The 250,000-nt window shown below is 47.0% G+C and overlaps 2 protein-coding genes across 5 annotated transcripts in view; both read right to left on the bottom strand.

Moving 5' to 3' along the window:
* Positions 1 to 18,603: 18,603 nt before the first annotated feature.
* Ziz (dedicator of cytokinesis protein Ziz) lies at positions 18,604 to 189,638 on the bottom strand. 4 transcript variants are annotated; one of them, XM_084595167.1, is made up of 48 exons: positions 189,441 to 189,638; positions 127,645 to 127,761; positions 102,772 to 102,944; positions 101,378 to 101,450; positions 100,793 to 100,891; positions 100,359 to 100,490; positions 99,409 to 99,598; positions 98,563 to 98,651; positions 98,262 to 98,345; positions 97,027 to 97,176; positions 95,544 to 95,780; positions 94,466 to 94,671; positions 91,030 to 91,152; positions 90,832 to 90,917; positions 90,278 to 90,471; positions 89,964 to 90,029; positions 89,116 to 89,208; positions 88,103 to 88,260; positions 83,387 to 83,474; positions 83,121 to 83,207; positions 82,484 to 82,576; positions 74,517 to 74,576; positions 72,034 to 72,219; positions 71,414 to 71,614; positions 70,413 to 70,559; positions 69,157 to 69,240; positions 67,939 to 68,059; positions 65,295 to 65,321; positions 61,052 to 61,230; positions 60,221 to 60,557; positions 51,661 to 51,847; positions 50,518 to 50,636; positions 48,450 to 48,516; positions 48,263 to 48,316; positions 47,166 to 47,278; positions 46,318 to 46,574; positions 45,844 to 45,900; positions 42,644 to 42,769; positions 38,981 to 39,101; positions 38,012 to 38,220; positions 37,256 to 37,313; positions 35,359 to 35,723; positions 32,137 to 32,283; positions 26,638 to 26,851; positions 25,864 to 26,054; positions 24,967 to 25,067; positions 22,412 to 22,550; positions 18,604 to 21,697 (listed from the first exon to the last, which is right to left on the bottom strand). In XM_084595167.1, the coding sequence occupies exons 1-48, from the start codon at positions 189,537 to 189,539 to the stop codon at positions 21,602 to 21,604; spliced, it is 6,600 nt and encodes a 2,199-aa protein (XP_084451293.1). In that variant the 5' UTR covers positions 189,540 to 189,638; the 3' UTR covers positions 18,604 to 21,601. The 4 variants fall into 4 exon arrangements, with proteins under 4 accessions (XP_084451293.1, XP_084451295.1, XP_084451296.1 ...); XM_084595169.1 differs by lacking the exon at positions 189,441 to 189,638 and adding an exon at positions 152,039 to 152,191; XM_084595170.1 differs by lacking the exon at positions 65,295 to 65,321.
* Positions 189,639 to 231,952: 42,314 nt separating this feature from the next.
* The window catches only part of LOC146199657 (phospholipid-transporting ATPase ABCA3-like), a 73,328-nt gene continuing 55,280 nt past the window's right edge, over positions 231,953 to 250,000 (bottom strand). The window contains exons 19-23 of the mRNA XM_084592798.1: positions 241,757 to 241,915; positions 239,751 to 239,932; positions 238,216 to 238,389; positions 234,717 to 234,939; positions 231,953 to 233,025 (exon numbers count right to left, since the gene is read on the bottom strand). Coding sequence (XP_084448924.1) covers positions 232,795 to 233,025; positions 234,717 to 234,939; positions 238,216 to 238,389; positions 239,751 to 239,932; positions 241,757 to 241,915 — 969 coding nt within the window. The 3' untranslated portion in view covers positions 231,953 to 232,794. The remainder of the gene's footprint in view (positions 233,026 to 234,716; positions 234,940 to 238,215; positions 238,390 to 239,750; positions 239,933 to 241,756; positions 241,916 to 250,000) is intronic.

The following is a 250,000-nucleotide window of genomic DNA, read 5'->3' as shown; positions in this document are numbered from 1 at the left end:
ATAATAATAATAATAATAATAATTTCAGATCCCCTGCCCCCTCTGGTAAATCGAATCGCGGTCCTGAAGTTTTGTCTTCAGTGTTAGACGCAACTCGGCGATCAGAGTTTATTGTTCAGTCTGCCATTAAAAACAAGACTCCTTTGAGCTACTGGAATGGAGAACGCGAAAAAATCTATTGTTAGATGAAAGCCGCTTGGAAGCGCCTAGCCCATAACCAATGCCGAAACAACTGGATTATTTACAAATTATTTGCAGCTTCGTTTAAAAGAAAAATGGCTAAGGGTAAGGGTGAGTATAATGCGAATCTGAACACCTATTTGTCTAACCCAGTCAACCGCAAATTTCTCTAGAGATACATGGAACGTACAAAAGTGCTGCCCTCCTTTCATACCACCCAGTCCATGGTTTTGTCCACACAAGTAGAATTATAGAAATTGGAATCCATTACCCAAGACCTTGCGGCGCGCTTTCAAGCTCGCACTACCTTTTCTTCAACCCGATTTCAGTTTGGTGCCAACTTCACTAAGGTATCTATATCTGAATTAATGTCTGTAGTTAATTGCCTTCCGTCGGCTGCCCCTGATGTTGACAGAGCTTCAGTTTCTATGCCGAAAATACTATTTAAAGACTTTTCCTCGGTGCTATTGCAGATTGTGGATTGGTCTTTGGAAAAAGCCTGGATCCCAGAAGCTTAGAAAACAGCGAAAATAATTTTACTACTGAATGACCAGAGGAAGCGTTTTGATCTCAACAATATTCGGCCGATTGCTATCACTTCAAATTTATTTAAGCTAATAGAACGGTTAGTCTACTGTGGTCTCATGGATCACGTTCTATCCTTTCGTAGCTTTGCTAGGCTCAGATTGGATTCCGTCGGGGATGCTCGATTTGGAGCGCACGCGTAGAGTTGGAGAGGAGTATTAGGGTTGCCATGAGGCAAAAAGAGGTTTCAGCTCTTGTTACTCTGGATATTACCAAGGCGTACAACAGCGTAGGATACAGCATTTTGCTTTATAAACTAGCTGGTCTACATCCTCCGTTGTACGTATCTGTGTGGATAAGATAATTTTTAAAGGATAGATCATTTTTTTGCACAAAGGGTGCGTTAAATTTCAAAACTTACCCCCAGTCAAGATGTGTACCACAAGGCTCAGTCCTCTCGCCGTTATTTCTTAATACGTGACATTCTTATTCACCCGGCCGTCAACGTTTATGTGTATACAGACGATATTGCTTTTTTCTTTTGCTTCTACCGCAAATGTTCACAACCTATATTGTTTGTTGCAAAATTATCTAAATGCTCTGGATGTGTGGCTGGACAGCCTAAGGTTAGCTTTAAATGTCAACAAATGTGCCGTTCTCGTATTTCCACAGACAACCCCTGCTAAAATTTCTTTCTCATATCATTCTGTCCTAATCCCGCAGGTCGGTTCTATTAAATATTTGGGTATAATATACGACCCAACGTTAGACCGTAGGCCCCAAATTAGAAGTCTTGTGCATAAAGGCAAACGTGCCTTTGGCCAGTTGATGAGAATCAGCAGCAAAAAATATGGTTTGCGTCGGGACACTCTGCTTTTGCTTTACAAGACCTTATATACGTATGGCCAATGCTTGAAATGGGCTCCATTCGTTTTTCTGGGCGCCCAAGGTACAAGCTTGAACACCTGTTTGCTTTAGCCCGACGAGCTCTGCGCCTTTGCTTAAGTCTGCCCAAATCAGTGGCAAATGCTGTGCTGTACTTGGAAGCTCGGATACCTAATCTGAATTCACGCTTTCAGCTTCTCACTGTGCGAATATGTTTAAGGTCTTTGGAGCATGTCCCTTTATTGGCTAACCCCATATTTATTTCGATACCATTATACTTCTTTGATAATATTTGGCCTATAGGTATAAGCTCCCTCAGGTTGTGTTTACTAATTCCCTGCTGTCTAAACTTTCTGTATCAATACATTCTTTAGCACAAGTTAACCACCGGCGTCCTGATACTATAATCTCATTTGATTTCACCCTCCCAGGGAATGCTCAGAATTTGTCTGCCAGTGTATTAAATGGCCTTATAGAGGAGTACCTAGATTATTTTCCGAGCCATGTTGTCATAATTACAGATTGCCCCCAGCAGAATGAAAAAGCCGCTATTGGCATACACTCCCGGATTCTTGACTGAAGTTTCGGGTCCCTGACTATACGCCTATTTTCGCTGCTGAGTTTCTGGCCATTTAGTTGGCCTTGACAAAGATTTCTAGTAATATCTGTAAGGATATATTTTTCTTTCAGACAGCCTATCCGTGTTGACAGCGCTCGAAAATTCGAGATACTCTGCCTTGTCGTTCCCTTTACTTTTTATTGCTCCACACATTAGAGAAGTGTGTTTTCACTGGGTTCCTGGCCCCTGTGGCATTACATCTAATGAAAGGGCAGTTTTAGCCAAATCCTCCCTTGGTGGACGTCTTGTTCCCTATATACAATACCATTTACTTAACTTTACTTAACTTTAGCGCGATTTCAAAATTTCTAACGTCTCTATTACCGGAATCACGAGCCTGTCGTTTCTGCAGCGGATTACCAACACCTGAAATGTCCTTCGTGGACGAATGTGTAGTTCAAGGCAGTGTGAGGTGTCTATAACTTTATTACGCTGAAGATTACTGAAACTAAATCTGTATTTATGTAGTTTGGTTATATCCGCTGCTAACCTCTGTGAATCTTATAGGGAAATTGAATCATAGGAAATTTAAAATTGATCATTTTTTCCTCTCCTGCCGATGGTTAGCATCTCTCCGTAAAATTTACTTAGCGACTCCCCTTTTTAGATTAGGCCTTCCTCTAATCATTCCAGCTCTCCTCGCAATCGGGGCAAGCGTCACGGCATATGTCTTGAAACCAGTGTGCGATTCTATTCATGATTACATAATTTCAACAGGCAGATGTCTGTGCTAGGTGAGACTTCATTGATTTTTCTATTCCTTTTTATTTTTTCCAAACTCTAGTTGAACACCCATATTTACCTAGATACACCAATCCTTGACCATATACATTTAGTATCTACAATGTACCTTGGCCAATCGCACGCCGTGGGTATGGGTCATTTTGTCTGAGGTCATCATAATCATCATTAACGGCTTAAAGAAATATCCCAGATCACTCCGGTATTATCCAGAATGAAGCGGCAGTCCTCTTTGCTAAACCAGCTCTTGATGCACCTGTTCTGTGCACCATGCCTAATATCATTTTTGGAATGTTTTGTTTATTTAATGATGCCTTGTTATCTACAGCAGAATATCAACATATCATGTACTCATGGAAAGTTCGTTCGTGTAAATCACAGCGAGGTAACGCTGACTCTTATGCGATGCAGGATCCCCCGCCTAAGTCTTTACTTATGTAGATGCTGGTTCAGTCCCACAAACCTTTGTGAGGCTTGCGGTGAGATTGAAACGATATTAGGCATTTTCTTCTCGCTTGCCGAAGGTTTTTACATCAGAGAAAGGTACATTTAGAAATTTCTATAGCACAATTGGGATTTACTTTGTCGGTCCCACTTCTTCTTTCCTTCGGTGCCAGTGCAAGAGGATTTTCGTTGCCTCAAACTTGTAATTATATACGTAACTATATTACAGCAACAGACAAATTCCCTTCCTAATTGTATTCCAAGCTTATGAACTTCCAAAACAGAATTTTATTTTTACTTTCATTGAATTCTATTTCAAATTCTAGGTTTCTTTAGTAAATAATTGGTTTGTTACACTAATTCGCTATCTGCAGTACATTTCGTAGTCCACACTGAACTGTGGCCAATCCCTCTTCATGGGTGCACCATTTATTAAGGTAGAAGAAGAAGAAAGCAGTTGCAGCATGGCGGAAGGCAAGAACGCGGCCGTGAAGGCGGCTTACGGTATAATGCAGCAGGACCACACCAGCACGCTCGTCGCAGCTTCAGGGCAGCGTAAGTTCGCCGTAAATAAAGAACCACCCGCTTCTGTCGTACCCGTACCAGCTGCGGCAACAGTAACCACCACGCCTGCCACAAACCTCAACCGGGGGCCCAGCAAACCACAGAGTCCGGTCATCCTGTCACCAAGGGTCGTCCAGGGTCAGCACCCACCGACGAGATCCACTCGAGCTACTGGAGTGCAGGTCAACCCACTTTCTCCTGATCTTTACCAATCAGGTGAGCCATAATTGCATTCGTCCATCTGTAGACCATCTCTGCACGTCTTATCGTAGACCTCCTCTACCCTACTGCAAGAATATGGCGGAGCTGAACTCAATAGCAGGGCCTAATGTCATACACGGTGTCCTTCGGGTAACCCTTTGATTTCTAGCAAACGTAACATGCGCTCCGCTGAGACCATGCATACTCTCATAAAACCCCGCCGGGGCGGCGCAGTGGTTACGGCGCTCGACTACTGTTCCCAAGGACGCGGGATCGAATCCCGGCCTCGGCGGCCGTTTTTCGATGGAGGCGAAAAGCAAGGCCCCTGTGGGCTGTGCGATGTTAGTGCACGTTAAAGAACCCCAGGTGGTCGTAATTTTCGGAGTCCTCCACTACGGCGTCACACATAGCCTGAGTTGCTTTGGGACATTAAACCACACAAACAAACAAACAAACGATACTCTTATAAACACAAAGCTTCTCAGTTTGATCATGCCCTTCAGGTGGTAATGAATGGGGTGCCTTTATTGGTTAGAGATATTAAAAAATGCTCCGCCGCGGGGTTGCAGTGGTTAGGGCGCTCGACTACTGTGCCCAAGAATACGGGATCGAATCCCGGCCGCGGCGGCTGCTTTTCATTGGAGGCGAAAAGCTAGGCAATCGTGACGTTTTTTTGTACCGGCGCGCCTCCTCTCCAATGCGCTGAGACATGACGCGCCGCCGGCGCGCCTCCTCCATGAGGTCATCGCTGCTAGGGGTGCGCCATGGCTGCGCGCGGTTGATATGGACGCCATGGCGGCGTCGGCGGCGGTCACCGTGGCAACATCGACGAGGTGACGTCACCACATACTAGTCTCCATGTCACAGTGCTCCGTGTTTTGCTTGCTCCTCCTCGGCCCTTTTTGTCCTAACTATATTTTCTTGACTACACATTATTAACATTGACACATTATTAACTTTTTTATCAATATTGACCATGTTTTTACTCTGACATCAAAACACACGTCTAGTGGCGTCCGTGTGCTGTGCGATGTCAGCGCACGTTAACGATCCCCAGGTGGTCGGAATTACTCCGTAGCCCTCCACTACGGCTCCCCTTTCTTTATTTCCACTTTCACTCCCACCTTTCTCCCTTCCCTTACGGCGCGGTTCAGGTGTCCACAGAGCAAGTGTGACCGATACTGCGCCTTTCCCTTCCTGTGAACCAACCAACCAATCTTTCGGTTGTGTGACGTCGCGTCCGTTTGGACGTCGACATTAGTTCGCAAGCTATTTCGACATCTGATTGCCTTTTCGGCTATAATTAATGATTCGGAATATCCTTAAAAGGTACCGTCCAGTTCCTGGTAGGACGTTAGAACTGGTATGGGTTCTGGCTCACTCGGGCAATCCCGGGAACTAGAAGGCCCACGAATATGCCCGAGGTTTTGTCGGCCGGGTGGTGAGTACCTCGTTTCCCGCAGGCGCGAGGGAGGGCTTGCTCTCGTTCCTTGATATAACTCGCCACTTATCCTGCGAAGGCACATCTTTCCTCTCTCTCATAATTCATTAAGAAAAGCCAAGGAGATACTCTGGCGCCAGCTACAAACCCGCTCCTTCCCCTGCCTCAAGTATATTCGTATATATTCAGAGCAGGTTGACGCTAAATGCAAATAGTGTGGCGTCGACGCCACTTTAGACCTCCTTACATGGGGGTGCGCGGCCTATCCGCCACTCGCCGATTTGCTGCCAGCTCCATCTCTGGAGGAGTGGGAGACCGTGCTGCGCTGCTCGGACCCAGCCATCCAGGCTCGGGTCACTAAATGGGCCGAAGAGATCGCTGCCAGGACGCAATTGGCGGCCATCTGGCGCGGCCAACAATCAAACTGAACCCTCACCTCTTAAAGCCGATGAAAGGTTTTCCCATTCATCTATCCCACGGAGGTGTGACAGATACTGCGCCTTTTCCTATAAACCAATTAAGTTTTTTTTTTTTAATGTAAAGAAATTGCGTAACGAAAAGGCGCTCCTAAAGGGGGTGTTTTAAAATATTTCAAAAATCGTGGCAAGTTTCGTTCAGCGTATCTCTCACTTTGCAACCTTGTCTGTCGTGTAAGTGGAAGATGTAACCTGTTCACATTTTGCAGTTTTCCAAGCTCCGAATGCTGTCAGGCCACTACAGGTACTACACCCAGTGGAACCAGTCTTGTCTCATGGCGCGGGCACGTTCTCGCCGCCTTTCGAGATTGTGACCGGAGGCATGCGCGCCGTAGGCGGCAGCCAGCCGGATGAGAGCGACGAGGAAGCCATGGCATGCGTGCTCATCTACATGTGCATCGTCGTCGTCACCATCGCTGCGCTGCTCATCTACATCTTCCGCAGCATCCTGTCCGAGCCGCCGGAGGTGACGCCCCCCTTCCCGGGATTCGAAGAGGAGGAGACAACAACGAGGCTGTTGTACCATGAGAGCACAACGCACAAAGACGAGCTTGCCCGCGTCGAAGCCCTGCCGCTGTCCAGAAGGAAGAGCGAAGCGACGCGTCCTGACGCTTACGAGCTAGAGAAACCGGGCACCGGCGATGGCATTCATGCGACCACGGAAGAAGGCCGCGAAAGCGTCGACGCCAGAACAGCAGTGAAGTCGGGAACTGCTGCGATGCCTGACGAAGAGCAACGCATCGTCGAGTTTGGCTTGTTTGGTCCTGCGCACGAAAAGCGCGTTTCGAGCTCAAAGTGACAAATTTTGTTTTAGACGCGGCCGATAGCGAACTTATGAGAGGGTACCCGGACGTGCGATAACATATAGACAACATACATAGCTATACAATGTTAGTGCATGGAGTCCTTGTTAAAAGTTTCTTCTTCCTCGCCTCTTATGAAATATTTTCGGCCCTAAAAACCATGAATAGATGAAAATGAAACGAAATAAATGTTTCTCCTAGGATGCATGGTTTTACAGCATAGACAAGTATGCGCTATGACGTAGGACATTTGATTGTCTTCCTCGTAACAGCCGACAAAATTTCGAATACTTTCAATGAGTGGGAGCCGCAGGTTTGAAATGCGCAAATTATTGCGGTCTAACTACGATTTCAATGCCGCGACGATTTTGGTACGGTTATGTACGACGATGCGTTCCTCGTGTTCACATACCGTCACCCAGCGAAGCGCTGAGCACTTTACTGATTTTATTGGTTTATGAACTTCACAGGGAAAAATTGGGGGTTAGGGATAGTAGGTTAGAAAAGATCAGTGGTCGGCAGTCCTTTGACCAGGAGTCCGTTGGCCTCAGCAGCGGCTCTAGCCCGCTGCACCAGCATGAGCTGATGCTGCGCGTCCGAGTTGGCTAGAAGGTTCTCCGACTGCTAGGGACTATAGAGCTGTCTATTTTAGTCATTATGGGGCTAGCCCTACATCCCAATGTTGTGTGGTATAGTGTAACAGTGTCTCCGCACCAGAATCATTCGCTTTTGTATTGTGTTGGCCCTATCTTGTAGTACAGGGCTCTGTTTGGATATGTGTGTCTGGAGGCTCCTAATTGTAGTGGCTTGCTCCCAGCTTTGTGTATATATAAATGAACACCTCAGCCCTCTGGTCAAGAAACTATTAGGGCTGGCTATCGCTCGAAAGCGCCAACACAACTGGAAGTTTGTGTGGACGAAAAACGGCACAGTTCTTGCGCGCCGCACTGAAACGTCGACTGTGTTACAGATATGTGATCTGTAACACAGATCCTGATCTTCTATGCATGCCTAGGCACTGGCCACCGCATTTGGTGATAAAGGCTACCGACCTTGTCCTTCCAGGAAATTTAGCTGAAATAGTGGCAGCGAACAACGCGAACAAATCGATTAAGCTTTTTCATCTTAACGCTAGATTTATGACCTCAAAACGCGATGACATACTTTTTCTGCTTGAATCATGCAGTGTCAAAGATATAATGTTTACGGAAACCTGGTACACCAGTTACTCAAGTGACCTAAGACATTTGCGGGTGGGCCTCAAGCAAACTACTGTATACTGTACCATAGTGCATATATTTCTTTTATTTTTACCTACCCTTTTCTTTCTCCCTATCACTCACCTCTTTGATTTCCTCTACCTTCTTCTCGCTATCCTTTTATTTCCGCCGCCCCAGTTCAGGTGCTTCAGATATCAGATAGCAGATACCGGGGCTGACAAACATCTTTTCTTTCCTTTTGTACATACAATAAATAACCACTACAACAACCAGTGACACAGAATGCTTAGTACTACAAGATTACAATCATTTCTGCATCAACCGTGAAGATAGCAAAGGAAGGGCGTATCCATCCCGATTTCTTTGCCAGGTTATGAGATCGTAAATGAGTACGCTCCCACCTTCCTCCCTTCAACCACCTGGGGATCAGCGCACGTTAAGCCCCGTCGGAGTGGTGTGGTATGACGCCCGACTACTGTGCCGGAGTACCCGGGTTCGAACCCGACCTCGCCGGCTGCGTTTCGATGGAGGCGAAACGAAGAGGCGTCCGTGTGCTGTGCGATGTCAGCGCACATTAAAGATCCCCAGGTGGTCGAAATTATACTTCTGTCACACGGGCAAGTCCCAACTCCCTCGAACTTCTTTTCCATAAAGGACCATGGAGGAAGTTCAGCCCTAAAGGAGTTGTCGTCGTGTCACACGGCTACTTCTAGTTCACTGTACACACGGCTAAGAACCAGCTTCTCCGAGACGCCGTCGGGGTCGCATTATAGGCGCTGTTCGTTTTGTGTATGCATATAAAAAATCAAGTTAAAAACATGTAAAATAATTTTTAGCTGCTTTCTTTTCAACAGTTTGAATTGACTTTAAAATATAAATGTATCTTCATTCATGTGAAAGGAATGCGCTGTTACTTTTACTAGCATATCGGGTTTGTCGGTTCTACTGGCCATGTGCTTGCGAAATTCTTGCGTGAATGCTCGCATATACATTTACCTTTTTCCATGCTTTGCGTTGTGCTACAGTATTAAAATTAGTTATAAACTCAAAATTAATGCATATGCGTTTTTTTAACACCTGCAGTGAAGCTCACAGGGAACCAGAGTACTCCCTTTACCTGCTCGAGGGAGATGATCAGAACTCCTTACGCTAGGAACTTCCTTAAACTTCCTTTCCTAAAGGACTGCCGTGTGACACGGCGCGTATCTCCATTGAGATAAAGACTACCTTGGTTGAAGGGAGTTCAAAGGAGTTCAGCTGTGCCCGTGTGACAGCAGTATTACTCCGTAGCCCTCCACTACGGCTCCTCTTTCTCTATTTCCACTTTCACTCCCACCTTCCTCCCTTACCTTACGGCGCGGTTAAGGTGTCCACATAAAACAAGCGAGATAGTTACCGCGCCTTTCCCTTCCTATAAATCAATCAGATTTTTTTTTTGCGTGCTGATTGATTGATTTATAGGAATGAAAGAGGGAAAGGCGACCACAGAAAAAAAGGCCGTTGCGCATAAAAAGAACACGGTGGAAACCCAGTGTTGTGTTGTGTCAGAGAGTTGATGCCAAGGCTGTGCGTTTCCCAGGTAGCATCGAACATTAGAATAATGTTATAAAATTGTTATCCAAGTTGACTGAATGCTGGCCAACATTTTGGGACATAAAGATGTAACATTAGTAGAACATCTAAATGAAACATTTTACTAATGTTGACTTGAATATTACGATGTTATACAATGTTGCATATTATAAACGTTATTTTAATGTTACAAACAAATGTTTCAATATTGCTTACTAAATGTTAAAGTAATATTTCAATCATAACTATAAACAACATGGCCTATATATTTCAAACACTGAGCCCCGTGCACTTTTGCCTTTTTTCTTCCAGTAACCATGTTTTTTCAATAATACTTCTCTGCAACTAGAGCTTTGAGATGATGCTCACCGTAGTATGCAAGCACAGCCACAATATTTTATTAGAAAATTTTGCTTATTCTCCATTCGCCACTATCACTCATGGAACATCCGTCGGCGATGGATATAAAAGGTTGTCGCTATGCTATTTGGTTAGATGAGTGTAGAAATGGTGCTGTATTATGGTTGTGCTGTATAACGGTCTTCGCAAAGTAGGCAAGCTGTGTACCATCACAAGCGGTGGGCCTACATGCTCGTGCAAGGTTACATTTTCACGAATTTTATATTTATGTTGCATACATATTAGATTTATGTTGTTTAAATGTTTATGGGAACATTACGCCAATGTTTATATGTAACATTGCCAGAACATCAGAAAAAAGAGGACATATAACATCAAAATAACGTTCGATTGAAACAAAAATGTAACATTGCTCTAATGTTTCGGTGCTACCTGGGTTAGTACTTCCAGAAGCAGCTATGGACTTCCAGCACTGAGGTGAAGTGGGACGAAGACTGTGGGATTCGGACTTTTCGCAGCTGTCCTTTGCGCAGCCGCCGCCCGTTCCTCGGTTATTTGCCTCTTTCCCTTTCTCCCGTATCAAGAGGTGGAGGGGTGTTCTGACGACTTGTCGCTGTCGCTCGGCCACATCTCCGCCCTTGTGTCCCGATGCTTATCTCATTGGCGCCTTTTAGCAGGAACACGGAACCGCTTCGACGACCGCACTCGCGCGACCGTCCGAGCGGGGCCCTGAGGAAGACCCCCTCCGAGACATCACACGGTGGGTACGCTACTGTTCTTGTCTGCCGGCCTATTTGTCTGCGCAGACCAGTGTCGAGTTCGCCCGCTCCGAGTCGTACCTGAGAGCGCAGCTCGAGCCTGTTGATCGTGGTCCAACGATCCGCGACAGGCGTACCTTGCGGTGGTTGCCCACTCTCTCTCAAAGGAACCCTCTGGTCACCGCGAGAGAATCACAGCACGCCCTTGCGCGCTTGCGGCGCGCAGGGGAGCCTTGCTCCTCGCGCGCTCCCCCGGGACACGGTGACAGTGTGTGTGTGTGTGTGTGTGTGTGTGTGTGTGTGTGTGTGTGTGTGTGTGTGTGTGTGTGTGTGTGTGTGTGTGTGTGTGTGTGTGTGTGTGTGTGTGTGTGTGTGTGTGTGTGTGTGTGTGTGTGTGTGTGTGTGTGTGTGTGTGTGTGTGTGTGTGTGTGTGTGTGTGTGTGTGTGTGTGTGTGTGTGTGTGTGTGTGTGTGTGTGTGTGTGTGTGTGTGTGTGTGTGTGTGTGTGTGTGTGTGTGTGTGCGTGTGTGTGTGTTTACCGCTGGAGGATGGCGTTTCAATAAACTTCTCTGTGAACTTGGAGGCTGGTGTCTGCAGCGAATTAAGCGCTCTCCTCCCTGCGGAGGTTGAGTGCGCGCTGCGGTGTTTCAGTGTGCGCGTGGTGACGGCTGATCGGGGCTGCGGCTCGCGCGACGATCGAACCCGCGGTGGTTGGTGGCCTATGCCCACGTAGAAACCACAAGACACAAAAGACCTTCATGACAGAGAACAGGGCTCCAATAAGCAGATGACACCCAATTCCTGTGCCCTTCCCATGGTGAGCCAGCCGTTTCACCTCGGATAATCGAGCTCTACTCGGCGGTCACCAAGAAGACAGAGCGAGCAGGAGCCTCACGAAGTGAGTCTCAAGCCAGAGGTCTAGCAGGAACTGCATGAAACCATCAATGCTCTGGACATCGAGACTGTCACTCTTCCAGAAAACGCGAAGCAGCTGAGTGAATCTTTTCTCTTAATGTAGCATATGCCACCTGGAAGCAGAGCAAGTAGTGCCACAGCTGATACCAACTGGAGGTGTGGTGCTCGTCCAACAAAACTGGAACGCCTGGACAGCGTGCAACATTGACGAGGGCGCCAAGGCTACGGCGCCCAAGCATATCAGCGATGATTCTGGAGCAGTTATAACCATCAGGTGGACCACGACGTGAAACTGAAGCAGATGTTGGACGAGGGCTATCAACTTCCGAACAGCATCTTAGACGTCATTCATATCAGTCGCAAGGTGTCATCATAAGGGGTGCCACAGGCTGCAGGAAAACTACCCAAGTGTCACCTTAGTCATATTATCATTATTCATTAACTATATCGTTATCTATTGTGTAACTTTCATTCATTACCGATCACCATGAATCGTTTTCATTCCTAATTTCCCTCCCCATGCATCCGTTATTAGCAAGTGACATATCAGCACACAGATCCTGCGCACAACTCTCGCGCACGGGATTTTGTGCCATGAGCCTAGAAAGACTCTCGTCTTAAAATGTGATACTGTGTCTTTCCTTTCCTATAAACACAGAATGTCAGCGTGGGCTAGTCATTGACCTGCAAGGAGCCAGCCTTCTTTTCCCCCAAACAACCGACTGCTTGAAGTGTAAGTCCCACCGCGGTGGTGCTGTGGTTAAGATGCCCGACTACATTGTGCCGGAGTACCCGGGTTCAATACCGACCGCCAGCGGCTACGTTTCGATGGAGGCGAAACGAACAGTCGTCCTTGTACATGCTATGCGATGTCAATGCACGTTAAAGATCCCTAGGTGGTCGAAATTACTCCGGAGCCCTCCACTACGATACTCGATCCCTTCTCTTTTCGTTTTCACATCCCGCCTTCCATTATCCGTGCACAGAGCAAGTGTGACAGATACTGCATCTTTCCCTTCCTGTGAACCAATTATCTTGAAGTGCACCTAGTGGACCACTTGGTGCGGCACCATAATGTCATGGCCTTGAAGTGTCATCTTGTGGACTACCTCGGTGCAGCACCACAAGATCATGACCTTGACCATTAGACTTTTGGGTGACATTTGACATTTCAAATCAGCTAACCATGGGCGCCAGTGGCGATGATGCTGGGCTTAGCGCGTTGTACAGGTGCCAGTTAAATCGTGCTACGAAAGAGATCTGCCAAGACTAACCATGCGGTGAAGGTTTTCGCTGAAGACCATGTTTAACTATTCTAACCTTCTGCTAACTTTTTGAGCCGAAAACTTGTAACAAAACCCCAGATTGGTCGAGCAGGATTTTCGCATGATTTCCTCGGAGACCAGTCAGCAACTGGCGCCAAATTCAAAAGAACCTCTTGGCCAACATGACGTCACGCATCAGCGAAAGCATTCGGATTGACGCCAAATTTCACAGGAAGCTTTCTGTAGACGAAGGAAAGTAATGAAGCTGATAAAAAGGGATTATTTGGATAGAAAGTTTGGAATAGAGCCCAGGACCTTCGGATTGCGAGATGGACACGCAATCCGCCCAGTGCATGTAGAAGTCCAGTATACATACTGGACTTCTACATGAACAAAAGGATTGACGCCGAGTGATGTATTATGGTCATCCAGCCCTGAAAAATCAGCGCAGTGTGTTGCGCGGGTGTATAATAAGCAGCAGAATGCTCTAAAAACTGGGTAAAGTGTAGGGACAGTATGCGATTAGAATATGTGCTCACGCCCTTAAAATTCAGTTTGTCTGTTCTGTTGGTGTCCTGTTACGGAAGTTGGAAGCCGGTCTTCGGGGAGTATCTCATGACATCATTGATGAGATTCACGAGCGAGCTGTGATCAGTACCGATTTCGTCACGCTGGCCATTAGCGCGACATTGATGTAACACTATTCCAGCTTCGAGTTACGCCTCACCTCAGGGCCCGGAACTTGTGCAGATTCGTGCAGGCATCTGCAAGCGGAACGAGGAGGAAGACGAGGCTTAGCACTGGGCGGGGCGCGCGGGAGGGCCTGAGCGCCATGTTGCCGTAAACCGGGGGCGGCTATGGATCAAACGCAGCCAGGGGCAGCCTGATGTCTGCCCTCCTTCTTCTACAGCACCGTATACCTTGCCGTATATCTTTGGGGGTCCAAAATAGTCAGCATTCACGTTTGCAGGTATGTGTATCTGGCGAACCACTGATCCTAGACACGCGCGTGTGGTACGATTCGTCTCGGCGAGATCTATGTGAAGTGATATTGAAATCGATAACAGCTTACGCTGTTGCATTTCAACGCGCATGCGTGCATTAAAAAAAAGTCTGCTTTTTCATTTTTCTTTTGGTTCCCTCGTTTTTCTTATTTCCTACTTTTTGTCCACTGCCATCATAATTACTGACTGCACCATGAATTTAGCTTATAGGCCCGCCTCTATTCAGCTCGGACCAACGACCTTTCGTGGCCTGTGGGTTGCGTGTCCATCTCGCAATCCGAAGGTCCTGGGCTCTATTCCACAATATCTACCCAAATAATCCCTTTTCATCAGCTCCATTACTTTCCTTTGTTTACAGAAAGCTTCCGGTGAAATTTGGCGTCAATCCGAATGCTTTCGCTGATGGGTGATGTCAAATTGGCCAAGAGATTCTTTTGAATTTGGCGCCAGATGCTGACTGGTCTCCGAGGTAATCACGCGAAAATCCTGCTCGACCAATGTGGGGTTTTATTACAAGCTTTCGCCTTTAAAGGTTAGCATAGTTAAACATGGTATTCAGTGAAAGCTTCACAGCATGGTTACTCTTGGCAGAACTCTTTCGTAGCCCGATTTAACTGGCACCTGTACAGCGCGCTAATCCCGGCATCATCGCCACTGGCGTCCATGGCTAGCAGAGTCGAGGCGCGGTCGCCCCATCGATTGACGTCATGGCAGTTGCCATCGCGCGATGTGACGTCACCTACCTGATTGATTACATGCCCCAGCTCCTTTTACTCTGTCCTCAGCTCCAAGTTTGAAAGGTCAAATGTCACCCAAGTCTAATGGTCAAGGCCATGATCTTATGGTGCCGCACCGTGGTAGTCCACAAGATGACACCTAAGGCCATGACCTGTGGTGCCGCACCAATGTGGTCCACAAGACACTTCAATAATTAGTTCACAGGAAGGGGAAGATGCAGTATCTGTCACACTTGCTCTGTGGATCCCTGAACCGCGCCGTAAGGGAAGGCGGGATGTGAAAGCGGAAAGACAAAGGATCGAGTACCGTGGTGGAGGGCTCCGGAGTAATTTCGACCACCTGGGGATCCCTGAACCGCGCCGTAAGGGAAGGTGGGATGTGAAAGCGGAAAGACAAAGGATCGAGTACCGTGGTGGAGGGCTCCGGAGTAATTTCGACCACCTGGGGGATCTTTAACGTGCATTCACATCGAATAGCACGTACACGGACGCCTGTTCGTTTCGCCTCCATCGAAACGCAGCCGCTGGCGGTCAGTATTGAACCCGGGTACCGGCACAACGTAGTCGGGCATCTTAACTGCAGCACCAACGCGGTGGGGCTTACACTTCAAGCAGTCGGCTGTTTTGAGGAAAGGAAGGCTGGCTCTTTGCAGATCAATGACTAGCCCACGCTGACACTGTGTGTTTATAGGAAAGACACAGTATAACATTTTAAGAAGAGTCTTTCTAGGCTCATGGCACAAAATCCCGTGCACGAGAGTTGTGCGCAGGATCTGTGCGCTGATGTGTCAATTTATAATAATGGATGCATGAGGAGGGAAATAAGGAATGAAAACGATTCATAGTAAAGGTAATGAATGAAAGTTATACGATAGATACTGATAGAGTGAATGAATATTGATAATATGACTAAGAAAATGATCATAAAATGACTAAATATTACTACAGAACGGCCAATATTTCCGAAAACAACTTGTAATGACCGCAACTGGAAATGAGTAAACATGCTTAGCTATGAGTGGTAATGACTACAATGAGTACGGAACGACCAATATTAGCTACTGTACCAATATTTCAAACGACTTGTAATGGCTACAACTGACTGCATATGAGCTAACAGGCTTAGCTATGAGTAATGACTACAACGACTATGCATAACTCAAAATGGCTATGGAACGACCAGTATCCCAGGCAACACCAAACATTAGAGTAATATGAAATTTGTTATCTATGTCGCCTGAATGTTACCTAATGTCCCGTCACGTAAAAACAACATTAGTAGAACATTCAAAATAAGCATTACACTAATGTTGATCTTCGAATGTTTATTAATGAACGCCTTATGTTGCATCAAAAATATTATTTTAATGTTCCAAACAAATGTTTAAATATTGTCTTCTAAATGTTAAGGAATATTTGAATAATAACTATAAAGCAACATAGGATATGTATTTAAAACAGCAAGTCCCGGTCTTCTGCCTTTTTTCTACCAGTAACCATGTTTTCTTTTTCAATAATACGTGTTTGCAACTATATTTGGGATGATGCCTGCCGTAGAATGCAAGCACGACCCTAATATTTTGTTAAAAACGTTTACTTATTATCCATTCACCACTATCACTCATGAATCAGCAGTGGATATAAAAGCTTGACTGTATGTTATTTGTCCAGAGCTGATTGCAGTTGTGCTGTATTATATGGAGATGCACTGGTCTTTGCAAAGTGTGCATGCATGTGTGCCATCATGAGCGGTGGGCCTACATGCTCGTGCAAGGAATTGCTCAATATTTTCACGAATGTTATGTTTATGTTGCATACATGCTAGATTAACATGGTTTAAATACTTATTGAAACATTATATGAACGTTTATATGTTAACATTGCTAAAACAGAGAGAAAGGACATTAACAACATCAAAATAATGTTCGACTGAAACCAAAATATAACATTGCTCTAATATTTCGGTGCTACCTAAATAATAATTTGTATGTCCGCAGCTGACTGGAAATGAGTAAATAGCTTAGCTATGAGTGGAAATGACAAATATGCATGACTACGGAACAACCAATATGACAAACGACTAATTGTAATGACGGCAACTGACTGAGCGAGTGGAATTCATAGCTAGGAGTGATTGAGGAGAAGGACAGGTTTTCCCCATTCTCTTAAGAGATATCTGAGAAACCCTCTTATCTTTTCTGTCGACACCTGAATCATATAGCAACAGTCCCACACTGACATTGTGTGTTGGTTTACAGGAAATTTGGAAAGGCACGTGTGTCATATTTTTCTGTGGACACTTAAACCACATAGCAAAGTTTGTCCTGCTCCTTGAAAGTTAAATTGAAGCCCACGCGAAGACCGCGCTTTACCAAGCGTAGTGAAGCCTTCGCTCCAAAAGCATTACAGACATTTAGTATGCCGTGATCCACCACCCTTACCCTCTAACACGTGCTGGCAGCGCGCACACGCTGTTTGGTCTCGATGCGGTTAGGTCTATGTGCCAACTTCTAAAGCCCCTGAACAAACAGGGCTTTACCGACTTCCAGCATGAGGCGCCATCTATTGGCGTCAAGGGCCGGGATCTGGGCAAGCGATTAAGGGGCTGTAGTCATCCGCAGTGGAACACGCGGTGGCGGATCACGGTAGAGTACTGAAGGACGAGGGGGGGAGTGGGGCTGTTATGGGGCTTAGTAAAGCGGGAGCTGTGATGACGCTAGTTAGAGATGAAAGAGAAAGGCGCCAAGGTTGGCACTCAACTTCCAGAATCGACGCAGAGGGGCACCATTAACCGAGTTTATACATGGCAGTAACCGAGTGGCGGAATGAGCGGCCACTGTGATTAGTTTACATGAGGGCGTGCATATCGAAGCGTCGAAGCTTTTGCGATGGGTAGTGCCACCTTATGTCACGGCTGGAAGTTGGGGTGCTGCGCCTAGTCCCCTTCCACTTCTGGCGTCTGCGTTTTCCGGTTTCTCGCCGGCGTTTAGAGTTTGGCTAGTTCAGCATAGTTTGGCGGCCTCGCGAAGACACGCCCTTAATCATGGCTTAGGTCCGATATGTTCAGAAACGCCACTACGCACTCCCAAGCACTGCTATTTATGTCCGCTCGTATGAACTCGCATTCTTTTTTTCATCTCTTGGTTTGTAAAGCCCTGTGCACTTGGGTCAGAACAATGAACTGCACTGAATCTGGCACAGAAGGGTAAGAAGAGTATCAAACAGTGAGCACCTTCCTGATGGGCTCAGAGTGCCCTCACCTTTTGTAGTGCTACAAACAGCTAGTGAAACGAAATGTACAAGCCTTGCTACTCTTCCAATCAGTTTCTCGCCCGGTGGCGGGTGCAACCTGGTCTTGTACATCCACGCAGAGGTCAAGCTTCGTGAGCGCAAGCATCACCGCCATCCCCCATAGCACTTTGGCAAGGCAGAGCTACTGCTTTTTTTGATGTGTTGCTTCCAACAGCGAGAATCTTGGTTGAGCTCCCTCTCTCTCATCGAGCACTTTTGCTTCAGAGCTGCAGCTGCTCGCCTAGGCAATGGAGTGACACGAGGCTAGGAGCAAGATAGCGAGGACGATAAACGTCTGGTGGCAATCATCTCAGTGACATCATCACCCGAGAGTCAACGCAGTGCCAACAGCTCAGGACAAGAAAGATGGAGGGAAAAGTCACCGCACTCGCTTTTTTCTTTCCATCTCTTTATCCATCACAGCGACTGTTGTCAATTTTATATCCCCACTTCTTACCTTCACTCTTTCATCGCCGCCAATTCTGACTTTATCTTTATTTCCTAGATACTTCCATCGATGGCACTGAAAGAATTTTATGCTACAGCCCAACGTGGGCTCTGTATAAAGGCTCAAACCATAAAAACATAAAAGCAGGCACTGGATTCAAACTTCAATTTGTTTTAATGCACTGTACAATGACTCGGCTAAAAGAAATGAAAGCGAGGCGGCATACAAGAACACATACCATTAAGTTACCACGCAAGCGAAGCACTTTGTGTGGCATATCAACAGTCAGCATCACAATTTGCTCTTTTCCACTACTTCTCATTTATGGCAGGCATTGCGTAGTAATGAAGGCCGCACATTATCTTCATGAGCATTTTAAAGCAAGGTAGACAAAAAACAAAAAAGCACTACCTATACAGAAATGTACACATAATTACATTTATGTCAGACCTGGTAAGCACCACTTCGACTAAAGCAAAAGTCTATTTTTTACACCATGAGAATATAGCATATCAAGGGTAGCGCTCATTATGACACATAATTGAAATTCTTAAAAAAAATAAAAACAAAATGATTCACCATCTCTTCTGCACATATGTCCACAAACGCTACCCTTCCTTAAAAAAAGGGCACAGCAAGGCGCCGGATGAGTTGGCTCGTTATTACCAGAGAGAGGCAATACAACGCTACAGCTGATTCTGCATTTCTTTTTTTTTCTTTTTACATACTCTTGTGGCCATAAAGAAGAGGAAAGTTGAAAAGAAGACACCAGTGAAAACTACAATTTCGCAGAAGGCTTAAGCTCTGGCGCTTGCAAGGCTACAAAGGCAAGAGCTCACAAATTTAATTCTCTGTGCATTTTGTTTTGTCATTTTGCATTGCAACATCAAGCGCAGGCACACGAAATCAACTCTAAGATGTGCAATTAGCTATGCGTGTACACCAACTGATCACTGGCTGTATAAACTACGAGACATGTCCTGAAAACATATAACAAAAGCTAGTGCGACAGGCACTAAACAAGATCTCTGAATAAATAATGCAGGGTTAAAAGCAGTAAAAACCAGCGTATACATTGAGCACTGTGTGAAGCTGCAAGCCAGACAACTCAGCTTTCTCCTGTCTGCTCATTCACAACATTATACGTGAACATCTGTCCTTAGAGAAACATACACGCATTAGAAAAAAAGCTATACACATATATACTAATCTTCACACATATATATTTTTCTTGCTATTAACTGACTAGCGAAAAAAAATGAAGTGAATGTTGATACTGAAGCTGCAGTTCAAGAAAGTTAAAACCTTAAATTTATGTCCTTATTCGTATGTTTGACTCGCTAAGCGACACCTTTTATCGTCTCACCCACCAAACGACATTTGTAGCAAAATGCAGCATGCATGCATGCAAACAATGCATCACAATGACAAGTACTGGCATTATGACTTGTGATGCATACTCGAAAACCATGTGGCTAAAGTGCTCGATAAAATCTGTGTTGAATACTAGTGTCAAGTGAGATTAGATATGTTCAAGAAGGGTTTTCAATCCAAGATAACAACAATTTTAGGTTTCGAGCGGTGCAATTGCCAGTGAATGTTTAAACTAAATGCGCACAGCAAGACAAGAGCTAGCAATATTATTTTCCATGGTACATCATAGTACCAAGTCTGTTAAAATTCACCACTCACATAAACGTGCCAACCATGGTAATATTTGGCACATATCTCTACACTTCCCTCTCCACGCTCAGGTTGGCAAACTGGGCACTGTCAAAATAATCTCCTGGCCTTTCAATGTAAAATCTCGTTACAAGAGACATGGCTACAAGAGACACTTGGTTATAAAAGAGGCCTGAAAATGGTTTGCTTGGTTTTCCACATTAACAACATTGCATACAAGAGACACTCTGTTACTAAGGGCAACTTTTGCAGGTCCCTAAAGCAAATTCTTCACTATGTATAAGAGACAAAATTAACCCAGGTACACTTGTGCAACGCAGCTGATTCGTACCAAATCGTATGTGCGTCAGCTTAGATTCCCTTAAATAAATTCTCTATCAGTGTTCTGTTTTGTTGCAATATGTTAAGAACTGAGAAGGAGTGACTCTTCTTGACAGGGAAGTCAAAATGTCCTTGTTGTTTCAGTCACACAAGAATGTGACGGGAGTGGCTGAAACAATAAGGACGTTTTGACTTCCCAGTCAAGAGGAGGCACTCCTTCTTGGTTCCTGACATAAGTGCAACAAAACAGGACACTGATATGGAACCGAATTTAGTTAAGGGAATCTAAACTGCCGCACATACGAGTTGTTAAGAACTTCTGGTTACAAAGGACCTTGGTTACAAGAGATGTCTTTTTGGGATCCCTTGAGCGTCTCTTGTAACGAAGCTTTACTGTATTCTATATTTCTCCCTGTCTCTAGACTTGTCCTGAATGGTCAACCTCTATGATACAAATATTTTTTCTACACACTATAATGATTGATTATAACAGGTACACACATCACCAAGAATGCAGTCCCTTTTCGCAAGTCTTTGTGCACAAGTGACAAAAAAAAAAAAGGAAAGAATTTCAATGCTGCCTAGATGTATGCCACTATTTACAAATTGTTAGTGTTTTCATTTCTGTACAAGTGATGAGAATGGACATCTTAGTGAACAACTTTCATTCCTTGCAAAGAAAACAGAAAATCGCACCTTAATAAGGCAGCCAGCTCTGTTGTCCTCCCACCGCAATCTCTAAAAAAGGCACTTGTGGAACTATTCAACGAAAAAAAAATCCGGTCTCACAGCAACATGCGGCTGCACATCATCACAACGTCGACTAAATTTGCACAGGCGCAAAGTCTAAATGTACAAAATAAAACTCTGCCTTCTATATTTACAGTTTCTACAACTTAAGATGAAATAAAAAACATTACAGTTTCTACAACTTGAGATGAAATAAAAAACAGCAACAGTAGCAGCACTGAGTCTGCACTTTCATGCTGCCAGGCCGGAATCCTTGAGTGATGAAGGAAGAATGCGGTGAACTTGTTTGAGGTGAACAGAAATGGGCTGTTAAAATACTCTGGCAGGTTTTCCTTAAACTGTGGGGTTTTGGAAAAAAAAAAAAAAGAAAGGAAGGAAGGAGATAAACCCTCGCACTGTCTACACATTACTGGAGCCCGGTGATCCACTGATGAAGTTGAACACTTCAAGGGACATTCTCTTCATTGCGAGTGATGACCGGTGATCCGAGACGAGCTGCCGAGAGAGTCAGAAAAGAAGTGGTGCACGTTATTGGCCAAGACTCCTGAACACTGGGGAGGCAATGTGAATGCTACGAAGATTTTTGTAACTGTAATGTGCAGACAGAGAAAGACATTTCCGAGCAACAAGGACACCATAAGGCTGCCACAATGAACACAGCAAGGAGGATAGGGTGAATCAAGTTCCATCACGGCACCACGAAAACGCACTTCAGCAGCAAAGCATGAGCGCAGAACACTTTTACATGAGAAACGCCAAGAATATAATGCTGTTAAGAAGCCACTGACACATTATGTGTTTGTATGCATTGCACACAAGATGTGCTTCCTGGCCTACATGATAATCAAACGCTTGCCTTCAGCACACATACTAAAAGGAAATGAATAAGCGCTATGTAGATGAAACCTACAGCATGAGCTAAAACAAAGTAAACTGCCTGGTTATGGCTCACACACCTATTTTTTAAGAGACACTGCAGTTAAGTGCAGTTCATCAGAAGCAGTGATCAAAAATTTCTCCGCTTAGCCAAAGAGTTAAAAAGAAACAGAATATCAAAAGACATATCAAAGGTATTCAAGGAAAAGCCAAAAGCATTAGAAAGGTGTACAACAAGCCATGAAGGAGGCACTCAGTGAGACAAAGAGAAAGCAAGGCTACATTCATAGCCCTTGTATGCAGCTGGCCTGAGGCATTGGTGCACTCACTCACCTTCTCCTTCATGATTTCCGACAGCTGACTGGCCATGTCGATGAGGTTCTTCTTGAGAGCATTGTGGTATTCACACTGCTCGGGTGGGATCAATTTGCCATTCAGATCCAACGCCTGCTGGCAAATATTCAGGAATTGCCTGGGGAAGAGGTAAAACAGCACCATTCAGTGAGAGACATAAGATGTGTAAACTTTTACGCAATCAGCAAAGAAAAAAAAGAAGAAAAAAGGAAAATGGAGACCAAATTTTTTGACCACTCCTTATGAGAGAAACTTTCAATTCTATAATCACTTTTAGTGCACCTTATTACAAAAGGAAATGAAGACATGCAATTACTCTTTCTTGCTCTCGATGGAGGTGCAGCCAACACTGGTTCAACATAATGAGATGAAACCGGCCAAGCATGAACTTTTGCGGCGCTGGTTGTGCGACCGTTGTTATATATTTTTTGTAAACTCTTGTTCGATTCATTAAAGTATGTCAACATGGGTTCAGCATCTCCGCTGCTGTCTTCGCCTCCCTACTCTCATTCTCGCTTCGCTGCTGCTACGCGCCGCTTTTTACGTTCTGCCGGCAGATGCGTTTGATGGAGGTGAAAGGTAGACGTCCGTGTGCTGTGCGATGGCAGTGCAGGTTAAAGATCCCCAGGTGGTCAAAATTACTCCGTGCTCCCTAGGCGGTCAAAATTATTCTATAGCCCTCCCCTACGGCCCCTCTTCCTCTCTTTCCCCGGGTCAAGTGTCCATAGAACAAGTGTGACAATACTGCGCCTTTCCTTTCCTGTGAACCAATTATTATTATTAATGGGCTACATTTTTTGGCACATATAGAAGGGGCGAAAAGCCACAGACACAAATGCAACCCCCGTACTCTACAATTCAAGTGTAGCTACTTCTCCCCTTTCAGAAAAATATTCAGGAGAATAGGCTTAGTTTTAAATGCCCACTAGAGAAATGTTTCGCTGGGTGAAAGGACTGCTAGCTAGGAAAACAACTGATTTGGTTAGGTTTGTGGGGTTTAACCAGGCCGCGGAAAGTCAGGGGCACTTCCGTCCCGTCTAATTCTCCCAAGCGGGGGCGAAAGGAGGAAAGAAAAAGCTGGGAGGAGGACTTCTCCCTCGCGCCTAAATTTTCCCCTCGCACTGACGGCGCCACCGACTGCGCTGCGTGGCTTGCTTCGTCCTCGCGTGAACCGCTGCAACCGTTACGACTCCGCTTGTTTTGAATTAGAACAGTCTTCTGCGTCGGTCGTCTGCGTAGCCTAGCGCTGTGAATTCTCTGCGTGTTGGCTTATCGGCCAAAGTCGCGATTTTTTGTCGCGGTTCTTTTACTCTGTGCATCTCATTCCTGCTGGCTCTTCGCCCCTTCGTGAGACGAGAAACTTGTCTGCGTGCACCTCCAGTTCCGTGGACCCATCTCGTCTGCTGATTGTGCTGGCCATTACAGTCGGCGATATCCGCTGTGTTTCGTGTTGTTGAACTTGTTACCTTCATGTACTGTGGAGAGATGTGCGTTTCGAAGAAGACGGTTCTTCCAGGAAGGGTAGTGTAAATTTTTAATCATGCATTTTGGTTATGTATAGCACAGTGACATGTGATTACTTGCATCAAATACCAACCACTAGGTAACTAGAACGCAGGTATTTGCTCATGTATGGAATGCGTAGAATGAATATGTGCATCATTTATTTAATTTCATATCAACTGTACACATGCTGACAGAAGCAGTGCCGGCAAACTGGGTTCTTTTGTAGTGATAAAGCAAGCATGCAAGATTACAATGTTAGCGCAGAACACATAACACTACTGTAAACTGTTAGCTATGTAAAGTGCGTGTGTGTGAGGGATACCTTGTCGCAACTTTTCATTTTCTGTTTCACGTGCAGTTAATAAAAAAGAGAAACAATATCTGCTGTTCTATGTGCTATTTCTTGCTGCGGTCGGGTACGCTTGCTCGCGAGCGCCTGCGCCCTCGAGAGCGCTATGCTTGTGGTTTTTCTTTCCATCACACTGTTCCTGCCGCGAGCCGGTCGCGCCGCGGCAGAATGATGATGCGGTAGAAAATCCACGGGCACAGCGTTTTCCCGGGCGCGAGCGCACGGGAGCGCGCGACCCGCGCTGCTTGAAACAACCTACCGACACCCCCTTCAGCGCACCGTTTTTTGGGCCAGTCCGCTATACGGCCTCCCCCGTCAAGTCCATTTTTTACGCGCCCCCTCCCGCTATATTCCTATAATGGGGAGTTTGGCGCTAGCGTCCGTAATTCGTGGCCGCTGGGAGGTATAGGGAGTTTCACACCCCTGGTTTAACGTCCCAAAGCGACTTCAGCTATGAGAGACACCGTAGTGGAGGACTCCGGAAATTTAGACCACTTGGAGTTCTTTAACGTGCACTGACATCGCGCAGCACATGGGTGCCTTGCTTTTAGCCTCCATTGAAAAGTGGCGGCCGGTATTTGATCCTGCATCCTTGGGAACAGTAGTACAGTGCTATAACCACTGCGCCACCCCGGCAGAGGGAAAAACAATTGAAACACATCCCCTTCGTGGTGCTTACCTAAAGGTCTCCCTCAGTTCATTGACTTCTTCCTCTGGGTATGAGTGTGACTTGCTCTCATCCAGGAAGGCGTTGGCATAAGCAAGGGGGCCAGCATTCACCTATGAAATACAGACAGGTAAAAAATAGCACAAAGAAGAACTTCTGATCAGAACTCTGCACAAGGCTGAGACGACAAGCTCAGGATCTCTTTAAAGGCAAGTAAAGGAAAAAAAAAGAAAAATACAGTACCTCTGTGACACCAAGAAATAAGCGTAGCTAAACTAGGCAAACAACAGCTAGTAAACCGGTGTTCTCAGACTGGGTTCTGCAAAGAGTTCATGCACTCAGCCTCTTCATGCACAATCAATGAAGGCGAAGCTATGGTGCACATTAATGTTTGACAGGCATTTCCTTGGCTAATGGCATGATGAAATGCGAATGAATACTAGGTGCAGTGCCAGCACAATCTATGCGTAAGCAGGTGCACATACAGTTACCATAGCATTGACCTAATGTATGAAAGGAACACTGTGTGATCTGCGAGCTTTCTTGCACCAGGTAGTATTAAGCGGATTTGTGTTACTCTGACAATCCATTTCCCCAAAGCAAACCCACAAGCAGTGGAAAAAACTTCTATTTATTAAAAATATTTTCTAACACCTAAGAATTGCCCGTGCTTTCAGTGGTCCCAAAAAGGCTAAAGTCGCACTTCGGCTTGCATGCTATCACTGTTCTGCATGTGCTAAACATAGCCTGTAAAAATGCCAGCCCAAAGTAAAGCACTATCGTGAAGCGCAGCATGCAGGGTTACAATGTAACAGCGGAGTTTGTTTTGGTTTCCATGGTCCTCTTGAACACTCCTTAACAAAATGAACTGAATGACATCACTTTGGCAATGCACAGTTACTGACTCACCTGAACCCCTATGCTACCCTGGAGCTTCAGCTGAAGCTTCTTGAGGTCCGGGGGCTTGCGGTGGACCACTTCATCCAGCTCTGCAACACGCGTCTGCATCTCGTCGATGGCCACCTCAATGGGATTGAGGTCCTTAGTTCGGCGGCTAGCCACAGGAATGCGCTTCTTCACATACGGGAAGCAGTACGTGGCTGCAATGAAAACATTAAAGACCGTCACGCCAGCACAAGTGCCGCATGCCACTAAGAGGCAGAAATGCCGATCACAGTGTCCCAGATTGGTGTCAGATATGCATTTGATGGTTATACACACAGCCAACAAGACACAGAAGATTTTCTTTTTTTTTCCCATGCCAAATGGCTTACCTAAATTGTCGCCTACAACAGCCTCCAACATTAGTAACAGAACATCGAGGACAGCCTTCCTTTCGGGCTCTCTAAATCACCAATAAGAAACAGCTCTCAGCAGAAGTTTCTTACTCAGGACAGTTTTACGCATGACAATTAATGTAGGTGCAGGAGAAGAGATTGATTCATCGTAATTGCAATTAGTGCAAATGTAGCAAACACTGCTGCAGCCTGTCCTACGTGACGTGTCCAGTGCGTCACCGTCCAATGTTTCTGCAATGGCTCATATGCATTAACTGAACTGCGAAGTAACAGGAACACAAGCATAAGGTACAGCATATAAGGGGATTTACGAAACTCAGCTATTCCTGCACGCTGCAGCAGGGCAGCTTCTGGAAGAGCGCAAGAAGGTAGGGCCACTACTCACTGGTGAGGATGGTGCGTCGCTTGCACTGCTCATCGGGGGCGCCCCGTGCTTTGGTACCGTCCAGGGTGAAGGGTGTCTCGTACATGAACTCTGAGATGTTGTTATGCCGCTCGAATTCTGTCTGACGCTGCAAGAGCTCCATTTCGCTGAAGTAGGGCACCACGTGTGTCACTTGGATGTAGGCGTACTTGGGGTCCAGGTCGCTCGGGTTCACCTGCGTTTGTCATAGGCAGACTGATTGTGACACTGAGCACTGCGTGCATTGCATCAGGAGCACACGGACAGACAGCCTAAATGCAACATCCTTTCACGGACTCCAGTTTCCACCAAGTATTTATAGAGGCACGCCCAAAGGATTTAAGGGGGAAGCAGACTTCTTATGGCTGAAAAACTAAAAATAAACAAACAACAACAAAAAACCCGGCTTTTTGAAAATGTGATATTGGAAATGTGCAAATATTTTTCTATTATTTTATGAATTTTCTTGCTCAAGAAGCCAGTATTTAATTTAAAAACCGACTGCGCGAATCGGATTCATGCAGAATTTGACGCCAAAACAGTACTTTTCCAGCTATGCGCAGCGATTGTTTCGTGGCTCCGATAGGACCCATCGCAATCTTGTTCGAAACAGCAATCTTTGGTCTTGAATTTCCCAGTGCCTCTAACCATGTTTGGCGATTGGTCGCAGAAAGAAAAAAGACGCAAAATAAAAAAACAAACAAAATTAACAATTCATTGGTTGTTGCGCACACGTGACCTCAGGGAGTCAGCCAATTTGCACACCTGGACGGAGTCGTCTGCGACGCACACAGGACGTCATTTTGGAGAGTTATCGCCGATGGCGAAGGAGTACATTGCAATGTCTGGATCTGTCGGAAAGTTCCATAAGCGGCACATATACGGTACAAAGAGGAAGAAGTCACTAGCGGATAACTTCAAACGCATCTGTGTTGGAATGCACCGATGACAACGGAAATGGCACTTCGAATGACCAAGCCAGCGACGCCAAAGGCCCAGCGGTTCCGCCAGCTTTTGAAGATCGCACCGACAGCAGTGGCGTTCGACACGTCACTGTGATGCTGCAGCCATCTAATATTCAGCAAAACTAGGCCAGAGCTGAAAAGAGGCTTCAGGAGCTCGCGACGGACTGTGCATTTGACGAGACATGCTTCGCTATCATCATCTTGAATTTGGTAAAAGATCTGCTGAAGCTTGCAAAATGCAAAACCTGCGGCGGTGACATTAGTTTGACTAAGGGTGAGTGAGAATTTGGCCTTGCCTTGAAGCTTGTTTTAACATGTGCTGTTTGCAGTGAAATATCAGCAGGGTAGAGCTCGCGCATCAGCAGCAGTGAAAAAAAAAGGAAACCTCTTTATCGTAAATGTTCTGGCTGTGTGTGCTATGTTTACGGTTAACCGGCAGGCTGCACTCAATGCCATTTTTGCGGCAATCAACGAAGATGAAATATCGCATTGTGGGCTGCACAAAAGCACGTGGCATGGCTATGTAAAAAAAAAAGCCTGCGGTGACCCGTGCCACCGAGGAACTAACAGCGGAATGCGTACAGTCTGTCAAGCACCTGTACAATAAATTGCACCTTGGCAATGTCGGAAACATAGCAGTATCCTTTGACGGGTCGTGGATGATGCACGGGCATACTTCTCATATTGACGCAGGCACGATGATCAAACTTTTTTCTGGGCTCATGCTCGATTTTCTGCGCTGGGTGTGCGATCAAGGGCCGAAGGAAAGTGACCCCACCTACAAAGTACGCTTGGAGGCCCAACATTTATACTAGAATAATACTGAGAAAAAGGCAGGAGAGATGGATGTGTAGGCAGGGCTCATACTACAGTCGAACGCGGTTATATCGAGCCCGGATATATCGAATATTGGTTATATCGAACTCGCGGAATATCCCCTTGAAAATTCTATGTAAAAGTATAGGAAAGCCGCGTCATATATCGAACTCAATTTCGCCGGTTGTTCGATATATCGAACTCCGCACCACGCACTGGAAAGTGAGCCTTCCCCAAAGACGATCGCTTCACCCTTGGCCGTTTGCCGCGTGACGTTTTCAAGCTACGCGCGTAAGGAATGAGAGGGGACAGTTCAGTAACGGCCGGTCTGGGCAGCGCCGCGCCCATTCCGCAAAGGTGCCCGCATCTGCAGTTATCAATTCCCATGCACCAGCACATGATGTTTGAAAGCCATGTGCATGGGTGTGCCCATTCTTTTGCTGAGCTATCTCTCTCCTTCAGTACGCTACGCATGTGCCAAGACAGTTCAGCCCGTTTTAAGACAGACGTGGGACGCTTTCTCCAGCGTGTGTTGCGAACCCTCTGCACGCGGTGGCTGACGTGGCTAAGGCGCCTGCGGACGTTAAGAAGCGGCAGATCTCTCTCTCTCTCTTTCTTTTTTTGCAAGAGTCAATTATTCTTATCGTTTTGCTGTACGCGCGGCGTAGCGTAAGATATGGCGGCTGCGGATCTTAAGCGGCGGCAGGCTGTGCAGGCTGTTTCTTCTTTTTTTCTTTTTGGCGGAAGTCGTTTATCCTTGCATGTATGGATCAACGAAACCAGGCGTCCCCAAGCGCGGCGGCGTGATAAATCGAACCAGACTTGTGCAATCAAGCCATCATGGACACGCTGCCAAGAAATGAGCTGCAAGTGAGACAACTGAAACGGAGTGACGCGCGCCATCGATATGCAAAGCGAAAACGCTCGCGATTTCTGCTGCGGCGACACAAACCTTGTTTTCAGCTGCCCAGGTGGCTCGAGCGGCGAGAGGTACGCAGTTCCAACAAGTTTGAAATTTTTCGCTCTGTCGCTGCCGCTCGTCGCTGAGATCGCTCAGTCGCTTGCACGTGAGCGAGCTGGCCTTAATGCTTTTTTTTTTTTTTTAATTCTCGGGTGCAAAAGTGGAGGGTGGATTCATTATGCGAGTGTGTTGATTACACGACAAATACGGTATCGTTTTTTCACATCGTAAGTGCCGTCACAAGCCGATTTCTGTATATCGAATTATCGATATATCGAACTATTGCCTGATCCCCTTCGAGTTCGATATATCCGGGTTCGACTGTATTTGAAAGGTCGCTGAAGAAATATGGCCTGCGCTACAATGCAGTTCTCTGTGACGGTGACAGCTGTACCTTTCTCGCCCTGCAGGCTATATAAAAATTGAGGAGGATTGTGTTCATCACATCTAAAAGCGAATGGGATCAGCTTTTCCGCACCTTGCTTTCCAAATGCCAAAGAACTGGCAAAGAAAGTCTTGGTGGCAAGGGGAAGTTGACTCCGGGCCTTGTCTCCAAACCGACATCGTACTATGGCTGGGCACTAAAATCCCATAAAGGAAGTGTGGAGACAACTCAGAAGGCAGTAATGGCCATTCACCACCATATCACCTCTAGGCCTCGAATCAGCTTCTGTCCAACAGGGGCAGATTCGTGGTGCCACCAGAATGCAGCCACAGCTAGAAGTGACCCTGTGCCACAGCATCACTACAACCTGCTTCCTCTTTAAAGGGCTCTCAGGCAGGAAGCTTATCGAGCGTTGCCAAAGGGGCAAAACACGGAACACTAATGAGAGTTTGCATGCTCTTGTATGGTTCCTGGCTCCAAAACATCACCATGCTTCACTTTTCACAGTTAGACTGCTGTGGCTGAGGCAGTGATACGTTTTAATGCAGGCAATTTGAGGACATCTGGAAATATTTTGAAGCAACTCTCCTTGAATCCTGGCTCAAAGAGTGCCAAACGATTAGCAGGAAAGGACAAGCTGCGGGAGACTCAGTCTGCTTGCAAGCACTCAGCAGCCGAATATGTGCAAAGAGCACTGAAGAAGCGCCGCTGCGGTGCTCAACAACAACATTATTACATTCCTGGTGCTTTTCAATCATGTCTTAATTTGAATATGTACAGAGCACTTCATTTTTCTTTTCAATAAAGTGTGTGTGGTGCGTTTTTTGCTATTTTCTCAAAATGCAATTTTCTTGTGTCAGCTGACCTTGCAATTGCAATGTCTCAGCACCTAGAGCAGATACATCAAACATTTTTTTTGCATAGAAAGCTGCATGAGTGTTTTATGAAATGTTGGAAGCAGATTTTTAAATTTTCACCCTGAAATTTAATTATGTCAAACCGTTTTTGCATAAATAAAATAATCTGTCAAATAAAAAACTTATTCGAACAATGCATTCATCATCTTTTGGGCTATCTAACCATGTGCTAAAATTAAATTTCTATTCATCCAATTTCTCACAAGGCTGAATACAATGGTAATTAATACTTATCTCAGAAACTAATTGATCTATGCAAAAACTGGATGCATATAAGAAACCAGTGCAAAAAGCTGCATAAGTATGTTTAATTTTGTAAAAATATGTAAAACAAATTTTAAAAAAGTCGACCTCAGAACCAGACTCCCACCCCTTACATATTTTTCTGCAGTAGAATGGGTGCTTTTTCTTGGACTTAAATCAGACGTAGATATGGTTTAGAAATAATGATTTTCTTCACGAGGCTGCCTTCACGAGGTAACGCAAAGGCATCCCTTGAGTTGTGCAATGCCAGCACATGCTAAAGATCCCTAGGTGGTCCCAAACATTTCTTAGCTTTCCACCTTTTGTTCTTTTACAACCACTTCCTTCCTTCCCTTACGTTCAGGTGCCCCACAGCAGTGGCACAGTAGTTAAGATGCTCAACAACTGTGCGGGAGTACCAGGGTTCCAGCCCTATCGAAAGGAAGAGTGTTGTTGTGGCTGTAGGAAGAAGGAAAAGAAAATACACGGGGCTGCTACTGGCTCTGTAGCTGAGCCACCTCCGCTGCCTCCTGTGGACAGAAGAGAGAAAGTAGAGAAGAAAGAAAAAGAAGAGGAAGAGAAAGACAGGCACAATACACCTAAGTGGTGGTGGGTGGCCTACAACAGGTAAAAGCTTCGGTGGCAGGCTAGCCCCCCCAAGAGGCATTGAGTTCCAGCCCCACAGGGCCAGAAACAGCCCCCCTTCACCTCCTCCCCAGTGTCAGTACACATTACTGACACTACAGGTGGTCAAAATTACTCTGTAGCCTTCCCCTACGTCTCCTATTTCTCTCCTTCCACATTCACTCCCACCTTCTTCACTTCCCTTACGGCGCAGTTGAGGTGTCTGCAGACAAAGTGTGACAGATACTGTGCCTTTTCTTTCCTGTAAATCAATTTACCAATTTTTTATTAGTTTCCACCAAGGCATTCAGTTAGAGCAGCAGGTAGGGAGGGAAGGTGGTGTCACAATGGCTGCGAAATATTCCTTGCTTTTCACCTCCATTGAAAAGCAGCCACTGCGGCCAGGATTTTGATTCAGCATCCTTGCACACTCTAGTTGAACGCTCTAACTGGTGCACCACTGCAGTGGGGCAATATATAATGTATTTTCCAAGCAATACAACTGCTCCCTCTTAACTAAGCAACTTTCAGAATATGTGAGAGGGTAATTAATAATGAGCACTGCCAAACCTGATTGGAGTCCATGATCATCCTCACTGATTCCTTGCCAAACTTCTCACAAAACATGCGGTGCAGACGTTCAGAAATTTCAGGGAGTGATGTGACTTTGGGCTCCTTGTATATGTACTCTTTTTCAGAGTCATCCCCAAAGTAGGCCTGTACAAAGCAAAGAGAATATCAGGTTATAAGCATGCCTTAATATTAGGTCAAAAATATTCAAGGCACTTCAAGGTCAAAAATGAAAACATCCTTCTTTCAGTCCATTTTACACTCCTACATGTACTACACTCCATCTGACAGCAGTGACGCAAATAGAAAAGGCTGTGGACTATTTACCCACTGAAGGACATTTTCTCTCATGAAATTCAAGCTAAAACAGTCTTTTAGTACCCATATCCCCATTTGCTGGCAGAACAGAAATGTGTGTTGGGTGGGTTGTTCTTCATGGAAACCGGACATCGAGAGTGCCACGAAACAAAAGACGAGCTGGACTTTACAGGATCCACAAACGACAGCCAGCTTGTGATGAGCATTATTCAAGTCCACTTGGGGGAAGCTATCCATATGAAAAAATATTCACATATTATTAGCACAGCTGACAACCAGACACAGACCACAAAAGTATTACAAATATTCATTACTTATGATGAAAGGTATATGCTTGGACTGTTTTGCATATGGTAAAGGCCAACTGCACTGACACCTGTTGCCACTTGTTTTGTGAATTAGAGCCCTGTTAAAACCCGCACATGATACGAGGTTTATTTTTTCCCAACTTCTACATGTGAGATTTCCGCCTCATATTATTTAAAGATCTGAACTACCGTAAAAACCGGAATATAGGTCGAATTTTTTTTTCAAAACATTGTGGCGAAAAGTCAACCCTAGTCTTATATACCGGTCATTGGTGGAAAAACTATGGAGGTCTTGCAACAATGGGCGGCTGAAGTCAACAGCCTCCATGACATCTCCATCACCATCGCCATCAGCAGCAGCGCGGCGTGGCATCGCCATTTTGCGTTTCCGTTGTCTGGAGCTAGCCACCATAGTCTAGAGTTATTCTGCTAAAAGCCAGCTTTTGACTTTTTTGCTTCAAAATGAGCGGAAGCCGACGACAATTCACCGTCACCTTCAAGAAGAAGGCGATCAAGTACGCGGAGCTTCACGGTAACCTGGTGGCACACCGTGAATTTGGAGTATCCGAAAAGAGCGTTCAGTACTGGCGGAGTCAGAAGCTGTGTATTGCTACTTGCAGCAACCAGAAGAAAACATCATTTCGTGGGCGGACTGCACCATATCCAGAACTAGAAGCCAAGGTTGTGGATTTCGTCCCGGAGCTGCGTGCAAGGTTGCTGCCTGTGACTGCCGAATGCATTCGTGTGAAAGCGGTAGAGATTGCGCGTGCCTCGAGACTCACAAGGACGCAGTTCAAGGGCTCGCCATCCTGGGTGCGGCGCTTCATGAAGAGGAAGGGCTTTGCACTACGGTGCCGTACTCCTGTGTGCCAGAAACTGCCCGAAGAGTTTGATCACAAACTCATCGAGTTTCAGTGCTATGTGATTGCGCTCCGGCACCAAGGCGAGTACATGATGGAGCAGATCGGAAACGCCGACGAAACACCCGTGTGGTTCGATATGCCCTCAAGCCGAACTGTTTCCAAGAAAGGGGCGAAGCAGATCAAGCTTCTAACTGCGGAAAACGAGCAATCGCAATTCACTGTGATGCTCGCGTGCACAGCCGGTGGGAAGAAGCTGCCCCCTTTCATCATTTTTAAGAGAAAAAATTGCCAAAAAAGGAATTTCCACGCAATGTCATCGTCTGGACCAATGAAAAGGGCTTTATGAACGAAGCGTTAATGCTGGAGTGGATCCGGCTCGTCTGGAAGCGGCGACCTGGTGCTCTCTTTGAGCGAGCGAACATGCTCGTTCTCGACTCGTTTCGAGGCCACCTCACAGCCGACGTAAAACGGGCCCTGTGCGATAGCAAGACTGATCTCGTGGTCATACCTGGTGGGCTGACGTTTGTGCTGCAGCCACTAGATGTTGTGCTAAACAAGCCTTTTAAAGGTAGAGTGCGTGAGCTCTATATGAATGGATGGTGGGCGACAACCCGACCACCCCCACCGGCTGCCTGCGACGTCCACCACTTGCGACTGTCTGTGGTTGGGTGTTGTCGGCATGAAAATCTCTGCCCGAAGAGATGGTGCTAAGGGCAGTTAGAAAATGCAGCATCAGCAACGCGCTGAACGGCACAGAGGATGATGCTCTGTGGGATGTGGGCAGTGACAAGCACTCGTCATCCGACTTGAGTTTAGACGACTCTGATGACTCTGAGTAGACCAATGCTTGCGCACTTCGTGTCTTTTCTGTGTACCGTACACCTGACCAATTTTTCAACAGTATCGCACGACCATCGACCCGCGTGCTTGTCAGTGCCTTATTAACGGTGCTGAGTGGTGAAACAAATGAGGTACGCACATGTGTACACTTGCGCTTACTCTCGCTTCTTTCGCTAAGGTGCTGACAAACGCGCGGGTCAATGTTCACGTGATAATGTTGAAAAATTGGCCGGGTGTACATACGAGCAGCATTTAAGTGAAAATAAATACTGTCACTACTGTGCAACCGGTTGAGTCGCATTTGTTTCAAGGTAAGGGTGTCTTTCGGTACTTTTGCCATCGAAAAAGATTTTTTTCATTTTTAGAATTGGTCAGTTAGGGGGTCAACCTATATTCCGGTCCGACCTATAGTCAGGTCTTTACGGTATGTTCAGCTTAAATTCGCAGTTCTGGTCTCATCATTATTACATGCTGTCGGCATCAGGCTGCCAGCAAGAAAAGGCGCCGCCTAGCAGTGACGGTGTTTGACAGTCTTGATGGTATAGGTTTCGACATATTTCAGCATGCTAACTTCGTGACCCTGGTGCTCGTGACACACACACGACTGAAAGCAGGATGTGCACGCCTCACACTATGTCGGGACTGCAAATGCAGAATTCCACATTTTGCACGGGTCTCTCGCAGGCCTCTCCAGCCATGCTGGCCATCCCCTACAGTCGGATTGCGGATGCTAGACCAGCATTTCGAAGAAGATCATTGGTCGCGCTTTAAATGAATGCTGCATATCAAACACATTTAGAGGTGTTGAAAATTTCCTGTAGTTTCTTAAACTTGGTCCCTAGCAGGCACAATATGCTCTGCCTCACTGTTTCACAGGGCTAGCCGATACACACCTGTCCAAAGACGACGACCCGGTAGTAGGTGCCCAGCAGACGCTTGCCCGTGCAGTTGACCTCGAGGATCTTGTTGTAGCCCTGGTGCAGTGTCTTGTAGCAACGCGACAGGGCGGCGTAGTTGCGCCGTCGCTCGTAGATGGGCACCAGCAACCGGTACAGATCAGCCATGGCCTCGTAGCGCTCGGCCAGCTGCAGTGTCTCCACGCACTGCTCCAGACGCTCAACCAGAGACTCTTCCGTCTGCTGGAAGTCCTGCTGTTGCTGCCCAGCCGTGGCGGCGGCGTCTTCCCGGATGTGCGACTCGTCACGCACCACGTTTGGAGACGTGTTCTTGAATGCCAGGCAGCCCTCGGGGAACACCTCTGCATCCAAAAAAAGAAAAAAGTTTACGTTCAGCACTGCCAACACGAGCTGTCTGTTCGTCGCACGAGAGCGAAAGCAGACACAAGAAAAAAGGACTGCATTCTATCCAGATTCCTTACACTCAGAGGTATTCTGCTCTCTGGCAAGAGTGTTCTCTTTCCATTATAACAACTAACTATGCAGCTGCCAACAGCAATTGTAAGCAGCAGCAGCATAAGAAATGAGCTCTGAAGTTTTTATATTTAACGACAAACAGAAAACACAATGTGGAGTTTAAGCCGAAGAACCACTTCAGAAAATAAATGAAAAGAACCATTGTTAACAAATTAAATATATTATTCACTAGAAGACTAAGTATACAGTGGGAAGAGTGGGATTTTTAGTCTACTGCGCTAATTAATCATAAGAAAGCCCTACATGCGGCTACGACTAAAAAAAAGCCACGTCTCTTGTCCCCGAAAAGTATCGTATTTACTCGCACAATGCCTGCATTCATGCAATGCTCGCATCCCCCAAACGAGGCGTCAAAAATTGGATTTTCTTTTCCTCGCATAATCATCACACCCCCAATATTACCACTACGAGAGTCGTCTACTAGTAGTAGCAAGTACCATATTTGTAGCGCTACTGAACCTAGCTGGCCTCGTGTGCGCGCGCTACAAAGCGGCGATAGAGTGCTCGGGTAGATCATCATGATCATCATCATAGGCTCTTCCTTTCTTTATCTTTAAACCTCCTTGATGCTCGTAGTAGTCACCATTTTGAGAGGTGTCTCCGCGTCTCGTTATCATTGTACCTTTGTTCCGTCCGTGTTACTTGCTTTATTCCACCATCTACCGTGTTTTTGGTGCCGCATCGCGATGGGTAGTACATTGTTGGAGACAGCGACTGCAGTGTCGACATGGACTCTGATCAAGTCTCTGATTAAGAGTAGAACTGCGTGGTCTGCTGTGAGCATTATACCACGAAACGCGGGGAGTGATAATGAGGCTGCGTGCGGCAAATAAAGTCCTTAAGCAATTCGTGCTTTTGCCGACCCTGTACTTTTATAACAAAGGTAAGTTCTGCTTGAAAGTAATGTTTTGGTTGTATTTACAATAGCTGACCTAAGAATCCCAATTCGCACCTATTTAAATTTGCTTTTAGCGCTCCAAAACATCTGCCAGAAAATTTTCCCCGCATAATTGTCGCACCCCCTAACTTCGCATCAATTGTCCGCGAAAAAAAGTGCGAGCATTATGAGAGTAAATATGATAAGCGCCTCAAGCACGAATGGTTCAGGATCACATTGCAGCAATATTTTGGCAACGTCTGACTGAAGCTGTGACCTGTTGCCAACACTGCCTGCCTGAGCTTAGGCCTCTGCCTATCCGTATTCCTGGATTTCTATGAGCAAGCTATATAAAAGCGCACTCCATTGCAATTCCTACGCTTAACTTGGAAACAAAATTCGTCACAAAGTGAAAGACTAGGGAACAAAACGTCCTCCACGACAACAGCAGTGATCCCGTGAAAGAGAGGCAAAGCTCACCTTTGTGTCTTAGGTACTCCGCTTCCAATGCAGCGACATGAATGTAGCACTGTGCTGCCTGCGAGTAAAAGAAAAAGGTGAGTGAATCAATGAAAGGTGGTTTGTAGGGTTGACGTCCCATCTCTTATTATTGGAGCTTTCAGAGGTGGCTGCTAGGTGCGGCAGTTTGAGAAATATTAAGACCGTTACTTTCTCCTCATTTCTGTTTAAAAAGTGTTGCTTTGGTCTCACCCAGTGTCACAGCCATCATTTGGGCAAGAAATCCCGGCAACAAAATTTTCTGTTCATCATGCCTTCAAACGCATTAATGATCAGTTGTTAAAAAGCATTGAAACATGCGATCTACTCCCATAGCGGAAAATTTCCTACACCTGTTTAAATTCGTTAATTGTTTTGTAGTTCACACAAACTTTATTTTTGTCTAGGGTTCATTCCCTGAAGCGTTGTGCGTTACCCTTAGCGGCTTTTTGAAGCATCAGGAAGGCTTCCACTTCCAGAAGTGTGGCCATGGTCCTTTTTCTTTAAAAAAAAAAGAAAAAGCAGAGACAAAGCATTTGTACATAAATCATCTAATATCATGGTCCACGATGATGTATGATTAAAATATTCAAATCGGAATTAGAATGCCCCTTTGTCGAAGCAGATTCAGTGAGAGAGAGAGGAAGAGGAAAGGCAGAGAGGTCAATGAAGACCGTTTCGGCTTTGAGAGGTGTCAAAATGGCCTTTCAAGCCAGGTGCCACATGTATCTCACTAACCTCAGTGTAGTTGCCGTTCTTGAGGTGGTAGGCGGCCATGCTTTCCAGCCATGTCTTGCGGAGGGCTGGCGTGGCTGAGTAACTGTTGGCCAGACTGTGCTGCAGGTCCACGAGCATCTCAGGGTCGTTCTCGTGCTCCCGCATCTGCGTTGTCGCCATCAGCACTGTTCGGATCTTCTTGGTCAGCTCCTTCACCTCGTCAGGAAACACTACCAAGGAAGGTTAACAAGAGAGAGCGCATGTTTCAATTTGCCTTTCGATGCAGCAATAATAACACTGAATGCAGTGAAAGACCGTTACCCATCAGGTAACAGATCCTGCATTGATGAGATTTAATGCAGTAAACTTACTCTGCTTACTTATTTTTTATTCAGTCAGACTTCTGATATGAACTGAGCCTTATAGTAAACTGTTTGTTTTTTTTTTTTGGTGAAATAACTACCAGCTACCATGCAAGCTGCTAAAACAACTTAGCAGTTTTCTCAATTTGAGCAGCTAAAAACCTCATGTTTTCTGCACTAATTATGAAAAATACTAGCTGTAATACATATCTAGCAACCTGCTTCATTTCAAATTACTAGTTTCCTCGTTATCAGAGTTGGCAGTGGCAGGCTGACAAGTAGAAGCCAGCATTTTCCTAGTGCGTGATTCTTTTGCTTAATTAGTTTGTGGCACTACTGAGCAATGAAGAAAAGGCTGTGCAAGCATGTGACCACAAAAGGACATTAGGTGTCTCACTGGAATCTACAGCAGTCTCTCCAACTTATTAGCTTGCCTCGTAGTTCATTTCATTGCATAAGAAGTTGGTAGCTGTTCCTCTTGCACTGTCCCCACATGTTTAATTGCGAGAGTTTCCACAGATGCATATAAAAAACAAAAATATTTGGTTGCGTGGATGAACAAGATAACGGTGCATGAAATGGAGCTTGGGCCAGCCTGAATTCATACCAAGAAATTAATATTGGGTACCTGTTCTCTGCATGGCTTTGTCCCCTGAGGCATAATTGTTGATGATTGACAAGCTCTCTTGAAACCTTGCTGTGTTGAGCCCAATCACTTCACCAAGCAACCTTGAAACCGAAACTATCAACTGAAAAAAAAAAAAAAAAATGCAAATAATGGAGGAAGAGTCAGTTATGAACACAGCTGACACATATCTACATTCATCACATCTTTTTAATATCAAGGTGCTAATGCATACATATGCTATGTATTGCTATATACCGTATATTGCCGATTATAAGTCAACTCCGATTATAAGTCGACCCCCCAACTAGCGACCCCCTTTGGGCAAAAAAAGTTATACTCCGAATTTAGGTCGACGCTGCCGCACCTAGCAGTCCTAGCTAGCCCAAAAAGTATTTCAAAAGGCCGAGTCATAAAGAAACATTTATTCGTTCACGAGACATCTGTCGTCGCTTGTGAGGACACAGTAGCGATCATCATCTTAAGAGCCACTGCTGCCGCTGGTCGTCGGAAGCGGTACCGAGATGCCGCACATGGAGAACGCCGCGGAAACAATGTCTGTTGGTAGTCCATACCAGGCATCGTTGACCCATTGAGCCACTTCGCCCAAAGAAGCTTGCTTCAGCCGCCCTGTTGGTGTCTTTGGGTTTTCTTGCTCGAGCCACTCGTTGTAGAACGCACCGATGCGGTCTTTGAATGGCTTGTTCAGCGCCACACCCAGTGGCTGAAGAATAGGTGTCAATCCGCCCAGAATGATGACCAGGTCACATACCGCGTCAGCTACCGCTTTTTTCACACGGTCGGTTATGTGGCTGCGGAAAGAGTCCAGGATGAGCATGCTGCGGGGCTTCGGCAGTGCCCCAGGACGCCTGCACCACACGAGAGGAAACCATTCGAGGAACATTTCATCATTAAAAATCCCTTCTCAGTCACCCGCACGATGACTTTTGGCGGGAACTTTTCCTTCGTCGGGATCGTTTTCCTCTTGAACAGAAGGAATGGTGGTAAGTTGTGCCCATCTGCCATACAGCATAACATGACCGTGAAACAGTTGCGTGTGTTGGCCATTGTCAGCAGGCGGACCTGGCGCTCCCCTTCTGCGGACACGGTCCTATTGCTAGGCATATCAAACCAGACTGGAGTCTGGTCCCTGTTGCCTATTTGACCAAGCAGGAATGACTGTGTTGCCCGCAGGTCACTCACGTAGCGCAGAAAGGCGCTTCGTTTTTCTTCGTAGGCTTCGGACAACCGTTGGCATACGATCGCTCGTCGCCTTAGGCTTAGGCCGTTCCTCTTCATGAAATTCGTCACCCATTTCTTAGACACTTTAAACTCTGTACGCAAGATGCACATCTCCTCCACGACAGCACGTGCCTTTGTTTCAATGTCATTGTAGCAAACACTCAGGCTCTTGCCTCTCTGGTCGTGAACCCAATCTCGAACCGCCTCCTCAACGGCAGGGTATTGTCTGGACTTCGGCAGCATATGCAAAAAGCTTACTTCTTTGTTTTCTCCAGCTTCTCAAGCACTGTTCTGAGACGTCGAACTTCCGCCCTGCTTCGATGTTGTTTTCCGACCCAGAGTAGAGGATGACTTGCCGCTTCAAAGCAGCGCTGCACTGTTGCCGAGAATGTGGCGGCATCTTGCAAGGAGTCTGTCGAGTGACATAAACCACATACACCGCTGTTAGCTGCCATGTCAGCTAGAGTCCAGGCGGTGCGACGAGAAGAAATGGCGAAATGCACACAACGTTGCACAACATGTGAAAATGCTCCTCGGCTCATGTGACTGGTCGCATGTGGTCGTTTTGGATTGGATTGGATTTGTAGCTGTCCCATTTGTATCAAACAATGCCAGCCCGCCCGGCTTAAGCCGTTTTTTCGTGGAACGCCCACGGTTTGTCGATAACAAGTTGTTATTGCATTAGAACAAACTTTTGGTGAAAATCTCGATAAAAATTAGTTCCTTTTTTTTTTTAAAGCAGATCCACTTTCGCAATGTGTCAGACATCTTCTATGAAATTACGAGCACACGGGGCGTGATATTATCCGCGACTCGGTCGACATTACTTTTGACCCCGATTATAACTCGGCCCCCCAACTTTTGGAAGGACATTTAAAAAAAAGAAAGGTCGACTTAAACGCAACAATATACGATATATAGCATACATTGCTATATATATATCCGGTGATATAAAAGCAAATAAGTCATGGAAAAACTAAAGGCAGAGCTATGAAAATGGAATTTGTGTAACAGCAATGAAATAAATAAGAAGACAGCTTCCAAAATCTTTTGTTGAAACTAAACTACAGTAAAATCTCTGCGATATGAATCCAGTTGATACGAATTAGTGAATCGCCCAACCAGAGTGCACTGTGTAAGATGTGAAAAATTTCGGATGTCCCCCCCCCTCCCCCCCAACACTCTCCTGCACTACTAAGGACAATACGCACGCGCGGACTGCGACCGTAACCTTGAGCGCTACGCAACACCCGCACATCGTCGACTCTGCGATCGCCAGCCGCGCAGTATGTACGCATCCCGTGCAGTTTGCGGTGACGGGTAGCCCACACATCGCCGACGTCACAAATGTCTGTTGGGCTCACGCCGCAAAAAGTTTTCATAGATGTTGCAACCGCAGCAGTTGATGGCGACGTACGCGGCGGGCATGCATGAACCACACTTTGCTGGTCCTGTGATCACGATCCGCAAGCAGTTTGTGGTGCCGCGTTGCCCGCATGTGCGCATTTCCTCTTGTGCTGTACGCACCACGAGAAGTACACCCCGCACATCACTTGCATCACAATCATTTTCCACGCACAAAAAGTTTGCAGCGGCACGCAGTCGTGAGTGGCAGTCGGTGACGCGTGCACACAGGCTGCGCATCCGAACTTTGCAACCGCTAGTCATGCTGTACGCATTGCGAGCAGAGCAGATCGCCACCTTTTGTCAAGCTGTATGCGCCGCGAGGAATCGCAAGAGGCCCGCGGCCCGCATGCTGCCACCGTAGCCTGTAGCGCTGTGTGCGCCGCGAGTGAAGAGCTGTGACCGCGCGACCATAGTAAACAACCTTCCAAGATGTAAACAGGTCTGCGCAACTGTCCTTCCCATGCTTCTGCATACTTATTTTCTTCCGTTTTCATGATACAAATGTTTGGATGATACAAATTTTTTCGTGACCCTGTGAGATTCGTATCACCGAGGTTGTTCACAGAGGAGATTAAATACAGCGTGTATGCCAAAATATTAGGTTATGATACACTACACGCACACATTTTATCCTGACCTGCTGTTGCAACTCAGAGGCTTTGGCATTTGGCTGCTGATCTGAATGTCGTGGCTTCAACCTAAGCTGCTGCAGCCGTATTTCGAAGGAGGTAGATACAAAACCACCTGTGTGCGCATACATTAATAAACCCAATGTGGCCTATTTTTATCCACAGCCCTGACACGACACTTTTGTGACAGAGCTATTTTTATTCGGGAAGTGTTTTTCACCAAAAAGACTACCCGGCTCAATCCAGAAACAACTGAACGAACACAAAAGGCCCGCTGAGCAACAGTTGGCCTATCCCTTATTAGGTCCGTCTCGTCAAGCTGAAAGGCAATGCCATGCAAACTGTAAAACTCCAGAGATGCAGTCATGACCAGACTGTGGAGACATACCTGTAGGTGGACCCTGGTAAGAGCCTGCCTCCGGGTGAACTCAAAGTTGCTCCGCATCAGCAGGTAAAGCAGGGCACAGGCCTCATTGCGAACAGTTGATAACTTCGAATTGCAGCAGCGAAGAAGCTGTACATCAATAAAACACGTGTGTCATGCCCTGTACCAAAGGCTCGAAGAACAGACATTGATGGCATGCACAAAAGGCACGAAAGCACAAAGGCTGTCAATGCCACACCGATGCATCTTCCACAGTTCACAAGCTTTGGTACCACAACTCAGTTCAATACAAGCGGATTGGAAGGTAAGTGCAGACCACTCCAACGTTAGCGGTTCACTAAGATGCCGGTAATATCAACACTGACCTCAGTTACGCACAAAAAAAAACAAAACAAATGTGACCCTCAACTACTGCATTCAGTAAAACCCCATTACAAGAGACAATCGAGGGACCCGGAAAAGATGTCTCTTGTAACCAAGGTCTCTTGTAACCAAAAGTTCTTACTAACTCATATGTGTGGCAGTTTAGATTCCCTTGGTTAAATTCTGTTCCATATCAGTGTCCCGTTTTGTTGCAATATGTCAGGAACCAAGAAGGAGTGCCTCCTCCTGACTGAGAATGATGTTTATGGACTGATTTTTTTTATGGTGCAAGGGCATCTTGGGCCAAAGAGCGCCAAACAAAATGTCCCCGCTGTTTCAGCTGCACAAAAATGCGATGCCAGTGGCTGAATTAACAGGGAAATTTTAACTTCCCAGTCAGGAGAAGGCCCTCCTCAGTCCCTTACATAATGCAACAGAAAAGGACACTGATATGAAACAGAATTTAAATAATAAAATCTAAACTGATACAAGTTAGTATGAGTCAGCTGCGTTGCATGGGCGTACCTGGGTTAATTGTGTCTCTTCTAAATAGTGAAGAAGTTACTTTAGGGATCTGCAAAAGGTGTCCTTAGTAAAAGAGTGTCTCTTGTAACCATGTCTCTTGTATGCAATGTTGTTAACAGGCAAACATAGGAAAACCAACCAAACCATTTTCAAGTGTCTCTTATAACAGAGTGTCTCTTGTAACCACGTCTCTTGTAACGAGATTTAACCTATTCCCGTGGTAAAACCTGCATCCCTAATTTTGAACTCTATAATAAAAAAAATAAAATATAAGCATATGCTTGCATAAGCTGAGCACTTATCTGAAGGAAACAAGACTGGGCACTTCTGAAAGTGTTTTTGACAGTGATCATTTTGTTCCTGCAAATGGTTTATCTTATCTTGAGAAGCCCGCCACGAAACTGGAGTACCTATGTCCAATAACTGCTATCACTGCAGCCTTTCGAGACTTAGTCCTGGCTGTCGAAGATATCGTCTTCCTGTCCAAGCAAACTGCGCACTTCTTGAAGCTTTCGTAGATTGTATCGACTGGGGTAGCCTTCCACACATATATGATCCATGAACAAAATATTGAAATGTCGATCTATGGACACAAATTGTCGGCGTAAGGACATTTATCAGCCATCTATCCTCCATCAACATACAGTGATAGAAATAAAATTATTATTATTATTATTATTACTATTATTATTATTATTATTATTATTATTATTATTATTATTATTATTATTATTATTATTATCATTATTATTATTATTATTATTATTATTATAAGCGTGTAGCCCTGCTTACCAGCTTGACACGCACCAATGATGCAGCCATTGTGTGACACATCGCTCATCGCTGTTAAGCCAAGCCCCCAACCTACTGAAATTCAGCTAAAACCTGCACCTCACTTTCTGATTGCGTTCTCTCAATAGTTTTTGCAGGCAACACACCTAAAAAAATATGAAAATTTTGCAATAAAATGAACCACGCCAGTCTGAAAATAGCATAACGATAGTGATTTCATTGCAGAGAAGCCCATTATTGTAAATTTTAACAGTGTCCTGGCTGTCGCTCCATCAAATCTGCTGCTTTGCATAACATGAGAAATGCTTGAAACGAGAATTGCTCCTGAAATGCTGAAAGTCCTCAAAATGTTCCTAGAGGACAAAACAGCAATGAGTGAATTGCTATACACAAAAATAACACTGAAAAAACAAAACTTGTGTTCATTAATGGCAGAATGTTTGTAGCTTCTTACACGGGCACATTTCAAAACTATCACATGGTGCATCACGTGCCAAGAATGCCTTCTACATGGCTAGCTGCCAACACCTACTTTCACGGAACAGTCCTAAATGTTCTGTGAGTCTCCACTCACAGGTAGCTACTTCAACATCAATCAGCCATACAAACAAAAATACTGATGGTTTTCTGATGTTGCAAAGTACAATCTTGGACAGGGTGCTTCCCTGTGAAACAATGGAGATGGATTGAACACAGCTTTCAAAGGAATTTCATTGCAGGACAGATGCAGGCAATATGGGTATCCAGCATGAAAATCGTGTAAATTTATACAAATTTATATGTAAATGATGCCTTTGAATGAAGTAGACTTTCCTCTCACAACTTCTTCATTCATATCCCCCTCAGCACAAAGGTTGACAACTAGGCATTATGCATTATTTGTTCACTTACCCATAAGCTGAGAGCGTTAATGAAATTACAACAAGGGGGAAGTATGAGAAGGAACACCTTTGAGTAAAAAGTATACAACATGACAAACAAACAAAACATTATTTAGACATGAGGTCTCCTAACACTGTAAGGAAAGCACCATTTGATACAACTCAATTATGCGCAGTCCCACCCCATTACAGCGAACAGGCATAAAATTTTAAAAAATTTATGCATGATTAAACCACACAGCCGAGCGAAAGTTTCAGTTATTCCCGTTGCTTGGCCACATTCTCAGGATTCACAGAGTGCACTTGATGGTGATACCTATTATGTGCAGTTTCAGGGCAAGTGCCAGTTAAAGTGGCTTGCCCACATCACAGGCATGTCACGTGAAAAACAGGTACGCCAGAGCAAAAGCTGCCTTGACATTTTCCCCATCTATGACGGCTTGCGTAAATGTGGGATGTATGAACTGCAAGCCTACGCCTGCCTGTGCTACTGCTTCCGGGGCACTGTCTATGGGTGTGAGATTAGAGAGCCTAGTGCAAGACAAAAGTTAAATGTAAAAAATTACACGTGCTTGTTAAAATAATTGAGCACATCATCGTGCAGAAGCCAAAATGGAACCAAACGAAATGTCAGCAACGTACCTCAAAGCACAGCTTTCCGCACAGAAAGGCATCCCCTTGGAAGAGGGCTATTGGGAACTGGGAAGAGAATTAACACAAATTGTAACTTCACATGCATATATGCTACACAGGGTAGCAACACTGGCTGGGAAAAGTTTCAAAGGATGTAAAGCTCAATAACAAGTCAGTCAAGTGAAACTGACGTGGCACATACAATTGTGTGACTAGTTTTTATTTTATTTTACTAATTCATGCACGGTATGTATAAATTTGGAATTTAATGTTCAATTTCAAATTTTCTACCTCGAAAAGTGTTACAGGCCCAAGATGGGGTCTGAAATGAAGGTGGAAAACGATAAGAACATTGCTTTTGTGCAATAAAGACCATTTCATGCTTGCAAAAGCTGCTAAGTATATGAAACACATTGCCAATTTTTTTAATGCGCTGTAGGACAGCATTAAAAAGGAAGTTACAGAAGAAAAAAGAATACAAACTTTGTTGATGAAGGCCCGCAGGGCAGCAAACAAATGTCGCAACAGGTTCTCGGACTGGCCCACTTCGAGGAACGAGAGGTAGATGTCAAAGAGGCGGCGCATGGTGGGGTTGTCGCCATCGTTGAAGAGCAGCACATCCTTGAAGCGGCTGCAGTACAAGCCCAAAACGTCCAAGGTGATGAGGCCCACCTCGGTGGCCATGTTGGCCTCCAGCAGGGCCCGGTAGAAGCTGTCTCCGTCCACCTCGCTGCCATTCTCTGCACAGGTTGGGAACGGGATGCGCAATGAGTAACACAAGAAAAACAGAAGCACTGTTGTACGTCAAAGGTTGAGAAACTTTGCTGTGCCCATCACATTCGTATAAGCCAAATTTCTACCATGACAATGTCCAAGTTGTACAATTCCTGCTATGCAAAAAATGTGCTGCACAAAGGCTATGAAGAGACAGAACTCGCACTGATGCCACTAGGAGGTTAGGCCAACATGCATAACTATCTAATATTATAAAGGAACTTTCATCAGCAACATTGGACCACTTCGAAGCACAGGAATAGAGAGCCACATACCGAGCAAAGAAATAAAGAAAGAAAAAGGAGGAAAGAGAGAAAGAAAGTAAGGAAGAAAGAGAGAGACTGAGAGAAAGAAAGAAAGTACCCTGGAGAAGGTAAGCAATATTGTTACGATGTTACGAACTAACGAAGCGATCAAATGGGTGTGCACGCTTCATGCCTAGCTTTGCTAGAAACCTGTCAAACATGGCAACTTTTACCACTGCTAGCAGAGAAAAACCTTCAGCACAGAAACTGTTAAAACCAACAAAACAAAGTGAGGCAGTCTGTTCTTCTCACCCATGGCTGCATTTTCACTGTAGGTGCTGTTGCACCTCTGGGTAAAGCTGGGTGGAGCTGTCCTGGCAGGAAGGGTCATAGCCTTGGCCTGGGAGCTCGAGGCCTGCTGATTGCTTTTATGGCAAAAACAAATAATGGTACACTTAATGCACTGTTCTGAAATGGTCAGGCTTGTAGAGCATTGAAGGAATCGCCAGCTGTATATATACAGATACAAATCTAGTCTAGTGGAGAAGGACAAAATAAAGTCATAACTCAAAAAAATGGCATTTCACATTTTTTTTTTTTTTTTTTTTTGCAGCCGCTGTTAGATGTATCAATTCACTTTTTGGGCCCGTTATTAACTCTTATTCACATTCATGCCAGCAACTCTAAAGTGGCACTGGCTGGCCCCTTATGTTGTGCCACAAACCTTGCTATAGACACGGGGTAGATATTGTAGAACAGACACAGCACTTTATATAGTGCCTATGTAATTAAATTAAAATTAATTAAAAAAAAAGAATTAAAAAACTGCTGTAAAATTTTAAGAGAACACCGACCCAAACTTTGGAGATATTAAGAAAAAATATGCAATGGGCGAACTTTAGGGTCAGGTGCCAAAAGCTGAAGAAAAAGAAATGGCTGGACTGACACATTAGCGATATGTCTGCGTTTATTTTCACACTCATCACCTCTGGAACCATTGAAATATCAGCTGCACTTCATTCACCATGCCTTTCAGAGCTGCCAGTCTCACTGCCGGCTGGCGGCTTACATACGTCAGGCAGTGGTTGATTTCACCATCTTTAGACCCGTTGAAACATGAAAACGCTGCACCGCTTAAAAGACACCAAGACGGTATCCTCTGAAAGAGATGCACAAGCCTTTCCCAGGCTGCGGGACGTGCTATGAAATCTAGCTGTGCCTTTGAAGGTACTGAAGCGATTGCAATTTTTAGACGGAGGGCAATGTTTGGTGTCTTTTAGTTTCACTCAAAGAGGTGAATGGATGGGCAAAATTTCGAGTGAGGGTGTTCTCTTAGAACTTAATGATACGTGCCTTTTCTAGGCCGAACTTAACATTACAGTGAAGGTTTTAAGGTTTGAAATACTCACCGCCCTTTGAGGATGTGCTTCTTTCCCATGTACCTGAACTGATGCAAACAAAGCCTGCAAGGTAAGCGAAAGAGCAAATATAAATGTCCATGCACTTATTGCAGGAAAGAGAGCTCCCAGTAACAAAGGAGGGCAATATGAACTTCCATGTAAAGAAAATTCGAGCAAGCAAAAAATGCGTGCTTACTCCAAGAGGTGAAAGAAGTCGAGTAAGTCACAGTCTCTGCACTGCTGCCACCATCCAATCAGTAGGTCTGAAACAAAGTAAAATACAGTTAAACCTGGTTGTAACCAAATTGTAAAATGTCAATTTTTTGTTACATCTAGGGTTTCGTTATATGCAGTTTTCATACGAAGACTCAAAAGGACAATGCAGAACGAAAACCAGATTAAGATTTGACTTTAAAGGAAGCCACCTTAAAATTGTTTACAGTAAATAAGAATTATTCAAGGTTACAGAAGCAGTGGAACGTTTTGCGATCGTGCTGAAGGAGTGGTGTGACGCGACTGTGGTAGCAGCCTCCGCTGTAGCTCGCGTGACGTCTACGAGGGAGGGAGAAAGGGCTATGGAGGAGGAATCAGCCTGAGGGAGATAGCGTACATTCGCACCGCCGCCGAGCAAGGAGGCGCCTACGTCTTCAAGTGCATTCCCGCTTGCCCACCATCACTGCTCCAGGAAACTGACTCGGACTCCCTTCACCAGTGTGCTCCGCTGCTCCCATTTCCGATGCGTGGAACCACGTGGCAGGACACATATGTACTCTCTTCCCTTCTCTTTTTTTCTATTCTGCTATTTTTGCTGCTTTTAAGCATTAACAGTTGTTGTACCACATTCCAGCAGCGAAAGCAATGGAGACTGCTGCATTTGTCACATAGATGCATCGTTGGCACTGAAACGCGCCATGTTGCATCAACTCCTGCAGTTGCTCGTCGCTACCATAGATGTTCCTCTAACGTCAGTTCATGTTTTATCGTCCTGAAACTTGCAACATTTTGCCAAAATTCTCGTAATTCAGCACTACAGCCAAGAGACAGTTGGCGCCACGAGTTCGCTATATCAAGGTCGACCGCCGTTACAGGTTTACTACATGAAGTTTTCAAATACATTCAGTTCAATAGGGGTGAATAGAATTAAAAAACTTCACAATGTTGGGAAATTCGCTTCATCGAGGTTCGTTACACGGAGGTTCAACTGTACACAACTAACATTCTTGGATATGTGTCCTTACATAACCTGAACATGACCTAAAAAAAACAACGACATGCAATGCACAGAGCTCTCATGCAGTGGCCAGTGAAGTTGATCAGTCCGCGCAACCACGAGATCGAGACTCAGTCACGGCGCAGCTGTGACCATATTCATTTCATTTCTTTCAGGGTTAGAGGGACAGGGACTGTCACAGACACTGGCTTTATGGCTTCGTGGAAGCCCTAGCGGCAGCGCTCTAAAAATGCAGAATTTATTAACACATAGATAGGCAAGCGGGATGTTCTACTTTGCTCGGTGTAGTGCCTGCATCTAAGTGTGCTAGAAAAGATGACGAAAAACAATGCTATCTGCTTGTGTTCCAATAAACCAACAAAACTAACCTGCACAGGACGGACTGAAGTACTATGCCAAAATCAGGAATAAAAATGAAGACAGCAGCAAATTTTTAAATTGGAAATGTGCTGACATATTTATTCTGAGCTGCATGCGTTACCTAGATACAACAACCCAAAACAAATATTGCATTAGCAGTGAGTAAACTTTCAAAATAAATATAGCATGTGGGCTATGAAGGATGCCAGAACGGAGAGCTCCATGTCATTTTAGACCACCTGTGCAGCAAAAGGCATCTTTGGATCTCGACTCCACTGAAACAGAGCTCCTGTGGTCGTCATTCGATACTGTGAACTTAGGATTTAATAACTAAGTGCCAAAGGCACTGAGCCACCATAGCAGGCAACAATTACATCCAACTAGTGATACAAAGGGTTCAATAGTCGGTTATATTCTTTGCAACTTACGTAACTCGTTATTTTAGCTTTTGCTGGAGTAGAGAATCTTTACAGTAGTAAACGTTTTGGTTTCTGTTCTATTTTAATTTTTTTTGCAGCTAGAGTGACTGCTGTCGAATGGTAAGTCATAAAACAAATTCAGTGACTTATATTTCTCACACGTTCATTTCTATAAAGACTTGCAATTACACGTTTGCTAGGCCCATCCTGCCCAAAAAGGGAGAGAAAGTATGCTCCAAAATATTTCCACCCACCTTCGTTGAGCTGCTTGATGAGGTAGAGGAAACAGACCAGGAGGTCCTTGATCTCAGAAGGCTCAAACTTGTCGTACCTAACAATGCCTGTGGGGCTCGCAAATGGCAAGGACTGCGACCTGCCAACACAGGAAGCCAGGGAGGCATTATAATATAATTATGGTGCACTACAAACACAGCACAATGCGCGAAGAGAAAGAGCCTACTGTTGGTTTTTTTCTGCTAGAAAGGTAGCAACAGTGGCTTGAGAGCAATCTTTTCGTGCAAGGTAATTTTTTTTTTTTCGAGCTCTGCTCACAGCATACGTCCCATTCCTACCTTGGAGTCTGTTTTCTGGTTGTCGATTTCACAACTGTTCATTTCGTAGACATCTCCATCCTGCCTACTTACAAACTATGCGTTTCATTACTGTCTATTGCTAAAAATATTCAAATTCACGACATCTAACTGCTATTTTTTGTTCCTTTGTGATTGATTTAAAGTTGAGTACCAAATCCCCAAAGAACTGCATTCAACGCAGAGCAATTGAACACTAACTGACAAAAAAAAAAAAAAAAAAAAAAGCAGACATAAAATATTGCACGGAAGCTCAAAAGAAGTCATATGAAATTGGTTCCAAATGTTCAGCCTGGCAGTACTACTGTTATATTTTTGCACAGAAAAAAAAAGTATACCAAACAGCCAATGAGAGCATTTTGTATTGGAGGAATAAAAATAATTAAAGGGTTGCACTTAGTTTCACTTAAGAGCTTAATGGTGAAAGCCTTTCTTCCTCCTTTTTTTCTACTTCTACCTCAATCTTGTGTGTTTGTGCATTTGTTGTAATTTTATTTCTTTCTTTCATTTTTTTTTCTACTTACTTCTTGTCTGTTGCGACATCTTGGGAACATATCTCGTGAAATCTCACAGAACCTCACGAACACATTTCTCAAAACATATCGCGGACGCGAGATTTTCACCGTGAGCCTAGAAAGGATATGGTAATAAACAAGGCCATGGCAAACGGTGCTGCCAATTTCAAAGCAGTACAAAAAAATAATAACAATGAAGAGCATCATTTTAGGATTCCCTCTGTTGAGGCCTTTTGTTCGTAAGATGCTCGACCAGGGTACCTAGTACGACTGCAGTCAGCAGCGTGCTTACCTAGCATGACCTTTGCTCACAAGACTCCCATCTCGTGTAAAACACAGCTGTGCAGCGCCAACATCCCCATTTCGCACTGGGGCCTCAAGCTCCTTGGCAGATGAGCTGGATGGCGTGGATGATTCGCTCTCCAATGAGGTGCAAGAGCCGTTGGCGGCAAATGTCACTCCCATGTGTGGAAGCGGAGCTGCAGAAGGAAAAAAAAAAAAAAAAAGAAAGTCCGATTAACAGAAAAGAAAAACAAAAAGGCAGCAGGATTCGAAACCTAAAAGCGTTTTGTATAATGTCAAACCCGGCTATAATATCGAATTCAAAGGGGATCGCGAAATATGTGTCTCGCCACTTCAATATATAAAAAGTGACAACAGATAAGCTTATCTACAACCTGGAAACAACAATACAAGGGACGTGCTTCTTCTAACACCTTGTTGCTAGTTGGCGTGCTGGAAGCACACTGATCGCTAGTGTCAGTAGGTCTCATGTGATGCCTACATATGGTATTCAACTAGGGAATGTAAAGGTTATAGGATCCTTTAGGAAAAGAAACAGGATATTTAGGTAACAGGTAGACTACCAGAGTATTCGGCTTTCCCTGCCACCATGTGTCATTAAGTGCCAGAACACAGCTACACATGAAGCTGCATGCAACGCCGCAGACGCGCCACACCGGGACTCCGACGACCGGTTTGACAATAGAATGAGCAAGCACACTTGGTGGCCTTGGATACGTACTCCTCCTTGCAAAAAAGGGTACACTTACATACGCATGCAAACTATCTTTTTTTTTATTCTTTTGCCGAAGCAGGGGGGTGCTTAGAATCAGGGGCTGCTCAGATTTGCGAAAATATGATAGTTTCCTTAGGGTTACTCCTGGATACCACATTGTGTGCAATGTTACTTCGCACTTTAGAACCTCTTGCCCTGTGCTTTTCCTGCTGTTTGCTTTTTGATTTTCTTCTTGATAAATCGTTTTACAAGATAGGTTTACATATTTAATCCTTTTTCCAATAATCAGTTAGTTGCGAAACAGTGCTCGTGTTGTGTCTTCCTTTTTCCTATCACCTTCGTCTTTCATGCTGCTTTAAAGAAGCATTAATAGCCCAGAGACATGAACCTGACGTCTCAAAGCCAGCAGACTACTTCAAATTTTTTTCATATGCCTTCTTTGTTCTGCAGTTATTTTCTCAAATGAAACAAGATTGGTGTGCTTAACATAAAAATATTAAGAGCAGGTTAATCTTTCTTTTAAACCTTCTACACTTACCATCAAATATCCTTCCTTCTCAGTGTAAACACAAACACGCCCAGCTAAATGTCTGTGCAGATCTTTCTCAACGAACAACATACAATGTATTTCAAGCTTCACTTCATACTCATCAAATTAAAGTGAAACAAAAAAAAAACATCACACAACACACACATGCGATAGGTACAAACATGTGTACAGTAAAAAAAACAGTGAATCCACAGGTTGCAGGGTTGAACCTGAGTGTGGCCCTCCACCTTTACACATATACTTTAACCACGCAATGCTATCACTGTTTCCCCTTTAAGATGCAAGCCAATTCGGCCTTATGTAGTGGACCTAGCCGTCTAGTTAACTAAATTGGTAAAGTGATTGTCTGGTTGGTTTGATCTGTAGGTTTTAACGTTCCAAGTGACTCAGGCTATGAGAGGCAGCGTAGTGGAGGACTCTGGAAATTTCGACCACCTGGGGTTCTTTTACGCGCACTGACACCGCACAGCACACGGACGCCTCATCGTTTTGCTTTGATCGAAACACAGTCACCGGCGGTCAGGATCGAACCCGGGTACTCCAGCACAGTAGTCGGGCAACTTAACACTACCGGGGCGGGGAGGTAAAGCGATTGTGAAATTGGGTGCAAACCAGAGAAAACGTGATTTTGACAACAAAGTTCTGGGTTAGCTGCACGTCTTCCGAGCCTGATATAAATGTTAATTATCTGCCTGTTTGCATACTGCACCACCGTAATTTCCCTACAATACATTGAACTATTTTGTCCATATCAATGAGCTCGCTTTTGTTTTTTTTCTGAACGTTAACAAGTGCAGCACTTACCGGGTCCCGTAATGAGGTTTTGAATGCACATCTACGGTTATAACACTCTGTTAAGTCATACAGACACACTGCATGGCATGCTTTCAGAAAAACAATTGCAGTGCATGGTGCCTTAAGGGGGGACGCGACCTTTGAAAACCGAAAAATCGCGAAAAAGTCGATTTTTGGAAGATTATATATTCCGGTAGTATGTCTTATAAACTACCATTTCTGTAATTATCAATGCCCAACTCGCCGTAGAAATACTCGAAATTAATTATTTAACAAGCGGCGGCAGCTGCGGAGCAGCGAGCAAGCGCCGAAAATTCCCTAACTTCGCGCGCGCACCATTCCTCTCCCGCCAAACTGAGCGCCGCCATCTTGGTCTTGTTTTGTTTGTGAATTCTTGCACTTTCTTCTGCCACCCTCGGCGGCGGCGACGGCGGCGCGGTCGAGGCGTGGCTTGCTACCGATTGAGAGCCTCGTGGCGGCTTTCAAGTTTCCCGCGCTCGAATTCAAGGCTGCGATTGGGCAAAGCGCGCGCTCTGCGAGAACGCGGGGGATCGGGCGACTACTATTGGCTGCTGCGGCCGCTGACGCGTCGGTCTCCGCCTTCCCGCGTCGTCTGCTACGGCTCTTTGTTTGCTGTCGTTGGCTGCCTCGAGGTGCGACACGCATTCAGTGCAGACTTGGCTAGCTTTTTTTTTTTCTTTTTCGTTTCGGCGCTTATGCCGCGGAAGATAACCCGGGAAGTCGCTTCTCGCGTTTGGGCCGTTCCTCCGGCGAGATGCCGCGATAGATAAACCGGGAAACCGCTTGCTGCGTCTGCGCCGCCTACCATGCTAGGGCGAAATGCCGCGGGGGAATCGGGAATGCCGATTGTCGTGGCTTGCGGAGCTCAGGATCGACGGATCTCAGTATGTGGAAAGTGGTCCGCGGCACCAAGGCGTTCGCTGTAGCTGATCGGCTAGTCGCACAGATGTTCGCTGCAGCCGAGATCGACGGAGCGCCATAGCCCTAATGTATATTTTGACGGCCGCACCGGACTTGTTCGTGATAATTGCGAGCGTTCGTGGGCTCGACTGTACCTGAATAAATTTTTGAGGGCAAGGCAAGCCCATGTATTCAAAATATTATGTCTGGAATTTGTCATAATTAATTTGGTTAATCAACATAGGTCTAATTGATAACAAAGAAATCCAATTCTATGCTATTTTTCAGCAAGAAAATTTTGAAAAAGGGCTTTGTCTTGCCCTGAGGAACCTATCTAGGAATCAGAATGACAAATTGCACAATGCCAGTGCCTTTCACAATTTCTCCAGGCTTGATATAAAGGACCTATTCGAACCAGTTTGATATGCTTCTGTAACTTGAGAATCAGCATGCACAAGTCTATGAAACTTGGTGGTTTTTCATTTGTTAATGTCATGAGCCTGTCTTGAAAATTTCATCATGATAACTTGAGAAACAAAAAAGTTATTGTTCTCTCAACCTTTGAGAGCCGTTTTCTCAATCAATTTTTTGCATGGTGTGGCTGCTAGGGAAAGTCATAGCTCAAGAACCGCTTATTGGATTTTCATGAGGTTTTTTTTGTTATATACCTAAGCAAAATTCTGAGGGCAAGACAATTCGTTTTTTTCAAAATATTTCATGTGTAATTAGGGGCAGTCAATTAAAATATCGTTAAGTCAGGTGTAAATTTGAACACTAAATTTGGGGCTGTACTAAAATTTTTCAGAGAGGAAATTTGGAAAAAGGGAATTGTCTTGCCCTGGGGAAACTATCCAGCAATGACCATAACAAATTTCACACTGCTAGCACATTTTGCAAATTCTCCAGGCCCGCCCCTAGGGACCTATGTAAACTATCTTGATATACTCCTCTAACTTGAGAATCGATGAGCCCAGCTCCATGAAACTTGGTAGTTCTTCAAATGTGTGTACTATGAGCATACCCTGAAAATTTCATTCAAATACCTCAAGAAATAAAAAAGTTGGTGTTCAAGGGTAGCCTCCCCCCTTAAACAGCTATGATACCTCTACTACTAATAACACTACTTCAGAGACATAGCTGGCAAAAAATACTAATCATAAGACTGGGCACTTTTTAGCAGTGCACCACATTGCAATGACCTCAAGAATGAACAAAATGAGCACAGCCCTTATATATGACTATAGGAGAGCTCTTAAAGGTAGCATTTAAAAACTTTTTGCATAAGAAATAGCACTGACTTTCATAGGACCGTACACTCTTGCAAACTCTAGACAGTTTGCAACGACTAGATTGAAAGTTGGCTCAAGAGAAAAAAAAAAGAAGAGTCAAATTCATGACTCAGCAGGCGTTCATCAACTACAAGCTAAGCTGCAAGCCGTGGCAGCCTAGCTGCACAGTTATACAGGTATCTAGCAGCAAGGTGCGAAAATTCGTGCAAAATGAGTGCCCATAAATAAATCCAGATTTCCAAGCTGTTAGCATCTTCGGCAATGAGAAATCAAACCATCATATGACTGTCCTGCTTGTTCTCACACTATGGAGGAATGTTCTCATAAACCGAGTTGATGATTACCACGTATTGTAATGTCAAGTTCCAGACTTATTACCAATCGTGCAGTGAAACACATAAAAATCATATCAACTCACAACTCGCCATCCTGCTAAAGAAGAAAAAGCTATTCATAGCAACTCGAAAATTTCATCTCTCATAGCAGATGCAACTCTATCGAACAAGTGATTGGAAATCTGGAATTCTGCAACAAGCATGCAACCTAAACAATGACATGCACTATTTAGTTTACAATTACCAATATCAATGACAAAAATGAATACACATAGAGAAGCAGATTGCTTCAAGGTCTGATTAAAGCTCAAATCGCTTTAATATATGGTCCCTTGATCCAAGGTTCCTTTTGGCAAGCTTTGAGAACTATATTTGCTCAGATTCATAACTTGTGCAGTTGTAGAGGCCTCTCACAGCTTTCCCATAACTTCTCTACTTCCCCATAACAAATAAAAAAGAAATTGGCCATAACACGAATGAAACATTCTAGGCTTAGCACAGTACTACAGTACTACGTAGTTTTCAGTCCATTTTTTCTCGCCTCCACAGTAATTGCAGTGAAGCAGTGACAGATATACTGCTACACCCTGTTAATACGTAATCTCTGTAGCTGTAGTTTGATATGACAAATTATAAGTAAAGAGGTGAAGCAGTATATCTGCTTTATTTAGTCTTATTTAACTATATACGATAAGCAAACATACAAAAGCCAAGCCATCAGACAGCAAGGCTGGCAACAAAATGCGCCAACTACATAAAGCACTTAAAGATTAAACAGAACAAAAGAAGCTGTGCTGCTAGTAGAACAAGCCCAAAAAAAATGCACTCTACAGACGAAGTGGGGGAAAAAAAAAAGAGAGAGAAAGGTCTATGCTGCACGCCTTGGCGACGACACTAAGACTTCGCTACTTACTACTTGAGGAATGTGACAGGCGCCATTTTAGCCAAGCTGTCCTCTTCATTAGAGGAAGCGGTGGAGAGGCTAAAAAGTGTGGCGCACAAGTCAGAGAGAAAGAGAGAAGGAAGAGGAGAAAAAAAATATGGAAGACTTTGCGCACGTCACTTACGAAATTATGACATGTATGAATATGGAGCTATTCACGTATAACATGACACACGAACGTATGAAACACACATACATACAAATACGCAAGTGCACATACGTGCATATACACATAAAAGATGCACACAACACATGATGAAAGCACGAACAGGTGTTCTACTTAAGTAGGACCACACACCACAAACACATACAAAAAAAAAAAAACCATACCCTGTGCCTATCACAGAGCAACACAAGAATGTGGCCTCAAGAAATCAATCTTTTAACATATAAAGCCCTCAATCCCATAATCTTCAAGCAAAGTTGTATTGTTTGGATCCCATATACCGTATTTACTCACGTATAACCCACCCCTGCTTATAACCCGCACCCCTAACTTTGAACTCCGCCAAAATAATAAAAAAATAAATAAAAGAAGTCCTGGAATGTAAGCTGTGCGTTTATCTGAAAAGAAAAAAAAATGTGCACTAGAAAGATACAATTGCACATTCGGTGATCATTTCATTTTTGGAACATTTATTCAAACGACTGCGTCACTGGTTATCCGATTCTCAATCGTCACCACTCTCACTGCTACAATTCGAGGCTTAACCGCCACTCTCAAAGACGTAGTCGTCCTCAGAAACATCCAAGCTGCTACTGATGGCACAATTTTTGAAGCTCTTACATACCAAGTCAGCCGATATCGCTGTCCACCTGAGACAGCAAATAGCTGTGCTCCTTCCGAAGTCCGATGACATATCGTTGAAAGTTCAATAATTTTTTTTTCGTAAGCATCACAAAGACGCTAACACATTGTTATTCACCGTCGCATTGAAAATCCATGTCGTGTCATAAAACGCTGATGCCATCCATGGCTTGCATGAAACTCACGTGGAATTTTGATTTCCCGGCCCAGCTTCAGGGCTTCCATTTGAGCCATCTCTGTTGAAACAGTGTGGCCATCCTCTGCTGCTCAATGAGCTTGGCAAGCTGCCAAGTCTCAAGGAAGGGGTACAAACCAGTCTTCAGACCACGAAATGCTCGCCTGTCCCAGTTTGTTGTTTCAAGACTTTTTTTTTTTTTTCTTCCTCCAGTCGTGAATGCACGACTCGTCGACATCATGTTGTTTTGCTGCAGCTCTGTTGCCAGTTCCTTCAGCGGTGGCTATAAATCTTTAGCTTCTCTTTCGCTGTCAAAGACTGCCACCGAGTTGCACCTCATGATGCCAAAACAAAGCAGTGCAAACTCGGTTGACTGGATGTTGAAACAGCACCTGACAAAAGGCCTAACAACTGCTGGTTCCACAAAAGCGTGACCAATGGCATGGAGAATAAACAGGCTATGCTATGAATGTGGATTTGGCCATGCTTTTTGTTGGCTCCTTATCGGCTTGACAAGCATCATTGACGGTGGGGATGGCGGGACTACACGGGGGGGGGTCGGCTACCCTGCAGAAAAAATTCGCACATAACCCGCACCTCCACTTTTTTAACACATTTTTTTTTCAAATTTTGGTGCTGGTTATCCGCGAGTAAGTACGGTAAGTAGTGTGGTATAAACAAACTGGAACACGTGCAGAAGGAAGCAGTGCGTTTTGTTTGTAGGAGATTCAACATGGATTTTTGTTATCCACTTTTCTTTCCCTACTAGGCCATGCAACTTTTGTCAGATGTCGTCTTGAATGTCTCAAATTCATGAACAATTTAGTCAATTCACCTTCTTTTTCTTTACCACGTCAGATCTTTTCCAAGTCTTCATGAGCAAGGTGCTACTACATCGCAAGCATTTGACTATTTTAAGTGCACACTGGGATTTTTTTAACTAGAGTAAAATCTGGTTAATTTGACCCCTCTTAATTTAAAAATTTGAGGTTACAGCAAGGTATATACCGTGAAGAAAGTGAGCGCCCAAATACACCTCCTCAAACCTGAACAGCACAGAAGAGAGATGCCCGCATATCTCAGGCATGTGTGCATTGGCAGGTTCAACGACAATCCTAAGTCCCTTGAAAATTCTTCAAACATTCCCAAGTTCCTAAAAATGCTTGGCGCCTCAAATTTTGACCCATAAAGTCTATGGCTCTGCTATGTCTTGGCATCCAGTCGAGAAAAGTGTTTTTGCAAGAAACGCTACAGAAACCCCGACTTCCCAGACCCTAACTTGAGAAACACTCATATTACTGACCATCATTACTGCCCCAACTCTTATGCTCCCATTATTTAATTTAATTAACTATTTAATTAGGGCTCTGCAAACATTCAATTTCATTAAGTGTTTGGCACTCAAAATCGATAAGCCATCACCTTGCGCCAATACCATTTCTGCAACGCTTGCTTTGTGTGGTTCCCCACACGTCTACTCTCCAGTGGTTTCTGATGAATCTTATACAGAAAGCCAATACGACAGCTTCAATGACTGAGACAGTGCTTCTAGTCACTACCTCATTTCTTTGACGCCATGGTCTAGTACGCTGAAAAAATACGATTTTGACCATGCTTAATTTTTCGCGCAAGCTTTCATTTTTTGTCCGCCAAAGGTTTTCATAATTTTTGCTTCAAAATTGTCCTCAGAAAATTACTGTACGTTCAAACTAGCTTCGAATAAAAGAGATAATAGTGTTTGCACAAGCCTACATTTAACGCTTTACTTTCGTACTTCCCAATAAGAAGTAGTTAAGAGAGAGAGACATCAAACGCTCTCTGCTAGCTTTGCAAGGTCCAAAACGTGGGCGGATTTTACAACCTCACTGCAATGCTCAAAGAGGCTTAATTGAATTCACTTCTCAAAACCTGCAGGTTCCCTTTACACTAGGTCAAGAAGTTCAGTTCAGTTCAGGCGTTCAGTCGTGTCCGACTCTCAAGGTCAAGAAGATATGCAACCAAAACTTATCTCTACCTACCTTGTCCAGCAATAATGGAGAGGTAGTTGGAGTCCCGGTTGTGACGTCCGGAACCCGGCAGGGAAGCCGGCCCGTCGATGGTGACGCTATTGCGGTAAGACACCATGCTCTGCGGTGTACCCGGCTCATCGGCAACGCTGGCTGCATGGTTCAAACTGTCTGCCTTGCTCATCTTGCGCAACGGCGAGGTGCTGGAAGAGGCCGTTGCACTGGAAGCAGCCGAAGCAGCGGCGGCAGGCTGTTGCTGTTGCTCCGTACTGCTGCTGAAGCGGTTGATGTTGGCCAAAAGCACAGAGATGAGGGGTAAGTAGAGAGAGGCGATTCGGGCTTGCTGGGCCTGAAGGGAGAAAATGTAACAAGATGAAAACAAGTGATCTTCTGCCTCAGAACTAAGAGTGCATGCTGCCAGGCCTCGGAATTCACATTGATTCTCCGACCTCCAAGGCAAAACAGTTTTGCCTCATATAACTTGCAAAGTTACAATGGCATGCAGGAGCATATCGACAGCAGTGACACTGTGGGGCAAGCCAGTATAGCCAGGTAACTATAAAAGAAACATGACAGTACTGCTTCACTTTTACAGGCATGTCCGTGGGACATGGGGGACGCAGCAAGTCTAGTGTTGCTAGTTTTAGGAGAATCTAAGTGGTCTTTGATACGAATCTTTGCTTAAGGAGCCCACAAAGCTTCGCAGTGGCACATAAAACCATACGTCGCTGTCATCGTCGAAAGAATGCGAGCGTGGTGTATGAGGCACTAAAATTTCTTCGGGAATGCTCAAGACACAATGCACTGACATGAAGACTAAATGGTAAAACCATCTGTACACACTTTTCCCTGGTAGCGGTCATCGAAGGCGTGCTTGGCGAGAAGGTTGCAGACAACGCTGATGGCCCGCTGCCGCACCTTCTGCACTTCACTGAGTGCCGCTCGCAGTTCCAGCAGGAGGGCGCCGACAAGGAAGTGGCTGCGGCAGAACTCTTCCGACAGCCGGTACTCCATTTCATAGTCTGGCAACGTTGTGGAGCGAAGGCACAGGGTGCACAGGAAACACAATGAGAACACGTCGCAAAACTGCGACTCATAAAATGCTCATAAAATTTCCGCAAAATGTCGAACTCTGCATGGAAGCAGTTAATTTCTTTTTTGAGCCAACATCAAATATACTTTAACGCGTCATTCTCAAAACTGGCCGCTGTCTTACCGGGGTACCAGGATACTAGCATGTTTCTTTAATGAAATGCACTACCTATATGCTATAACTTGTCTACTGTATTGAGATATGCTGCAAGGTTTGTTTTCTGTTTGCCTCATAATAAGACAATGCCCATTTGATCGAAATCTACAGACTATCATGTAATTTTGTTCTGAATGCATCTGAGGAAACATGCAAAAATCTCTTACCATACCAGAGTGCACTGAAATGAAGTGGCCTTATTTAATGTTATGCTGTCGTAAAACCAATGACCTAGCAGTGAAATACTAAGACAAATGTCTTTCGCACTATGTTTTCAGTTGAAGAGACGATTGTACAATGTGTACTTTTTCTCTCTTAAGACAACAAAAGCTCTTTACATTTTATTCTTTGCACAAAAAAACTAAGCACTTGTCAAGACAATGTCTAGCAGCGATTTTAACATAAAGCGATTAACAAGAATGCATCGAACAGGATGACAATGGGTCATAATGGCCAGTCCAGGATAGTAATTGCTGTAGTAGTTAAGAAGCTGCAAATTAACCCCAGCACAAAAACACAAGACACAAGAAGCCAGTACCCTGTGAAGTCAGTTAAAACCAAGAAGCTCCGTCACCAGAAAGAGCATCTTCCTAAGCATAAACCAACACCAAGCAAAGAAATCAATGGTTAAAAGCCTTTGAAGCTGTGCGCAAAAAGACAAAACAAAAATAAGAGTTTAAAAATTCTCAACTTCCACAAATAGACCTCTTACATATAAATATATATTTTGAGCAACCATAACTTTCATCAGGTAGCCCACACAAAATTATTGTGGCCAAATATATCGCATACACAAGAGCTTTAAGATAATATATTCTAATCAAGGTTTGTCATAAAAGTCATGCCTTCAGCACTAACATACCCGCACTAATATAACAAAAAAGCCAAGTGTTTACGATTTTGTAAATATCATGATGCAAAAAAAAAAAAAGAAGCCAGGCAGTCAAATGTAAAAGGTAATTGAAATATAGGATGAAAGAAAATATATTTATAAATACTACAGTAAAATCTCGGTGATATTAATCCGGTTGATACGAATTCGCGAAATTCCCCGGCCGGAGTGCACCATGTACAATGGGAAAAATTTCGGATGTTGCGAACTCTCTCCCGCGCCACTACGGATGATACGAACGCGCAAACTGCGACCGCAACCTTGAGCACTATGCACTGCCCGCACATAGCTGGCTCCGCAATTGCCAGCCACGCTGTATGTATGCATCAAGAGCAGTTTACGGTGACCACACTTTGCCGACGTCGCGATTGTCTGTTGGGCTCACAGTGCAAAAATGTTTCAGTGGCGCGCGGCCCACAAACCGCAGATATCGCAACCACAGCAGCTGGCGACAGCGTAAGCTGCAGGCGCACACGAACCGCACATTGCTGACTCCGCGATCACGATCCGCAATTTGTGGCGCCGCGTGGTCCGCATGTCGCCATCTCTTGTGCTGTACGTGCCATGAGAGTATGTGAAAGCCGAGCGGACCGCACATCGCCGACAACGCGATTGTTTTCCACGCCGTGAAAAGTCTGCAGCCGCGTACGGCCGTGAGTAGTAGTTGGTGGCACACGTGGCGGGCGCGCATGGGCCGCACACCAGAAATTTCGTGACCGCTAGTCACACTGTACGCATCATGAGCAGTCTGTTGTCCTGCTTTACACGCCGTGGGGCCGCACGTCGCTGCCGTCGCGATCGCCTGTCACTCTGCGTGCGCCGTGAGTGCCCAGCTGTGACCGTGCAACCATAATAAACCCTCTCAGACGTAAACAGACCTGCGTGACTGCTTTTCCATGCTTCTAGATACTCATTTTCTTTTGTTTCGATAATACAAATGTTCGAATGACACGAATTTTTTCGCAACCCCGTGAGATTGGTATCACCGAGGTTCTACTGTGCTAGGCACAGAAGCTGCTGGCCTCAATTTCTACGCAAGCATTTGCAAGCTCCAAAAACTGCTAAAAAGCCAGAATGACAAAAACAAATGCAGCAACTCTTACTGCTAAAATCCCAATGCAAAAACTCCGAGATTCCTTCCCTTGCTTACACCGGAGGAAAGCAAAAGCGCTAGCATCTAATACTTGCACAATCTTAACCAGCAAGAAAGCTCCAACGATAGAAACTATGAAAGCATGCTGCCATAGCAGACCTTGGCTTCACCAGCAGTGCGTTTAGAAAGGAGTTTTACTGATCACATAAGCCACTAACATGCTACCTTCCTGCCTTAATGACAACTCTCTCCATTCAATCAAGTTCCTGCTTCAACCTAACGCGCATCCCACTTTCGAAAAGTGCCTGCTCTTAAACAAGGCTCAGCCATATCTTCAGCCCTATTTTGATGAAATAGGCTGCAACACTAATAACCTTTCGATAGCAACAAAACAATGCCAGTGGTATAATGGCCAAGCAACTGCAAAACCTCATAACGGCAACCAAGTGTTGAAAACTTTGTCAAGGAACACTACGTTGTTTTTATCTGTGTCAAAAAAAAAGCAAAAATGGCCATAACAACAGTGCGTCAATGTTAGTGATGCAAAACACTTGTCAAATCGCCTGGTAACAAATTCAATTTTTCTTCAAAACCAAAGTTGAACCGCTGAGAAAAATTCTGGCATTAGCCTGTGGTGATAGCAATAAACCAACGCTGCACACTTGACAAGCAATGGTAAAACATGACACCGCAAACTTAACGAGTCAAGTCACAGCTAGGACAGCTACACACACACACGTCTGGAACCAGGCATCAGCAGCAGCAGAAGCAGCAGCCACCTCTCACCACAGCAGCCAGCAGACATCACGGCTAATACTACACACTACAGCAGAAGTGGGCACATTTAAAGTTCACTGCAGTTGCCCGGAGGGAATGGCAACAGCTAATCTGGTAATGAAAACTATTTCAGAATACTACTAGTTTGCAATTCACACCCAAATCACATACTTCTCCAGGCAGTACCTTCATTTTCTCATCAATGCTTCTGTTCCAAACAACTTTTAAACCCATCATCAGACCTGTGTCTGTGTGTGCGGTGTATTGAGCATAGTCGGTCATAGGTGGTCATTGATTGAGAGAGAAAGACCCTTTAACGAAAAACAGAGAATTTAGCCGGCGTTTAGATTTCGCTGACATGCTACTCTGTGTAGGAAGGGGAATTGGGGAGGGAAAGATTGAAAAAGAATGGTGAGGAGATTAAAAGAAATGAAGGGGGAGATAAAATGCGGCCAATAAATGTGTTGTAAGGTGGATCGTGCAGTAATGGTATAAAATGAAATGATGAAATGCATAAAGGTATGTCTTCACAGCGTGCGAACTACAGCACATGGAGAACACTAATGTGGTGAGGTGTGCATGTGACAGTGCGACCTCTGGCAATGAAATAAAAAGCTTCTGTGACACACTTCTGCCTTGCCACGTTTCTGCCGCGCAACTCTTATTCCTCCCTCTGAAAGAGGAACCCTCAAATAAGTTACGCCATCACAGATGTTGCTGGATCGCAATCCCCTCCGAGCAATCAGTCAGTGATTCCCCGGCAGCAACTGCCGCAGGTTCCAGGACAAACACACACCACACACAGTGCACCGCAGGTCTTGTAGATGCAAAAAATAAAAAAATAAAACACGACCGCCAGCACCAGGAGAATATTGCTGCACGCTACACACAAGCGCAGCAGCAGGCTCAAGCAGGGACAAACACACCAAAGAAAGAGAGAGACAGAGGTGTGGCAAGGGGGTGATCGAGGGATAATGATGTGCAGGACTGTTCAGGAATTAAAAAAAAAGAAACGATGCCTTTCCCTTATGCAATGAACGCGCTTTGTTCACCAAGCCAAGAGTGGGCAACTTACCGCCCGACGCAACTTCCTCGCTTTCGTCTGCTCCGCAACAGCAGATGCAACATAGTACAGAATGAGACAACAGGGTGTATGCGTTACTCTCTACAATCAGCAAGCACCGACCAACTACAGGGCGACAACAGTGCGTGCCCTACTGCACAAAATAATAATAATACTAATAATAAAGCAATGACCTCACAATCTGTGCCCAAGAGTGACGCATGGAGGATGCTGTACAAAATGACTTCCCCTAGGCTCCTCCCATCTGACCTGATGCACCCATCAGCAATGCCAAGCAATGTGTAAAGGCCGGAATACATGCGGCGCTTTTTTCCACGATTTTTGCGCGTCGAAAACTACCGCAACGATGCGACGCCCAGCTCGAGATACATGGAACAACGAAGCGGCATGAGCGCCGCCACGGTTGACTCGATGCGAAAGCATCGAAAGCATTAGCGAGCGGAAATAACCGCAGAGTGAGGTACGTGAGAGAAGCGACGCTGTCCCTTGTGTTAAAATTGGAAAGGGCACATTTCAACGCTACTATGCTAAATGTAGAAAGCGTACACAGGTCGCACAATGATTTGGCTCGCTCGAATGAATGAAAATACCACAGAATGCCCGCTCGGATACCAGCGGCACATTTCTTTCTCTTTTTTTTTTTTTACGAATTTCGCTTCAGGGAGAAAACAAATACATTACGATCCGAGAGTAGGCCACATACTCACAAAAATGCGATATTCTGTGCTTGATTAAGCGTTTATTTTTACGATAATCACGTTTCTGCGGCCAAACTGCCGCACATCTCGTCAGCCATGGCTGCCATGCTGGCAGCGGCCACTCAAACCGGAAATGCCAGCTTTCCGCGCTCTTATTGGCTCGCGTCGGCTGTAGCTTCCAGTTCGAGGGGACGCCGCGCCGCCCGCGCGTCAAATATCTGGCAGGGCCAGATCGGCGGCTGCATGCGTTTATTCTGCCGCCGCGCGCCGCCGGGCGTAAACCGCTGGCTTGACGCAGCAAAAACGCTCCATGTATTCCGGCCTTAAGTGTCACCTAAACAATGTGCGCAATAAGATTTCATCATCTGTCACATACTGAATGTCAATCATATTCCAACCTCATTGATATGTCTGAAGCTCGTGTGCTTTTCTAGCCATTACATTAGAAGCGTCCAGTTCCTGGAGATGAGGTTTCATAGAAAAAGTGTCTCCAAAACAATAGCTACACTCATCCTTCATCCGGTTAAATAATTAATGTCTCTGCAATTTTTCTCTCTGGCCTTAAACAATTTCACAACAGCCAGTGCACCTTCTCTTGGTCCTTCACAGTTCTCCTAGCCATGTTACTGGCCTGAGGATCTGATATATACGCCGAAGAAAGAGGTCAACGCAGCGATATCTAGCTTCTGACTTTTAAGAACATAAATCTGACTAGGTAAAAAATGAAAAACTTAATTTTGCTTTTCGAACTCTCATCACAAGCATTCATTTCTGCCTGATAAATTCTACAAAGGCTTCAAAGTTTCTGCTGTAATATTGCCCAGTAAACTGCTTCCTTTCGAGCTACAGAAGCCTACAGAAACAAGTCATTATGCCGACGGCAAGCTGCATGTCTACTGGTCATTCGTTGTTAGCCTTAAGTCAGCAATAAAAACTGCTCAATGCACCACTAGAATGCCTTTATGGCATTCAAATGTGAAAATACTGATCTATTACAAATCGTGCTGGTGCACTCGGGGTATAAAAAAGGGGGGGTCAGAAGAAGTGCAAATATGATGCAGAGTCCAACTGCTATCTAGGCACACATGAATGTGCGAGCAATGTGCAGACGATTGCAGTGAACGAATAAAATAGAAAATGAAAGAAAGGTTCCAAAGCACCTTTGTGTGACAAAAAGCGTAAAACGAATGGTGTGGAAAGGATTTCCATCTTGCTCTCATATCAAGCAGTGTGCATTTTGCCGAACGCTTACAGCCCTTTTGAAATATTTCATGTGCCTGCATCCCACATGTGAGTTTATCGTGGAAATCGAGACAGCCCTGTGTCACTTTCAGCTTCAAAATACCCTTCACTAATTGATGTCAAATGACCAAAAATCATATAACTTCAGTAGGGTTACACTACATTGTGATATACACTGACTTCTGAAAACATTGCACGTTAAATAAGCAACTGTGGTCTCTTTTATTTATTTTTTTCTTTTCAGAAACCATTTTCTCGAAACAAAATAATATTCATATTGCTTCTGACATTCTTGCTTTAACTCATGTCAGCATGCAATATGGTAAACTGTCATAAATTTTCTGCCATGTACGAGTGTTCTTTCTGAATTCTCCTGCCTATTACATGTGTTATAGATACATTTAGTGTTGTTTAAGCATTAAATTAAATTTAAAGTTCAATGCTAAGTTCAAGTGCTAATCCCCCTTTAGGTTTTTGCTTCTGACTTTCAAAGTGGACAATGCAGTGCCAAGAAGTAAAAAAAAAATGCTAGCAGCAAAGGACAAAGAAAACACGCAACATTTTCTCAGTGGTTAACACATAAAGAAGTTAACACTGCTAAGCAACAATAGCAAAAACGCATACAGTGCCAATGGACACTTTTACAACAAAACACACAAAAAGACAAACACCAATGAAGTGAAATGTATCAATACCTTTGGCGTTCTTTGAGTGTCCTCGGCTGTAAGCACCTTTCAAAGAGGGTAAGTTGAGAGCAATGAAGTGTTCATGTGAGCAGATAATCTCCAGAAAATCAAACTTGTAGCAATGCAGATCCTGGAAAGATGAAGGTACTAAACTGTTGGCAAGGTGCAATAAAACTTTGAGCAAACAAAGTCAATTAAAGGAAAGCATCTTACATTTTGTTTATGCACATGTACCGTCTGTTGCAGAAGTTTGCGGCCCAACGCGCCGGGCAGAGGAGCAGTATCGCTCCCGAGAGGCGGTGCTGCGCCCGCCGGCGCTGCCTGGTGACGCAGCTATAAAGAGTGAGGAGACTTGTTCTCTTCCCCTCATCCCGCGGCTGAGAGCAAAGATGTGCGATATCAACCGCGGGATGAGGAGAAGAGAACAAGCCTCCTCATGAGGGGAAGAGAACAAGTCTCCTCACTCTTTATAGCTGCGTCACCAGGCAGCGCCGGCGGGCGCAGCGCCGCCTCTCGGGAGCAATACTGCTCCTCTGCCCGGCGCGTTAGGCCGCAAACTTCTGCAACAGACGGTACCATTAACAGCAAAAGTTTACGGAATGTGTATCCTCAGAGAAAACACCTGAAGTGCTTCTTCATGACCCTGTACAGTATCCAAAAATATTTGAATATTTGAATTTATTCTATTTGGCTCATAACCAAAATTTGACATTCCCTCATCTCTAATTTTCTTGCCTTACGTGTGGTTACTGAGAAGAAAAAGCAAATAAAATGAGGTATAGTCCTATAACAGAGTATAGAGCAGAATGCAAAAAGTAAATTCAACACCAGCATTGGATGGATGCATGGAATATAGTAGCGTTCGAAATGGGGTAGTAGCAGTTGCTATGATGCTCGTTTTTTTTTTTTGCCCTATATTTTGACAGCACTGTAGCGCCATCTGTAGGCTCTGCAGCAAAACGACAGCACCGGACTGCCAAGCGAGGTGGTCATGATCAATGTAGCGCATGCACTTTTATATTTGTTTGAAGTTTTCGCGAGTGGCTACCCACACAATCGTCGGATGTGAATTTTAGCCTCACGGCAAGACTGTTCCACACACATTGCGATGGCAGGGACAAGAAGAGCGACCATAAATGGAGCTCGGGTAAGTGGATGGTAACTTTGTATGCAATGCAGCAAAGCATGTTGCTGCAATGCACTAGCATAAAACTTTTCAGCACATACCATTTCATCGCCGGTCTTGAATTTCTCCAAGTAGGAATTGATGAGCTTGAACACAAAGCCACGGTCCATTAGAGAAAAGCATTTCTGTGGAAATGAGAAAATCACAAGCCCAGTCAAGAACACTTGTCCCAACAGATAAGTCTGCTCTTTGCAAAAACTGAAGCTCACTCACACTACAGGAAGCAAAGAGTGGGAATTTCTGATGCCCCGATATGTAAACAAAACAAGAAACCAGCTAATCCATATTTATCTACTTGCAACCACAGTAAGGCAGTACAAACGCATACACGCACAACAAAACACATTTTTCTATGAAACTGAATCTTTAATATTGCATCAAGATGGCTGTCAACAGAAGGTATAAGTTAACTAGCCTAAATGTCAAGCCTGAATAACTCAACAAAACTTACTGGGATGCCAAAAGTGTTCCTCCTTATTTAGAAACCTCGCCACTTGAAAGGTGATGCTACTTGTACTTCAGCTAGCACATGAGAGCACGCCCGCACATAAATATTTGTGAAATACATAGAAGTGTGGACGGTGCACCCCAGCAAGTCGAAACAGTCCTGTCACGCCAAAGGTCATTTAAAATGCCTTCGCTACATTGCAGTTATGTACAGGATATTCTGCAAAACCTGCACTGCTGCTTCACATATTGGCAAGCGAAAAAATTTTAAAGAGGAAAAAAAATTGCATCAACCAAAGCCACACGTCCTTCAACAACCTTGCAGACCACGCGGAAGTTATGGAGTACACCAGTGATTGGCATAATGCCACCATCTTCGACACGGAAAAGTCTCTATTTGCCTTTTTATATCAAGAAGGCGAGAATGTTACTTACAGAAAGAAGGGCAATGTCTTGAATATGACATAAGAAGCTGCCCATTCCATTCACCATCAATGTGAACAGGAGAACCATAGAGGTCACGAAGCAATAAGTTTTTTTTTTTAAACCTTTCATGTGTTTTTTGTGCGGATAGTCAACTTTTTAGCTGTGCCCCAGAACACATCCCAAAATCCAACAGAGGACTCGAGACAACAAAGTTATCAATGTCTATAGAAATTCATTATAATTAGTGCTATCACAATTAAAAAAAAAAAGAATAACAAGAGCAAAGGCTTTTGCTACTTGGCGATGCATGCTTAGTGAAAACAAAGCAAGCGAAGAGAGAAAGACAAGAGAAGAAAGCACAAACAATTCCCTGCTCAGTGGAACAAGGAATCACTCAAGTATTCAATGGCCGAGCAGGATGCACCTTAAGGAAGTGTGCCAAGCCCTGGTTGGCCTGCCTGGTCTCATTGCGCTGGTCTCTGTGTTTCTGCATGATGTGCGGGATGAGACACTGCACCAGCGTCCGCACCCGGTTATGGTACTCTTTGGAGAACCGCTCATGCCTCTGCATCTGCAGAAAAAAAGAGAAAAAAATAAAAAGGCCCCCAGTGGTCAGAACTGCAAGGAAAGGCTTTCACTGCTGCATTAAGTGCACCACTTGGCAAAAGACCCACCTCTGCACATGCTTACAAAGAGACCTGTGCATGCGAAATTATAAATTTTGTCCTTCTGTAGCTCAGGCCTGCTCACATGTAAGTGGCCCATAAGGATTTCATTTTCTGTTCAACACTATGCAGCACGTATGCTCGCTAGGTCAGTAATGAGTCACTGAAATTACATTATGGAAAGATGCCGGGCCAGTTGGTACATGGCTTAATGAAAACAGCGCACCACTAACGGGACAATGAACGAAAGATATGTACGCTGCAGTGTTTGCGTATATGTGTCTTCTGTTCTTTGCCCTGCTTTTGGTGTGCTGTTCCAATTCATTCACTAAAAAACTGCTAACTAGTTAACCAAAACATAAAAAATAACCCTGCAGCCTCCACCATCTGAGAAAGCAATTTGTGAAATTAAGGCATAATTTTCTTACAATAAGGCCGCTGCTCACACGTGGCTATACAGGAACGAATAATTTTGCTCATATTAGAGCACATGTATGCAAAGGTGTGCATTCTGAGCCAGGATAAACGTAGTAAACAAGCTTAACGAAGTAAACCCTACTGGCTAAGGCCCTCCCTAGGCTAAATAAACAAGAAAGAGCGTCCATATGCGCCACAGAATGCCATCAAGGTAAAAGAAACTACCGATCAAAAACAATGAGGCTAGCAAAACAAGCAAAAAAAAAAAAAAACACCTGGGTGTCTTCCTGGACAGATCACAATGGTACAACACCCATGCACACCAGACACTCTCTCTACCTACCTTGATCCTGTCGGTGTTCATCAGGTGCTGAGCCATGGACTTTGCAAGGATCTGGAAGAAGAACCACGACTGGTGCAGGAACTTGTGCACCACCAAAAAATCGGCATTGTCCGGACCCAACAGTGACGACAGCGCTTTGGTCAACTCTTCGTGTACCGTTGTCTGCTGAGAGCCTTGTGGTGGTTCAGTCACAAACATGTACTGGAAACAGAAAGCGAAAAAAGCACGTGAAGAACACACATAAAGAAAGCGCATAAGCCTTATCAGGATCTTGCAATAAACAATGCGCCAATAAGATTGGCGTCAGTTTATCACGAGTACTGCTGAGATCATCAGCTATTCCTTCAAGTAAAGTCAGATGAGCTCACTCGCTGCTATAACCACTGCTGAGCTGCTTTTGATTCGCAAACATAAATTTGCCCACAAACCGATTTTGAGTTCTACGCCAGCTTTCGATGACCCAGTCTTTCGTCATTCCCATTTCACATTTGCAAGGTCTCGTACTGAACTGTCTAACACTTTGCAAGGACCTCCAGCAGCATGCCACGAGAATAAAATTTGTGGGCTCTCTCTCCTGGTCTGCCTCTTCCCACATGCATGGACTAAGAAAACACACGCACCTGGACATAGCTATGCAAGATGTCCTCACGGCCGGCCTCATGCACGCAGGTCACCAGGTGGATGAGAACGCGCACCGTATTTAATGCCACTTCCTCGCTTCCCGTGCTGACGAGGAGCCGCAAAAGCTGATTCAGCGTTGTTGGCAGGAAGTGGATCATGGCACTGCCTTCCACCGCGTGCAGCGCCTTTGTTGATGCCGATGTAGTGCACAACGGCAACGTAAACAAAAGTTACCATATATCCCTCAAAGTATGTCCTTAGCTTTACGCAACACACCAATTGTTCACAGAGGCTGTCATTGGTTTGCAAAATATGCCGCAGGAAAAGTGCGGAGAGGGCACGAGTAGAGAGACCATTCTTTGACTATTACACCCTCCTGGCATCTGTTATCACCTGAGCCCAACATAGAATGTACGGCTTGTCTACCTCTAGTACACAGCCAAGTTTAGGCTAACATGTTAATTCTGAACCATACGCAGCAACAAAATTTACTGGTTTTCTGTGTTTTTACAGAAGACACAATCAGTCAGTTGGGTGCCATAGACTACTTGGCAATGTCCTAATCTTTTTTGTATTTAAAAAAGCAACATTAGACCCTGCCGTGATGACAAAAAAGAAGAAAGAAAGAACAGGGATAATTTAGGGCAGTCATGGTGCAGCTACTCATGCCTTATTTGAAAACAGCACTCCTGTTTGCTAAACCATTCGTTTTAAACGCGCAATAGGTTTGCAGTAGCCAAATTGTTTATCACTACATTACAAAAAGTATTACAAGACCTCGAACCCACAGTGTAATTCTGAAACGATGTTTGAATGCTTTATTTTTAAAGAGCCAGCCTGCTTCAAGCCTGAAGTATATTATTGAAGAATATATTATTGCACTTCCCAAATAAATGTCTGTTGGATCCCAATAAATAGTCTTGTTGCCATAGTGCACAATAAACGGGACATACAACATGGACGCTAAATTATCACTGTGCTATACTGATTTCTGCTCTAAGCCGAAGCCATAACAACATCACAAAGTAGTTTCACAGCAGCGAAAATTCAGCAAAACAGAAACTGTGGTAAAATAAACCACTCACACAGCTAAAATGCAATTCACTTAAAAAATTTTCTGAAAGTTTACTCTAGTTTGAATACTTCGATAGCAAAGGACCAACACACTCAGGGTCTTTATGCATTCATGCTTCACTATGTATAAAACAGCTATGGACCTTTTGCAATATAAGAAGCAAGAACAAAACTTTGAAGAACTATAAAAACATTTAGCAATTACTAGATAAGCAGCAAGTAAAACCAGCCAGTCAGGAGAGGCAAACTCAGAGACTGAGCATATACCATTTAGAGAGGAAGTATAATTATTTCACAATTACAAGAAGACAAACATTAAAGGTCTGATATGCTCAATATGATGCCATATATCTACAACAACCTTAGCACAGAAATTTTATTTTTCCAGACAACATGACATGCAAGACCACGACTTCATACCCCCAAAAACGCGTTCAGTTCCACTAAGCAGAGAATATTCGCTGGAAGTGCCAAATTTCATCATGTATTAGTTAGAAAGGAAGCCTTTAAGCAGCTGTGGTGCGTGGTCAAAAGTAAAGAACAAAGAGCGAGCTTTCATATAAAACCTATAAAGAAGGCAGCAGGGGCTGAAAATGCAAGCATCCAATCGAATAGTTTGCATAAAAAACTTGGCTGAAAAAATACGGTCAAATATACTATTTTATTTCAGCCCCATGCTTAATATCGTTAAGCTGGAATGAGATGAAGTTTTAATGCAGCCTATCTTGCGATAGTAACCTACACATTACACATCCAGGCACCTGCAAGCTGCATTTGGTAGTGACAACAGGTTACGGGTAAGGAATGCCAGAATCAATATGTACAGACAAAGTGCAAGTCATCTGTAAATGCCGGAGTTCTCTTCCCTGTCCTATTTCAGTTAATACTGGCGCATGTTGTAGAACTGCCAAAGCGCAGTATCAGAATTGCCCGCCAACTAAATTGACGTTAAAAAATGGTTTAGCGCTGCCAATCGGTAAGTACAAAATGAAAAGTCTGCAGATAAAAACATAACCTTAAAAGCCCAAAATGAAAACCATACCCAAACCCTTACTATGTATCTGGTGCAAGTGATGCATGATACTACGGCAAGAAGCAAAATTAGGCTGGCGGTAACTGCATTTCTACTTGCATGGCTTTCCTTACAGCCACCTTTTCTTCAAAAGCTGGTGAGATCCGAACATGCAAACGAAGGGACTACAAAGGTGTAGAATAGAACGAGATGAAATCAACAGCCTGCCCCTACTGGTTCGGTTCTCCAGAATTGACAATGCACTAACCAGAGCTGTAATGTGATTTACAACTTTTGTAAATCAATTTGGCAGCATAGCTTTTCGAGGCACGCTTCTCATAGAGGAACTGCAAGCATGCAAAAGTTCACGCACGGTGTAACCGCAGGCATACCAACCTTGACCACCTTTGAGATTTCCCGTTCTGCCTCAGTGCCCATTGAGGGGAGTGCCTGTTCCTGCAATGGCCACGCACACACACACAACCTGCCGTCTTTTCTTTCACCACCGGAAAAGCAGTGACATGCACCACACGCCTCTGACAGCTTTTGCACGCTGTGACAAGTTGCGCGATAATGTCCTGAATAAATGTACGCATTGACAAACAGCTACGCTCAGTACAACCTGTAATGTATTGCTAGAGAGTGAGAGCAGGATATTGAGCCACCTCTCTTGCAAATACGCTATGCTGTACTGCCTCAGCAGTTATTGGCCATATCTCGCAGCTTCCCATGCAATACAGGCAAGGTTCATGCGATGCAGGTTGCTTTGAGCGAAACTACACATGACTGTAGCCTGTGAATTTGAAAAGCTGCCAATTTAGTTCTTTAAATGACAGTTAATGATAATAATAATAAAAGAAGCAATCACTACAAACACATCTGGACAGAGAACCCAATTAAATGATGTTTAAATGCTAGAGCACAGAACTAAGATGAACTTAGAGGTTTCATAGTAGCATGTTAATATATACATATATAAAGTACATTAATTTGCTTCTTCTTTTTTTTTTCTTCTACAGTGGCACTAAGTGTTGATGTACTTATGAGGTTTGTTGCTTTTACAGCGAATGCTACTTTTATTCAGGACATTACGCATAACTTAAGAAGAAAAATCCCAACAACACAGCTAGTGGGTTCCCTCGCTAGCACTTAGTGCAGACCAGATTGTATAAGACCTAATTGTGCACAAGATCTACCATGCCACTTTGGAAAAAGAGCCCAGTTTTGAAAAATTCCTGAAATTTCCTCCATAGGCCTAGCTTAAAAGAGATGCTAAAAGAAGTCTATTCATTAAAAAATATGCGCCAAATATTGCTTCCCCTATTAATTGCATAGTAAGCAAACAGAAAGACCTTTCAGTGTGTTAAAACTTTACGCACACCAAAACCATTGCAAAATATGAGATAGTTTTAGATATTATTTGCATGTTAATAGTGTTAAGATTGAATCATTTGCAACAATGTTAGCAATACTGAATAAAGAAGATCTATGAACTGGTAGGTTCAAAAAACTGTTCGTGTTCAGTGTCAAAATAAAAGCTCATTAATTCGAACCTCGATAAGGAAGTTCGAATTTTCGGATAATTTGAACTACACTACTTGGTCTGGCCAAGCTCCATAGAGATATGTGTATAAAAAGCCCCTTAATTCGAACGCGAGTCGGTTCCGCTACGAATAATTCGAACTATGCACCGCTGCCTATGGGCGGCTTGGCGCACCATCACGCGGTAAAAAAAAAAAAAAACCTGCACACGTCCAAAACGTGGACAGAAGATGGAACCAGATAAAACCATGGAAGAGCGGGTAGAACTTAAATGGCGCCATGATTGGCGCGGCGGCATTGGAGGGAGGGGACGGCGGCCTCTCTCTTCTGCGCAACCTCCGTAGCTCGCAACTAAATACTCATTAATTCCAGCCCTGTTAATTTGGAAATATGAATAAGTACTATCCGTGCAGTCCCAGACAACTCCCATGAAAGGCTATGATCTGGGAAGGGCACTCAGCGCGCATGGTTGGCTTCAAAAGCTGCTGTTCCAATGGTTGGAGTGGCAGTAGAGGGCGGCATAGCATGATAAAGGGAACATTGTGAAAAGGAGACTTGCACAACCAGACAAGGGCTGGCACATTGCCAAGTTCGCTTCCCTGCCCCTTCCTCCCTGCTGGAGTTAAGTCAAAAGGTAAACAAGCCATTATAGTTGCGCACTTGGCACACTGCCAAGAAATGTGCTGTGGACCCTGATGGCACCAAATGGAGGGACACGACTGACGCCCTTTTTTTTTTTTTCTTTTTTTTTTTTTTCCAGATTGGTAGGCACAGATCGGGGCTTGACGGGTTCATTATGCGAGTAATAGAGTAATATGGTACATTTACAGTAATACAAATGGTTCTTGTCAGTTTTTTTGAGGCCATTCGAACATCGGATAATTCAAACTTTTCCCCGGTCCCGTGAAGTTCGAATTAATGAGCTTTTAATGTTTGAATGAATGTATAAAGCACGTACTCGGCTCCCTCGAGGTAGGCAGCTCCTTGGGCATGTCACCATTACTTGTGCCAGATAAAAATTTCTGCTCTTGAGAGTAGTAGAGTTTTACCTGATAAATGCAAAGATAGCTCGTTCTATATGGAACAGTGCAAACACAATGTATATTCCATTAATGTATAGTTTAAAATAAAAATTCTATATATTCAACCTTAACTTGTCTTCAATGGGCACTTGTATAATTGTGCAATTTATAGGATGGTGACAAATTACGGCATTTAATTTGCATATACACCTTATTTGTAAACTTGGTGTTTTTATGTCCAACTACATTAAAATTACTCCGCCATCTATGGTATACCAAATGTCTGTCGAAGTGATGAATAGTTGTTGGTCTTCTGTGCCCATTCAACTAAAAAGGAAGTTATCATAATGCCTTGTATAGTAGAACCTCACCGATGTGTTCCCAGTTCATCAAACTCATGAGTAGTAAAGCTCTCCCACACAGTTACACTATTCTTCTATTGGTTAATATCTGCCTGGATAACAAAGTTTCCAAGATGCTATGTTCAAGTTCAGCAAACAGTGGTTGTATAATATGTTTATTGATCCCCTACACATGTGATAACCAGGGGTGTGTGGATATTCAAAATTTGGAATACGATTCAAATATATGTGTTCTTTGATAAACTGATATTCGGAATTTTTTATTCGTAAATTACCGAATATACTAAACGTGTTTGAATTCACCGCAGTTTCACAGCACTACGCACTTCACTACAATGCCTGACCACATGAAACGTGCAGTGAAGCATCCCCAAAACACGATGGGCCCGTTTTGTGAAGTTTTCTTTGTGAAGAAGGCCTTCCCGACAGTGCATTAAGAAAGAAAAAAATAACAAAAGAAAACAACAACAACAAATAGAACATGACGAAAGACTCCGCAGTATGTGGGAAAAGGAATAGTAGTTTACGAATAGAAGTACCTGAAAAAATGGCTTTCAGGCACCCCTTCTCTTTCAAGAAAGCCGCACCAAGAGTGCCTTTTGTGCACAACAGAAATGTCTGGCTTTCTGTGCATCCAAAAAAGACTACTAACATTAGTGAGCAATGTCAGCGGTGCTGTAGACACCAAGCTTTTCTGCCAAATTTCCGCAGAATGAAACAAAAGCCTTCATGACGTGCATAGCCCATTTTGTTTTGCGAGAACAATGCATCTATTCATGTTCGGAGTACAATGTGTGTCATATGCTGGTGGTTCATTTCGGGCTTTTCTGTCGTTCTTCTGATGTGTGATGCACTGTGGCCACCTCCAGTTGACAACTATGGCTCGGCACTTCTGTTTTTTTCACCAATGCAGCATTCAAACTACTTCCTTTTTTTTAATTTCTGAAGTTAGAGGATGACCAGCATAACGCATCAACCAATGTGGCAGAGTATCTCTCCATTATTGATATTCGATTATATTATTCATGAAGCATGTTCCCTTAGCTTCAAGTGCTTATAAACGAGGCAGTATCTGACATCTATGGTATCTAATACCATTGATATTTGATCTTTCCTCCAATGAGCTCTAAATAAAGTCCGTATCTCAATAATACTGACAGTGTTCAACGGGTACAAGGCAACACGCATTGTACTGGAAATAATATACAGTTGCGTGAACATGTTTCTATCTCAATCTCACGGAAACAATTCAAAAACTTTTATAAAGTCCTTGATTGGGCATAAAGTGAAACCAACAAAGTGATTAACCACCCGTAAATGTAAGGAGACATTATTTATTAAGACGAAATTACTTTCTTCCTGCACAATTAGAGCAATGTCAAGAGACACATCTCTGCATCACAAGATGTGTGTTGGTCTGCACTAAATGCACCCCGGCTCAAAAATATTGAAGACAAAGGAATGTTTGTACCACAATATAAATTCAGAGCAAATTTCTAGCCATTTACACAGCTCTCAGGGTGCAAAAGTGAAAACAGTTTAGTCGGTCACAAAACAAGAGCTCGTGAAAACTGTGCGATGTGCAAGACGCACACTTAGCACCACAGATCATGCTGCCCCATGACATCATGCTGCATGCCAAGCTGCCAATCAAGAGGTTAATCGAAAACACCACTCCATCCAAGAGAGGGCAGGTTGCAGAGATTAGTAGCCCATGCAGGAACAGAAAACACATCCACCCCGAAAGCTTGTTAAACAACTCGCTGTTAAACGGTGTACTGTTGCATTTTCGAGTCAAGGTTGCCTCTACGTAGCAGTGCACCTCTGTTCCCCTTTTACCATTAAGTGAAAAATCTAGGCCAATCATTTCTGATTGAACTGCCTAGACCATGTGGCTTATGACAGCATGAAAAGGAATACACTCAAACATCTAGCGATTCCCAAGCAATCTGAAAAAGGCAGGAATACTGCTGAGACCTCCAAGGAACTAACAACATACAAGCTTTTTATAAATCTGGGTCACTAAAAACGAAAACAAAAGACTTTTCTAACACACACACAAAAAAAGTCATAACATTACATTATCAAAGTTAGACCGAGACAACTAAATAGAAGACACACTATCACATTCAGCAGTCGAGTTCCTTGATTTATACTAGTCATTATCTGTCAAACATTAAAAACCACAAATCTCTGTTCAGGAATGGAAACGTACGTTAGGAGACTGCGTGCATTCTTAGCAAAATTCTCCTTACGGACAATCTTGTCTACATAGTATCACCAACTGCCTGCGCAAACTGCAAATGGTGCTCGTAAAGCATGCGTTACATGCTTGCTCGAGAACAGTAGTAAAGAAGCTATAAGGTTGCTTAAAGCATTTCAACAAAACTATTGCGAACCTAATTTCAGCTGTCCACAGGAAAAGTTTTCAACAATAATTCTTCCTAAAATGCAGTAAACAAAATTTTACACCTCAGACACAAGCAAACGGACAATGCCATCAACATGCGACAACTTGCGAAGATACGAGAGCAAACTAACATGCTGCAAACTATGCAAAGCATCCTAAAAGTAAACAGCTCGTGCCGTAGCCACTCAGATAATAATGCTCACAGCTGGCCAGGTTGAAAATCTTAACCAAAAATGCAGCAACCAAAAGATGGAGAAAAAAAAATTGACGCAATAACCCTCTCAAGTACACTATAATACTTGGAAACATAATATACAAGCTGAAACAAGGTAAGCCACTTAATTGTCAGGAAGCTAAAATGCTACACATAAGTACAGCGAAAAGAATGCAAGGTCAATAAGGCAGGAATCAGGATTTTCAAAACAAATGCTCATTCAATGGCACAACTTTGGCATGAATTCCTTTTTTGCAAAAAAATAACAGCAAATGCCAATAGGCATAACACAATGCACATCTTTTGCATAATGCAATGCCGACAAGAACTAGTGGCGAATTTAAAGCAGCTAAGTCATATTATATACAGTTGAATCTAATTAATTCAACCTCTGAAAATTGGGATAATTCGAACTAGGTGCGCAATCCCAATAAATGTCAATGTACTCGAATGGTGTCGGATGCTCGTTAATTCAGACATGGGACAGGCTTGCTCCGGTTTATTTGCAATAGAGATCGCGTCGAAGTATCATCAACCAGGCCAGCGATCTTCGAAATAGACCTCACCGAACCTGAATGGCATGGAACGGTGACACATGCGCACTTAATTCGCATTATGGCAGGCTCGGTGATGAACGTAAGTTCCCAATTTATGAAATAAAACTTTGCCGTATAGTTTCAGCTTCGCCTTCTTTAACTTTTGATCCACCCACAGGTGTGACCAGGCACGAGCCAGTCACGCTGTTTCGTATGCTGCTTGGCACGTCACTTGTTATTTTTTTATGGCGTCACACTGTTCTAATGCATATACAGTCGAACCCGGTTATATCGAACCCGGATATATCGAATTTTGGTTATATCGAACTCACGAAATATCCCCTTGAAAATCCCATGTAAAAGTATAGGAAAGCCGCGTCATATATCAAACTCTAATTCACCGGTCGTTCGATATATCGAACTCCGCACCACGCACTGGAAGTGTGCCTTCCCCAAAGACGATCGCATTACCCTTGGTCGTTTGCCGCTTGACGTGAGGAATGAGGAATGAGAGGCGACAGTTCGGCGATGGCTGGTCTGGGCAGCGCCGCGCCCATTCGCCAAAGGCGCGCGCATCTGCAGTTGTCGTTTCCCGCGCGCCAACACATGACGTTTGCAAGCCATGTGCGTGCCCATTCTTTTGCTGAGCTTTCTCTCTCCTTCAGCACCCGCAACGCATGCGCCAAGCCAGTTCAGCCCGTTTTCAGACAGACGTCGGACGCTTACTCCAGCATGTGTTGTGAACCCTCTGCGTGCGGCGCGGCGGCGAACCTATCTATGGCGCCTGCAGATTTTAAGAAGCGGCAGCTTTTTCTTTTTTTCTTTTTTTTTTTTTGGCGAGAGATCCTTTCTTATCGTTGTGCTGTACGCGCGGCGTAGCGTAAGATATGGCGGCTGCGGACGTTAAGAAGCGGCAGGGTTTCTTTTTTTTTTTCTTTCTTTTTGCGGGGATGTTTATTTTATTTTATTTTTTTGTCGTTTATCCTTGCATGTATGAATCAGCGAAAGCCCGCGGTCAGCTGCTGCGATCATGACGCCCGCCCCAAGCGCGGCCTGATAAATCTAACCAAGCTTGCGCAATCAAGCCATCATGGGCACTCTGCCAAGTTCGCTCCCCGCCATCGCAGGAGCTATAAAAAGATAACCCGCCCTGACTATCCCTGCGCAGCATCTTGGCACGCTGCCAATGAGCTGTGGATGAGACCACCGAAACAAACTGATGCGCGCCATCGACATGCAAGCGAAAATGCTCGCGATTTCTGCCGCCGCGGCGACACAGAAACCTTGTTTTGAGCTGCCGCGGTGGCTCGAGCGGCGAGAGGGACGCAGTTCCAACAAGTTGGAAAATTTTCGCTCTGTCGCTGCCACTCGTCGCTGAGATCGCTCAGTCGCTAGCATGTGAGCAAGCTGGCCTTAACGCTTTTTTTTTTTTTTTTTCAAATTCTCGGGTGCAAAAGTGGAGGGTGGGTTCATTATGCGAGTGGGTTGATTACGCGATAAATACGGTATCGTTTTTTCGCATCGTAAGTACCGTCACAGCCGATTTCTGTATATCGAATTATCGATATATCGAACTATTTCGCGATCCCCTTCGAGTTCGATATATCCGGGTTCGACTGTACATATATATCTCTTGCGCATCCACATGCTGTCTCTAGTAGGCTGAAGCTGCACATTGGCCATGCGCAGTTTCACCGTTTCGCATGCATTACCGCAATGCATCATCGCGTGGACAGTGCAGCGAAGCATCCTCCGAACGAGACGAAACCGTTTTGTGCTACTGCATCGCACTCCAAAAATGGTAGCGGAGGACTGTATGATGTAGCTTCCACTTTTAAAACCCTGCTTTCCGTATTGTTGAAATTGACTGGATGTAAGCCATGGAGCCCAGCTGCTCTGAGTTCGAGGCACACGAAAACAGTAGTGCATGTTTCTCCAGTGAATATTGAGTTTCTTTCTATGCAACATAGTAACTGCCGCTGATCTGTTTCTCTCTCAAATTTCAATGCTGAGCGCTGCTAGTTGTTAAAGATATGCTTTAAAGAATAAGTACTATGTTACATTAGGAGAAAAATAATGCAAGACTATACTCTGCAGTATCGGAAGAGAGGGCGCGCTTCAGTGCCATACCTACAACTCCATTACTACGGCTAAAGAAAGAAAGTGGCTGTGCCTAATTGCTCCTTATCAGCTCATTCAAATTCATGCGTAAAGAGACCACAGTACAAGTATACACTTCAGGCCCAGCCAAATCCGAAAAGTCATGCAGGGGCATACCTTGAGCAGAGTGCTTGTCTCTGTGTCAGGACCTAGAACTTTTGTTTCCAGAAGCTTCTGACAGTGCACAAAAAAATTGTGAAGGTGTTGGTCCTGGAGATAAGATGCATACAGAAAAGCAGGTTGTCTTGGAGAAGAGGCAAACAGCACCAACACACAACACCTCTCAAAAGATGAAAAGAAATTTTGTTTAATGTCTGGCTTGAGCTTTTACATTTCAAGCTGTCCTTCTCATGCAGTAATTTAAACACTATCTAGGTAAACACAAAGCCTCAACCTTTACAAAGTTGCAAAGCGAAATAGCATAGCTATTAAATATTATGCAAGTTACTGCTGACAGCCTATGTTGAGGGGAGTGCATGATGTCACACATAAGCTTAAACATTAATTAAAACCAAACTTCGTGTCTAGAGAGCTTTAGAATAAATTTCAATGTTACGTACTACAGCACAACAGTGTCTGTGCTTTACAACTGTAAAACACGAAAGCTGTTTCACCTCTGTTGTACGTAAATGTGAATCAACATACCGACATTAAAAGCAGCACAAGGAAATTTCACTCCTGCAAAAACTGCTTTCCTGAAAGGAGGTCTCACCATCACTACACAATCACGATTAAAAGACCGCTTGAACTATACCTTAGTGTGGACGGTGGAGACAAGCCTGAACCCGACCTTGAACAGCTCACGTCCGCCTTCAACAAGACGCACATCTGGACCACAGAACTGGAAGGCAGGAAGCCAAAGACAAGTTACACAAGATGAAAACTCTTGTAAGCTGTTGGTGCATGGACAATGATGAAAACACTCTCCAAACTAGCAAAGTCAAACGCCCAATCTTGGCAAATAAAGCGAACAGCTACGTGCAGAAGTGCACAGATGTGGCATGGAACCAAAACACTCACTCCTTTGCCAAGGCCAAGAGGTTTGTAGGAGAGGTATCCAGGGGGCAAATTGGCAGCGACCGGCAACATGTCTTCTTCGATATTGAGCCTGGACAGAGCAAGAATACATTTCCAGGCTGTTTCCATACAGCGAAAGTGCAACAAGGTGGGGTGCTTAAATAGTAAGCCAATTTTTTGGAACTGGCCCTAGTAATCGTAGGTTACTTGAAGCCAGCTGCAGCCTCTTAAAAATTATGAGCTGACATTACTTATCAGCTTTATTGATAAAGTGCCCAACTCTGCAGACCAATGAAGCTTTTATGTTGAGACCAACAGCTACCTAACACAAAAATTAGATTCACTGAATAAGGGCTGCAAAGTAGGCAAGCCAAGAAGGTCTTTATGCACGCTGTTCTTGCTCATTCAGGCTGAATATGATGTCCCCACTAGGTCGACGAGTTATGACCCAAAATTCAATTTACAAACCATTTAATATGCACTACAGAAAAGACAAAGATCATGGCGTCTTGCCCTATCAAGTCCTGGAGCATCAACGCCCCAACTAACTGTGAAGTGCTTGATGCAATTGATGTGCTGCGGCGCTATGCGAGTTTAACAGGACAGAAAGAAGCGATGCAATCCCTGTGGGCCTATGAATGCAGTGTGAGGCTATCTCTCATAGCTAAGCAGACGCAAAAGAAGTTCACGGGCCACTTTCAGAGGAAATAAAAACTAAGTCCTTAACTGGCAAGTGCTTTGGTAATGTTTCCGCATGCTAGCACAAAATTTCGATACAATGAAATAAACTGCTAATTTTTACAACTTCGTTATATCAAGGTTTAACTACTACAACACCACAATAACGAATTTTTCAAATTAACAAATTTTTTGATGATCACCGACAGATTTCCTATGTTTTCAATGTAAAAATATTTCAGAATAACGTATATACTTTATTTTTTCTTCTATAATCTAGGAACATCAGTATTATGAATACGACTAAAATTAACAGCGCCGCAGCTCGCAACTCTCGCATGAAGCAGAAACCACTGTTTCTATGTGCATGATCCATGGGCCGTAGCTATCATCATCAACATATCTAGTGCCACCTCCCAGCGCCACCACGAAGCTGTGGTTTAACATGCAGTAGCCAGCAGGCCTAACTGCCTAGCCGCCTGCCTTTTCTTTTTGTGTTGTGTGTCATTCACCGGTCGGTCATTAGCGCGTATACAGTCAAACCCGAATATAACGAACTCGGATAGAGCGAATTATGTTTTATATTGAACACTCGAATTTCCACTAGCATTATGCATATAAAATGTATTTTTTATAACAAACTACACATCGGATATAGCAAACTCAGCGCGCGCGATCGGTCGCCAAACGTCCGCCAACGGGCGGGCCTTTGTGCCGGCTCCGAGTTCTCTCCAGGCAGCCCACGCTGCCGGGCCGCAATACTTCTAGCGCATGCCGTTGTCAGATGGGAGGGGGATTGGCGACGGCTCCGTTTCCCAAGGTCTCACACAGCGCATACGTCATCACGCGCCCGCTAGGGTGCTTCTGCTGCTTCTGCGCCGATGCCACGCTTCCGTAAAACGCAGGAGAGGCTCTCTACAGCAGCTTCCACGAGGGACCCTCCTGTACGCATGCGCGGCCGTCGCCCGGAGTAGCGTGAGTAGCCTTTAAAATCCGCGCCATCGGCCAGCTTCTCTTTTCAGCGCTCCTATTCGGCAGCTGCCTACCATGTGATCAAAGACGTTCGAGCAGCTCCGGACCTATTGCGCTTCGAGAAAGAAGCAACACCGGCCAGAACTGGTTTCAAGTTTGGGCGAAGGGAAGGCAGCCTCCGAACAACGAACGCGTCAGTGGCGAACTTTCCCGCATCCTCGGAGCTTTCTTTGTTCGCATTTGCAAGCCGTGCTGCTGCTATCCTCACGATTCCGGACGTGCCTACGTTGCTGCTGGCTTGCATTCCGGCGCTACATCCTGCAAGATGACGACGAAGCAGCGGCGTGCCCTACCGCTTTCCGACAAGCTGGAGATAATTCGCCGCGTTGGCTGCGGCGAAAAGAAGTCTGACGTTGCCGCGCATTTCAAGTTTCCATGGAGCACGTTAAGCACCATTTTGAAAAACCAGTCGGCCATCAGAGGCAATGCACAGGAACGACCAAATGGTGACGGCTTTCGCCACCGCAAGCCGGCTTACGACCAAGTAGAGACAGCGCTGTACCAATGGTTCTTGGACGTTCGCGCGCGAAATCTGCCGGTCTCTGGCCCCATGCTACAACAGAAGGCAAAAGATTTTGCCTTCGTCCTGGACGTCGAGGGGTTTACAGCGGGCAGTGGTTGGCTCCAACGATTTAAAGACCGCTACTCCATCACCGGGAAGGTGGTTGCAGGTGAAAGCCAAGCAGTGGACGCTGAGAGTGCTGAAAAGTGGGTGCAAGACGTGTGGCGTGCTGTCACGGAGAGACACGAACCGTGCAATATTTTTAACACCGACGAGACTGCCTTGTTTTGGCAACTGCTGCCGAGCAGAACCTTGGCGCTAAAGAATGAGAAGTGCCATGGCGGCAAATTGAATAAGGCCCGAGTCACCGTTCTTCTCACGACAAACATGGACGGTTCATCAAAGCTGCGGCCGCTTGTCATAGGCAAGTTCAAGTCTCCTATGTGCCTGTGAGGATGCACTTCACTCCCAGTCACATACAACTCAAATTCTAAGGCCTGGATGACCAGAACGTTGTTCGAAGCGTGGCTGCGTGGCTGGGACGAGGAACTTGCAACGAGCGGGCGAAAGATTTGCCTCCTCCTCGATAACTGTTCTGCGCACCACTGCGGCGTCACGCTCAAGAACATAGCTTTGTTTCCTGCCACCGAACGCAACAGCGGTTTTGCAGCCCCTCGATCAGGGGATCATCCGCGCTTTCAAGCTGGGCTACAGGAAACGCGTCGTTGAGCAGCTGTTGGTGAAATTGCGGGTTAACGACGAGCTCAAGGTTAATTTGCTGGCCGCAATAGAAATGATTAACCGTGCCTGGCAAGACGTGACGCAATCCACAATCCGCAACTGCTTTCACCATGCTGGACTATGTCGAGAGGATGCAGAAGCTGCTAGTGAAGCGATGTTGCCACGCTGTAGGAAGAACTCGCTGATGTTCCGGACGCTGTGCCCGAAGAAGTTGCCCTGGAGGATTTTCTCACTGTTGACGACAACGTAGCCGTGACAGCGAGCCCGTTGGACTCGGAAATTGTTGCCGACATGCTGGCATCTGGTGCGAACGAGGAGACCGAGGAGCCGCCACCGGAGGACGATCGCCCTCGCCCGACGTTGCACGAAGCCCTCGCTGCTACCGATCTGCTGCGCCGATACTGCTCCGGAATACAGGGAAGCGGACTGGAGTTTGTGGAAATGATGTCACGTGTGGAAAGTGCGATTCTCGCTGATGGAGTTAAATGCAGTGTTCAGGCGAAGATCACTGCCTACTGCAAATAAGTGAGCATTTATCTGCAATAAATTTCTTTTGTAGATTCATGGTGAGCGGCACGGTTTTTCTTTAGTTAGTGCGTTTTCGCTGCGCTGTCTGGACATCGTGTATAACGAATTTGGTACTGAAGTTCGTTATAAACGGGTTTGGTTATAGCGAAATACTTTATATAGCGAACAAATTGCGTTGAATTACGCAGTTCGTTATAACCGGGTTTGACTGTAGGAAGGTGTTTTTTTGTCGTGGATTATTTCATTGCGAAGTTTGTGTGAGATCCGACGATGATTGCAGCCAGTGAAGATGCCAAGATAAGCAAGCAGCTTTCGCTGCAAGAAATCGATGCAGGAAAAAAGCGAATTGGCCTCTGCAGATCGACCACGGCGATCATTCTGAAAGACCGAGACCAGATTTTAAAACTTCAGGGAACACTGAAAATGAGGTCATGTTGAACTCTGATGTTTCTTTGTCCATGGACAGAGTCCGTACTTTCATCGCTCGGTGCAATCATGTACCCTATGAGCTGTTGCGCAAAGTGGAAGCCGTATGTGCTGTAGTGGTGTAATGTGTGGTCACGTGCGCTGCATGTGGCAGAAGAAAATAACTGATTTCTTCAAATTAATCAGCTTTGAAGTTAAGGCAGCATTTTTATTTGAGATTTTGCTTATCTACATGCATGCCTACTGCCAAGGTACGACATTTTCATACCTAGGTTTGACCACCGTGGCTTATAACGGCGAAATTTTCATTACAACAATATTTAAAAAAAACAAACGATTTCTTGCGGTCCTGCGTGATTCGCTATAATGAGATTTGGCTGTAAAAGAAAATAGCGGAATGTGAGAGAAAACTGCATGAATGCTTTGGTCAATGAAGTAAGAGAAAAACGAAGGGGAAGATTGCAGGAAGAAGGCGTGCTGGCCAGATCTCTGCACGGCAGCAGCCCAAAGTATGCATCTTCGTCGCATTATATAATGAAGAGACCTTCCAAGCATTTTTAGTACCTACCAAATGAACAAGTGCATGTTAATGCTCTCATGACTTATGTGCGAATTTTTTAGAAACTGTTGTTTGAAAGGCAGCGCCCCTCATGGACTGAAGAATATGGTCTTTTCTCACAGCGGCACGCACATCACTCGCCACTTGCATCTGCAGTTAAATAGGCCTGCCAACCCGAGCAGAAAGACAGTATACTGCTAAGCAACTAAGCAGATTCAATCCATCTGGCAGATAGAGCACAGGCCAGACTGACCTGCCCTTGTTCAGCAGGGGTAGCCAGGAGTAGCCAACAATGCTCTCGACAGGGCCCTCCTTGCGCTTGGACGCCTTGGTGATGTCACAGCTCACATGGTAAAACGTGAAGAGCAGGTGATGTTGTTCATGCAGCTCCAACGGAAGCACCACTTTCACCTGGAAAGGAAGCAAAGACAATTGCTCGGCACTGATTCTCATCATGGAATGAGCGCTTCTTCGAACTGCACCATGACACATCTGCATAAAACACACACGATGATGATATACTGAGTGCACGCAATAAAGCATTGAATGCAATACGAAAGCCAGTAATTGGCGAGCCGTGATCATGACGGCAGTTTTCAGCATCGTTCGCTCCAAAAGGCGTTTGCTACTATCATGCGTTCAGATGGTTTTGTGGCAGTGGACGGTGCCCGCCCAATCGTGGCGTGATAAAGCGAACATAATGAACACCAGGCTTGTGTAACCGGACAAGCCAAATGAGTCACTGTGGGCAGACTGCCAGCGGCAAAAGTTGGGGGTGTGTTCATTATGCAAGTGGCTCAATACGCAAGTAAATACGGAAAATTACTGTGATGCAAATTGTTCTTGTCAGTGTCTTTGAGGCCATCAGATAATCTGAACATAGGATAATTCGAACATTTTTCCCAGTCCTGTGAAGTTCTAATTAACAAGCTTTTAAAGTATCAGATAGCTAACACACACTTTCCCTACACCTTCACACATGTGCTGTCACACCTTGTCTACGGTACTTCGCACTGAGAGCCCAAAGTCCAACAAGTGAAATTAATACTACTAGCCAGAGGAAAGTATCTGCTGAAATTCTGGTGCCCTATTCCGAAATTTTACATTGTGCTTCGTAAAAACTTGGGTGGAATTTTTGTTAGTTTGAAGAACAGACAAAGAAGGCTGAATGCTGCCAGACTGGTGCCCCTGACTTCTTTAGACAATATGCTGACAACATGGCTGGCATGCAACTCTGATATTTTATCTAAAAAAAAAATTCCTCACCTCCTCATAGAAATCAGGTGTGACACAGTGGTGTGTCACAGCCGTGTACGACTGTGAGACAAAGAGGGGTTCCCCTGGTCGGCCATAGATGAACTGCAAGTGACAATGTCAGTGCACAGTTAGTAAAATGAGAAAGATCACATAAAAACAAGGTAAAATGCCAAACTGGTTATAAAAGAAAGACAAAGCAAAGCTACGGTGAGCAAAGGGAGTGAACTCTAATATTTAGTTTGGATTTGCTCAACTTAACTGAATGCATTATAAGGGTTCCAAAGCAGCCTAAATGTTTCCTACAACTAAGTAAAACAGTAGAATCTCAATAATCATAACCTCGTGAGATTGCAGAAACTATCCAAGTCATCCAAGAAATGAACCAATCTGCATGCATACTGAAGCACAAGAAATCCTTCATACGGTTCTAGTTACAGCCAACGCAATTCATTTACTCAGCAAGCACGTCACCATTCCCTGCTTGCAGAGTGTACTGTGCATCTGGCGATCGTGCCACTTGTGATGTGAAGGCAACGCTTGGCGCTTGTGGGTGTGTCATCACTGCCGCATTTGTACCAACCGTTCACAGTGGCACAACAGCACAACAGGGCATGCAAAAAATTTTAAATTCTGCCAACTGTATGCAATCTGCTTTAGGCCAAGAATTGTACAAATATGCATCGTGGCAAAATTTAAAATTCGTATCAGCTGCAATCGTAACACCGCTAAACTATTGCATTATGTGTGCATATTTTGAGGCTGCATAACTAGAAAGCGGAAATAGTAGCATTATAATAAATAATAAAAGAAATTATTCCTATTTCCTTTCCCAGGCCCAAACATTCTCTGACACTCACCTTCAGAGGTTTCGTCCCTTCGTCGTCCCTGTCCCTCAGTTCTACGCAGCATGATATGTTTCTCGCCTGAAAAGGAAGTGCCACATAGCATGAGAAAGAACAAGTCGCAAAGCATGACAGCTGGGAACGCTGAATTTGGCCCTTTTTCAAGGGCTGGCAGATTTACAAGCTCATTTTGGAATATATCCTTCAGTTAGGCAAACAGGAGGGAACCTATGGCATGCATGGTTTCTGAGCACCATTTTAAAGCCCTTGGGATTCAATGAAAAAAAAATGGTTAGAACACTTAAAGTAGAAAAAAATAGTGCAGGCACCTTGGCAAACGCCTTCTGGCTGTCATACTTTAGACTCTTCGGGTAAACGTACAGGTGGTTGAGGTACGCAAAGAATGGGTGACTGTCGGACGCCACATCTGTGGGAAACTGCTGCACCTCAAGGGTGGGGCCTTCTCGGGGTTTAGGGGGCATTGGAAAAGGCACCACAGGGACCAGAGATGTCGTCAGGGAGTCTGCAGCAAGCACAAAGGATCGCATAAATATTCCTCGAAAAATACTCGTGTGATAAGGGTATTATGACAGCGAAGACAGCTGAAAACAGTTTATTTCGGCATGCACCGCTCGGCAGCATTTCTTGGCAATGAAGGGCAGGCTACCAGGGTGAAGTATGTGGCATTCTTCCAAACAGTTTGTTTCACTGGTGTGCGTAGTGTACTGCTCTTTCACAACTGTTTACTTTGTGAAACTTTAACAACACTTTAAGACGCACAGAAAGGGCGGCGTAGGTCTGCAGCCTCTGCTTCATTGCCAGCAAACGTTGTTGTGCAGTATAGAAACCACTATGTGGAGGTAAAGGTAAGCAGAATACTCACTGTCAACTGTCTCATCTGGTCTCAGTAACCTGAGCGCAACTTTTATGTGCCCTGGAATCACTGTGAAGTGCTTCACTTTTTCTGGTCTAAATGGGAAAAGAAAAAACACAAAAGTGAGGATGGCACACGCAAAATGCAAACAACTCTCTGAAGACTAACATTCAAATTTACAATGAAAGGCCGCAACAAAAAGCAAACCTCTTGAGATCACAAAGAAACTTGAGTGTATCCTCTTCAGAGAGTTTGGCACAGTCTTGCCGGTAGATCTGTCCAAACTCTAGGGCCTTGTCCAGGTCATTGGAGTGGCGGTTGAACAGAGGTCTAGAAGTGAAAAACAACAAAGGAAATAAGGCACACTTAATGAGGCACGCCTCAAGAGCAAAGAAACAGTAAACAGAAAGGCTGTACAGTTATAAAGAACAATTTTCTGAGCCCCAGTAATTCGAACTTGTACAATACTTCCAGTTTAGATGAGGAAGTGTCATGCCCCTCACAGGTATTAAATGAGCATGACTTAAACTTGACCAAGACAGAGACGTTGACTGAACTGGTTTAAGGTTGAATACACAATTTAGACTCCCATGGAATTCTCAATGGCTGCTCCAGTTGGAATAATGCAACATACAGATAGTGACTCCCATTTCACCACCAATATGCCAAAGCAGGCACCAGGCAATTGAGCTCAACACAAACACAACAATAAAAAAAATGATACAATTCACGTTAACATTCTAAATGTGGCTCTGAAAGCATTCACAAACAAGGTTGGAAAAGAATAGATTTTTGGGTTTTGCACTCTGGTCAATCATGTGAAAGCCTGTATTCCTAACATTTTAACCCTCTTTTTCTTAATTCTGTAGAGCTCCACTACAGTACATATGAATACAGTAAAGAGAAACTGCAATCACACTTCACCTTTAATGGATGACTGTGCTTTCTTTTTTTGTTTATAGTAAGACATATTTTACAAAGAAATTGTTATACAAGAGTACCGTATAAACCGGAATATAAGTCGAGATTTTTTCTTAAAAAAAGCAAGCTAAGGTCGCCCCTCGTTTTGTATAGCGGTCTTTAGCAGAATGTGCGTCACAGTCTGGCAACGTCTAGCGTGCCTGCACGCGAACGGACAGCCAAAGCCGTATCGACATCCAAACGTGGTTGTATCAGTTGCATTTTTGTTAGTCACTGGCGTGTTAGTCTTCGCGTGTGCAGTTTCGTTCGACCACGTGCGTTAGCAATGAATAGCGGCACGCGGAGGCAGTTTACTGCGGCTTTCAAGAAGAAAGTTATAGAGTTCGCCGAAGCGAACGGCAACATGGCCGCTCAGCGCCAGTTTGGCGTCTCAGAAAAGAGCGTGCGGTATTGGCGCGGACAAAAAGGTGAGCTGTTCACGTGCAAACCGAGCAAAATGTCCTTTCGTGGACGTCGTGCAGTGCACCCACAACTTGAGGACGCACTTGCGGACTTTGTGCGGCAACTTCGTGCGCGCTCACTACCCGTGACTGTGGATTCAATTCGCTGCAAAGCTCTGGAGCTCGCGCGTGAAGCCGGACTACATCGAGAAGAGTTCAGCGCACCGAAGTCATGGGTGCGCCGTTTCATGAGGCGCAAGGGATTTTCCGTCCGCCGGCGCACATCAATATGCCAGAAGCTGCCGGAGGAGTTCGCTGATAAGCTCGTCAGCTTCCAGCGATTTGTAATTCGGCTTCGAGAAGAGCACGGCTACATGCTGGGACAAATTGCAAACGCCGACGAGACCCCAGTGTGGTTCAACATGCCTTCGTCTACAACGGTCAACGAACGCGACGCCAAAGAGGTGAAACTTCTGTTGACAGGAAGTGAGCACTCGCGCTTCACTGTCATGCTTGCATGCACAGCTGATGGCAGAAAGCTGCCGCCTCTTGCGATTTTCAACAGGAAGACCATGCCAAAGGAAGCTTTCCCGCCAGGTGTTGTGGTGCGCGTCAATGAAAAAGGCTACATGGACGAGGCCATGATGGTTGATTGGATCCGTGTGGTGTGGAATCGCCAGCCCGTGCACTGCTGAGTCGTCGAAGCATGCTGGTTCTGGACGCATTTCGCGGTCACCTGACCGAATCAGTAAAGCGTGCGCTCAGCGAAGCTAGGACGGACCTTGTTGTCATTCCTGGTGGAATGATGTCCACCCTTCAGCCACTCGACGTTGTACTCGACAAGCCATTTAAGGACAGAGTGCGGTGGAAATACAATGCGTGGATGTCCGGCGTCAATCCGAAAACGCCGACAGGTCGCCTGCGAAGGCCTCCGCTTGCGACCGTCTGCAGCTGGGTGTTGTCGGCCTGGTCTTCTTTGCCAGATGCTATGGTCCAGAAAGCATTTAAGAAGTGCTGCTTAAGCAACAAGCTTGACGGAACTGAGGACGACGCACTTTGGGAGACAGCGAGCGACAAAAAGTCATCTTCCGACAACGCTGCTGAAATTTCGGAGAGACCGTAGCTCCGCTAATGCAGGGACGCAGCCGATGTTTTAAATAAATGAGTTTCGGCAATTTTTGATTGTTTTTTTGTTTTTTTTTTCACTTCAAAGTAAGGGGGTCGACCTATATCCCCACTCGACCTATACACGGTTTATACGGTATATCTGACCCCAGCAATGTACTTCCTGCAGAATGACATCACGGCACATGCGCAAGCTAGGATCGGAGGACAAATTCTTTTTCCAAGGCAAATGAGTAATGATGAAACAGTTCTTTGAAATGGCTTAACTGCCAGACTTACGAGCTTTTGGGAGAAGAAACCTTTGCGAATGCCTTGGTGCCGTGAGGCAAAACGTGCGGCACACAGGAAAAAAAAATAAGCTGGCTACACACATGGAGGGAAGGTGACATGGCCCACTAAGAAAGTAGAAGTCAGTAAAAGTGCATCGAGAAGTAAGGAGGGAAAGAAGAAGGCAAGCATTTGCAGCACTGCAAAGCATAAGGCAGAAGTGAAAAGTGGAGGCATAGGTGGCATAAGGTGTGCCACCTTCTCCATGCCACGCCATGCTTAACTGTGTCAGACACGTTACCGAACTACTGCGTCTTAAATGACACTGAGGTTGTGGAAGATGATGCCGTGTTCACGTAAAGCTTTGGTTTTCGCATGGAATCAATTTCTTGGATTTGTAGCTGCGCAGTGTTTATGCAAAAATGAATGTTCCACAAGATATAAGTGAAATCGAAAATGTGATAACAAAATATGATCAAGTAGAAAAAAAATCCATAGAGAGAAGAATGGCAGGTATTTTTCTTTTACAAACCAACAAGACATGTTTAGTAAGTAGCCAATTAGTCAATAGAAAAGAATTGTAGGGACCATGCCTACCCAACAACTGATACAGTAAAGACCTTGATAAGTATAATAAACATTTCTCCCAGTCCTAAGCGACTTTACTAGAGAGGGGCTCTACTATTTTTTTACATATGGTCAATAGCAGTTTAGGCACTACAATTAACAATATGATTTTTATTTTCTGTGCTGCTCAAGTGCCACAGGTGCTAAAGGTGTTTAAGCTCCGAGTTATTGCTTAATGTTCTGGGCATGGCTGCAACAATGGCTTTACGCAACTTCACTCAGAAATGAGGCTCTTCCAGTGATCTAGCAGCAGAGGAACTCACTTGGCGGCCCAAGCGAAGGGCATGCGGAAGTGGTCCAGCCGCTGGCAGCACAAGCGAAACATCTTCTGGGCCTTGGTCCCCTGGCGGCCATCACTGCCATGCCGCAAGTAGGGCTCCGACGCCTGCGCTATGCCACCCTGCAGCACTTTCTCGACCCGCACCACCAGGAACAGCTCCGGGTCTGGGCGCTGAACCATGAACACAGCCTGCCGTGGTGGAGGAGGAGAGGCAGAGACATAAAGAGAGCATGTATCACGAACACATGTCATGTGTAAAGCCCCCTAATTTTCTGCGAATCTGCGATTCCATCAAAAATCCCCCATCTAGCATTTTTTTTCCCTTGGAAACATGAGCTAGGAGCCACATTCTATTTTGTGATAACCACATCGTTATGAACATCCGTATTATTAATAGTATAACGGAGAAATAACTATTTCTGGTTATTAGCATGAATTAAAAAAAAGAAAAGAGTTTGACAACAAAGTAGGATTTTAAGAGAAATATTACTATCATTATAATGATTTCAGGCTGTTAGGTGAATGGCCGCCTGGTACGTTCCTCACTACTCTGTTGCTTTGCGCCATGGCTAATGTAGCTGGCACACCACCCACAGTTACACCTCGTAACCGAACGTGTCGCAAACAATTTGTTAAAATCAATTAAGCTGTTTTGTTGCAACTCTCTAAGGCTAAAACCATGCAGTTATGTTACAGATGTGCCTTAAATGACGGAGATCACCAATAAAATACATCTTAACCACAATGAAAGGGCAGGTGTGTTCCATCTTTGTACCTTGGCTGCATCGCGAAAAAGAGCTGTGACAGACTATGAAAACAAGCTTTAAAGCAAACATTCCCAAGCAATTGTTAGCAATCACACCTAAAAGTGCATGACCACTGCCGTAAACAATGACGATGTCCCAAAGAAAGCAGTAATGTGTAGCACAGGTGCACACTGAACAAGACAATAACATGCGCCTTGTAATGTGAAGCATATTGGTGCCAGGTCGACCATACTCAGAACTAGCGTGAGCCACACTTTGACAATAAAAACATGGTAAGAGCAAGTATAAGCGCACCTGCTGTGGGAAAGCCAGCCACTCTTCTCCAAGTTCGCTCATGCCAGGTAAAAGCGCATCGTTCATCTGTGTTCCTGCAGTGCCATTGGGTGCCGAGCCGCTGGCACTTTTTCTTCGTGTTGTCTTGGGCAGCATATTGCGCATGTAGGAGTTGTTGACGTCAAAGCGGAAGTCCTCGGTCACCTTGCGCATGTGGCGCACATCGTACACGGCCATTGTGGTGAAGTAGGGCTCGACCTGTGTGAGCAACGATAGTGCCAGACTTTAGGACACGACGTGCCAAAGAACGAACCTTGGGCAAGAATCGCTTTGCTCTCAGTAAAAAGTAGACTGAGCGAAACTACGCGAATAGGGTTCTTGATGGTTTTCTTTTCACCTTATCAAACTTTTGTTCCCCCTTTTTGTTGACAACGGTACAAAAATGTTTTTTTAGACACTCGTTTTGATACGCTTGCCTCCCAACAGCTGAGGAAGGTGCATGAGCAACTCTTTGTCCCTCTACACGATTTAAAAGCAGATTCCAACTATTTGCACTTTCTACAAGGTCACTTTCACTCCTACGTATCATTCATTTTAAGAAGCTTCATTAAAAGACTTCAAGATTACAAAAGTTTAGAGTAATGTGAAGAATGAACTGCTTCTATATTAAGAGTTATCAATCTTTTGCCTTTCAAGAGAGTTTGGCACAGTCTTGCCGGTAGATCTGTCCAAACTCTAGGGGCTTGTCCAGGTCATTGGAGTGAAGGCTGAACAGAGGTCTACAAGTTTTCCCGTGCTTTCACGCTCAGCGTGGATACACAGTTGCAGAGCAAAATGACAATCGCAAATTATTGGTTTGATCTACATGAACAAATTAATACAGAATGTAAGATGCATACTTGCCTTGTCAAGCCAAAAGCTATATGCAAGATGCAGTTGGCACTCTTAGTCCCTTAATGTACTCTTTTCTCCATTGCTGCTATTCTAACTTCCTTAAACTTTACATGAGTCACGGTGGCAAGATGCAACATTGTTCTTTTGAGGCGGAAGGGAAAGAAAAAAATATGAAGCTTCATATTTCACATAAGTGTTATATGCACTTTCAGTAGTCACTGCTTTACAAACACAATTACATATGACCCATATGATAATGAATTGTACCATGTAGTTCTCGACATCTTCAGAGCCACTTTGTAATGCTATAAGATGGGGAACTAAACTATATGCTGGTGTGCAGTGCAATTCCTTTTTGGTGCATACCAGATATATATTCTGTTAAAAACTAAGAAGACTTAATCAAAATCAGGTTTTCCGCACCTAATGGCCTGGAGTGGAATGCAGACCAGAACACACAGTATATCTCTGCACGTAATGTCAGCCTAAATCCAACCTAGGTTTAAAGGTGGAGATCCGGACACACCGCACTTCAGCATGACAGCTGTATCTATTACGGAACACCTGCAAAAGTACTAGGGTTTTAAATTAAAGCAGATGTAATGACTACCTGGCAGAGGGATCCATTCTGGCAGTCCAGAGGTGCCTGAAGGTTGAACTTCACCTCTTCACACTTGACGAAGATGCGAGTGTTGAATTCCTCCTTGAAGGGCTCGACACGCCGCTCATAGCTGGAGACATGAACGCAGCTGCTAGATTTCTGTGGGGAAAAGAAAAATTATATGGAGATATTGGCTTCAATGGCAGTCAGTCACAAAAGCACAGCTCATTTTTGCTGCAGGCATATGCACAAGTCAAACAAGCAACTTGGCACTCCATATTCTCGAGCAATAATAATACACCATGGGTATGAGAGTGCATGGCGGTCATGCTGAAGCCTAATTACTAAAAAGAAGAAAACATGCGAATATGGTCTAACATTACAGTACTGGAAGGAACTGTAAAGTATTGTGAATCCACATGACAAGATGCAAATTATTTTGAGCCAATTTGTAGAACTCTGGCATGGTGCTGCTGCATTTGCACACGGAATTAGCAGAGAAGATGTAACATAGCATATGAAATTATAATATGTATACAAGTGAAAGAATAGATTGCAAGGTAAATATCATGCATGTAGTATTAGGATGTGTCCTGCACACAGGTCTTAAAGGTGAATTAAAGAGAATTCTTAAGGAATCGTTTAATTGCAGGAATTTGATCTACACTCACCCAGCATTCTTATAAACTTCAAATTATCGCCTCATGTAGCAGGCCTTGCTATTGAAACCATATTGAACGTCCCGGCTGCTGCCTTATTTTTTTTTAACATATCGCAGAGTAGGAGGAGTCCTCCAATGCGTGCAGTTAGATTCATCTAATTTACCTAATTTACAACTATGTCGTCTGCGAATAAAACTATTTATTCGTGGAAGCCCCCAAAAATAACAAACGAAACCAAAATTTTGCAGAATACTCTTTAGTGTTCCTTTAAAGAGGAAATTACGGCAAAATCTCATTATTAGTTGGCACTTGCGTAATTCTATCAATTGCCACTTCAGGCTGACACTTCAATCCCAGCAAAATCAAGTGTGTTTCGAAATGAGAAAAACTGTCATTCCAACGTTAGAGCACATGCGATGGCCAACTAGAACAGGTGTTGTCTTGGAACCTTAGAGAATGACAGGACAGAAACGTAATGCAATCCCATCCAAACTGAAATTCATGTTAAGAAAACCCTCCAAGAAATAGCAGCTGGTTTTTTACTGCACAATGGAAGCTCAAAAAATCTAAAATGCTGCTCACCTGTAGGTCTGGGTAAATGGAGAACAAGTTCTGTCGATTCTGTTTACGTGCCTGAGCTATGGAGTAGTCCGTTTCCTTGGCGTACTGCAAAAGTAAAGTTGTCAGAAGGAAGACTAAGCACCACGTGAATAGCAGGCGAAGTCTGTGTACATGGGCAAACTTCTCTTAGGTAAGCCAAACAGCTAACACAGTGAGCGGGCTGCATCCAACAACTGGTTTATACTTTGAACAGACGCAATATGAGAAAGACGTGACAAATATTAGCACCTTAACAAAATAAGTATTCTGAAATACTTCCTACCTTTACCAAATCCGGGTTCTTGCTGTGCTCCAAGCTTTTTAATGTTCCATATCCATAAGGTGCAGAAGGTGAGGTTACCATATTACTTTCTGCAAAAGTTTGAAACACAGAAATATGTATGAGGCGACACAGTATATGTAAACTTTCTAAAGTAAAAGCGTCCTACTAGACACGTTCTTTTTGATAGTGACAATGGTTCCCTGAAAGCTGATTTATCCTGCGACGACCTGTTCGCTCATGACACAATCGCTACATATTTCAGCTATTTTAAGCGTCTTTTTCCAGCCCCTTGTCTTTGCCCATGTCTTTGCCCATAACTCCATATCATGTTCAAAGTAGTATGAAAGCTGTGCTCTAACACTGACTAAAATTTCTGCATTTTAATGAAAGAGCTTTCTCTTTCCTGTGTCTTGACACGTTTTGCATGCACCAATTTCAAATGACTGTTATTCATTGAGAGTATATATACCACCTGTACAAAACCAATGAGGAAGACCAACTATATCGCTCAGTGCATACTACAACAGTAGGCCTAAAAGAAACTATGCAAAACAGGTCTTGCAAACAATGTTCACTAAGAATCCTTTATGTACAGACACAGTCACAAACAGCACAAAAACAGTGACTTCAACACCTTTGCTCTCAAGCAGGCTTGAAGAAGACGATCAAGCTAAAACAAAAATAACCTCAACAGTAGGGAGACTTTCATAAAGACAACTGGTCTGCAGGAAGGCACTTTTTCCTCATTAGAGATCAGTGTTCCAGCACTTCCAAATTGATCTTCCTGGACATGGTGACTGCAAGAACTCGAAAATCTGCACTAGAAGACAGAGGGGGAAGACAAACCTTCGGGTGAGGAGACGACAGCAGCTGCGGCTTTCTTGTTGGACTCCTGGGCATTGCGGTAGTTGGTGGTGATGGCCACCAACATGGCCATCCAGCCGTCCATCTCCACCTCACTCTCTGCAGCTAGCACGCACGACTTGTGGCCATCTTGCATGCGCAGCTCAAAACTCAGCTTGCTTCGTTTGGAATTCTGCATAAAGCCAGTGTTTGGGTCAGCCTCCTCCCAGATACCCAAGCATATCTAATTATACTACGTAGGCATTCCCAACCTTCTTTGTGCGATAGGAAATAAACTAGACTGAAAAAATGGGCACCTGCCATCAAAGCTTTATGGAAGGCAACAGTAATAAATTTATTTGTATTAATTCCTAATTATTAAATTATTTTTCTCTGTGCCCAAGGCATTGCTCAACATTTAATAACACACTCACAAATCAGATAACCATGATTAGGTCGCACATATCTTCTCAAGAATGAACAGAAACACGGCAACAATTTTTTTTTCTGCACAGCACTGCCCCTTGAAAGGATTGCTCTCGATGCTTCCTCAACTTTTGCCCAACATCCTTGCAGAGTGCTTTACATTATACATTGGGACCATTCATGAAGCTGGCAATACTACAGACGAAGGTGGCAGTTGAGACTACTTGAGCATGTGTGAGGTTCTTTTCTTTAAATCTTCTGGCCACCTTATTCTGTGGCTTATTCAGAAACAGCAATGGTATAAGTAGAACTCAGTACTGTATTATAATCGAGCCTGGTATAAGTGGAACTCAATACTGTATTATAATCACGAATCTTTAACACTTCACAAAATCCTTCAGTGTACCTAGCCTTACACGACTTGCAGCAACTGCAGGGAAGATGCACATTGGTGTATTACGTACTGAAATACTACTACAAAATAGGAAAATGCAAGGAAGTGTCTTTCGCAGTGCAAGGCAGCTTACCCTGACAACTTTGCTGCAAAAGTCCATGCAAATAGTGCCTTTTGATTCTGTCTTCTTGTCATCCTTGTAGAACTCGAGCGAATGGCTGCCGTCCACTCCCCGTGTTAATGTCATGTATCTTCTTTTGAATGACTGCGATAAAAAATTACAAAAACGCATACTCTGGCATCACAAAAGAAGAAACTAGGCAAAACAAGTGTCAATGACAGCTTCAGTACAAGATGTCAAAAGGTACAACTTTGACCTGCAAATGCGGGCTTCACAATCTCCTGTGCTGAAGTGTTCTAAAAGATCTGTGCAGTGCGGGAGTGTATATACCATTACATTACGCATTGTCGATTCCTAAGAGAACCCAATCACAAGATGGCACCATCATATCCTAATCCATTAAAAAATGTACCATTGTGATTCCTGCCACTTGCAAGCAGACTCACCTTTGTAGCCAAGCTGATAAAGCTGTCAGTGCCAGATTCCGGCCCCTTGAGTATATAGCCTTCCTTAATGACCTCAGAGTCTCCCTTGAGGTTGCTCTCCTGCGTCAAGTAACAAAATATGAAGCATCAAGAAACACCATGCATAGCGTTAAAAGTGAAAGGCATCTTTACTTTTCCAATTCTGCAGAACGGTTTTGCTATAATTAATGAAGAGTGAATGAAACAAAGGTTTCAACATAAGCACAGAATGTTGCAGCTGCTTCAAAATAGAAATGTGTAAGGCCCAGCTGCTGCTACAGTATACTGAAGATGCACAAGAAACTGTGTCAACACTTCACCTTGTTTGCATAACGCATGTGAAGAAGGTGATGAAGTGAATAAATCACATCTAAGGCTCTTCTAAGGTCATTTGCTAAGTTCAGCAAAGTCACCTCAAAGCCTCCAAGAGATTTTTGACGCACTGATTTTGGAACTGCATTCTAGATCAGACAGAATTTATTTCGAAAAGTAAAATACACACTCTCCATAATTTCCATCGGCAAAAGAAAATTATGAAAAGCAATTGGTCTAGCAAAGCTGACTTACCGAGTCTTTGACTTCAGTCTCTGTGTCCACTTCGTACACTTGATCCTGCAAGTCTGTTGGCCGCTGTATCCGACTAAAACAAACAGGACCAAGACAAATGATATTAATATAATTGGGTCACAGGAAAGGAAAGGTGCAGTATCTGTCATATTAGTTCTGCGGACACCTGAACCACTCCATAAGGGATGGGAGAAAGGTGGGAGTGAAAGTGAATAGAGAGAAAGAGGAGCCGCAGTGTAGGGCTACGGAGTATTTTCGACCACCTGAGGATCTTTAACATGTACTAACATTGCACAGCACACAGATGGCTCTCCATTTCGCCTCCATCGAAAAGCATCCGTTGGCAGTTGGGATCGAACCGAAACACAAAATGCTAGAGCAATGAAGTGTAGTCTACAGCCAGTTATGCCACTTTTCAGTGGAACATGCCCAATTAAGCAAGCTGCCATTTCATAAGGTAGAACATGATTCAGTACTGAATAGTGCGCATTTCCTTCGAAACCTCAGACAGCAACAAGCCTTTATCAACTCCACCTTTCTGTGAAACATAACAGAAAAAATTTAGCAACCTTCCTAAAAAACAAACAAATAAAAAATAGCAACAAGTAAGCTGTCTTACATTCTCTACACACAGTGCTATCATCACTCATATTATCAGTGAAGAGGGAAATGCTCTGAAGAATTTGCCTTACAACCAATTTAAAAATGCAAGGTTTTAAACTGTAAACTGTCATGCCTGATAGGCAGATATGACTGATATGACTTGGAAGTCTGATAGCTTCCAAGTTGGCTCAAAATATTATTTTACTCAACACAGCATTTACAACAATAATACTGATCTAAAATGAAATGTAACCTTCATAAAACACACAAGATATAGTCCTGTCTAATAACTGTGATAGAATTTTGATGTATATAAAGGAGTGATGCTAGTTAAAAAAAAAATGAGACAGTCTAGCTCTGCTAATCACAGATATACATGCAGAAGCATTATTTAGCAATTCGTTGAGCAGTCTTGTTTCACATCGGTCTTTCTTGGAATTAAAGGTGTCATTAAGCAAAGCCAAGGTGCAGTTATGCTGCTCTTTATTTCTAATTTGTTGGCATATCATATCATCAGTCACAACAAAACAACTGCACAATCAGGCAAAATAACTTCTAATAAACCTTAACTAGACCCTACCCACAACCACTCTTAACGAACCTTATCGACTACAAATTAGGTACGAGCAACCATGGGAAGTCATAAGTAAGTATCGTGGGACCAAGTCCCACACTGGATCTCTGATCACTCTTAATGCCTGCAGCCCAAGTTCCAATTACACACCCCATTAATCCTGAATAATGCAGAACTGGGCCTGACAGCATAAAATGGGAATCAGGAAGAAGTCTACCTGAGCAGCTCCTTGTACGTTCCCGAGTAGACACTCGATTTGTAGACGACTGTATGCCAGTCAGCTGTGTAGCTTTTGAGGCACTGGCGTACAAACAGGGGCAGGCAGTTGAAGCGCACATTGGCAGGTATCGTTGGCACTGTGGTGCGGATGGCACGAGGAATGACGGCTTGCTGCAAGCAAAGGACAGCGACACATTAGTGATCGATGACAGTGATAACAGCTGGCATTCACCTTACATGACATGTGCCATAAATTCAGACACAGGAGGAGTGAGGGAGTTAAGCATTAACATGAAAATGTTGCCCTCTTTATTTGCCATGAATTAAAAAAATTGAGATATTCAAAGAGTGAAGGGAAGGCTAGAAGTACAGCAAGACTACAAAATGCAGGATGAGCCCCTCAGTCATTAATTCCTTCATAACAATAGGAAATTATACTGGAAATAAGTAAAGCAAAGAAAAGTGGTGCCATCTGTCTAGCAAGACATGTTGGGAAGTCAGAGAGGCACAGCGAGTAAAACCAAAAACAATTCAATGCATTATTTTTAGGGGTGTGCGAATACTTTAAATTTCTAATACAAATAGAATGTGTTTGCTATCAAATCGTATTTGAAAAACTGATATTCAAAATTTTCGAATATTCGAAAATTATCGAGCAAGCCAAAAATGTTCGAACTCACCGCAGTTTCATAGCACTGTACCCAGTCGAATTTTGGAGATGCTTCACTGCAATGCTTGACGCCGTGGACTGTGCAGTGAAGCATCCTCAAAACGCGGCGCCGTATTGTAAAAATGGCCTTCCCGACAGTGTGCGCAAGCGAAGCACTTCACGAGAAAAAAAAAAAAAAAAAAAGACGTATCTCAAATGCAGACAATCATAATGCAGGTGTTCATCAGATGAAATGACTGTGATGCAAACGTTTTTCGGAATTTTTTGCGGGCCCATTCGATGGACATTTTTTCTCGTTCCTTGAAGGCTTAATTGGCCAGTTTACTGTATTCAGCAGTGATATGACAGATCCACCCGGTTTCCATGCCGGTCATACCTGTACAAAAACTCCGTTTAGAAAATTCTGCACAAAATTTATGCGAGATTTTCCAATTTTATTTGAGAATACATATGTGAATTCTCAAATAAACAAGATGAACAATGCTCATTTTCTTAATTTTCCAGTTTATTTCACTGGTCAGATATCCGATATTTGAAGGCATTATTCTCCCCCTCCCCCCCCCCCCCCCCCCCTATTCGTATTCGAAAATTTCAATATTGGCACACCCTATATTTGTTTTGTTTTCACAAGCTTATTGCAAAAGTTACTACATATGCAAAACAATCGCACTCACAGCTAATGAAGAAAACAACAAATACTTAGCAAAGACCGCACGCAAAGCTGTGTTGGAAACATCTGAATGAAACCACGAAAATCACAATCATCGCCTTACAGTTGATGATGAAAGTGATAAGAGTGCAATACACTTACCCTGCAATGGGACATCTATCACTGTGCACTGAGCGCACTCATACAAAAATTGATGCACAGAAACAATAACTGAGCCCTAACATCTTCAACGAATGCTTACCAAAGTTCCTAATTATATGGAGTTCGAAATAGGAAAAAAAAAAAATATTAGCAGGAACAAACATCAGTCTAGGCCGACAATTTTCTACAAAGTTCTTCTAAGTCTACATCTAATTAATTAGAACTACAACTCTACAATTAACGCAGCTCTGCAGTTAGTACCACTAGGTGAACAACACGGTGCCGTATCGATTTTTGAAACAAAGAAAAACTCATTTTTTGAAGCCAAGGAAAATCCAACGCTTCTTTCGACTCAAACAGAAACTGCGTGCACTAGACGCGCAGGAAACTACGTGTATGACATCTGCCGGGGGCTGACGTATCGCGCTGAATACAGCACCAAATTCAAACTGCCTGCTCTATTTCATGTGCTATGTCATGCACTTTATTCTTTCCGTCGCTCTAAAAAATAAAGACCGTGTGGTTGGCAATGGCTGTGCTTTTCCTTGCAGCAAGCTGGGAAGTGAATCGCAGTACACGATGTCGCACAATACCGTTTGGCAGAAACCGTTCCAAGTTTTCACCAGTTTCAATATATTAAGCAAATCAGTACACGCAAGAGGCTACACGACCGAAAAGCTTTCATTGGCTGTAATAGAAAAGCGATGAAAACGCCTTTTGCGATAGGTACCAGACTAAAGTAATAACATGGAGCGGTATATGCTGTATGTGGTACGCAGGGCTTAATGTCCCGAAGGAAAAATGGTGTTCCCATTGTGAAGAGGAAGAAGTGCACAAGGAACATGCCAGTCAGTGGCATCGTGATCGCTGCGCGTGCTGGATCTGCCTGTGTTCGCTGCCGCTGTGTTCGAAGCTGATCTGCTCAGTCCTGCTGATCAAGTCCTGTTGATCCGCTGAATAAACCCCCCATTCTTACATTTGGTGGAGCTGCCGGTCAAGATCTATCCTCTCGCCCTGGAACTCCGCAGCCGTACATTACCACCTCCTGCGATGCCTGAGGACGTCAACCACCAAGCCGTACAAGTTGGCTCTGCCATCATCTGCCCCGGCTCCCTCCGCCAGCGTGACCCCGCCATCTTCAGCGGCACTGACGACCACGATGTCGAGGACTGGCTCACATCCTATGAACGAGTGAGCGTTTACAACAAATGGGACGCGGAAACAAAGTTAAGCAACGTCATTTTCTATCTCACCGGCGTAGCAAACCTATGGTTTCGAAACCATGAAGCGGACATTCCATCATGGTCCGCGTTTAAAGCCAGCTTCTCTGAAGTCTTCGGCCGACCAGCTGTGAGGAAACTCCGCGCTGAACAGCGCTTGCGTACGCGGTCTCAGCAAGCTGGCGAAAATTTCACGAGCTATATCGAGGACGTCGTCGACCTGTGCAAGCGCATTAACCCACACATGTCAGAGGCCGAGAAGATCAAGCACATTCTGCAAGGCATCGATGACGATGCCTTTCAGATGCTGTCGGCTCGAGATATCCGCACCGTCGCACAAGTGGTCACACTGTGTCAAAGTTATGATGAACTGCGAAAACAAAGGGCCATAACTCGCGCGAACACCATGCACTCCGAGTCCCTTGCTGGCCTGACAGATGCATGTGAACATTCTGCGCTCCTACCACAAATTAAGAGCTTCATTCGGGAAGAAGTTGCTCGACAGCTCTCCCTTATATCCTGCCATCAAGAACCTTCCTCAAACCTAGCTCCTAGTTTGCGCCACATTATTCAAGAACAGGTAGCTGAATCTCTTCCTCCAGCCCCTCAACCCATGCCTGTTACAGCGCCGTTAACTTATGCGGCTGTTGCGGCCCGACAGCCACCTACATATGCTCCACCGCCACCAGCCTACGTCCAGCCGCCTCCTGCGCCTGCGCGAGAACCTGCGCAGTTTATGCGACCGGCTCCAAGACCACGTAATCCCTGGCGCACGACGGATAACCGGCCAATCTGTTACACTTGCGGGCTTGCTGGACACATTTCTCGTTACTGCCGCAACCGTCTCCCGGTGTCGGCACCACCTACTCATGGTTCTGCATACTGGTCTCCGACGCCTCAGTATTCCGCGCCTACTGAGCCTCCAGCTGGCCCTCAGTTCTCCCCAGACCGCTCAGCCATGTCCGACCGCCGTTCACCGTCGCCGCGACGCCGCTCTATCTCTCCGATGCGACGTCGACAGAACGCTTCACATGAGGAAAACTAGAGGCCGCAGTTCCTGAGGCGAGAACTGCGACCCAGTCGAACTTCCCAAGTCCTCATCTGTCGCCGACAAACCTAATTGAAGTTTTCGTCGAGGGTGTTGCTGTCATGGCTCTAATTGACACTGGTGCTGCGATTTCGGTAATGGACGCAAAACTATGTCGCACTTTAAAGAAAGTGAAGACGCCAATTGCGGGACTTTCGTTGCGAACGGCCAGCGCTCAGCATATCAAGCCTTTAGCAGCGTGCACCGCTCGAGTAGTTATTCAAAATTCCCTTTATACGATTGAGTTCGTCGTGCTGCCAAGTTGCTCGCACGCTGTAATTTTAGGCTGGGATTTCCTGTCGCGTCATGCTGCTATTATCGATTGTGCTCGAGCTGAAGTGGGGTTCTCGACTATGCCCGATGCCTTACCAGACGCTGATCAGTCAAATTCCGGTGCTAAAGCCCTCGTCGCCGAAGATATCGACCTTCCTCCCTGCTCTTCAGTGCTTGTTCGTGTCGCTTGTGCATCTCTTAGCGATGACACCGTTCTCTTCACACCAGCCCATACTTTCCTGCGCCGCAAGTGCCTTCCATTGCCCTACGCAGTGCTCGCTATTTCCGCTGGCTTTTCCATGTTATGGGTCTCTAACCCATTTAACTCCCCTACTGCTTTGCGCCATGGCGAATGTCTCGGAAGTATCCAGCCAATCGCATCTCTTCTGATCTCTGAGGAACCTGACGACGCGCCGCACTGTGCCGTGACTGCGCTCAGCCCCCCTTCAATTGCGCCCGCTCCCCCCTCTACAGACTTGTTTCTCCGTTCCATCGATGCCGATCTTCCTCCAGAGCAGCGCACTCAGCTTTTGAACCTACTACATCACTTTCGCTCCTCCTTCGACTCTCATCAAAGTTCTTTGGGTCAAACTTCTACAGTCACTCATCGCATCGACACCGGCACCCACGCACCACTACGACAGCGTCCCTATCGTGTGTCTGCAACCGAACGCCAGGCTATAGAAGAGCAAGTCGACCTAATGATCCAGAATGGCGTGATTCAGCCCTCAAGCAGCCCTTGGGCCTCACCTGTTGTCCTTGTAAAAAAGAAAGATGGTTCTATCCGCTTCTGTGTCGATTATCGCCGCCTTAATAAGATAACGCGAAAGGACGTCTATCCTCTCCCGCGCATCGACGACGCTCTCGATTGTTTGCAAGGCGCCGAACTCTTTTCTTCCCTAGATTTACGTTCCGGGTACTGGCAAGTCCCCTTGGAAGCGGCTGATCGCCCCAAAACTGCCTTTGTAACTCCCGACGGCTTGTACGAATTCACAGTTATGCCGTTTGGCCTTTGTAATGCTCCGGCAACATTTGAGCGGATGATGGACACCATTTTGCGTGGCCTAAAGTGGAAGACATGCCTCTGCTACCTCGATGACATTGTCGTCTTTTCTCGTGACTTTGACACACACCTCTACCGTCTGAAGCACGTTTTGACCTGCCTATCTGATGCCGGACTGCAGCTGAATTTGAAAAAATGTCGTTTTGCCGCCCGCCAGCTCAACATTCTCGGCCACGCTGTTTCCAAAGAAGGTGTATCTCCAGACCCTGCCAAACTTCGTGCCGTAACAGCCTTTCCCAAACCGACTTCCATCAAAGATCTACGTAGCTTCCTCGGGCTGTGCTCTTACTTTCGCCGCTTTATTAAGAATTTTGCTTCCATTGCTGCTCCCTTGACAGAACTTCTGTCCGGCAGTTCCGACCTTTCGTCGTGGTCACCAGCGTGCGACGATGCCTTCAATGCTTTACGACATATCCTCACGGCACCGCCTGTCCTACGTCATTTCGACCCCACAGCGCCTACTGAAGTCCACACAGACGCCAGTGGTATTGGTCTCGGCGCTGTGCTCGCTCAGCGCAAAGCAGGTTATGCTGAATACGTGGTCGCCTATGCTAGCCGTACACTCACGAAGGCTGAATCCAATTACTCTGTCACTGAAAAAGAATGCTTAGCGATTATTTGGGCTCTTACTAAATTCCGCCCTTACCTCTATGGTCGCCCTTTTGACGTAGTGACGGACCACCATGCGCTTTGCTGGCTTTCCTCACTGAAAGACCCGTCCGGCAGACTGGCAAGATGGGCTCTTCGCCTTCAGGAATATGATGTCCGCGTTGTTTACCGCTCTGGCCGCAAACATCACGATGCCGATGCACTTTCCCGCTGCCCCCTTACAGCTGAGGTCGCGAGCCTTTCCCCTTCCGACGACTCCCCGCCATCGCTTCACATCAATGACATGCCGTCAGCGCAGCGGCAAGATCCTTGGATAAACTCTATCCTCGATTTTATCTCCAATCCTACAGCTGCTTCTCCATCGCGTGCTCTCCGCCGCCATGCTTCCCACTTCGCCATTCGTGATAACCTCCTCTACCGCCGCAACTACTGTGCAGATGGCCGCAAGTGGTTGCTAGTTATTCCCCGGCAGCTACGTTCGCAAATTTGTGACTATTTCCACGCTGACCCACAATCCGGTCACGCGGGCGTCTTCAAGACATACACTCGTCTACGGCTGCGTTACTACTGGCGGGGTATGTACACCTTTGTACTCAAGTACGTTCGCTCATGCCTCACCTGTCAACGTCGCAAGCCATCTCCTCAACGTTCTGCTGGAGAGTTGCTGCCGTTACCCAGCCCACCACGTCCTTTCGACCGCGTCGGCATTGATTTGTACGGGCCGCTTCCCTACACTGCGGCCGGCAACCGCTGGGCTATCGTAGCCGTTGATCATCTGACGAGGTATGCAGAAACCGCCGCACTTCCATCTGCCACAGCGTCAGAAGTAGCTTCCTTCATTTTGCAGCGATTTGTTCTTCGCCATGGCGCACCTCGAGAGCTGCTCAGCGACAGAGGACGCGTTTTCTTGAGTGATGTTGTAAAAGCCTTGCTCACCAAGTGCAACATAATTCATAGAACCACCTCCGCCTATCATCCCCAGACTAATGGCCTCACTGAGCGTTTTAATCGTACCCTTGGCGACATGCTCTCTATGTACATCTCCTCCAACCACTCAAACTGGGACCTCGTCCTTCCGTATGTCACGTACGCATACAATACCGCAACGCAGTCTACTACTGGCTTCTCTCCTTTTTTTCTCCTCTACGGCCGTCACCCCTCTGCAACAATCGACACCATACTTCCGTATCAGCCAGACATATCAGAGTATACACCTGCGTCTCAAGCAGCCCAGCATGCGGAAGACTGTCGACAAATCGCCCGCGCATTCACGGCCAACACCCAGTACCGCCATAAATCCAACCATGACAGCCAACACTCGACACCGCACTTCTCGTCTGGCGCTCTTGTGTGGCTATGGATACCTTCCAATGCCCCTGGACTGTCTTCAAAATTTCTTGCTAAATATCATGGCCCATACCGTGTTCTGGAGCGCACCTCTCCGGTTAATTATGTGGTGGAACCTGTTACGCCGTCCCATGATCTACGCCGGCGCGGACGCGAGATTGTTCACGTCCAGCGCCTCAAACCCTATTACGACCCTGCCGTCTTGCTCACACCGTAAGTCGCCAGGATGTCTCCTCTTCGTCCCGCGGGTAATTGTGAAGAGGAAGAAGTGCACAAGGAACATGCCAGTCAGTGGCATCGTGATCGCTGCGCGTGCTGGATCTGCCTGTGTTCGCTGCCGCTGTGTTCGAAGCTGATCTGCTCAGTCCTGCTGATCAAGTCCTGTTGATCCGCTGAATAAACCCCCCATTCTTACACCATTTTGCTTTCGTCGAAATGCATCCACCGCGGCTGAGATTCAATTCCGCGACCCACTGAAAGCCACGCCGCACTGAGCCACCGCGGCAGGCAATGCAGTGGTGCATATGAATAAAACCGACCGATCCTGCTTCCAAAAAAAAACTTTCTTTAGAAATTCCACAACGTTCCTCCCTTGAGTGTAATGAAACATATGACAAGGCAAGGGTCGTGAAACAGAGCCAGAAAATGCACGCACCTAGAGTTCTACCTCGTCTATTATTTGGCCAGTGAAATACCATATAGGCAAATGGCGGTATCTTGTACCAGTTGTACCGCAGAGCAGCCTCCTACAACTGGTTGTATGCCTACATCATCTAAGGAAGAGAAATCAGAAGGGGGGTTGTGGGGTTTAACGTTCCAAAGCAACTCAGGCTATGCGAGACGCCGTAGTGGAGGACTCCGGAAATTTCGACCACTTGGGATTCTTTAACGTGCACCGACATCGCACAGTACACGGGCGCCTTGCTTTTCGCCTCCATCAAAGAAAAATCAGTAGTGGTTCGATGGTGCCGAACCTGGACATCGAGCATCAGCTCAGATTTGCAGAGCAATGCGAGAAGACGCGTGGGTCGCATGGTTGCGTAAATTGTTTATTGATGATGATTTTTACACACGACGTGCTACGGTTTTAATCCAAATCCGCCGAGATAAAATTTTGGGGTCACCTGGCACAAATTTGGACGTTCACCACACCGATTTTGGTCCAAATCGGTCGAGGTAAAATTTTGGGGTGTGGCCCGGGCCATGGCCCAGGTCGAATTTGGAGGTCACCATATCGAATTAGGCTAGACATCGGTTTTGCTACAAATCGACTCCGGTCAAATTTTGGGCCGGCCCGGGCCAAAATTGGAGGTCGTAATCGTGTTCAACATAGTCGAGTTAGGCTGGACCTCGATTTAGGAGCAAATCAACCAAGGTCAAAGCTTGGGGGTGACCTAGGTCAAATATTGTATTCACCATAGTCGACTTAGACGACATCAATTTTAGTCTGAATCACCCGAGATCGAATTTTGGGGGTGGCGCAGGCCGACTTTGAAGGTCGTGATGATGATGATGATGATGAATTTTAATGGCGCAAGGGCGACTCAGGCCAAAGAGCGCCAGACTCAAGGTTACCGGTGTACTCAAGTTTATATAATGGAATAGTTGTGATTTTTCATGAAGGAATAAAAAACAGTGGTGTATAGGGCCTAAAAATGTATTCGCTCTGTAAAATTGCTAAAAACAATGGTGTATAGGGCCTAAAATTCATTTGCGATATATAATGGATGTGCAATATATAAGTAGATGTTTTAAAGGATCTCATCCGTCCTCTCAAGGAGGAGCGGGCTGAGACCCACGTCGATAAGAAATTTCATGTAAAAAGCCTACTTGTGATAAAAATTTAAGCACCTGTTTTAAAGGAAACATTGGGTTGGCCGACTTTGGAGGTCACCATCGTGTTCGCATACCCCAGTTAGACTACACATCGGCATTTTGTGCACACGGTGACACGCCCTGGAAGGCACTCCTATCATGTCGATGGCTTACGTGCCTAGCGACTGCCTTTCTTCGTTACAGGTCAAATCCCGGCGCCATTGGGCCTTCAGGAATGGTGGCAGTACAGCTAACGTAAAGCCCCTAGCTAACGGTCTAAAAACATTTCTAGGGTGCCTATATGGTGGACTCCTGCGGTAGTTAGGCTTAAGGCACAGACCCTTAATTAAGGAAGACATCCCTACCGAGAAAAGTTGATGTAATAAACTCGAAGATTTATCCTACAATGTAAAAAAAGTTATAGCATACCGCGATCCGTGACCGTGTTCCGCCACCATGAGTTCCACAGCGCATGCTCAGATCGCCTTGACAGCGCCAGATGGCACCACATACCGAACGGAGGGGCTTTAAACGGCGGTAAAGTGCCTCGATGCGCACGCCCCCCTCCGCCGAGCACATCGCGGCGCGCATCGAGTCATGGGGCTTCATATGGCGGCGCTTACGCCTTCCGCGTCGGGACTAACCGCGTGAGCACCGACGGCGCGCGGTAAGGGGTCCCGTCACGCTGGCGAATCGCGCTGTGACATCCATAAACTCCGTAAAATTACATGCGGTCATAAAATACCTTACATATTCTGTGAGAATATGTGAATATGCATGGATGACACTGTCGACGACACGTGTGATACTTGCATGACAATATACGATAAATCCTAAACCTTCATCAGATATCGATAAGCATATATCCCATACGAAGGATCTAAATCCAGAGAGTGCGCGGCCTTTGTAACTTGATGCGCGAAGACAATGGCTGCGTTAAGAAACGACGCTCACAAGAGCAACCTCATCGACGTGAAAGTAAATGGTCTGTCGATCGCCTGCATTTGGACATATCACTACCTCGTGCACAGCAGCGAGAAAACTGGAGGTCGGCATAGCGCCAAAGAGCAATTACGCCAGACAGTGCTTAACGCCTGCACGGTTCGCAGTTAGGCATACTATAAAGCGCACATCTCGCAGCACTTAGCTGCGTGCCCATGCCATGCCGCGGTGTTCAGAACCGGTATATTATGCGATTATCGTGATCCCGATTTTACTTGACATAACTTGTTAGTCACCACACGCTGACCAGACGATGCAGGAGAGGGCGCATAGTCGGGGGGTATGGCGGAAAAGGCACAATACAACAACAATATTGTCTCAGGCAAGATTATGATATATATATATATATATATATATATATATATATATATATATATATATATATATATATATATATATATATATATACAGATCAATTAAGGGGAAATGAGGGTGCTCGTTATAATACATGAAGGAAAGAAGCCAACAGTCGGCAGGCCAAAGAAAGCGTTGAGGATGGTACTTTTATGTCTTTTTTTAATGTTTACTTAGATAATCACAGAAATTAGTAATGTAATCTGTTTAGGGGAAAGATAATTAAACACAAAGTAGAAGAAAAAACAACGTGCCGATGGTGGGAACCGAACCCACGACCTCCGAATATCGCGTCCGGTGCTCTTCCAACTGAGCTACATCGGCCGCTGTCCCCCCTGCTACTTGCTTGGGTATTTATGTTGTCTGTATACGAACCTTGAGAGTGTTCACCAGCTCCTGAGGGTGGCGCTGGTGAACACTCTCAAGGTTCGTATACAGACAACATAAATACCCAAGCAAGTAGCAGGGGGGACAGCGGCCGATGTAGCTCAGTTGGAAGAGCACCGGACGCGATATTCGGAGGTCGTGGGTTCGGTTCCCACCATCGGCACGTTGTTTTTTCTTCTACTTTGTGTTTAATTATCTTTCCCCTAAACAGATTACATTACTAATTTCTGTGATTATCTAAGTAAACATTAAAAAAAGACATAAAAGTACCATCCTCAACGCTTTCTTTGGCCTGCCGACTGTTGGCTTCTTTCCTTCATATATATATATATATATATATATATATATATATATACACGCAACAATCAAAAATAGAAACCATAAAAAAAAAAATGAATAGAGTTGCACACGCAACCGCTTCTCCCGAGCTATACCGATTACGCATTAACTCTTTGCTCTTTCGTAGTCCAAGCCTCAGTGCTTTCGAGGGAACCACCTCGCTTTGTTAACTGACGCAGACGGGCACCGAGATCATCCAGTGCCTCCTGTAGTACAGTGCCTGCAGCGTCGCGCCCGTTCCCAAAGTATTGTCTGTCTCGCTGAGGGACTCAAACGCCCACCCTCGTATGTTTTCTTTTTTTTTTAGCATTCCTATTTATAAGCACATTAAGGCAGACAATATTTAATGAGTGTTGAAAACAGTGCCGTTTTTTTGCGAAGTGCGCAAATGTCTACAAATGTGTCTGAGTAATTTGGCTTCGTGGACACAAGGGACGCCATTTTAACGCCCTATTCTTTAGCCATATTGGGAAAGGGCAACACAAGAGGGTTAGGAGGCCACGCAGACCCCCCACGCTGCAGGCAATGTCTAAAGGAGGCACTGGATCATCCCAACCGAGCACGCATGCAAACGCCGTGTCGCGCATGCCCACGAGAGCGCGAAGCTAATCGCGCTGCGAGGAGCGCGGCATCCACCATTCGAAGCATTCTTCTGGTTGGATCCTGGTAGGACCCCTTCATCCACGATTGCACACACTAACACGGGTAGTTGTAGACGTTGTTAAACAGAAGAAAACCAGCGAATTTTCGAATTTTCCCGACAATTACACGCCCGAGCTGAACAGCAATCGCGATGCGGCACCCCTTCGACCGCGGGCTTTTTCCCGCACCGCTGCGCGACCTCCGCGGCCATGTGGAATGCGTCCCAGTACATTCCACAATCCGAGGGACGCAAAACAAATTGAAAAAAAAAAAAAAAAAAAACTAAATAAATAAATAAATAAAAATAATAATAATAATAATAATAATAATAATAATATTATTATTATTAATAATAATATTAATAATAATAATAATAATAATAATAATAATAATAATAATAATAATAATAATAATAATAATAATAATAATAATAATAATAATAATAATAATAATAACAAAGTGAAAAACGCGCTAGCATGGAAAAGGACTAGAATAAGGGCTGGCGGTTCCGCTGATTGCGTTAGCAATAAGCAGTGAAACACAATATTGATTTTAAAAAAGGGGGATGGCCATGCCTCGTCATCGTGCCTTTCGATCAACGTGACGGCCAATTATTTACAGTTTTATCCAATCGCAGTATCCTAGCACCTTTAGAGTTCCAGCTGGCTGCAAGACGACCGCAGCCGTCTTCGCTTTCTGCTAAAACCCTTCCGCAGCACCTACTCTAACCGATGACTTTTCCTTCTCAGCTCATTTTCTGTTTGGACATTTCTGAACGTGTCGTGGCAAGTTCGGCGAACGTCACGCCCCCCTCCCGAAGCGTTCAAATGTCGGCCACGAGCGGGACCCTAAAGGCATCGGCTGACCCATTCCAGGATCGGTGACCCGCTAGACTTTGACGACGACGGCGACACTTCGGGTGTGTGCACGTGTGTACGTATGTATATACAGGCGCACCCCGCGGCCTATACTCGGATCGGCACAGTTCTGGCTCACTGCGTCGGGCGCGAGAGCGATGTTGCCGACAGCAACGCTTATTCTCCACAGCGAGAAACAAACTTGTCTTTCCCCGAAGCGGTTATAGCAGGCGGGAACCGCCGAAACGGTGGCACGAAAATCGGCGTGCGCTCTTCTAGCACGCAGACCCCAAGGGGGGAAAACTCCAGCGCCTTCAGAGTGCGCGGTACACGAAGCGAAGGCAGCATGCCACCTTTCCCGATATGACATTAGATGCGAGCTGATCGGCAGCACACGCGCGCATACGTGGACTAGCTTTGCTAGCCTCGCTCAGGGCAAGTGTAAAAAAGGAGGCGCAAACGTATGCGCAAATTTTGGTTCGTTAGTTAGTTAGTTAGTTAGTTAGTTTGTTTGTTTGTTTGTTTGTTTGTTTGGTTGGTTGGTTGGTTGCGTGCGCGCGTGCGTGTGCATGCGTGTGTGTTAACAAAGTGGGCAACCCGCCATCGAACGAGTCCGAACCCACCCCTTCGGAGCCGAGGCCGGTGCACTGCCAAAAGTATAATGTAATGCGCCCGCGGGCAGCGTCGGTTTTCGTTTTGTGAACGACAACTGTCCACCAGCGTTAATCCATCAAATAGCCACTAAATTACGTGGCCCCCTCAGCGAAAGCCTTAATCTTCCACTCCACTCCAGATAGGAAACAATAATTATTTTCCTGATTAATTCAAGCCGGTGTGGGATGACAGTTTCATAAGCAGAGCTGCCGCCATATGCTATCGGAAGCTGTGTCTGGGGCGTGGTGCGGCTGATAAGCTACACATTATCGAACGCCAAGCACGCGCTACGGTTGCGACAGCGCTCGAAGCTCCGCTCCTGTTAAATGCAACACACACACACACACACACACACACACACACACACACACACACACACACACACACACACACACACACACACACACACACACACACACACACACACACACACACACACACACACACACACACACACACACACACACACACACACACACACACTGCCAGCGGACCGAGCATGAAGGCGACGTTTTCCGGTGATTCAAACGGTTACTGTAACCACCGGATCCCCCTAGGCACTGTGTCCCGCTGTTAGTCGTATCTATAGAAGCACTCGGATGCGACGCATATCCGCACCAAAAGCCTGTTCTTCTTACGCCAGGACATATGGTGCTATAGTGGTTAACGTATCCTTGTAGAAAGAAGCTTTCTTTTTTTTTTTTTCTGGGGATGAGGGGTGCGGACGGGGGTGACCGTACAGCAGGTGGGCGTCTTTTGTATTTCGCCTCGTCGTAAAGTCCCCGCCACAGTCAGGGTTTAAACCCACGTCCTCGATTCTAGTAGCCAGACACAAATACAAACGCAACGCTTCAGAAGACAAACGAACGCGGTGCCCCCAGAAGACCGAACTCCGTCAAAAATGTCCGTTCACCACGCCACTCTTCTCTTTTATTCCCGCTCGCTGCTGTTTTCTTTACGCCGCCACAACTAAGTGCCTCCCTGCTCGATCGCAGATGCCGCGGCTGCCAAAAATCGTCTAGATCGAGCTATAGCTCTGCTCCTCAAAGTACAAACCCGGGGACTACTTGGTTCCGTTCGAGTGACCTTGAAACTGTGCCAAGGTCAACTGGGGACTTGCCTTCTAGCGACAAGTCTCGCCGAGCCTGTTACGCTATGGTAAGGCGGTGCACTAGCATATGACCAACTACTTGACCAAACTAATGACATTTGACCTTGAAAAGTGACCGATTCTCAATAACGTAACGTATAACGTGATAGGCGCGCTACGACGTCAGCTGAACATGTATTAAGAAAAAGCAAGCAACACACAGCTATCGCTCATGAAATTTGGTTTAACGGTGCTAAGCCACTGCTCATTTTTCCTTCCTTTTGTGTTTTTAATAAATAACCACTTACTACTACTATGCTTAAAAATGGCCAATGGCTGAAAACGAACGGCGATATAATACCGTCGCCACTCTAAATCCACACAGATGCTTGACTAGACAAAGCAATCAAATTATCCCTCTAAATCGCGCAGTCCTGATATTGTCTTATATGAGCGTGAAAAATGGAGAACATGGCAAATAGCTTGGAATCATGTGCACTTATAACAATACGCGACGGCTGCTTTTCGCAACGTGGTGGAAGAGCTCTGTTGCCGTGCGTGCGTCCAGCAAACGGAGGAACGCGCGCCTCCCTTTCCATTTTGTTTTGAAAGCTGACGCCGCGTATCGCAACAAGTAGGGCTCGAAGTTATCTGCTACGACGCGCTCTCGTGTTTACGCTCATAAATCACGCGGCTGCACACTGGCATTTAGGAAATAAGCGTAGCGATCGACCACTGCAACGACGACACTGCCCGCTTCAAAATGGCATTTGAGTCTGTCTTGACAAGAGGAAGACGAGCGAAGGCCTTACCGAGCCCCACTTTGCTGTAAGACGGCGTACAGAAAGTGCGAGCACAATTCTCGATTTATTTGCAACGACAGGTTGCACACAATTGCTTTTTGATTCAACATAAGGGCGGAAATGAATATGCCACTTTAAACAAGGCTGCCATCTGAATACCCTCCACAGAGGGTTACTCCAAACGAACATACTTTTTTTTTTTTTTTTTTTTTCCCGCGGATGAATACACGTTTTTCGGCACTGAACACTTGCTGTCTCATCAAAAAGGTAACTACATAGGTTCCCTCTACGCCTAGATGGACAGCTCGGAGTCCCGCAATAAAATACTTTTTTTCAAGTCGCTACCTATAACAAAGTGGTGGTAAGCATGGGTAGCACTCTAAAAGACATTCCCTGAAAAAACTTCCAATGTTCTACAAAAAGTCTAGTGTACTGACTCCGTATATTTACCATGAAAAGTTCTTTTCCTTTTAACTGGTTCCACGCCATCCGATTCAGGTCAACAGCAGGCTGCTTATCCATCGCAATATTCTTTCTGTCACTTGTCTGAGCACTTCCAACTCGGCGTTACAGTCTTCAGCCCCTTAATACTTAATTGTGTATCGTATGCGTGTTCTTCGGCGGTCTATAGCCAACTTTCTAAACAGTGAACTGACCCTTTCTTTAGGAATGGTTCAAAGGTTCCCCTACCCGTCTAGTCTGTTCATATTCTGCAAGCTGAGTTCGCTTTGTGCTTAATTTCTTCTCTTTAAAATAAAGTCTCAGTTCACTACTTCGGGAGCAATCCACTAATGGGGCCGGTAGTAATTACTCACCGGCATCCGTCCCCTCAAGCACAGCCATGCAGCTACTAAAGGAAAGCTTCACAGAAACTTCGCATTTTAGAGAAAAATTCGGCCCCTACGAAGTTCAAACCCGGAACCACAACCACCGCCTTTCCGAAGAAGGCGAAAATGATAAGGCGAAAATGAACCGATGCGGGAACCCGGAAACATGGCCAATTCTTCAACTACGAACAACTACAAAGTTTCTGTAACAATTGAAAAATTTCGTATGACTGCGTTTGGGTGGCATAAATTAGTAGTTATTACCTTAGTGCGAATCTACTCCATTCTGAGAGATTCCTTTAAAAACATTAGACCCAAACCATTTCCAATTCGAATTGTTGACCAATTATTTCTCGCCTTTCCATGTCCTAGCCGTCCCGCTTAGCTCAAATAGTATAGTGCACCACGAACAGCAGCAGAGGCAGAACATACCCTCGTCGCTGACCTTTCTGGATCTCTCCTGGCACCTCACTGGTTACTCCTTGTCCCTCTAATTGAAATGAATATTTGTGGCTTATATATCTCCCCTCTGAACTGCATATATACTCTCATCACCTAAGCTCCCATCTCTCAGGATATGCCACAGCACCTCCTCGTTCCTATTAGCGCGTGCACAGTGTTGCAACCTTTGCAACGAGGGCCTCCTGGGCGCCACCATATTGCTCGCTGGGCTGTTGTGTGCGTCTGACGTCAACAGGGTGGAGGCGGCAGTGGAACCGGTTTGCAACAGTCCAGAGAGGAGGCGTTTGACAACCTCCTCGCCCAGCAAGAACAAGAGTCCAAATATGCGTGTACATGCCCTGAAACCACCCAGTATTCTCCGAACCATTTCGCTACAGCCCAAAGCCTGTACCTTCAATCATATCATTTTAATTGCTCATCTATGCATGCCAAAAATGTGGTCCGTGCATTTTATTATCGAACAACAATAAAGAGACACCATTCCCAAAATGTCTAAATAAATTCGGACTCTTCCGCTTACGCAACGTCGCAGAAAAGACTGCGCTGTAGTACACCCCGGCAACGCTAGATGACTACCGTGCTAGCCGATTCTCGTCTTGGCAAAGCAGAAGGAAAAAAAAAATAAAGATATCGGGAAATTGTTTAATTCACGAGCAAAGGCAATCATACAACTTGGTGTCTGTCATTTCTTTTTTTCCTTTTTTGTTCCTCACCGCCCCTGCAACCCCATACAATTTGAATCGAGGACTACTATCTTGATCGCCGTTGCCAAGCAGCGCATTACACAGCAGGAGCTGGCACATTTAATGGCTTCCGCTTTGTGTACATAGGCGACGATGTACAGGAGCGCTCGTTGTGAGCACGCACTCAGATTGGGACGCACAGTAAACCTAAACCTACTTTTCGGCGCACACGTACGGACGCCCCCTCGATGGACAGAGTAAAATCAATTTGAGCGAAGACAATAAGCTTTCGACGCTGAGCCCTATATTCCGCGACGCCTGAGTGAGGTCCAAGCACGTGACGTGAATAAGGCATGGAGGGCAGTAAAAACAACGTAAGCCGCGCATGCAACCGCGGGAGAAGCATTGCAACATACAAACCAGGCATATATAGCGGTCCCAAACTCTGTTCCAAGCTATAAAATGAACCGAACCCTTTGGCAGACAGACATTTAAGTGTGTATTGGTGTGTGCGGAAGGGTAAGTAAAAAACACGGAGGACAGACCGGGCAAGTCCGCACCGGCCTACGTTGCGTACAGGCATTTGTCGTATCGCGCCTGCGAACTCCCACGAAACTGGTTCCACCACAGTCTGCTCTTAGCAGGAATATATGGGTGGGCTATTTATCTTTCCTTAGCCTCCGTTCGTTCCCTGTGCGCTACTGGATATGTTTAAATACGGCCAATGCACCCCCCCCCCCCCTTTTTTTTTTTCGCGTTTCTCCATACGCACCCAGTCATTCTATGCACCCCAAAGGGGATATACGGCTCTGCCTCAATCGTCTCGGCAGCACAACAGCGCGCTGCGGCCGCGGCGACGCTTCGAAAGAGAAATAAAAACCTAAGCCGCGTTTTCGCGAGCCCGCACACGTACAGCTGTCCTGTAGCAGCACCACAACACGTGGACTCGGGTGTAATACGCCGAAACGACGGCAGTCTGCAGCGGAGGGCGTTGACCTTGGCAGCGCACGTGGAGACGCCATTTATTCCTCACTCGATACAAAGCAAGTTGCGAACATATAAAAAAAAAATGCTCGCAATGTCGCTGAAGGCGAGGAGATCCCTAAACAATGCTATCGGTTTTCCGCGCCAAGGTTCGTCAGAATCTTGCCGACGTCGTGTCGACGCGGCGCGGACAAGAGCCGACTACGCGGAACAGATGCAGTGCATCGAGCCGGCGTCTATCCGTGCATTGGTTATCTAAACGCACGACGAGCGGCGCATCTTAAGAACGGCGGCGGGGCTGCGCTGCTACACTGCTCACGATGAGACGAGAGAAGAAGCGTTCACTGGCCTCGCACGAGAATGTGATAGAGCTGAAGCCAAGAACAACGGTGAAGAGAGGCGTGTGCTCGATATACACGCTGCAACGCCTCGACGATGTAGGTCGATCACGCAGGATCGACCGGTGCACCGTGCATGTGCCACAATGGCTAAGACGACGACACAATGGATATTTTTCTACTTACGGTCAATAAACTTCCACAGACGCGAAGCCACCCCAAACATTTACCAGCACATCTAACTTACCCCGACAAAACACATGCGGCAATTTTCCTTCTTCCGTGATTCATAGACTCAGTGTTCCGTGATTTCAAATTCATAGACTCAGATTCGAGACACGACAAGGCCACGGCCGGTCTCGAGGGGGAGAGCGCTTCTCTTTTCTTACGGCCTCACCAATGGGGGTCTGTTTCCATCTCCCGCCGCGCCTCGGTGGAGTCGCCACTGCTGCGGGGCGGTGGCGACTTCAGGGTGCCTTAGAACAGGCAGCTACAAAAAGAAATTTAACAATGAAGATGACGCATGTGCTGTATGTGGTAACTCCAGTGAAACAATTGACCATATTATACTCGAATGTAATGGTATCCATCTGGAAGTTGATGCAGGCGCAGTCACTGTTCCTGAAGCTCTGGGGTTTAGGTACACCAGTGGCCGGGTGAATAAACCGGCGGTGGAAACTAGCAAAAAACGACTGGAAGATTGGTGGCTTAAAAGCAGAGAAGTGACATAATGTTAGTAATGCAGAAATAAACATTCAATAAATAGAATGATGGTTTAGTTAACCAATCTAAATCAATAATTAAGATATATGGAGAAAAATGAGCATGATAGCTACTGCTACCACCCCGTTTCAAAGGGGACGCTCCTATATTCCATCCATCCATTCATGCGCCTCTGCTACCACCGTTCACGCTCAAAGGAAAGGCGCGCTCACTCTTCGCTCCGCCCACATTAGCTGCAACCGGCCGGTCCTGACATTTCGCCCCTTATGGTTTATACAAAGACATCGTAATCAGCTAAGATTTATCGTGTACGAGGAATAAAATAGAGTCAACAATCCGCTCACGCTCGCGCGCACGCCTTTGTCACTGCGACCGAGCACGGTCGAATATGTAAAGCTTCGGATACACTTCAACAGATTTTTCCCCTAAATTTTGTACAAAAAAATTTACCAGGCTATGCAAGTGGCCTCTGAAAGTTGTAGGCAGATGTAACGCGACCTGACGCGAGTGCATGGCAAACTGTTGGGTGGAGATTCTGTCAACCGCTGCCATCTTCGTTAAGAGCAAAAGAGGCACCGCCGAAAATTCATGGCGCGTCTCAGATTCAGAGTAAGGAGCAACAATTTACGCGTATAGTTAAAATTTAAGTTTTCTAGTGGAGTGGGCTGTTCTAGCTTCGTTCAAAACAAATCAGTCGGTTGAAGGACAGAAGATGTATATGTAATCTCGCGACGCTCATCTATGAGAGACTTAGTCGGTTTAATACATAGATAAACAACTATACTTGTAATCAAGGAAATGGGCATCAACTGTTATGTATAATTTAAAAGAGCGACAAACAATAAAAAAAAAATGCCCTTCAAAGTTACACATTGTATACACATTCATCAATTCATCAAAATGTGACGTGCGGCTAGAAAGTTCAGTCTCTATATCTTCCTGGGCGGTTTGTGCTTATAGGAGGTATTCACTGAGGTCGTACTACCAGATGGCGCGAGCATCGTCCCGCCTCTTCCGCCATGTCGGAGGTCGCCGGTGGCATCGGCGCGCGTCGGCTCGCGCAGTTTCAGGTTCGCTGTCAAGTGACCGCCGTATATTGGAAGGGATCCGTAAAGTTTTATCAAGCTGGTATATACGCCCACATCCACTTTTCTTTGTTGAACTCTTTATGCGCATGGAGTCTGCAGCGATATTTTGACGCTCCGGGACATACCACTAGCTGTTCAGTGTTGCAACTAGGCATTACCCGTGCAACAGCTCGACAGCAGAAGTGGCCGGTTACCCATTTCGCGAAAAACGACTTGCAGCTCGTTAACACCGTTGTTAGCTGCCACTGAGGCAGAACATTTTTTGAAAAGACAGCGAGCGCATTAAATTCCCCAATTCCAAAGTTCGCATGGCCGCGAAACGTACACTTCTAGTGGCCGTAGTCGGCAAACTGCCGAAGCTTTTACAGGCGCTATTCCAGCAGTAAAGCGAATCTATGCAGTTACTTAATTTGGGAGATAGAAGATCGAGAAAAAGAGTACTGTCACGCACTCGCAGGATAAACGGCACGCCCAGAGAGCATGTTTTACAAATTTAGTATCGCCTGCGTAGCTCTGCTTGAAATGCACATAACCCATGGAACCTAAGTTCGCAACAACGCGATGTGTAGCGATAACGCTTGATACAATTGCAACATGTCACTTGCAAGTCGGAGGAGGTGACAGCGTTAGCTAAGCGAACAGACACGTCGCAATGTGCTCACCTCTAAAAACGGCACGCCGGTCATCGACACCCTCACGCACGTGTGGCTCTTGGCCTCGCTTTCTTGCCAAAAATTAAAACACATTCATGGCTTAGTACGTTTTAATTTCTTCACCTGTCGCAAAACTTAAGACCGCACTTCACATGGCAGGCCCCGATGTCAGGGAATTCAACGCGAAGCAGTGGTCTTGTAGTACACGGCACACCTTGACGAAGTTACCGCCGTCGTACGAGCCGGTGTTTTCACAAAGTCAAACATTTTGTCGAGACAGTCGTTTTTCTTGTTCCACGAAGTCCACGGGTGTATGCACTCGCTCGCATGGTTTTTGGCTGGCTCACGCAGAAATTCTGTAAAGACGCGAAAAGCGTACCCCACGGATCACAACGAGTTGAATACTGCGGCTCGGTGCGGTGCCCACACACACGACCACGCGTATGGCGAATTCTGCGCTGGCCGCTAGCGCCCCTAGCGGATGACGTCACGTGCATACCTCCTATAGGGAGCTGGCCTGTAGTTTCTGTCAGTCACTTTCCTGGCATAATTAACAAGAATTTTATGAGAATTTTTTCACATATCAAAGAAGCGGACCTTATAGCACGGCTGTTATCAATTCCTTCCGGGCATCTCAGCAGTGGCGAATTCTCAATTGTGCTGGTTGGACAAGGATTTGAAGTAATGCTATAAGATATTTGTGTGGTAGGTGCTACGAGAGCTCTTTAAAAAATAAATAAAAAACAAAGCACCTTGCTCAATAGGAAACAAACTCTGGTTTCGGATAATGCAGTCCACTAGAATTCTTGTCCTTCGGGTGATGTGACGCTTGCGTCACATCACCCGAAGTCACTGATTAACTTACCAATGTATCCAGCGACGTAAGCTAAACCGGAATATGTGACAGTGGGTAATGGGACGATAGGAGATGCCACCACAATGCTTCATTTCCTCGGTTACTGACTGAGGCGGAGCAGAAATGTTTCTTCGGCATCGACGCAAACTACCTTGAGTTTGCTCCGAGATGAAACGTCCGTCTTGAAAACGTGATCAAGTGCCAATTTTTGCGGCCCTCTCAACTAGCATGTCGTTCTCTCCGCACATTAGCCTTACTTTCTCGACCAGAGCCTCAATGGGGTCGCTATTGAGTTTGCTGGTGAGGACGGAGCCGACACGTACCTTTCAGCAGGAGGCATTCTATACCTCTCGAGGGAGAGCGCGCGCTCTCCCTCGAGACCAGCCGTGACAAGGCACGCCCTCACCGGTATGATCGATAAATTATACAACCGCAATCTATATTTCTCGAGGTCGGTTTCTCAGTCAGGGGGCTAAACACACTGGCAGAGTGTGTTTGCCGGCAATCGCCAGGCTGCCAAACGCTGCCTATAGTAGTCGTGGCTACGCTCTTGAGGCTATACTCTTGTTGCTTCGTGTGAAATGTACGAGACAGAGTAGGCCCTATTCCTCCTATACATTTTAGCCTATGTTTGTGACCCTTTTTCTCATGATCTGGTGGGGTTAAAACATTAATCTTGGTATCATTGTAATCGGCAATCTGAGGTAGTAATACTGAACTAGGATTATTGTTTTCCGAACATTTGATTTTGTGTTAGCTTTTTTTTTTTTACTAGGCCTACCATATTTTAGACCCAAAATCTGCAGTAAATATCCTTTAAATTAAGTTTCTCTGCACTAACTTTCATGATTCTAGTTCAGTAGACTCTCTGTAGTCTTTACTCATTACTCCCAAAATTTTATCTCCCTACCACCTGTAGTTCCTGAAAAATAAAAAAAAAAGGGGGGGGGGGGGGGTCAAATGCGGCTAAATTTGACGTTTTGAGATAATTGCCTTTGAAGTGGAAGGAAAAGCATTATTGCAATACTAAAGCTAGAAATACATACTGACGCAATTTTTTCAATAGCAACTGGCATGTTAGTCACCACCATAATCAATATTTATTTTCTTTACCAGTTGCCTTGCTTTCCCGACCCCCTTAGTGACCTGTCGTGTAGCCCTCAGTACGAAGTACAGTCGCCGTCATTCAGCTTCACATGACCAGTGGACTGTTAATCGCCCTGCAGAAGTTTCGAATAACCTTAAATGCCAACTCGAACCATGTTGCTCGATGTTTTCCGTCTGGATGTGTCTCGACCCGGGGCACTGAGAGCCACTTTACAGATTGCTGGGAGAATGTGCCAGCAACTCCTCCTTGTCGTGCAGCATCATCAACCAGCTGCAAATCCTCACCGCATGCTTTACACTAACAGTTTTCGGCGCTTGCAAACGAGAGAAGGTTAATTTTAATCGGGCCATAGCTACGGTCACAAGTTTTTGCCATTATGGTCTCCATACGTCTCACCGAGCGGGAAAGCTTCGATGCAGACGCGCGTGGTGACCGCGGCGTCCGCCACTCGATTGTGTTGCGGAGATTTGGTGCCATTGCTGATCGATTCATGCCTCTTCCTGTGGAAGCGCAGTCTCCTAAACCACTTATTTGTCTTCGTCATTGAATAAGCGCTAAATATCCAGCTTCCAAATAAAGAAAAAGTCAGTTGCCCACAAAAAAAGCCAAAGCGCGATGAAGATGATAAAAACATTTACTGACATTGGCTTAGATCTAGGGAAGGCTGGTCGGGTCCCTAGTCCGGAACACCGTTGGTAAAGCCGAAGCGCGAACAAAATGTCGTGAGTCGCGAGTAATCCGGTCTGCGTCAGATTATTTGCTTGGCTAAACAAATTGTGCTAGCTAGCTTTTCACTGTTGTCAAATCAGTGAAAACCATCCCGCTAAATGTGACAAAAAAATACGCTGAATGTTTTTTTTTTCTTTCTTCTTCTTCTTTTCTTTTTTTTTTTTTTTTTTTTAGATTAGGAGAGGCAAAGGTCTCAAGCAGGTGTGAAAAGGGGACGTTGCTGGCCGCCGCCTATGGTTTCGAAAAATGTCGATTTCGGAGCAAATATTTCGCGTGCTGGTAAATGAAGGACTGGACTCTGTAAAGGAAAGAATAGGGGTTTTGATTTGCAGAAAAATAATTTTTTTTTTTATTTTGCCTGCCCTTTTCCCTTCAATGTCGCGGCAAGCACCGAAGTGCGTCTCGAGTGGCGCAAATACACCTGAAACACGGAGTTCCAGCAACGTGCGCTTCGTAAAGGAGCCCCTAGAGACAATGCATCGCAACTTAATTTATGTCCCTCAGCATAGATTGCAGAGCCAACGCAATTTCGCTTCTGTGGCGATTCAAGCAACCCTCGTTACACCCACCACAAGCGCTTGAAATCCAAAGCTGAGGTGGGGTAGCTAGCTGTCATTCCGAAACCTCCGAAAGTTACTTCTACTGACGTCATAACAGTCATAACATAACATAACGGACGTCATAACTACACAATGCCCAAAATGAGATCCCTTCGCATCTTCTTTGACAATGAGTGCACAGAACAGTACGAAGCCACGCTTCGGCGATCAAGCACCTCCCGTGCGTTAGTTCTATAGGGAACGCAATAAGAGCATTTGCGCGTCCGCTATAAAGCAGCAAACATCCATATCTATACTTTATGTAACGCGAGGAAACAGCTACAAAGCCAAGGCTTGCTGGTCATTACTTTGTATGCAAATGTACAGGTCCCTCCAATATGAAAGCGAACAAATGAATGTGTAGCTGATCGGAAAGGTTTCCGGAAGACGAAAGCCAACACAGTTGAAGAGCCGCATCCATATGCCACACGGCAAGTCTTCGAATAAAAGAAACAATAAAGCGAACATATATAGCGTAAGCACTCAGTTAATGATCACTACTGCACACCGATACTTTTTTTTTAATGTTTAATAACTATAGCTGCTCTCTTGGCGCACAATATCACTAAGTTGTTTCAAACTTTAGAAGAGAAGGTTAATAAGTAAAACTAGTCTTCCTGCACAGAATCTGCATCCCCTTTCATGCTGAAGGGACCTGTACGTACATTTTTTTTTTCTTTACAGGCTGTTCGTCTCCAGACAGGAGCCATTTGAGAAACAGCTTCCAAGACACCCGCAATCAAACAATACACACAACTCGAATGATTACGGTCAGCGAGTGGCAAGAGTATAACTCACCGAGATGTCGTCGGGGGGAAAGAAGAGCATCTCCCGCTGGGGGTCATTGTGCAGGATGGTCTTGTTCTTGGACACGAACTGCTCGTAGTCCAGGGGCTCCACCAGCTGGTGCCGCACCTGAGCAAAGGAGGAAAAAGCGTGAGCGCTGCACGAAGGCATCGTGCACGCGACTAAACCGAACATCCGCACACCGGAACAGCGCGGTCAAACGAGACGGATCGAAAGAACAAGTGGCGAAAAGAGAAAAATATCCCTTGGTTAGGGCAGATATAACAGGACCTTACGGATCCGCCTTATCCTTCATCATCATCCCAAATGGGTAGACCACAAAATGTTACTTTGCTCTTTGACTGCAGCTGCTGCCGCGGTTACAGATGCGACATATATATGCAGAAGCACCGGGCTATACGATACAACTCAAACCTAATACCCTTGAGGATCAACCTCAATCGCGTCTTCTAACGCGAAGCCTATAAGTTCCCACATTCCGCAAAAGACCAATATGGACAAGATGGCGGCACGTATAGTTGTCATCCCGATGCACGGTTATATACTGGCACTCTGAAACGACAACCCTGACTCGCAGAGCTCCAATACAAGGTCTTTGCTGCCCGACAGAAAGTTACAAGCAATGGATCATGTCGGCAGCGACGCTAAGAATCGACAGAGGCGATCTTAGCCTGCTGTCTTCCCTTCCCCTTTCACCCTTCAGTTACAGAGTAAGCGCTTCTCCGCCAAATTCGAGATTACTGATTTCATCCATAAAAGCGAAGCCATATTGCTACAAGAAAAAAAAAAAAAAAAAGGCTACAAAGCTTTCTCGGAAACTTCGTAGTTAAAAGCTATTGCAAAATAACGCGTCAGAAGAGGAATAGCAGCGGCCGCACCGTGGCGCCGTCCGAGCTTTCGCAACAACGACGGTTGCAACGAAATTTTTTCTGATCATTCATTTCGCACGACGACATGCCCAGTCCATTCTAACCGAACAGAGGTGTGATAAGCGTGACGCAAAGTTACGATTTCGAGTAAGATAAAAAAAAAAGGGGGGGGGGGAAGGGAAGAGACAGAGAAAATTTCAGAGCGCGAAGTGAAAACGCACGCGTACTTTGTCCGGCTTAACGTCGCGAGAGCGAAGGCGCTCGGACTCGCCTATCCTCATTCGAGTCACGGAGCTAACACCAGCACCGACAAAGCTGGGCGCAGGCGACGGGACGATAGAGGAAACCAGGAAGCTTTCTCAATCCGCGGCCGCCTCGCCACACCCTGTCCAGCGACAGATCGAGTGCAGACAGTCGTCGGCTCGCTAACTGCGGAAATGAAATCGGCAGCCTGCAGTCGGCAGGCGAAATGAACAAAAAATAAACTAAAAAATCTCGCCCAGCTCCAAGCAAACTAAAGCGGCAGCCAACGCTCCCTTTTGCAAGCTGCGTACCACCGGCAAGAAAGTGCAGCTTCCTCGATCGTGGGAAAACGTACGCGACCGTTCATGCGTCTAAAGGCTTATATGTATACGAGGAAAAGGAAAAAAAAAAAAAAAAAAGAATGACGGCCTTTCTGGTTCGCGCCTGGACTACCGCGCTTTACTGTTCCAACCCAGTGCACACACTCAGTGGACGTGACCGTATACCGATACAAAACCCCATATCGGTAGCAAGTCGGCGGGCTCGGTTGTTCATGAACATACCCTTAAACAGCGGCCGAGCTCCATGCTACCACTACAACGTACACCGCGAATTCATTTTTTTTTTCTGTAGTTTCTCGCTGCTTATGCAGAAGCACGAGTCCGCGGAGTCATTTGGCATGAAATGCGAAAGCGATAAAAGAGATTCCGGACGCTCGCGGCCGCTTAACGTGCCGACTTCAAGCATGTCGTGCCATCTATCGGCGTCACGGGGATCTGAGCATGCGCAGTGGAACGCCCAGTGGTGGATCAAGGTAATGGATCGCGGATCGGCCTGCATTAAAACTCTCTAAAGATAAGCAAGTTCGGCCATGTGCTTATAGCCTTCCCTGATACACGCATTATTAAAGGCAGAACCGCGAAATAATAAAATGGCCTAATAAAACGACCGTGAGGAGGTTCGTGCGGCATACCAAATGTATACTATATATATATACATATATATATAAAGTTGAGTAGTGTTCCACAGTGAAAAAAAAAAAAAAGGCGCGCACGCACGCAGGCACGCACACGCATTTTTGCAGCTGTCAAAACATTCCAGTTCAGAACGCGAAGCGGTGCTGTACCGCGGGCTGCACAGAAGGAATGCTCCCTGCCGCGGACGCGCAAACATATTCGTGTTTCAAGGCCGAAAGCAGCAGCCACGTCGAGGAAACGGAATCCCGTGCCTCACAAGAATGAAGACATGAAGACGAGAGAGAGGAAAAAAAAACCACGACAACAGAAAACACGAAGAAATCCGATATATCATTAAGAGCATGGGCAACCAATCTGAGGGAAGAATCATTAGACGGTATTTTAATATCGGAATGACAAAGAGAGCAAAAATGCAAGCTGCTCCACTTTTGTGACACTGAAGCCAATTTCGAAAACGAATTTTCGATTTTCATTTTGTTTTATATTATCCTTACTTTCCGCCAAGTTCAATGCAACATACGTTTCTTCACTTCGGGATGCGGCGACCGCCGCGAAATGAGATTCGAAGGGCAGAATGGAGATAACGCGTCGAGACAAGTGTGTGAAGTCCCACCGCCAAGCTATAATTAACCTGCATACAGCCCTCGGGAACATCCAAGCTCCGCGCGCTAAATAAGAAAAAAAAAAAAAAAGTTTTGCGCCATGCGCTCGTTCTTTGCAGGAGTTGAAAACAAGAGCACAACGAAGCGACCGGTGCACAAAGCACCTAGCAAGTCCTGTGCAGCTGCCTCTGACGATGATGCGAATAACCAACTTAGCATTTAAAGGTCTAAACAGAGAGCGGGGCTGTTCGCTTCTTTCGCCCGAATGTCCCGGCGCTGCTTCGCGAATGGCCGCGATTCACGGACCCGACTTCCGCTTTAATTCCCCCTCTCGAGAAGAGACGCGATAAGCGCCACAGCAGACATACATAGCTCGGGGGCGGATATCGTTCAAGGTCTGGGGTCTCTTCGCTTGGCGCCGACGGAAGCTGCTGCCTACATACGAATCATGTTATGCTCCTCCGGGAGCAACTTTTTTTCTTGCAATAAGGCCACCGCGCATGAGACTCGGATGAATAGTAATGCTTCTCTGCCCCATTAGGTGGCGGGGATCGAATGCCGTCGAGGACGCTCAAGCGATACACAGAGGATAGCGGGAAAAGTCAAAATGCTGCTTGGCTAGCTTTAACTACTACTTTTTAACGCGATATCCTTAAAAGCCCCGTTCACCGAAAATCACGGCGTCGGCGGACGTCCGCTGGCTTTGCGTTGTGATCGAAAAATCACGAATATGGCCGGGCGGTCGCTGGCAGCTGACATGGCCGAGCACTAATTGGATGTAGGGTTTCCTGACATTACGTTTGGCAGTAGTTGCCAACTCGCGCCTCTCCTTTCACGTGGGAGGATGATATCAGAATCAGTCTGCCAAGACACTCGCATTCACGTTTCCCACACGTCACGCAGGCATGTTCATACGGCATCGTTAAAACGAGGCTTTATATGCGAGTCGGTTCGCGTTATGCCCTTAAATACGGAGCTGAAATTACTGGCACGTACACCGTGTGTCACAGCTAACTTGGACCAATGTTTTAAAAAAATGCGGTAGGCCTTAGTCCGGTGAAACCAATTCAGAGCTGTTCAGAGTCCCCTATATTAATGTCCAGTAATTGTTTCGTTCACCAAAGTTACATTAGTTAGGAATAATAAGCTATTTCTTAATTACTGCTATAGAGAGATAAAGTGCCAATACAAAAGTTGAGGTCCTCGAAAAACAGCAAGCTGATTCCATCACGCTACGACTTACGCCGCCCAATTCAGAGGCCTTCAAAAATGCTGTCAAGTGACCAGCTGTTATTAAGGCGATAGCGCTCATGCTTTCGGATTGTGTCAGTCCGTCCGTGGGAGGCGGTACCTGGCAGCTGACATGGCCGAACACTAACTGGACATAGAGCTTCCTGGCAGAAGCTGCCGACTCGGGCCTTTCCTTTCATATGGGAGGGTGATATCAGAATCAGCCTGCCAAAGCTATTGCATTCACTTTATCCCTAGGCACACGCAAGCACGTTCATTCATACGGCTCGGTTAAAGCGGGGCTTTATATGTTGTCTGGTAGACCACGCTATCGCGTCATCGCAAAGGTGGGAGTGAAAACAGAGGGAAAGAGATGCCGTAGTGGAGGGCTTCGGACAACCGCGCGAAGAGGCTTTCGCCTCATCGTAGTATAGTGGCCCAAAGTGCCTCCTAGATATTTTAAATCATTCGCCAAGTGCGTACAATTAGCTTCATCTATAGACAGCACGGCCCAGAAAAGCGAACTTTGTTATCTCGGACGCGTCTCGACGCAGCAGTCGGAAGTTCTTTTATTGCGCCAGGCGTCGTTTTCGGCTGGCAAAAATATCACTTTACATAAATGCTAATTTGATGTGAACAACGTAACTAGACGTTTTTCTAGAACACCTACAACTTTTGCATGGACAATGTTTTTCTCAAGACAATAATTAAAATACCTAATTAGTCTCTACTAATTAATTAACTTTGGTGAGCAAAAAATTGCTGAAACGCGCAATTCGGAACATCTCTGAATTTGTTTCACTGTGCTAGGACCAACCGTATTTTTTTTAAACCTTGGTCCAAGTTAGCTGGGACACCTGATATACACGCAGAAAGGGGACAGGACTTTTTTTTTATTTTTTTTTTCCTGCGACTCGAGTAGTTCGAAAGTGCAGTCGGCAACCTCAAGTCGAAATGACAAGAACGTACTTAATCACACTTAGACTAAGCTTAGACTAAGCTAAATCAGCCCCTCCGGGATGGCGCAGTGGTTACGGCGCTCGACTACTGTTCCCAAGGACGCGGGATCGAATCCCGGCCTCGACGGTCGCTTTTCGATGGAGGCGAAAAGCAAGGCGCCCGTGTGCTGTGCGATGTCAGTGCACGTTAAAGAACCCCAGGTGGTCGAAATTTCCCGAGTCCTCCACTACGGCGTCTCTCATAGCCTGAGTCGCTTTGGAACGTCGAACCCCGCAAACCAAACTAAACTAAATCACAGTAACAAATACTAATAAATGCGTCATGTTTTGAACGAACGCAAACTAAAGTAAAACGAAACAGCACTTTTAGGACAGCCAACAGCCGTGGTCGGGTTCGAACCCGAGAACTCCGGTTTCGATGGGGTCGAAACGAAGCGGCGTCCGTGTGCTGTGCGATGTCAGCGCACGTTAAAGATGCCCAGGTGGTCGAAATTACTCCGTAGCCCTCCACTACGGCTACTCTTTCTCTCATTCCACTTTCACTCCCACCTTTCTCCCTTCCCTTACGGCGTGGTTAAGGTGTCCACAGAAACAAGTGAGGCAGTTACCGCGCCTCAAAAACCTAGTCTAGTAACATTGACCGCGCCTTTCCCTTCCTGTGAACCAATTATTATTATTATTATTATTATTATTATTATTAGGACAGCCAACAGTACCCCGATGACTTTGCAACATTTACAAATGGTGACACCGCACCACGTTTAGAGACCCGTCACCGAGCCCAATGCGCATATCTCCCACCAGCCCTTCCTAACAATCGTCGACGACTGAGGGCCTATAGTATAACATCCTGGGGACAAGCCTTCTAAGAATGTTCACTCAACCCCCGCAGCCATTGCCAGAATGAACAGTTCCCACCAACAGGGTTGCACGCATCGTTCGTATTCTTTTCCTCCCTTTACCATTTTTTTTTTCTTCTTTTTACCACTGCGTTCTGCATGCGTGCCTGCTGTCACAACCGGCAGAAAGCTGTCGCGTGCGAGCATCTCTCGCGCACCCAGCGCTCAAGCGTCGACGAAAGGATTGCGGTGACAGGGAGGTGATAGGTTCGCAAAGCGGCGACAAGGTAAAAAAGAACAGGAAATACGTACGCAGAACCGCCCCGTTACGCGTTCCTCGCGTGCATCCCCTCCAGTTCCACCCTGACCCCAAAAGAGCAGCCGTGCACATGCAACAGGCGGGCATGCAGGAGGTATACAGGCTCAGGGGGGGAAATAACGCTGTCGGCCCGCATGCCTGCCGCAAAAGAGCGATCGAATAGGCAAGAGGAGGAAAAAACGAAGGTCAGCGACGGGTTTCCTGCCCAGATCGCGGGCTTTCCTGCTCTACGCGAAGCGTGAACGGGAACGCCCAACAAGCGACGCGTGAGCCGGACGAGGAAGGAGCTCCGATCGGCCGCGCTGACGCCGCGGAATTCGGAGAGCTCACGAGTCGCCCGACGAAGTCGCGGAAATCACGGACGAAGCTCAGGTTTCACGCCTATCATCATCGCGATCTCCATCTTCATCAGGCTTCCTCATAACTTCCCCAGCCGGACGAAGGACTGCAATGGCCCTCAAGGGCCTGCAGTATTCTGTAAATAAATAAATAATAAATAAAAAAATCATCGCTTATTGACCTCCATTTAATCTTGCCTTCGGCGAAATCCGTCAAAAATGAGAACAAGAAAAAACAAAGATATACAGGCTCGAGCGTGTGACGGCGAACTCCTGCAATGTGGACGCTCGACTCTAAAAATTCCTAAGCTCTAGTTGAGGGCGACAGTTTACCTCACCCCCTAGAGATTCTGAACATTGGCGGCGCAAAACGAGGATCCTCAAGCAGGCGCTATTAGATTTAGCTTGCCGGAGACGTACCCGCACCCCTATGTATACGTACGTCTACGTCAGTACGTCTCCGGCAAGCTAAATCTCTGTTACTGGCCTGTACGTTTCTGACCCAAGGTTGTACGCGTGTGCCAAATTTTCTCCGAATATAGTTCAACGTGCGACAGAATGCCGCGTGATTGCTGACGCCACGATCAGAAATTTGGCGTATTCGTTTTTCCATTCGTTTGCTCGTTTGTTCTTCCACATCGCCTTCATTAAAAGTGACCTGCATGCATGAGGGAAATACTCCGCAAACAGCGGCAGAAAACACGCAACGCGATACCGCAGGCAGATCCAATAACCCGACTCTTGATTGCCCGTACTCTACAAAGAACACTTCGTGATTGATGCATTCATGCATATTAAGCAATGATCTTTACCGCCCAGACATCTACGGAATCACAGGAGGCTGCGCAGCGTAAGCCCCTCTCTCCCCACTTCGACGGCAAATGAAGCGCCTTACAAAAAAGTGCGCTCCAAGCTCCTCGTGTGTGTTTGTGGGGTTTAACGTCCCAAAGCAACTCAGACTATGAGAGACGCCGTAGTGGAGGACTCCGGAAATTCCGACCACCTGGGGTTCTTTAACGTGCACTGACATTGCACAGCACACGGGCGCCTTGCTTTTCGCCTCCATCGAAAAGCGGCCGCCCAGGCCGGGATTCGATCCCGCGTCCTTGGGAACAGTATAGTCGAGCGCCGTAACCACTGCGCCACCCCGGCGGGCCAAGCTCCTTATTCGACGCGATAAACATAAATTATAGTTATTCCCCACCCATCAAATCGAAAGACCCCGTGCCTCAACACCTGGCCAGAATTCGACTGACATGCTGCATTATGCAATTAATATAGAATAAAACAACGCCGGCCAGAGATGTTCAGTGTTTTAGCGCTAAGGCGCAAGTATGCGCGACTGCTTGCACTGACCCAAACGTGTTGCAGTCAGCTGCGAGCGGCTCATGCAAAGCCCTCTGCGTCTCTCCGAACACGCATGCAATCGTAAACGAGGGTGAATGACGTATGCTGGCTGCCAATTTGGCAAGCTTTTATATTTTGTTCTTTTGCAAGTTCTATTTCCCCTTGCGTCGACGTCAACACGAGGCAGTACCTTGTGCCTTTTTCCAACCTACTCAATCATCTACCATTTGTTGTAGCTTCCAGTGGAGCAGGCAGTAGGAGATGACATGCTGCCGATGGCATCGAAAAGCACGCCCACGCCCATGCAGGAAGCATCACGACGACGCATTCAGCGGGCCTGCCGAGATTATTCGCCGCTTCTTCAGAGTCGGGGAAAGTGCGCGGTGGGAGTGAGACGTACTGTCGTAAAATGGTCCCTCTGGCATCGCTGGGCGGGACAGGCAGACGGCAGAATAACCAGTGGCGGCACTTCGTCCACCACGCCGTCCGTACCCGTGATCGGGCGTTCGCTTAATTACTGGCCGCTTTCGTCACACAAGCAATGGAACAGCGAGCGGAGAGCTAATTAAGTACAGCCCCTGGATTAGGTTTTCAATGGCCTAAAGCTGATAGCGGAATTTTTTATGACAACATGCTATGAAGCAGTTTACATCGGACAAAGCACACACAGCTGTCAAAGTGGAACACAGAGCGCAGTGCTTTCTTGTGTGAGCCTAGTAAGGGCGACCCCGAATCACAGGCGCAGTCCGAGAGTCGCGCCTGCCGGCTCCTCGTCACCAACAAAGCGGAACAACCCGCTGGGAATGATCACTCTCCTACCCTCTCTCTGTCAGACTCCTCCTCCTCCTACTGCGCGCAACAGAGAAAACCCGCGGGCAATCGCCGTCAGCAGCGGGTATTCAATTGGAGGTATTCAGGCCAAGATCCCCGCTGAGGGCAGTTGCGAAAAGCGCTAGACAAGCGGGGAGGACTCCGAGCGGACCGCGCCAGCTTCGCTGCGACTCGCACCGCGCTCGGTCAAACGTCGCTCAGGCGAACGAGCGAAGGACTTGTATCGCTCTTCTGAGCCGTGCGTCACACGCGTCTATTCGCAAACTATACGTGATCGGGTTGCCAGCCACAGAAGGCAGCATGCGCACACTCGCGTTCGGCAAGCGCGTACTGATCGAGGTCAATGCTTGCTGCCGTTGCTGCTGTTTCTGCGGCACGTATACGACATAAAGGGGATTATTCCCGATAAGAGGTTGTGTCCGGATAAGCGGCAGCACAGTGGCAGCCGAGCAGTAACGGTGAAAACACTCTGTTCCGCGATAAGCGAAAACAAAGCCCCAGCCGATAGGCATGGTGTAAAGTTTCAAGGTCCAAAAGCTCCAAAACGACAATGAGCGGCGAAGATGTCAGACGGTGTTTCGACTGCACAGACACGGACGTCACAGGATCCTAGACCGAGACGAAGACACGAACAACGAAAGCGCATGTCCGCATCCGATACGTAAAAGCTTACACGCTACGAATATTCGGTGTTTGAAATCGTAAGCTTAAAGGCTGCCACCGCAGGGCCCTGCACGTTTAGTGAATTCAACGAGCGCACAAGCGCGCTCGATCGGGTGTCCCGTTCGACCCGTGCCAGTGCCTGACATCGGCGTGAACAGCCTCGTGCGCATTCTCACGCATACTCGTGTCCAGTTGAGGACTATGGTAAAGCCTGGCGATTCTACCCAACTTCTTGTCGTTTAGATTATAAAAAAAAAAAAAAAAAAAAATGCCGATACTTAAGCTCCGCCCTTATTCACGATGTGGCAGTTAACGGCTCCCCTAGCGGATGCTCGTCACCGTATACGCCCTTCGCTACTCGTCTAACCACTAATTTGTGCCTTTATCACTTCACAAGTACTCTATAAAGCGTAGAGTCGTAAGCTCGTGTGAGAGACCAACCGACAGACATAAAGCCCCGCTTTAACCAAGCCATGTACGGACGTGCCTGTGTGCATGAAACGTGTCCAAGGGTCCTCGATGGTACGATTCCATCACCAGGAAAGACGGAAGAAAAGGCCTTAAACGCTGCAGAAGATATATCAAGGAAGACAGAACGTTGTCTATGTCGACGAAGCCGAGTATGAGGACAGGCATGTTATGGCGGCAGCAGTGTCAGATGAACAAACTAAGAATAAGCGGCTCGGTTAGGACGAGTTTAGACCACATGGCTGAAGAGGTGGCGGCGATTGCCCTAGCAATAGCAGGGACAATGGCTACTACAATTATAAGTGATTCCAAAACAGCAATATGCAATTTTCTCAAGGGAAGGGTCTCTCCACGGGCAAAAAGGGTACTGAGAACATGTCAGGATGACAGAATACTCCGGCAATATGGGCACCAGCCCACTCCCAGCTTCAGGGAAATGAGGGAGCTCATAAGCTTGCCCGCGGTCTCACCTTCCGGGTAGGCTCTGATCCTCAGTACACTCTTACCAGGGACAGACTATAGTCAGCTACAAAGAGATTACAGAGCACTATCGACTAAACAGGTTAGGATACTCACCGGCAGATAGAACACTAAATAAGATCCAAGAAAGCATTTGGAGGCGCTTACAAACAAGGACTTTTCCGAACACAGCTACTTTAACTAAGTGGTATCCGGAGCAATTCTCAGATAGGTGCAAACTGTCAGGAAAAGGCTGATCTGGTATATATGACATGGACGTGTCCAGAAATAAAAATATTAATGAACAAACAAAAACATAAGAATTTTGGGAGACTCTATCTGTTGAGCTCACAACCTGTGACTCAGCTATAGGTGCACTCCGACTGGCCGCTCGGGTCCAAGTGCCGTCGTGCAGGCGGATAGGTTGACGCCTATCCTGTATCTGTTGGAAATTAAAAGTTTTTATCCCCACCACTATCCGAAAGGAGCTGCCCAAATTGGCACCTCCTACCAACTCGGCCACTTCGCGTGGCCTCGTGACGTCCCTCAATGCCCGGCCATTTAACCTGCCAACTACTGTGCACCTGCCAGAAAGCACGCTCATGATTTTTCTCTCTACGCACGCCGGATTTTCCAGATAACGGGCTTTTTAACTCTTATCGCGCTATCAAACAGAGCAGAGCCAAATCATTGGCGTTCCCTCAGAGTGTCCTCATCAGCAGGCATGACGAAACAGCGTGCCTCTGAAGCCCGCTATTCTCAGACGTACCAGCAACCCCTGCCGTCAGTCATGCGCGTATTGTACAGACATGCGCATATTAACACGATATATCCTTAAAGGCCTGGTTCTCCAGAAATTGCGGCATAATCGGCGTCTACGTTGTGAGCGAAGAAACGAAAAACAATATCCGTGAAATCATACCGTGTGCATACTGTGGCCTCGTAACTGGGACTGCGAATTCAGAACGCCGTGTAACGTAAATAATAATAGCAATAATAATCCCCTTTATTACCCTTATCCCGTTATAACACTGTTATTACGGCGGATGAGGTAGACCAATACAATGCATATGCGTGACTAAATAGACGCTGTCAAGAGGTAGCGCTCACGCGTTGTTGCAGCTCACGTGTAAGCATAAATTCTCTCACGAGTTTCGCTGCATATGCGCCTTCTAGAAACAAGCCTCTGTATGGTTTAGAGGGGATAACGCCCCAAACCGACTCAGGCTAAAAGGGACGCCGTAGTGTAGAACTACGGAAATTTCGACCACCCGGGGTTCTTTAACGTGCACTGACATCGCAAAGCACACGGGCGCATTGTGTTTCGCCTCCGTCTAAAAGCGGCCGCTGCGGTCAGGATTTGATCCCGCTTACCTTCAGTTTAGCAGTGAAGTGCCCTAACCACTGAGCTACAGCAGCGAAGCTTGCAGAAACAACAGACAATCGAACTTATACCTACAAAGTCATGCGTGGCTCCTGATTCGTAAGGAGCACTTGGAACAGTAGCGGAACCGGCTGCCTTATTTCGAGCCGTCAAACCTCCAACTGAGCCTTCGGTGCCAGCAGAAGGAAAAAGCCCTCCCAATAATGATAGACAAAGGCCCACACGCGAGGCACACAACAAACGACGCACGGAGGGCTGCCGAAGGCCGCGTGAGAAACATGCTACGGGCGCGCGTGTGCCGCCACCGCCTCCTGGGACAGGTGGCGGCGCGCCGTGACGGATGGCAGGCACCCCGTTTGCAGGCAGTCCCGCGACATCACTTTCTCCCGGTACACAAGACACGCCCGTCGACAAGAGGCGAACCAAGAGGACAACACACGGTGCACGACAGAGAACGAGAGCGAGGTGTGCCACGGTTCTCCTCACCATCATGAGGAATGGGAAGCTCTTCCTTCCGGCAGCGTGGCACGTGTCCCCCGCGTGCCACGAAAAGCAGCGGCCCGACAGCTTGTAATCCCAGAGGCACGAGTACTTGAGCAGCACCACGGGGGACGACCACGACGCAGAGGCGGCCGACGACGGCTCGGTGCCGCCATTAGAGGAGGACGACGTCAAGGAGACACAACCGCCGCCGTCGTCCTCTGATTCAGTGAAAACGGCATCCACGCGCATCCTGAAAGCCGTGTGTCCCAATCCTCCGCTGAACTCGCCACGCACACACACGCGCACCACACGACAAACTCGCGCTGAACTACACCCGCCGCTACACCGACCGCGCTCTCCGAGTGCGTTCAGACCGAACGCGGCAGCGGCGGCGGCGGACCGTTACCTCACAGACTCGTCCACAGAGGCGTTGGGGGATCGCTGGCTACGGTCAATGGCAGACAAAGCCTGCCTGTGCTCTCTCTATTCCGAGTCAGAGAATGACGTGGAAGCGTCGGTGAGGGTCAAACACGATTACGGCTGCGAAGATGACCGACGAACGGCGGGGGGCGACTGTGGGCGTCTATACGTCGTCGCCGCCGCGGAAGCGGCCGGAATGATTAAGCGCCAAAGAGGACGACGGAAGTTTTGCCGCACAAACAGCCCCTCGAGGCCGGCGGCCTCCAAGTTATAACGGGGCCGGGGGATGCCCACTTGAAGAAGAGCTGCTGCGGCGGCGAGAGCGAACGCAGAGAGCACACCACCCGCGCGCACACTTGCTGTGGGTGCGGGACGATGATTTTGGCCTGGCCCCGGGGCTAGCCTCTATAGTGCAGTTTTGTGTACGGACAGCGAACGACGGTGATCCTTCTCCTCCTCCATTTTCGTTCTTTTCTCAACCATGCGATGGAGCCGCCAGTGTTCTCCTCTAGCGTTTGTATGTGCGTCCTTCGAACGTTGGAGGCCCAGGCCCCGCAATAACTTATTTTAAACGCGGCCGCGGCTGCTGCCAGGCGGGCAAAGCTAACCTAAACGAAGACGGGAGAAGCAGCATACCACGCGAAAAACGAGTGGACGGTGCGCAGACGCCGGTGCTAACTAGGCATAAACTAAAACAAAAATACGCAACCGAGCTTTTCAAGCGCGCGAAAACAAATGCGGCGACCATGGATGAATAAAGGGTGAAGCGTATACGAAGAGACTCCTTGCGTACATAAACACGCCAAGTTCGAAATTACAAGCCTCTCACCCAACACGGCGGTGATCAGTGGACCCTGAAGCAACTATACGGATAGCTGAGCGGATGCACGAAAGAGGGCGCGCCCACTCACATCGCTTGCCCTACATCGCTTCAACTCCAACGAGAAGCGACGTCTATTTTAAAATAAACGTCGCTACGCGTATGAGTGTAAGCAGTAGTAACTACGGCGAAGAGACGCTTATGCCATGCGTCAGGTCAGGTATACGGACATACAGCGTCCGCATGACTGCCCACGAGTAGATAAGGGAACAGGTTGGCACCAGCGGTATCCTGGGGGAAATCGAGAAAATGAATCTGGGAAGGTCATGCAACCAGAGAAGACAGCCGGTTGTTTGTCGGTACCGGCGTGTATTCCAAGGGTACGACGGAGTGCCAGGCGGAGGCAGATGAGGCATGAAGGTTTTTAGTACAAGGAGACTGGCGCAGGTCCACGCTAATTCGTTCACAGCAGTCGTCCACAACAGCATTGCTTGCAATGACGGCCTAAACGTCGGTGGCAGGCTAGCCCCCACCGCAAGCGGCGTTGACCTACCTGTCCCAGCCCCATCAGGGCAAGGTTCAGCCACCCTTCACCACTTCCTCTCTCCTGTCCGCACGAGGCAGCGGAGGTGGCTCAGCTAAAGACCCAGTAGCAGGCCCCGTGCATTTTCGTTTCCTTCTTCCTTCAGTCGCAACAACAAATGTAACATTATTTTAACAGTGTCCATAATAAAGTTATAAATACATACATACAGTGTCCACTATTGTGCGTGTTTCGTCCCAATACAACATTACACCACTGCCCTGTAGACAACTTCATTATTCGCCGGCCGGCCAACAGGCGAGCTTCGGTTACGGCATTTAGCGCAGACGCCCCTTGCCAGGTACAGGACTGCCTCTACAGGTGTCGTGACAAATGTGCGGAAAACTAATAGGAGAAGGCGTCGGCGTTTGAAACATCCTCACGCAATCGGCAGATACGGTATAATGGCTTGGCGAACTCATACAAAAAAAAAAAAAAGCGTGGCTGCAAAATAAGACAAAGTAAAACAACAAGGATCCCTAGTCAGACCAAGGTGTGAGTATATATACATATAGGCCCGTTCAGCCCTGCCCAGCTCAGCTCAGAAAAACAGAAAAGAACGCCGCCAAATACGTGCGCGCATCGCAACTCGCCAAACCCTTATAGTTATACCAGACGCCAGGGCTGTGACCCCGCGTTCCGGCACGCTTCTTGAGTTAGGAGCCCCTCACCGACGGCCATGCCGCGAGCGTGTGCGTAGCGTTTCCGTCAACAGTACCCCCACCCGTACACACACCCTAGCAGCTTGCATGCCGGGCCAGCACACGGTCTCACGGCCCGCATGGCCGGCAGCCCTCTTTGTTGTTTCCCGGCTACGGCCCCCCGAGGTGCAGGCATGCATCACGATACGCCACAACCCGTTCGCGGAGGAAGATTTGTGTTTACAAGCGCCACCGTACCGCATACTATATGCGGGACCGCGTTCCCCGAAGCAGCAGCAGCAAGAGGAGACGCCGGCTTGCGCAAGGGAGGTGCAAATTATGAGCGAGATCCCGTCAAGCCCGTAAGCGCTAGAAAGACGGAAGGGATGGAGAGAGAAAAAGCGACAGCAGAGGTTGAAAAAAAGAAAAAGCGCAACGCAGACGGTACAACCAGGAATTGGGCTAGTTTATGTCGCACAATTAACTTCTGTAGTGCCCTGCTCCGGGTAAGGAAGCATAGCGACATAACTGTTTTATTGCGAAGCAAAACTGCTTTAGCTACCACCTCAGCCCGTGCCATGCCGCGGCCGCATATCCACGCTTGACCTTTCGCGTGACCTCGCTGCGTGACGTCATACCATCTGTATAAAAACGGGGCCCCATCTCACGCCGTCGCTTTGCGCGGCGCATAGCCGCGGCCTGACTCCCGCTCCTCTCACCAGGGGCGCTGCGCGCGATGTGACGTCATACCACCTGCTTAAAAGCGGGGCCCCATCTCACGCCATCGCCTTGCGCGGTGCATAGCCACGGCCGCGGCCCGACTACCGCTCTTCTCGTCAAGCCCATAAGATGCCACCTCCAGCCTATACGCTTCGGCAGGTTGCAAAGAGAAAGCATATCAGCGAGCTACGGAGACAGAAGAAGAACATAGCAGAAACATAGCACAGCCAAGAGTATCACCATAGCCATACTAGCATAAGCATAACCAGAGCATCACCACAAGCGGTAGAATAGCAGAACCCACGTATTGCTTCGCAATTACCAGGCTTAACCAAGCTAAGCCACAGCCAATTTTTTTTTTTTTTTTTTTGCAGTTCGCGCTTTGTTTTTACAACTCGGGCCCTAATTCTGACATGGTACTGGCTGTTGACAGTTGGCACCCTACATGTATAGTGTCCTTCTTTCGTTACGGCTGCCCTTAAAGCGACTGTGTGTGAATTAATACGTACGCACGCAAGAAAGCCGTGGGAAACGGAAGGGGACCAACGGGAAAGTGTATATCAAGCGACCACAGGAAGAGCCTGCCGTCACTGACGAAGACAACAATTAAGACAAGCACGCCCGCACGCTTCACGCTCAGTGCACAAAACCACATCAGCAAATATAGAGGAGGGCATAACAAATAGCCTCGCAAACGACATGTGCGACTGAATACGTGAACGAAGGAATTCTTGACGGACGATTTTTAACCCGACTGTGTTAAAAGACTCAGTTCTCCAGAAAGTCCGGTGTCGCATTTAGCGTTGTGAGCGAAAACTCATGGTCATATGGCTCTGGCAGGTGGTATAGTTGGCAGGTGGCATGGCCGTGCACTGACTGGTTTTTGCGTTGCGCGACGTCACGAGACCACGCGACAAGGCCGCCAGTGCCCTTGGATCCCTAGTTAGACACGTTGTCCTAAAGGCCACGCAGACACCACGGTCGTACTCGTATAGGGCCTGGTTAGAGCGGGAATTTATATCGGCCGTGTGGTCTTTCACATAATATGGTATAGTATATTATGACTGTCCGGTTTGGTTTTACAAGTTTTACGTCCAAAAGCGACTCAGGCTATGAGAGACGCCGCAGCCCAGAGCTCCGGAAGTTTCGACCACCTGGGGTTTAACGTACACTGACATCGCACAGTACAGTACACCGGCGACTTGCTTTTTGGCTCCATCGAAAAGCGGCCGCAGATGCCGGAATCGAACCCGCGTCCTTGGGTTCAGCAGTCCAGCGTCCTATCCACTCAGTCACAGCGGTGAACGGCTGCAACGGGACCCATTAACTCTGTCGAGTCATAACCTTAAAGGTGGAGCGCGTAAGTGTCTCCTAAAAGTATTGTTTTGGTTTGGTTTGTGGGGTTTAACGTCCCAAAGCGACTCAGGTTATGAGAGACGCCGTAGTGGATGATTCCGGAAATTTCGACCACCTGGGGTTCTTTAACGTGAACTGACATCGCACAGCACATGGGTGCAGTATTGTTTTAAAGCCCTCTTTGCAATAGAGTAAACTTCACAGCTCGTCAAAAGCTTGACAATATGTGAACTGTAGTAACACGGAAAGCCGAGCTAGTTGGTATGAAATTCAGTGGAAACAAAAAGGCAGCTGCCTGAACATAAGGCTACAAGAACATAATTCCTTTGGTTAAGGACCGTCCTCAAACGTAGCATTGCACTATAAGAAATGTCGCTATAAGACCCTTCCGCCCCCCAGTTAGACAAAGCTTCAGTCCTGTACAGGCACGAAGATAAATTGACAAGGGAAAAAAAGGAAGCATATTCTCATCCATAAGAACTAGAACACATGCGTCGACATCCTATCTGTTAGTATCCATAAACGTGAAGTCTCATATCTTGACGATTCTGAATAATTTTTGGTGTTATGTTTTATCTCTGAACATGGGCACCTGGTTGCAGGGCCATTCTGTATATCATTTATGCGTGTTTTCTCGAATAAACTAAGTTGGTAGCGCTCGTCGCATCTTTCTTGTCGGCTGTGTTTAGCGCTGTTCCCACAAAACTATATGTGAATAAGCGCCAATGTGTTTCCTTATCCTGCAGCAAAGTGTTCTTGTTCAGCCTGGTGAGCAGAGGAGAGAAAACAATACGGATAAAACAAACAATCTCAGTACTACGCACCATAAGTCCCGGAATCGAAATGGATTCAGTTCCTATCCCAGACCTCATTTGCCTGAATCGCCGGGCTCGACGAAATGAAACCCACCCATCCAAAACCGTCGTATATGTTGTGAAATCAAACTCAACATGATGATTGTGTCAGAAAGTGCTCCCCCATAATCTTCAATATACTCCCCCAGTCGCCACGTCAGTTTGAGCCTTCTGAATGAATCGCCACAGAGGCGCGCTTTTCAGCTGGAAAAAAGGGGCGTGGTAGTGGAGACCAGAATTCTCAAAAACAGCAGCCACCGAGAGTCAAACCGAGGAGCCATTATGAGCCTTTTTTTTTTTCCTTTCATACGATTGCAGTATACGACAAGATGGGTTAAACTTTTGTCTTTATTAACGTCTTTTCTCCGTAAACGGGTCCCGATACTATATAGAATGCAAACCAGTACGACTTGAAAAACGATATATAAAACTAAATGCACTCGTACAGACCAAGCATTGGGAGGGAAGCCGACTTTACACCCACACGTTCTCTAGAAAGATATATCCTCGTAGCATGTGCTGCTAACTAGATCCTTCTGTCGCAGTCTGTACTTTGTTTTGTTTTGGTTTTTTTTTTCATATCGGTAGAAACTATGTCAGCGAAAAAAATTATTCCATACTCGCAAATCAAGACGGAAACAATTACGGGACTATTTAGCATATTCCAAAAATGGATTAGGTGCATTTCCGTTTCGGTTCAAGGCTCGGTTTTCAAGGCCAAGGTCGGTAATTGGCGACCTTAGTATCCCTTACAAGCACTATTTTAGTCAGTTTATATAGACTCTCTACATACAAACCAATTCAAGACTGTATATACACTGTCTATAGGCCTATTGGCAAAAGAAAAAGAAGGCCGTTATAGACTTCAGAGAGAGGCTAAAGTCTATAATCCTCTCTTTTTTTTTTCTTTTTGTCTATAGAAAATCAAGAGACTATCCTTTGACTAAAGTCTAAAACGGCCTTCTTTTTCTTTTGTCTATAGACAATTTATAGATTGTCCATGACCGTATTGACAAATATCAATAATATCTTGGGACCGCTTAAGGACCCATATATAAGAACGATGCGGTAGAGACGTATTGTAGATCCGTAGAAGAACGGCTTATTGGGCGAGTTGGTGAACCATGATGGACCGTAATATAGGTGCGCAACAAAGACGAGACAAAGAGGAGAGGTGGACAACGACCGGCGCAGAACTGACAACTGATTTAATGGAAGAACGGAAGAGCATATATATACACTGTTACGACCAAGCATCCGCATTTGCGCGCTCTATTGTTCGCCTGTGGGCATGGATAAGTGCTGTGAATATGTGGTGATGGTCCAATGGCTCTAAGTGAGCCTGTTTCCAGGAATCCTGTTTTGTAAGCCTGTTTTGCTTTGTGGACACTCTGCAAATGCCAAATTGACCCTGCCAAGAGAACGTCTGGAAAAACACAAAGAAACGTCCCCCTGCGGGAAATGCAGGAAGTGCTTTCTTTCTTTTGTTCACCCTTCCAGTCGATAAGCCCTATCGTCCAGTGAGGAATGCCTACTTTCCAAAGGAGACGACAGAGTGACATGTCCGCTGACGTGCAGGACAAGAAAGGAGCATGACGCATACAGCCATTAAGTGATTTCCCAGGAATGCAGGAAAGATTTGCAATTGTCGAAAACGGACAATGCTGGGAGCGGATGCGGCGCCACGTGCACTCGGGTTTCTGAGAAGTAAAACCACTTGTCAGAACCAGCCTGTGGTTTCTTTGCTGAAGAATAGAAATGTACCTCCTCTCCTCGCCGTTCCCAAGCTTTTCCCGCCAACAAGTGATCACGCCCAACGAATGAATGCCGGACCAGTCAGTGCTTCAGACCATCAGTGCAGTGATGTGTTCGATTGGATGCCGATACCTGAGGGGCGTGCCCTGGATTTGGTTGGTCAGCATCTTCAGAGAGGGGCTGGACATAGGGGGTTTTAAGGACGCTGCAGAGCACGAAATGTCGCTCTGGGCCCTGGGTAAACGGCTCATCCAGTCGCTTCTCGCTATGAACTCTTAACGCTTGCCATTTTGCTGATGTACCCTTCTTTTTCGTGTAAATAATCTTGTAAATAAGTTTCTCAAAGTGCCATTAAACCTGCTTGTACATATTTCACCAACTTCGAAGATTCAATCCTACTTCAACCCCGAGTCTCTGCACGCTACCAAGTGAAGGCCGGGTCGACGTAGCCCCAGCGTCACGACAACACACACTTGGTGTACCCAGATGCGCATAGTTAAAAATTATAAAAATATATCAGCACATGTAAAACGCCCCCATCACACGCACGTGATGAAACCTGCCGACGCACTATCGGTTGTGCAACACTGGTCATCTCTTTTTCTGTCAATGCGACAGACATTTTACTGACACAAACATTTTGCTTCCGGTTAATATGGCAGTTGTCAGTTCTGCGCCGTCGTTGTCCACTTCTCCTCTTTGTCTCGTCTTTGTTGCGCACTTGTATTACTGTCCATCGTGTTGTAGATCCATTGCGCACGGTAGGAAGTTGATGAAGGCGACCACACGTAGTGCACTGCCCAAAAGAGCGGCAGTTAAACATGAGGGGTGGGCACCTGAAGTGATGGCATAATGGCCTAGCTAATGCAGTGGAGAGCGAAGCTGAGCAGTTCGGGCCACCGTGGGACCGAAACCCACTCGCTGACATTAACCGATTTATCTTGTTTCAAGATCAAGGATAGTGTTCAGGCAAATAAACATTAGCGAAACCCGAGAACTGAGGGGCTAATTAGTGCCTGCGCGCTTAAAATCGAGCAACGGCCTCCTTTTTACGCTGCATTCACGCTTTAGCAGCAACAAAGCCCATGTTATTTCCCTCAGTGCTAAGTAAGGCAAAAAATGTAAACGAGTAAAGTTAAAGCATAGCAACAGCTTCTTTACAGGAAGGACACCTCCACCAAGACTTAGTGGAGGGGATGACGGCGGAAGTGAAAAAGGAAGAGAAGGAAGTACCCACCGGGAGCACCGTATCATTAAATAATTCGCATTCCTTCCCTGACCCAGTCTGCTTTCATCCTGTCTGTTAAACTTATATCAATCATTTTCCATTGCATAGTTCCCTGCACACTGATTAAATCAAATGCCAGTCCTTTTCGATAGCCTTCACGTTTCTGCCCGGAAGGCTACTACCGGTTAAAAAAAAAAAAAAGGAACAACTGTTAAACACTTTCCTCTCGAGCCTTGAGGCATATGTCGGCAAAACGCTACTATTCACCGGACACTGCCTAAAAAAATGCAGCCCGTCATATTCTTCTTGTCCTAGTTATTTCACATCCGTGGTCTGAATCTGCGGTCACTACTGGGCCTGAGTAGGCACATTCCCTTGCCGCTTCTAACCCTCTCCTGCCTACAGCGAACTGTTGTTGCCTTCAAAAATTGTTGAGAACTGTTTTAGTTTCTTGCCTATAATCATTTTTAAGCCCACTTTGCAATTCATCCCCCTGTTACTATATATGGCATTGTCATCATCAAATGGGAGGTAGTAAAGTAAGGTGTAAGTGAAGGAAATGTCTGAACAGCAAAGCCAATTAATGAACGCATGCAAGATTTTCTTGAATCCAGCCCTACGTTACGGCACTACTACAACTCCCTACGATGGCCATGTATGCTCAACGGCAGGCTTTTGAATGTTCTTGGCGACTGAACCGACTAAAGAAGGCTCCCAATACTGTATTTGCAGTTCCAATAAAAAATATCATCCCCCCCCCCCCCCCCCCTTCCGTTTATGGCAAGCTAGTGTTCAGAGTACTTCGCGTTTCCCTCGCATAAGGAGGCTTCCGAGTGACGGCGTAATGTACGGTTTGGGCTAAATGGCCGAGGCAAAAAGGTAAAGATTCACTGACCCAGCATCGACCAAGAGCCGTTACAGGCACGCCAACGACACGGCCCGGCACGCCATCCCACAACCGGGGCAGCGTCAATAGCGGCCTTTCCGTGAGTTAGAGGCCACCCTCCCAGCTAGTTTCCAGCTACCGTTATCGCACTGTCGCCACTCGCCCGCCTCAAGACTCGACCGACACGCACGCAAACAGAAAGAGGCGGCGACGACGATCTTGCGACCCGTAACCGCACACTCTGAAACGACAATGGATCCAGTCTTGATCTCGTGAAAAAAAAAAAAAAAAAAAAGAAGAAAGCAAAAGCATAGTAGCGAACAAGCGACAGAATAAGAAGAAACTCTACGGGACAGCGCTGGGCCACCATGAGCACGCAAGCCGCCCGCGGAAACGGCGAGCGAACACGCAAGCGACGCCATCATGCGACCACAACGAAATAAGTGCGCATAGCGCCCACTGACAGCGGCAGGGATACGGAGTGGCGGAGAAGGAACCACGAGCGACGACCGATGACACAGGCGACGGCAGAGAAGGCAGCAGCTGCCCGCTCGGAAGAAGCAACGCAGATCGCAGCCGTGGATGGGATGGGAAGCGGGGAAGAGGAGGGCGTCTGCCAAACATCAACTTCCGCCCGAATGTTTGGCCGCTAAACGCAGAGCAGGCGCGGCGGAAAAAGAAACAAGAACGGCCAGGAATGAAGGCTGCAGAGGATGTTATGGCATCCAGATGCTGAAATCAGCAACGAGTTAAGAAAGGGTGGGGGGCAAGAAAAGCTCAACGCGGGGTCGGTGGGGTGATGCCATCTCTCTCTCTCGAAATGCTTCCATGTGTGTGTGCGCAGCATTATATGAGCAGCGGCCAAAACAACGCGTGCTAAACACTGCGGAGGAAGCCGACGACAGGCGCGCAGTGATGATGACATCGGAAAACGGATGCGACCTCTGCAACGACGTCTCCTATCGGCTCAAAGGCGATGAGCGACCAGCTTCGAACGGCAGCCGTTAACAGACGCGATGCAGGCGGCAGCGGCGAGGTCGGCGCTACTGCTACTGTTGTACGCCGGGCAGCGCGGTTAGCGCTCTTAACTTCCATTTATGTGCTTACGTTAGAACGCGAGCTTGCGAGCCTTTTCAGACCCTACAGGAGCGATTAGACGATTTCAAGCACGGCTGTCAGCACTACCAACCAACGCCCGTAGAAGAAACAACGAACGGTAAATAGCAAGCTACACGAGTGCCAAACCGCTTCGGAATGCGCACAAACTAGCACAACTGGACACAGCTAATTATCATATTTCAAATGAAGTCAACAAGGGAAGAGACTTTACTCTTGAAATATATGCCGACTGTACCGGACCTTTCAGAGTCAGATGACCCTTTCAGGGTACGAACAGTGCCGGCTGAAGGAAGAAAAAAAAAAAAAGAAAAGACAGCTTTCGTCGCATAGAAATCTACCCTTGTTCTATTGAGTTGCAAAGTTTCGTAATGACAAACGCCTTCGTTTTAGTAAATTGCACCATTATACACACTTCCCTCTAGCCCTAGCTCAAGCTGTCCGCAACACGCAAGAAGGAAGACAGATACCACATGGCTGTGACCCGATAAACAAACATATATGCTATCCTGCGGCTCTTGAAAGCAGTTAGCATTCCACTGTGAGACGCCACGCCCTGGCGCAGGAAGCTACGAACCAAATGAAAATCGGCGTACCGAGATGTTGACTGGCGACATGAGAGTTGCACGCGTTCCTCATTTTCAATGCCGCACCGCCCTTGCTTTGCTGCGCTTTGCAAACTTGCATATGGAATGGCCATTACGCAAGAAAAAAAAAAAGAAAGAAACGCCGAAAGATCGAGGGCGAGATCCATCAGCGCAAGGCAGATCAATACAGCCCGGAAGCCACACCCAGATGCCGACGCAGATAAACAAAAATACGCACGCACACACTCACAGAGCAACAAACGAATGGACCATGCCATACACAAAACGGTTCTGAAGTTCACCTAATTTAAGATAGCACCTCCGAGCAAGTACCACAAATTTAACGTCATTAGTGGCAGGAGAAAGCCTCTGCGCCGACTTCTTCTGGTTAGTTTGTTTTCTTCCGAACAGTTTGAGCAGATCTCAGTACAGAATGCATCTAAGCCGAATATCAAAACTACGGCTTGACAATACTACAGCCATGCCCCAAACGAACGCGCGCCGTTAGTCCTGAGGAAGCTACACGACCCCCAAAGACAAGCATACGGGGTGCCAGAGAAGCTGTGGAATCTGAAACACGCGATATCGAACACGAATCGACACCGCGTCCAAGGCGGAATGCGGCTGACACGTATCCGACGTCCAGCGCGGTACAAGATATCGAACACATGACCAGCCCCTCTCTCTTCCCGCGCAGGATGTGAGACACGCGAGAAAGCTTGCGCACGACGTACCGCTACAGTCGTATCGGTTTCCTGCGATGACTTGGACTGTGAGTCACGTCGACGAAAACAAGTTTACGTCTACGCAACCGAAGCAACGAACTAGAATAAGTCTTAACCTTAACCACGCCGTTTGGGCAACCGCATAATTACAAGACGCACAATGCCATTAGGGGAGAATGCAAACGTGCGCACAGCTACTGGAAGGGATACTTTGTTGAGATGACTCGCCTTTCCCGTCACAACACTGCGTTTAAACCACTATTACGAGGGGAAAACTCCATAGGTGTGTCACGCGAATCGACGTGACCGCGGGAAAAGGGCGGCACTATGGGCAAGACGCTTATTCTGCAACCGCACTCTTCTCTTCGTACCAACGGGGCAATAAATTCCGCAACAACGCCGCGTAAAACGCACATCACGCGCGATACAGACCACAGAACGCAAACAAAGCGAGCAGCACCGAACAACAGCCAGAGCCACAAAAGAGTGCCGCTCATTCAACGAGACCGCATCGCCTGCGCACCGCAATAAAATGACGGGAAACAAAAAACAAAACAAAAAGATGACGCAAGGCTACGCAATGCACATAAGAGCGAGAACAGAGGGGTAAACACAAAAGAAGGAAGGGAGAGACAGAGGCGCCTCCATAATAACAGGACGCGAAGCGCAGGCTGCTCGCTCACTCTTCGAATTCCGCGGCGTCGCGGTCCGTCGGCGGAGTCTCCCTCGGTGAAGGACACGGCTGCAGAGGCGACGGCAAACACCATTGTCTCCCCTCTTCTAGGCGACTGCTCCGGAGGGACCGTAAATCCCGCCGAAGACGTCGGGAGAACAGGAAGGAAAACGCAGAGGAGGCGGAGGGTGCGTGGCGGTGCCGGCGACAACGCTCAGGGTGGCGCAATCCGACCGGCGACGCTGACAGCACAGCACGCAGCTTTATCGAGCACACCACGCGGGCCGCGTAGTACAACACAGGGGATCGCTTGGAGGAGCCGATCGCATCCGCTGTAAAAGCGCTGTGCGCGCACAGCGCTACACAAGTCGCGGCAGCCGCTGCCAGTAGCTCGCACCACCGCCGCCCATCGACGAGGACGGCCGTTGAGGCCGGCCGGCGGGCGAGATCAGAAACATGTGATCGGGCGGGCAGCGAAAAATACACGACAAACACACTCACGCACGGACACGAGACTGCCGACGACACGAACACGGTAGGAAGACGAACAAACAACGAACAGTTCGTAAGGGGCGAAGAGAAAAAAATGAAAAGCTTGGTCAAAAAACCCTCCGGGCGACTGAGGCTCTGCTTCCCACGCAAAGCGGCCCGCAATGGACTCTTCTCGGAAGAACCCAGCCCAGCCAAGCCTACGACGACAGCCGTCCGTTTGTCGCTGGGAACGAGCCGGCGCAAAGCAGCGCGGCAGGTGCGAGGCAGCGGTTTGCGTTAAGAGGCGGAGGAGAAGTGAATCGAGAACGCCTCTCTCTCTCTCCCGACGTAAGACATGCGAAGTGAGCGAGAGAGAAGCGGACAGAGAGACGGAATGGGGGGAGGCCCCTCGGTGGAAAGAGGACACGAGACCGCTACCCATAGGAGTGCAGGAAACGAAGGGTTGCTCTGAAGGGAAGACGAAGAAAAAAACAAAAGACAGATCTAGTAAGACAGGTCCACGCATTCATTCCAGGGAAAGGATTACACAAATGGTGTGAGTCACGGCGGCACGCGACGACAGAAGGAGAGAGCCGTGTCATGAGCGGGGTTACATACTCGCCAAACTACAGCACTCCCAGGCCTGTCATATGATCATTTCATGCAAACATGGAAACCGAAGAGTCGTCCTCTGACGTGATCAGTGACTGTATTTCTTACTCGAGTGTCAAGTGTACCAATAGCCAGTGTGTGTAAGAAACACAAGACATGGAGAAATTTGGACAACTACTAAACAGAATTACGGCGTGGATGTTTCGCAACGCTATGGTTCGCTTTCGGCATTCTGCTCCCTGATCGGTGAAGTTGCTTTCCAGGGCTTCCTGCTCCAAGAGAAGACTAGAGTTACTATACAAAGACGCAAACAATGTATACGCGCAAAACTCATACCACGCGTGGACACGGTCAAGTGCACGTATGTGGTTATATTGTGTATGGGCAAGTGAAATGTGAGCACGAGTGGGAAAAATGAATTTCATCGCTGGGTGGCTGCTGCGTATTCGGTTACAGAAAGAGCACAGGCAGCACGACGAGAACGTGAAGGGCATGGAGGAGTCACGGAGTGTGCATGAACCACCAGACGGCCAGGAAGAAGAAAAAAAGAAGTAACGACCAAGGGCGTCAAAAGTAGGCCTGCCCTCTTGCTCCGCTTTCCACACTCTTGGAAGAAGTCAACCAGGAAAGCAAACAGGGTCCCATCGTCGTCCTGTCTTTCTCCGAGGTCTCAGGTCCAACGGAGGAGGGGGAGCGGTGCGAGCCTCTTCAAGCACTCCCCCATGTCCCTCCATTCCTCCGATCCGTCGCGCGGGAATTGACCCTATTTCGCGGGTAGCACCCGCCGGTCGCACTTTATCTTCGGATTCCGCCAGCATGCTTCCTCCTTCATCGCAAATGGCGCCGACACACATACGCACCCACAAACAACACACACACACACACTCAGCCAGCTGATTGGGCAACGGCAACTTGCAATGTTCTCTATAAACACACACAAGGTCGGCGCAGGAAGGGGGTGGGGGGGTAATGGCTCGCTTGGAGCTGGTCGGGAAAAGAAGCAGCACATCCTGCTTCTGGAGCCAATCTCGAGACCAATACACGGCCCCTTTGTTTCCTTCCTCCGCAGGCGTTGCTGCCTAGTCAGCACTCATACTCCGCCGATCACAAGATTGTCTCGCATCCTTCTCCCCCACTCCGTTCTCATTGTATCTACCCATCTCCTGCAATGCGCGGCGCCGAACAACCCCTTGCTCCGCAACCACTAAGGGCGGGGCAGTTAGACCCGCGCCCGCACACCGAGACGACTCGGGAGCGGCGCAGCGTGCGCATGTCTCGCGTAACGCGCCTCCAAGAAGCCGAGTGCACGCGCTCCGTGACGCGGGAAAATTACCGCCGCCGCAGCGAGCTCGGAGCGAACAAGTTCACCTCGTGAGAGGAAAGAGAGAGGTCGCGGGGATAGAACGGGCGATCAGCGGATTTTTGGAGCACGAATGGCAATGGCAATCGACTGCTCCAACCACGGCGAGCTACACGGCCAGAAAGCGAGCGTAGGAGAAAAAAAATAGCATTAATAAAAAAAAACGGCGACGCTGAGGAGGCTTCGGATATACACGACTCGATACTGCTAAGGGTCTCCGTCGAGCTAAACTTTTGTGGCTTTTCGCTGACTGCTTCGTCTGCGGCTCCCGCACAGACAAAGCTACCAAATACAGGAGCGCAAGAACACAGGTTACACGGGAGGTTGCGGGTAAACACAGGTCTCCGACGCGGTTGTTCGCCGGCTCAAGAGCAGCTTCCCCCGCTGGGCATATTATGCTCACCAAGAGCAAGGTTAAGGACGCCCAACACAAATGGAGACCGCTTCTAGAGGACGAACGTAATTGAGGGTAGCGAGTCCCACGGGGGTGCACGGAGGCCACAGCCGCCTGCTGTCATGCCCTCGACGTCGTCTGATGATGACCTCATCTCTACACGACTCCGTCCGCGTAATGGTTCTTCGCGTTTGGACTGAGAAAGAGGACTGTACGACTGAACCTCATTCGCTCTTTCCTCAAAGCGTTGGCAGCTTATCTAATTATGCGAAACAGATACACTTTGATCGTATACCATTCCCAAAGCAAAGATTGCTGCAGTGATAGTTTCTGTTAAGGAATATGCACTGACGACGAAAATTCGGGCATGAAACGAAAAGTAGAGGATCCAGAAAATTTGTTGCAACATTTCGTTTAATCGCGTTCAACTCGATTTGACCACATATGATTCCGAATTTCAAAAAGAAAATAAATTGCGCTACAATGCAAAATGGTCCCATTTTAAGTCACTGTTTTCTTGTTCGTGGAAGCAACCGTGTCTCTTCCTCAAGTAGATAGCGAAATACAAGGTAATATACGCCTAATTCGCGATCACAATGTACGGGCGAACAGTTATGGTAAGAAAGAAAATACATATGTGCATTTTTCACATCTGCTACTTCATGTCCCATCTAAGAAATCATAGCTTCGACAGTGTAGGTATTCTATAAATAATTAGATAACAGGTCCACAAGTCTAAAAAAAAAATAATAATAACGACCACTGAGCTGTACCTTGAATTTGTGCTTGTAAGCGGACATTTAGATTACCTTTAGTAAAGTGCTTAAGTCCATCAAGAACGCTTGTCAAGATACGATACAGGCTAAGCGGCAAGTGCGATACAGAGGAAATGAGACGTTTACCGTGGAGCATGCCGAAGCAGTCCAGCAGGCGCTGCAAGACCAGGCGCAGAAGACACATACAGGCGCCCCAAAAAGTTGTCGGAGCGCCGAGATCACGAAAAATTGGATTTTTTTTCCCTCCTCAGAAGCAATGAGGATGGATAATGCTTGCATCACTCAGGACACGGCTACATGTTGTTTGTTTGTTTTGTGGGGTTTAACGTCCTAAAGCGACTTATGCTATGAGAGACGTCCTCTGCTGTTGCTCGACCAGATGCCTGCACAAAGGATTCGAGATGTTGGACTAGGACGGACGTATGAAAGCTAACGGGTAATAATCGGCCAAGTTTAATTCGCTACAGTGGCTGCCCCAGTGCGATATATGCGCACTCCCTCAATTCTACCCACAACTCAATCAGAACAGCAAATGTTCCTCGATCCTTTGCGAACACTTAAAACTGAGTTGTGTGTGACGTTAGTATGTAAACTGGCATTGCAAGCTCTGTGTGCCCGCATTCAAGTGCGCTATCATTCGTTGTAATCTACCATCCTGTACCAATCCGTATGAAGTAGTCGCCAAATACAGCGAGGCATCCGATATCGCGAAGAAATGTATCTATGTGGGCCAAGTAGCTGCGGAGGATAACAGCGTCCCTCAGAGAGGAATTATCAGGACAATAAAAATGACCTGGGATGCGCGTTTGGCGCGTACTTCCGAGATATGGGCAATTGTCAACCGATGCCATTCAAAGGGAAAGTACACAAAGCATATATGCTATCCCGCTTCAGAGTGATCGCGAGCAAAGAATGATAGCTGCCACATGAAAAGGCAGACGAACACAGCGAATCACAAAATACGCACACAACTTGAATTGCATTCTTGCTGGGGAGAATTATACTTTCCGCAGGCAATGAGCAGCAAGCAATGAGCAAGCTCAATGAGGCAGCGCCGCCTTGGCAAGGGATGACGTGGGGCCACAGCCAGAAGCAAGGCGGAGGTAACGAAAGAACCACGTGCCCATTGTTTCGCAGATAACCTATAGTCATCCACTGATGCCAGCAACGTGGTGACGTTCGTCTATATTGCACAACCTCGAGCTAAGAAGCAATAAAGGGACGCTGTACGGCACTCCGTTGGCACCTGTTTCGACCGGCGGGCATTGTATACTCGCTTCCGTACCACAAATTATCCTTACTTAGGCTATACAAAACCCGCACTCTGTATATCTTACTTCTCATGACGTCACTTCCTACTCCTAACTTGGTGGCACCACTAAGGGGTCATATAAGGTATACGCGAATTTAACGCTGCTTTTGAGTTATGGCGGGCTCTACACTGAAGGAATACGTGGCAGACATGCCATTAATTGAGTTACTTTTTTAATAATTTGTAATGTAATGAATTGCTTTTGGCAGTAGATGTAGTTAACTCCTTTCGAAATTACTTTTAAAAAGTGCGCCGCTGCTATTTCAAGAGACAATACAGCAGCGAAAGCAGGAACGACGTGTGGCAAAAACATATATAGGCCAGCGTAACGAATCGGCAAAATGAGGCAGGATTGAGAACCCTGTGCCTGAGGCCTCCCGTGTGGATATGTCGCCGGGTCACTTAGTGCGGCTATACTATGTGTAGTTGCAACCATTCCTCAAACAGCAGGGTGGACGGGGTAGCTGAAGGAACAGGTGGTGGAAGATGGCAGGAGTTTAAAACCAGTCGGAAGTGCACAGCGGCCCTCCCTGTTGCGTCGGCTAGAGCACAGTGCACGCGGTGCCTGGTTGCACTCGTCACCACAGGGCGAGAGAGGGTGGGGGTGGAGGGAGACCGACGGAAGGGTCCCTGGCGTGAGCATTACTGAGCGCTAGGTGCCGAGGTCGAGTCTTGGGACCACGGAAGCGATAAACCACCTATTGCTTCTTGGAAGCTTTCAAATGGTAGAGACGGCTCCTGGCCAGTAAGCCGCTGGGTTCGCCATTCATTGTTCGACAATGTTCCTGTTTTTTGTTGTTTTGCTGCCGTGGTCTTATTTTTGCAGTGGCACGTGCACTAGAAATGAGGGAGAGAATAGTTATCTGGGACGAAATTTGGCGGGAGGACAAAAGAATGTGTGTGTCGCGTGTGGAGAGTTGTTTTGTTTACTTACCTTTGCTTAGTTTTTTTATGGATGAAAACTGGAAAGTAATTTAAACGTAATTGAATCAATCGATTAAAGTAATTTTACTTTAATTCAAATACTTTTTGAGCTCAGTAATTAGTATGTAACATTAATTACATTCCAGCAATTTTCATCGAAGTAATTAATAATGTGATTTAATTACTTTTCGAAAGTAATTTTGTCACGTATGCTATCTCGATAATTTGCGGCTCTTTAAACACCATGCACACGAACAAACGAGCCACTCTGGCTTGTGCACTACGAAGAACGCGACGCCGAAATCTAGATGTGGGCAACGTTACGCCATGTGCCACGCTGCCCCGCCCACTGAATGCGAGCTCACATCAAAGGGCGCCGAACCGCGAGAGGAAGGGCTCTTCGAGCAACCAATTAAGTTTACCTCGGCGCAGCCAGCAATCGATACTGCGACAGCGTTCACAACAAGAGAAAAACTTGCGGTATTTGATACAATAGCATTTGCCTATGCTATCAACTGTTGATAAGCACTAGTATTAACCAGTTGCTAAATAGCAGCCCTCATCAGTAATCCAAGTATCAGCAATATCAAGTAGGATGGGTCAAGCAGCAGTTGAGTTGTATGCTACAGGTGGGATTAAAGTGCTGCTTGCGGATAGTGTTTAACGGTCGAAAGCGACTCAGGCTATGAGAAACGTTAGCAGAGGGCACCGGAAATTTCGACCATCTGGTGGTCTTTAACGCGCACTGCATCGCACAGCACGCGGACGCCTTGCTTCTCGCCTCCATCGAAAAGCGGCTTCCGCGATCGGGATCCGATACCGCACCCTTGGGTACAGTAACCGCTCGAGAGTTGTAACCACTAAGCCACCACGGCTTGACCCAGGACGCAGCGGGGATTTTCCGGAATGCTTTTTTGAGGGTACAGCCTCAAGCTTCATGTGACCACAAAACGTCCTTCGCACCTGTAAATTATCCGGAGATCGATAATAATAAAGTCAATAAGTAGTAATGATTCATGATAATTATAATTTGATGAGTCACAGTCATCGTTAGCCATAGTCATCATCAAGGTTAGTCATAGTTAGTCATAGGTATAGTCGTGGTTAGTCGTAGTTAGTCATAGACATTGTTACAGTGTCTGACTCTGACGCCATGCCAGCTCAACGTAGATGGTGCCACTGCAAGCCCAAAGTTGTCTGAACACGCCAGGCCAGGCGTAGGCGGAAGTCTATGTACAACACAACGCATTAAAGGGGTGGACACAGGCGCGTAACCAGACCAGTTACAGAAGAGATACGCTTTCACATTTCCGCATTTAAGGAGACTTATAGTCCCCCCTCCCCCCAATTATTCTGTAATCCCGCGTGTTGTCAAGTGAGTTGAAGCAACCGGCCCTTTGAACACGATTGGTTTGAGAGGCTGATTCCGTTCAACGTCACGTGACCTGGTCAAACGTCGATTGGCTGGCGGGTGCGTGGCATGCAGATACCACATGACTTCACTCGACCAATAGGAGATTTTTGCGAAAGTGGCCTCTAATGACAGTGTGTTAAAATACCATAAAGTACAACAAGCTTAAATCGCTCACAGGCACCAACAAACCGCACGCGTTAAGATGGCGCCATACTAGGTAGTATGGTAGTAACCTTATGGTCAGCATTCAGAAATTCAATTTAGTTACCTTACTAACGGGCATTCGCAAGCGTCAGCATCAGTGCTGTGTTTCGCTCTTTTGAAAGCGAAGTTTTTATGGTGTCAGCTGTTCAAGCAAGAAGCTTCCTGCCCACCTGAAGAATGGCTTGGTCGTCATCCGCATGGAATGACGTCATCGCATGAGGTGTCACTCATGTAACCCATTCGTCACGTTATAATGCGTCTCATAAGCAGCTTCGTGTCATTCGGCCCCACGACTTCCTCATAGCTAAGTTAAATTCAGAACTGAAGACCCATTACTCAACAGCATACGTGGAAGACATTTGATGGCTTACAGCTATATTTAAAAAATCTCGACACGAATTCGGACACGCAATCTGTCCCGCGCAGCTTTTCATGTCGGGCTCAGGATGGATATGCTTGCGTAACATTGCGCTTTGCATACACAACAGTTCTTTTTCCGTACTATGCAGTGTTCCCTCATACAAACGGAGAGAGATCCACTTCCGCTCCGCTCAGAAAGATGTGCACTACATAAAAGCATACTCTCAAAGCTGCCGTTTCGCTGGTTTTCTTTTTTTCTTTTTTGAAGGAAGACGGGAGGCGATCAAAATCAGTGCTATTATCAACCGGAGGGGGGGGGGGGGGGGGGTTAGAACCTGACCGCGTTTCAGGCAAAACGCAATATGCCTACGTACTGTGCCATGACAGGAGGTCGAAATTATCCGTTCTCCGCTACGGCATCTCCCTCATTGCCTGTATCGCTTTGGGACCTTAAACTCGGTAAGCAAACTAAATTGTGGAAAGCCGCATTACCAATCCCACCTATCGTTACGTGCCGGCGATATAATAAAGAAAAAAATTACTTTAGCGCTGAGAAATGATTCCGCTTTTTCAGTGGGCGTTAGTTTCCTGTCGCAGCAGAATAAAGGAGAGATATGCACCCACGCATTGCTTCCACTTATGCAAAGCAGCACAGAACCCAAGCAACGTATAGAAACGCCAGAAAACGCCGTAGTCCTGCAGGAACAAGGCGACCAACGAAAACCATTCAAGCGCATCTTACGCGCGACTTTCGCGGATACCTTTTTCACACTACGCCCGGCGCATATCTGGGACAGCCCATATACGCGTTGCCGGCTTTCAGTCCTTCGGAGAAGGAAGCAACATTCGCGCCGGTAACCACTACAGCGAACGCAAAGGCAAAAGCAGCCGCGACACGCGTGCAACGAAACAGGAGCAACCTTCGGCAGCAGCAGCTGACAACCGGCCACTTCGCCGCGGCACAGCCGGTCCTTTTCAAGCGTCCGCGTTCCAGCGACTGGTTCGCCGCCTTCCTACTCGGCCTCGACAGCAGAACAGCGAGAGTTTAAGTACACGCTACAAGCGAAGACCACTCGAGTGTATGAGCCCTGATAATGGCAACGTGTCGTTCACCTCGGAGATAGCACGGTAAACACTTTTAACAGCGTACAGCCGGTCTCTCCTATCGCACCCTGGACACGGAGCGCAGGGGGCCTCGACAACGCAAAGGCTTGTGGCGCGTGCGTAACACCTCGCCGATCGAGTGTAAACAAAGCCCCTACTGACGTGCTGCCGTACGCGTAGCAATGGTAAGCCGACCTACTAAGGAGCGACCACCGATAGCCGTCTCCTCCCAGCCCATACTTTTTTCTAAGAGCTACGAACAGTACTTCCGGAACGGTAGCCTGCATGAAGCAACCATCAAGTAGCCTGGAAAGCCTTCCTCATGCATTTCTCCGCTTTTATTTATAGGTAAGAAAGAAGCAGTCGGTAGGTTATCATTCCTACAGTTCCCAATCAGTGATGGTTATTCGCTATCACGTAACAATTTGACATACAACGTCAAAAACTGATATAACGTTTACGTGAAGCAAGTCGACTAGTATTTGATGTGATGCTTACATAGAGGCCCACTGTTTGTACCGCCCGTTAATCGCATGTCGCCTCAAGGCAAGGCGAGCGGCTGTATATCAGAACAGCTTCGCTACATGTATATAAACTCCAGCCCCTGCCAATCTGGACAACGACGAACATCCCCAAGCACGAGAGATAAGCTACTGGGAGCAGTGTAATTCAGCTTGCTCCACAGCTTTGCATACACGATGAGGGCACTGCCACACCGCCTGCAATTCTCCCACGGCCGAGATAGTATTTTCGGACTACAAACGGCAATTAACACAACGCAAAAAAATATAGAGAGAGATAAAACGGGAACACAGAACAAATAAGATCATCCAGGCAGGCAACCGAAAACAGGAAGTTCCGGTTCGACAGCGACGCTAAACGGTTTCTGCGCCCGCCTCTCCGGAGAGATGAACGTCAGAGCGCACGCACGAATTAAGGTGATCGAAAACGAACGGGTGAAGTGAGACGAGAAGGATATCCAACTCGGCGGCGCTTTTTTTAAAAAAGCGCGGCTGGATCCGCTTCGCCGAGTTCCGCCGTTCTCACGCGTGCACTGCTCACGAAAAAGAAAAGAAAAAAAGAAGACAACTTTTCCTTTCCACGTATGTTCGCGCAAAACAACAAAAATCGCGCCCACAAGACAAACATACACTCTGCCGCAATGTCGGGTGTCCGCGACACGCATCAGGAAAAACGACCGCAGGCATCAACGCAGAAAGAAAAGAGAGAAGGACGCGCCCAAGTTAAGAAAGAAGAGGGAGGAACAACACAGCTGCCCGCGCTGCCTTTTCCGTCCTTTATTTTCATCTTTATCCATTTCTTTCGTCAGAGGCACGCAACTCACCCGTTATCGGGCCACATTGGCTTTCCGCTTCGCAAAGCGTCGTGTTCTTTCTTCCTCCCCTCGTTTTACTCTTTTTCCTCTTCTCTGTTCGGCGCGCGTTAGCCTGCAGCACAGACCGCGTAATTAAAGGTCCCGCCGCAATGCTTTCAGTTCTTTCCAGAGCACAGACGGCAGCGCGCACCCGGCGCTGACCGTTTCTGGGTCACAGATTGCTCGCAGGCGCCGTTTGATTGAGCGCAGTCAGGGCTGCAGTGCTCCTTGTACGTGCCTCCACGCTACTCAACCTGGCCAGCGTAGTGCACGTATATACACACACGTGCACTTAACACTATCCGGTGTCGATAAATCGCGGGCGGCCGTGGACACGCCAGCCCGTGTAGTACGTTTATATGGATGGAGCACCTTGTCTCTAACCCACTGCGGAGCTGTAGCTGTACGTACTACGCACGACTTCAAGTGCGCCGCGCAGCCGTGCCTGGTCAGTATCGTACACGCGCGCTCAGTAGTGTAGGCGCGGTGCAGCTCTGTATTCCGTTCACACAATGCAACCCTGAAGTGTGGCCTGTTTGCGTATACTGATGTAGTACGTGTAGCTACACGAGCTGCGTGCCTATACGCATCTTGGCAGGAAAGCAAGCGATTAGTGTAAGTTTGCGAAGTGGTCTTGTTACACCATTCTATAAATCCGCCGCGCATAACGCCAATGTACACTGTATACACTGCACACGGGTAGGGGAAGGGGGCCTCACAAGACGGCTGCGAGAGCCTGCATGCGGGGTACCCGTTCTGGCCATGGGTTTCCTCCTGCAGCTCTAATGGATTCAGAAGCTACGTCAATTCGGCCTCCGAACGTGTGTATGTACGCGGCTTGGCGGCACCGGGATGCGTCAACCTGGTACTCTAGCGAATTTTGCCACAGCTTCCGGACCGGCTTCTGTTAAATATCTTCGGACAAGCAGCGTCGATCGACCTAGAACATCTGAACGCGCGCGAAACCTTAAAACTAATGATCGCTATGTGAAGCATCGACGGGTGAGAGAGAGAGAGAGAGGAAACGTTTTTTAATGTTAATAATTAGCAGCAGCTATATGACCCGTGGGCTTCGCTGGCGGCAGTTGGCTTGTAATTTAGATTGATGAACAGGCTTGCTGGTCCCTGCAGGTTGTCGTTGGTCAGGGCCGCCTCCCACTGTTCGCGTGTCGGGTATGGCACTACTATTCCTTTTTGTCAGATTTGTCTTTGATATATTATAGACTGTGCGAGCTTTCTCCGCAAAAAAATTCTAGAGGGCACTTTGGACCATTAAAGTGCGACGAGGCGAAATCCATTATAGCGCGGTGGATCGTAGCCCTCCACTACGGCATCTCTATCCCCCTCTCTTCTTTCACTCCCACTTTGCTCCCTTCCTTTACGGCGTGGTACACGTGGAAGAGAACCTCGTTTCGCTATCTCGCCTTTCAAAGATATTCAACGTACCCTGGCTTAATGCTCTTTTACCGACCTTTCCTTGAAGAACACCGACCAACAGCGCACGCGCTAGCAGAAACAAGCAACGAAGGTCGTATTGCTAGTAATGGAAAGATATCAAACAATTACCGCCCTAATGAAAAGTCTGGGTGACGAAATCAGATAAGCCAGAGGCTGAACGCGTTGCGCGATACACGCTCAGCGCGCACAGCGACGATACGCGTCACTGGAAGGACGAGCTAGATTATACTAACAGAAAAGCCAATGTCGTGTCGCTAGTGGGCTAAATAAAGGAGAGGCTGCCAGGAGAGGATACGAAATTCCGCACATATCCCTTCCTAGGCCCAAGCAAGGACCGCACCTGAATGTTGGACTGCTTGGAGCACAGATGCAGGCTCGATGTCAACAACAGATGTCACGTATACACTATAGCGACAAAGCATATTGTTAGATGCAAGAAACAGCCATCCAACAAATGGAAGCGGCGCACCATCTTCCAGAAAAACAACTTAAAGCCACACACACACAAAAAAAGTTTATTAAGCGGTACAGGCTGACGTAAAATGCAAAAAAGTGTTCCCGCCAGGTCAGACACGCTGCACTGCCGTTACGTGGACATTTTGACGCCATATCTGAGAAGCACTGATATGATGATGATGAGATGTGGATGCGCCCTTTGTATCGGATGGGCCCAGTAACGCGCCCTAGATGGATGAAAATTCATACTATCGGAAAGACGCCACCTGTTCGAGGACGGTCACGCTTACAACGTGAAAGAAGTCGATGAGAAGGGCGCGCCTCGCGTGACAGAATAAGCGCGCGAACGACGTTGAGCTTCAACTGAGCAAACGGGTCTTCTTTGTTTATTACACTGGTTGAAGTGCAAAAGCAATAAAAGTGAGAGTGAAGATAAGGAGATATTGATAGCTTGCTTCTTTGCTTTCGGCAGCATGACACTTTTCTCGTGGTATCGCTGCAGTTTCAGATCATATCGACGAACACATTTGTCGTGCACAATGGGCCGCGAAGGTGAGAGGAAGGTAGGTGCAGCTGGTGGCGCGGATGCCTTAGCGATAGCAAGCACTACGCAGGTGTATCGTGCTTCATCAACGAAAACGACCATGCATCTTATACTTCCGTACCGCAAGCGTGGGAAAGTTGGCGGGTCGGCATTTACCGACAAAACGTCGATGAGTGGGGTCGTTGGAGGTACGACTTACACCGCGCGGTTATATTTCTTAGGCACACTACGAGCTATATTTACCAATAATTATTCTAGTGTAATGCTGTACCGCGAAGTTTCGACCATGTATTCTATTTAACGTGCTGAATAGAGGACGTAATATAAATTCGGGTCGCAGAAAACACGGACATTTTTTTGTGTGTTCCGCCTATGATGAAATGCAGTCGGAATTCCATACTGCGACTGCGCGGTTTGTTGCTTGCCTGGACGTTCCGCTCTTGAAAAAGACGGACAATGCCTGTATTACAAGGCATATAACAGTAGACGCCAAATTTTAGAGCGCGGAGCGCGCACTGCAGCGAGTGCTCGAATCAGCGTGTGGCGGCCTCAGTCAAAAGTTCATACCGTTTTCACCGCTCAAAAAGCAATTACGTTAACTTATTTCCCGCTTGCTTTTGCACGTTATCGACCCCATAAAGCAACAAATTTTACTTACGTTACTCCCCGCATAGCCATATCCACGTTTTCCTCCAAGGTCTCCCCGGTACGCGGAAATCTTTACGCTTGGTCCCCTTCGCGATTTCACCTGCAGTACCTGCGCTTATCATTCTTCCTGTTCGCATCCGTGGGAGTCCAGCTAAACATTTAAAAATTAAAAACTCACGCTCATTAGGATAAAAATTCACGCGCAAAAGGTACAAAGCGGCCGCTGATATACGCTGGACGCTTCTGGTACAGTGGCTATTGTACTTCTGGGCCGCCTCATTTCTGTATCTCGTCAGCGGCTAGGTGGCGCCACATGTATAAAAAAAATATGAATGTGATTTTTTGTAGCGAGAGCTACATTGGCCAGTCTCGCCATTTCGCCGTGCCTGTCAGAAGAAGAAGAGGAAGAAGAAGACGAAGAAGAGGAAGAAGACGAAGAAGACGAAGAAGACGAAGAAGGAGAAGAAGACGAAGAAGGAGAAGAAGACGAAGAAGGAGAAGAAGACGAAGAAGAAGAAGCAGAAGAAGAAGAAGCAGAAGAAGCAGAAGAAGAAGGAGAAGAAGAAGAAGAAGAAGAAGAAGAAGAAGAAGAAGAAGAAGAAGAAGAAGAAGAAGAAGAAGAAGAAGAAGAAGAAGAAGAAGAAGAAGAAGAAGAAGAAGGACATAACTCGATAGTTACTAGTTGGTAAAGGCGAACGACAACAGCGAGTTGCTAGAACAGATGGTTCGTTCGAACATTGTGACGGCGGTGTGCACCGGAGGAGTTCGACGTATAGACTATGTCATACCGTTATAGAAGTCTTCTACACCCGAATCAGAATAGTCAACGGCGAGAGGCAAAGGGTTCTCATAAAGCTGAAACCATAGAGTAAACTACTATGGCAAAAGCCATGTCCTTACTTCCAAGCCGAACCTAAGCGTAGCCATCGATGCTGATTGTTCTCGCGTAATTACAGGTTTAACCACAAGCTAAACCACAACTTTTTTTTTTTTTGTCGGACTCTTAATCAGACGTGCGCCCGTAGAAACGGGCAAGACCTCTATAGCACCATCCTCATCATCATCAACACATTGCTGGGTGCTTATTGAAAGGTCACGTTCGTGCCAACTACAGTAATGTCACCAGTCAGTATATCCTAGCGAAAAAACAAAGCAACAAAACAGAAGCAAAGGCCCACGCCAACGCTCTGACCATGAGTTCGGAACGCCTATCACATAAAAGCCAACATAATTATATCGAAGCATGGTTCTGGTAACAATGGGAAAACATGACGCAAAAGCTCGAAACGGAAAAGGAAAGAATAGCTTAAAACAAAGGCATTGCGCGTGTTATTTCGGCAGCTGCTGTCACGCAAGAAACCGAAAGGCATAGGCATGCATGCTCGCTTCGAAAAAAATATCATAAGGGAACCTAACTCCATTCTTACGCACGCGACTTTTAAGAATCAGGAAACCGGCAATTACGTGACCCGTCTGCAATTACGGACAGGTGTAGGTAGTTCCACGGAAGAGGGCAACAAACGTCGACGCATGCGCAAGTTCTCGTTGCACCCGAGTTGCTCCGCCGACCTCGTCCTGTACGCCATCCGTCAAATACAATGCTCCTGACAACGGAGGTAAAATAATAATAATAATAATAATAATAATAATAATAATAATAATAATAATAATAATAATAATAATAATAATAATAATAATAATAATAGTAATAATAATAATAATAATAATAATAATAATAATAATAATAATAATAATAATAATAATAATAATAATAATAATAAAAGTAATAATAATAATAATGTCGGCGCCGCTCGCTTCTCATACAGGCATACACGGCTAGAGCTCCCTGCGGCGAAGGCACTGGCCATGGGCGCGCGTGCTTTTCAAAATGCGCTGCCGCCGCATTATAATGTGGATGGATGGACAGATGTAATATGGGAGCGTCCCCTTTGAAACGGGGTGGTAGCAGTAGCTTAAAGTTGAGCAACGTAAAGAAACGCAATGTAAGGTTTAGCAACAGCGCCGCCTCTCGTCGCTTTTATCATTCTCTTTAAAAGAAAAAAGAAAGAGCGACCCGCATCCACCTGCTGCGCGCGCTCTAGTATAGTAACACACGCCCCCGCATCGTCACATGTGCGGCTGACTTTGACCAGGCGCCGCCGACCCACTGTGTGCCTCTCTACACCAGCGAGCATGGCCACACAGCTCTCTGAACAGGAATAGAAACTTCCTCCACTGGCACGCTTTCAATTCTCGGCTGCACGCCCCAGTAAGAATTGCGCGCCAACGAAGGACGACTTTTTGGTTGCCGAACTGCACTCAACTATTATACGCCACCTCCGTCTGGTTTTACAGACTGCTGCTGCCGAACGAACGATGCTGTTCCCCTAAAAAGACAATTTTCGTTTTCTTGCGGGAAATAGACTACTAAACTCCCGTACGATAACGCGTCTTCGGCGAAAGCGCTTTATAAAGTAAACACGAAAGCGAGAGTACTGCAACAGTTACTAGCGATGCTTCCAAATGCACGTCATTGTGTGCGAGCTCATCGATCGCCGACACAAGCGAGCGCTACTGCCAATTCCTCCGCCGCGTTGGCGTCTCTCGTGCGGCTTGAAGCCGATACTACAGGTGCTCCTGTTCCGTCGACTACTGCGGATACGGCTGCTCCTTGCCGTCCACATGCAGCATTGCATAACATGTGGGAGATGGGGCACTCTAGATCATATTATTTGGGAATGTAACAACAGCCCAGGAGCTAAAGAAAATATAGATAGAGACGCCTGAAAGACCCTGCTGCGAAGCGAGGACCCCGCTCAGCAGCAGCAAGCCATCCGCCTGGCGGCTGAGGCCGTGAAGCAACAATGTATCTTCACCAGACCTTAGTTCGCGAGGCTCCTGAGTAAGGCTCCATCAGGTCTGCGTGCCGGGGAGTCCGAAACGAAGCTTCTTCTCGGTGGAAATAAAAAGTTTTCAACAACAACAACATCGATCGCCGAAAAATTGCGCGCAAAAATCCAGCCGCTGCAGTCTCCTCCTCTGATCGATTCGATGCTTTAAATTTCCAAACCTGTATGAACCAACGGTCTGCACCTCTTAGCAATCAAGAACCCTGCACGTGTCGCGCGATGCTATAACGTTTCGTCTTTCCTCAAGGAGGAGGAGGAAACAACTTTATTTAACGCACTATTAAGCGTCGAGAATGTCCTGGGCCAGGGGCACCACGGCCAACAGGTCTTTTAGCTAGTCTTTCCTTGAGGATGTCGCGTCGACTCGCAAATACCTCTACATTTACGTCGTTCAGAAATTCCAAGCTGACTATTATTTAACGCGAGCTCGTTAGACATGCCGCAGTTAGGTTCTACATTTCCCGTAACACCACCAAAGAGGACATCATAATGAGGGTATATAAAGACAGCAAAACTGAAGGTGATATGCACCACAGGAATTTAAACCGTTATATCGTTAGTTGTAAGGCTTACACCGATAAAAGACCACAAGTTTCTTGTTAACAGAAAAAAAAAAAAAAAGACAGCGAAGTTTCTAGTTTACAGAAGAAAAAAAAACGACAAGAAAGCGAAGGGTTGGGCAGAGGTGTACTCTGATTGATTCGACTAGCGCACACTAATAATAGTCAGATCACGTACAGCTGCCAGCGTAACATTTGGTTTGTAAGAAGGCGCACGCTAAAAAAATCTCAGCGGTGACAACACAGTCAATACGACCATATACGTGGGGGCCGCACACGTCTCGTACGACGTTCGGAAAGTGGAGAAACATAAAACAGGACAATGAATAGCAGTTCCTTAACCAATATGACCACATGTTTCTGAGGATAAGAAAACATTCTCGACCAGACTACGAGCGTGGAACTAATTAACGTTGGGACGCGCGGTGTGCCACGCTAGCTCCTTCGACCTTCCTTCCTTAGCGAATGGAAGAAAGCGGCGGAGAGGCATTTACAAGGCACGCAGTTTCCAGTGCTTTAAGTAGCCGCTCACCTTGATCAACGCTCGTATCTGGTTTCACTGGCGTATTTTTTAATGTGATTTCGTGACAACGAATTCACCTCTTGAAGCCTGCTTCTTCCAGGCCATAAGGCCGGTCGACAAAATGAACCCTGAAGAAAAATCTAGCCGCCGCAGAAAAGAACTCTCAGACCAAATGAGACTGCGAACTCGTTAAGACCACCTTTGAAGCAAAGAAACCCTCCGCACACCCTCGGCCAACTGACCGGGTAGACACCTAGATTAATGTTCGAGGCAGTGCTACTGTAAGAATGACAAAGTATGCAACGAAGTTTACCCCGTTCATTAGTACTTCGACGACCGTATTGCCCTCTATCATCGCCGCCCTGTCTAAATCCTTCCTTATTAAAAGAAGGATATATATATATATATATATATCCTGTCTAAATCCTTCCTTATTAAAAGAAGGATATATATATATATATATATATATATATATATATATTATATATATATAGTGTGTGTGTGTGTGTGTGTGTGTGTGTGTGTGTGTGTGTGTGTGTGTGTGTGTGTGTGTGTGTGTGTGTGTGTGTGTGTGTGTGTGTGTGTGTGTGTGTGTGTGTGTGTGTGTGTGTGTGTGTGTGTGTGTGTGTGTGTGTGTGTGTGTGTGTGTGTGTGTGTGTGTGTGTGTGCGTGCGTGCGTGCGTGCGTGCGTGCGTGCGTGCGTGCGTGCGTGCGTGCAGTGAGTGCAGTGAGTGAACGCAAAACTAAGATAAGAGGCATGAAGAGTGAAGAGGCATACGCGAGAAATCACCTTGCCCCATAAGCTTACTGCGGCCATCGCAAATCGCGAAGATATCTTCTCTCGGCCGATCAGTCAATGCAAACGGGAGCAGTGCGCCGGCTGGACTGACATAGAAGAAATAGGATAACGAAATGCAAGAACCATCTCAATTTAAGCACTGTCGAAAGAGCTAGCGCGTACTTCGCGCCATCGGCTTCCGCAGTTCAAGCGCTTGCGCAACGGAGGCATCCCCTCCCCTGAGCGGGCAAATATTTGACACAGAAATTCGAGAGCACCATCTAATCCTCCTCACTCCTCCACAGTGAGCGACCGCCGTGAGCAGCTCTTTAGGTCGATCTCACACAAATCGTATACCACCGGTGCCATAAATCCATGTCCAGGCCCCTATAGGACGGACAGTGCCCGGTGCCAAAAAGCACCGGTCGCGTGCAGAAACGCAGGCAAAGCGCCCCGTGGCACTACCCAGCAAGGATGCAGAAGAGCGGCAAAGAGAAACGAGGCCCTTAAGACCAGTTGGCAGTACAAATATAACACGCGCGCGCACATACACGCCGCGAAAAAATAAATAACGATAAATTAAGAGCGTGAATAAGTATAGGAAGAGCACAAGACAAGCACCATCTTGATTACGAATGCTTTTTATTTACTCTTTTTCTTGAGCACATTCTCGTCGTTATCGGCTCAGCGGTTACGGAGGGGGTGAGGAGGAGAGCTTGAGCCTGCCCCCTTGGAAGCTCATAACAAAAAAAAAAAAGTATAAGCAAGCAGCTGATCGGGCTAGCTTCACGTGCAGGCAGGCTGGCAGGAACTTTGTGGGGTGAGAGAGAGAGAAAGAGGAATTACGCAGAGGGGAAGAAGCGCTTGGTACGAAAACAAAACACACACGTTCCACGCGAGCCGACCGCACAGACGAGGACGAGATGTTCGCGGGCGGGGGGTCCCGTCTCGGTTCACGCGCATCGCGGCACGCGTCCGCCGCCTCCTCCCTGCGTACACAAACAGTGCCCCGCGCTCTTCATCTGCGCGGTTGGAGTATGCAGCGCACGCGCACGTGCTCTGGCACGGGAAGGCGCCGTCGAGAAGTGGCTCTTAGCTGCGCCTCGGCTCACGCGATGTCTATCGTGCCCAGTACAGCCGCAACGCACGAAGGAAACACGGTCAGCGCGCGAGCCATAACGCGGTAATCCTTTTCTCCGGACAAGTCCCCTAACTCATTAGCCTCCCTAGCCGGCCGTCCGCTCCTCCTGCTTGGTGGACTCGTTTTTGCATGGAAAACTCATTTTCGCTTTACTTTTTCATTTCGTTTATTCATTATTTATTTAACTCGAAAACGGGACGATGCCCGGAAGAAACGGAGGGGGGGTGTCACGACGAAGGACAGCACTGCGCAGCGGTACACAGCGTAGGCGTCTCTGCGCGACCCAGTAGCTGCAGCGCCCGGATATTCGGCGAGAAATATGCCGCACCGTGTCGATCGCGTCGATAAACCAGCGGCAGTTTAGCACACGCGGATTCGGTAACGGGGCCGCGGCGTTGCCTGTCCAGCGAGTGAGCCTCGATCGTTCTGCGTCGGTCACAAACGGGGTCTCCACATGGGTGAGAGAGGCTGTGCCCCGTTTCGAGAAAAAAACATCCTTCGAAGAGCTTCTTCCCCCCTATCTGTCACTCCACAGTATGAGTTTCATTTGCCCAGTTATCAGCTCACCCATTCTCCAAGGGGCGGGCACTTAAGATAGCCGGAATGACACAAAGCAAAAGATAACGACATCTTGAGAGAGCGCTCGCCCCCATGTCTATCACGGTGTTTTCTCTCTCCTATCCGTTCTCCCTACTGTCGCAAGTTCATATATAGGCGGCACACTGCAGATCGCCAGACGTGTTCGCGATATCGGTTTTGGGAAAGCAGAATTCCGATCCAACCGACCACGCCCGCTCGAGGTACTCGCACGGGGGCGGAGGAAGCGCCTGTAATGCGACCGGCTGCGCTCATCCGTATACTGAAGCAAATCGCGAAATCATCAGGGGGTTTTCTACTGTTAATTTGGTAAAGGGCGACTTTTGGCCTGCGCTTACTGCGACAGAAGGTACCTGCTCGGACGGCATGGCGGCAACGGATGTCTTCAGGTTTAGTGTTTATGAAATACGGGTGAGAAAGTGGGAGCACAGCCGACAGACAGCCTGACTGATATAGAGCTGGGTCGGCAACATGGAGCAACAATGGAAACCGGCCTCCGTTTAATTTTCGAATCAACTGCCATTCGCTATGCTCGATCAAATCAATTTCTGTATAATGAACCCTCAGTAAAGCCTGCGCCCAGTTGACTATATACTACTCATGGGTGATGCGCTAGCCTCGGGGATATTCCGTATCGCCCCGATTGCAACGCGCAACTGACGATATTGCACTGAGCTGTTTAGTTTTGTGGGATTCGGGCTTGCTGCGGCTGCCCTTTGCGCGGCCGCTGCCCGCTTCCCAGTTGTTCTCCTCGTTCCCTTTCTCCCGCCTGAGGTGGCGGAGGGAGGCTCGGACGACTTGTCACTGTCGTTCGGGCCACAGCTCCGCCCTGGCGTCAAAGTGGCTGTTCTCATTGGCGCCTTTTGGTGGGAACAAGGCACCGCTTCGACGGCCGCGCTTGCGCGAGCGTCCGAGCGGAGCTCTGGGAGAGACCCCTCCGAGACATCGCAAGGTGCGTACGCAACTGTTCTTGTCTGCCGGCCTTTGTCCGCGCAGACCAGTGTGTACTCGAGTTCGTCTGCTCCGGGTCGTACCTGAGAGCGAAGCTCGAGCCTGTCGATCGTGATCCAACGATCCGCGACAGGCGTAACTTGCGGTGGTTGCCCACTCTCTCTCAAAGGAACCCTTTGGTCACTGCGAGAGAGAGATCACAGCACGCCCTTGCGTGCTTGCGGCGCGCACTCCGTGTCACTTCGTGCGCGCAGGGGAGCCTTGCTCCTCGCGCGCGCTCCCTTGAAACGGTGACGGAGTATGTGTGTGTATATATACATGTGTATGTGCGTGTGTGTGTAAGTGTGGGTGTGCCGCTGGAGGATGGCGTTTCAATAAACGTCTCCTTTGTGAACTTGGAGGTTTGTGTCCTTGCAGCGAAGTGCTCTCCTCCCGGTGGAGGCTGAGCGCGCTGCGGTGTTTCAGTGTGCGCGTGGTGACGGCGGATCGGGGCTTCGGCTCGCGCGACGCTCGAACCCGCGGTGGTTGGTGGCCTATGTCCACGTAGAAACCACAGTCTGCAGTGAGTTTCGTTTACATTCTTGAACGGCAAACAGAATGCCGATTTCATTAAAAGAAAAAGGCGTGTCATAGGATAGCAGAAATACGGTATGCGAAGGTAGCTGATATCCTGCCACAGAACCTAAACCCCAAGCTAACGGATGATGTGCACATCACCTTGTATTTGGCAAGCGGAGACCACGCTTGGCAAGGCCTGAACAGCCGTGTATTACGTCCTAATTTTAAATTTTCTCACAGGCAGTCAATCTGTAGGGTACCTCGATGGCAAGCGCTTCAGTTTGATTCAATGTGATTTCCACTTTCATCCTCCCTGCGTGTAAGCGGACAGTCAGCAAGAGAAGGTGCCAAGCTGTGAGAGTCGGAAACACGTGAAGGTCGGCGGTATAGCAACGCATAACGACACTACCTGTCCCAGCTAACTTGAACCAAAGGTTAGAAAATAAAATATGTGAGGTAGGTCAGTGAAACCAATTGCATACAACTGCCAGCCTCCTTGCGCACTACAGACAATTTTTTGTTTTGCAATTACTGAATTAGCTAATTATGTTATTTTTTCTATCTTACTAAATATTCACCTTAGACCAAACATGTGAATTGGAAACTTGTAGAGCACCTTCAGAAACCCCCATTCCATTAATTGCGAAAAGATAGTCTCACGTGTATTTTTTTCCAGGCTCAAAAGAAAGCCCGCGAAATAAAAATAATACCACGTGACTTGCGCATTTGAGCGCCATGATGGTGGTGCTCTCAGTCGTGGTTTGAGCGAACGAAATCAGCTGCGGCCGTGACCCGATGGTCCCGTTGCAGCGGCAGGCAGAAATGTTGGCGATGTCGCCTGCGCATCCCAGCAGCCTATGTCACGACAGGCGGATGGCGGAGTACCAGCAAAGGAAGGTGCGAGCGCGAATCTGAGTCGAGTCACATACAAGATGTCATCTTGCGCCTTTACCCAAGCCTGTACGCGCAGATTCAGTGGCTGATAGCTTATGGCTCATCCGCTTGCCCTGACATTCGCTGATGGGAGAGAAAGTGATGCAAAAGCTCGCTGCCCTCGCGGCTGCTTGCACCGTCACATGGGCTGGCTGTCTGACGCGGGAGAAGAAGCCATCGCAGGCATATCGGCCTGCCGCTTTAACGGGGCCGAGGGGACACGGCCGCAGCTGATTTTGTTCACTCAAACCACTACTGAGAGCACCACAATCGTGTCGAGTGAAGGGGCTAGTCACGTGGTTTCATTTATATTTCGTGGGCTTTCTTCTGAGCCCGGAAAAAAAGACATGCGTGATGCTTCCGTTATCGCAATGACTGGAATGGGGGTTTCTGAAGGCGCTCTCTAAATTTCGAATTCCCATTTTTGGTCTAAAGTCGATATTTATTTAATTAGAAAAATTAATACAATTAGCCAATTAAGTAATTGCGAAGCAAAAATTGCCTGTAGTACGCAATGAGGCTGGAAGTTGTATGCAACTGGTTTCACTGACCTACCTCAAATATATTATTTCGTAACCCTTAGTTCAAGTTAGCTGGGTCACTCAGTATATCCCCATAGTCGGCAGACAGACCACAACTGTAACGGGGGCAAGCTGTAAATAAACAAGCACACAGCGCATAAGGTCTTATAATTGCATTCCGACCTTTCAATACTTTCGCACACTTCCCGAGCAATAAAGACCAATTAGAGGAATCAGAAGTAACATCGCCGGTTTCCGCGCGTTTACGCGCCAACTGTGCACAATAAGAATGGGTGGAAGCAACGGCAGCCGGACGGTGTTACACACAAGGACCAGGCACACAAAGGCAGCACTGTGTACCGAAAGAACCGGCAACAACAAAGCGCCCGTGTGTTTTTTGTTGAAAAGCGCCCGACCCGGACCACCACCCCCAGCAGCATCGCCGCTCCACAGACAACGGGGGCGGGAGGACGCTCACGAAACGATGCGCTCGCGAACCGCACTGACAAGGGGTGAGCGAGAACAAAGATGCGCCATACAAAACGAAATCGAGTCGCCCGTCACGAACTATGCACTAAACGACTACCCGGTCGGCTGCAGCGAACGCAACATGTGTATAAAACCCCGTAGTGAATATTATACACACAGGCCGGTGCAAGGATAAAGAGGCTCCAGTCAATCCCCCCCCCCCCCCCCTTCCATCTTATCGAAAGGTAAAGAAGCACGGGCGATCCTCTTGTTGCCGTGCTCTTCTTTACAACTGCTACTACACTTCGGGGCATCATTAGCGAGCTATGTTCGTGGCTGTCGTGAAGGAAATCATGCCACCGCTCGTTGTACGCGAAGAATTGCGGCACCGACCCTCTCACCCATACAGGCGCGCAGGAACGGTGGAGCGCCGAGAGATGCGTATCGGCAAGAGCCCCGTCGGAAGCGGCACAGCAGCGGCAGTACGCAATTGCTGTAAATACGTCGTAACAAGGCTCTCTTAGCGACCGCTGTATTCGACTTCATACAGCGCGCCTCTGCCATCGTTCGAATAGACGGACACCTCGTAATGCGTTTGCACACCCAGATTGGGGCGAAATAAACCCCACTGGCCGAGCTTGTGACGGAAGAAACTGCAAGCCTTTCTGCTACGACGCTAATCAACTTAGTCGCGGACGGAGCATTTAGATGGGTCTGCGATCGATCTAGTGCCCGAGAATAATCCGGGGCTTCTCGCAAACCCAAGTCGCATATTGATCGGCTGACGGAGGTCACACCCGGCGAACCTGTGGCGAACATTAATAAATCATTTTTTTATATATCAAACTTTACAGTGGTATATGCGGCAAGCTCTGGATTAACTTCTCTATACGCGGTGTTCTTTAGCGTTAATTGAAATCTCAGTCAACGAGACAGTTTCGCACTTCGGCGCTGTCAAAACGCGGCCATGCCACTGCTAGGATACGAACCCGTGGCCTTGCGCTTGGTAAAATGGCGCCATGACATTCTGAAACAATCAAGAACGTTGTTTGCCGAAAAGAAAAAAAAAACACGTAAGACAGCACTGAAAGCTGTAAACTTCCCACGGCAATGAAAAAAACACGAGCAAAGCAAAATTTGGCTGCATCGAGCAACGCTTGAAGCCCTACAGGTAGAGGAAAAGCTAAAAAGCACGCAAATTGTTGCACATAAGGAAGTATAGGGGAGAGGCACACTTGTTTCTTAACCCCACGATCGTTGTTTTCGTGAAAGAGCGTAAAGTCAACGTTCTTTATCATAGAGTAATATTTGTATGCACATACATAGAGAGCAAGCGCATAAGGCACGGGTGGCGATGAGAAGCAGCAAGTGTCAACAAACAACTGCGTATTGCTAGTGGTACTAGTAGTAGTAGTAGTAGTAGTAGTAGTAGTAGTAGTAGTAGTAGTAGTAGTAGTAGTAGTACCGTTTTATTTAGTCACTCGAAAAAGAGCGCTCCTCACGAAGGCTACTCGGGAAGCAGAACAGTTGGGGCGAGCAGTTAGTCCGCTGAGAAACATTTCTCGCAAAGCATCGATGGACTCTTGCTTAGCGAACGCGTAGTAAAAAAAAAGAACACAAAGGTATCCGACATTCCTGCTCATTTCGCCCCCCCCCCCCCCCCCCTACGTATAAGCTCCTAGCATGTCACCGCATTTACGAAGGAAGGGCTCAGCAGGCACCATAAAGAGCCGGCCTTCAGCGGAGATCAAAGGGAAGCGAAACGAAACAAGCAAAACGAAAGCCGATAAGGTCGGACGATAGCAACCGCGCGCGCAACAAACGCACGCCAATTGGAAACTAACAGCGGCGCCTTGCAACACGCGTTCGCACCGAGCGAAGAGGGCTTGCAGGCAGGCTGTGTACACGCACATAGATCATATGGTATATGGCAGGCAAGATGCATTTGCAATCGTACGCGGCTGTCTAGTCTGACATCACGCGCGATCACACGAACAGTACGCCAAGAAGGGGTGAGTGCGCCAACTCCCCCCTGTAACCCACAAGTACACGTGCTGACACACACAAACACACACAAGCACATGCACACCGTTCACTGAGTCAGCGATGGCACTAAACAACTGAGGCAGGGAATAACCAAACAAAGCGACAGAAGAATGAACACAGCACATGCAAATGTGAAGGAAGGAGGGAAGAGAGCACCGAGGGGGACACGAGGTAGGGAAGGAGGAGGGGTGACGTCGAGCGAAAAATGAGTCATAAAAAGGAAAAATGTACAAACGCGAGCGCACTCTCCTCGTAAACTGGCTTTTCAACTCTTCGACCCGAACAACACGCGACGCAGCGGTCCCTTTTTGAAAGCGGCCAACCGTAATCCCCAACGCAAGCGCCGTTGAGGTTGCTCCTCCAAAGACTGCGTGCACGCCGACGACCCGGCCCAAGACGTTCGGTCGGTCTCGCCAACAGTGATCTCGCGGCGCCCCATCGCTATTCGGATGAGAGGAGCGCTCCGTGACGCAGAGGCAGGAAGAACTCGAAGGCAATCATCGGGAGCACTGGCGTAAGATGACGGCTAACCGACAACAAAAAAGAAAAACGCATCACGACGAGCGTTCTTTTCAGAGATGGACGCCGATCGCTTCGGAGACTACTCTGTTGCACTTCTGAGCCCTTTTCGCCAATTTTCGCTAAAGGTTCAAGTGCTCCGGTCGCAATGAGCTGTGAACGCAGAAGATGCCCGACTCGTGCCGCGTTCGTTCGATTCGCGTACGCGTCTCTTCTAGGCTCACGTTCGCCTCTGCCATAGCATCGCCGAACGGCGCCATCAAGCGCAGAGCGCCGCTCTCCCAGCCCTGTCGAGAACAGCAAACCAAACATTTCGATCGAATGCGCTGAAAACAAGACAAAAAAAAAATAGAAAGAAAGGACCGGAGCCAGTTTCGAGGGCCCTGACCATCTCTTCCTTTCCTATCTCTTCTCACATCTTCCCAGCATAGCCGCGTCGCCTTTCCGCTCGCGGGCCTTTGCTTCGCCAGCGGCTGGTAGCAGCAACAGCAGCAGAGCACGGTGGCGCTAGGCTGGGTCAAACTGTCAGGGAAGGTCGTCTCATTCGCTCTCCCTCCCATCCTCTCGCTCCCATCGGCGACAACGCGCGCGCGCACGTCCGCGAAGATCGGAGCACCGTTTTCCGTAGCCGAGTGCGTACAGCAGGAGCAAAACTACGTCCTGGAAGAAATAAGAGTACGTTCAAAAGGTGCGCTGCGAGGGAGAGGGGTTGCTCCTCGCGATCCGTGGGACACGTATACGAGACAGCGCCGAGGCTGGCTGGCTCGCTGCGCCGAATCGGGAGCAATCGGCTAATAAAGGAGCCAGCCGAGGCGTACGCACTCGGCCACCAATTTGATGAAGAACAAGAAAGGAATAAAAAATAAAAAAGGAAAGGTTTCTTTCGTCTGAGCAGGACCACAACGCAATGTTGTGCGGCCGCCTCCGCGAGCAGCGCGAGTGTTTTTCTCTTTTTGCGTGGCCTGTGGGGAATTGTAGAGGAAAACGCACACACGGGCCCGCACAAACGAGCCTCTCGTGAGATGGCGATTGACGCTGGCGGCACCACGGTGTACATACAGTACAGCGGCGCCAGCAGTGGCATAGTAGCAGTGTAGTAATGGTGTAGTAAGGGCAGCGGACCGCACGTAACCGCAAAGGTAAAGCGAAACCGTGCTCGCGTAATTTCGCCAACCGCCCGCCCGCCCACGGCGTTGGTAGACCAGCAACGAGTTCGGCGGGAAATAACGCGGCAACCGGCGTTAGTAGCGGCGTCTACCTATTCTACACAGACAACGAAGATTCCACGCCATTCTTTGCGCGTGCCCGCAGGGTGCTACTTTATGGTCTCTTCGCACAGCGAATATATGTCGCTGCGCACAAAGAAACAAAACTATAAAAAAAGACAAAGGGGGGGGGAAAGTAAGGTTAGGAGAAAATGAGTGGAGCTACGGCGCCCTGAGGCGCACGTGACTACCGCTTCACGGAAAAGACGGCTTTTTTTTTTTTTTTTTCAAGCACCGGATGTGGGGACGAAGAGGCAATATAATAAACGTTCAGGAAGCAATGGTCGTTCAGGTGTTTTACGCGGCCGCAGGTGTTTTACGCGAAGAAAACAGAGTAGTTATCAGCGTGCACCCGCTTCCGGCAGTTAACTATAAAGGCTACCGCCCGACGCTCGCTTTGCTCGAACGGATGAACTGTCCAGATATTTTTAACAGTGCCGCCGCTGAAAGAAGCGGGAACGAGGCGCCGAGACTGACCGCGGTGCACATGTAGCCGATCCTGCTGGCTGGCTGGCACAAGAAAGTGCGATTGCCATAGCTTATACGATCCGCTGCACTCTCGAAAAACAGCAGATGACCAAATTTATAACGGTAATTTATAATGGCACATCCGCCATGGCCAACATTTTTCGTCAGGCACGGGTAACACATGGGAAGTCCAGTGGCGATGGGCAAGGAAACTTGCAGGCGTTCTACTGCTCGGTGTAAACTCACTACTAACCCGCATACTATTAAGTATGCGAACAGAAACATTTTCATTTGTAATGGACCATCTCGTTTTTAGCTGCTTAAACAGAATTTAAGGACGCTTCGAAAACACCGCTCTTTTTCGGTTATAGAAAAGAGGTCTGGTTTGACCCTGTGCCTGGCCTGCTAATGGGTAAATGATTCCAGCGCAACAAACATGTGCAATATAGTCTCCATACATTACAGCTATTCACAAAGATACAAGTCCAGACGTGATAGGGAGGCCGCTCCACGGTGGTTATAGTTCGGAAGATCAGAAAACGCGGACAGTATCAACCAAACAAGGTGATACAAGTAAACGGGTCGCCTTCCATTCTTTTTTTTTCACAAGAAGAGCAAACTGCAGAACAAAAGAAAGCAAAGAGAAGGCGTAGTTGCGCGACCCGGCCGGCACAGCAACACGTCTACGCTCACCGCAACAAGGCCACGCAGACAAAGCTGCACTTTCAAACGCGACGGCATCGGACGCGTACACGAAAAAAAAAAAGAGGCGGATAACGTGCCTGCACGTCACCATAATGCGCGCGGCTTTCATTTCGACGAATTCCTCTGTTCACAACGCTCGCATAACAATGCTGCCGAAGTAGGCGCGTGTGTGAACTTCCTCGTTTACGGTCGCCCCTCCCTTTGTGCGCGGCCACAGCTGACTACGGCACAGCGCGGGCCCCGGGACAAGGCCGCGCAACTGCCATCCACAATTTCGTTGGCTCGGACTCAGCGTTCCGTTTCCTGCACGCGGTTGACGGCACGGTTTTCAAAGGACGGCGCCGCCCATTCGGACAGACAACCGTCTGCGACCGGCTGACTGCGCTCCTCCAAACAGCTGTGGCGCAGGTCCCGTCAAAAGCATACAGCTTAACGGGCTTGTCGTGTAGCGAGGCTTAGCATACCTGGCAGTTCACAGCTTGGGAAGATAGACACCAGCTCAAGCCCGTTGGACTGATGTTCCCTACCTATTAAGGCTATCTCGTTCTCTAAGGTTATTAGCGGGGCTTGGCATACCTGGAAAGCCCAAAGCTGGTTGAGGACACGAGGCCCTTACGCAAACACGAGGCACGATATTTGGACTGTATACTTTTGATGGAGGTTTACATCCTACATGTAGCGTATCCTCTGAGAGAAACGAGTACGCCTACAACTGCGTTCATCCTGGGCCGTTCTAAGCTGCGCATTGGGGGCCCTTTGGCGCCTGATAAATTATACTTCCCATTAAGTATCGAAAGCTAGATATTAGATATTAAAGATCAAACTCTAAATTACAATTGAAAAGTCGGCGGTCTATGCACGTATTTCTTTTAATGTGCCATCCGCCGGAGCGCCCTATGACAGCCCTAGGAAAGGGCAGTGACGATCACAACTTAGTTTTGCCACAAGTTCAATCGCGCCCTTTTGCTCAGTACCGCCCAGGAGCAAATTAATGAAGACGTAATACCAATGGGCGAGTGCACTCCGACGACAGCTTGTCCCCAATACTTCCACTCGCAACAGGAGTCACAAATGGGTCCAGTCTAAAGTGCATATGCAGAACAAGATTCCGGCACGGGCTTAACTGTGTTATCCTGCGTAAGCACTGGCAGCTACAAAGCGTAATTACGCTCTTGAATAGTGAGAGAAAGAGAAGTGCGCTCGAAACAGGCCATTGAGCTCTTGGTAAGCCCCCCCCCCCCCCCCCCCCACCCCTTCAGTCCCCGTCACTCCCCGAAGACATAAATGAGACACTCGACAGTACGCAGGCCCCGTGCACAAAAGTTCCGAACTTCAAACGCACCTACTCCCGCGTAAAGAATGTTTGTGCGTGTCCTCCCGGAGCAAGTGCCGGTCAATTAAGGTCAGCGATGGACATTCAATCAACCCGTAGTTCAACTAATTTTGTCTGTTCGTTACTTTAGAGTGAGCATATATCTCGACTGCCCGTTACTTCGTAGTTTTGTGCCAGTTGTGGATAACTAATCAGTATGCTGCGCCTAAGTGCTAGCTAATTAGTTAGTCAGACTTGCCTGTCAGTTTATTCGTCTGTCAGGCTCGGCTACGCCGAATGTACTCAGTGCCCTTGGCTCCGATGAGCACGCGAACCCTTCGGAACAGCGCTGCAGTATATTGAGGGAGGGGTGAGTGGAGATGACGGCTGCGCTAGATGTTTCGTATATTACGCATTCAGGACACAAAACGCAATAAGCCAGGTCGATGACTAAGCTCCTACGACACTTTGAAGTACTCAAGGAATTGCGCTCGGGTTCTTCAGTTAACAATATAGACGGTTCGTCCTGCAGAGCGGGCCAAGAGGGCACCGCGCCACGGCACCATACCGAACGACCCCACAATTAAAGCGCGAACAAGACCCAAATGGCCCTGCAGTATACAGGTTATGTCGTTATTCCGCGCAGAGCTTTCCTTGATATACCTTCGCCTTTATTTTGAAGGAATACTGCGAACCGGATAAAAAAGAAAAAAATAAGCCGGCGTGCGAGCAGTAAAATGTCAAAATAGATAAAAGTTACTCTGTCAAGAAAGGGTAAAAAGCAACCGCCCCGTGAAGTCTAGAGATGAAGGTTCTGGATGGGACATTGCAAGAGAGAACTGCAGGGAAAAAATATGCAAACAGAGACAGTCAATTGTTTGCGAGGTCAGTGTCCAAGAAGGAACGCAGAGAGCTCAGAAACGACGCTGCGGGCAACCCCGCAGTCAGTCGAGGCATCTAATATGCGACGTCCATAGCCAGAGCGCCTTTAATGGATTTCGTCTGCCGCCTTAACGGCGTGAGAAGGGTTCCATTTCGTACAGATCCCAGTGTGCCTCGGTCATTCGAAAAAAAGAAAAAAAGAAAAGAAAAGAAATGTACATTTCAAGAGGGGGCGGAATATTTGGTCGTAATACTTGAGATCCTTCAGGCGTGCGCGTGACATCGTCAGCGCGGCGCATTTTGATGCTGGCATAGCGAGATCTCTATCATAACGCCGAATTTTCCAAGTATGCCGCATGTACAGTTATTCTCCGTACACGAAGACACCGAAGAATTGTGGAGGTACCGGTTACATCTCGCAAATGTCAAACACGCTTAACGGTATTTATTCATACTCTTGGCTTCATTTTGATGCCGTAACAGGATCGAGCTCAAGTGCATATTAAAAATCACTGCATAAAATAAAAAAATACAGCAGAGAAGCAACTTTTCAGTCTTATACAAGCAAGCATGGTTAATCGCACAAGGTGACGTTAAAAGTTTTCGAAAGTGGTTACCTCTCAATACGCGACACGCACGTGACATTAAATTCCGGAAGCGTGATCAGTTATTCCGCGACCCGTTTGCGCTAATGTATTCAAGGTTTGCAGGTTCGAATGAAAGCCTCAAAAGTCGCATTAGAGAAAATGAAAAAAAAAAAAAAAAAAGTTCCAGGACCAACTGCGGTGTGCTTCCTTGAGCACGCGCGTTGCTGGGAACTGATCTGGCTTTAAGTAATGTTTTGCGAATCAGTCAAGCGAAAATCGTTGCGCACTAACATCCCAAAATAGGCGTTATGGCGTACGGATATCGAAAGGAGTAATAGGAGTAATATCCACCGCATGGTCGAGCTGTGAATCGAAACCGGAACTTCCGTTTGCTCCGTTGCCAGCTCAGCCATAGCACTCACTAGCTGGAATTTTAACCTGACAGGTGAGCGTAAAAATTTCGAACCGAGAAGAGAGCAAAATGGCGAAAATGTTAACTGCAGCCACTATGGTTTCCATCGGGATATACCGGTGGGAATTACCGACGACGACCGCGGTGCTTAAGCAACGAATAAACACAGCGGCTGTACACTGTTTACCAAGTCAGTTCGAGATTAGTTAGCGAGAACACGGAATATCTGCACGTACTACGTTCTTTTCATCGCCGCCACGGGGATGACAGAGCCAAGCCCGAGCGACTGCGAACACAAGCCACATGACACGATTCAGCGTGCGTGGCGCTAGATATATACACGAGCCACCCAACGCGGCTGCTGGTTACTCTGCAAAATCCTCCGTTGTTCTGGTCTGTTTTAACCACCCGAGAAGAAAGACGCTATATTGGCACGACTCAAGCCACAGGTAGCCGTGAAGGTACACGCGGCAATATCCTAGGCCTATGGGCGTGGTTTCGGACGAAGCAGCAGCATTTCCTCCTCGTGCCAATTCCCAGAGGCGGTTGACATGGACGAGGATGTTGCCACAGCCACGGGCAGAGCTGGCTGGCGCAGCCCTGTATATATCTGGTATACAGTAGGCTGGCGCCGCCGCGCCAGTCTACTGCGCCACCCGGAAGGGGCGGCTACAGCCGCTTCGCCACTCATCTATCCCAACCCTCTCCCAAGTGCAGGTGCAAGGTATTAACAGTATTCCTTTACATACGAGAGGCCCATACAGAGATTATATTTCCTCATGCTCGCTACTTTAGTGCACAGTGAAATGAAAGCGGTTGAAGAGGTCAGCCCAGTTCGAATACGGCGAGGGTGCGCAATGGGACAGTGCTTGACGTAACAAGCTAAATATAGAACGTAACAGAGTGAGGGATAGCGGGTATGCGTTGTGATCCAATGATACAATAACGGTGCCAATATTACGGAGAACGTACTCAGCAATATCAGCTTTCACAGTAGATAAATCACGCAATTGAAAGTGGGAAACCGTCTGGGAAACGAAATACTGCGGCCGTGCGTATACATGGAGAAAGGCGAAAAACAATCTCTGCAAATCATTACTCTTTTCTTCGCACCAGCCGCAGCAAGGATTATGAAACGCAGCGACGTAATGCCCGCGGCTTCCAAACATCGCTCCACAGTTCTTGGCGGGGGGACTTTCTGCTTACTGGAACTTGGCATTAACTTAAGCCGTGCAAAATTCTGCAGATTCCCAGTTATCCATGTTCGGAGGGTCACCAAAAGTAGTGCCTTGCATATCACATGGCAACGACCCACAGCGCACTGTTGTCAAGGGTCCCCAAAACAGTACACGTTTAGCACGCGTTACTGCTGTTAAGCGCTAGTATTCGGGCTGCCACGTAGACGACGTAAATGCGCCAATCAGATCGTCAATGAAGCAGCTAAAAAGAAAACTGAGTTTCGACTTGATTTCAGGGCACTTCTTCGAGTGACGTGCACCTATTGGTCATGAAGCACACCTTACTGCGGCGGAAAATACAAGCCTACAGCCGTATCTCCACGCCGAGGAAAGCTAATACAATTACACTTCCTATAGTTTACCCCGCCGGGGTGGCGCAGTGGTTACGGCGCTCGACTACTGTTCGCAAGGACGCGGGATCGAATACCGGCCTTGGCGGCCGCTTTTCGATGGAGGCGAAAAGCAAGGCGCCCGTGTGCTGTGCGATGTCAGTGCACGTTCGACCACGTGTCAGTGGTCGAAATTTCCGGAGTCCTCCCCTACGGCGTCTGTCATAGCCTGAGTTGCTTATAGTTTGTATGTATTTGTATGTATACTTTGCGAAGACGACGTCCTGGCCGCCAGCTGAACGCCAAGACATTGGCTTCGGCGCTCGAACACTCACCTTTCGCGCAGCGAGTTCTACAGTACGCGCGGCTCTTTTAAAAACTCGACTCCATGCATAAAAGTGGCCCTGGCCCGCTCGGGATAACGCGGCAAGGTTGTCCACTGAACTGTCCAAAAGGGCGGCGGTTGACACTCGCTAGCTGTAGGCGCTTCTCAATCGGTCAAAATTTAGGTTAATCAGAGCCCCTCACTCGCTGATCGACTTTCCTACGCCGCGCAGCCTGGAGGGGGAGAAAGAGGGGCAAGGATCACGCTCACAAACGCTTCATTTCTGTTTGTGCACTTATGTTTTGTTTGTTTTTTTCCACACCTGCCTCTCTCCTGCGGGTAAGCGGCCTACCGACACAGCGCTCACCACAGCAAGCGATGGCGGGGCAGCAAATCGAAGGCTTCCCGCTTCAGGGTTGCGCGAGCGGCGACCTATAATCCGGCAGGCCTCATTAGACTCATTTCGGGCCGGCGCCGCCGAGAGATATCGAGCGTGCACCACGAACAGCGCGCACGACGCCGGAGCGCCGCGCAGGAATGCGAGGGCGTGCTCAGGCGATCAGTCGGAGCACGCTACGCACCAAATATAACGACCGCGAATGGTGAGAACCCCGTGCCCGAAATCATCTGTCGAATGAGAGCGCATTTTTACGTGACGAAGGTCGTTCGGTTCCGAAGCAGTGAACTTATGCCGTCCTGTTGAGAGTCGTGAAAATCTCAACCTCGATAGAACAACAACCACGTGGTTTCTTTTTTTCGTTTTGTAATCTTGATATCCTATAGGCTAAGCACCTTAGCAGTGGCTTTTTTTCTTTTTTTTTAAATTCTGGAGTCAGTCTCTCGCTAGGGAAGGAATGGAAATATTTATTCAGAAAGGCGGACCCGTGACCACTGAACTGGAAAGGGCCGGGCCTGTCAGACCTTCTTCCTTCATGCCTCGGAATTCAGAGCGGCAATATTAACGGGAAAATACGTACGCCTCACAAGACAGCTAAGGATCGACAACAAGCAGTAAGCGTGAGATATGGCAAGACAAGAATGAAACGGAAGGCGGCACCGGAACACAATAGCCCCGCGGAAGTCATTCGAGTCGTGTCACTGCCGTAACCATGGAACACAATCGGCGATTAGTACACCGCATACGTCACTTTCGCAGCGCAATGCACGGATAACAATGAGATATCATCTAAACTTCATGCGCCGCCGAGTAGCATAGCTTTTAGGTCAATCGCGGGACAGGCGAACCCCGTGAGAACCTCGAGCTGCCGACGAAGCGGAGCATACAACAGGCAGGAGACCAGTCAAGCGAATATCGCAGCACAGCGGCTCTGCTGCTGTGCCAATATCAACGCTAGCCTTTTAAAGATCCTGCTGGTTTGACCATGGTTTCACTTACATAAGGAGCATCAACATCAGCCGGACTATGCCCACTGCAGGGCGAAGGCCTCTCCCATATCCCTCCAATTAACCTGGTCCTGTGCTAGCTACATCCACCCACCTAATTTTCTGCCGCCTTCTGCTACGCTTACCTTCCCTTGTAATCCAATGGTTACTCTTAGAGACCATTGATTATCCTCTCTTCGAACTACATGCCCTACCCATGCCCATTTCTTCTTCTTAACTTCGACCAGAATGTCAGCAATTGAGTTATTTCTCTGACCCACACAGCACGCTTCCTATCTCTTAACGTTACACCTACCATTTTCCTTTCCATGGCCCTCTGCGTTGTCCTCAACCTAAGTAGAACCCTTTTCGTAGGTCAGTACTGGTAGGATGCAATTATTATACAGTTTCCTCTCGATTGATGCTGGTAAGCTGCTAGTCAAGTGCGCTCCATCCCAATCTTCTTATCCTCCTAGTTATTTCCCTTTCGTGGTCCAGATCTGCGGTCACTACCTGTACTAAGTAGATATATTCACCTGCCACTTCCAATGCTTCGCAACCTATTTTAAACTGCAGTTCCTTTCCCAGGCTGTTCAGCATCTGCTTCTACTGTCTAGATGATTTATCTTTAGTTGCAGTTGGTCCCCTAAGTTACTTAACAAGGCAATGTCATCAGCGAATCGCAGATTACTGAGATATTTTCCATCGACCCTGATGCATATCTGCTCAGATCCCCATGCCTTTGAATAGTCTCTAAGCGAGCTCTCTAAGCAACATCTTTCTTAGTTGAAATTTTACCACTTTCTTTATGCTGAACTGTGGTTGCTGTGCAGCCACTATAGATATATTACATTAGTTTCACATATGGCCCACCTACACCCCGGTCTCGCAATGCCTGCATGACCGCCGAGGTTTCGACCGAGTCAAATATGCTTTCTCGTAGTCAATGAATGCTATGTTATGTTATGTATAGGGGCTGATAAGGGACTTGAAAGGAGCGAATAGCTATTAACACAAAGCAAAGCAGGTGATTTTCTTTTCTTCTCTTGGTGTTAATGAATATGAACTAATAAACGTGAACGTATTTGGATAGACAGGAAAAAAAAAAACAAATGCAATCGGTATTCGAACCCACGACTTCCGAATTCCTAGTCGGGGGTTAGTTTAGGTTTTAGTAACAGTACGGTGCCACTGAAGTTCAAAGGCCCACCCCGGTGTAAGCGGTAGGTGGTAGCTGCGCCAGCGATTTGTCGTACCGGAACGTTTGTGAAGGGTGACACAGTCGAACATCAGCGGCTCTCCCTCAGTGCTTCATTTGTACCGAGCGCTAAAACGAGGGTTTGGCTGATGGGGTACCAAAGCGTGTCAGGCTATGAGGGAAGCCGCAGTAGAGGCCATCGGATTTCGGCTTTCCGGGATTTTTTGACATGCACTGGTATTGCACAGCAAAACACGGCCGCATCGCGTTCTGACTCAATCGAAACGCGACCGGGTTAAAATCTGGATACACAGACCGAACACAAATGACGCTAAGCGCGGATGCCTTTGGTAAATTCCCAGCCTAATCGAAAAGGGAGGCAGCCCGAGCACACAAGCTCTCTATTCTGTCTACGTGTGCTAACAAACGAACGGGTTCGGAGTGATAAGCGCCTTTTTCGCCTGCAGGGACAAGCTAGGGCGCACCGTGCGATGATCGCGGGAAATCCGGTCACTGACACTTCACACGAAGCCATACAGGCAACGGCGTTGCATCTAACACGCCGAACAACGCAGCAAGACGCGCTGGCGTTCCCCGGAACCCTAGGTACACGACCAGGACATCGCTCGCGCGGACGCGGTTACTTCCTATGCGACATCGTATTTGCGTCGCTACTCTCGGAATGCAACCGTGATTCTGCACCCGCGTACCGAACACTGAGCGCAGCTGCGAATGACGTTCGCGTTACAATCGGCGCAGCAATCGCCTCTGTCAGTCAAGGACGAACCGGCCTATTAACGCCTCTCTTTCCACCCTAAAACCGGTGTCGGGTGACCACGGTCCTCGTGAGCGGCCTAGCTGGTCGTCGTCACGAACACTTCACCCTTCACGCACGCGGAACCGGTGAAAGAGGCGTCACTGCCGCTTGGCAGCACGGAGGAAATTCCCACAGGCATGCCGCGCGCGCCGGCTTCTCGGATGGTGACGTAAATCATCGGTGCATCCGAGGGCCTCGAAACGAAGCGATTTACTACCCCCCCCCCCCCCCCCCCCCCCTGGCAAGACTGGCAACGCTCCGTTCTACCGTGCAGCACGATGATATACGACGGCGTCACAATTAAATAAAAGCAAAATGTGGAAGCTTCCGCGCGGAACAATAAAGAGCGAAGGTGTCAGCGATGTTAAACGACAGTACCCATTCATTGACGAACCGAAACACGCAAGCTGCCAGTCATTTCGCGCCAAGCGCCAGCCAGTCAGGCCCCGACATCAGGCGCGACCCGTGCGATTCAAACTAGATCTAGGCCTAACCTCAACACGGGACGCGCCAAGGGACGAACATCTGAGGCGGTGGCGATGAGGGGAATCCACCGAGGCCGCACGAGCACTCACCAATTCCGTCGACTCCCTGACCGCTTGCGAGACAGTTTCGCGGGCTTGAGCCGCGGTGCCCGGCTTGCTGAGGCCTCGCGTGAATTTCCGTTCTGCCATTTAGCACATTGCGGCACAGGATCCGAAGAAACACCAGAAAACGCACGACACATCCACCGGGACCGTCGCGAACTCCGTCACAACTTCGCCATGACTGCTTTCACCAACGAGGTAAAAAAAAGTTGCGCGAAAAACGTGGCTCCATCTGTCGAGTCACGGCGTCAACTGAATGGCGCGCGCGTTTGAAAAAGTGACTCATGCAAGAAAAATTCCAAACACTCGTCCGCAAAGAGCAGCTGGCACTTGTATGCCAGACACGTAGTACACATGCTTAGGTTTTGCTGTTAGCTTTTCATTTCGGCTCAAAAGCGACTCTGCAGTGACCGCGGCAGTCAGCACGGTCACTTTGTAGCTACAACAAAAGTAAACATCGAGAGCTTTGTCGTGTACTGCTGCAGTAAAACATGACAGGTGCGGGATTTTTTTATTATTATTATTATTTTTCTCATTTCAACTTCCAGGCAAAATGAAGCTCGATTATGCGTACAGCTTAAATCGGGATCGTCTTACTGCTCCCAGAGTAACGCAGAACGATGCATGTAAGCAACGTCTGCCTGCAGCTGTAAGCAACAAAATGTAGCGTTGCTGTAAAATTGTCTGAGAAAGGCTGCTATCAGAGGCGTAAAATTAATCCACGTAAATGTCAGCGGAGTACATGCATTCCTTGCAGTGGCATACATTCTGTATATTTGTATTTTATTCGTTTTTGAAATAAGGTAAGGTACAAGTTAAAATAGAGATAACGGCATAATCTAGCTGCAGTGCGTTTAATTGACTTTGTTTTCGTAAGTGACGATGCGTCAGTCTTCGTATGGGACATTTTAAGAAGTAGATTGATCATACCAATATGACACAAAATTACTATTATCTACTTTATAACGACTTAAAATTCGCTTGCAAAAATTTGTATGCAGATCCATTCAGCCCTAAAAGAGAAGAAAAATATCACTAAAACCTTTAGCAAAACCTGCTTGGTCGGGTTAATTTCATGTTTAAATAAAAAGGGCTGAGGTAAACCCTGGACCCAGCAGACATTCACAAAGTCACGCACGCGCTGCATAAGTGTCTGCTCAACTTCTCCATAATTTATAACTTTTCGTCGGCTACACAAAACCAAAGCAAAGCTTGGGCCAGCACTGACAAGCTTTGTAATCCGTTCAGTGCAGTTAATATGGAATATAAAACGCCTTGAAAGACATCCGCCAATGCGGTTCTTGTTGTAGTCTGAAACTGCTTCATGAAGCCTTGTCAGGGAACTGAAAGGTCGTTCTGCTTCACACAAGTAAATATGCATCAGCAGCATAACCTAACGATGGTCCCCGCCTCCTTAAAAATATTACGAGGGACTTAGCGAATTAAGTAGTAGAAGGTGAAAGCCTGAGTGCCGCATTCTGCTACGCAACTAATAATTAGGTAGTCATTGATTAGTCATTATTTAGTAATTGATCATCAATCATTGGTAACTAATAAGTAGTCATTAATTAGTCGTTAATTAGCTCATGGTTGTTTATTTGATATCTAATTAATTATTCACTGTATCATAATTATTCGTTATAACCAGTCATTTATTATCAATAGATCCTTAGTCGTTGATAATTTATAATTAGCCAATAATTATTGACTTATCTATATACATTTATAATTGGTCATTAATTAATTATTGATTAGTAATTGATCATTGATTGGCATATGACCATAAAAGGCACGCATTCGCGCATACTGTAGTAGTGCTCTTTGATTGGTCGAGACCTCCATGACGTCATCCGGTCTCGACCAATCAGAGCCGCCGCAAAAGCGGGACCCATCTTGTCCACGACAGTATGAGCCATTAAAAGCTTTCACCTTAAAATCTGGCAATCTGATTTGTGCATCTTTCTATAGTTCCGACACGACCTCTACACACTGCAGACCGAGGTATTCCTCGTGTAGTATGCGTATCCGGGCAATTACATTGCCACATCTACTTTGTAACATGTGCATATCGGTTTCCGATAGCTCCTTTTTTTTAAACATTTTGTAATTTTTTTTTTTACTGCTTGGATGCCTGGTATATCATAATGCCATCTGGAGGGGACTCAAGCCGTCTTTCAATGCCTGGTAAGGAAGCATAAATAATTGAAAAAAAAAAAAATGCTGGGTTTAACTCCGCTCAAACCAAGCGCTGTTCAGAGCAGTTTCGTATGGTTCTTACGGGTGGTTTAATATTCAGAGATTGACACAGAGTTTGGCAATCAGCGTCAAAACGTCTTTAGTTGGTTTGGGTTTTGGGGTAAGGAAGACGCAGTATTTGCGTCCCATATCGATGGGCATCGACACTTAAAATTCACGGCATAGAGTTTTAGGCACATTCGTCGTCGGTCCAAATAATCGGAAACTAGCCTCCAACTGGTTTAGCAGGTGGGTGCTAGATTGGAAGCGAAACCGTATCACTCGATCTTAAACGCTGCACAATGCAGGGATGGATTGTAATTTTGATAGAGATTGCGTGCTATATTTTATCGAATCACAGGCATTATACACTAGTTCCTTGGCTCTGATCCTCCAGGTTGGTGCTGTGAAACTAAAAAGAAAAAAAAAACGGCTAAATTGTGCCCTATAGTTCAAATCCCTCTAAATCAATAAAGCTATCAACCTGGCTGGGAAGACAGCTCTTATCTTGCTCGGAAACAATAATTAATTTCATATTTATCATTGCAGCACAAAGTCGCCCTGCCATGGAAGTAAATCTGTGTACATGTCGAAACCAAAACGGTTATTTGTCAGCTGGCGCGCTGACCTCCAGCTGAATCAAACCCTTACTCGATCTGCATCAAGAATTTCTGAGGGTAACAAGTTTCTCTTGGGTTAAAGGCGTTGCTTATAAAAATTTCCGCCCTAAAGTGTTTCCTTTCTAGGCTTTGAAAAGGGTCATATGAAGAGTTCTTTTCGCAACACGATTTTTACGATTGGGCCCAGCTTGAGTAGGCACGGGCACGAGCCCGTGCGCGTTGCGTTTTTTGCATCTTGCAACATATTCAAGTGCTACACAGATGCTTGTTGACTGTTTGTTGTTTTTCTCTCTTCTTTTTAAAGGATGAAGTTTCGTGAGGAAGGCCAAACTGGCCTACATGGGCCCGACCGAAAGAGCATCAGGCCGGGCTAGCCATTAGAAACCTTATGGCGAGCAGCAGTCTGTCCGGATCGAAGTGGCAGCGCCTATAGATACTGGCCCGTGCAGATATCTAGCACAGAGTATAAATATATATTTTTCAACTTTCCTCCATTCTAACGCCTGCGTTGTGCCAGTTAAATAATCCAGCTCGGCGGTGGGTTGTGCATATTTCAACAGCATTTAAACTCTGTCGCTTTTTTGCCCTGTATTTGCAACCTAGAACATGTTATCTGGAATCGGCTACGTACTCACATGTAAACCTGCGACCTTTTTTTTTCGGTCAATGCTGAGTTTCCGCCGCCACCATGCACCCAAGACGCCATAATACAGATATCCGAAGACATTCTCCATCCGCGACACTGCAACCGCTTTAGAACATTGCTGGCACTAGACTTGCAAAAGGCTTTTTGACTAGGCGTGTCACACCAGGATATTGAATGCATTATCCAATCTGAATATGGGGAGCCGAATACGCGCTTAATTTCAGCATTTCTCTGGGACCAGACAGCAGAAATTTGGCTCGGTCCCTTGAAATTCCTCACCTTTACCCTCGGCAATAGGGGCACCCCGCAGGCATCAGTACTATCCCCTTGTTTAACATCACTCTCTCCGTGGCTAAAAAACTATCGTAGATCCCAAACCCCTCCCATTTTCTCCATGTGCAGATGATATCAACCCGCGGACCACCACTGAAGCTATCGGCAGCATGGAATGAATTCTTCTGGAGGAAGTGCACATGGGGTCGAGATGCGCGGCCTTAATGGGCCTAGCATGTTATTCCATCTCCGAGCTCCTGATACTCCACCCAACATTGCGAAAGCACCATCACCCCCCCCCCCCCTCCCCCACCTTCCCCATTTCCCATATGCTCATCGCCATATAGACGGTCAGCCAGTGCCAGGGGTTCGCAGGCGTATAATATTAGGTATGCCGATTCAAGCCAGCGGCCTTAACACGAACACACTCTCCAAACTCACTACCACTACATATCAGCATATCAGATGATCTGCCTGATCAAACGTATATATCTAAGCGCCGTGGAATGCGCGAGCATGACCTCAGCCGTTTAATATATGCATTTATCATACGCCACATGCTCTATTCGCTATTGTACTTATATATAACAAAAACAGAGACAGACAAGGTGAATTCTCCCATCACAGACAGGCTATTTATAAGGCAGCCCTCGGCTTGCATATGAACGCACCCCGGTCGCTTGTTTCTTTAGCATGGGAGTTGACAACACCCTCAGCGGAATGGCGGAAGACCACCGCATCGCAGGACGGCTTTCCACTACCCCAACTGGTCGGCACATTCTTTCCTCTCTCAAAGTTAATAATGCCGTTCGGTGCCCCTTCAGTATAAAGCTTATGCAGTTCCGGAAACAGTCCGCGATCCCCTCACTGTCCGCCCACATTCTAAAAACATGCACCCGCTTTATAACCGTGCCAGGCGGGAGGCCATTGCGCGTGTCCTACGAAAAAAAGCACGTGCGAACGAACCCGAGCCCCGCCGGGGTGGTGCAGTGGTAAGACGCCCGACTACTGTGCCGGAGTTCCCGGGATCGAATCCCGGCCTTGGCGGCTGCGTTTCGATGGAGGCGAAACGAAGTGGCGTCCGTGTGCTGTGCGATGTCAGCGCACGTTAAAGATCCCCAGGTGGTCGAAATTACTCCGTAGCCCTCCACTACGGCCCCCCTTCTCTCTATCCACCTTCACTCCCACCTTCATCCCTTCCCTTACGGCGCGGTTCAGGTGTCCACAGAGCAAGTGTGACAGATACTGCGCCTTTCTCTTCCTATGAACCAACCAACCAACCCGATGCGGTTTACGTGTACATTCGCAGATTATCCCCGCCGCTCAATCTATGCGAGATGCGTGGCATCCAGCTGCTTCGAACACATCACATCAGACTCGATCATGGCCCAAACGTCGGCAGAGGCGGATGAATCCGCGATAGCCATCGCGATGGTCTATTCCACTGCCACACTTACCCTGAGCGGTTCTAAAACTGTTCTAAAATTCTAAAAATTCGCCCGAAGCCAGCTATACCCCCCCCCCTTCCCCCCCCCCCCCCCCCCCATAGTGCTTCTCACAAAATCTTAACTACCTACTTTCAACCACCCCAACCAATAGAACTAATCTGGGTACCAGCCGAATCGGGCAACCCCGGTGACGAAGCGGCCCATTCTGCTGCTCAAGCATGCGCCAAACTAGCGACAGATATCGAAGATGCAGGCAGCGCCAGAGATCGACTGATCGCTTAAACATTACACTACATTACCACACTAAAAAACTTCACTATCCACCATCACACTCCAACAGATAACATGAAGACACCTTCAAACCTGCACATTTTCCTCGCCAGCACTGCTGGCACTCTTCTCCCCCTCTAGTCACCAAACCGATTGTTCCCTTTGCGGTGCCCCGAGGGTTACATTCGAAAATATGTTCGTATGAAGTGTTTCAACCACTGGCCAAATGGGGCCTCAGACAACGAGTATTGGGAGATCGCGGTCTCCAGCTTGAAACCGGTCTCACAAGGAAGGCTGGCCGATTGGGCTAAGCGGTCGCTGTCAGGCGCGACCTGCATGCCGGCCACCTCCTCCGATCAATAGCCGGCCCAGCTCTTGTAACAAATAGTTCACGGCTCCGCCAATAGCGTTTTTCACCGCCAAAGCCGTCATGTTCTTTCATTTTTGGCCCACAGGAAGCATGAACCTAAATGTTCGAAGAGACATTCTCTACTTTCAAAGCGGACTGGTAGTTTTTGAGAAAGTAAAAGTGACCGCGGCGACATGGCTCAAACCGGTTTACTTATTTCCTTCTTGAAAAATAAAGATGACAAGCTGAAAAGAAATAGAATAATACATGCTGACATGACGATGGTTGCACCTGTCAGCGCCTGTATCACGGTCTGTTAAAATAATTCGCCAGGCTCGAACAAAAAAAAGGCTCCGAAGAAGGCTTTGCTGGTTTGCGTGTGGCCAACTCTTGAACGCGCAGGACTAGCCTTTAACTTCTCACTGTCAATCACAGTAGACCGAAAAGGTGCCACAAAGGCTTGAGAGTTTATCTATTGTAATCGCATGTTGTCATGGTGTATTTTTTACTGCTAGCAGATTGTAATTATGACAATACTGCTTTCTGAATATCTAAATCTTCCGGGGGGCGGTGCCACCTATACCTGTCAGCCGTCCCCTACCACGATTTACGTCACTGGTTGTCATTAATCTCACGATGTTGTAGAATTACGTCACAACATCTTTGTGGACGTGCGTTGCACCAACGTTGGGTAAAACAATTCGTGAACGTTTCTGAGTCTATAATACATCCAGGCATTATTTGTGAAAAAAAAATTTATGCGTGGGATCAAAAATGGCCTCTTCGGAATTTTTTAGCTAAAAGGTTGACAAGGCTCATTTAATGCACCGGTAATGTACCCAGTTCCGTGAACCCGGTTTGTGGGCAGGCAAGAATGTTCGGATTGACTATGTGCACTTTTTATACCAACTGCTCCTTACAATCTGTTGCTTCAAAAAGTCAATATATTTGCTTCATCTTTTCAGAATATGCAGAGAGTGACAAATTATTTTTCCCTAGGACGTGAATCTGTTCTGCCCAACGGCAGACACAAATTAAGCAGCATCATTATTTTGTTCACTTCTCAATGAAACGTCAGAATAATGTCCTATCAACACTACCCAAGCGTTGTTCCAATCATTGTGTAACGTTTCTGGTGATTAAAAAAAGTGGCATCAGTAATATACAGGAACTGTTATGGAGTGACATTAAGCTTTTCAGGCAACATTTTGGAAACGCTGGTAGCCAACATTTCCTTCTGTCGGATTCCCATAATATACCTTGCCAGCTCCAGCGACAATATGCACTTTTTTTTGGCCTCGTGCTCTGCTGGTACTTACCGTCGGAGGGCTGAAAGTTCAGGCAAAATTGCCGTCCCGCGCGGGGAAACGCCTGATACATCCTCGCGCGCTTCGTTCGACAGGTGATCTTTCCTGATGAGGGGCGTGCATTGACAGCAACAGACTGCTGGAATGATCAAAGAGCAGCCGTTCGGGAGAAGAAAAGGAACCGGGCGATAAAAGCAATTCCAGTAGGAACCGTATGGAACAGTGAAAAGCTCGCCGTAAGCCGAAGCCGTGGCGCAGAACGTGACGTGTGCTTCCGAGAAGTAACGCAGAAAGTTGTTTCAGCGTTGAATGTAAGCAACAACTACCAATCAACGTTGAGCAGCTAAATGGGGTGTTAGTGTAACGTTGCCTGAGGTCGCCAAAGGTCTCGACAGATCTGAGGAGTGTCATCTTAAGACGGCTTCAAATCGGGTGTTTTCTAGATCCCGCCATACTAAAACACATGAACCCGACTTTCACGGGTAGGTGCAAATTCTTCGGGCAGTATGCAGACCTATACTACATGGTGTGGGCCTGCCAGCAAAATACAAACATAAAAGCTATAAAACAGCCAACTAGGGAGGGCTGGGAGGCGGCCCTGTCCAACTCGGACCTGGAGGCCCAGCGTGTCCTGGTCCAGAGAGCTCGGGCAGCGGCGGCGCCCAATGGCGTCCCGGAATAGGGTCTGCCACTCAGCTCCACGACGAAACGCACCTCCCTTCCCAAATCATATCATCATAAATAGATGTTTTCTCCTCCTCCCTGAGGTATGTTGTCATCATGTTTCAGAATTTCGTCCCTACAACATTCATGAGCATACACTGCACCAAAGTTCAGTTCAAACACATCGCCAACGTTTCTGAATCTGTATGCGTATCTATATTTTTCAACAGGAATCTGCCACATAATACTGACAGTACAGGGTAGAACGAAAGAAAGAAGATGACTACACAGTATGAAAGAGCCCTGAACAAGGAATGAGGGGGAGCCTCATTTCGCAAGCCAAGCCAGCTGTATACAGTAGTCTTTATCAGGAGCATTTGGAATGCCAGTTCCCTTTCGAAAAATGCTTGTCGGCATCGAACGTGCTTTAGGTGCTGACTCATCATCCACCCTGCATACTAATTTTTCCAGCTGCCATCGCTTTCCAATTTTTTTTTTCAGGCCACGTGATCACCGGTTCCTGGCTCAAAAATTCATAGCGAAGAAACAATCTTTCACTCCTTGCCCGACTTCTTTCTCTCCCAATCTCCTCTCTTCCCTTCCTGACTTTTTTCCTACGGAAGCAGAAGCTTATTTAAACCCCTGCCAATGATGTTTGTGCTACCCACTGACAAAACTTTGGCCCCCATTCCTTGTTCAGTGTCCTTTCATAACACTGACAAGGCTAATATAATACAATGGTAACCTACGTTGTCTAATCAGTCTGCTTTCCGTAAACCCAGTGAATGCAGCGTAGGTGGAGAGTACCAAAGCAACAGATGTGAATAGTGCTCAGAAAGGTGCCTTCATAAGCACTGACATTTAGCGTTCCCAAAGATGGCTGAGTGGACTGACATACAGTTTTCAATAAACAATATTAGCAACATATCATCCCGTCTTCATAGTATTTTTCTTTTTTTTTTTGCCATCGCAAGTTTATAACTATTTGAAACAACTCCTCTCGCCTTCCGTCTGTCGCTGTGTCACTGGCTCTAAGACATGGGTCCCATGTGGAGGATATAAAGCTTACAGAAAATTTGCTGATGTATATGTATGTGCGCGCAGCGCAATGGCGTTTTCTATCACATCGTGTTTATGTAGTGCAGTGCATCTGCGGATTGATCAATCGTCTGACTTGATCGCCGCGCAAACGTACCTGCTGTGTTATGTGCCCTATGAAAAAGTCGACGCCTTGCGATATGTTGCATTCAAAAAGTCTCCTTTTGCGTCATCTTTGCAGGATATGGAGTGGGTAATAAATTTATTGCAAGCATGAAGTACGTGTTTTGCACAACTGCATGAACAACTTAATCGGCATTATTTAGTACTCTTCTTGTCAATCCGACGCCAATATAATGTCACATTAAATGTTACTAAAGGGTTGCACCAACCTTAATGAATAACGTTACCTGGGATTAAGGAAATTTTACATTAGTAAAATTTAAGAAACGCTATAAACGAAAAACTGAAATTATTCAAGCAACTTTTTGCGTTGCTTTGGGAAATCTGCTGCAGTGCCGTGACTGCTCTACCCCAGACGGCCATCGATGTACAACAGACGACCGACGGACGTTCTTTTTCGGAGGTTCGGATGTCCGACGGAAATCCATTTATGTCCGACACACGTAGCGCAGACATCCGTCGGGCTATCTTTTGTGGCTCCGGATCACATTCCACGGACGTCCGACGGACACACTAAGGCGCATATTAGGACCTTTCACGAAAATTGCTTGCAGAGCCCCCTATTTGTATAAAAATTTGCCAATAACATTCGTGTAAAGCGCAGCAAGCATGTGTCATGGAAATTTCAAGTAATAGTGTTCAATGCCTTTGTCGTGAAAAAGTAAAGCAGACAACATAATATGCAGCAGGGGTTCAAATTTCCTGTTTGCTTTACTTTCATTAGCGCAACAAAGCACTGAACAGCAATGTGCAATTAAAATGCCCATACAAGAGACACATATGCTAGCTGAACTTTACACAAAAGCACTGTCTCTGAAAACAAGCAAAGTGCATAAGCATACCAGCACGCGTGTTTGTAAAAACAGCATTTTCAAATATTTTCATGCTTTATTGTAAGAAATTGCATAAACAGTCTACACTAAAATATCCACGTTAAAGAGCAGGCCAGCTTGGGTAATAAGAATCTACTTGAATAATTTCAAAAAACATCCTTGGCCATAATAGCTCTTTCCCTGGCAAAGCGGAGGCGGAAAATCCATTTATTGAAACCTAATATTTGGGAACTGGTGAGGATATGATCGAGTCCCCTGCGGGCAGCCTCAAGCCGGGGTGCCGGGAGCCGCAAAATCCTGCGCACTTGCTTGATAAGCCGCTGCTGGTTTTGCAGGTCTAAGCTGGACAAAGCAGGCTGGGCTCCTCTTGCAAAAGTAAGTAGAATGAAATTCATGTTATCAGTGCTGAACTTTTTTTAGATCTAAGGGCAGCTGCCAGGTTCCTTCAATTACTTTTTCAGATGGCACTTCACGTGTGCATCTTCATTGAGAAAGGTTATGTAAATAACTACAGCAAAACTCATGCAACATACCAAAGATACATAGTTTGACCAGAACCTGGCATTCAGAATTTTAATTTTTAACATCTTTTTCAACATGCCATTCTGACCAAACATATCATGTCACAAATTTTTCTGCTATGAGCCCTCAGCCATGACCAAGACATAGATTGCACATGCAGAGGAACTAAGCATAAAGGATGCTATATATTAACATAAGACACAGCCACATCATTGAATTATTATAGAGGTATGCATTGATGGCAGAAATCTGCATTTTTAAATAGCTGCCAAATTTCCTAAGTCATTGTTCCAGCTCTGCAAAGAATATCATACCCTTTTTATTCGGCATACTGCACAACGTATTGATGGTTTCCATGTACCCTTCCCGAAGACACTCTTTGGGTGTGTCAGGGCCATATCGGCATCAGCATGTAGGCTATCAGGAAAGCGTCTCCTTAGAGCAGCTGTGAGGAAGTAACTTATGTTAGTCCAACTGATAATATACAAGCCGCAGCACCAGAACAAAGATATTTAACATGTGGCTAAAGCCTAATTTGGAAGCATGGCGTGCTGCAGTAACAGTGCAGTTTTCATGCTTCTACAAGTGTTAAAAGCAAAGTTATTTGTTTACCCACAGTGCTATATGTGGCATTACAATGGCAAGGCTTACAGTTACACAAAACATAAAAAAAGCCAACAATCATAAGCTCCTGATATATTACCGGGAGTATGCAGTATGAACGTCAGATAGTTACTGAAATTATAGTTGCATAATTCAGGCAACGAGCTATGCGTGCGTGCCATGAATTTCTTTACTACGCACCATAATTTGCTAAACACATTATGATCTGTATGGATGCTGAAAACTGTTCACACGAAACACTGTAAAGGTATGGGTATATTTAAGGGGGAGTGTAGTGGGGGCCGCCTGAACTGCCCTGTCCAAGGACGGCCCATAGTGAGGTACAAGCTAGCTCTCGGGTGAGAGATTTGTAATAAGAAGGGTATAAAAGGCGTGAGTGATGTGCCACAACTATAGGTATAAACTGGGCTTAGGACATTACAAATGCCAGAGTTAGTGTCCGCTCGACATCATTTCAACAAAAAAAAAAGGGGGGGGGGGGCATATAATGATACTTCAATGGATTTTATTAAATGTTTTTCGTGATGCCAAGCCCCAGTTAGCATTAAATATACCACACAGTATTGTGAAAGATTTGGGAGCGCTTTATTGCAGGATGGGACAAAAGAGCTCACCATCTCGAGAAAGGCATCTAAAAAACAGTTATATACAAATGAAAATCATTAAAAGAATGAAAACAACACATCAGATAATGCTGCTGTGTTTCTAAGTGCAAAATCTACCACTCCAGATCATATAGGTATGTGAACATCTCTGTACATCAACTAGACAGAAAAAATTTAGAGTAAGCTAATAATTCTGTGTCTGGAAACTCTATTATAAGAGGATAATGCTACGGCTATTAGTATTATTCTGCCTTTAAATTACAATACCACAACTGTCGCAAACATAGAATCCCAACGTTCTGTCTGTCCCATCTCTAGCAATGGCACACAAATCTGACTAAACTCTGCAGAGAAAGAGCAAGCAAGACTATTACAGACGCACCCTTGCTTGTGTATGACATTTCCGAGGATGAAAAATCTGACTTGTCAATAATATGTATATGAATGATAAGGATTTTATGACACTGGCCACATATGAGGTATACGCTATAATTTATCCAACTTGGCCTAGCTTTATGTTATGAATACGGAGCTATAGCATGTACGGTCGTCAACTCTTAGGTTGAACACACGAGCGCTGCTCGTGTTTAGCGTATGGGCAAACAGTGTGATGCAGTAGTTTCTAGTCCCTCTATGCAGAATCCACTTTGCCTCGATGAGTGTCCGCGCATCGTAGGAAAGAGGCAGACGACGTGACACAGCAGCTCCTGGTCCGTCAGGGTTATGCCCCATAGTAAAGAGGTAGAGGACGTGAAGCAGCAGCTGGTACCTCTACACATAAGCCACTTTGCTTCGATGTGCAGCTGGCCAAGAGGCAGACGACGTGACACAGCAGCTCCTGGTCCCTCGACGCATAAGCCACTTGGTGTCGATGCACGGCTGCGACGAATGCAATGGCATTTCGCAAAGCACCTGCCACGCAATCGCCTATTCAAAGTACGCGTTCACAACAATGTGCAATTAAAATACTAGCCATTTACTTCAAGGGACAATGGTAAAAAGGAACATGGTGGACAATGTGAAAAACATTTGCCCTGTAAGGATCGTTTAAGCCAGTGCTACATATTAATGCAAGCAAGCTAGAAACATTGCTGGTGAAGGGAAGTCGTTTGTGATGCTCAAACAGCTTCAGCATCGAAAATCATGATTCAATATTAATAATATAAGTAATTATACACTACTCACTTTTAGTCATGCCAAGAAATGAGAATGCCAATAGATGCTGCTTTTTTTTCCCCATGGATGACAGTTTAGACAATGGGACTTTTGCCCACATACTCCCAGTGCAGTTTCATGTTGGTCTATGAAATCGGATACTGCAAATGGCATCTGAAACAATTTAATAAAGCCATATGTTAGTGCTCAATGAGGAAAACATTGTCACAGAGAAGTAGAACACAAACATTTTCACAACACACTAAAAGCACCAGCTGCACAGCTGTTTGTAGGATGACTAGGTACAGGTTTTTGCTGTAGCAAGCCAAATTTTAGCTTTCAATGAGAAAAGCATTGTCATATAGAAACGAAATACAAACACTTTCACAACACACTAAAAGTACCAATTGCACAACTGCTTGTAGGATGACCAGGTACAGTTTTCTGCTATAGCCCACATCATCCGTCCAGCGCCTATCAGAAGCCGTGCATGTGAGCGTGGTGCCCTATAGATTCATTTTATGGCTATCACTGTATTAACAAGCAATGGGTTAAAACTACTTTAATATCATAATTTAAGAGCATGATAAGAGCTTCCAGTGTGAGACATAAGCTCAGTGTCTTCCACTATAATGTACCGCATGGCTGTGATGTAGTTTTGCTATTATCTCGCTGTCACCAATGCAGTGAAGTTCTGAGAAGCCTCCGAATATCTGTAACGACGGTTAAAGAAAAAAAACAAGCGCTGATGTTTTTTTTTTTTCTTTTTCTTGTCTCTTTGGAGTCGGTCTCATTGTTCCTTCGTTCTGCGCTGTTCCGGTCACATATGCATAACCAACATGCCCAAGCTGATAACTTGGTTTGTCAAAGCTGAATTAGAGCATTATAAACCGTTCTCTGTCGTCCATACCAAAAGGTTTAGTAGCTTTTTGTCCCTACACTAGCGTCTGTTTTATTGCGGAAGCAATACTACTCTTGGCTTCGACCCTTCAGCGTAGCGAGGCGGTATAGCCACGTACATCTTACCCAAGTGACGCTGTGACGTCACACCTCACGTGACACAAGAACGAGAAATGGGCTCCCAACTCAAGCGGCGTGGCGCGGTCGGAGCCGCGGCTCAGTTGGCAGGAGCTGCCAACTTGAATCTCTCGTTTCACATAGGACGGTCTTATAAAGGCCAAAAGTTGAAGTACTAGTGTCCTAAAAAAAACGGAGCACACGAACGAAGAAGATTTCCGTTTCGTAGCGCGCCTTGCAAGCTGATGCGTAGGTGTATAGCTTGGGTACTTGTGGGACGTCCGGACGTTCAGCTTAACACTCTTGGTGTTCGCCTCATCAGCAGCCCTGACGAAGGAGAGAACGTTTTTCTACAGGTTCGCGCTCCTTTTTATTTTGGGGGCACTAGTACACTCGTAATGACAGCGAGAAGAATGTTCTGAATGAGAGGAGCTCATACTTCTCTTACTGCCAGTTGGGTATGTTTTTGCTTAGGGCTTACAAATGCAACCTTGTAATATACACAAACACTCAGCCACTTGCTATCACTGTCATAAGAAATGATATCTACATTGAAAAACTTGTCATTAAACTGCATCTTGTTTACTTCAAGCATTTTTTGCTTCTTCTTGCTGCAACGACACATGTTTAGATGTGCTGTTTGAGAAGCAGCGTCTCACTATGGGTACATGCAACTTAAAGGGACAGAACACTGAATAAAATATGCGTTATGGTGGAAATGAAATGATCTTGCCTCTTATTGAATAGATCGAGCGTTACAGTATCCAAGAAACGAGGGTTTATAATTTTAATTTGGCACTGAAAGTGACATGAAAAGGAGTGGTGTCGCCTCTTGCGACGAAACGCTTCAATTACCACTGTATAATAACCCACGTGACCACATCTTGGGAAAATTTCACTGGTTTTCGTAAGTTCACAGTATTCGCTATACTTTTGGCGAGTGTTTGGGTTGTTTTATCATATTTTGCACTTTATCCATTGTGCCCGTCAGCATACACCAGCTTCGATCCTTTCATTCATTCATTCATTCATTCATTCATTCATTCATTCATTCATTCATTCATTCATTCATTCATTCATTCATTCAAAAACCTTTATTTATGAGGATGACCTTAATGAATGACATCGCCTATAATCTGCTTTTAGAGTTTGTAACTAGATGGCGCCACAGTGTTTTGAATATTTGTATGAGGCAATGACCAGTGTAGTAACAGCATCAAAGCAGAAACCCAACTTGACTCTACAGTGTACTAAACAATATCTAATTACTGCCTGGCGGGTGGAATTATATTAGTTTTCGGTACATGACGCGCAACCATCACCGGGCTCGCTACACATATGGCTCATGGTTTCCAGCATTGTGCTACATAAAAACGGGCGCATGTAATGATCTAAAAATTCTCGGTAAAATTATTCAATTGCATTTCTGACAGAACCTTTAACACTAGAGACAGGAAGCTTTACATTGCGCCGAAAAAAAAAAAAAAGGGGACGCTTAGTGCAGTGTTCTGTCCCTGTAAAGAAAGCAGCTGTTGGTAATAATGTACCGTAGTCCCAGTGGCCTGGCTTGTGGTGAACAACTGCAATAAGTTATTTTTTTATGGTTGGCTACATCAAATGGGCCAGAGAATCAAAACCCTTGTGCTTCTGTTTTGTCTGGAGATTAGCTGTTTGTTTAGGCAAAAACGGCTTTAACAAGCGACGATTTATCTTGAAATTGTGTGGCGGTCATTGTCAGCAGAAGTTGCAGTATGTTCATTGTGATCCCCTTGTTGGAACAATGCACCATGTTTGACTATGTATTTCATGAGATAGACACTAAATCTATAAAATTATTCACTCCATTAAACTTTGTCTGCTGTAGTCACTTAGCAGTAGCTAGAATTCTGCGATAAAGGAAATAGTGCATTAATAGGCTTTGACAAGGTTATTCTAAGTGTATTTTAGAGTTCCTTTTTAGAGTTCCTCTTAAATTTTCTATTGTCCACATTGTCGGAAAGATGTGATATTTAGAGAAATGTAATGGCAGCTGCAGTTAAAGACGTTGATATTTTATACAGTATTACCTCCGCAAGTGTCCGATAGCTCACTTTGTGAAGCTTTTCCACAATCACCCAGCAACAGCTAGGAATGTTTGTGTCCGTAGCTAGCAACTATTATGCACATGAAACATTGTGATAAATGAAATTGTGCATTCTTAGCCTTTGGCAAGGTTAATTAATTTCACTTCAATTTTGTATTGCACATTTGTGGTAAAGATTTCTGTAATAATAATGATAGTAATGATAATAATTGGTTCACAAGAAGGGAAAGGTGCAGTATCTGTCACACTTGTTTCTGTGGACACCTGAACTGCGCCGTGAGGGAAGGGAGGAAGGTGGGATATTTCCGATTTATGCAATGGGAGCTGCAGTTGAAGAAGCTCCTTTATTTTGATATCCTCAGAAATATAGCATTTTGTATTTTGCAGCACGCACAGCACAGGCGTTCCGTTGTATGTGAACGATTTCACATTAGCTGGGGCATGATGAAAGTGTTTCGACCACTATTTTTCAGGCATAATTGATACAGCTGCACTTATGGGTGGCGCAGTGGTTACGGCGCTCGACTACTGTTCCCAAGGACGCGGGATCGAATCCCGGCCTCGGAGGCAGCTTTTCGATGGAGGCGAAAACCAAGGTGCCCGCGTGCTGTGCGATGTCAGTGCACGTTAAAGAACCCCAGGTGGTCGAAATTTCCGGAGTCCTCCACTACGGCGTCTCTCACAGCCTGAGTTACTTTGGGACGTTAAACCCCACAAACCAATCAACCATATCTATTTCCATTTGAATCGCTCTGCCATTTATCGTAACCACAATAACAGTAGCAGACGCGCCAGCCTTCTGGTTAGTGTGACACAGAGTCAGCAGCTCATTACTGTTACCACCCGACTCTACTTAGTGCACTACTTTAGATCTGCACATTGATTGATATATAGGAAGGGAAGGCGCGGTAACTCTCGCTCGTTTTTGTGGACACCTCAACCGCGCCGTAAGGGAAGGGAGGAAGGTGGGAGTGAAAGTGGAAAGAGAGAAAGAGGAGCCATAGTGGAGGGCTACGGAGTAATTTCGACCACCTGGGGATCCTTAACGTGCGCTGACATCGCACAGCACACGCACGCCTCTTCGTTTCGCCTCCATCGAAACGCAGCCGCCAAGGTCGGGTTAGAACCCGGGTACTCCGGCACAGTAGTCGGCCGTCTTACCACTGCACCACCCCGGCGTGGCTTAGATCTGCACACGTTTGCAATGTGACCTCTTTTTTACATTGGTAGCAGCGTCTGTTTACAAGAGGGCAACTCACAGGTGAGGTGAGTGTTGGCCTCCACATCGGTGACGCGTAATTCCGTCTCCTCAACGGTAGGGTCCCGCAACTTCTTTCTCGTCACTGACTACTGTGTCGGAGTACCCGGGTTCGAACCCGACCTCGGCGGCTGCATTATATAATTTCGATGGAGGCGAAACGAAGAGGCGTCCGTGTGCTGTGCGATGTGAAAATTCTCCGTAGCCCTCACTACGGCTCCTCTTTCTCTCTTTCAACTTCCACTCCCATCTTCCTCCCTTCCCTTACGGCGCGGTTGCGGTGTCCACAGAAAACAAGTGAGACAGTTACCGCGCCTTTCCCTTCCTATAAATAAATCAGTTTCTCGTCACTGGTTGCCTCTCAGAGGGTTAAACGGCGATCGTTACCGAGAGGTATGCCTGAACGCAACCTAAAGGTAACATACACTCACTAAAGGTAGCAAATGATTACCTTGAAAATAATGAAATAGTGTAAGCGTTGTCATTCTGTTGTCTCGTGGCTGTGTTCCCGGCAGGTTTTATGGCTATCATGAATTAAAAACATCACATGATGCAACCTACAGGGCAACTCCCTCCAGGAAAGATATTAGTAGCTTATTTTAATGTAGCCATTTAAAAAAAAAACAAATTTGCAAAAAATGGTTACGAACACAGGATTCGAACATATATTTTTATACGCTAAGTGTTCAAGTATGTAATGTTCATCCATTGCGCCACTGAGGCAACTCCTTTTTTTTTTTTTTTTTGACCACTGAGGCAACGTTGCCACTGAGGCAACGAGTACGGAAGGCTCCTTAACAGTAGGGTCCCGCAACTTTTCTCGTCACTGGTTGTCTCTCAGCGGGTTAAACGGCGATTGTTACCGAGAGGTATGTCTGAACGCAACCTAAAGGTAACATACACTCACCTAAGGTAGGAAATGATTAGGTTGAAAATAATGAAAAGGCAACGAGGGCGGCCGGCTTTAAATGCGCTCTTATTCATTTTTACAATATTTCCGCTATCTGTCGCCAGGTGACGCTGCTCAGAGGACCCTGATCAGGGTACCTTAGAACACGCAGCTACAAAAAGAAATTTAACAATGGAGATGACGCATGTGCTGTATGTGGAAACTCCAGTGAAACAATTGACCATATTATACTCAAATGCGATGGTATCCATCCGGAAGTTGATGCAGGCGCAATCACTGTTCCTGAAGCTCTGGGGTTTAGAGATAACAGTGGCCGGGTGAATAAACCGGCGGTGGAAACTAGCAAAAAACGGCTTGAAGATTGGTGGCTTAACAGCAGAGAAGTGACATAGTGTTAGTAATGTAGGAGCAAAATTTATAGACTGATGGTTTAGTTAACCATTCTAAATCAATAATTAAGATATATGGAGAAAAATGAGCATTATAGCAACTGCTACCACCCCGTTTCAAAGGGGACGCTCCTATATTCCATCCATCCACCCATACTAAAGTCAAGGGGCTTTAGACCCTACCGTTGAGAGAACGGAATCACGCATCGGTGACAGGGTGGTGGTGGTGACAAACGTTTATTGATTTTAAAGGGGTGGAGGTATGTATGAGCCGGATCTTCGAATATCCAGCCTTTACAGATACTAGGTGGGGTCCCTAGTACGGGACCCCAGTGGCGTCGGCCGCTGCCCGGGCGCGCTCGACCAAGGCCTTTTGGGCCTGCAGGTCATTGCAGCCGAGCAGGGTCGCCTCCCAGTCTTCTCAAGTCGGGTTGGGGTGAGGGTGCGTTCGTCTCTTGCGACGCATTCTTACGAGCGCTTGCTCTGGCTCCTTGCTTGATAGCCGTTTCTCCGGTATACGCTTTCCGTTGTTTCACTGTCGCCTAGACTTCGGTGCTGTCCGACGCTGCTGCTTGGTTGCTCGACGACTGCAGCATGTCCTTGAGTCCTAGCTAGCGGCTTTCAAGGCTATGGCCACACTACACGCTCGGTCGCGTTATTTCATCGTCAGGAAGAGCCAGCAGTCGGCATCGTATTGCCGCAGAGCCTCGCTCAGAAACGCGCTGCAGCTAGCCTCGAATTCGACTGTATGTATGTATGTATGTATGTATGTATGTATGTATGTATGTATGTATGTATGTATGTATGTATGTATGTATGTATGTATGTATGTATGTATGTATGTATGTATGTATGTATGTATGTATGTATGTATGTATGTATGTATGTATGTATGTATGTATGTATGTATGTATGTATGTATGTATGTATGTATGTATGTATGTATGTATGTATGTATGTATGTATGTATGTATGTATGTATGTATGTATGTATGTATGTATGTATGTATGTATGTATGTATGTATGTATGTATGTATGTATGTATGTATGTATGTATGTATGTATGTATGTATGTATGTATTGTAGTGAACTATGCGAGGATATTACGAAGACGAGTATGAACAGGCGAGGATATCACGAAGACGAGGAGAAGAACGACGAAGTGCCGCTGCGCTGCTCGAGCTCGCTTGTGGAGGCCTAGACTGGCTGTGCTCTTGTGTGGTTCTCTGTGCAACTTGGAGAGGGATATTACCCCTGTTAAAACACAGTTAGATCCCCCTTTCAGTATGTATAACTTTATTAAGGAGCCGGGATGTCCTGGGTTTACTGCCTGTTGTGGCTGTAGGAGAAGAAAAAGAGGCTGAGGCTGATAAAAGTTAATTCATTCACAATAAGTGGGAGGAATAGGGGAAGTCAGCTAGCGTGCCGCAGGCCGTGGAGACTTTTGGCAACGCCAGCCCATTCGACGGCCTTGAACTGAATGCCAGGGTCATCGCTGGACCTTAGCTTGTCCCAAGCTTCTTTAGAGGGATCAGGAAAGAGTTCTGAGGGAGGCTTATGGGCTTTGCACGCCCAGATCATATGCTCGAAGTTGTGAAGTTGTCTTTCTCCCCGCAAAACCGGCAGAACGGATTCATATCCTTATTTATGAATTTTGATATGTAGTTTGAATTGGGGAGGGTCCCCATCTGTAGCTGTGTTGTTGAAAATGCATGGGCCTGCTACTGGCTCTGTAGCTGAGCCACCTCCGCTGCCTCGTGCAGACGGAGATTTACTGATTGATTTATAGGAAGGGAAAGACGCGGTAACTGTCTCACTTGTTTTCTGTGGACACCTCAACTGCGCCGTAAGGGAAGATAGGAAGGTGGAAGTGAAAGTGGAAAGAGAGAAAGAAGAGCCGTAGTGGAGGGCTACGGAGTAATTTCGACCACCTGGGGATCTTTTAACGTGCGCTGACATCGCACAGCACACGGACGCCGTTTCGTTTCGCCTCCATCGAAACGCAGCCGCCGAGGTAGGGTTCGAACCCGGGTACTCCAGGCAGACAGACAGAAGAGAAAATAGAGAAGAAAGAAAAGTAAGAGGAAGAGAAAGACGCTCGCCGTAACAACAGCCGTCGTCCACCACCGAAACGGTGGCGGGTGCAATGACGGCCTACAACAGATAAAAATTTTGTGGCAGGTTAGCCCCCGCCGCAAGCGGCGTTGACCTACCTGTCCCAGCCCCACCAGGGGAGTTGCGTTGGTTGAACCGATATCGTTCGGTGACAAGCGAGCGTCTGGGAGCGTAGTGCTTCTTAAGCGCGTTTACTATTTCCTTGAATGAAGACTTGCCGCTTTGCGGCGTCTGTTGCAGCAGTAAGCTCCGGAGCGTCACATAGGCATTTTCGCCTGTATAGCCGTTAAGAAAACTTGCAGTTTCTTCTCATATTTGACGTCGTTGGCAGCAGCGAATAACTCGAAGCGTTCCAGGTACACTTCGAAGTCACCGCTGTCCGGCTGGAACTCCGGTAGCTTCCCGACGGTGTTGGTCATCCTAGCAGCCTGGCCAACTATCCCATCCTCGTCGCCACTTATATCCGGATGCCAGGCCAAGGAACAAGAAGCTTTATTACGAGGTGCATGCTCGCAGCCTCAAACCAACAACCCCCGTACATGTTGTTGTGGCTGTAGAAAGAAGATTAAAAAAAATTCATGGGCCTGCTACTGGTTCTGTAGCTGAGTTACCTCCGCTGCCTCGTGCGGACAGAAGAAAGTAGACAAGAAAAAAAGGAGAGAAAGACTCGCGCCGCAACAGCCGTCGTCCACCACCTAAGCGGTGGCGGGTGCAATGACGGCCTACAACATATAAAAAGTTGGTGGCTGGCTAGCCCCCCGCCGCAAGCGGCGTTGACCTACCAGTCCCAGTCCCGTAGAGGCAGGAACAACCACCCTTCACCACCTCCTCCATCGCCCTCGCCATTGCCAGCACATCGGCACTTTTCATATTTAACGACTCTAAGGCCGCATTCTGCAACTTTGCAAAGGGTAGAACCTCTTCCTCTGCTCTCAACATTCGTGAGCACTCCTCCCCCCTTTCCCGTGATATGGGTTCCGGCTCATGCAGGACACCCTGGAAATGAAGCGGCAAATTCCATCGTTCGCGAGATGACCGACTGAGCTGGCCCCCTCCACTCCGGGATAGACACGCGTGACTCCCTCCTCACCTTCTATGACATCCTCCTTCACTACTACAACTCCCGCTTATCCCTCCGTCCCCCTCACAAGTCCCTATCTAAAATAGAACAGAATACTTGGCGCCATTTATAGGTGCACACTTCCCTCTCGCCCGCACGCCTCGCCCTTATTCACCCCGGTGCCTTCTCGCCCAAATGCACGCTATGCAGCTCTCCCCGAGCAGACTGTGCTCACATACTATACTCATGTCGGGCTCACTTTCCCCCCGTCTCATGACAATTAAGCAGCACGCAGCTGTGGGAGGCTGCTTTGACCAGCTCGGAGCCGCATATTCAAAAGCGGCTTACGACCTGGGCAGCGGAAGTCGCCGTCAGGCACTCCCCTGAGGCCACGACCAGCCGGAAGGCTAGCCACGGAACGGCGGACACAATTTTTTTTTTGGCCTTCACTAAATAAAGTTTTCACGCCCCCATCCCTGGAGAATTGGCGCTGTCTTATACCTGCGTGAGCTGCCGGCGCATGCGCAGACAGACATGACGAACGCGATAAGCAATGACAATACATGGTGAGCATCCTTGTTGCGATACAACGCGACGCATTAGCTAACGGTAAATGAAAGGCACAGTATCTGTTACATGCCTCGGTGGACTCTTGAGTCGCGCCGTAAGGAAAGGCAAGTGAGAGTGAAAACAGAGAGCAAGAATTAAGCGCCGCAATGGAGGACTGCGGAATTATTTCGACCAAATGCGGTTTTTCATATTTGATTGCTTGATTACAACTTTATTTTCTACCAATTATGGAGGCGCCCCACTCCCCGCTGCTGGCACGCAGGCCTGAGGAACGGGGCCGCGACATCAGCGACTAAGGACTGGCGAAGATACATTAATTCTTTGCTGCCTCAGCCGCCAAACGGAGGGCTCGTTGCTGGTCGGCGGGGACCTCGCTTTGTAGCAGAGTCTCACAGGTTTCATTACTTTTAATGTTGTCCCTACCACACGGATATTTAGGGTATTCCCAAATTATGTGGTCGACGCTACCCTCGCTTCACAGATTTTATATTTACCATCTTAGCGGAGCCACTGGAGTGATATCACACAACTTCTCTATTGTGCCCTGCCGTGGTGGGGCAGCGGTCATGACGCCAAACTACTGTACCGGAGTACCCGGATTCGAACCCCATCGCCGGCGGCTGCGCTTCGATGGAGGCGAAGCGGAGTGGCGTCCGTGCGCTGTGCGATGTCAGGGCACGTTAGAACCCCATGTGATCGAAACTTCCAAAGTCCTGCACTAAGACCTCTCTTATAGCCTTAGTCGCTTTTAGATAACGTTTATTTTGCAAGTACAAAAAAAAAAAAATTGATGCTACAGCAGAAAATCCTGTTGTCACAATTAAAATTGTAACTTTCACAAAGTACGCAGAAATTCTGCCATGAAAACAAATTGTACCGCAGTTTTTTTTTTGTTTGTTTGCTGCTCTTATATTTCCACCTAACAAACTGTGGCATTTAGTTTATACGGGTTAACAACCAAAAAAGACTCATGATATCGGAGATGAAGTGTTGGAGGTCTTCGGAAATATCGATCATCTGGGGTTCTATGACGTGCAACCATTGGATAAATACAACGTTCTTAGATATATCTAAGAACGTTGGCTAAATACACGACCGTCTTGCTAACTGAGTATATAACTTAAAGTAAAAGCATGGTATCATTAACATTTTTCCCGCTGGACACCTGAAACACACCGTAAGGGTGCCGTATATAGTGGAGGGCTTCGGAATAATTTCCAATACCATGTTTTACATGCGGCGACAATCCTGTATCGAATCGCCGGGCGAAACCATACCAAAACAGTGCTCTCGCGCGGCTTATCGTTTTAGGCGGAGATAAAAACCGGCTATTTTATTGTCTTACGCTTGCAACAGACAGCGTAATCCTGTGCATGTCCCCCTTGGCGGAACGAGCTCTGCTGCACCACAGCATTGTTTAACGATCCAGCAATGTTAAGGCGAAAGTCGATGAGCTGGCGACCGTACGTGCGTTCGTTCACAGAAATTAAGTGTCACATTCAACCTGTCAATCAAAGGATGGCAGGGTTCTCATTAACCATTAAGAAAAAAAAGTCGTCCACCATCGAGAATTCTTCCGATCACCAGCCGAGCGGGTCAATCGGCTAAGCCACGCCGGGGTCGTGAGAAACATGTATTCTCCTTGCCTAGCGTCCGACCATCTTCATTAAAACGTACAGGATTAACGACGACACCTTCAGCCCCGTCTCCAGGAGGGCGCATGTTGCATGCCGTTTTCCTGCTATGAAGATCAAGCGCCGAAACCAGCTCTCGCCATCGCCACCGTGAGGGCTAGTCACCTTGAATAAGGCATGTAAGTATTATTGTGCTATTGACGGGGTCCCGGAAAATAAACGCTACAGTAGAGTATAGGACTCAGATTATCGTTATGTGTTTGTTTCCTCGCTCTTAAGGGGCCTTAAATATCTAAACAATTTTTTTCTTTTTTTTCTTTTACCTTCCTGGCGCAATCGCCCTATTCGTTGTGACTTGTAATCACAAAGCTGCATTATCGGCCATTTAATGATTTCTGAAAACTGCGTCCCTCATCTAGACTTGTGCGGCCCCGGCAGATTATTTTGCGCTAGTCTGAATCTTTCTGCATGACTCTTTCAGGGAGGTTGGTGCCAGCAACAAGCATATTGCTGGCGTCTAACCTGTCTGAGCCTATATTTTACAAAGCGGAAGCTCATGCTAATTTTAATTCAACGTTGAAGTGGCTTGTGATAAAGAGACGTCAAGGAAAGTTACACATGTCTCGCCCCCCCCCCCCCATAAAAAGCGCCATATATATATATACATATATATATATATATATATATATATATATATATATATATATATATATATATATATATATATATATATATATATATATATATATACAGGAAAGGTGTTACAGACGTGTTCGGCGCGAACGTTCCATCAGTCCAACTTAAGATTCAATCGTAGATCGCCGGTGGTCGCATTCGTTTCGGAGGCCCCGGACGGTCCACGTAGCTGGAGGTTTTGGGTGGGACATCATCATTCATCTTTGACTGCAGATGGCTGCTGGTCTTGACCGCTGCTTTTCTCACAGTTAATGCCGGCACCTTCCCGTTGGCGCCGTCGATATCACTGAAAGGCTCGGTGGTCGACCCAGAATATATGAGCCCGCCTTCAGAAGGAGCTGGGTCATCTGGCTGAATTATGTAGCGCCGCGCCAATTCTTCAGCTTTGAGCTCTTCAGTGGTGCCTCCTGAAGCCACCGCCAGAGCAGGGGCGTGTGTCAAAGGGTTCTTGGAAGGAACGGCGTCCCGGGCGCTGTCAGGCATTACGTGTCCGCTGCCAAAGGCTTCTCCAGAAGAGATGTAGCGACCCGCCGCCACTGCGGAGACGACGAATCCCATCGCCACGACACTAACGGTGAACAGCAAGAGAATAGACACAGAGCTGGTCGCGCCGGTTCTTGGCTCCAAGGCAACCATCGGCCAAGAGTTGTTCTTGCTCCTGGTGGTAGACGGGAGTTGCTGGTGCAGTTCGGCTATATTAGGAGCTCCCTGTGCGGTCTGTTCTTTTTCCACAGATACAATGGTGACATTCGATTTCCGGGCGACCGCCTCCAGTACCTCGGCAAGACTCGTTGTTCGCCGTGTCGGGGCTATAGACTTTCCATTGATACTTGCCGATGTGCCGGCTGTGGATTCGCGATGCATCCTTCCTTTCTTCAACGGAGATAGAACCGCGGCGAGCTGAGATAAAATCTGGCGAATTAAAGATAATGAGTAGAGGCTGACAGGTACTAGGGTTGTTCGAATGGCGTGTGAATATGCAGGACATGCGGTGGTTAGATCAAAATAATAATGATGATGATAGTAACCAAGGCCGTTAAAATGCGATGACTGAAGAAACAATGCCCGTTTTAGGACTATGGGAAATACCAAAAGATATTCCGACGCGCTTCTCATGGCATCCTGCATTTATTGATTATGAGTAGCAGATGCCACTTTCCTTCATGACAATTTGATTTATCCAACCAAGCTAAGAAATAAATTCAAGCCAAGCCATTTTGGCATGTACATTTCTCCGAAGATGACTGAAGATGTTAAAGTAGTGTCCATATCAACATTTAGCTGCGTATTCTTGTAATAATGCGTGTGAAATTAGAAATGGCACGCCAGGAGATATTTGACTGTTGCTGTTAATTAATTATAATTACATTTTGATTACAGTCCTGGTTTAACGACACCGTATGAGCATGCCTGCGTAGCTTACGCGGTATCGTGGTAGCGAAGACCACTGAAAGAATTATTTGTATTCCATTTTTGCACCTCTAATGAGAAACACGAGTCGTCAGCCCTTCCAAATTATTTTATATGTGATTTCGTTAAGTTGTACAAAGGTTAGACGAATCCGTGTCCGGCTATGTCACTGCCCGCTACCACCTGCCACCACCACACCTGTAATATTTTCTCATAATGTTGACGCAGACAACGAGTTTTTCGAGCAGAGGAACCTTTAAGGTTATCGTGTTCTAATCTAATATATGCGGATATCGCCCATGCGAAACACGCCTGGCAAACCGTGCTCGCCTTAGTGCAAATCCTTCCGCACCCCACCTTTACTTTCAAAAACGCTTTTCAATACTTGTCGTTTCTCACTTCGTGCCTTCATGCAATGCAAATCTGAGAGTGACGAGCACACTCATTTTCTGTCCACATACATACTGTGAGCGTACTCGCAAGTGCACCGACCTAGTCAGTGCGATTCGCACATTTATTCTTCATTCAGGTAAGCATGTCTGCTACGTCATCAGTATTGCCAGTTGGCTCCAGCGTGACGCTGACCATCCTTTGGGTTCCCTGTCATCCTGTATGACCTTCAATACCACTCGCCCCTACTTATTCAATATACAATATAGCGACATCGCTTGTCTGTACGCCGAGAAGAAGGATGATGCTAATAATTCTATATCGACGAAAAATAATGCTGTTTTAATCATCGCTTATACACGGCAAGCATCTGCAGGAGTCTAACATGACAAGAAAAACTCATTCAGGCGCAGTTGTCAAATGCTGGAAGTTTCCGCATTGCACGAACAAGATAACGTGTCCTGTACCTAGGGCCTGCACATGCATATCTTCTGCCACTTGCTGCTTGGAAGGCACTTCGTTTGATTGCTATACCAATCTATTCTCTGTAGAAAGTCCACGTGTTTCTCCCAAGACTCGGCGTGGTGTGTTCCGTACACTTCGAAGTGCGCCATTGGTGTCGTGGTGATCATCACTCGCAGCACCACCTTGCTGGCCAAACGCCTTCCAAGAACCGACCATTCTTCCACACGGTTGAGTTCCCAGACGACGCACTTTGTTGGAAAGTGAAGTTCTGCGAGGGCGTTGATATAGGACACAGCGTAGCGGGCGAACGAGAAAGCAACTTTTTTATCGCCAAAATATCTGCTCTCGCCGACGCAGGCGCAGAACTCGGGAGCGACAAAAGCATCGGCACAGGTTCTCTCTGGTGGTATTCTGCTCAGAAGACTCACTCCCATTTTTGTGGTGGTCGATCTAACAGCGGGAAACTTGGATAAATCGAGCAGTGTGGCATGCAAGTCGTAAGCAGTGATTAAACGACGCTGATTGACTTCGAGCTGGGCCCCCATTCGTGGATGTTCCGCCAGGAAGCGTTTAGGAAACGCCAGGAAACAAAAAGGATTCCTGTCCTCGTATCGACCAAATTCGACCGATCTGAACGGACCTATACGATGGCCATGATCACTGATGAAAAACAGCGCTGTCTTCTCAAGAACACCGCAAGCCGATAGCCCTCGAAGAAAAGCCTCGATTTTGGCGTCCATTAACTTAAGGCCGGTAATCTGGTCGTGAGTGAGGTACGAGAACCACACAAACGAGAACATCAGCTTGTTGCGATTAATTTTCAAGACATTGCCGACGTAGTTGATGAGCTCAAATGTCTTTAGGCGAGATCCCATGCAGTAAGTCGCTCTGAAATCTCTGTCGTCCATAAGCCGCAATATGGAAACAGGGTAATAGTCGGCAGGCACGTTCTTAAACCCAGTGTAATTCGGATAGGTGAAGGTTCCATACTGCGGCATTTCTTCGATGTACAGAGTTGTGTAACCTTTCCGCTTGTACGAATTCCAGACAAACGGAAGTGTGTCGGCCATTTTTGTGCGAGTCATAAATGTCTCCGCCTCGAGACCGGTCAGTCCGGTGAGGAGAGGCGCCAGATTGGGGAAGCTGTTGTCACCAACCTTGTTAAACGCGACGAACTCAAACGCGCCCAGCTCTTCCTTCAGGAACCTGAGCGTAAGATTCATGTGACGGTGGAAATTTGTCCTTGACGTCGAGTCCAAACCGAGGATTAGGACATTCATCCATCTTCGATGTGAATGCGTTTTTTTCGAAGTGGAAGCTTTTGGCTTCTGTCGCCTTGGTCGAGGAATGAAGAAGTAGTCCTCAAAAAGGAGCTTCCCGTCCGCCTTACAAAACACCTGCACGTACTCTGCTCTGAGTGGTCTTCCGAAGGGCAGCGGCACAGCCGATCCGAGTCTAGGTGTTGCATCGGGAACGGCAGCACTTTCGTCACGAAGCACCTCGCGGTAAAAACAGACGGTTTCTTCCCGAGTGACGTTATAATAGTGGCAGAGAGCGTTGGAGTCCAAGGTGAACCTGTCAGTATTCTGGACGAGGACAGTCCGGTTGCGGGAAGCGCAGGTGGCCTCTTGCGGAGGTACTTCAGTAAACAGACTTCGGATAGCCCAATGATAGGGATCGTAGAGAGGCAGTTTGCAGCCGGGAGTCTCCAGGAAGAAGCCCTCGTGGCGAATCGTCATGTTCCTGAACACTGGTGTCAAAAGTGCCACTTCTAACCAAAATATATTGTACACAGACAACAGAAGGATAAAGCCAAATAGGACTGCCCTCCTTGATCGTAGTCTGCAGAACCTGCCCATTCTTCTTCGTCTTCGTGGCCTCATGAAACAGCGCACATTCCCACATGGGCGACTTCGCAAGGTGTAGAGTATAATATACAATAAAATTTCCACAGAAGATTATGACAGAAATATTTGCACCAAGCAGGAGTTTGGAAAAATGTAGCGCTGAAAAACAACAGAACAATTCCGAGAGCACTGCAGAGTGCACTCGATATATGTGAAAGCCTGAGCATTGCTACAGAACACGTTATATCGCGCACCCCATCTAGAGTTTTTCCTAGCAAGGCTGGAGCTCGCTTCGCGAAGTGAAAATTTGCTTTCGTTTGCGCCCGTTCGTTTCAGCACTATAATCTTTTCATCGGACGAGAGAGATGCCGAAATAGCTCCTCTCTGGACTACAGAAAAACCGGTTCCGCTGCGGCCTTCACAATCCTAGCGCCAAGCGCAAAATGCAGTCCAGCGAGCAATATAACCGCGGCCAGTGAGAAATTATTGAAAGTTGAATATATATTTATAAATCGTTTACAGGAAAGAAAAGGCGTAACCATTTCTCCTGCAAGTGAGAAGTTGGACAAGGCCACCTAGAAACTTGGACGGTGTACCCTCGCTCCTGTCGCGTGGCATTCCGTGGTGCAACTTACTTTCTAACGTTATACTTACTACTTTCCATTCCACACATTGCCTTCCTTTAGTTGCAAACCTCCTGAAGACAAGTAAGTTTCGGCGCGTACCAGTTATGCTCCCGTTTGATGTCGCAGATGCAGCGCCATTGGACCGCTGCAGTTGAAACCGAACCAGAGTCACGAGCCACGAGAGAGTTCTGCTGGGAATTTCTCAGAAGAGAAATCCTCTTTGGCTCGTGAGAAAAATATAGTGCTCTTAATTACACCTACAGACAAGCATCTCTCAAATTCGTTGCCTCAATATATCGCAAAAACGCTTAGACATCTTTGCTCACGTTTCGCTTCAGGCGATATTGTAAACATCCTTAATATTTATTTGGTTCTGCGCTCTCCAACAATCTGATAATTCACATAAAGGGGCAGGACAAGAGGAGGAAGACGACGCGAGGAATAGTAACAACTGATGTATTTTGCGAGCGGTGCAATCTAAAAGAAAACACACACACACACACACACACACACACACACACACACACACACACACACACACACACACACACACACACACACACACACACACACACACACACACACACACACACACACACACACACACACACACACACACACACACACACACACACACACACACACACACACACACCAAAATAGCAACAAAACATAGCAAGCGATAATAAAGGACGAAGGTTAATTGATTGAACGTCCTTTATGTAGTAAGAAGGCTCATGACCATGGATGCGGGTAAAGGGGACTAGGCAGAATCTTCATTGTTTGCACAGGTCGTCACTCACATCATGTTGCTCTGACCAGGCCACTAAGGGAGCCATACTTGGCAAATATCATTTGTGTGTTAGCATCAGTTTCTAGAAGGAAACAGTAATTCCGGCGGTAGGGTAAGACGAAGAAAGTCATGGAAACTCTCTCTCGAGATGTACTGATAACAGTGGCTAGAATTCGGAAGTGTGATGAGCGCCATACAGCGCCTACGAAGAGCTTTGAAGTCACCGGTAAAGATCCGCCAGTGGGCGCGACCTATCGTTTACACGTTGCCCGATTCGAGCGCGCCGGTTCTCTTGCACGCCGTTCGGCTTGACTGCCCTGCGAAGTCGCGTCGTAGTGTAGTAGCACGCTTGTTTCTTTTTTGTGCTGCAGCAAGCCTGTATGTGTAGTGATGGCTCAAAACAAAGTCATTGTTTCGGGCCTGGATGTACTACAGGCTACAAGTCATGCAAAAATAAACTTGCTGTTGGGCGTTCCGAAGGACCATGCTGCGTTGGTGCAGTGGCGTTGGTGGTAGAAAACATTTATATAGGACAAATACAGGAGGTTATGCGTGAGCTGACCCTGAAGGGGCCAACCCTCACAAACACTAGGTGGAGGTCCCTAGTTCGGGACCCCAGTGGCGTCTGCCGCCGCTCGGGCTCGCCCGACTAAGGCCCGTTGGGCCTTCAGGTCGGAGCAGCCGAGCAGGGTCGCCTCCCAGTCCTCCCGGGTTGGGTTGGGGTGAGGGGGGATAGCCGGATTTGAGGGGCAGGCCCACACCATGTGGTAGATGTCCGAAGACACCACCCCACAGTGCGGGCAGCTGCCAGAGAAAGCAGGGTCGAAGTGTTTTAGAGCTGCCGGGCACAGCAGTGTGTTTGTATAGAGGCGGAGTAAGAGCCGCTCATCCGCCTTTGAAAGGCCTTTACATGGGCGGGGGTAAAGGCTGTGGCTAGATTGGTAGTAATTTACGATATCTTTGAATGTATAAGCCGGATTAGGATCAGCGTCCTGGTCGGAGGGGGAGGAGGAGGAAACTTCCCGGAGAGAGAGCGCGCGGGCGGCGGCGTCGGCAGCCTCGTTTCCAGCCAGCCCCTGATGAGCAGGAGCCCAAATAATATATCGGGTAGCGGGGTCCCCAATGTAGGAGCTATTTTGAAGTATTCGGTAGGCTAGATAAGGGGTCCAGCCCTGTTCGACATTCCGACAGGCCCCTCGCGAGTCGGAAATTATATATTTCGAGTCAGAGTGGGAAGCAGCCAATGCTATGGCGACCTCCTCCGCATGAGTTATGTTGCGGGCCCTGAAGCTAAGACCGTTGACTGTTTTCGACTCGTGGACGACTGCGGCCGTGTACCACCCCCCATGGTGCGGGCCAGAGGCGTCCACATAAAAAACGCCGGGTTTAGAACCATAATGGCGTGCCAGGGCTTCCGCCCGCGCCAGGCGTCTGCCATCATGGTCTTCGCGTGCCATTTTAGCGGGAAGAGGGCGTACGCGGAGGGCGCATCTCCACGGCGCTGGAATGCGTGCCCGTTCTTCCATAAGTGTCGTATGTTTGATGTGGAGCCGGGCAAGAAGGCGGCGGCCCGACTGCGTCTGCGACAAACGCGTATATTGATTTGTGAGGTGCGCTTCCCTCAATTCCCTGAAGGTGTTCACCATTCCCAGTGCCATGAAGCGCTGGTTTGAGGTAGTCACCGGAATATCGAGGGCCCGCTTATAGATTTTGCGGAGAATGACCTCGAGGGCATCCTCATCTTGCTTCCGCAGGTGGAGATATGGAGTCGAATAAAGGATTCGACTGGTTACGAAGGCGTTTGCCAGCCGCAAGGCATCCTTGCTTCGTAACCCCCCGCGTTTATTGGAAACCCGGCGGACCATGCGGCCCACCTGGTCCCCCACCTTGCGGAGTTTAGCCAATGTGGTGTCTGGCTTGCGGTGTTGGTGAATGAAGAGTCCTAGTACTCGGACTTCTTGTGTTTCTGGAATTGGACCTGATTGAAGAGTAAGTTGAATTTTAGTAGTGCATTTTGGAGAGGGGCGGATGTGCACAAATTCCGATTTCTGTGGGGAGCATTGAAGGCCGCAGCGGCTAGCATAGCGCTCTACTATAGTCGCCGCCTGCTGCAGGCTGGCCTCAATGTCTCCAAGTGAGCCCTGTGTAGCCCACAGGGTGATGTCGTCGGCGTACAGAGCATGCTGCACGCCCTCGACAGCACCGAGCTGGGCCGGCAGGCGCATCATGGCCAAATTGAATAGCAGGGGTGAAAGCACTGCGCCTTGCGGCGTTCCCCTGGTACCTAGGGGGAAGGGGCCGTGTTCGTTATCCTGAATGCGGATGTAAGATTGGCGGTCTGTGAGGAATTGGCGGATATATTGGAAGGCACGGTGGCCACAGTTGGTTTGACTTAAATGAGTGAGAATAATATCATGCGTTACATTGTCGAAAGCCCCCTTAAGGTCCAGGGCGAGTACGACCCTGTCGTTATGAGGGCACTCGAGGGGGTGAGGAAAACTCCGCAGTGTGCGAGCTGCATTTCGGCGAAAGGTATATATACATCCTGGCACTTTGAGCACACTGTGAGTGGTGAAATTCTCCGGATTGATAGTGGAAGACCTCTGTTGCTCCCGGGAGCTGTGCCTAAACAGTTTCTTAACCTCCTGCATTGTCAAAGAAGATGCCAGCAAGCAGAAAACGCCCAGCAAGGAGTGCAGCCTCAGCTCCACCCAGCAACAAGAGTGCACGAGACGACCGTTCGCCTGTGAGTCTTGGGACTGAAGACCTCCCGAGCTCAATTTTGTTTGAAGACTTAGCCCTACCATCAGCTGCATAACGAAAACATACGTTGAGTGTTTCGCCTCTGACTGTGGCGTATAGGCTACAGCGTGTGTCGGACTGGAGAGGATAAACACATCTTAATCGCAAATAAGTTCTATTTTCAGAGCGGATGGGCAGTGTGACGCCCGAAGTTTTCATCAAATGAGTGCAGAAGCAGGACATCTCGTCTGAAGACCCTGCATTGCTTCTCCGAATCGTTGACGCAAAGCCATGACCGACACACAATACACGAATTTTCATTCGCCGTTGGCAACAAAACATAGTGCTTTCAGGCACAGCCATATCGAGCCAGAAATGCCTGGGCGTCTCCACTGAAGGCAAACCATGTGTTCCGTGGAAGAGGTCTTCCTAATCAAAGGTCAAGAAAACGGAGCCGACCGATTTGAGAAGCCCGCGTTGCGAAGCGTAGAAGAGCGCAAGCCGAAGCCACTCGTCGACTGAAAGCCAAGCACTCACTTTACACTGAAACTATTGGTTTGTCGGGATTAACGTCCCAAAGCGACCAATGCTATGAGAGACGCCGTAGTGGAGGACTCCGGAAATTTCGACTACCTGGGGTTCTTTAACACGCACTCACATCGCAAAGCACAAGGGCGCCTTTCTTTTCGCCTCCATCGAAAAGCGGCTGCCGAGGCCGGGATTCAATCCCGCATCCTTGGGAACAGTAGCCGAGCGCCGTAACCACTGCGCCACCCTTGCGGGGCACATTGAATTTATTGAAAAACTTTCGACACAAAGTGCAGAACTTGAAGGAAGCGTCCTCACAGACCGGATGCAAGCGCTCCCACCGAAGCAAATATGCAATGCTATCAAGCTGCTCGGCGCAAATCAACTAAAGGCATGCAATACACTCAGGATTGGTTGCTGGAATTCAAAATAATGCAAATGAAAGACCGAGGCTGTGCGAGCATGTCAGGCGGGTGGGCATACTTATACTTCCAAGCGCAGGAGTTGTTTAAATATGCACATGCGCAGGTACAGAAGTGGGTTTGGCTTCAATCCTGCTATGATCACAGGGATTGCAAAAAACAAAAAAACAAAAAAAAAACAAAACAAACAAACAAAATACATGAATGAATTCAAATGCCATGTTGGCCTCATCGTTGACGAAATGAAATTGTCAGAGTGCTTGAACGCTTGTGCAGGAGGGCAAGTGGAAGGGCTGGTCGACTTGGGAAACTTCACATTGGAAAACGACAAAGATCTTCCCTGCGATCATGACCTCGTGATTATGTTTCAGCCTCTGACTGCTTCCTGGCACCTGATACTAGGAGTCTTCGCTTCCCGGGGCAATGTAAAGATTGCGCTGTTGTCAAAGATCTTAATAGAAGCTGTGTTGCTCACAGAAAAGGATGGACTGAAGGTGGATGATTTCACGGCAGATGGAGCGTCATGAAACCGTTCAATGTGGCGCCTTTTTGGGATTTCTGGCTCCTCGCCATCCACAAAGCTATCTGCACCACATGCTGCTGATGCTGGAAGACACCTGTTCTTCCTTTCCGATTTTCCGCATCTCATCAAATGTGTGCGAAATGGCCTTCTCAAAGCAAGGTACAAAACACATGAAGGTTCTGTTTATATTGAGCACATCAGAGCAGCATATAATAATATAATATAATATTGATTCGTCCTGGAGCTACCAGGAATCGCCCTTTGTTCATCCCCAGTAACATGTGGGACGCCTTCCAACGTGGGGGGCTCATCTTCCGGCGTCATATCGATAATGGTATTGTGACTGGCCATAGGGTTTTCTTGGCAGGAAATACTGGAGTGGGTTGCCATTACCTTCTCCAGTGAATCACATTTTGTCAGAACTCTCTGCCGTGACCTGTCTATCTTGGGTGGCCCTACACAGCAGAGCTCACGACTTCATCGAGTTTCGCAAGCCCCTCCGCCACGACAAGGCAGTGATCCATGAAGGGGATAATAAGGATAATAGTGCGCTTATCCTCAAAGTGATGCCGAAAATCACTGTGGCTCACGGGAGCCCCAAGCAACTTTGAAAAGATGAAGGTAAACCTGGCATTTCACCTTTTTAGTCCAAAGGGGCTTCTTGGTCTGTTGTTCTATCAGAAGCAAGTTAATGAGAACTAGGGTGATCCCGCACCAACTCAAGCATTTGTTTTGTTGATGTGGAAGCTTATACAAGCTATGACAGCACGCATTCCATCTGAAGGGTTGAAACCTGACTCTGCACACGAGAGGCACATCAAGGATGTATTAAACTACCTAACCAGTGGAAGGCTCATGTAGAAACTTCATCAGCAGGATTCCTTTCGTCAAGCACTGGCGAGTGGCTAAGGGTCACATTTCAGGGCAGGCTTATCTCATGAAGTACCTTTAGGAGAAGGTTGGCTTTAAGTATCTGCTTACCGGCCGGCTTAGCCAAGATTCCCTCGAGAAATTGTTTGTTAGTTTCTACGACTTGGTAAAAGCTCCAAGAAGTGACAACTGTGAAGGAGGTGATCTGAAATTTCTCCTCAGCAGTGAGGACGCAGAACATGAGGCAGACGCACTGCTGGATAGTGGGAAGGTTGAAGAAGCGCTAAGTTGCCCGACCATGAATATACTTAAAAGATGAGCGACTCATGGCTGCTCTTCTACATGGCATGGTATGTTGCGCGCAAAACAATCCTGAAGAAAGAGTGCAAGGAATGTTTTGATGAGGCTCTTGTTTCCGCCGACGAAGCCAATGAACAGCTGGTGATGTTCACAAAATTCTATGACAATGAGGGTCTCATTTACCCTTCGGAAAAGCTCTTCTCGTTTGCAGATGCCCTTGAAACCACTGTTGCAATGGGGTTCAGTTACAACGAGCTGCACAGTGACAGTTTGGACGAGCTTGTTTCCTGTCTCCAAAACAACGTCACATTTGGTTGTGCACAACATAGCCCTGACCTCACCAACCAGATTAGAAAACTCTTCCTGGTCACCCGGTTACACTTTTACACGAAGGCACTCAACAAAGAGCCTTCCCGTGAAAAGGAGCACCTGAAGCACGTCACTTAACTTAACACGCCATAATTTATGACTGAAAATGTATTATTTTGAATGGTTTGTGAGCAACTGGTCAAAATTGACTTTTTTTTTTGTAAGCAGTGTGTTGATAAAATATTTGCTTCAGAGTTACGGCAGGTTTTTTTTTTTTGCATTAGCTAATGCGTCAGCGGGAGTAAATCGGGTAAAGCAAGCTACATTCCACATTTAACGCGCACTCAATCGGGTTTGTCAGACTAACTTGCCACCTTCTAATTACCAAAGGGACTAGCATGACTCTATCGCTTTTTGCCGCTGTGCTCGATAGAGAATATACCTCAGCTTTTTTTTTTATTGTTGTTATTCGTTAATGGGCGCCGCGTACGGATGACCGCACTCCACCTGCCTGCATTGCGGCTGTTAGCCGCCGCCGCGGCTGACATGTAAGCGTGCGGCAGTGCCATCAGGCGGTTTCCTCTCAAAACAGCACGACGAGCGGGGGCGGTCATCACAATTCTCAATTATAGCCACTCATTTCTGGCCACTGTACTCCAGATAAGCTAGCTCTTTCTCTAACAAGACTACTGAAGATAGTTGGTTGGTTGGTTGGTTCACAGGAGGGGAAAGGCGCAGTATCTGTCACACTTGCTCTGTGGACACCTGACCGCGCCGTAAGGGAAGGAAGGAAGGTGGGAGTGAAAGTGTAAAGAGAGAAAGAGGAGCCGTAGTGGAGGGCTACGGAGTAATTTCGACCACCTGGGGGTCTTTAACGTGCGCTGACAACGCACAGCACACGGGCGCCTACTCGTTTCGCCTCCATCGAAACGCAGCCGCCGAGGTCGGGTTCGAACCCGGATACTTCGGCACAGTAGTCGGGCGTCTTACCACTGCACCACTCCAGCGGGGCAGCTCCTCCGCTGCCTCGTGCGGACAGAAGAGAGAAAGTAGAGAAGGAAGAAAAAGAAGAGAGAGACGCGCGCACCAACCGCCATCGTCCACCACCGAAGCGGTGGCGGGTGCAATGACGGTCTACAACAAATAAAAATGAAAATTCAGAGCCAGGCTAGCCCCCGCCGCAAACTACCTTTCGCCGCCCCATCAGGGCCAGGATCAGCTACCCAGCCATTTTTGAAGCGAAGGTTGTTGCGACTGTTGGAAGAAGGAAAATAAAATGCACGGGCCTGCTACTGGCCCTGTAGCTATTTTCAAGCGAAGGCTTCACTACCTCAGGTAGTTGTGCAATCAGGTATGCACAGATTTCACCTTCAAGCGACCATGACACATCCTGCACCTTTCCTTTCTTTTAAACCAAATTAGAATGGAAACGAAACCTCCACTACGCTAGATGTAACACGTCATCGTGCGACACTAAAATTTCCCTTCAAATGACTTTGACATAAGCAAGTGTGGGTGTCCACAATTTCGTGGTGTTATACCCAAAAAATTACGAGTGACTTAAGCGACTAAAGTAGTGAAAGGCGAAAGCCTGAGGTCTCTTCTTGTTAGCGTTCCTGCCGTCTGCAATCCCACAAGTGAACGCGCACCAAGGAACGCCACGCAACAGGAGCGCTGGCGTACCATCCAAACGCTCACATGTCAGGGAAAGTGTGACAGATACTGCACCTTTCCTCCAGAAATCTCTTCTAGAGCGTTCCAGCCATTTGCAATCCCACACTTCAACGCGCGCCAAGCAACGCCACGCTACAGCCGCCGCAAAATTTAGTGGCAGGCTAGCCCCCGCCGCAAGCGGCGTTGACCTACCCGTCCAGTTAAAGGGACTTTACGTCCAGTCACCTTTCACAGAGCGCGCGTTCAATCGTGGCATTGTAGATGGCAGGGACGCATCCCGCCTCAGCCAATCAGAACGCATCCCGCATAGGCCAATCAGAACGCCTCAAAAGCGGGGCTGTTGTGCCTGGCCAAAGCCGCCCAGAAATTCAGCCGGACGCCAAACTTCTTCGGCGAACGCCTCCTTCACAAACTCTGGATACTTCTCTGCAAAGCAACAGTGCACTGGAGGCGAGCCGTACCAAAGGGAGAGAAGCGACGTGTTTCAACATGAGCTGAACGTCCAGACAGCACGGCGCGCCGTGGCCCTGACGGTGAACCCCTTCTCGCCCCGCGGCATATTTGAAGCGAGAGCGCAGCGAGCTCTCCCATTGGCCCTGCGAAAGTGCTGCCGTCGGATTGGACCATTTTGAGCGTCAACGGTTCCCGGCGACGGAGTCTCAAGTGCTTCCGTTCGAGACTCCGACTCCGACTCCGAGTGTGAGTTCGTCACGAGCGTCCATCGGGAGCAGTTCGCCCCCTGACAGTGCGGACGCGGCGGAATCTCCCCGGCCGTCGCTGCGCGAGAACAGTCGCGTACGGCTATGTTAGCTTTCGGCCCCAGAGCCGAAGTCGTTGTTTAAATGCATGTAAATAGTGTATAAAGCCTTTTCTTCATCTCACCAACGCCGACTTGGATTCATCGCTACCACCCAGGGAGCTGACGGCCCTCGTTCACGAAACGGGTGACGAGCGCTGCGTTACCAACTCCTTGGCACAACCCTGTTGACGGGGGGCTATTGTGTGATAACCCCACCGGCACAACATTGGTGGCAGCGGTGGGATCCACCGGCACGACATTGGATGGCAGCTGCGGGATTGACCGGCGTCAGGCACCTCGGCGCGGTGAGTACCTGAAGTTTCCCTCAAACGCCAGACTTCTCTAACACACAGGGTAGCTTAGAGAAAGGCTGAGCGTAGCATTGTGTTAACCTTGCGTGTTTCAAGCCTACAGGAAGTGTTTTGAAAACCAGGGGATGCTGAGAAGGGAATCAGTGTGAGAAAGGCTTGCGCATCTCTTGCTAGGAGCGAGATAGCGAACGTATAGCACACTATTCTAAAGAGGCAAACAACAAGAGGCCGGTTAAAGATGGAGAGTTACAAGGTCAGAGAACTTCTCCAAATTTGTGAGGAGTTGGGCATCGATTTCGGCTCAACAAAAAGAAAAAAGGAAATTCTTGAGATCATGCAGGCAGAAGACGTGACGGTTGAGGAAGCCGCAGAGGCCTGGGATGATATTCAAGAGAGAAAAGAGAAGACGGAACGTCGCGAGAAAGAGGAACATGAACGTCACGAGAAAGAGGATCGTGAACGTAGGGAACGTCACGAGAAAGAGGACGCCCGCGTAAGGAAACTGATGCAGCTGGAGATATCAGCACATAGAATGAGCGTGGAAAAGATTAAAGCTTTTAATGCCATTCATTGTAACGGTTCAATACCGCGAGACTGTCCACCACCGTTCCTCATCGCCGAGGATATGGCAGTGTATTTGGCAGACTTCGAGAATGTCTGCAGAAGTAAACGTTTCGAGCGAGATAGTTGGGCGCAGAAGTTGGTAGCTCTTCTCTCCGCTGAAGCGTCGGAAGAAATCAAGCGATTGGTTGGCGACCGCTTGAAAAATTACGATGAGCTAAAAGAGTCATTGCTGATACGATATCAGATAACGCCTCAGGATCTTCAAAAAAGATATGAGAGCGAGAAACATTTTTACAAGTCGTACTTCGATTTGGCGTATCAGTTGAAAGCCGATGTGACCGAATGGCTAGACAGTCAGGAAGTCTCGGAGCAAATTGTGCTTGCACTTGAGAATGAGACAATGCAGCTTGGGGAAGCGGCCGAGCAACGCGATAGCAGCAGCGAGTCGATCGAGCCTCGAACAGAAGTTTCTAGGGTTACCTTGGTCGAACCACTGGCAGCTGAGACGGTTGGAGCCGACTCCATCGGCGAGAAATCCGCAGAGACACCGTCCTGCACGCATTCCCACGTAGCTGTCAGCATTCCACCAATCGAGAGTGGGGAAGTGGCAGTAAATCAACCGCCTGACAACTCAGAAGCAGAAGTTGTAAACTGTGGCGGAAATGTAGTCAGGCTAGGAGACGACAAATTGGCAATGTCCGAGATCAGCGTTGTCGTAGATCATCACTCGCTGAAAAACGAAGTGGCGCTCATGGAAACTGCGCAGCCCACGAGTGGTGAACAGCTAAGGCAGAACCATGACGCGGACGCTGTCGAGAACCACACCTGTGAAGTCGACAGCGAGCGACTAGATAGGAGCCATGAATATTCCTGTCCTGACGTGCTCAATTGTGTTGGCGAAAACAACCCTAATGCGAACATGGACCTCAGGCGATCCGAAACGCCCCAGCTATCAGACGACCTTGATCGTGCGCCGGTTAGCGCTGAGCGATGCGGCACACCGGCAGATCAGTGTAACTTGAGTGGCGAGCCTGCAGAGGATATGCCTAGCTCGGGGGCTGGCGTGAGAGAGCCTTGTCCTTGTTCGGACGCGACTGGCAATGAGTCATACACTGCTGGCCGCGATGCAGGCGCGGCGCCGCACTCCGACGATGTCGGCGCCATACTAGCTCCGGTTACCGGCAGCTTGAAAGAGCTGGCACCAAAAGAAAGAAAGCAAACACTCAAGTGCCGCCGCCGAAAAGAGCGGAAAGGCAGGTGCATGAAAGAATGCTGTCATCGGAAGGTGAGAAAACGCAAACGATCGCAAAAGGAAAAGAGGCGGCGATCCCAACGGCACAAATGCACCCGCGCTGAGAAAATGCGCGATTGGTGCGCCAAGCGTAAGGAACGAGACAGATCGTTAAGCAAAGCGAGCAACTTGTGGACGTCTGTTCTTTCACGCATAAAGTGGAAAGAAAGGTCTCGTAGTAGAGAAATGGACAGCCGTAGCTGTAGCGGAGGGAGGAGAGCCAAACCGCACGAATACTGCTACGCATTTTGCCGCTTGCGGAAGAGAGCAGCACAGTGCGAACTCAGATGCTTTGACCCATGCATTCGAGACGTAGCTACCTTCGACGAGCGCTTCGTCGCTAACGGTAACATTGTAGGCAGATCGGGGCAAAATTGAATGACCTCCTTGCTTCCTCAGTTGTGCTTTACGGCCCAAGTGATTTCAAGGAGACTCTTTTCCATTACTGATTAATAATTTTCCTTGCTATTTAATGTATCACTAATGTTAAAAATTGTTGTTTGAACCTTGTGTACTGCATCGTATACACTTCTCTCTTGTTGTAGTGGGAGCAAAAAGGGGACAACAATTTAGCTAATTGAATTTGAAATTTTGCCTCTGTCTGGTGTTTGACGGGTGACCGAGGGTACTTGCTTGTGTGGGGTGTTGCCTGTTGTCGGTCGGTTTTGCAAGCCGCAGAAAAGTCTACCGTTACCAGTGGCGAGTGGCAAGGGCATCGGAGCGACCCGGGCGAAGTTGATCGGCGTGCCCCGGCAACAAGGCTGTCGGCAGAGATCCTGACCTGGCGAGTGGAACCCGAGTCACGTGAGGCTACCTGGCGCCTGGACACTGTACGTGAGCTTGGAGGAACCTGGAGAACGAGCGCGCCCGGCATCCGAGCCACATGCGAGCAGCTCGTCTTCCCGGCGCATTGTCTGATGGCGGGGGTGGTGTTGTGCCTGGCCAAAGCCGCCCAGAAATTCAGCCGGACGCCAAACTTCTTCGGCGAACGCCTCCTTCACAAACTCTGGATACTTCTCTGCAAAGCAACAGTGCACTGGAGGCGAGCCGTACCAAAGGGAGAGAAGCGACGTCTTTCAACATGAGCTGAACGTCCAGACAGCACGGCGCGCCGTGGCCCTGACGGTGAACCCCTTCTCGCCCCGCGGCATATTTGAAGCGAGAGCGCAGCGAGCTCTCCCATTGGCCCTGCGAAAGTGCTGCCGTCGGATTGGACCATTTTGAGCGTCAACGGTTCCCGGCGACGGAGTCTCAAGTGCTTCCGTTCGAGACTCCGACTCCGACTCCGAGTGTGAGTTCGTCACGAGCGTCCATCGGGAGCAGTTCGCCCCCTGACAGTGCGGACGCGGCGGAATCTCCCCGGCCGTCGCTGCGCGAGAACAGTCGCGTACGGCTATGTTAGCTTTCGGCCCCAGAGCCGAAGTCGTTGTTTAAATGCATGTAAATAGTGTATAAAGCCTTTTCTTCATCTCACCAACGCCGACTCGGATTCATCGCTACCGCCCAGGGAGCTGACAGCCCTCGTTCACGAAGCGGGTGACGAGCGCTGCGTTACCAACTCCTTGGCACAACCCTGTTGACGGTGGGCTACTGTGTGATAACCCCACCGGCACAACAGGGCACACTTTGTCCACGACAGCATGAGCCATTAAAGGCTATCGCCCTAATATAACCTGCGCCTTACTGTCCCCAAAACCCAAGGCGGGTGGGTAGCTGCTCCTGGTCCTACGGGGCTTGGAATGGTATACGCTCCTACCGCTTGCAGCGGGGGCTCGCCTGCCACCGGCGGTTGTGCCTATTGTTGGCCGCCATTGCACCCGCCACCGCTGCGGTGGCGGACGGCTGTTGCGAGGCGCGTCTCTCTCTTCTTTTTCATTCTTCTCTATTTTCTCCTCCGTCCGCATGAGGCAGCGAGAAAAAAAAGGAAGAGGTGGCTAAGCCATAAAGCCAGTAGAAGGTCCGTGCATTTTCTTTTCCTTCTTCCTGCAGTCGCAGCAACAAAATCATCTTAAACCGAGAGGCAGCCCGCGGTTTATCCAAGCGCCACTTTAGGTCTTGGACGTGGCCAATAAGAGAAGCAGTTTTTTCTCAGTGTTGTTATATTTTCTTCCAAGTGTGTTCAGTAAGCGCAATTTTGAGTCTAGACTGCATGAAAGCCGCACTGGGCTCGTTCCATTAAGCAAGCACAGGATGAACACAAGCTTAGTCGGTTGCACAGAGGAACAATTTTACGCAGTCTGCGCATGTTACGTCGCGTATATTAAGCCTCATTTTCAGACTGAGGTCACTTAAGGAGCATTGATTCACAGGGTGCTATCCGTACTGGCAGCTATTTGGTGAAAAGATCTATATTAATTACCGGTACTGCAGAACAGATTTGCACCAATAACTGAGTAATTAATCACCATCGGTGCAGGTGTGCAGGTTAGACTGACATATAGTTGAAACTGCTAGCGCTCTATCGAGAAAGCGTGGGTACATCTAATGGTTCAAAGCCAGTGCGTACAATAGTCTCGAATTGGGATGCTCATTAAAAATATAATTTTAATATTACAATTGAGATGGTGATGGTGTGGACGCTGAAGAATAATATCAAGCCACAATGCTTTGAAAATAAAAAGGAAGAAAAACATTGTACGAGAAAAAACGCAGGTTGTTTCTATAGGCTATGCTTGCAACCACGCCGTTTTTCATGTGCATTTATTAAACTTTCCTGATATGTTCAACAAGGTAAGTGGGTGCTTTCGAATGTATAGTTTGAAGCGTCAATAGACAAGCCTGCAATAGTTTTGTGTGTCATCTTTAAAGTGATAGATAAAACATCCCAGAAGACTTGACGGAAAACGATAAAATACTGGAAGCAAGACCGCAGCTAAATCTGCCCCTTTCATGGCGGACGCCGCTGAACGAAGTGGGGAATTATATAGGCCCCAATTATGACCCATCAGTAGATCAGATCACGTTGCTTTCAGCGCTAGATGCCGATGGTGCCGCTCGGAAGAAGGAGAGTCTGTGGTCCCGCCGCGGCGGCAGCAGCTGCGGCCGCACTCGCCTCCTTGCGCGTCACACTAAGGAAGATCTGCTCCAGTGAGTTGTCCGCGATGTAGAAATCCTGAAGCTTAAACTTCTTCTTGATGCGCGCCATGGTTGAGAAGAGCTCGCTCCATGCTATCTTCACCCGCGACATGCGAAACTCCAAGAGACCCTGCGTGCACGGAGAAGATTAGGAACGACAATTCTTTCAATTTTCTTTTCTCCTTCGCGGATCATTGTCACTGTATTTGCATGGTTAAATCAAGGCATAGAGCGATGAAGGAAGAATACTGACAAATCTTTCTTTTCTTTTCTCCTTTTCGAGCCTTTACGCTGATATCTGCACTGATACATCAAGGCACCGAGCGATAGAGGAAGAATGCTGATAAATCACATTGCTGGCACATACTCTACACATATCTAGATTAGGAACGGCAGTTTTCGATTTTCTTTTCTTTTTTGGGAGCATTGTCGCTGATATCTGCACTGGTAAATCAAGGCATCGAGCGATGGAGGAAGAATACTGACAAATCACATTGCTGGCATATACTCATATAACCTTACAGTGAGAAAGGGACAAGCAGCGTCGAACAAAATATTTACATTACTTTTTTATATTGAAGGAGAGCATTGTCTTCGTATTAACACGTTTTGAGTTTCTGGGCCAAATGACTGACCAAGGTGCCGAAACAACCCAAACACTTGGATCTGCTGCTGATGAAGTAACGGCTGAAGCTGATTTCGGTCTCTGAAACCACGGTTGAGAGCAGCACGGTAGCGGCGCGTGGCATATTGAGCCACATCTGCTGTTGTCGTTCATAATATAACCTGGTACCATATCTACAGCGCGATAAACGGGACAAGAGAACACAATAACGACAAACACAGCGCTGTGTTTGTCGTTATTGTGTTCTCTTGTCCCGTTTATCGCGCTGTAGATATGGAACATCGTCACCAACTCGCCCTACAACTGACCTTGGATAACCTGGTAGTTTGAAGTAGAAACACTGAGGAGCATATTCCGGACGCCTGGCACCTGGAGATAGCTTCGCCACGTGCCTATTATGCTTCGTTTGCCATGCATTATAGGTGCAATGGTGCAGTGCGAAACAAAAACAAAGAAAGGCGAACGTATTCTCCTTCATTCTATTTCTTCATTCATTCTATCTCGTCACGCAACATAAGACACTAGAGTTTATTTCAATACCTTATAGCAATGGGGGTCGTACGTGAATGTTTTACGCCGCTTTGAATTCCGGGCAATTGTGTTCACCTGCGCAGCACTTTTTGTATTCTAGCGACGTCGTTTACCGCAGGGCGTAGCTCCGGTCATCAATTAAATTAAATGATCAATTATGTATGCATTAGGAATGACAGGTTCCTTTGTAGCTCTTTATTTGAGACGGTTTTTTTTTTCTGTTGTAATGCAATACGTTAAGTGTCTGAAAGATTCTTATATACTCTAAATGAACTCTGTAGTAGTAAAAGGTCTGCTGAGCCACATAATAGAAAGGGGCAAGAATTGAAATTCTTGAGCACAAAACAAAATTATCATATTTTGAGGGGAAACCTAAGTGCGCTAGGCAACGTTTCGAGATGCACATTTGTGTTCGCCTGGGGAAGCTGGAAAAAAAAAAATGCTGCTGTATTACGTAAATAGTTTTTCTTTCCATCCTAAGTTGAGTTGGGTCGCTTTGTTCATCATTTACTTTGCATTGTATCGCAGCATGCACTGATTCACATCTCCGGAGCGAATGTTACCCATGCTACAGCCGATTGAGCAGGAAAAGTTTTCTGCGAGGAAGGTGATAATGGCCCAATTTGGGTGCTTTGTCAGAAAGTTCGCCAGCGTTGGGACCTTACCTCGTAACTGTGAACGAGCTGGGCCTCTGGAAAGCCTTTACGCACAGCATGGGCCACATCGCGCTGGTAGGAGAAGTCCTGCTTGCGATCCGGGTACGTCTTGACGGTGATGGTGTAACCTTTTCCAAACTTCTCCTTGAGGTGGTGGAGTGAGCCCAGACACTGGAGGTTGCCTTCTCCCAGGATAGCGATGCGGTTACAAAGGAACTCCACATCCGATAGGCTGCACATGTCGCAAACAGGACCTTCAGAAGGGATCACAAATTGATGAAGATCTGCGCGCTTCTTTTGTGAAATGGCAAGATACTACAGTATTATGGCAGGTACATGGATTACACTGCTGCATCGAAAACTGCGTCCTCTAAATCAGAGAAAAAGACACACAGAGGGATAGACGAATGGATTGATGAACAGACTGATAGAGGCACAGACACAGACAGACAGACAGACAGACAGGCGAACGCAGACTGACAAACGGACGGATCGACAGAGGGACATAGCCAGGCACAGAGAGAGAGAAAGTCGGACAGACACACACAGACATACTGATATTGACAAAGGCGAAGATAGAGAGAGGGATAGACAGAAAGAAACGGATGGACGAACATCGAGCATATTGCAATCTACATTTAACTTGACCGTTGCTATGGCAACTTTGCCTAGTAAATTAATTTAGCTCTCTCATGTCTCTTATTTTTCGTTTAAAACTCTGAATCTTGTTGCTTTTTGAGTAATCTGTTTGCGAAGTTCTAAGCTATATTATACTGATGATGTAACTTTTACACCATGAATTTACGGTCGCCCCCATTTAATTTTCGTTTTCTCTCTCTTTCACTAGGGTGTTAATTTTCCTTTCCTTCTCCCTAATTCCAAAATTTACTAGAAGACGCTTTGCAATCTGCACGTAGAGCTCTACAGTATACAAGAGCATGATTAATTTTCGCTCCCCTACTTCCCTAGGAGACACGATATCCATTCCCTAAAACATCCTGATTTAGCCGAATAGAAGGACACTGCCGTTCTTGTTGGAAAGCTTTTCATGTGACAGAGGATGCGGATGTCATAAGCTGTAGTAGGTCGTAGAAACCAGAGCAGTTACGGCTCTTAGCACCGTTCATTAGAGAAAAGGAGTTAGGGGTTTTCGCCCTTGCAACCCGAAGCCTAACCTATTGTAATCGTCTGGTTACAGAGAGCGGCATTGTTGGAGACGCCCATGAAATATGGCGGCGGTCTACCTCAGCGGATGGCGTGGTACCCATGGGATATTTACTCGGCACTGCATCATCTTGAGAGCCTCATAGGCTAGTGATTGATGAGGAAGGACCACCAAACACTAACCCTTTTAAAGGATACCTCAAATCTTTAGATTCTGAAGGAGGAGGTAAGTCACGTTTTTAGTTCCTTAGAACGTACGTGAGGATCAGAAGAGCTGAGTGGGAACCAAAATGGAGATGAGGGGGGGGGGGGGGGGGGGTTACTCGCGTTTGACGCTTTGCTTGTGTGTGTGCTTCTGCTTTCCTCTGATAGATGCTTCGAGCTGACTCTTGCATCCAAAATACCTAAATGCTGAGAGTCACCATTCAAGTTGTTTTCGTATTTAACTCTTTCTAGGTGTGAATAAAAGCAATGATTTTCTTTCTTATCATTCGTTTTATTTATTTTAAGAGTCTTGTTTTCGCAGACTCGTTTATGCATAACTCTGAGAAGTGCCGTATGTTACTTCCTACTATATCCTGCAGTGAGCTTACTGTTTTTTATGCATCGCGGTGTTACTGTACAAACCCCTGGAATCTTGTCACTCATGGTGGCCTTTAAAATATCGCTTAATGTGCTTCACATGCCTCAAAAGGAGCCATCTGGACGCTTTCGCCTGCTGTAAAGCCTATATGGCTTAATCTGAAACCTTTTATCACATCGCATTACCGCGTTCGATAATTCCAGACCCAAATACAGGGCTCCACTCCAGTACCCTCATATAAGTTGAGATCGGTAGCATATCTATAGTGCTGTGTGGTTCACATGGTCGCGCTTCACTTTCTCTTCGACTTGATATGTTCTTAATGACCCTTTAAAAATTGCTTCCTTCAATAATCCACATCAGACATATGCACTTCCCCACTCATTGTATTTCTCGTCTCTCTTGTGGTACTTATTCAGTCTTCACTTAATTATCATGGTTCCCGATTTCTCAGCATTGAATTCGACTTCAATTTTTTGTGCTTCCCTCCCACCATTATCCGAGGGGATTCGTAACCCGATTTGGCTGCCTGGGCAAATGTCACGTTATTCGCGTTATTCGTCCACGGGAAATAGGGTTATTTCTAATAGGCTATATTGCTGCACTGAAAGGTTTTTTTAAGACATGCCTTGGTGATATTGCTGTTTTTTTCTGCAAGTCAAATCTAGCCCAGCTCTACTCTCGTTCGGCATGCGTTTCATCACCGCTGCCGGAGCTATGAACGAGAGTAACGACAACGGGGTCTCCCCTGCAGCAAACATGTCTGCATTCCATTCTCTTCAGAGTTCACAATTCCTTTGCAGTTTATTAACAAACTTTCTACTCTGCTCTGGTTAACTATAGCTGATCGGCACCTATAGTCCTGCTATCGTCAGAAGGCCTCGAGGCAATTCCAGTTTTGCATTACAATGCATGATATCGGTCACAAAGGAAACGCATGTTCAAAAGAATGATTTAGTTTAATTTGCAGAGTAATTCACTCGCATGGTGTTGGTACTAGGAAATAGAGCATGCTCATCTCCTCATCATGTTTCACATTTGAGACGACTGAACCAAGGAAGCGGGATCGAATCTCGGCCTCGGCGGCAGCATTTCGATGGAGGCGAAAAGCAAGGCGCCCGTGTGCTGTGCGATGTCAGTGCACGTTAAAGAACCCCATGTGGTCGAAATTTCCGGAGTCCTCCACTACGGCGTCTCTCATAGCCTGAGTCGCTTTGAGACGTTAAACCCAACAAACCGAGCCGAACCGAATTATATGATTGCACAGAAACATTTTTCTCCCGCGTACTTCGCTCGCAGCTATAAACATTTGCTGCATTTTCCTGTTTCTACAGGCTTCTGTAAAACAAGTATAACGAAGTACTTTTTCAGGTGTAACCAGCGGACTGTAGTATATTTATTGTTCCAATGCTACAGCACGCATTATTAGCAGTAGTATTTGGGTATTTGGGAGTTAGAAACGGCTACTTAGGACACAAACACATCAAGGTAGATTTGCTACTATTGGTATCATATGATGCCTAGTACTACACTAAGTTTTTCGGGCTTAAATCTGGCAGCTGAAATGTTGGGAGGACCTGAACGACTAAGATATCGCCTGATGAATCTAGTATTACTTGCCTAAGATTGCTTCGGGTGTGTTAACAGGGTAGCTGAAACGTCTGAAATGTTGATTCGTTTGCATTGATAAGCCGGCATGTAGGTTTTGTTTTGCTCTACAGGCTATCTGTGAAAGTCAGAGAGGCACTTGGAGAATCGTACATGTGCGAAGAGAGAACGATGGACATCTTGGAAGCACGCTGCAGTGAGCTGATGTAGTTGACAATGCGCTTCCGGGATGGGGCCCCCATGCCGGCATAGGGCTCGTCGAGGAGCAGCACGTTTGGCATGCCGATCATCGACAGGCACAGGGACAGCTTGCGTCGGTTTCCGGCACTGCGGAAGTGCAAGTCAATAAAGACAGTAAATCTTAAAATGTATTGATAATGTAAATTGTCGAGAGCTAATAAGGACGTTCACATTTTTATGCTGAAACAATTTTGGCTAATTTCTGAAGGCTAACTGTAGAGCGCATGAAATGCTTCAATCTACAGAAAGATCCTATAATGAGAAATATTCTATAAAAAAAGCTATTTCTTCAAATGGCCATGGTCAGTGCGACAAGGATGTGATCCAAATATCTTAAGAACTAAAATCTAAGTGCATACACAGGGTGATATAACGGCGAACTGGGATGAAAGAATCCGCGGTTTGTGTTTAAGCTGTCCTATTCCTTTAAGATACTAATGCTTTTTGGATAAATGTTTGAATCGGATACACATCTTCAACAAACTCAATTAAATAGTCCAATTCATTTTATTTCAGCACAAAGTTCGGGGTTAAATTTCAGCGCTTCTCATCGGGATCGTAGTGCCTGATGCAGTATTCCGCGAAGAAAAACTAGATTGATGCAGAGGAAGCCCAGTAATCAAGAGTATTGAGTTTATCTCTATAGTTACGCGGCAGAAAAAATTACCGGGAACAATTTTAAGACGAAAGTTCCGGCCGGTGATTCGGTGCTAATTTCAATGCGAAAGCATTTCTGGTTTCATGATTACCATGGAAAGGCTGTGTCGATAAAGCATGTCATCCGCAAGAAATCGAATCACCATCCTTTCGTTCCCCAGCCGAACGTGTAAACCACTACTCCAAGCTGTTAACATTGCGGCCACACTGAAGCTTGTCAGGAATGTCTTTATTTCATCTCCGCAACAGGGCAGGAAGCGACGCAGCGCTCGGACGAGGCGCTTATACTGCCCCCGATATCAGGGCTATTTATCATACGCGTCGTCATGAATGATACGGAATTATACCAACGAATTCGTAATTTCCCTTAACTAGCCTAAGGAGGCTAGAAGGGCGCTGAGGGAAAGGACCACAGCAGCAAATAGTACTAAAAATGTAAAAACTGAATGCAAAAGCTGCCTCTGGATGCAAAAGGTTCCGAGGGAAGCTAAAGGCTTTCAAAATCTGGGCACCCGAAATTCAACAGAAAAGGAAATTTTCCAGTTAGGCTGACGCGTAGCGCAGCAGTCTTGTGCGGCTTTCGCCAGCGATCAGCAAACAACCCTCCATTCTGTAATCAGCTTCGATCTATAGCTCAAAGTTCTTGTTGGAAACGGAAACGGCATAAAGGAAGGAACATGCATCCACATAGACGAGCACATTTTGCTTCATACGCAAGTGCAAATGAAGAACTACGATTAAGGTTCAACACTCGGAGTCGTCTGCTCTGTGATAAGCAGGAGCTTGCCCACCTGTACGTGCCGACAAGCTTGTCAGCGTACTCCTGGAAATTGAAGATCTCCAGGAGTGCATCCAAGTACTCCTGGGCGGGCACGATACCACGCAACCGTGAGAAGAGTTCGATCGTCTCTAGGCCCGTCAGCACATCCAGCAGACCATCCCGCTGAGGGCAGTAGCCCAGGTACCTTTGGAACTGAGATAATAGCGGGAATGAGTGGGGGCTCCACAAAACAGCTGCGGCAGGCCTTCCAGCGGGCGCACCTAACATAGTAAAGAATGAAAGCTGCTCCGGGATGATGGCCACTGCTCTCTACGCCACAGCTGTTAAGTGTAACACCTAAGCTGCTACTTCAATTGAAATTCTAGGTTTCGTATGGCAGGTGCGGTGCTGTGCTCACATGGCGTAGTTTTTCTTTTACACTTTAGGCCTACTGTTTGTAAACCTCTTTGTCGGGTAGAGCATTGGAATGGCCATTTACAGGGTGGTAAGCATAGGATCTGTGCTCTAAGTGAGTAGCCTGTACATTACGTATTTCTTCATGCATACTGGGGTCCAGTAAATGCCATTGGAGGGTGAGTATACAAATTACGCTAGTAGCACTGCAAAATCATTGTGTAGAGAGAGTTATTTGCATGCATTTTTCGAAAAAACCGAAGAGTTCTGAGTAACAGCCTCATTATTAAAGTCGCCGTAGAGTCGGCAGCAATTATCGCGAAGAAAGCCTATCTGGAAAAATATTTCATGCATTCAGACGAGTTATTGCTAGGCCCCGCCTGCCTTCTCTTATTACAGTCAGAAGGTAAAAAAAAAAAAGCTATGCGAAGTATCGGACCTATAATGAGTCTTCAAAAGCAAAAACATCGCAATCGGCGAATACATGGTTGTTTCTAAGAGCCGGGCGCATATCGAGTTTCGCCGCCCGCAAACTGAAGCAAAGCTGCATAGTTTAACTATGAACAAAAGTACATGGTTTTGCATTCTTCACAATTTGCCGATAATGCTTGAGGTAAATGAGTCATAGATACGTAAAGTGCATTTCAATAAAGAGGGGATAAAGTGTTGTATCTTATGTCCACCCGGAGCAGAAGGCATAAGTAACTCTTGCTCCCAGACTGAACGCTCAAGAAAGATATTTGCGGAAGAAATTCGGTATAGCATTTTGAATGTCATTGTTCAGGAAAGTGCAATAGTTTCCATAGTACCAGAAATTTGTACTCCCTTAACTATCAAAGAGAATGTCCTTTAGCAATGCCTTTAAATAGAAAAAAAAAACGAAAGAGGTACCGAATTGAATCCCTGGGGAATCCATGCAGGAATCTATGGATAAACATCTGCTATAACATTAAACGAGAGTACAAAATCATGCGCAGTAGGGTGAATATGCTCAGTTTTCGTAGAGTGGACAGCCGTGAAGGCATGTTCGATGCGGAAGCACCCTGTCTTTCTCTGATTAATATTACTTGTGTTTATCAATTATGCTCTCAGGAATTTATGCATAATGATGGCAGTATTCTTAGTATTATAGGCAAAGCTTTCTCTGACTACGACAATAGCGATGACCCACACGGCCTCTAAAATTTATATATTTTCAAGCTACTAATTAAGCATTAAGAGCTATAGGTCAAACAGCAGGTTTTCCCATTTCCCCTTGTTTTGAATTCGCGAGAAGTGGCAAATGAAAAACGTATCTGGGATACGTGGTATTCACTATCCAACAGACTTTAGACGGTTCCGGCGATTTTTAGCAATATAAATGCAGCCAGAAATACATCTGATATAATTTCAGAAAAGAAGGAACAGTGGAAGTTTACTAAATTCAATAAACAACATTGCCCGAAGCTTTTAATCGGCAGCTCGTATACTGGGCTCCAGCTCGAAAGAAAAAACGAAGCCTCTGTAAAAAAAACAAAACAATATCGTTGATGGCGCCCCAAGCCTGTTCGCCTCAGCCTTACACGGGCCTCTAGGTTATAGGAAATATGCGCTCGGTGACAAAGTGTTCTGTGACCCGCTTGCCTGGTATACGTCCCGCACGACGGAGTAGCCACCTATGAAGGCGTCTCCGTTGTGCGGCATTATGTCGCCAGTAAGGATCCTGAACGTGGTGGTCTTGCCAACTCCATTGGCGCCCAGGAGGCCGAAGCATTCCCCTGTCCGGACAGTGAAGCTCAGGCCCTGCGATGGTTCACAGATCGTTAGTGAAGCGTGCCTTCTTAACACAGTTACACCGATCCGCCTGATCGCCAAAAGCAGAACAAACATTGCCGACGGTTACGTTAATCCCTACTGCGAAATTTCAGCGCAGCTCATCAGTTGTTCCAGGTTTTCGATAGATTGAAGTATGCGTTTCTGCTCTGGCGGTGCACATATCGAGATCCACTGCCACCGATCCGGCGTTCTGATTGTTGTTGTGGCTGTAGGAAGAAGGAAAAGAAAATGCACGGGCCTGCTATAGAGGCTAGCCCCATATGTTCTAGCCTCTATAGGCCTGCTACTGGCTGTGTAGCTGAGCCACCTCCGCTGATTTAACTGATTTATTTATAGGAAGGGAAAGGCGCGGTAACTGTCTCACTTGTTTTTCTGTGGACACCGCAACCGCGCCGTAAGGGAAGGGAGGAAGATGGGAGTGAAAGTGGAAAGAGAGAAGGAGGAGCCGTAGTGGAGGGCTACGGAGTAATTTCGACCACCTGGGGATCTTTACCGTGCGCTGACATCGCAGAGCCACCTCCGCTACCTCGTGCGGATAGGAAAGTAGAGAAGGAAAGAAAAAGAAGAGGGAGAGAAAGACGCGCGCTGCAATAGCCGTCGTCCACCACCTACGCGGTGGCGGGTGCAATGATGACCCACAATAGATAAAAATTCGGTGGCTGGCTAGCCCCCACCGCGAACGGCGTTGACCTACCGTCTCAGCCCCGCAGGGCCAGGAACAGCCACCATTCACCACCTCCCCCTCGGCAGTGGAGGTGGCCCAGCTACAGAGCCAGTAGCAGGCCATGCAGCTTTTATTTCTTTCTACAGCCACAACAACAACGTGACGTTCCTTGACATGCGTTCAAGTGTGGGATTGCAGATGGCAGGAACGCTAGACACGATGATACTTCTGGTTGGTCGCTTCGAATTTCGCGGCTGGTGACGTCACTTCTCTGTCGACCAATCAGGTGCGCCGCTCGCGCGGACAGCTTTTGTCGACGAGAGTATGAGCCATTAAAGGCTTTCGCCTTAATATTCAGCGTGGACGGCGACTAATAAACGGGCCATAATTTAACACGATAGCGTTAAAGGTCCTAGTCCGTAGCAAATTTGGCGACGGCTTTGTCGGTGCAGGCGTCGGCGTTTAAAGCCAAACGTTACGTCTTTGGGAGATGATAGTTGCAATATAGCAATCCTTTCAATGATTGATTGTCTGGTTCTGACGTAACGAAGGAACGTTACAGTGCGAAATTGGAAGGCACTGCCATCTCGGGCTTCGCCCTTCGGATGGGACGATGAGGTCTGAACCCAGCATCCAGAACCCTTAGAACTCAAGTTATACATACTGCCCCACGGCCATACAAGCACTTTGGTGCAGTTTTGTTAAAGCTGAGTTTTATATCTGCCAGATTGTCCTTTCTTATAATACGTTGGTGGCATTGGATGTACGCTAATGAGTATTTTTTGTTAGTAGGCGAAACCTTAAAATATTACGGATTAAGTATATATCAAAGGCATATATGCGGAAGAGGATCTGCAAAGGGAAGCCGGCCAATTGAAGCCATTGACGCTATCTTGTATATTGTCGGCATCAGGATGTATGCTACCTTCCTGGCGACTTAGTATGGCACTGGACACCTCTATGCAAGCATGGGTTGTCCCAGAAGCTGTTGTCGCACTACACTGGACCATTTATTTTCCTCACACGCATCAATGACTTGAATTACGTGGTTTCTCGTCAATGTTCCCAAGGCCGCCCCTCTAGGAAAAGACAAGTTGTTCATGTCGCAAGAATGAAGCGCTGCCACTCTCGGGACTCTGACTGACAGCCACGGGGGCTTCGTCTTTGAAGGGGGAAATGTTAAGCAGCGCTGAAGAGAGGAAAGAGGAAGTGTGAGGAACAAGCAGCAGCTCGCAATCTGTCGGTAAGCGCACCATGTTAAGGTGAAGAAGCGCTCTGTAAACAAGTCTTAACAATATTATATACACAGAGAGGTAGTGTCATTAAGTGGGATACCTATACAGACACTCCAATGGCGTTCGGTGCAAGCTGGGCACCATGCATTAAGGCCTTTTGGGCCTCGAGGGTACAGCAGCCGGACAGGGTAGCGTCCGAGTTCTCGCGGATGGGCTTGAGTATAGGGGATAGGGATGAATTCTTCTGGCATGCCCGTAGCACGCGGTAGGTGTGCTACGGGCATGCCAACCTGCAACCGCATGACAACCAGCAACCGCTTTCATTACACGTCTCTCAAGCGCGAGCTCATGTTCCGACGCTTCATGCCTTAGCGGTGACGTCATCGCTTCCCCTAGCGGCCTCTGCGAGAGAACCTTTCGATTCCAGTCCGCGCGTACAAGCGTTCATTCGCTTACAATGCGGCTGAGGCGTGCGCTGAGAAGGGAGGCTCTGTTTCGGATTCCTACATGGAGCAACTTGCTACACTCATTTTTATTTATTTATCCTTCCGGGACGTAGAAGCGCTGCCAGCCACCTTGCCGAAAAGCGCGGGCCTCAAGTTGCAGTCGTTGTTCGTCGGCAACATCGTTGCCGATTCGAGCCGACGCGATGAAGATCTCGGAGGCCACGCGCTGTCTGTCTTATTGCGTGCGCCACACGCATGATGGCGCTACGTGCACGCCAAGCGAAGAGGAAGTACAGCGGAAAAGTAATTTGCCACTCGCTTAACTGCGTGTTCTGTAATTCTGTAATTTACATGCTCATATTTATTATTATACGCCACAATACACTTCTCTAAGGGATATTTCTGAGACTACACCGCAAACAATAGAGGCGCCTTTGTCCATTTCAAACCATCTAGCTGGCGTGGTGGAGAGGTTAGCGTGCTTGTCTCGCACCCCGGAGGCCCACGTTCGATTCCTCAGGTTGGCGACTTTTGCTACTCGTTTTTATTTATTAATGCTTCTGGGATCTTTCGCTCACGGCCAACGCCGGACGACGCGGGACGGCTTGCCGACGACGACATCGACTTTTCTGCAACACGGGTCCTTAACGCTACCGCGTTAATATCGTATCGGTAAGCAGCCGCAGGAGCACCCACTCCCTTGCCTTTCTCAGCCCTTTGAACTGGGTAGGGAGCGTTTGGTGTTTGGATTTATGATACATATTTCCTTAGATGTAAGCTGGAATAAAATCGCAATCCTGGTCAGCGCCGTGCCTTCTGGGAAAAGCCTGCAGAGAGGGCACGCGAGCGGCGGCGTCGGCTGCCTCGTTACCATTAAGACCGTGGTGACCTAGAGCCCAAACAGGAGATCGGTACGCGGTATCCGAGTTTCGACTGCAATTTTGGTAGATGCGATAAGGTAGGAGTGTGTTCCATCATTGCTGGACGTTCCGGTAAGCCCCTCGTGAGAAGGTTATTATGTATTTGAAGGAGGAGTTGGAGGCTACGAGGGCTGTAGCAATCTCTCCTGCGTGGGTTGGTGACTGCGCCTTGAACGTAAGGCCGTCTAGTGTTTTACCCTTGTGGATGACCGTGGCTGTGTGCCACCATCCAGGGTTCGAGCCGGAGGCGTCCACGTAAAAACCTCCTGCTCTGATTCCATAGTAGCGGTCCAAAGTTCCCGCCCGCACCTGGCGCCGACCATTATCGTCCTCGTTGTACATGTTGGCTTACGAATAAGCGACAAATCAAAGGCGCAGCGCGGACACCTGGATCAGACGCCCTGCTCTGTCAGCTTGATATGTGCGTAAATGGGAATCCCGCGGTATCTTGCGGAATCTTTAGGAATCTCGCGAAGAAGAGTGACACTTTTCGCTGTCGCACGCACGCATGGACGGACACCTCAAAACAAGTCCAGGTGAGTGCGCGGAAGTATTCGTTTATTCCTAGCCTAAATCAGCGACGTTATCATTTATGGAGAACAAAACGAGGGCATTATTTAAAAACTGCCACCAATTGGGGAGCTAACCACGTTAGCTAATATTCGTCAGAGTACATGTAATAGAGCAGAGCCACGTCACTGGAAAACAATCAGGAATAAGCAGGTTTATTGCGGCCAAATACCTCCACTGCCAAGATTCAATGCTGCTGATCGCATAAATAAAATTATTTCATTCTCTAAGATGCGAGGTGTCATAGCAGTCAAATACACGTGTAAGGGCTGTAATGTGAATTGATATTTAAGTCATCTGTGCAGAGTGCTCCGCATGCCTCATATGGTACGCTAGGCTTCGGTGATTATTATATTGCCTGCCTCTACAACGATCAAACTGCCGGAGGTAATTGAAAGTCTTACGATTTCAGGAGTTGAACACAGCCCGCTGTGTCATCTTCAATTTTGATACTCAGACGTGTTCTCATATTAGTAGGACAGAGTGCCATGCAATGGTCGCGATAAGAAGAAAATGGGCTGTCTATCAATCTGACTGCTAACATTGAGGTCCTTTGTTTGATAACTTCGTCCTGTTCATTTGTACAAATGTTCGAACGTGCGAAGCTTTGGAACAATCACGGTCAGACAGAAAACGGTTAGAACATTACCATGGTCAAACGTCATGATTCGCTATCTTCCATTCACGAATATCAAAATACTGGCTGCAATCGCCAGCGAAGATTTCGGTACTACGAAAGGTAATCGCTGGTTATTTTCGAAAATCGCAATTTCTTTCCTCGTACATTTTACATGATGAGTGGACTGCTGAATTGGAATGCGTACATTGGCCATGACCCCGCATTTGTACATCATTGTATAACCTGGCGGACTGTGAAGTATTGGCCACTGCATTTTGCCATTGCGCACATACGCAAGACATTTCTCTTTATTCCAGCTCACACAATAATTTACTGCAAAACGTCACTGATCTGGCTGTGGATGCAGGGGAATTCTCTCAGCTCTGTCGACTTAGTCGCTGACCTGAATCCTCACAGGTGGCAATAGCAATGTAATTAATCGCTGTTAACACACACACACACACACACACACACACACACACACACACACACACACACACACACACACACACACACACACACACACACACACACACACACACACACACACACACACACACACACACACACACACACACACACACACACACACACACACACACACACACACACACACACACACACACACACACACACACACACACACACACACACACACACACACACACACACACACACACACACACACACACACACACACACACACACACACACACACACACACACACACACACTGTGGGATTCGGGCTTGCTGCGGCTGCCCTTTGCGCGGCCGCCGCCCGCTTCCCAGTTGTTCTCCCCGTTCCCTTTCTCCCGCCTGAGGCGGCGGAGAGGGGCTCGAACGACTTGTCACTGTCGTTCGGGCCACAGATCCGCCCTGGCGTCCCAGTGGCGGTTCTCATTGGCGCCTTTTGGCGGGAACACGGCACCGCTTCGACAGCCGCGCTCGCGCGACTGTCCGAGCGGAGCCCAGAGAGAGACTCCTCCGAGACATCGCAAGGTGCGTACGCTACTGTTTTTGTCTGCCGGCCTTTGTCCGCGCAGACCAGTGTGTACTCGAGTTCGTCTGCTCCGGGTCTTACCTGAGAGCGAAGCTCGAGCCTGTCGATGGTGATCCAACGATCCGCGACAGGCGTACCTTGCGGTGGTTGCCCACACTCTCTCAAAGGAACCCTTTGGTCACTGCGAGAGAGATCACAGCACGCCCTTGCGTGCTTGCGGCGCGCACTCCGTGTCACTTCGTGCGCGCAGGGGAGCCTAGCTCCTCGCGCGCTCCCTTGACACGGTGACTGCGTATGTGTGTGTATGTGCGTTTGTAAATATGTGTATATGTGTGCGTATGTGCGTTTGTAAATATGTGTATGTGTGTGCGTATGTGTGTGTGTGCCGCTGGAGGATGGCGTTTCAATAAACGTCTCCTTTGTGAACTCGGAGGTTTGTGTCCTTGCAGCGAAGTGCTCTCCTCCCGATGGAGGTTGAGTGCACGCTGCAGTGTTTAGTGCGCGCGCGGTGACGGCTGATCGGGGCTTCGGCTCGCGCGACGCTCGAACCCGCGGTGGTTGGTGGCCTATGTCCATGTAGAAAACCACAACTGGCGCCCAACGTGAATTGTCCTTGGCTCCATGAGTCGTTGGACAGCACATCGGCCGAGCCGGTCGCCTTGACGATCAAGCTCATGCGCCATGCCTGCCGCCCCCTGCGCGGCACTCGGCAAAGGCACTGAAACACGCTACATGGTTCTTCGGACCACCCTGCGGTGCGACCGTTGACCATATGCCTCCGCTGTTTCAGCTTTACGCCGTTGCGGAAGCAATGTGCGCGACGCCGCCGCTGCCGGCATCTCCGCACAACAGCACCCGTACCCCGCTTGCAGTCATTTCTGTTCGGGGAACGGCGAGGCGTCGGCCGGGCTCCCTCTGGAAACCGGACCGAAAGCGCGCTCAGTTGGCTGATGCGGCTCCTTGAACTTGCGAGCCGGCTGGCGCGCCATTCTCTCTTGGTACAGCATTTCGACTTTTCGGTGCAGTATCTACAGGGGAGAACGAACGTGGTAGCTGACGCGCTATCCCGTGCCCCACTCGCCCGCGGCGGCGTCTTTACGGACGACGGGCGAAGGGGGCGAAACAGCGGACGAGCCGCAGAGCGGCACGGATGGGACGCCCGCAGACGGGTTCCCCATTCCGCTATCCGGGTAAGCAGCGCTTCGCAAAGCAGGCGAGGGTGAAAGCTCTTTGTGAGCACATCTGAGACGCCGATGCCAGCGGAAGTTTTGCTGCGAACCTGCGGGGGGACGAAACCAGGCTCTCCTTTGGGATGACTGGGATCGTTTTCAGCCATGAAGAGATACGACGGTCCAGCAGAATGACCCGTTTTGTCGCGATGTCAGCGACGGTCTCTGGGAGGCGAAGCGCCGTTACGCTGCTTGTATTGCAGCGGGCGCAGCGCCGGTACGCTACTTGTATTGAGCGGGCGCAGGGGGGGCACGAGCCAACGTGTCGCGGCGTGCCCCGGGGATTCATATTTGCTGGGCCATGACGCGCTCGCGCTGAAATCATAGCCACGGATGATGAGTCCATGAACCACTTGAAGTGGCTATTCCCCAATGTCTGAGCGGCGCTCTGTTGCGTTCTCTCACGACAAACCATTGGCTGGTCATCTGAGTGGCTCCAAGGTTTCAAGAAACTGAGTCAATCGGTGACTGCAGCCCGGCATGAAGCGCGACATTTTCCGCTGTTGCTGTTCCTGCCATGTCTGTCAAACGGAGAAGTCGAGGGGTGGCAAGCCACCGGGCATGACGAAACCAACTGACAGTGTGCGTCCGTGGCAGATGGCCACCTGCGATTTCATGGGGCATTTCCCCAGTAACAAGCAGGGGCTCATTGCTGGAGAATCCCCCTATGGGGAAAGCCAGCCGTGCCTACATTGCAGACCTGAAGGCCTATGCGTAACGGTCTGACGAGCTTGCGCTGGTGCCCATTGTCATCACAGGCAAGCGCCAAGGCACACCCGATGCGGTGGAACGCAGCCGTGCCCCGCACTGGTACAAGGTGAGGCGACGTTCACCTGTGTGATTGATGCCGGACGGCGGGCCTTTTCCGCAACCGAAGGCATACCGCCTCACCGAGTGAGCTTGCTCGTTTAACCCTACCCGGAAGCAAGGTTGGTCTCCCCCTTTTCTGGCTCGCTCAGTTCCAGCCTGTGTGCTTTATTATTTTTTTTTGTTTTGTTTTGTGTGCCTCTGTTCCCATTTTTCGCTTTCTTCTGTTTCCATTCTTGCTTCTTAACTTGTAAATATTGTACAGTGAGTGCCTTCTTTTGTACAGCGCGTCTTCTCTCTTCTTTCTGCTTGAAATTGCGAGGGCTGCTCATTAGGCAGCCCCGACGCGCGGTTTTTTCTGTGTGTGTGGAGATGAAGTTGGGGCCGTTTGGGGATGGGGAACATGGACGATGCCCCTTTCACCCAAGGCCGCCGCGGCGGTTGCGAGGGTGCTCGGGACAGGTTCGCCGCGGAAGGTCGGCATCACCCTTTGGTGTGTGAGTGGCTGTGCGTGTGCGTGCTTGGGCGTGGAGGCGACGACGTCGCGCCATGTGTGTTTGC

Source organism: Amblyomma maculatum, chromosome 2 (genome assembly GCF_055883805.1).
Source record: "Amblyomma maculatum isolate TAMU_Amacu chromosome 2, ASM5588380v1, whole genome shotgun sequence".
NCBI lineage: Eukaryota > Metazoa > Arthropoda > Arachnida > Ixodida > Ixodidae > Amblyomma > Amblyomma maculatum.
The sequence above is the reverse complement of the archived record's forward strand: the minus strand, read 5'-3'. Positions and strand labels throughout refer to the sequence as shown.

Excerpts from the sequence above, each read along its gene's own strand:
- Ziz (XM_084595167.1), bottom strand. The coding sequence starts at position 189,539 with ATGGCAGAACGGAAATTCACGCGAGGCCTCAGCAAGCCGGGCACCGCG. Across the intron at positions 100,491-100,792 it reads TTATCAGCTTGGCTACAAAG|TCATTCAAAAGAAGATACAT; the intron begins GTGAGTCTGCTT and ends TTTTTATCGCAG. Across the intron at positions 32,284-35,358 it reads GGGTCGTCGTCTTTGGACAG|GCCTACTTTGGGGATGACTC; the intron begins GTGTGTATCGGC and ends TGCTTTGTACAG.